Below are 286,000 nucleotides of genomic sequence, written 5' to 3' on the forward strand. Positions count from 1 at the left end.
ACCTCGAGCCCGTCGAGCGCTGCACCCCCTCCCTGTGTTTACGCTTGGCGCTCATTGTTTCTCTAGCGCCCATACAGAGAAAGAGAGAGAAAGCCGACTCACAGAGAAGCTTCCCACTCTCCCACCCCCCACCTCACCCCCAGGGGGGCAATGTGATGACGACACAGTTTCCACACGCATGCATTTTATCCCCGGGGAAGGGAGGGGGTGGGGACGGAGTCATCAATGGAGTTTTTCTGAGAGGGTCGCAGTGCTGAGGCAGCCAAAAAAAGCATCACACCCCCCCCCCCCACCACTGGCTCACGCCCTCACCCCCCACTCCCCACCCACCAACCAACAATGCCCCCGGCATCAGCCCGGCAGCGGGACAATCGGCTGCCACAAAAGCCGCCAGTTTCCAGAAGCCCGGCCCACAATAAAGGGGACGTCACGGGCGCGGGGGCGCGGGGGCTCGGGCCGGGTGGGGGGCGGGGCCCGGGGATATCAGAGCGGCGGGGACGCCAGCGGGTCGACCGGCCTGCCGCCACACACGCCGAAAAATGCCTCTGCCGAGACGTCGATCCTCCTTCCTGGGCCAGTCGGCGGCCCCTCCCCTGCCGGAGCGGGCAGCGGGCGCCATCGCCGCCGCCGCCACCGCCGCCCCGCGCGGCGTGTTCGTGGGCACCGTGCCCGCTCCCCTGGGCGCCGGCGTGAGCGGCCTGGGCGCGCGGGTGTCGCGGCGGGCGCTGGGCATCAGCAGCGTCTTCATGCAGGGCATGCGCAGCTCGGCCGCGCCCGTCCCGCCGCAGCAGGGCGGGCGCGGGCAGCGCCACCCGGCCTTCGAGAGCCTGAACGGCTGCCTGCTGGAGTACAGGGACAAGGTGCGCGCCCTGGAGCAGCTCAACCAGCAGCTGGAGGAGCAGATACGCCGCTGCCTGGACCGCAAGGCCTCCAGCGCCGGGAACTGGGGCGCCCTGCGCCAGGACTGGGAGGACATCTACCGGCAGGTGGGGGATGCACAGGATTCTGGGACAGGGGAGCGCAAGAGAGCGGGAGATAACCTCCCTCCAGAAGGTTCTGTGAAACAGAACTGAACAGTATAGAGTTATTAACAGCATGCATTACATTACATTACATTACAGGCATTAGGCTCTTATCCAGAGCGACTTACACAACTTTTACAAAGCATTTTTACATTGTATCCATTTATACAGCTGGATATATGCTGAAGTAATGCAGGTTAAGTACCTTGCTCAAGGGTACAACGGCAGTGTCCTTACCCGGGAATCGAACCTGCGACCTTTCGGTTACAAGTCTAGTTCCTTACCCACTGTGCTACACTCCGTCCTGCTGGTGAGGAAAAGTGGCATGCGTTGCAGTAGTAGCATTAGTTGTGGGGTATGTTAAGCCCTCACACATATGACACTGTTTGTGTCTGTGTGATGTTGAATAGCTGAAATATGTATAGTCGAATTGAAAGTGAATCTTCTGAACGGATGGTATTTTCTGAAAGTGCTTACAATTTTTGGACAGGGTTGTTGTTGATGTTGACATCAATGAACAGAAGCAGATAACAGGAAGGGGTTGATGGGTGGAGAATTACTGCAGTAGTGCCAATGTCTGGGCTTTGTTATTACCCCTTATCTTATCTCAGGCAAGATGGAGGAGACCGGGAGGAGGCGTACTGGCTCATGGGGCATGAGAGGGCAGTTGTAGCCTGTGGTAAAGACTGTACTGCACGTGGAGAAACCAGGCCTATGCTTATGTTCGGCTTCAGCGAGTCGTGGTGTTTGTGGGAAGTGCTGATGGTAACGGGTGCATATCCATAAACAAGTGTTTAGGGCATGAAGTAAGCCGGTGAGGAAAAGTGGTACCAGCATCCTGTGTTAAATGTTTCCGAACAAGTTTAATGGTGCAAACAACATTTTGAAATGTAAACAATACCTTTAAAGACCAAAGAAACAGTTGTAGGAAGCAATTTTGTTTGGGCCATTAAATTTGTTCAAGAGCATTTCATATCTTGTGTCCACACCAAATACAAACTCTCATTCCTCTTCAGGCTGACCAAGGTGGCCCTCTGGTGGTTAATTTTGTTTGACAACAAATTAAAACCCGTGCAATCAGCCCAGCTTCTTTGATAAGAGAGAAGATGTAAATCTTAGTCCTGCTTTTTAAAATTTAGTCACACTAACATATATTTACCCTCCAGATTGCAAATAAAGTTGCATATTCTGAAATTACTCCAAGAAAAGTGCAAGGATGCATGCTTCATGCTTGGGTCCAACCTAACGTTGTGATGTCACCCATTGTGATGTCACCCAGGTGAGCGAGGCCATCCTGGACAATGCCCGGCTCATGCTCCAGACAGAGAACGTCCAGGCCAGTGCCGAGGACTTCAAGGACAGGTGAGCCGCCGTACCTGGGTCAGCTGTACCTCACATATCTCAGTGCTGGGTCAGGAGCTGCAGACCACTTAGGTTCGCCCCAGTGTTTGGTTCAAATCACCTGGATTTACATTTGCACATTTTTTTCAGCCAGGTGGTAGAACAATTTAGGCAAATCATCTGGGTGAATTCATGGGTGGAAGAAACACATTTGCAGGACTTTTGCTTTCTGGCCTCTGGACTTTCCACCTCGGGACAGTAGTGAGATGCCTTTAGTGATCGGGAGTGATAGGTTTTTGAACATGCACAGACAAATGTTTCAGTTTAGTTCCTATCCCTCTCTCCCTCTATCTCTCTCTCTCTGTCCCTATTGTTCCATGTAGAAAGTTTTTTTGTGTCTATGGATTCATCACATTTTTTTGTGTCCATAGATATGAGAATGAGCAGCCCTTCCGTAAGGCTGTGGAGGAGGAGATCAACTCTCTGTACAAGGTGATCGATGATGCCAATCTGACCAAGACTGAACTGGAGAGTCAGATTGATAGCATGAAGGCGGAGCTGGGGGACCTGGATAGGGCCTATGAAGAGGTGAGGGGTCAGGGGTCATAGGTCAAGTATACCACCATGTCAAATGTTAGGCAGAAAGTGAAACTTCACTTATACCCCATATGAAAAGCAATGCTGTGGTAAACTGGCAACATTTGTATCTTGGTTACCATTCCATTCTCGAGGTTCAGGAACACTAGGGTTAAAATCATTTAAAGCAGTACGTCTTAAGCTATTGGTCGGGACCCAAAATGAATATGAGGTGGGTCTGTACTCCACTGAGCTATGCTACTATGTGCATTGGAAGGGTCTCTGAAAGGTGCTAAATTTACATTAAAAGTATTTCTAATTTGGGTCCCGATATTTAAAAGGTTAAAAACCCATAATTTAGAGACCTTAACTGTACTGTATGTCACTCTCCGCAGGAAGTGAGAGCTCTGTACAAGCAGCTGGCTGGCCCACAGGAAAATGAGCCGGGCGCCCCCATCGAGACCAGCCTGGACCAGATCCTGGGCTACATCCGCTCCCACTGGGAGAGAGCCATCGAGAGGAACCGGGCTGAGACCGACGCCTACCTTGAGCTCAAGGTAACCCAGAATCCAGTCTGCTTCTGAACCGCCTGCCACAGGCTAAACATGAGCTCAAGTGATCCATCACCGACCCGGCATAAAGCATCCTCACAAACACGTAGGGCTGAAATGCATACAATGTCCAGATTCTACCATTTCAGCATCACTGGATAGTGTAGGAAGGGTAGAGCAGGTTTTCTGGAATACTTTTTTCCAGGTGTTCTAGAACTTCATTGCATTTCGATCACCAGTAGCGATTGTTACATCAGCATTAGAATGTTCCGTTAAGAAGAGCACTCTAATCACACATTTGTGATCTCACAAAGGGTCAATGCTGCACAGTTCTTTTGAATGAGATGAATGACTCTCTCTCTCTCTCTCTCTCTCTCTCTCTCTCTCTTTCTCCCTTCCCCGTATGTGCGCGTGCAGCAGACAGACAGTCCGACCACCAAGCTGACTCGTGAGGAGGAGGAGATAGAGGGCCTGAAGAGCGAGTGCAACGACTCCGGCTGCAAGATCCAGAGCCTGCAGGCCGAGACCGAGTCCCTCAGAGCTCTGGTACTCCCACCCCCCACCCGCTGGAGCTGGGGGGACCACCTGACTGGGCTTCAGTGATTGGCCCTGCTTCAGGGACATGGAGTTACCCTGCCGCTCTTATACTGGAGCCCAGTCACTGGTCCCCTCACCTGCCCACACACCTGCACCTGCACTTGTCCCCATCATTCTTACATATTTGTCTGTATGTCTTGGAAACCTAGTAGACATTTGTGTGTGTGTGCACGCAACATTGCATGTGTGTGGGCGCATGTACGCACACATGTGTGTGTCTGGTGTAGCGTGCATGCATGTGTGTGTGTATGTGTGTGTGTGTGTATGCTTGTGTGTGCATGTGTGTGTGTGTGTGTGTGTGTGTATGACTGTGTAGGTGTACACAGCCCCTGACTGCTGTACTTGTCTCTGTGCTAACGTGTGTGTGTGTGTGTGTGTGTGTGTGTATGAGTGTGTAGGTGTACACAGCCCCTGACTGCTGTACTTGTCTCTGTGCTAACGTGTGTGTGTGTGTGTGTGTGTGTGTGTGTGTGTGTGTGTGCATGAGTGTGTATGTGTAGATAGCCCCTGACTGCTGTACTCTGTCCCTGTGCTAACGTGTGTGTGTGTGTGTGTGTGTGTGTGTGTGCATGAGTGTGTATGTGTAGAACAGCCCCTGACTGCTGTACTCTGTCCCCGTGCTAACGCGTGTCCCTGCAGAAGCGTGGCCTGGAGAACTCCCTGAGCGACGCCCGGCACTGGCACGCCATCGAGCTGCAGAACCTGGGCTCCGTCATCGGCAAGCTGGAGGCGGAGCTCGGCGACATCCGCGGCGACGTCGAGCAGCAGCGCCGCGACTACGAGACGCTGCTCGGCAACAAGGTGCGGCTGGAGCTGGAGATCGGGACCTACCACGGCATTCTGGACGGGGAGGAGAGCAGACAGCAGCCCTCGATGTGAGCCACGCCCCTGCGGCACTCGCCATGTAAACCAGGGGGCTACCTGGCCCTGTTCCTGCAGATCTACCATCCCGTGGTGTTTTTACTCCAACCCTGGTTTGGCACACCCGATTCTAATAATTAGCACCGCCGTGAGATCTCTAGCTGTTGATAAATGAGGTGTGCTTTGTTAGGGTCGGAGTAAAAACCTACAGGATGGTAGATCTCCAGGAACAGGACTGGAAGCCACTGGTATCAACTGATTTAGATCACTGCATCTTTCATATAAAATGGGCTGAGTTGGAGTTTTGGATCTGGGATCCTGGCCTAGATCAGTTGTTTGGTGCCAGAAAATGACCTGGATCCCCACTCTCTGCCGTTGTATATAAGCTTCTGAACCTGTCGCACCTTTCAATCTGGGTCTTCACTAACTTTAATAGAGGGTGATATTCTGCCCTCTAGTGTTACACGTGGGTACATTTCCACAGGAAAATAACAGTGGTGCTATGAGAGTAAAGCTTTATGAACCCCAAAATTAGTGGAGCTATGGTGATTGGTGGAGCTAATGTCCCTTACTGATGTTTTACTAAAATAATCAACCAAAATGTTGTGCTAACTGACATCACATGGTACTATGGGTAGTACTCAGTTAACTGTTTCCCAATGTTCCAATGTTGTGTCTTGCTGTACCTCCAGTGTCTCACTATACGAAACTCTGTTGTGTCTTTCTCTATGAGCGTGTGTACTGTTTCATTTGTGCCGTCACCTCTGTGTTTGACTGAGCATGACTGTTTTTTTTTTTGTTTTTTTTATCCCGATATCCATAATGTGTGACTGTGTCCTACCAAGCCTGTGCATTTTTCGTGTGATGGTGATTATTTCACGGCTGTACACCCTGTTTGTACTGTATCCATGTGCAGGTGGTCAGGAGGTCCAGAGGAGGGTGAGGTTCTGTCAGAACCCGCACCCTCAGACCCAAATAGTGCTCCACAGCCTGAAGGTAGAGCCTGTCTAAGTTATCCGACCATCCCTCTTTAATGACTTTAAATTGATTTATCATGTAACTGTAAACAGCACCATGGAAAGATTGACTTCAACAAAACTCATTACAAAAAAAAACAACCTTTCTATAAGAAAGGATACCTATTCTCTTCTGTTATTCTGACTGACAATCTGTGGCCATACACGCAAACTGAATTTGAATTATGAAGAGGAAAAGAGGTTGGATATTTGTTTATGTTCAAAAATACACTGCTTTTGTCTGAATGGTTGTTCCCGTTTTTTCTTCGCCTTCAGAAGGATCCAATCCACCGAGTAACCTACAGGAGAACTAGCGAAAAAAACCACCACGGCCTCGGCCTGACCTCTCGCTGCACTTTGACCTGCGGAATACGACCGACTCTCTCTCTCTCTCGCTCTGGAAAAGATCTTCAGTTGGCAAGGCTGTGCTCCTGTTTAGACTTTGAGAAGATTTAATTTGGCCTGTCCCCCCCCCCCCGGAGGCGCTTGCACTGTAGTTCTTCGGGTCTCTGTGAGAGGCCATGTTTTTGCTGGGTTTACTGTGTTCTTTTGTATGAGCTTAATAAAACCATAAAAACGATACAAAAAAATACCCTCTTTCACTTACTTGGTCCTTGCAGCTGAGGGTAGCACTTGACTTGTGCTGCATTACCATGATAATAGATTGTCTATTTTCCTATCAGAAGCTTTTCTGATAGGAGTTCTGATGACCGTGAGAGGCTTTGCTCTGTTCATATAAACTGTCTGATTTGATGGCAATGGAGCATTGATTTGTACACATCACTGAGTGTTTTATAATAATAATTCACTAAATCATTAAAAGTTTCACTGAAATTAGTCCACCTTAACCATTGTATCACTAAAAGCTACACAAATATGTTGGAATCATTGCAATGTTAATAAAAATGTTACTTACAAGATATTAAGAGTTACAATGTAATATAGTGTCAGAGGAAAAAGTCCCAGATCCGATGTTAACTTTAAAAAAACCCAAATAATTTGAGAAATATGCATATAAATATGATATGATTTATAGTAAGATAATAATTAGTAAGTAGTGAGTTAAAAAAGAAAAACACAAATGACAAATTAACAAGAGTAAAAAGTGTGTGTGGTAACAAATAATTTTATCTAGGTTGTGATGATTTCTGACAACTCTTCTTCAGAAGTGCTGCACGATCAGCTAATCCCTTAAAACTAAACTAGAAGAGTGAGTAATCTCTGATCCCTACACACGGAGGATATCATCCCTTACCGTTCATCAACAAGTGAAGTGGAAAAAAAAAAAAAATCTACAGCATTTTCACCTCTCAGTTCTTAAACAGGTCTCTGGCCTCGTTTCGCCCCAGATACTCTGCTCCAAGGACGTGCACAGACATTTTGAGGGGCAGGGGCTCGAGCCAAGAAAAAGACATCCCCCCCCCACCCCCACACCCCTACTCCCCTACATCAGCACACTACATCATGCCCCCCTGTTGCCCTATCATCTGACATTTTAGTTTTATAACGACTATGGCGATGTAATTAGGTTTTATAACAGTAATCATAATTATAACAATAACAGCAGCAACAACACAATTTATTTATTTGGTCCAGGAGGGCATTTCAGCCAAGAAGCACGAAGAGGCAGCGGCTCGAGCCACTGTAGCCACCCCCTCTGCACGTCCCTGCCCTGCCCTGCCCTGCCCTGCCCTGCCCTGCCCCGTGTCAGTCTGCGCTAACGTGTGCAAAAATGCTTAACAGAAGGCCTGGGGCACGAACAGTACAGCCAGCCCTTAGCTTTCCTTCATTTTCATCTGTCCCTGTTCCTGCGGTACTTAAGAAGAACCGCTCTGCTTCCATTTTCATACCTACTGGACTGCTCTTTTTAAGCAGGGCCGGGAGAAGTATTTGAGGTGCTATTTTACACGCATCTCAGTCTTTCGTCATCGGTAAATGTAATTTTGAGCGACCCAATTTTTCCAGTAAGAACATTTTGCTCTGACCGATGCCTCTGTTAAATGATAACTCTCTGATCTGCCTCTCTCTCCTCTCTTTCCCCTTATACATTCTGACAGCTTTTTAGTCAAAGAACCGTCTGAAAGCACATGTCTGTGTCTGAGATTATAATAGCTGTTCTATTGTAATATTGCTCTGTTCTAAAGGCAAGCTGCAATATGTGCAACAAAAATTTTATTTGCGGGCATGCGATGTACAAGTAGGGTATCGTTTTACTCTGTCATCATTCTTGATATTTTTTGTGCATCCACATTTCCTTTCCTCCACACTTGGTTGTAACAAGGTCATTTTACATTGTTTTGATTTTATGAACACCACAAAATTTTGTCCTTAATTGTATAATTAGTCACGTGCCTCTGCTGATTGCCAAACAACTGAAAAACTCTGCAGTGTGTGTCTGCAGGGACACTGGGAGGATAACTGTTGAAATTCAGGTTAAACCCTGAATTTAACCTGATTTACTCTGGGTTCTATGCATGGGCCAAATATAACCAAATAAATTACTTCAGAGACGACTCACCCATATAAAAAGGAGGAAAATGAGTGGAATAAAAATATGGGCTTCTGATAAAGTAATCTGAGCACATACAATATTGTATGTATTTTTTGCAGGGTTATAAAGAGTTAAGACATTCTGTGATAGGCTACACCTACTGTACATATTTGTGTGAAACCAGAGGCAAACTATTCATGCAAGCAAATGTGTTTAAGTCAATGGAGCTGCTCATTTGTAGCATTTAAATTATACAGTGGGTTAAATGTGACGGAAAGCCTTTAAAAAAAAAGGTTGATTAGCTTTACTTTTGAGATTCAAGTGCTGTTGACCTGCAGCATGTCACTGTGAATCCCTCCCTACACTTCAGCAGCGCGCGGCTAGTGGAAACCCTTTCAGGCCTCGACCACTCCCCGGAAGTCTCACTCATCCTGTTTGTCATTTCACTATTGGCTACTGAGCCTGTCAATGAACTAAGAGCAGCTCGCGTACAGCCGAAGGGGTAGGTTTCACATCCGGTTGCCTTATGTTCGGCATGACAGAGAGGCGCAGCAACTTCGCAAATGTGTGCAGCCGGCTGTTAGTCTTTCATTAAATGACACGTGAAAGGAGCATTTTGAAAGATTCACGTTGAACTCCTGGCGTTGTTTTGCAGAGAGCCGATATTGAACTATATAACTTATCTGGCTAGTAAATCAGACACCGAAGGTGAACTATATGTAATATATATATATCTATATTTTTATAAGAAAATGGCGGATATTACTAGTGCTTGTCCTGAGAAGAGCTTGGACGACTTCTTTGCCAAGCGAGATAAAAAGAAGAAAAAGGAAAAAGGAAAGGGGAAGGAGCAAGCACCGACACCGGGACCTGTAACTTCGAAAAAGAACAAAAAGGAAAAGGAGAAGCCAACCAAAAACGAGAATCAAGACACGCAGGTAGAGAAGGTATGCGAATAGATCAGCTAGTCAGCTATCCAGCCAGTTTGACGTCAGTGCAGCGGTTAGCTAGATAGCTAACTACTACGCCCAAGGTAAAACCAATCACAGGTCAAGTAATCAGCCTGGTAATCATTGCATTCTTTAGTGTTGTGTGATGTGTGACAAAGTAAAACCGTTTAATTCGACACATAGTGGAGTGTCGGATTTCCAGCTGAGCGGCTTGCGGGCGCGAGACTGATCTCCCGCTTTAGCTCGTCAGTCAGCTGATTTGCTACCGCATGCAGTCACGGTGTTGCCGGTCTGTAAAAACTATGAGTTACGTTATAAATTAATTCCTCGTTTGTAATATACAGTTGTTTATTTAGCATAGTATGAGAGTGTATAAAATATAGTGTTAAAGCTTGAATCGTGGCCAGTCGGCCTAATATGGTTGACTGATGCCCTGCCTATCTCGTTGCAGAGCTCGCTAGCTGTAGCGAAGTTTTTTAGTGAAGCTATCATAGCTAATGCCAGCTATTACGCGAATGCAGTAAATATGTTGGCTATCATGTTTCCCTAGCCAGTCGAAACGTTCATGAATATTGTTTAATCGGATAGAGGGTACGGTTTGAATAAAGTACATTTTCTTGCAGTTATTTGAAATGGCTAAGTCAACGTGTGGTTAAAAGTAACCATTTATTAATAGCACGACCAACCACGTTTTTCTAATCGTAATCCGGGTGTCGAGGGGTTGACTTAGCCTACATGTATGTAATAATTAGGTTGTGCAGTCGGATTTGGCGATTGATTGTCTGAAATGTCAGAGATGACAAATGGTATGTATACCGCTACATAACGCAAGGCTTTATGGAATGTCTCGGTAACGGACTGTAGACTGAATCACAGCACACACGTATTTTCAATACGTACTAGAATGCGAATTTCTCTTATCTGCGAACAAGGTTATCGGATGCTACTTTCAAAGAATCTTGAGGCGTTTCATCTAAAAAGTGACCAAAGCTCTATCCAACATCTATCCATCTCGGATTCCCAGTGGGCTGTCTGTGAATGGAGACTACTTGGGATAGATAGGCCGTCTGAGATGGTCAGGCACATAGCAGTTAGATGGCACTGTAAATGCTATTAGAATCTGTTGGATGCATCGAACCTATTGCTCTAACAGGGGTGCAGTACTGGGGTGTCCTTGAAAAATAAGTGCCACGTAATGAATTCTCAAAAAGAAAAGAAAAAAATGAATGGAAGTTCCATGTTGGTGTTCCGGAATGGCTCTGTCAGTAAAGGATTTTTCCTGCAGTGCAGTGCTGGACCCCAGTATTCTGGAACGGGCAAGGGGGTTTCAAGTCAGCCAGGTCTCCTCTGTTTTCCACAGTGTTCTGTCCTCCCTGCTCACAAGCTGGCAGTTGGAGCTGACGTGAGACGCAAGGAGGTGTAGGAGGTGCACGGATAGCTTTCTGTGCTCCTCCTATGGGTCTTGGGGGGGGGGGGGTTGGGGTGTAAACCTTCACCACGACGATAGGATGCGATTTTGAGTCTTGAGGCGACAGTTTGATATTTGGCAGTATCACAGATTTTTCTACGATACGACCAAAAATGATCCGATATAGTAAGAAATGATCAGTATATATGTGATCCAGCTAACACAAGCCTGTTAAAATGTGCACATGCAACCAATATGAGGTTGAGAGTGCAAAAACCTATTGACGTCACATTTAACAGATGGAAACACAGCACTAGCGTGAGTGATGAGGTCAAGTTGGAAATGTACACAGTGATGTTTGGCAGTGTTGCTAGAGAGCAAACCGGCATAAGATTTATGGACATTTAAATCAATACATTGCTATGATTCATAAAGATACAGGAAGGTCTTTTTCCTCCCGTTGCACTGATTGGATGACGTCGTCGCTCATTGAACTAATGCGTCGTTACAGATCGGTGTCGTTACACTGCCCCCTACCAGGGCCTAACTGGGTATTTAATGTTGGAGAGAAAAAAGAGAAGTTGTTTGAAACGGATGCTGTGTTGCGCTGTCCGTCTCTGAGCGCAGGGGCGTGATGACGCTTGTCTGGCCTGAGACGCGAGAGAGAAACGCCATCGAATGGACCTGCTGCAAAGCCGCTAATTTAAAATGGCGGCTTAAAAAGGCGGTTTGAATTACGTAGCGCACGCGCATCCATACAGCCCAGTGGTGCTCTCGTCATGTGCAGGCTGGATGATTCCTGTTGTCCGGTGTGTGCACTTTGGGGGGGGTGGGGGGGGCGCTGTGGCCCTCAGCTCAGGGTGTTCATTTCCCCCCACCCCCGACGGTCCGGAGCTGCTGTTGCCCGGGCCCTCAGGAGCAGAATGTGCCTGCCGCACTCTGAGCCCTACTTACCGGACGCCATGTCACTCAGCCCCTCGGGTGGGATGGGGCCGTCCTGTTCCTGCAGCTCTGCCCCGCCTTGGGCCGTCCCGCCAAAAGTCGTTTTTCCGACGCACTGCCGAGCGCCGAGACTGGTCCTTACGGCCCGCAGCAGCCGGTGGCCCTGAGGGGTGGGGGTGGGGGGGTTTGAGGGGGGGGGAGGGGGTCGTGCGAATGCAGTTCTCGCCGCAGCAGCACTCCGAGCAGCAGCGCGTCGCTAGCTCTATCAGCGCTGCCAAGGTCAGCCCCCCCCCCCCCCCCCACACATGAGGCTTTTCCACGCAGGGGCTCCCTGCTAGCTCCAGAAGGCTCTGTGTGTTGTGGACGCACACAAAGCCTCCCCCAGCGCTACTCGTACAGTGAGCCAGTGCTCATACAGCAGGAGGCCCGTACAGTGAGCTGTGCCTGGCATTGTGCACCTGCACCTGCAGCGGCAGGAGGCTACCGCTAGCCGCTAGCCCGGCGTGTAACAAACCCTGAAAATGGCTGAAGGTGCAGCCTGGAGTGGGTGGGTGTTCGTGTCCCTGGGCCCTGTGCACTGCTAGCAGCAGGAGGCTACCGCTAGCCGCTAACCCGGCATGTAACAAACCCCCAAAATGGCTGAAGGTGCAGCCTGGAGTGGGTGGGTGTTCATGTCCCTGGGCCCTGTGCACTGGCAGCAGCAGGAGGCTACCGCTAGCCGCTAGCCCGGCGTGTAACAAACCCCCAAAATGGCTGAAGGTGCGGCCTGGTGTGGGTGGTGTTTTGGGCCCTGCGCTCGGTTGTGAAGCTGTGGCCCCCGGCTGACGCTGTTTCCGGTGATGTGTGTTGCAGGAGGACGCGGAGTGGAAGGAGTTCGAGCAGAAGGAAGTGGACTACAGCGGGCTGCGGTTGCAAGCTATGCAGCTGAAGTAAGGCCAAAGGGGGATCCCCTGAGGATTAGTCATTGCTATGGCAATGGCTTCAGTTATAGTCATTCGATATTCTCATGTTGCTCATATTACAGTTATGGAAAGGCCCTATGAACCACGGTTCTACTTCTGTTTATATTGACCTTTGCATTTATGTTTGTGTATGAGCTATATGTATGTATATGTGCATATACCACATAAATATATGTGCATAGCTACATGGAAAATGGAAATAAAGTTTAATAAAATAATTATCTGGAAACTTTAGTGGGAGATGCTGTGCATCTACATAAAATGCATGCTGCTAAATCTGTGCCCCATATTCTGGAGTTTCACACAGATCTATGCAATGTGAACCTTTTTGCATTGCCTGGCTTGCTCAGTAGACAGTCAGCATGACTCTCGGCATACAGGACAGAGGAGTACGCTTGTGTTCTCACACGGGTCTGATAAATAGCACTGGTGACGGTGACTTTTCTTTGCCAGCGATGAGAAGGAGGAAGAGGAGTATGAGAAGGAAGAGGTGGGTGAGGACGGAGAGATCATCCTGGTCAGCGGGGACAAAATGTCCGGCCCGTGGAACAAGCCCGGATACGCCCCCGTGGCGGCCCCGCCCGTGGGTGAGTGGGCTGGGGGGGTCCGCGTCGGGTGGGGGTGGGGGTGGATGGGGGGGGGGGCGGGGGGGTAGCCGGGGGAGGTGAAAAGCCTGGTTATGCGCTCAGGTCTGGAGAGTGATGTGGCGTTCCTCTCTCTCTCTCTTTCTCTCTCTCCCCCTTTCAGTGGAGGTGGAGGCCCCCGAGCCCAAGCCTGCGGGGGTGTACCGGCCCCCCGGGGCCCGACTGGGGCCCGCAAAGAAGGGCCCGACCCAGGGGCCCCCGGAGATCACCAGCGACGCCCAGTTCCCCTCGCTTTCGTCCACGGCCAAACACGTGGAGACCCGCAGGTGGGTCATCTTTCGGGCGGAGGGGGGGGTTGGAGAGTCATCGAGCGGCGGAGTATCTGTCTGACACGACGGGTTTGCTTTTAGGCCAGGTGTGAAATTTGGCTGAGGTTTCATACCGGTAAACATTTCCTGCCACTGAGGCACGTAGTTTCTCTGTTCCCATCATGCATCGCTGTGGTACTCCGAGTGGTGTGTGTACGATGACCCCCCCCCCCCCCCCTGCAACCCAGTAAGGGAAGAGCTGCAGGAAATAGTGCTTTTATCCACTGACCATTTGTGAGCAATTCCACCGCCAGATGGAGTCATTTTAATTGGCCGGTCTCAAATCGAGGGGTAAGCGTGAACCAAAGTTAGGCCCGTAGTTGAGACTCAATCTCAATTGAGTCCCAAGTCAGAAACAAGTCATTCATTGGTTATTCAAGCCAAATTCAAGACCAAGACCACAGGGTAGTCAAGTCTGAGACCGCAAATATTGAAGTCTATTCAAGACCGAGGCCGTAACAATGAATTTTTACACAGCTGCTATCATTTTTATTGCAATATTGTAAGTGCACACCATGTTTGAATTTGCTTTGACTGGCAAAATCCCAGAAAAAAACTCTTTCTAAACTAGTTTTTGGCTCTTGACAGTAGGAGACTTCAGTGCTCAGTGTCAGTGACAGATTCCTGTGCAGAGTCAAGCTTATTCAGTGTGACACCATACTGAGACTGCCAAAATCTACTCTCCTGACTGCAGCAGTGGGCTGCAGTACTGCAGCTTTGGCAAAAAAAAGGCACTTCAGCCGCAGAATGAGATTATATCATGAGTTTATACTTCACCTTGGTGTACATTTGAGCTCACGGTATTGTCTTTTTAATAAGTATATTTTATCCTTTATTCATTCTGGATGCCGTGTCATTGAAAACTTCAAAGTCCAGCTCAGTGTGGAATTTGTCCTGGCTTGAGAGTAGCAACTTCACCAGCCACAGCAATTGGTTTGGAAAAGTCCATTTTAACCTCTGCACAGGGCTCTACAGTGCTCCCATTTTGAGAAGTCATATATGCGTTAACCGTGCAAGTGTGCACATGAATGTGTGCTCGCGTGTGTGTGCGCGTGCGTGTGGTGTTTGCGTGTATGTGGTGCGTGTGTGTAGCTGTGGTCCAGGGCTGATGGTGGCCTCCTCTGTGTGTGTGCGCGTGCTTGCGTGTGTGTGCGTGCTTGTGTGCACTTGCGTACATGCTGTGTGGTGCGTGTGAGGTGCGTGTATGTGCATGTGTGTGTAGCTGTGGTCCAGGGCTGATGGTGGCCTCCTCTGTGTGTGTGCGCGTGCTTGCGTGTGTGTGCGTGCTTGTGTGCACTTGCGTACATGCTGTGTGGTGCGTGTGAGGTGCGTGTATGTGCATGTGTGTGTAGCTGTGGTCCAGGGCTGATGGTGGGCTCCTCTGTGTGTGTGTGCGTGTGTGTGCATGTGTGTGTGTGTGTGTGTGTGGTGCGTGGTGCGTGTTAGGTGTGTGTATGTGCATGTGTGTGTAGCTGTGGTCCAGGGCTGATGGCGGGCTCCTGTGTGTGTGTGTGTGTGTGTGTGTGTGGTGCGTGTGAGGTGCGTGTGTGTGCATGTGTGTGTAGCTGTGGTCCAGGGCTGATGGCGGGCTCCTCTGTGTGTACGTGTCTCTCCCGCAGGGACAGGGAGATGGAGAAGACCTTTGAGGTGGTGAAGCACAGGAGCCGAGCCCGGGAGGAAGGAGGCGGAGCCTCTGCACAGCAGCTGCAGCTGGACAACCAGTATTCCATCCTCGGGGACAAGTAACCGCCCCCCCCCCCCCCCGTGCCAAGCCCCACCCACCCAGCATGGCCCCGCCCTCTGCCTGTGAGCAGGTGGGAGGGAGCAGAACTACGGCCATTCAACACACACAACAGCATACACACAAATACATGCGCTCTCCCTCTCACATATGCTCTCCATCTCTCCCTCTCTCTCCATCTCTCTCTCGCATACACATACACACACCTACACATTCTCTGTCTCTCTAACACACACACACACTCTCTGTCTCTCTAACACTCACGCACACCCACACACACACACACACACATTATCTCTCTCACACACACACTCTCAGTCTCTCTAACACTCACACACACCCACACACACATTATCTCTCTCTCACACACACAAAAATACCCTCTGTCTCTGCTCCTCTCTCTGTTCTCTCACACACACTCATCCTCTCTCTCTGTGGCACACACACACGCGCACTGGGCTGGCACAGGCCTCTCCTTCACTCATTGGGCCCTTTGTTCATCACAGCCCTCTTTAACGGCCATGGCCACAGGGAGAAGGGGGGTCAAGACAAAAACAAAAAAACAACAAAAACAGTGTAAAACCCTGACCTGCGTTTGAACATTTAACGATACTTCAGCCATCTTGTTTTCATCGCGTCTTCGTGGCAGAGGCGGCACACCTCGGCCCCTGCTTCCCTGGGTCTGTCGCCCCTGGAGACCCCCCGCAATCTGAACCAGGCGGCTCTGGGCGGCGGCGGGGGGGGGGGAGGGGGGGGTCGGTTGACGTTTTACCGCCATCACAGGATATACACAGGCGTGACCGATCAGCCGAATTTCACACGGGCCGGGGCACGGTGATGACACGCCTAGAGATCTGGCGTGCGGGACGGAGCGGGACGGAGCGGAGACTACCTCAGGTTCCCCTCGGCGGATACGGGGCTGAAGAGAGAGACCTCAGCGCTGTCTGCAGATTTTTAAACATTCCCCCCCCCCGCCCCGCCCGCCGCCCCGCCCCGCCCCGCCGGGGGCTGCGGACCTGCCACGTCGAATCTCTTTCACGGGAATCTCTTTCAAACCTGCTGGCTGTCCGACAGAGAAAACGCTGAAAAAAACGAAAAACAAAAAAAACTTTAAAGTGGCCTTATTGGGGGGGGGAAGAGAAACTGGGACCCTGTGACTTGTCCTCTGAGAAGAACTGAGCTCTCTGTTTCACAGGCTGTAATTTGCTCCTGACACTTACCTCTCCTGAATCACAGCCCCCCCTCCCCTTCCTCATCCTCATTTCAGAATGTAGTGCAGAGCTATAGTTTTGGGTATCCCGCAGAATATACCACTGAACTGTTACTGTGTTCTCCACTAACCCCCCCCCCCCGTCCACCCACCCACACAACCCTCTCTCCCCTCCCCCCCCAATACTTTTATTTTGTGTTATAACATTGGCAAGCCATTTTGTGGTAAATATTAAAGGTGTCATTTCTAATTGGATGGAGTTAAGTTTTTTTTTTTTTTGTTCTTCTGTCTTCCAATGTTTTCCTTCTACTGGGTTGCCCGTTTTGTACCTTTCTGTCGGCTTGGAGCTGCTCGCTGAGACGCACCTGCCCCCTTTTGGTCTGTTGTTGAACTGCACTGGGGATGGGTTCACGTTGAGATGATTGTAAATATAACTCCAGTCCAATCCTGAGCCCGTGGAGCTCCAGCCCAGCAGTTTCAAGGCTCTTTTGATTCCATGTTTAAAGATGGGAATGTATAAAAGAGCCCCCGCGTTTGTATCTGGGCTACCTGGTCATGGGGTTCTCCTGAGAGGATTCAGGTGGTGGGTACCCGTCATTGGGCTGAGTGGCCATTTCCATGTGGAGCGCAGTGGCCCTTCAGAGCTTAACACTTATTTAAATGGGCAGTGTGTTGGGTGTTGGATCGTGTGGTTAGAAACTTTCCCGTGAGCCGGTGTGAGAGAGTCCATCCACAGCTGGGTTAAAGATGCACGGCATCGCGTGGCCGTCTCCTGTCAGCACCGTATTCCTTTCAGTCCCCACCTTTGCCGTTAGAATTGAGCTTTTTTTTTTAATTGAAGAGTGAACCATTTAAGCGAGGTTCATTTTAGTCGGCCTTTTCTGTGTTTGTCTCTGTGTATAATTGTCGCCTCTGGGAAATGTAATGCCTCGATGGCAACAGAGGAGAGGACAATTAAATCAACTTGCGGTGCAACAGACCAGATGGGATCCATTCTGTGTTTATATGTATCCTTTTATTTTATCTGTAGTCCAAAAGACAATACTCGAGTTAAAACTGACTCAAGGACCTCAAGATGACCAGACTGTCTCTTCAGAGTCTCCTCATCTCCCCCTAAACACAAAGTTGGTCACTTTCCTGGCATGAAAGTTTACATTTTTAAGATACAGCAAATATCATTCATAGTTTTAAAAGGAAAAAGAAAAAAAACAAAGCCAAAATGGGTAAGATAAGAAAGCAGTCTTGTCAACAAACATCAGTTTATTTGTGCGTCCATCGGAGTGAAAGAATTCAGCTTTTTCACGTCCTGATACAAAGGCCACCAGAAGGCGCGTGTTGGCCTCCAGCTGTGGGTGCGTCGTTCATTTTTGTTTTTTTACGTTTAGCTTGCCGGCTGGACCAGACGCCCTGCTGGTTCCCACGCGGGTTCCAGGGGTGCTGGTTTCGGTCTGTGGGGGCGCTGAGCCCGTCACATGGGTCTGTTTCAAGGTTTTGGGGGGCGGACCTGCACCTGGCGCGGGGGGGGGTGGGGAGGAGGGAGGAGGGGAGGGACTCCAGTGCTAAGCGCTGTGGGTGGCGTGACCCCCGGTGCTAAAATAACAAACTGTTGGAGTCACTCCAGGGCAGCCCAGGTACAGTCATTCTCTCCAGGTAATCCCTGTTGTGACTCCTCCGTCGCCGCGGAGATGTAATTTTCCCCCACCGCCCGAGCTTTCGCCCGGCAGTTCACAGCCAGATTACCCAACCCTGCGGGACACGCGTCTAGTCTGGGCAATTACACTGCAGTAGGCGCGCTTTCGTTTTTTTGTGTACGGCTGAGGGAGCGACTGCTTTATCGGACGTGGCGTGCGCCCTTTCAATCTAACCACAACGCGTTTTTTGCGCTCGGGGTTTTCGTGTAACCGAATCAACAAACAATGTTTGTTTATTTTTTTTTAAAGTTCTGGCGGAATACACTTTTCTCGAGGTGCGATAAACGGTTCAGTGAAAGGGGGCTCAGGGCAGCTGCTTAGCTGTGACTCAGAAACAGACAGAGCCCTGTGGTTATGACTGTATGGGGGTCATAGGCTGCTCACCCATGCTGCGCTGTGGTTTTGGACGCAGGACGTGATGGGTCTAGTTCTAGAGCGAGATGCTGCTGTTTTGCATCGAGGCAAAGAAGGTACGTAACCGAATGACTCAGCTCTACCTCTACGAACGGGGAAACAAAATGTTTGCAAGCGGTAAAACGTGTAGGCCACACGCGTAAGTTGTTTAGCCTGTCAGTCAATAGCATCTGCGGACCACGCCGGTGCAGTTCAGGCAGTCGTAACGCAAAGTGCCTTATAACATCCCCAATCCCCCCCCCCCCCGTCAGCATTTTATGCTGACAGTAATGGCACAGTGCAGGATGTCACCAAAATGGCCTCCAAAAGTCTCTCTGTGTTGGAATGCTGCTACAAGCAGTACTGGAAAGTTTTAAGAGAGATTGATGTTCTGTCTGTACGTTTCCTGCATTTTGAGGCGTCGCGTTGTGATAAAGGCAAAAACTACATCGCCAACCAACCTGCGTGATGTGCGGTCAGTAGGTCAGTGTTTCTCATCTACATTTGGTGGAGAATAACAAAAAGACGTTTCTGTAGTGTCCTCAGACCTAGGACCAGAGCTGCTATCAGGTAAAAAAAAAAATTAATAAAAACCGTTAAAGATTCATCACCATGAAGTCTGGGAGATGTTTTCATGTATAGATGATGAGGTCTGTACTCTGTAGTGTGGGGAGTTGATAGGGATTGAATCCCTTTCCCCCCCGAGTCAGAGATGGTGTGATAGAGATCTTGGCTGCAGGTACATGCAGGGGCACTGCTGTCTCGCCCAAAAAAGAAAGATGCAGGAGATGCATACAAGCGATGGTTTTCCTCCTCCTCTGGTCTTGCTGATACACCTCAGAGCATCAGAATCTGAGCAAAGACAAAAGCTCATTTTAAAATACAAGGCAACCCGCATATAAATCAAATACATTAACATTTCTGTACAGTCTAACCAGAGAGCATCACCTGCTTTCTAACACCACATCTTGATTTTGCCAACCGTGGAACTTGTGTAACATAGGGGTAAACAAACCTGACCACTTTAATGTGTAGTTGAGGTGAAGAACACAGGCTTCACTGTTTTTCGCCAGCTTTGACATCAGAAACACTAGGCCAGTGGTGTCAAACTCGTGCCATGGAGGGCCGTGTGTATGCAGGTTTTCATTCCAGCCTCAGATCTTGATTATATAATTAGTTAAATTATTTGCTGAATTAGGGATGCAGGTTTGTGCACAATGGTGACCATCTATGGTGACCGCATTGTCTAAATAAAAATGTTCTTATATTCTGTGCTTCAATGCAGTTAAACGATAGGCTGAATGAGTAATGGGACTCATTAAGGCAGCATAATGGTTGGAATGAAACCTGCTTACACAGCCTCATGGCAACGAGTTTGACACCACTGCACTAGATCGTTGGTTCTCAACCCTGTTCCTGTAGGTTTTCACTCCGACTCTAACAAAATCCCCCCTCAGTGTAAGAGCTGTCTTTGAGCTGCTAATTAGTAAAGTCAGGTGTGCCAAAATAGGGGTGAAATGAAAACTTACAGGATGGTAGATCACCAGGAACACGGTTGGGAACCACTGAACTAGATTGTATGGAGGTTAAAGGGATAGTTCTCTTTCTGAGGTTTAAAAAAAAAAAAAAAATCTATATATATTTATATATTTTTAAAACTGTTTCATTGTATAGTTCTAATTTGAAGAGGCAGTTTTTATGCGTACAGTGATGGCTAGTTTGGATATGAAAGTTTCTGACGACCTGCTGGCTCTGCAGTGGCTTTTATAGGGTCATTAGGGGGTTTGTGGTGCACAGCAGGAAACGTGCTGATCGAGCTGCTTTGGAGTGAGGTGTGTTTTCCTGCTTTGGACCGCAAACCCACTAATGCCCCCCTATAAAAGGCATGCTAAAGCCAGCAGGTCCTCAGAAACTTCTCTTGGTCTTATTTAGCACTGCTGAGCAATAACGTTTCACTTACCTGCTGTCATTTCCTTAAAAAGAAAAAAGAAAAAAAAAACAAGAAACGCTTGCAGCTCAGCAATAATGGGCTTGCACATTATCACCCCTGATCCCCCCCCCCCTCCCTCCAAAAAACTCTGTAAACTGAAGCCAAAGGGTTTTGGCCCACCCCCCTGCCCCCACCCAACCATGTCCTGCAAATCACTGACATGCATGAAGAATTCTTTACTCTCAATAAAATTCAGTTGTCCTGGGGCCTGTACCACAAAGCAGGATTCCTCAGTTAGATAACTGTACTAAGAGTAAAACTCTTTCTACTTCAGTCCATGTTCCAGATTTGGGAGGGTTCTGGGTTTTACTCTGTGCAGTTATCCAGCTAACTCCGTAAGCCTGCTTTGTGAAATAAAGTTGAATATAACTTTGTGTTTCCGAAAGCCTTATTTTTCCCGAAACAGTAACTCACTTTATTGGGTTTTCTGTGGCGCCCCTGGGTCCCCGATCACGGAGAAGCAGCCGGGACAGGGGCGGGGAATCTTTTTGGAGGGGGTGGAGGCTGCCCTCCCCATGCGAGTCTGCGTGGGCGTGGCTTGGGTCCTCCCGACCTATGGGAGAGGACCTAGACGTGAGTGCCCAGCGGCTGAGCGCTCTGTTCCGCTCTGTTTTACCTGCGCTGGAGCTCACCTGCTGCTGGTCCCCCTGAGCGGCCAGCACTTCCGTGTGCCCGTCTGGGCTGCTCTGAGGAGTCCCCTCGCACGCCCTCTCCTGGGGTGGAAATGATTTTGGGAAAAGATTTTTATTTTTTTTTACATTTGGTGGAGATTTTATTCACCATACTGCTGACAGGACTTCCTCATTCCTTGAAAACTACGTATGTATATAAAAAAAATTATTCTGGAATATTCTTCCCAAATATTACATTTGTCAGGTAGGCAGTCTTAATTTTGCTGAGTCATTGACGGCCTCCCTCACCCCCTCAACACCAAATACGCCATTCTGTCCTCTGGTTGCCATTAACAGATACCTACATTAAAACTAAACAAACAGTCCCCCTTTATTCCAAGAATACAACTTCTTAATGGCAAGTGAATGAAACTAATTTAATAGAAAGATGTACAAGAATGAATCTGTTACTGACTGCAGTTTGATGGTGTTTTTATGTTGATTGTAGGTGCTGGAATGTGTTCTGTTTGTAACTACAGAAATCCCAGCATGCAAGACGCTTTTCACTTGTAAGGACAAGTTCCCTTCTGTTCTGTTGTGACATTTTCTAATTCAGTCACATCATATGAACACCATGTACCCTGTAACATTATAGCCCCATTATCACACCAAAGAAAGGGGGGGGGGGTAGGAGGTTGGATTCTAAATTGACCGTACAACCATAGAATTGCCACATTAAGAGTTATCGTGAATTTTCTGTGTGAAACTATTTCTGAATACCTTGAGGAGGCTACGTATTCTAAATCTGAAAAGTGACAAATCATATTTGGATTTCTAATCCACAAAACAGCACTTTAATATTCAAGATTTCAATTATATTTTTTAAACAGGTCAACGCTTTTCTTGTGTCTAAAGTCTCATTTTATGATTTACTTTAGTTATAACTTTTTAAAAAATTGACTTTGTGTTTTTTGCAGTTTGACTACAACAAATGGTTAACCCTCCTGTTATGTTGCGGGTCAAATTGACCCTTTTTAAAGTTTGAAAATCTAGGAAAAATACTTAAAATTATTTTTTCAGTAGAAACTTTCTACGGCCTTAATTAGTGTAATCAACATTCTAAATGAAAATGGTTCATTTCATGTATTTGCAAACCCCCCCTGTATGTTTATATCACTGGGAACATTTTTGCTGTACCTAAAAAATGAACAGAACAGGAGGGTTAAGAACAACATGTTTATAACAGCCAATCAGAAGCTAAAAAAACTTAAACCCTGTTTATGTGGGCACTACAGTGCAAACCCAGGAAAGGTCCTCCAGATATTCTGGCACATTTGGACCTCATCTTCCTTAATAAGAGACAGTTTTTATCCTTGTTATTAGATTTTATCTCCCTGTGCAAAAGTCCAAATAATATTTTAATATAATAAGTCCAACACAACGCCAAAGTTGTGTTTAAAATTTAAAAGGAGATAGCACAGGATAAGAAATGTACATTCAGTCTGTATGCATAACAATATTATAGACCAATATTCACAGGAAACAGACCAGACGATACAATTATTTTACCAGGCTGCTATTAGGTTTGTTTTGGTGCCAAAGGAAAAAACTGTAATAACTATTCTATGCAATGGAGTGTAAGCCTATGAGCGCCATTTAATTTGTAACTTGGCTAACGGTGGTCTAGACTACTTGATTTTACTCTTAATAAAAATGGCATTTTCCCAGCAAGTCAATATATATTTTTTAGATATAAGCACTGTATTGTAGACTTAACACGACCGTTGTAAATGGGTGGCTGCAATTATTTAACACGTTTAGGATGGCGAGCATATTTCTGCGTGTGAAAAAAAATAACGGTAACAGGGCCTTACCTTCAGCGTTGGGACTTGGGTCGGTTTCCCGCCGGAATTCACCGGGGCGGCCGACGACGCGGTCACGGCAACGGCGAGCCAGCAGAACAGCAGCGACGCGCACTTCGCCATCTCTCTCTCTCTCTCTCTCTCTCTCTCTCTTACCTGTCCGCTGGGGAAAGCGAGGACGCCGCCCGCGATGTCTGCGCTTTATATCTCAACACCTGTGGCAGCTGGGTGGGCGGGGTCAGGGCCAGTGCTTTGGCCCCGCCCACAGTCCCCCCCCCCACCCCCTATAAATATTTTTAGGTTACGTCTCTCAGCCGCCACAGAAGTTAAACGCCGTCTTATAATGAAGTCAACAAGTGCCCTGGAGCCAAGTGGAGAAAACGGGTGACTAAATCGCCAGTAAAGTACATTATAAAAACACTGTGTCACGGCCTTGTTTATAGCATACTCCATCACATTACGTGAGATCTCTTGTGACTCAGATTGTGCTAACTTTCTATTTAATCTGTAATACGCCGTGATACAGTATTAGTATGACAGGTGAAAGCCCATTTAGTCAGTTTGAAGGCTAAAGTTTGTCCGTTTTTTTACTGCATGGGCGATATTTATATTCAAAGTGCCTAAATCATCAACGGATGTCAGGTAATGTAAGGATGCATTTATATGGCGTTATCCAAAGCGCTTACAATTGATGCCTCATTTGCCAGAGCAGTTAGGTTAGGTGTCTTGCTCACGGACACTTGACGCCAGGCCGGGTTTGAACCAGCAACCTCGTGCCAGACAACCCTTACCTGAGCATGTCCCAGATGGAGTGGACTGTAAAAGTGCAGGCGAGTCCATACAGCCCTAAATGTGAGGTGGAAAAAAAAAAGATGTAGAGATATGAAGCCGTTTCATTTGTACAGTACATAAGTCTTTTATCAGCCATTCCTACTCAACAAGACAAAGATCCCAGCTGGATTTTCAGTGGAAAGAAATTGGAAATGAAAGTCCTTTTCCTTTTAATGTTGAACAATCACCCGTCACCAAGGTAACACCAAGGTTTTGTAGGTAACAAAACACCGGAGGACCGGAAACAGAGATCAACATTTTCAATAAACATTCAGGTTTAGATTTCAATAATTATAACAGTTATTACAATTTACAAGTTTTCCAAGAGTTAAAAGTTATTAACAGGTACGTGCAAATGCACCAAGAGAAAACAAAACATAACGAAAAATAAATATTAACAAGTCTGAGGTACAGTACCAAAAAATCAGTTGTAAAAAATACTGCAATCATAATCGGAAGATACAAAAAATGTACGTTACAATAATATCAGCAGAAAAATGCAGCAATGACAATTATTAACATCAATTTTATGAATTCACAGTAGTTAATCCCACATTAATTTGCATCAGACTGCAGCAACAGATTTGATCGCACTTTTTCCTTCACTTTGACAAAGTTTTCTTCACGCTAAAAATATTCAATTAGGCTGCTGGCGAAACGCTGTTGCTCTGTTGCTTAAAAGTAAGGTTATCGGAGAGAGCAGTCTGGTTACACCGACCCTGGGCCTCAGTCTGACGAGTGTCAGTACAAAACAAAACGCCTCGGACCGCTCAGGGGGACATCGGAGCCGTTGAACAGACACACAAATGGGCCCAGTTTCAGATGGAATGTTGATGTTTTAAGTCCGTCCCCTCCATGGTGACCAGATAGCAAAAGGTCATCTGCAACATCGCCATCATTAACGTTGTAAGAATGTTGAAAGAACATTAAACAGCCGCTCTGGCCGCAAGCTGTTCTTTGTTTTTTTGTTTTGTTTTGTTTTGTTTTTGGTATCAAAAATGTGTCACGAAAAATGACACACCAGCGTGTCACAAGATTACACACCGGCCCGGAGGTGTGACCGCAAAGGAGAAAGCAGCCGTCACCGGGGCAACCTGAGCCGCCCTCTCTGTCATCGTAACTGTCACCTGATGTCACTCCCGAGTCACGGCGTGTTTTTTTTTTTTTTTTTACAGTGACCCGTGCCGCAGGAAAAAAAAAAAAACACGTCCAGGTTTAGCGCGTCGGGTTTTGGCCTGCGCCCGTCCCGGGCCTGGAGCGTGGGTGTCCGGAACGGGACAGAGGAGCAGCAGGGGGGTACATTCTGACACCAGGGCGGGGACCGGCGGCCCGGCCGATTGCACGCGTCCCAGTCCGTCACAAACCCCCCCAAATAAAACTTTCGTCTGAACCCGCGACGGGGTTTCTACTGACAGTGTTACATCCAGACCTGTTCCCCCCCCCGCCCCCAAAAAAAACAAAAAACTATTCATTAGCTTCTATGCCCTGGTTCAAAGTAGAATTTCCCATTTGAGTTTAAACTGAAAATGGGATAATAATAATAATAATAATAATAATAATAATAAAGGAAGATTCTGTGAATTATCCCACTCAACACAACATTGTTCAGTATAATATTGAACAATAACATGTTCAATATTTTCTCCCAATAATGAACTTGTGTGTCAATCACCAGTCATGCTGTACCATATTAAGCAATTTACCCCCCCTCCAACAATATTCCAGTTAAAAATAATTTGCACCTCCCCCTCCCTAGAGCAGTCACGGCGTGTGTGTGTGTGTGTGCGAGTGTGCATATGTGTGCGTCTCCGTGCGTGTGTGTGTGTGTGTGTGTGTGTGTACAGCTCTTCAGAGGTGATTTCCCAGCAGTCAGATCTTGCTCTGGGTGGCACAGGCAGAACCCTTCTTCTTGTGCTGTATGTCCTCTGCACACACACCACCACTGCACACACACCCCTCCCCACTACTGCACATGTACCTCCACTGCTGTACTGCAGTATCTGCAGGTACACTGTTCTCAAGGCTGTAATGGAAAGAAACGGTGTGGGGGGGGGGGGGGGTGTGTGGAAATGCGTGTACCCCGTGTGTTGCAGGCGCAGGTAGATCTCTTTTGGAGAGGGGGCCCCCTGGGACGGTCCTGCCCGGGACGGTCCTGTCATTCCCCCCCATCGGCAGTGGATGACCAGCCTCTGAAACATGATCCGCTGGAGAGAGAGAGAGCATCACAGCCCCTGTCCACTGCCTCCACCGTGAGGGGGACAGCTGTGTGTGTGTGTGTGTGTGTGTGTGTGTGTGCATGTCCACTTAACTACGAACGAGTGTGCCATTCTATTTCACAAGGCTTGAAACAAAAGCCCTAAAAAAAACGAAAAACAGAACCGTTCAGTCGCTACTACCGCTTCTGGAAGAAGGGACAGATGTCCAATGGTTACATCCCGCCATATCCCTCTTGTCACAGCCCTCATCATCATCATCATCATCATCATCATCATCACCACCATCGCTTTTTTTGGAAGTCAGATCAGCCTTTCGCAAAAAAAACGTTAAAATGAAAAAAAAAACAATAGTTCATCCCCCGTCGAAAAAAGGGGCGGAGCCCGAGGCTAGGCCGGCTGCAGCGGTATGCAGCCCACGCCGACCCCGCCCTCGTGGCACACCATGGGCGCCATGAACGTCCAGCGGTTGTTCTCGGGGTCGTACGCCTCCACCGAGCCGAGGTTGGACTGCCCGTCGTAGCCGCCCACCGCGTACAGCCGGCCGCAGTTCGCCACCAGCGACACCCGGCTGCGCCGCGTGCCCATGGCCACCAGGTGGCTCCACTGGTCCGCCGCCGAGCTGTACACCTCCGCGCCGCTGAGGAACCCCGAGCCGTCGTAGCCCCCGGCGACGTACAGCTGGCTGCCCAGGGCCGCCGCGCCGTGCCGACACCGCTTGTTCATCATTCCCACCACGGGGTGCCACGAGGCTGTGTGCTGATTGTAGTACTCCACCTGCAGGCCAGGAGGGGAATTACAGTAAGAGACTCACATCAAGCTTGAGTCAATATTTATTATCATCTTGCAATTCAAGGTGCCTGGTCATCGGTCCAAGACTCGCAGGTGCAGTGTTTTGTCCTTTTTTTAACAGTCATGTTAAAAGTTTAAAATTTTTGGGATTGAAGGAGGACCACATCTTACTGCTCACCAGCAGCCTCTACTGGTCAATCGGGTGGCTACAGTCTGCTTGCTCATGTGAACAATCCTTCTTTGACTCATGTCTGCACAGGCTAAATTAATGGACTGTACCTTAAATTAAATTATAGTCTCAGACTTCTCCCGTATTTATAGTAGTGGTTGCAGCTACGGATGTACTTGTGAATATGGGCATTCCAAATCAGTAAAGAGATAATTTCATAATTTCATAACCATTTAATTCAGACCACTGGTTTGTGTTCATTCAGCATGTCTTGTGCCAGTGACGTCACACTGCTGGGATGCTCTTGGGCGGTTGACCAGGTCAGATCGGGACGCTCACCGTGTTGAAGATCTGTAGACCGTCATGGCCGCCGGAAACGAAGATCCTGCCGTCGAACAGAGTCACGCCGGCTGCACTGCGGCTCGCGCTCATCTCTGTCACTAACGTCCACCTGCACCGGGAAACACACACGCACGCGTACACACACACACACACACGCGTGCACACACACGCGTGCACACACACACACACAGACGCACACACACACACAGACGCACACACGCGCACACACACACACACACACACACACACACACACACGGACGCGTACACACACACATGCACACGTATGCACGCACACACCCCCCAGTAAGTCTTCTTCAGGGCCATGGGCTTAACCAGAACACAGCAGAATGCGCCTCCTTTATTTATGTTACTCAGCTGTATGAAATTCGTTTCATGTTCCATGCAGACGGCCTTTTGAGATTCGCTCAAGAACAAGTCATAACAATGTTAGCAATCAGAAACTCTTAACTAAGTCCCAGTTTTCTCAGTCTGCATTTCAAGAGCCTATGAAGATGGTGACAAATGAGACATGATAACGACATATTAGAAACACATGAACACACTCAGACAAATTTCAGGTTGTATATATACAACATTCATTTAAACATAAAATAATGACATTAGTTTCAAAAGCTTGGTTTGTAGTACTGTTTTTAGACCAAATCACCATCATAGCAGTAGAAGTTAATTTGTCTGGGAGCTACTTAGTTCTGTTTCCTATATTCCCCATTATGAACATAGCAGATAATGCAAATGTGTAATTCCTGCTGCATACACTAGATGGCAATCATTTCTTAGATGTGACAAATGGGCTGGATGGTTTTGCCACAGACGCCTTCAGCAGAGGGAAACCACAGATATAACATTCGCATGAAAATAAAGCCTCTCAGCCCTTTTTTGTAAAATACTCGACCACATCACAGCTGTGAATGTGTAGAGTCAGATGCAGTGCACCCCACAGCCCTTGTTTACACAAACACGCCCAGACGGCCAGGAAGTGAGGGGCTCTCGAAGGGGACAGAGCCACTGAAGACGGGAGACGTACACACCTGTCTGCTTCTGGAGAGTAGCACTCCACTGAATTGAGAGAGGATTTGCCATCGTAGCCTCCGCACACGTAGATGTGTCCGTCCACCACCACGGTGCCCATCGCACTGAAGAGAAACAGATAAATGGAGAGCGAGAGAGAGACACGATGTGAGCACAGTGTTTGGGATCAGAGTGACTGTGACTCACAAGACGCTAAGGAAACCTCCAACATTCTACAGATGAAACATGTGTTGTGCCTGCTTGAGCTAAACAACTTTCAGTTATTTTCAAATTTGCCAATTTATGCTCATTTGTTATGATGTGATCACGGCAATCATTTTGGCCTAGAAAAAGAAGAACATGCACAGTATTTAGAAAGTTCCCCTAAAGTCATGTCAAGTTTGGGCACTCGTGGGTAAAATTACAATTATTTCGGAAGCACAAGTAATGAAAATCGCTCGTGAGAAAATGCACGGAACAAACATGCTTCACCTGCGCTGGCTGTTCATGCTGGCCACCCGCGTCCACGTGTCCGTCTCCGGGTTGTACACTTCCACCGTGCTGAGCCGCGATTGGCCGTCGTATCCGCCGATGGCGTAGAGCAGCCCGTTGACCACGGCCACGCCCACGCGGCTCCGAGCGGTGCTCATTGGCTGACAGCGCTCCCAGCAGTTCCCGATCGGGTCAAAGACCTCCACTACATTCAACGAGTCACCTGGACACAGCAGTGTTCAAAATTAAAAAGGTTGCAAAGCACTTTCGCATCGTCCCCCACACATCAATCCCAGTTCTGCTTAACTGTTATTTAGTCAGTGCATTACAGGCATTTAGCAGACACTCTTAACCAGAGCGACTTTTTACAAAGCATTTATACTGCATCCATTCATACAGCTGGATATACAATGAAGCAATGCTGGTTAAGTACCTTGCTCAATGGTACAACGGCAGTGTCCAACCTGGGAAGTGAACCTGTGACCTTTAGACCAAGCCAAGCTCCTTACCCATTATACAGTACTGCCACCAAGTCCCATGACTCTATGAAACACTGACTACAAAACTTGACTCTTTTTCACTGCATCTCAGCCCCAGTTGAAATGTCAAGTGCGTTCAGAGTACTGAATGGGGGGGGTAGTAGGAGGGGGGGGGTCATGTGGCACCTGCACTGTTCAGCCCCCCCACAGCGTATATGAGACCCGCTATGGAGGTGCAGCACCGCTGCCGGGTTTTGAAGGCGGGGAGGTGGGGGCGGCGTTCTGGCATCAGGTGGTAATCTTTGGCTTCGTCCACCAGGTCCCTGCCAGGGGGGACAAACACACGGTAATGTACACAGACACAGGGATGCACACGCTCACATGCAAGCACACAATCACACACACGGACGCTGAACTAAATGACTGCAGCGTATACTGTAGCCTCTTAATATAAACTCCACACGTCACCCTCCAACCCTCCTTACTTTTACTGTAAATAGGTTTCTCTGTGCTGCAAAACATTCTCAAACACAGGCACATCCCCCCCAAAGGGTGGGACTGGGAGAACTGTTTAGGCCCAAACACCCTTGAAATAAATCCAAAACTGACCCAATTTTTTTTTAAATTGCTCGAGGGTGTGACGTGACTTTATGAAAACAAAAAACAGTCAACAATGCAGGCATTCAGGAAAAAACCCCCCATCCCTCTGCTTCTCTGCAACTCACGCCCCTCTCCTGCCCCCCCCCCCCCCCCCACTCACCTGCACTTGTGGCAATTTAATCACCTTCTGCTCCTATAGGCTCACACCCCCCCCCCCCCACTCACCTGCACTTGTGGCAGCAGCGGACCAGCTCGTCCTGCTGCACGCGGTCAGCCAGGAACTGGGGGCGGCAGAGGGGCAGGCGCGTTTTGGACAGCAGCTCGGGGAGCCGGGGTTCCCGTTCCTCCTGCTCGTGCCGCACCCACGCCAGCACCGCCTCAAACACCTGGGGGGGGGGTGGCGGGACAGGGGTAACTGCTCAGCTGGGGTCACAGAGTCCATGCCAGGGCCACCCAACCCTGTTCCTAGACGTCTACCAGCCTTTGTAGGTTTTTTTTATTTCAACTCTAATTTGGCACACCTGATTCTAGTAATTAGCAGCTCAGTGAGATCTCTAGCTGTTGAATGAGGTCTGCTTTGTTAGGGTTGGAGTGAAAACCTGAAAACCTGCAGGACGGTAGATCTGCAGGAACAGGGTTGGAATTCCCTGCTGTAATATTTGCAGGATTTTTGCAGAGTGGTTTGTCCTGTTCTAGAACATGGTTGGCTTTCACGGACTGGTATCAAATCCAGATGTTCTCACCTTACTTCTTCCCTTTTTGTCCCATTTCAGTAGTATCAGTGTGACATTTGACGCACGCAGAAGTAAACACCAGGAACCTAATATGACCTGTCCCTGCTGACGTACGCTAATCCTTCCAAAGCCTCCGGACTTTCCCACATCATATTACCTTCATAACTTGGTTATGAAGGTAATACCACAGTCATTATTGAATTAATAATGTAAAACCATCTCCCACTATGTGAACCATGTCATATACTTTCATACAAGCGCCCGTTTTATCACAGAGCGATGAATATTTACACACAATATCCTTGTAAAGCAGGGGTGTCCAGTCTTATCCGAAAAGGGCCAGTGTGGGTGCAGGTTTTTGCTTTAACCCAGCGCTAAGTCACCTGATTCTACTAATCAAGGTCTTGATTGAAGACCATCGTCTGTTAATTAGTTGAATCAGGTGTTGTAGGGTCTGGGCTGAATCAAAAAACCTGCACCCACACCGGCCCTTTCTGCATAAGATCGGACATCCCTTGTTTTAAAGTAAAAGCTGTCGGACGCTAGCCTGAGGAGCATTTCCCTGCCCCCGTTGCTAAGCGTCGAGTCCCCGCCCCCGTTGCTAAGCGCCGAGTCCCCGCCCCCGTTGCTAAGCACTGAGTCCCTGCCCCATTGCTAAGCGCCGAGTCCCCGCCCCCGTTGCCAAGTGCCGAGTCCCCGCCCCCGTTGCTAAGCGCCGAGTCCTCGCCCCCGTTGCTAAGCGCCAAGTCCCCATCCCCGTTCCCGTTGCTAAGCGCCGAGTCCCCGCCCCCGTTGCGAACCGCCGAGTCCCCGCCCCCGTTGCTAAGCGCCGAGTCCCCGCCCCCGTTGCTAAGCGCCGAGTCCCCGCCCCCGTTGCTAAGCAATGCGGCGGTTCCACCGACCTGCTCCTCGGCTTTGACGTTGAGCTCGTCGCAGCCGACCAGCTCCAGAACCTCCTCCGACCGCAGGCTCAGGAACTCCTCCGACATGGACACCTCCACGAAGTGCTGGTGCACGAAGCTGTTGGCCGCGTCGTACAGCGTGGTGCACATCATGGTCTCCGCGAACTGCCGCACGCCCAGGCAGTTCTTGGGGTGGAGCCTGGGGAACGGGGCGAGGGGGGGGGGGGGGGAGCAACGTCAGGGCGGGGAACAGGAGAAAGGAAACGGAGCCGTGAGGTCAAATCTCAAATAAATTCTGTCACAGACAAATATGCCCATTGGAGAAGTTCTCACAATGAGGGTAGTGGATTCATGAAGGTATTTGTGATAAGACTGCAATGAAGGGCCTGGCTGGAGCATTATTGGGGTGTGCAGAGAATGGGGGGAGGGGGGTGTGTGTGCGTGTGCAGAGGACGGGGTGGGGGGGGTGTGGGGGGGCTTCACCTTTCTCGGAGGAAGGAGCAGCAGGCGTCCTTGACATTCTGTAGCTGCAGGAAGCTGGCGCCGATGAGGAGCGCCTGCACGTTCTGCTGGTCGATGGCCACGTGGCCGTTATACGCGAAGTTTATCAGGGCTTCCAGGGCACTTTGAGGAGGAGGCGCAAAGAGATGCACGAGGGGGCCGGGGGAGGGGAGGGAGGGTTTGGAGAAAAAGGGAAAGAACAATGAAATCCAGAAATAACAACAGAACACTGAAGACCGTACTGTTCCATCACCTACACGCTCGTACCCACTCGTCTCCCTCCTTTCTGACCGTCTCTCGTTCCAGGGAGAAACAGAACACCTCTGCTCTCAGTGTGGGAGGGGACTGCTGGTGGACCGGAGCAAGCTTCAGGCTTTCCTGCAGTGGCACTGCAGAGCAACCAGAGGCCAGGGCAGGGGAGAGGGGAGACTCAGCAGTCTGTGTGTGTGTTGGGGGGGGGGGGGGGGGGGGTTCACATTCCAATGTCAGTGGGGAGAAGGAATTCCACTAACTCAGAGAGGGGACACATTGGCTAAGGGTCAAGGATGTGACTTTTAGGCTAACTGTGCAGTTATTTTTCAGGAAAAAAAAAACCAATGTGACCATTTCGAGAAGGAACAGGTGCGGCTTAGCAAAGCAGACAATCACGGACTTGGCGAAGAAAACCAACATTGGATCCAGGTTTATATACAATGCCTTAGCAAATATCCAGCAACTCCCAAGAATAAACTGAGCCATGGAATGTCCAAACAAACTTCTGCTCCTGAGCTAGATAAGACAGCTCAGGAACAAACGTTTCCCCAGAGAACATTCGAGGAACCTCAAGCTTCACAGCAACAAGTATTTCCATCGCTCACATTGTAAGCTACAATCTGAAGCAACAAGGTCTTGAAGTCACCGCACCTGGGGTCCATGCCCTGCATGACGATCTCGTCCTGCTTGCACTCCATCATGTCGTTGGTGAACATGGCGTGGAAGTACGGGATGGAGGCGGCCAGGACTATCCGGTGGGCGCTGAACTTGTGGTCCCCCACCTGCGGGCGCACATGAAAGGACAGTCACCCAGAGGGCCAGGGTCCGACTGCCTTTCTAGTGAAAGCAAGAGTGAGTTGAGGTGGAAAAAGCAGACAAACCTTTGAAATAAAATAAAAATCATTAATTCTGCCATTTTTTCACCTCTTGTCCCCATGGAGGCTCAGAAGTTTGGGACACCCTAGGGTGGAGGGGTCCTGCTAAAGCACCCGTCCTGGAGTGGAACACCGAACAGTCCAGAATCAGACCCTGTCGGTGCAAGTCCCAACTGTGCACAACCCTAATTACCATACGCAGCTCGCTCATCAGCCTAAAGAAAGAATAGAAACCCTTTTACCCAACTGACTTTTTATTTCCATCCATAATTCTGGGGGGGGGGTGGGGGGAGAACAACCTTTATAAGCTACTCTGGCCTTGATCACGGGAGTGATAGAGGCAAGACCTGAATACAGGTCCAGCTTCATACCAAATTACACTAATCTACCTCAGGAACCAGACTTTCGACTCACTGGACTGGAATGTAACTCTAATGAAGACACTGTTGTCAGTGGCATGGCAGCCAGAAGAAGGAGCTTCTACAGTAAGGAGTTTAATCTCTACACAGGTGAATGGTTACAGTGAACAAGACCAGGTCAAAACCTAGTATATGGCTGGACCCGAACCGGCCGACCAATGGTGTAACTTCATAACTCGGCCGACCAATGGTGTAACTTCATCACTCACTCACTCACTCAGTCAGTCACAGACATTTGCGTTTATGAGGCTGGCGCCGCCGTTACGGTCCAGCCAAGAAATGAGGAATAAAAACGAACATAAATAAATATCCCCTGAATGGATATTGAACAGCGGCCAGCTGATAACACCGAGGAGGAAGCTCCGACAGTACAAAAGGACACTTGTATGACTAAGCGGCATTCAAAGAGCCTCTACGCAGCTGCGCTCGACAGATTTTAAATGTCAGAAGGGGGGAAGTCGGTCGGTGGGTGCCTGGGCTGCGACAGCATTGCGGACTTTTATTTTTTTTTTGTTACGTGAATGTGCATTAAAGGCTTTAGGGGGGCTTATCTGCGGTAAACCCACAAGGACGTCAACAGCAGGGGAGGAGGGGAACACAACCACAGCAAAAACACTGGCCACGGGTGCGCTGCCCGACATCCAGTTCTTAAATCGAACCGAAAGGCCTTTCCGCGATTACCGCAGCGGCAATCGAGTTCTCTCACAAACCCTCAATGCTCTCGCGAGTAACACAGGGGTGTCGAGTCTTACCCATAAAGGGCTGGTGTGGTGGGTGCTGGTTTTAGTTTTAGCCCAACACTACCGCACCTAATTCGACTAATCAACTGATCACGGTCTTCAGTCGGTCAGACAATAAGTAGAACCAGGTGTCTTATTTCTGGATTAAAACAAAAAACCTGCACCCACACTGGCCCTTCGCAGATACGACTGGACACCCCTAATGCAACACAACCTTGTTAAGTAGGCTATCTACAACTGTGACGTGCTGATAAAACCAGGTTCCCTGCACAGCACAAATGTTTTTTTGTTTTTTGTTTTCCCTTCTGCAGTGTGAATGCAGTTTACCCATAACGACAGGATCCGAGCAGGGTCACATGTAAAAGAACACGACCTGCTACTAACATTTCCCAACCCCCCCCACCCACCCCCCTTCTTGTAAAACAAGGTAAAGACGTCAAGCGGAGGGGAATCTTGTTCCCATTATGTAACGCTATTAAATCAGAAAGGGCCATTGAAACTGTGCACTCCTCCTGCTGAACCCTGCGTTTACTAAGCCAAGGATACGCAGCCCCGTCGCCTCCTCCGCTGGAGATTTATAGACTTTTATAGAGCTTTTTTCCTCCAGTTGCGAAGTGATTTAAACCTGGAAAACCAAGAACTGACTTTCTACCCAAATAAGGACTTGAGTGAAGAGCGGAGGTAGGAACGAAAAACCTTGAGGGAGTTTTTCTGGCTCCTGGTTTTTTTTTTTTTGACAGAAATATAATGATGGAAAACGCATATGATCACAAGCACAGAAGCCATGCATGGACACTGCAGTGCGATCCTGACCTCGGCCAATGGGATGCGAGGAAGAGGAAATATGAATATATTATCCATGGATGTGCTGCACCTTTTCCAGCTGAACAGAGACACAGTGCTCAGCAACATTCCATCCGTATCCCTACCCTATGACTTATGAGACAGCAGCCATTCTGTCATTTCATCTTTATATTTGATTTTTACTTTCTTTCTTTTTTTTAAACATAGGTATCCTCTTATTAATTCTCAAAGGGGCAATGTTCAGATCAGAACACTGTCTAAATTCAGACTAAGATATTATGAATCTAGCAGGTCCTTAAAGTGCATTCCCGTAGATGTTCCTCATTAAAAATCAATCTCCTATACATATGCCTAATGTCCTACATCCCATAATGTCAATGCAATAACTTGTGCTCAGTGAAGCACTGCTATTCTAGCAGCAGAAGTATCCCTCCATAGTCTCGTCTCTACTAAAAGGCCTCTCAGCTCTGATCCTTGAGAACTGTTATGGAAAAAGACAATAACTGGTCTCCACGTCATCCTTTCTTCCTTTCAGTTGATGACTGAAATGGTCTAGAGTTAAGCAGTGATGTCAGTATCCTAGAAGCTAGGATGAAGTGCCATAACAAAGAGGTAAACCCAGAAAACTGGATTTTCACACAATGGCAGCCATTGTGGACAAAACAGCATCAGACCTCTTTCACATTTTGAGAGTTGCTTTTCATGGCTATCGCCATGACAGGAAGATCCCACATACGAATGGCTCTTACGGATTTGACGCAGTTTATCCCAGTTAATTTATTTCACTTTTCAAATGATTCAAATCATTTTAATCCCCACATCATCCAGACATCTTGTGACATAAAAAGCTCACTGATCTGCCATTACAGGATGACTTCTCATTTTGTTTACTTTCCTCTTGTCTTCACGGAGGCCTCCGTGATTCAAAACAGGCCTATGCCACTGAAACCTTCAATCTTTGTGCAAGGTTAGCGGCTATATTCGGGTTGACAAAAACTGGTTTTGACATTTTCCACGTTGATGGTCAGTGGGAAGCCTCTAGGCTTTTTTTCTCAGTCCTTGTCCTCCCCATCCCCCAGAGTCAATACAAATCAATCAAGGCATTATGTACAGTAGAACAAAGCCTGTGGCACCCGGCGTCAGCAGTCCTGTGCCTGACGTGGTTTTCTCCGGCGTGACGGTCAGTGGGTCAGTGGAGAATGCGGATCACGTGGGTAGGGGGGGGGGGGGGGGGGGGGGGATTTCGCTGAGGGGCAAAAAGGACTGCTGACACAACACCTGCGCCGCCGTTAGCCTAGCGAGCCGCGCGCTGCGGACGCATAGGGAGCGACGTTAGCTGCCTGTGCTGTGCTCCACCGCGCGATTAATCTGGACGCATGAATCTCTCTCCCTGAGGCCTGGAGATTAGACCCAAGGGCACTCAACCTGCTGCAGCCGCCAGCCAATCCAAGAGCGCGATTCCAGGGGCCCTGGTGACGGCCGGTGAATACAGTTACGTGCGTAACGGGGAAAGCTTCATTGATCACATCTGACGCAAGTGGCTGATCGTTCATCACCTGAATTATTGTCTTCAATGACAGAGACAATGAACAGCTTTTGTCTCGCTCGTGTTGAAACAACGGCTTTATGACAGCATCGAGGTTCCCCGCCAAGCCCTGTAGAAGCTTATATAAAACAACATTAACTGATAAAAGAAACAGAATGAACATGCTTATATGCTAATATATAAATAATAACGGTAGACCCCATAACTGGTTTACACAGATGAGCCAGTATTTTTCCAGTGGATTATAGTTTGTAAAAACACAACAACACTTACATAAGTATGGGCAAAAATGTTAGAAAGCAGTTTCATTAATAACAAGTTCATTCAAAAAAAAGCTAAGCAGTCATGACTGTGCAGACTATTCTTCAAGCAAACATGTATTGTGACCATGAATTATACCATATAGGACAGGAGTGGAACTTGCCTGTGGCCAGTGAAAGGCCCACAAAGGCTCTGTCCACAGGTATTATCTACTCATATTTAAAGGAATGAGTTCATTTCACTTGTTTTCTCTTCTGGTGCCAGGGCTAAGAGTCAATGAGTAATAGCCACAGGAAAATTATGAATTGGCAAACATGGCAAACCAGGCCATGAGAGCATCTCACAAATCTAATCTCAGAGCACATGTAAAATTATGAGCAAGGGTGGACAATGGTATTGATGACTCAACGGGGTGGGTACAGGTACTCCAAGCAAGAAAGGCAAGAACAAACTGGTTTTCTGAGGATTCAATTTGCGGCAGTGGGTGATCTAAGACTTTCAGCAGCCCACTGCTCAGCCACAGCGGGCTCGAGACAGCTGTTGTTTAAAGAAAGCTCATTCAAATTTGCAGGGCAAGTCATTATTTGCAGTTTATTTGCATAGTGCATAAGAAGTGCACGTGCGGTGGAGCCTTCCGTTTATGACCTCTTCTAGCTAGCAAAGTGGCAATTGGGTAACCTACTGCTGTTTTCTAATTTAATAAACCTAATAATACAAAAGATGATAGTCAACGAAGCATTACGACAGTTTTTAAGACACTAATGGGAGCAGTGTGTGGGTTTTTATCAATGGCACCCACGTTTCCGAAAACGAGTATCAAGTTATCAGACGCCTAACTCAATAACCTAGTTAGATAACGTAAAAATCTGCGTTTAGAACAGGTGAACCACACAGTACTGCTGTTGAATTGCAGCTCCCCTCCTACTGAGCTAGCTACAGCACAGTTTGAGTGCTTCTAGATTACACACCTACCCATCAGAAAACACGCTGCCTGTAGAATTGCTCTCAACTAAACTCCAGCTCTGCAAGACACACCAATTTCTGGCTATTTTGGAATTAGAAAGGTTGCTATAGCCAATCGATCATAGTTGTTGGTCGCTGCTTAGCTAGGTTACACTAACATAAACTAGTTAGCTAATGCTAGGGAGATTTCCCGGACACAAAGACCTACCAGCTGTCTAAGCCATTCACAGCCATACCAACCGCGTCACAAGTAATAACATAGAAAAGGAGAGCTGACTAATAAAGCTGCTTTGTGGATGCCTCCAGCTCTAACTTTCCATTAAAATGAAGCCAAGTGGTCTTATATTAGCTTGCTAGTTAGCTGGCGTGCTAGCTACACTGTTCTCTTCCGGAGTCCAAGCTCTAAATACGACGATTAACTAGAGTAGTAAAGTTAGAATACAAATAGAGAGAGAGAGGAGCCTTGTTATGATGTTTACGCGCAGTATTTGTGGATGGTATCTATGTAGTTAGTTGCCACGCTAATTATTTGAGCTGTACACTCACTCCGCCAAGTGCAACACGTTCAGGCAGACATTCACAGTTCTGTTTTCTCAGAAAATTAGCAAGCAAGCTACCAAGATACGTCTCGGGTGATTTTTCTTACCTTCAAGGTGACATCACAGAGTTTCCCTTGTCTTCTGATCTCCTCCATGACCGCATAGCCCCGGTTTGGAAGGTCGTGGACTGAAAAATGCATCAAATCCTCCAGTTCTTCGAATATCATATCACCCATCTTCATTGAGAAAATAAAGATCCAAATTTCCAAAACGCGTAAGTGCAGAGACTTGAACCGTACCAGACACCGTAGCGTGAATGTGACTTGCTTCTGGAGAACCCGGCGTGTGTTCATCAAACAAGTAGACTAACTTGATCGGTAGGTAGCTGGCTGTCCTCTGCGAGACGTTGCGAGAGCGGACGGAACAGCGTACGTTATGGTAGACCTAACAATATTCTAAAAAATAAGCCGTTCTATCTCTGACAACATTCTGTCCCAGGTGTGGCATGGCTGGCTAGCGCACTACAATAAAAACTAGGATTGCCAGGGGATTAGGTTTTACATTATGTGCCAGGATTATTTCGTCAAGAAGAGATTATTTTGATAGAGATAATACAGTACAATATTAGATCACGTTGCAAGTGGCACCAGAGCAGATTAAATATCACCAATAACATTATCAATGTCGTGGTTTTATGCATCGTTTATACTTGTGATTATTGTTGTGACGAGCGGTCTTTTAGATTGAATAGAAAACTACTTCAACTGAAATAATAGTCGCAACAAAAAAAAAAAAACCTATGCAAATCAGTTTGGCGCAAATGTCGGCAAAGTGGAGAGAAAAGCAAGCAAGGTGCTGTGATTTACATATTGGCGTGTATGCGTGCCTGCGAAAACTAGTGTACGTTCTCAGAAATGTCACATGGCCTAATGGAACGCACATGCACGACAATTTGATTTACTGTTTTATACTCCTCTTCTACTTAAGACCGAAGGCTCTTTATTCTTTAACTTTGGAGCACCGAATTTATTTTAACTTCTTTAAAAGCCCAGTCTACTCACTGTTACTGGAAGGCTGCCAGATTACTCTAGGGAAAAGAAGTATTTAGATTTGAGTAGGTTTCTTCTCATTTCATATAATGCCTCCGGATTGGAAAAGCGAATCAACTCTGCCAACCAGAACCCCTATTTTTAAAGAGCTGCAATGGCACCTATATTAATGGTTGCACCAAATTGCACCAATACTGAAGTCACCACAGACAGCGAGCCAGAGCTTTTGAAATGTGAGGAGAGATTGGCCAATTAAATTGTAAATGGACAGCATTTATATAGCGGTTTTATCCAAAGCGCTTTACAATTGATGCCACAATCACACACACACTCACACGCCAACGGTGAAAGGCTGCCATGCAAGGTACTAATCAGCTCGTTGGGAGCAATTAGGGGTTAGGTGTCTTGCTCGGGGACACTTCGACATGCCCAGGGCGGGGGAGCGAACCGGCAACCCTCCGGCTGCCAGACAACCGCTCTTACCTCCTGAGCTATGTCGCCCCCAATTAGTCAATAAACATTAAAAAGCGAAACCCACAGACCGTTCGAATGGATTGAGCTTAAACAAATAAATGACATTTCAGAGACTTGTTTAATCACCCTTTAGTACCCTAGCAGCCCAACAAGTGCATGTACATTGGCAACATGAACAGAACTGGCCCGTGATGTCCTCTGAAAGCACAATTTGCAGGTAATACAAGACGTTTTTGTATTATTGATCTCAGACTGATCAGCGTTGACTGGCCCCTTGGTCACAGTTGTTCTGTCAAGGAGCTGGACTAGACACGCCGCCATTCAACACACACTGCCAGTGATACGTGAATGTGAGGACTCTGCAGGCCAGGCAACACACAAGACTCCTGTGTACTGGGCTTGTAACCTAAAGGTTGCAGGTTCGATTCCCGGGTAGGACACTGCCGTTGTGCCCTTGAGCAAGGTACTTAACCTGCATTGCTTTGGTATACATCCAGCTGTATAAATGGATGCGGTGTAAATGCTGTGTGAAAAATGTTGTGTAAGTCGCTCTGGAGAAGAGCGTCTGCTAAACGCCTGTAACGTAATGTAATAAAAAGCAATGGATCCCAGCTTCACGGGTCACTCCAGGAATCAAACCGAAGCGGCACACTAGTGACGTGGTCTCAATCAAATCAAACAAATCTGAATTCTAACAAGTCCCGCTTCAGGAAACCCCAATTTCGGTTTGTGAACCCTTGCCAGGGGCCGAGCAGAACGGCTCGGAGCGCCCGCCGCCTGCAGTCTGTCCTGGTGCGGCTCCATCTTCAGCCCTGGAGGTCCCTGCAAACGGACAGCGAGTCATAGCGACATGATCAGCCTTATACCGAAGCTCCCGAACACCTGGGGGACACGGTTCTCCACAGCCTCTGCAGTCATAGAGCCACGTCATGGACAGGCATGGCCTGAAGGGGGAGCTCTCACCTCCATTAACACAATGATGTTACAGCAGGACTGCCCAATCCTGTTTCTGAACATATGTCCTGTATGTTTTCATTTCAACCCTAATTTGGAGTGATTCTACCAATTAACAGCTCTATGAGAGATGCTGAATGAGGTGTGCTTTGTAAGGGTTTGAATGAAAACCTGTAGGATGGTGGATCTGACGGAGTGTACACAGTGGTAAGGAACTGGGCTTGTACGAAAGGTTGCAGTTTGATTCCGGGTAAGGACACTGCGTGTACCCTTGAGCAGGTACTTACTGCATGCTTCGTATATATCCAGCTGTATAAATGGATACAATGTAAAATGCCATGTAAAAAAGTTGTGTAAGTCGCTCTGGATAAGAGCGTCTGCTAAATGCCTCTAATGTAATGTAATGTAATGTAATGGATCTCCAGGAACAGAGTCGGGCAGCACTGATGAACAGGAATGCCTGTAGTACAAGTGTCTGAATCTGTTTCTTGGGGGGGGGGGGGGGCGCAGTGTTTGCTGGTTTTTGGTGTTTTTCTGCAACAATGATTAATTTAAGTTGCTGATTGGCCGAAGAATCCATACGCCTTCCTCCCAAAGCCTTCATTGGCTGCTCATGAAAGGAAACCACGAATACTGGCAGACACTGCGGCCCTCCAGGACTTGAGCTCAGTACCCCTGGCCAGTACTGTAGGGCAGGCTGGTGTCCGCTCTGCAACCCTGGTCCTGGAGAGCTGTAAGCCCCTGCTGGTGTTTGGCAGCACATCAATGCACTTACTCTCACCTTACTTGCTTTGCTGGGTCTGAATAGTTTTTTTTCCCGCAATGACCATTTATCCAATGATGTGGCGAAGACTTAACTAATCCGAATCCGGGATCTCAATTTAAATTGGAATCAGTGAGCTTAAGTGTTCAAATAAACAGGTTCCATCTTGAATCGGCTCATTCCTGATGATGTGTACATTTTTCTGACATCTCTTTGCCAATCTGTCAGCTTACCAAAACAGTTTTTCATCCAAATGGAAGACTGTACCGTAGAATATAAGCAGCAAACAAAAGGCAGGTACGTGGACATCAGCTTGTTAAATGAAAAGTAAACTTTTATTATTTCCTGAACCACAAAATAGACTTCTTTGGTTGTACAAATTCACTAGTTACAGTCTTGGATGAGCTTTAACCCCTGACCTTCACCTGCCCCCCCCCCCCCCACCCTCTTGGAAAACAAAAGCCCCCAAGTAAATTCAGAGAAAGCATAAGAAAAATTCATTTAAATTATAAAACAACATTTGTGTGTGAAAGTGTAGTGTGTATGGAGTATATCCCATTTGCTTGGAAAATCCCAAAAAGATCAGATAAAAAATAAAAATAAATCACAAATGACCGATTTTTCAGTTAGCCAGTACAAAACAAAGCTATAATTAGTAAAAACTAAATTCAGCAACACATCGTTGCTTCGATTAAGTAATGCGCCATTGATTTTTTTTTTCTTGAACAGCAGACTGAAGGAAGTGAACTGAGAATAATACAAAGAAATTAATTTGGGAGGACCGTAAAATCTTGAAAGTCTGAAAAAGTAACAAAAAATAAGTTCACACAGTTATGTACATATGGGTAGCGCCCCGTTTAGACTTTCACCTGGTCAATTTGCCAGTCGGGATGCTGGTTCAGCCTCAAGCACGAGTAGGCTCAGTTTGGAATTTTTACCTTTTTCCTGCTGTATCTGTACATTACTGACACCGCAACACAGTCACATCAGTGGCTTCGGATTAAATAAAGGAGATGGAGACGCAAACATCGGCTACCTTCACCAGCTCTGTAAGGTATGATATGAATAGCAAAGAAGATCCATCTAGTCCTTCCCCTCTCTGTAAATTCAAGAAAACATTCTTTTTTTAAAAAAAAGGCTGCATTTCCAAAAAAGGGGGCTGACGTTTTCTGTCCCAGTCGATGCACGGTTCTCAGTCTACTTCCACTTCTACGCACGTATTCCCGTTGGTGTTTGTATGCTCGTCCTTTAGACCGTCCGGCATAGTCTCAAATGCTCTATTTGGAATGTTTTAAAAGACCCACATACATTTTCCACCGATCTACAGCCCTGGAACTTAAAGGTCACCTGAAAGCCACTCTTTACGAAGTTCAGGTGAAATTAGCCTCATGCGAGAAGCTGGGGTTTCTTCCAGAGGGCCTACATACAGCCTCATATTTCCATCCAAGACTGTCGAAAAAAAAATCTAAATTTCTAAACTATTTATTTTTTAAAATTTATTTAGCCCAAATGGATATGTTATATCCAATTTAACACTATAAATACTAACATTCAGCACTGTACATACCTACAAAACAAGGATCCTGACTTCTCAGAACATGTTTGGTAAAAAATAAAAACCCCAGAGCACCTAACCACTAAAGTAGGAGACTTACTAAATGTAAGAACAGATGGAAACTCAGAAAAATGGACCTTTAAGTGTTCTAGGAGGTGACAGAAGTGGTATGCAATTGCACATGCATGGCAAAAAGATAAAAAAAACAATAAAAAATGTTTTATTGTGTCTATTTGCAGGTGCATATCTATTATTAGGTACGCTTTTCGTTAGGGCACACAATTGCCGCTGCACATTTTTATCTTTTTGCCGTGCGTGCGTGCTTGCACACCACTTATGTCAACCCCTGGAAGCCTGTTCCTGACCTGTCACGCGCACCACACCAGAACGTTCTACATTCTAAACCGAACAATTTCCTCTTTTGACTGATGGCAATCACATCTGAGGAGCAATCCCATGATTCCCGGCTTCAACACAATGAAGTCAATCAGCCTCACTGCCATTTACAATCACAATGCATTGCGAAGAACTGTGGAATTTCACCACCCAGTTTTTTTTTTTAGATCTTTGCATCATCAAGAATACATTCATCTGTAATGTAACAAGCACCGCGTGTTAGAATTATATCATTTGTGCACTAAATGATTTATATAAATCTAAAGCTTTGCACCAAGGCCTCTGTACATCTCCGTCAACACTCTGAAAACAGTCTCTTTGCCGTGAATAGCAGCCAAGCCAGGTGGATCTCGGCCCCACCGAACTGATATGTACTGGAACGCTCAACCAAACACGTCTGGATCTGAAGCACTTCAAATGCTGTTTTTTTTTCCGTTTTCCATTCTGAGAAATCACGCGGGAAGAAGAATCGAGTCGAATAATTTAGTATAAAAGGAACTTTTAAAAGTATTTAAAATGGAAAGCGGGGCGGGGTCAGCAGCTGAGCAGAGAGGCGTAGTGTCCGAATTGCGCTGCTTTCCCAGCGGGGGTGAAGGTAGCGGAGGGACCCCCCCCGTACGAGTGAGCCGGGTGTCAGGAGCGCCCCCCCCAGCATATTTACACCCTCTGCACCACCCTGCTATCTTACAACCACCTCAACACTAAACCTCCAAAGTTAATCATCCTAACGTATTTACAGTTAATCAATCAACTACTGTTTTTCTTTTTCTTACACTAGATATTAAAACAATGCAAAAAAAAACAAAAAAAAAAAAAAATACAAGAACCAAGAAACCTCAAAATCGTGGAGGAATCAGAAATTAAAAACAATTTGTCTCACCAGTTAATAAAATAATTCAGCTTCTAAAACGCAAACTGAAAGAAAGAAATCATTTGAATCTAAAAGCACAGGATGGGGCTGGAGGCGTTTTACGGGACGACAGCACAGCCCCACCTGACCACACCCTCCTCATCACAGCCAGTCAGCAGCTTGCAGAGGTGTTTCGAATGCCCCGGTGGACCACACGCCCAGGCCAGTGGCCACGCCCCTTACAGAGGTGGCAGCTCTGGCAGGCGAGGCAGCAGCTGTGTGTGCTCGCATCACAGGGGAAATGGCTGCCGTGTGTATCTACATGCAATCTGTCTGCGAAAACGCTTTTGTGCAGGCGCGTGTGCGTGTGTCTGTGTGCATACGTGGGTGTGTGTGAGGGAGTGTGTGTGTGTGTGTGTGTGTGTGTGTGTGTATATAATGTGGGGCAGTTATGTAGGAACACCAGTGTGTGTGTGTGTGCGTGTGTGTGTGTGTATAATGTGGGGCAGTTATGTAGGAACAGCAGTCTCCAGGCTGGGGCGGCCGTGTCTCAGCTTGCGCTTGCTGCTGTACAGAGACATCTCCTCCAGCGCAGAGGAGGAGGGCAGGGCCACTGGCACCGGAGCGTCCGCATCTGAGAGAGAGAGAGAGGGAGAGGAGAGAGAGAGAGAGAGGGAGGGGGGGGGGAGGGGAGGGAGAGAGGGGGGGGAGGAGAGAGGAGAGAGGGGGGGGGGGAGGGGGGAGGGGAGGAGAGGGAGGGAGAGAGGGGAGGGGAGAGAGAGAGAGGGGAGAGGGGGGAGAGAGAGGGGGGAGGAGAGAGAGAGAGAGGGGGCAGAGAGAGAGAGAGAGAGAGAGAGACAGAGAAAGATATAATTCACTGCTGAGAAAGTAACAGGGCAGATCGACTGGATCTTACATGTTTTTACAGAAGCCTCTCCCTTTTACCCCAGGGAAATTCATTCCGGGCTGAGCGGCGGCATGTGAGGGTTACAGTGAAGGAGAGCGAGCGAAGCTGTTCTGCACCCGGCCTAATGCCTGCTCGCCCGCCCCAGCGCTGCGGTCCCCTCCCCTCTCTGAACTGCACCGGGGGGTCCGGGGGGGGGACGACGAGCTGCAGCGCTGCGGGGCGGAGACCCGGCAGGGCGTACGCCCGCTAACGTCGCGGTCAGGCAGGAAGGAGGACCACGAGCCACCTGGGAACTTCCTGTTCTCCCAGGCGGCTGATGGAACGTGGAGCGGCGGCTCGTTAAAAAAAAAAAAAAAGAGGCGCTTTCGGATTAGTGCTGCGAAGCCCCGCCCGCTTAGAAAGCCCACCAATAACCGAGAGCCACGCTTCCACCCTCCAATCACAACCGGATAAAAACCCAGCACCTGTTCTGCACTTCGATTACCAGCAGGAAAAGATACACAACACACACAGCTTTCTGTGATTACAAATAACAGCAACCAACCGCAGCAAGCTTTCTATGCTGCGATTAGGAACTGATCAATATACTCACCTTTCTGCCCTGCCATTATAAATTGGACAATAACGATGCCTGTGTTTCTGCTCCATGTATTGCAACTGGCCAATAAGGAGCACACAATATGCAGTTCTGTCTCAGCCACACCCACACACCTTTCAGCTCACACAGGAAGCTGATCCAGGGCTTCCTTTAAACCAGGGATCATCAACTCTGGCCCTCGAATCCAAATCCAGCCCTGGTTTTCTTTTTGTCCCGGGTAATTAGTGCTACTGATTGGCCAGACTGTCTTCTTCACACCTGATTCCCAGGCAAAGGGAGGGTGGAAAACCAGCAGTTCTTGGCCCTCGAGGACCGTGAGTTGCTGATCCCTGCTTTAAAACCATCCCAAGACGAGCGTAAAGCCAGACGGCCATCTTGAGGGCTCCTCGAGGTCTGGCCTCACTGTGAAGCCCTGGGGTGAAGCTTTGCAGTGATGAACCACTCGGGCTCAAGCATTATTCCTGAGCCCAAATGGTTCATCCAATTATATCCAATGTAAGAAGTGTGATATACTGGGTTGAGCGTACACGTGCATATTGTGTGTGTGTGTGTGTGTGTGTGTTAGATGTTTATGGATCCTACCCCGGCCCCTCCCCCCCCACACCAAGCTGGCCGCTATGCTCTGGCACCCACAGAAAAGCCAGGGGGAAACAGGGCAGAGAGAAACCTAGAGACCCCGTTTATCACACACAGTGGAGCTCTGGTCCTACCAATGTCCGAAAAGCTGCTTATTCCTGGAGGAGACCTGAATCAGAGGGACATTCAAAAGTGGGATCAGGTCAGCGTGGCTACGCACACACACACGATGAAGAGGGCACCATCGTCATCGCCTGACACGAAGCAGAGCAGTATGGGTACCTGGAGGCATGGCGCCCTCTCCACGAACGTACATCTCAGTAACTTGCCTCATTTCAACCTGGTGCCACACTTCTACAGAAACGCTCAACTTTGATCCTGAATCAGTCCAAATACAATGACCACCTGACCTCAACTGTCATGGTAAGTGCCTCTTCCTTAACTGAGAATAGTAACCTGCAAAAATGAGGTAATAGGATCATAGCTCACATTCACTATATAAGCTGATGTAATGGCACGGATAGGTGAATCACTGCATCCTGACCGAAACTCCGCCCTACAGATCGCGCGAGATCGGGCGTAGTCAGGGCGGCCTGCGGACGCCACGGCAACTCACCGGCGTTGCTGGGGCTGTCGTCAGGCAGGTGAGCGTTCTCGGCAGGGTCGGGCGACTGGAAGAGAACGAAAGGGGAGAGCGTGAGGAACGGAGGAGGAGGAGAGGAGGAGAGGGGCCAAACCCTCGTTCCAGGTCAACCTCCACCAGCTGGACAGAGGACCAGGGAGGGCAGGTGAAGTGGTGGGTGCAGACTCGCGTGAGGTCAAGCCTTTGGGTATCATAATTTATTTTCTCCACATTAATATAAATCAAGTTAAAAACAAGATTCTTCTGAAATGTTTCGAAAAAATTCTGCAAAAAATTGTTCTCATAAAACTAAGTGGTCCATGTCTACTCAATTGGCTGTATAATCAAATTTGCTCACCAATCTATCTGTCTGTGTGAACAGAGGCATCTGAACTTCAACCTCTGAGCCCCTCTTCTCTAAATTGTGCTGGGTTTGAGTGATCTGTCTCAAGACATACTAGTTAGAAAGTCATGGAGAAACAGGCAGCAGACACCGATCCTCAGGAGTCTGTCAGCACCACTTGGACCCTGCCAGCCCAGTCTCTCTGGGGTGAGACCCGGGTCCCCAGGTCGGGTCGGGTCGGACCCACGGCGCGACGGTAACCCAACGGCAATCACTTCAACTCAAGCAACCCAGGGGAGCAAGAAGCACACTCCAGTACACACAGCCAGGGACACACACCAGAGGATCAGCATGGTCCAACGCACCACACACCATAAGACACAGTCCACCGCAAGAGCTTCGAACACCTGGCCCCCTGCGACCTGCCCCTGCCCCTGCCCCTGCCCCTGCCCCGGGGCATGCAGACCAGGGCAATGGATGAGATGCCCCCCGGCGGCACAGACGTGGCTCACAGATCCCACCCGGGCTCCACTGGTGGTGGGGAAAAGCGAGGTTTCGCCAGTTGACCTGTCACCGGGCGACTGAATGATTTCAACGGTGAAGAACTTTGTCTGGTTCAAACCAGTCAGTCACAGGCTTGTCGCTGGGACTTTGCCACCTAATCCACTCCCACTCAAATGCGTAGCCTATGGGATTTTGACGGGGCCAACGCGTATGTGCAGAAGGGAGGTTTCCATCGGTTTCCTGGAAACAAAATGGCTGCTTTTTCCTGAACCCCTTCATTGCAACGCAAAGCCCAGCATCCGTTGATCCAAGTGGCTGTACCCCCAAGCCAGCATCTGTCCTGTTGTTCCAGGGTTGTCCCATGCAGGATTAAAACCCCTTCAGCCCTGAAGAACCTCAGTTCCCAGAAGACATGTCTATACATGTGAGGCTTCCTTCTGACCTTAAAACCACAGAGCCTCCATTGTGCCCAGGACTGGAATTTACAGGCACCAGAAAGGGTGGAGGGTACAGCCAATGTGCCAAGTTCACACGTCAAAACACAAACCAATACTCTGCACACAGCACACACTGCGCCCACAACGCTTTGAAGGTCCACCAAACGGCAAAAAAAAATCCACTTTCACACGTCTCAAACGTGCCCTTGTCATGTTCTCCTCCAACCAAGAGTAAGACAGATACACTGCCACGGGATATCTAATTAAACTCCTAAGTACGCTTGGACACACGCTTCCACATCTCAGGTCGGTTCTGGAACGTGCATTTCACCCTGATGCATATTTGCTGAAAATGAACATCGTGAGTAATAAATAGGCGTTTTGTACAGCGGGTCCGAATACGAGGGGCACGAGGTGGAAAGCCATTGGGTGGCCTTTCGGCACTTAACAGCATACTTTGCACAACAGCAGCGGGTACACACCAACACAACATCAACAAACACAGGAACCGGCTCTCCAGTGCAACCCAGCGGGCGGACAGACAGACAGACAGCAGTACGGACAGGCCCACGGATGAGCTGCCAGCAGTACGGACAGGCCCACGGATGAGCTGCCAGCAGTACGGACAGGCCCACGGATGAGCTGCCAGCAGTACGGACAGGCCCACGGAAGAGCTGCCAGCGATCGGAAACTTTCCCCAGCTCTCTCAGCCTCTCGGTGCTTTTTTAAACGCAGCCCACCCCCACGGAGGCGTTACCCCGGCCTACGGACGCCTCCTGGGCATCTCCTGATCGGCTCACTTTTATACCGCCATGTTGCTTTCGCTCGTACCGAGTTCCTTTTTTTTATACCCCGTGTTGCTTTTGGTCCTGGTCGACGACTCTCGAGAGCACATTTCATAATCTCAACCACCGCGGGCTATTTCAGCAAACGTCGTGGTGGACGTGCGCTGTCAAGCCCACCATTTGCTCTTACATAATCAGAATGCCACTTCAGGACTAAACCTATTAGTCCTGAAGTGGCTAAAATGGCTCCTCAGTGGCATTTCGAACCATGGCCACTTTGGAGCCCGTGTTTATATGACAGTTGCTTGGAGTGGAGGCCATTTCGGACCTCTTTCACTTAAATGGCTTAAAAGCTGCTTGGACTCACGGTGCAAAAGCAACACAGGGTATGAAGACCTGGGAACTGACGCGAGTGATATTTTATTATTATATTATTTTTAAGTTTCCAGCCACTGCATAAGACCTTCAGGGAAGTTCTTCAGGGAAAAGGCTGCAGTGGGTAAAGTGGGTAAAGTGACAATGGATCATTTATGCTACATGTTAAGAAAGTGTAGTATTTGTAGTATATTGGTGAATGTAGCAACATGGAAGGTTTTAGGGCTTAAGACTTATTTTCATAGTAATCAATAGTGGGAAATGTTCATTAATAACTGGTATCTGCTGCAGAGAATCAAAGATGTACAAGTCTGGAAGTGATTTAGGAGGGCAGCAGCTGCTATTCACATAATATGGCCTCCTTTCAAATGGTCTGTCAGTGAACCTAAGCGGGATGAGTTTAATTACAAATCCAGACTTCCTGTTACAGTGGTATTCCAGGATGGACATAACTGACGAATAAGGAAAGCTCTGCGCTATGTAGTCTTTGCAACTGAGAGCAAAGATGGAGGCCTCTTAAGACTAAAAGGTCCTTCCAATCAACGGTCTGGTTTCTAGCATGGCTTCACTAAGAGGCTTGAGGTATACAGATTCCTATCGTCCATCGGCCAGGTGGAAGAAGGAAAAAGGGAGGGAGGGGGAGCAGAGAGGCTTGGAGGGAGGATGCTGAGGCCTGGGAGCTGAGCATGCAGGTGATACCTGGATGTCGTATACAGGTTTGGAAGAGGGAATTGCTGCAAACTGGCGGTAGTCAAACTTCTTTTCTGACAGGGACTAGAAGGGACAGCAAATAGGAGTGAGAAATGAGGAGGAGCTATGACCCGTACAAGGAGGAGGAGCCATGACATTCAGGGATGCAGAACCATGACCCAAACAGGGAGGTGGAGCATGACCCAAATAGGGAGGTGGAGCCATAACATCCAGGGAGGCGGAGCCATGACCCATACAGGGAGGTGGAGCAATGATATTCAGGGAGGTGGAGTCATGACCCATACAGGGAGGTGGAGCCATGACATTCAGGGAGGCAGAGCCATGACCCATACAGGGAGGTGGAGCCATGATATTCAGGGAGGCGGAGCCATGACATTCAAGGAGGCGGAGCCATGACCCATACAGGGGGGTGGAGCCATTACATTTAGGGAGGTGGGCCCAACAGCAGGAAGTGGGATGTGTACTGGACTGGCTGAGGCTGACTAATGCAGTTATGAATGGATGTTAGGATGTGGGTTTGACCTTCAGTACAGGAGTGAAATTTTCAGTTGATGTCGAGGTGTGCCTTAAAAAGTTCTGAGCTAGCAAATCCCTCGGCAGGTAGTGCTGAACCTTTAAAAATGTCAAGTTGCCTTAATCATCAATGACAACATTCAGTGGACGCACAAACTCAAATAATACAAGTTTTTTTTTTACCACTATGTGGCCTATTGTGCAGCCTAGAACACAACGTACAATTTATCACGCGGATGGATATCATTTGTTCTCTGGTTTCAGTTTTCCCCCATACACGTGACTTATGTGACATTTTCATCTGTGCGAGGCACTGAGTTTGTACAGTCAAGGGAGGAGGCTTTCACTGTTTTTTTGGGGTTTTTTTTTTCTCTCGCATTGCTTTGTTTCAATTAAGCACGTCCAGTTAAAAAACCAGCCTGTCTGGACTCCAATTGGGGCTTTATAGAGGCTGAAATTGTGCACAGTGCTTCCAGCTTTAAAGGACATATTCAAAGCAGAACTTAACTCACACAATCTAGTGGTGAGACCTACAGCTCCGAGGAGGAGACAGACGGCGTTCGGAATGCAGTGGATGTCTAAAGTGCGAGCTACCTGATGGATTAACCCTGGACGCAAGACGGGTAATCAGGAAGATGAAATTCAAATCTGTCATCTTAAAAAAACATCTGAAATATATCAGTTGCAATAAATTCACAGTGCATACTGTTATACGGAGAATCGCTTATAAATGTGGAAATGGTCTTTTTGGCCAGTGTGTGACCGCTCATCTGTTTGGTAAAGAAGGGCACAAACCGAAATGAGGATATAAATACAAAGTTGAGGGGAAGAGCTGCAGGTACTTCTGAGGGTAATAAACGGTGGAATGTTGACTCCACTCCACTCCAAATATACGAGGGGCCCCCGCCCCGGAATGCTGACATGGGGGGGCTGGGACGGAGCGCGGGGGGGGGGAGGGGTTCATCATGTGATCACAGTGTGGGGGGACAAAACAAAAGAGCACAATAGTGTAGAGTGAAAGAAATGTTGGGCTGCTGTACTACTGTCCATAGGACTGATCTGAATATACTAAAAAGTAAAGCTTCCCTATTTCAGCATACTACTCACAAGCACTATCTTAAAAGAGAATAAAACAATGAAATGTCTAAATTTTAATTAGAACATTTTAAAATTGCACTTGCCATTTTAAATTGATCTGTTTATTGGTTGTAGTGTTGTGTACAAGTGTATGCACTCCATTAGGGAACTATTTAGGCTCTGGTTCTATAGATAAACCAATGAACTTTAGGTTTCATGGAACTGCAGCAAAAATTGGTTCTGAGATGCCTGTGGAGGAGAGGAAGACTACAGAATGAAGGAGGGAAGAGAGAGAGAGATAAAGAATCCAGGATGAACAGAGACACAGAGAGTGGGGTTCCTGTAAAGAAATCAACGTATGGGAATACGAGATAAACACTCAATGCTAGTCGAGGTTACAATAAGCAGCTCATACACACGGAATATGGCAATATTATGTGACAGCAAACCTAGGCTGATAAGAGGACTGAAAACATGTCACAAGCCATCCTTCAAATGCACATCTTCCGCAACGCACACGTATTAATCTCTGAGACACCCCAACCGAGGGTGAGGGGGAAAAAAACTAAAAAGGAACTAATAACCGGTCCTTACCAATCTGCCCGGTGATGTCACAGTCTTGGGGCTGGCGTCTGTCAGGGGAGAAAAAAAGACACAAAATGATCAGTGTGAAATCGGGGAAATGACCCGTTGTTTTTCTATTTTGAGTGCCTTGCAGATGCTAAAAGGGTATAATCTGTGCACAGTTTGGCATCCTTCGTCTGTGACTCTTAATAGGGTTAGAGTTCTTGGTCAAAGTGTCTACGAACTAAAGAAATATATAAAATGATGAAAGTTTACATTGAAATGTTTTTCAATTTTAATTAAACAGAACCGTGTGAGCGGCAGTGTAGTATAATGGCTAAGGAGTTGGTCTTGTAACCTAATGGCCACAGGTTCGATTCCCCAGTAGGACACTGCCGTTATACTCTTGAGCAAGGTACTTAACCTGCATTGCTCCAGTATATATCCTGCTGTATAACTGGATACAATGTAAGTCGCTCTGGATAAGAGTGTCTGCTAAATGCCTGTACTGTAATGTAAAAATGCTGTAGACCTGTGATTGCTGAGAAGGGACTGGAGGGACAGTGACTTGGTGTGTGTAATAGTAGCATTACGAAGGGAATGTGAGACTTTATTTGTGTAATAGTAGCATTAAAGAGGGACTGTGACATGTTTTGTGTAACAGCTGCATTGGGGAGGGACTGTGACTTGGTGTGTGTAATAGAAGCATTAAAGAGGGACTGTGCCATGTTTTGTGTAACAGCTGCATTGGGGAGGGACTGTGACTTGGTGTGTGTAATAGAAGCATTAAAGAGGGACTGTGCCATGTTTTGTGTAACAGCTGCATTGGGGAGGGACTGTGACTTGGTGTGTGTAATAGAAGCATTAAAGAGGGACTGTGCCATGTTTTGTGTAACAGCTGCATTGGGGAGGGACTGTGACTTGGTGTGTGTAATAGAAGCATTAAAGAGGGACTGTGCCTTGGTGTAATAGCACAGGGGAGGCTGCTGTCGCCTGACCTTCCAGGGGCGTGGGAGAGGGCGTGGCCGCCGGAGATGGGGACTCGGACAGCTGGTCCAGGGTGCTGCGCTTCCTGGAGTCGCGCGACTTGGCGATCACCATCTGGGCTTTGAGCGCATCCTGTTCCAGTGACTTCATACTGAAAGGAGAGAGAGAGAGAGAGAGAGAGAGAATGTCAGAGAGACTGGGAGAGAGGGATGCAGAGGAGAGGGGGGGGAGAGAAAAGGAGGGCGGGGGAGTAAAACAGGGATGAAGAGGAAGAGGGGGGGGGGGGAGAGGGAGGAAAGAAAGAGAGCAAGAGGAGAGAGCCAGCGAGTGTGTAGCAGCAAAACGGTCACAGCGATGAGTGTGAGAGACGAAACGGTCACAGCGATGACAGGATGAGTGTGAGAGAGAGAAACGGTCACAGCGATGAGTGTGAGAGAGAGAAGCGGTCACAGCGATGAGTGTGAGACAGAGAAACGGTCACAGCGATGAGTGTGAGACAGAGAAACGGTCACAGCGATGAGTGTGAGACAGAGAAACGGTCACAGCGATGAGTGTGAGAGAGAGAAACGGTCACAGCGATGAGTGTGAGAGAGAGAAGCGGTCACAGCGATGAGTGTGAGAGAGAGAAGCGGTCACAGCGATGAGTGTGAGAGAGAAGCGGTCACAGCGATGAGTGTGAGACAGAGAAACGGTCACAGCGATGAGTGTGAGAAGAGAAACGGTCACAGCGATGAGTGTGAGACAGAGAAACGGTCACAGCGATGAGTGTGAGAGAGAGAAACGGTCACAGCGATGAGTGTGGACAGAGAACGCACAGCGATGAGTGTGAGAGAGAAACGGTCACAGCGATGAGTGTGAGACAGAGAAGCGGTCACAGCGATGAGTGTGAGACAGAGAAACGGCCACAGCGATGAGTGTGAGACAGAGAAACGGTCACAGCGATGAGTGTGAGACAGAGAAACGGTCACAGCGATGAGTGTGAGACAGAGAAACGGTCACAGCGATGAGTGTGAGACAGAGAAACGGTCACAGCGATGAGTGTGAGACAGAGAAACGGTCACAGCGATGAGTGTGAGACAGAGAAACGGCCACAGCGATGAGTGTGAGACAGAGAAGCGGTCACAGCGATGAGTGTGAGAAGAGAAGCAAGCAGGTCAACAAGCGATGAGTGTGAGACAGAGAAACGGTCACAGCGATGAGTGTGAGACAGAGAAACGGTCACAGCGATGAGTGTGAGAGAGAGAAACGGTCACAGCGATGAGTGTGAGAGAGAGAAACGGTCACAGCGATGAGTGTGAGACAGAGAAACGGTCACAGCGATGAGTGTGAGACAGAGAAACGGTCACAGCGATGAGTGTGAGACAGAGAAACGGTCACAGCGATGAGTGTGAAAGAGAAACGGTCACAGCGATGAGTGTGAGACAGAGAACGGCCACAGCGATAGTGGAGAGTGAGAAGGCACAGCGATGGGAAAAGAAACGGCCACAGCGATGAGTGTGAGACAGAGAAACGGTCACAGCGATGAGTGTGATACAGAGAAACGGCCACAGCGATGAGTGTGAGAGAGAGAAGCGGTCACAGCGATGAGTGTGAGACAGAGAAACGGCCACAGCGATGAGTGTGAGACAGAGAAGCGGTCACAGCGATGAGTGTGAGAGAGAGAAACGGTCACAGCGATGAGTGTGAGACAGAGAAACGGTCACAGCGATGAGTGTGAGACACTAACCGGTCACAGCGATGAGTGTGAGAGAGAGAAACGGCCACAGCGATGAGTGTGAGGCAGAGAAACGGTCACAGCGATGAGTGTGAGACAGAGAAACGGTCACAGCGATGAGTGTGAGACAGAGAAGCGGCCACAGCGATGAGTGTGAGAGAGAGAAGCGGCCACAGCGATGAGTGTGAGAGAGAGAAACGGTCACAGCGATGAGTGTGAGACAGAGAAACGGCCACAGCGATGAGTGTGAGAGAGAGAAGCGGTCACAGCGATGAGTGTGAGACAGAGAAGCGGTCACAGCGATGAGTGTGAGAGAGAGAAGCGGTCACAGCGATGAGTGTGAGACAGAGAAGCGGTCACAGCGATGAGTGTGAGACAGCCAAGCGGCTAAACTGGAGCACGAAAACATGCAGAACTGCTGGATGAGCCAGACGAACAGGCGAGCGCAGCTCCAGATGATGATGCCCCGCCCACCCAACCCCTCCCCCCCCACCCCGCACACGATGCAAAGCAGCAGGCATCGACTGGGCGCAGACCTGGTGGGCGGGGCGTTGGAGGCGGAGCTCTGAGCCGCTCTCACACGGGCCTGGTACAGCCTTTTGGCCAGGTTCTGCTCATACTGTCTAACATCCTCTTCCAGCCCATAGGGTCTGGCACGGGACGGGCCGAACGGGGGGCCAAGTGAGGAGGAAGAAGAGGAGGAGGAGGAGGAGGAAGGGGAGTGGAGAGGGGCCAAGCAGGAAGTCAGGTCACAGGGAAGAAGAGAACAAACACATACACAGACAGACAGACAGACAGACAGACATACACAGAAAGAGGAAGGAAAAGACAGAGACTGGTGATGCACAAACACACAAGAGGGCTAAGGAAACAAACGAGAACTCATGAGAAAGAGAACAGCAGGGAGGAAAAGAACACAAGCAGGGGTTCACCAGGTCTGCACCTCCTTCACCTCGCTGGCGGACATTTTAGAATTAACAGCGGTAAAGAGACACCGGATTTTTGCCGAATAAAGGCCACATTTAGACTGCGGCCAGCTGAACATTTCGATAATTAACAAGCTCCCGTTTTCAGTCAAAATTAATGTATTGCTCATCAGTTATAATCTTTAAATTAGAAATACATATTTATACATTGGAAACCATTCACAGCAGCTGACACAACTAAGAGTTAAATATCATTATTACACGTTAAAACCCCCGGGGGACCAGCAGGCCAGCTGGCAAATCATGTGAAGCAAACTAAGTGAAGCTGGATCTCTCTCATTTCTCACAGTCTATAGTGCATGTGAAAGCACTACTTGGCCCATACAGTGTAGCGTAGGTGTGTGTGTGAAATCCAAGAGGAGTCCTGTAATCCAAATACGATCCCCCCCCGGCACACACTACTCCTGATAAATGCATTCATATCACCCTACAAAAATACAACAACAAATGTGTCTCGAATCCATAGCTTAGAAGACATACTGTAAGATTCAGCAATAAGAAAAAGTCATTCTAATTTCTTATGGAAGGGACACCTAATAAAATCTAACTTACTGTAACATTTACTTATGCAAAACCAGAAACTCCATTATGATATACTCATTTACTTTTAAAACTGAGGCTTGACCTTATTTGACACTTGTTTCGGTAACCATGGAGACAGCCAGGGATAGTCTAGAAATATCCTCAGGCCTGATGTTGTCTTTCATTTGTTGCCATATTTGCGTGTAGGAATGCTTATTACAATCTGATTCAAAATTACTTCACTGAAACAAACACAAAGCAAACTGAACATAAATCCAAGCTAAAAATGGATTCAATTTAATATTCAATTTCTGTCTTTGTATCCCAGAGCAACAAGACTGAATACATAATTACATCTACACAGCTAAAAAAAGAAACAGATCCCCCCCCCCCTCCTCCTTAGAGCCAATTTTCTTCTATGGGCGGCAATTTCCCAGCAATCTTTGAGAGCTCAGTTCTGAACCCCTACCGACACAACACCTACACCAAAAGGAGAGAAAAATAAGTAGAAGTACATCTGACAACATTAAACCACAGGGAGGAAAGAGAGGAGGAGGGGGGGGCGGGGTGGACGGAAGAGAGTGGACGGAACAGAAGGTTCCGGAATGAAAGCCCATGGCGACTGCGTTCCGGCCTTTAGCCGTAGGGCCCGAGTTCATTCCGCTCCTTTCACCAGTTTCCCAGAAGCACCGTCAGTGTGTGAGAGAGGGAACAGTGCTCTGTGAGTCTATGAGATAGCAGGTGAGGATGGAGTGGAAAATTCAAGAGTGCATGTCCACGCAAGTATGTGGTGTGTGGTGTGTGGATGTGTGTGCATGTGCGTGTGCGTGTGGGTGTATGCATGTGCGTGTGTGGTGTGCATGTGTATGTGTATGTATGTGTTATTTATTAGTGCGAGTATGCGTAAGTGTGTGTGGTGTGTGTGGGAGTGCGTGCGTGTGCGTGTGCGTGTGTCCGTGTGTGTTGTGTGTGTGTGTGTGTGTGTGTGCGCGTGTGCGTGCGTGTGTGTGTGCGTGTGCGTGCGTGTGGGAGTGCGTGTTGTGTGTGTGTGCGTGTGTGTGTGTGTGGGAGTGCGTGTTGTGTGTGTGTGTGTGTGTGTGTGTGTGCGTGCGTGTGCGTGTTGCGTGCGCGTGTCGTGTGTGTAATTCGCACCGCGCTGCCCTCCACATGGCCCTCTTCTCGGCCTCCAGGGCGCGCCTCTCTGCGGGGGACAGCTCCCTGTCGGGGGCGACGCTCAGCCCCAGCTCGGGGCTCTGCATGCGCAGCCGCTCCTGCTGCCGCCGCTCTGCCTTCGCCGTCCGGATCGGGGCGCCCGAGTCCCCGGGGTACACAGGGCTCAGCCTGCCGACACACACACGGGTAAATACACACACACACACACACACACACACACACACGATTCACTACCATCTCAGACTATTCACAAATAGGGCCTGGGTATAATGACAATGACCGTTCCAATGAAAAAAAGTCAATGTTGGGGACGGTTTTACCCGGACATGGAGTTTGGCCTCTGCTCCGGTCTGTAGCCGTCCTCCAGAGAGTTCCGCTGAGACTCCGCCTTCCCGTCCGCGAACACAGACCTGGGGAACCAGAGCGCCAACGTCAGCGTGTGTGTGTGTGTTCACGTGTGTGTGTGTGAGTCAAACACTAGCTGGTCTGCCCAAATAAGCCTTTACCAGACAGTCATAACTACTATACTAGACCACGGCTGCGCCAGTTTTAACAATTCCACTAAAAAATGTCCCTGCTGTACTATTAATTAGCTTTCAGCTGAGCTGAACAAAATATATTAACAACAACAATGCATGTAGAGCTAAATTATTCTTATTACTTATTTATCATTAAAAATAGGTTCTTCAACCCTTTGAAGAGGAGGTTTTTTGTTTCAAAATTCTAAAACAGTGCTCTAGAACTCCATTGCTTTCCTTAGCCAGTAGTGATTGTTACATCATCAGCATTAGAATGTTCAGTTAAGAACGTTCTAGTCACATGTTTGTGACCTCAATGTGGAACACAGCACAGGAAGTTGGGAGGCTGGTACAGAGACTGATGGGAAGCCATACCCTGAGCCGAGGGGTGTGGTCGGGCAGCCAGGGGGCGTGGCAGATTGGGGACTGGCCACGCTCTCCACCTTGTACTCCACCCCGTCCAGCACCACCTTCCCCCGAGCCTTCATCTCGGCCATCTGCTTGGGCGAGATGAAGGTCTCCTCCTCGTCATCCTCGTCTTCGTCGTCCAGGAGGTAGTCCCGGGCGCACTGGTCAATCTTCCTCGCTGCGGGCGGGACGTCGCGAGGGGGTTTGAGGGGGGGGGGGGAGAGGGGGGAGAAGAGCGTACTGATGAGCCTTCCAGCTACGCAGGCTTTTCCACAGACAGCATCAGAGTCCGATCAGGTGAAATTAAATCAACCCTCAGCTTCTCAATTCTATTTTTCCATTAAGCTTTATTTACACAGGGTAGGCTGACTGAGCACACATGCTCTTTTACAGCCACGCCCAGTTAAGGCCCCTCCCAACTAGCCTAACCAGCACTCTCTCCTGGGATTGTGCGAGGAAAGTGGAGTACCCAGAGGAAACCCGCGGGGACACGGGGTCGGTGGGGTCTGCATTTCTGAGAGAACGAGAGCAGGAGAGAGAGGCAAGCAACCAACCGACCTTCCTCCTCCTTCATCTTCTTCAGATCGTCCTCTCCCACCAGGGACACGCGGGGCTTGGGTTTGCTGTCGGGCGTCTGGTGCTTGACGTCGATCTCGAAATACTTCTGCCGGTCCCTGAAGGAGCGTTGCTCGGGGCTGCTGAGCCCCCTGCTGGGCGGAGTCTGTGGGTGGGGGGGGGTCGGGAGGGAGGGGGTAGGGAGGGCATGATTACAAAAGCAAGGGCAAAACCCCAGATAAAGGAGAACCCAAATTTTATCAGAGATTCGGGAGGGTAAAAACCACAATATTAAATATTTTCTGCATTTTTTTTATTTTTTATGCATTATTAATTACTGAAGCGAATTCAAATTGCGCCTCGTTAATTTTATTTATTTAGCCCTTCGCTTATTCAGGCGAGTCCCATTGCGATAGAGGCCAATTTCAATAGAGCCTTGGCACGGTGGCAATGAAGAATTAAAAGGCGATCGTTACATAAGGTTCCCTGGGAAACACAAACTCAGAAACTTTAGATCAAATATTCATCTTTCAGTTTTTGAAGTTGTGATTCAACTGCTGTACAAAGTGCCAATTCTGGAATCTCCAACTGAGATGTGTTCGAAATGAAGAACTTGCCCAGATAACTCACTCGAAAATAAACCAAACATACAGAGAAAGTGAAATTCTCTGGTTCCTGACCGCAATAAAAATCAGCTAACTCAATACAATTACAACAACTGCACATAGTTAATAGTTCTGTGCAAATAAAAGAAATCTGGCAAACAATGCACGTTTCTCTTTTTCCTTTTGTGTTCTCCTTTAAAGCAATGTGTGCACACAGTGGTTTTGAGGGTTTCACCAACGTAAATAGTGCATGCTGGGAGATCTGAGGAAGACACCGTAAGTACCCAGAAATCCACTCGCTCGCGCAAAGGCCCAATGAGCAACTCCCCAGGTTTCCGGGACGACCTCAGATGTAAAGAGTTGCGAGTGTAAGAACGCAGCTACAACCCGCGACGGAGGAGAGAGAGAGAGAGAGAGAGAGTGACAGGAGCGGATTTGACGTGGGGAGCACCGAGGAGTTTGAGCAGGTGAGAGGGCCCCCGCTGTAGAGCAGTCCAAGCGTAGCCTCAGCACAGCATGAGCAGAGTCCAGCGGGGAGACTCAGATTTCAGGCTCGACGGCGCCATTTATATAGAACAGCAGTGCATTCATTTCATTATCAAAAAGCATCAATACTAATCATTTTATTGAGTGACAGCTACTCCGAATATAACCACTTTTTTTGTGCTGTGTGCATGGCATTCTATAAAAAAATGTAATTGTGAATTAAAAAGCAAGTTATAATTGTGTGTTAAAAGCACATGTATTGACAGGTCAAATGTTTGTTTGAGGACATTTAGATTGAATGGAATAACAGCACTACTGCACATGCCCGTCTGCTCCTCAACTGACACTCCAGGGAAGAGACGGTACCAGGAACTGTTTTCCCCACAATGCACTTGGAGTCCCCTAACGCTGACGTTAGCGATAAAGGCGTGAGGCGTAAAAAGACAAAGGCCCTGGTGTTCATCAGGGGGAGGGTCCTGCACCGCTACAGTTCGGTAAGGACCGAGGAAACAGAAGCACAGAATCGAAACCCCTGCGATACGGTCCCACACTTCTGCCACCAATGCCGTCACCGTCACCAAGGCCATCTCCAGCAGAGCCCACAGCCAGGCCGCACCCCTGCCCGGGCCCAGCGCCCGCACGGGACAGGTACCTGAGGCTCCAGGGAGGGCCGGGAGAGGCGAGGCACTGCCGCCATGTTCATGTACTCCTTGCGGTCGGACGTGAGGGGAGAGAGGGGGGAGAGGGGGGAGCGGGGGGAGGCGGGGGAGGAGGGGGAGATGGGAGGCCGGGGGGAGACGAGGGGTCGGGGGGAGACGGGGGGCTTGTCCTTCCCTCTGCTCCCACTGCCCCGCCCCTTCTCCTCAAACACCTCGTCCAGCTGCAAGAGCCACAGAGAGGTCTCTGCACCAGCTACGTACTGTCACACACACACACCTTTATACACAAGGACTGTCACACACACACACACACTGTTTACACACAAGGACTGTCACACACACACACCTTTATACACAAGGACTGTCACACACACACTGTTTACACACAAGGACTGTCACACACACACACTTTACACACAAGGACTGTCACACACACTGTTTACACAAGGACTCCCACACTGTTACACAAGACTTCACACACACACTGTTTACACACAAGGACTGTCACACACACACCTTTACACACAAGGACTGTCACACACACACCTTTACACACAAGGACTGTCACACACACACCTTTACACACAAGGACTGTCACACACACACTGTTTACACACAAGGACTGTCACACACACACTGTTTACACACAAGGACTGTCACACACACACACTGTTTACACACAAGGACTGTCACACACACACACACACTGTTTACACACAAGGACTGTCACACACACACCACCGTTTACACAAGGACTGTCACACACACACCTTTACACAAGGACTGTCACACACACACTGTTTACACACAAGGACTGTCACACACACACACTGTTTACACACAAGGACTGTCACACACACACTGTTTACACACAAGGACTGTCACACACACACTATTTACACACAAGGACTGTCACACACACACACACACACACTGTTTACACACAAGGACTGTCACACACACACCTTTACACACAAGGACTGTCACACACACACACACACACACACTGTTTACACACAAGGACTGTCACACACACACCTTTACACACAAGGACTATTACACTCGCCATTTACACACAGGTACTGTCCCCACATGACTTTTACACACAGGTACTGTCCCCACATGACTTTTACACACAGGTACTGTCCCCACATGCAATCTCAATTGCACACAAGGAGCATCCCCACTCCCAGTCACATGCTATAAGTCGCTCTCAACATGCAATTCATGTAGAAGCAGCAGAGCATGCATTCATTTCATGATCAAAATGTTGTCAACACTTAAAAGTTACACCGAGTGAAGGCTACACCAAAAATAACTTATTTGTGTTGTGCGTGGCATTCAAGAAAAATGTAATTATGAAGGAATTTAAATGCACATTAACAGGTTAAAACATAGTTTCAGGACATCTGTAATGAATGGTGGATTGGGGAAGGGCCAGTGTGTGTACATTGCAGCAGTACTTTGGTGCCTCTCTGCTCCTCATTTGAATTTCCAGGGAGGAGAGGGAGGACAATGTACCAGGAACTACTTTCCCCACAATGCACTTGGAATGGTCTCGAGTCCTCGCAATGATATTAGCGTTAATGGCGTAAGCAGGTTTGGGGGGCGTAAATGGCATCAGGTTGGTGCACTCAGAATTTTAAAAAGCCCTGGTGCTTATTAGGGAAGGTTCTGCCCCGGGTTAGAGTCCAGAAAAGATTGAGGTAACAGAAGAACAGAATCTATGATCCCACTTCTGCCACCAGTGCAGTCTACGGTCACTGATGCCATCTCCAACAGAGCCCAGCAGAGCCCAGCAGCCAGGCCACACCCTGCCCGGGCCCGGCGCCCGCACGGGACAGGTACCTGCAGCTCCAGGGAGGGCCGGGAGAGGCGAGGCACTGCCGCCATGTTCATGTACTCCTTGCGGTCGGAGGAGAAGGGAGAGAGGGGGGAGCGGGGGGAGGAGGGGGAGATGGGGGAGATGGGAGGCCGGGGGAGACGAGGGGTCGGGGGGGCGGGGGCTGGGGGGGCGGGGGAGAGGGGGAGATGGGAGGCCGGGGGAGACGAGGGGTCGGGGGGAGATGGGAGGTCGGGGGGAGGAGGGGGAGATGGGAGGTCGGGGGGAGATGGGAGGTAGGGGGGAGGGGGGGAGGAGGGGGAGATGGGAGGTCGGGGGGAGATGGGAGGTAGGGGGGAGGCGGGGGAGGAGGGGGAGAAGAGGGGCCGGGGGGAGATGGGGGGCTTGTCCTTCCCTCCGCTCCCACTGCCCCGCCCCTTCTCCTCAAACACCTCGTCCAGCTGCAAGAGCCACAGAGAGGTCTCTGCACCAGCTACGTACTGTCACACACACACACACACTGTTTATACACAAGGACTGTCACACACACACCTTTACACACAAGGACTGTCACACACACCGTTTACACACAAGGACTGTCACACACACAGTCATACACGGCATTTACACACAAACACTGTCCCCACACGCAGTCATGCACGGGACTTACACACAAGTAGCGTCCCCGCTTGCAGTCACACACACTATTTACACACAAGGACTGCCACCACTCGTAGTCACGCATCACAAAGCTGGCTGCACCTGCGGATGTGTCACCTCTGCCCTCTTTGGAGGCACTTCAACTCCACACCTCCAGTGTCTGCTCCTCTCCAACAAACAAACCTCTCCACAGTGCATACCGTTCTCTCGTCCATCTCATACCACAACCCAGCAGGTTTTCCCACATTTAAACATACCAGCCTTCAGAACGCAGCACTACTGTGGCATATGAACCAGTTTCCTACACAGCTGGAACAACAGGAGTAAATTCACCTGCAGAACAAGCCTTCTACTGTAGTTACACCATTTCCAGAAGAGAGAATTTAACTTGTCACATACAAAGAAAAATTCACAAGGCACGAGTTTCACTGCCGTGACTAGGAAGACTCACCTCTGGTGACATATGCCTGGGGTGAATGTTGTTCTTTTGGCCGGAGTTTTCCTGCAGACACACATAGAGCCAGGTGTTAGTCAGTAGAGGAAGCATGCAAGAGTTCAGCAAGATCTTCAGAAGACAGGACGAGAGTTTGTAGACTTACGGAGAGGACGACTAAAGACACTGACCTGAATATAACACAACACTACTTCTAAAACAAGGACAATATTCCAGCCTATTGAACTCTGAAGTTAAAGATTAGCGAGAAAAATCCCCATTTGGCTGTGGTCTCCATGCAATGAAGGCAACCTCACAACGCTTGGGGTAAGCGCCTCGACATGCAGAGTCAAATCGTGTGGTGGCTGTAGAACTCCACTGCAGGGAATTGTGGGATGGGAGAGCAGCCTATCGGGGGCCAGCAGGGGGCGGGACCCAGCCTACCTGACGGGGCTCCAGCACAGCCAATGAGTGGGGGACGGCGGCAAAGGCCTTGTACGCCTGCTTGCTATTGGTGGGAAACTCGTCGGGCGTGAGAGGGGAGGGGGTGAAAGGCTGCTGGGCAGAACGGAGAGAAAGAGAGGGGAGGAAAGAGGAACGGGAGGGGAGGAAAGAAGAGGGAAAGCAGGACAAGGAGAGGGTGCTCGAGTGAGACAGGGAAACACGAAACCAGAAAAGACAGAGACCTCACGACCAAAGGAAGAAAAAGAGAGCTGGAGACCAGACCGTGTAGAGGAGTTAAGCGGAGGGGATATCTGCACTACCGACCTCATGAATTACAAAGTAAACACTCATATTAATGGGACTCACCAACTGTCAAATATATAGGAAAGCTAGGGGATGGATTTCTGTCTGCAACCTCAGCGGTTAAAAGGGCGTGCTGAGAAAGCCACCACATTTCTCACAGGAAAAAGCCTCGGCTCAATTACCATAAATCTAGAGTGGCTTTAACCTGGGCTTTGAGGTCACATGCAGTGCAAGTGCACAAGTCTCTGGAGCTAACATAGGCTGCAGAATAAGTTATGACTTCGACTGTATTCACTGCAGCCAGATGAGCTCATTTCACCAGGCTCCAGTGTGAAGAGTTTATCAACAAACGGCAGAACGCTGGCTAGTCCCGTGGAAACCAGGGAGAAATCTGGAGCAAGTAAATACTCTCTAGATATATCCCTGCTACCCGCTGTCCCGCTGTAGGAAAACAGGTCTTTTTTTGGAGCGAGCGTGGAAGAGGCGGCAAGTTTGTTCATGCAGAGCCGAGCCCAGCTAAGGCAACTCAGGCTGGCTCCTGGACAGAGTAGAAGGATTCCACTCGCAACAAGCCGTCAGCGCTTTGGACACGCTAGTGTCAGACACATCACGCTAAAAACCCATTGAAAACAGGCCTCAAATGTGCACGCTAATAACATCATGTTACATTACATTACAGGCATTTAGCAGACGCTCTTATCCAGAGCGACTTACACAACTTTTTTACATAGCACTTTACATTGTATCCATTTATACAGCTGGATGTATACTGAAGCAATGCAGGTTAAGTACCTTGCTCAAGGGTACAGCGGCAGTGTCCTTACCCGGGAATCGAACCTGCGACCTTTCGGTTACAAGCGCAGTTCCTTACCCACTGTGCCACACTTCCCCACTGTGCCACACTTCATGAAACGCGGGAGAGTTTGTCTAGTGAATAGCCAAAATGGATATCGGGCAGTTCGTCGCCGCTTAAATATTTAGGTTCTTACAGAGGCCTGCGAGCTGGCGGGGGAGGGGCTGCGGTGGAAGGGGTTGGGGCTGCCCCGGCCCTCGGGACTGGGCGACGTGGAGCTCTGCCACACGCGGGAGAGGGGCTGGATCACACCCGGCCGAGTCTGTGAAGCACACACCAGCGTTAATAAAGATTTAAAAAAAAAAAAAAAAAAAAAACTTTATTTTCTATATTTTTCCCAAATTTCTCAGTACAAGCGCTCAGTACAATTCTGCAAGATTGTCAAGACATTATCCATTCATGAACTAATGCATCAGTCTTGGCCTGAGAAGAACTTAAATAGCTTTCAATGAAAGAAGCAACAATAACTGCAAGACATTACTCCTACAAGAGAGCCCAGGTGTATTCAGGAACTAGGATATAAATAACTAATAAAATGACTCTCTTCGCTCAGTTTGAGCACAATCACAGGAGACGGACTGGACTGCAATGCGGACACTCACCAGCGAGTTCTCCTTAGGAGACGCATTGGAGACCAGATTAATGTTCGCCTGAAAGACAACAAAAAAAACACAAATGGGCCCCTTGTGTAAGGAACAACTCGCACCCGGCCGCTGTTCTTTCCTCACGGCGTTCAGAAGAAGAGTGCTGAGGAGGAGGAGGAGGAGGAGAGAGGAGGATGGCATCGCCGCTGGGAAAGGATGTGGTGAAGACCGTAGCTCAGGGACCCGAAGCTTTCAGACGCAGAACTCCCCAGGCCCCGTTTATAGCATCCAGCGCGTAAAAAAGCAGTTTTTTTTCTTTTGTTTTTGTTTTTTTTGTGTTCCCCCCTCCCTCCCCCAGCGACCCACCCCTCCCCGCCGCCGCCGCCGCCGCCACGCACCAAGCTCCGCCCCGCGAGACGAGCAGGAAGTCAGGCGCTGAGGGGGCCTCAAGGGGGCCAACTTACGAAACGCGTCTCCCTCCCGGTACACACGGGAGACTGGAGGGGGCTGGGGCGAGGGGCCTTCTGCTAGCAAAAAAGAGGAGGGGGTGGAGGGGGGGGGGTGGAGGGTGTTGGTTGTGTGGTGAAGGGTGGACAACCGACAGCCCTCTCTGGGAAAACACATTTTCCATCCGATGGAAGTCTGGAGCCCGAGGCGGCCGTTGCAAAACGGCCATTTTGAAGGTCAGCAAAACCATTTCATGGCTGATTTTGAGGTTGATCAAAATCTTGCTGGTTTATCTTGCTGTTAAAACCATTTGTGGCCAAGTTTGAGCTTCCTGGTAGGAGGGGATAATCAGGTTTTTTGGCCAAAATGTATTGGTATTTCCAGGAGTTCGTGATTCCATTGACATTAACACGAACGCCAGAACCAGCAGATGCAAAATAACACCATAAATATCTAAGATCCACCATGAAGGTTCATAGGAATGACATCCTTTTCAACATAAGTGCCTTCTTTTTGACACCAGACCTCGAACACTGGCGTGCACGGTCAAAATGCTCCATCATGGTTTCACCTGAACATAACACCCTGGCTCCTATCGAAGTTCAGCATCGGTGCCTTGACTGGAACAGAGCGTCTTTGTTATCAAGGACACAAAACTCAACACAACTTTTAGAGGGAGCTGTAGACTCAGAGCAGTGCGAGAGGAGGTGTGCTCACCGGCTGTGCGATCGGTGAGAACGGGGCATCTCGGGGCGAGTAGGGGGCATCTCGGGGCGAGGACGGGGCATCTCGGCAGGGGCTGCCCACCCCCTGGTGCTCAGAGGAAGAAGTCTGCAGAAGACAAACGAGGAGGTACAGTCATCAGCCCGAACCCACGGAGAGGGATTTCGGAGGTAGCCTGCCCTGCTCTCCACTCCCCCAACCCAACCACGCTCCAGCTCGCATGAACTGCTGTTGCCTCCCTCACTAGACTGGGGGGGGGGGGGCAGTAGAGCTCACGTGATCGTTCTGGTGCCCTCACAACGGCCCTACAAGCCCTGCATCAACAGTCCATTAACCAAATTAATCTAGATCTCAGTGAAACTGGACATTACGTGCAAGAGAACACAAATAGAAGTGCCAGAAAGACCAGTACACATACAGGATTGTGCCACCAGAAGAAAGCCATCCAGATTAAATGTAACATAATGCACCGCTGAATTCTCATGGTGTTTTGGAAGAAACTCAATGAAATGACCACCTATGGGACAATGATGACAGCAGTAGCCCATCACTTAGAGCTGGAACTGTTAAGGGTAACAGAGTTTTTGCTCTTCGCCTGTTTGTTAAGGACTGAAATAACACAAGGAGTGTCTACACTGTATGGACAACCCAAGCGCCTCTCACCTCTAACTTATAAGGTAACATGCTCACAGTGTTGAGCTCACAGGCCCATTACTAAATCACTCTGACAGTGGTGTTTCATCCACGGTGCGTACCCACTGGCTTCAGCACGCATTGGCTTCTCAGCACAAAACACAATGCGGACCGTTCCATAATCACTCCTGCCAGACACCATCAAAGAGCCCCCATCATGCCAGAACAAGAACAGCCTACCCTTCATTGGGAATTATTCTGTAACCACGGTTACCGCTGAATCGCTGAATCAAAATTACAGGGAGAGCAAGACTGGCCATGCCGACGTACTGCTCGGTGCTCAGTTGGCTAGCTCTTCTGCTGCACTGCATTACTTGCTGGTTTTGCACAGTCAATTAACCCATTGAAAGAGTGGGTTCTTTGGAATGTTTTTTTTTTTTCTTCACCAAAATTCTAGTCAATGTTCTAGAACTCCATTGCTTTCAATTACCAGTAGTGATTGTGACATCAGCATTAGAATGTTCATTTAACAACTTTATAATCACGTACTTGTGATACTTGATGCCTTAAAGGCTTAAAGAAGAACATTCACGTATCCAGCACTGTATTCCTACAGCTAAATATTTGCTGATGAAATTAATTGAGCAATTACCCTGCTCAACGGTGATAGCTGTGCCACACCTGGGAATCAATCCTGAAACTTTTCGGGTGTAGGCCCAGCTCCTAAACTACCCAATATTGAGGAGGAACACTGTTGGCCGTCCCCTGGGATGGGCTGGTGTGGAGGCAGGGGGTGACTCACCCGATTGACCTTCTGCAGGCTGGTGGTGGGCAGAGCGGCCAGTGTCCTGTAGTCCAGTTTGAGGGGCTCCACACCAAAGTTCTGAGGGAAAGGAAGACAAGCAGGGGTCAGGGGGGTCAAGGGTCAGGGGTCAGACCTGTGGAGAAACAGAGGCCCCATTCTGCATCAGCAAGGAAGCGGCAGCCGGTCCTCCACAACACAGACGAGCAAAATAAAGCGCCTTTTCACACCCATTCCCGTCGACTGTGAAGTCATCAGTTTTGCGGTTCATAGTGAAAGGAAAGCTATGGTCAGCTGAATAGCAGCCCTCTTGCTGATTTCGTGTGAGTGCTGTAGTGGATTTAGTAATTTGTGCTCCCAGCAGTGTTCTTCCTCGCTGCCTCAGAGAGCCTGAGGCCAGTGGCTACTCTTCATCTCCCCCTGGTGGAGAATCTGGGGTAGCGCACAGCCTCGACCCTCGCCTCGACCTCCTCCTACAACAGGCGACCGGCCCGCTCACACTCCAGATGCGTGCGCTCATTCAGACGGGGGGAGGGGGGGGCGCAGCCAAAAAGAGTGGTATGGGGGGGAGGCAGCCACACATCCAGGGCAGGCACAGAGGGCGAGGGTCAAGGCAACGGGGGCAAGGCAAATTTTCAGACAGGAGCAGAAGGGGGGCAGAGGAGAGGACAGAAGGATGGGAAGGTTACGAGAAGCCAGGCAGGTGCCAGAGAGAAAGCCAAACGCGTCAAACGCGGCAGAATGAAGGGATGACAGCCAAGCACCACAAAGGAGGAGAAAAGACGAGAAGAAGTGAGGGGGTGGGGGGGGTGGGGGGGGGCAGAGTCCACACATGTTAGAGCAAGGCTCCTGCAGCTTTCCCCACAGAAAGAGCAGAGCCCATAAGCTGCAGTCTGCGTTGGCACTGAGAGACAATTTGCACTTCAAGGAGCGTCTTCGAGAACAGCCACACCCTTAATAATCCAGTAGGAAGACTCACCTCACACACCCTTCTGCAGAGTAGGTTTTTTTTTGGAATGTTTCAGAAATCAGTGCTCTAGAACTCCACTGCTTTCAGTTACCAGCAGTGCTTGTGACATCAGCATTAGAATGTTCAGTTAAGTAATCTTACACCGTAAAGGGTTAAAAAAAATAAGCACTCGTTGTTTGAAATGCTTCTTATTTTACACAATCGGATCTCCTAGGTACGCCTTCTCAACCACCGAATCCAAGTGCTACCAAAAAACATTTCCTGATTGAGGGAAGCATGTCATCCATAAATCTGATTGTGAGTTTAAATTGGGGGGGGGGGGATATGGGTGGCAATGCATTGAGATGCAGTGTCGTGTGAATTTGAAACCGAGCCCCCCGTTCGGGGGCACAGTGGGGATGGCGGGCGCGGTGGAGGACGAGTGCGTCTGTTCGAGAGTAGCACTCACCACTTTCTTCTCCTCTTCTCTCTCCCACTGGGTGGGCCCTCGCTGTCTCTCCACTTCCTGGAACAGAGGGAGAGGGAGAGAGAGGGGGGGGAGAGAAAGAGAGACAGAGAGGGAGGGAAAGGGAAGGAGAGGGGGAGAGAGAGAGAGAGAGAGAGGGGGGGAGAAAAAGGGGGAGAGAGAGAGAGGGAGAAAGAGGGAGGGAGAGAGAGATAGAGGCAGAGGGGAAGAAAGAGAAAGAAAGGGAGAGAGAGAGCAAGGGAGAGATGAAAGGAGAGTGTTATTAGGCTGCGCAGGGCCATGAAACAGCACAATCTTCCCCCCTCTCTTTCCCACAGAAAGTGTTTTATGCAAACACAGATAATTTATCAAGCTCAATAAGGCAAATCACAAATGGCAAAGCTGACATTATGGCGTACAGTAATGAGTCAGCTTTTCACAAGAGAACTGGACTTGACTGGAGCCTGATCAAACCGCACACTTCCTCTGAGTTTTAAAATGTAAAGCCTTAAAAGCGCGGTGGCCTAAGGTCGGTAAACGGGAGCAGGCGTCTGAGCTCACCGGCTGCTCCGCGTCGGCGTCCTCGGGGCTGAGGTCCCGGTCGATGGACGAGATGCTCTCCTGGCTGCTCTTGCGCACGATGCCCGTGGTGAACGGGTTGGCGATGATCCCGGGGGAGGTCTGGAGGAGAAGGGGGGGGGGGGGCGACAACGCGGAAGTTACGCACATGTATGCACATACACGCCACTGTGAAATCCGTGCCGCTATGAACATTAGCATGAGCGTTAGCATGAAGCTCAGCACCTGACCACTGATCTAGGATCTACCTCTCCATGTCCTAACGGGATCTACCTCTCCATGTCCTAACCAGATCTACCTCTCCATATCCTAACCGGATCTCCCTCTCCATATCCTAACCGGATCTACCTCTCCATATCCTAACCGGATCTACCTCTCCATATCCTAACCGGATCTACCTCTCCATGTCCTAACCGGATCTACCTCTCCATATCCTAACCGGATCTCCCTTCATATCTAACCGGATCTACCTCTCCATATCCTAACCGGATCCACCTCTCCATATCCTAACCGGATCCACCTCTCCATATCTAACCGGATCACCTCCATACCTAACCGGATCTACCTCTCCATATCTAACGGATCTACTCTCATATCCTACCGGATACTTCTCATATCCTAACGGATCACCTCCATATCCTAACCGGATCTACCTCTCCATATCCTAACCGGATCCACCTCTCCATATCCTAACCGGATCTGTCGAGAGCATGAATGGGTAGGCATTTAGATTTTTCTGATATTGATGCATATATACTTTGAAAATGATACCGGTGTCCCAAACAGTGCCTGAACCAATACCTTCTTTGAAATAAAGAGTAATTGTTTTAATATTTAATTTTAATATTTAATATTAAATTATACTTCAAGTTACACAGCTATGCATTTGGCATTTTGCCCAAGTCTAATGTTAGCTTGCTTGGTAACAGTACCTGCTGTCACTAACAGAGTGGACAGAGCGAGTGTAACGTTAGCTAGTGTTAGCGCGTGGCACAGATATCACCGTTGCGAATCGGTCCGGTAGGTGCCGGTGAAAAAGGAACCAGTGCCGTACAGGTACCGGGTTTTGGGAGCGAACCCTAGTTCTGAAGTAGAAGCCAAAGCTGCTCCCAAATTAGTGCACAGGCTCTGAGGTGCAGAGTGAACACGGAGCTCTTCCTCCTCCTCCTCCCCCTCCCCCTCCTCCGGGACTGACCTCCACTGGTGGGGCGGTGCTGGGGTCGAAGCCGTCGCACACCAGCACGTCCAGCGTGTCGCCCACGCTGCGCAGCACCCCCACGGCCTCCGAGTGCGTCATGCCCAGCAGGCTCTGGTTGTTCACCTCCAGGATGCGCATGCCCACCTGCAGCCGGCCATCCCGTGCCGCCGCCCCGCTGGAGCTCACCTGGGGGGTGGCATCGGCACGGGCATCAAGCATCAAGACAACGTTCAACAGAGTAACACACATCCTGAAGAGAAACCCAGATGCTGTTCTCTAACCCTGTGTTACGGACTTCAAATCCCATGAGCACTCGCATAAAACTACGCTGTTTGTGTCATCACAGCATACTTGCTGCAGCTCTACAGGTCAGTGTCTGTATTTTTTGGATTGTCTTTTAAAATGTGTACTGTATTTTCACTGTGTGGACAATAAAGTTATAATACAGTATTCACATTACACTGTGGTCTGATGGGAACTGTAGTCCTGTTATGAAGCTGGTGGGGCACACCTGACCTCCCACCAGCAGCTAAGCCAAAGTGTTCCGCAAAACAATAATCAACGCCAAGGTGGGCTCGTTACCTTCGAGACGAAGATGCCCTCGTCCGTGGCATCGAAGGGGTTGCCCGCGTGGCCCTTGGCACCTCCCCGGATGCTGATGCCCAGCTTTTCACCCGGCTGTTTGAGGATCTCGATTACCTGAGAAAATACAAAAAACAAAAAACGCACTCACTGACACCCTGTTCACGGCAGACCCCCCCAGCCAGGGCCCAACACTGCAGGAAACGCACAACGAACAGTCAAAACTACGACTCAGACAGAGACTACCTGTGAGCAGAAGCACCGGCAGCAGAACTAACGCCACTAAAGCTGCAGAACAGAGGTAGTGACTCACTGTCTCAGACAGTACCTGCCCAGCAGGTCTCCCCTGCGCTCACAGACGAGCTGAACCTTCCGTGAACTGCGCAGAAGACGGCAGTTTAGCGCAGTTCTGAGCGTCGTCGGCGGCGACGGAGCGATTTACCTGCGTCATGAGTTTGGCGAACGGCGCCAGGACAGCGAGCCCCGCGTTCTGATGACCGTGTAGCCTGCGCGTGTAGCCTGCGCGTGCAGCCGGAGCAGCAGGGAGAAGTCGAGAGCAGCCGCACTTCCCCGGGTTTTTATTGCATCTCAAGAGTCAGCGCTGGCGCCTTCCAAACGCTCGAGGGGGAGGAACGGCTTTTTGGGGAGAGGAGCAGGACGAGGCACGCCAGTGTGTGTGTGTGTGTGTGTGTGTGTGACTGGGGGGAGGGCGGGGCATGCCTGTGTGTGTGATGGGGAGGGAGGGGCATGCCTGTGTGTGTGAGTGGGGGGGGGCATGTCTGTGTGTGTGTGTGTGGGGGGAAGGGCTGTCTGTGTGTGATTGAAGGGAGGGCGGGGGGGCGGAGCCTCACCTGCATGCCGGGTGGGGCGGGGTCCCGGCGCACCAGCAGGTGGATCTCCTGCCGGTTGGACAGCAGGGCGTGGACGGCCTCCTGGTGCGTGGCGTGCCGCAGGTCGATGCCGCTCACCTCCAGGATGCGGTCTCCCACGCGCAGCCCGCTCCGGCACGCCAGGCCGTGTGGGATCACCTGTAACCATGGATACGGACGCGCAGTCACACGACAGCCCCTTTTTAGAGTCAGAAACACGCCTCCTCTCCCTCAGGAACACACCTCTTCTCCTTAAGGGGGGGGCGACATAGCTCAGGAGGTAAGACCGATTGTCTGGCAGTCGGAGGGCTGCCGGTTCAAACCCCACCCTGGGCGTGTCAAAGTGTCCTTGAGCAAGACACCTAACCCCTAACGGCTCTGGCGAATGAGAGGCATCAATTGTAAAGCGCTTTGGATAAAAGCGCTATATAAATGCAGTCCATTTACCTTAAGAAACATGCCTTCTCCGTAAACACGACTCCTCCATAACCGACTCTCTCCTATGAAACACTCTTCTCCAGACCGACCTTCACATGAAACACACTTCTCTTAAGAAACACGACTCCTCACTATGAACACACTTTTCCAAGAAACACGACTCCTCTCACTATGAAACACACCTCTTCTCCTTAAGAAACACGACTCCTCTCACTATGAAACACACCTCTTCTCCTTAAGAAACACGACTCCTCTCACTATGAAACACACCTCTCCTTAGAAACCACCCTCTCACTATGAAACACACTCTTCTTAAGAACACGACTCCCATAGAAACACACCTCTTCTCCTTAAGAAACATGACTCCTCTCTCTAAAAAATACACCTCCTCTAGCTAAGTCACAAAGGAATTCCTGACACTTCTCCTCGGTAACGGCTGGTTGGTGACACACAGACCAGCGCACTGCGATCCTGAGGCACCGGGAAGCGCGGCCGAAGCCCCGCCCCCTTCCTCCTCCGGGTCACACGTTACCTTGGAGATGAACACCCCTGGCTCGCTGACACCGAACGGGTGGCTGGCATGGTCGCTGCCTCCCACAATGCTCAGCCCCAGCGGACCGCCCGCCTTCACCAGAGTCACTTCCTGTCAGGACAGGAAGTTAAGACATCAGTCTCAGAAAGGCCTGTGCAGTAGTTAAGCAGTATCAGTAGACTAAGCCAGTTACCCCTGCTGCCTCGGCAGAAAAGTGACTATGAAGGGCAACAATGGTTCAGGTTTTCATCCCAAGACCCCGAGAGTCTACATAATGATGTGCAGTATTTCAGATATCAAACAAAATGTCCTTCAAATTATGTCATTTTAGGACCTGAAGGAACCATTAAACTTTACAGTTCTTCCTTGTGTACAGGCTCTTTATATGGTTTACACCAAGATAGCAACAAGCCTGTCCCTCGACATAGTACATAATGAACTACACACTGGCAACCATTCGGCAATGGTTAGAACCGGTCGATCTAAATGTGTCTGCAAATTTAAATAATTTGCAGTGTCAAACAAAGAAACCCAAAATCATAAGCTTGTAACATTACATACATCCTAACATCACAATAACAATGAGGTTAATGTCACGGGACAGCTCTGCCCCACTGTACCTCCCCTCTTTACAGACCCAAACACCCCAGAGCCCTCCAGCCCTCACCTCGATGGGGTACTCGTCCTCCAGGGTGCGGGCGAGGTGGTTGGCGCGGTCCGGGCCGTCGTCGGGGAGGTCTGGGTCGTCGGCGAGGTCGGCGGGCTCGGGGGGCGGGGGGGAGTGGGGGCGGGCGCGGCCGCTGGCCGGGGAGCCCCCGGGCGCGGGGGAGGAGGCGCCGGCGGCGGCGGCGGCTAGCTCGCGCTCCACCAGCAGGGTGATGGTGGGGGACGTGCCGGTAAGCAGCGCTACTGCCTGGTCATGCCTGGCCTCTGTCATGTCCACGCCATTGATCTGCATCGACAGCGGAGCGGAGCGGCGCGTCACAGAGGACCCCAGCGCGGGGGGCGGGGGGCGGGGCATGGGGGGGCGGGGCTCAGACCACAGGAAGTGCCCTCCGAAAAGGGGCCGTCTTATTAAAAACCTTCACTACCATTCTGCCCTCGGACTTCCTTCTCCAATATAAGCTAGTGTTTGATTTAATTATACACAAAACATCCACATTCTAGAGTTTTCCATGTGTTGGTTGGTGTGTAGTGTTGGCAGTGTAGCGTAATGGGTAAAGAGCAAGGAGTGCATAAAAAGCCGCTCAACTCAGGATTGGAGCCTCACACTGCAAGTCACTCCTTTATCATTTAAAACAAAGTCAGCTAAATACATTTAACCTATAAATACACACAAAGCCATCAGACAAGACTACATCCATAGCGTATTATCTATTTAAAGACAACAAACGTATACAAGAGTATTCGAGAGACACACTTGATACCCATATTAAAAAGTTACATTTTTACTACTTTAGTGTCCATCGAGTAGTTTAATTCTGTCCAATCAATGTCGTACGGCCTGCAATCAAATCCGAATATCTCCCGATCAAGGCTACTGTGTTCAACCACGGCCTTCAGGAACTGCACCAATCAGACTGGGCCTTGAGCTCACAAAATCTGCCGAGGAACGTCCCTCAGCCCGTCCTCTCACCCGCCTCATTTCATTAATGTCGACTTTGACGCTTCGTCCGTTCGGCATCGCACGTTTCTGACACGGCCTCCCGAAATAAAGCCTGACTGAGGTCAGACGGGTTTGGCCTGGTTGGCAGTGTAGCACCATTACTCTTCCAAATACTTCCAAATTCTTAAAAAAATGGCCAGGTGACGTGTTTGTGATCGAGGCAAGTTTGTGGTACATGGCAGGTCTTCCTACACTGACACTGGTGCTCAATTTGACAGCCAATGGAATCCGCAAGAATACATGCCACCATGGCAACTGTCGCCGTGGCGGTTAGTGGCAGTGGGGTTAGTGAGAGAGAGTGCGCCCAACAGAGAGGAGGACAGAAGGAGCCAAAGAGAGAGGCGGAGGGAGAGAAGTCACACGGGCGTGGCTGCAAGCGCCCCACAGGTCGGCCAATGGTGAGGCTGGGGTCAGGGGCGGCGGCCTGAGAACCAGCCAAAATCCACAGTGACAAGCGACAGCAACAGACCAGTCTGGCGCCTGGATTAACGGCCACCGTGGAACCACCTTGTGAAGCACTCCTTGAGAACATTTCTGCAGCGTTTATCACTACTGTGTGGAGCGGCTGATCTCCAAATCTGGCTTTTGTGTTTTAATTTATACCCTGTCAATCCCTTGAAGAGCAGGTTTTTTTGGATTTTTTTTTTTTCCAGAAATCTATGTAAGTGTTCTAGAACCCTGTTGCATCAGCATTGGAATGTTCAGTCCCCAACATTCTAATAATCACATATTTGTGTTTTTACACCTTCAAAAGTTAAAATATCTACGTATGTGCCTCTCTAAAACTGTGGGGTCTGCTTCTTCTTGGGGAAAAACCTCCGTACATTACCCTATGGGGGGCAAGGGACCGGTAAGGAGTGGGGCGGGATCACCGGGAAAGAGCCAATCACAGTTTTCTTGTGGCCAATCAGAGCAAATGATGGTAATAAGAGGCTTTGGCTGCTGTACGGTGTGAGTGACAGAGACAGGCAGAGATTGGGGGGGGGGGGGGAGAGGGGGCGACGGTCACAGTGACAAACAGAAGCCAGCACTGACCACGCAGTACCGGCTCTTACCGAACCGGCCAACATGCAGCTGCCGGCCCACGGTCATGCACGCGGTCGCCACGGCAGCGGGAGCAGAGACTCCGCCCACATCCCCCAACACCACGCCCGCCACGCACAGGCAAGGAGGCGGAGCGTGAATTACTCAAGGGCATGCAAGAGTGTGTGAAGAGTGAGGAGGGAGGGAGGGACGGAGGGAGGGAAAGGGGGGCAGAGAAAGAAGGAGGGAAGAGAGGGAGAGAGCAAAAGAGAGGGGAAAAAAGAAAAGGAGGCGAGGGAGAACAAAGATATACGAAGAGGAAGCACCCAGGCAACCACAGTGCTCTCGGCTGAGAGAGCAGGAGAGAGGGAGAGAGAGAAACGGTTAGCATTCAGAAACAGGCGAGTACTCAGCCTGGACAGACCCACACAAACACCAGAGGGCGCCACACCGCACACAGTATCACCTTCAGCTATAAAACACAGTTTTAGTCTGTAAATGAACAGTTTTAACGCCAATACTGTACATTAAGTTGCAGCTATGCCTGTGTAGTAAAATTGTAACTAATTTGGTAATAAATAGATTTGGTTATTACTGAGTAGCTCCAACATAGGTACCATGGAGCAACAGTAAATCGTATTCTTAATAATATGTGAATATATATATATTTTTGAATGTTTATTTGATAGGGACAGATAGATTATATCATCATATACATCTATCACAGCATTTAGCTAATTTCCAATGCTTGTCCCTATTTTTTAATATAGCATTTACACTCATATCTTCAGGATACACAACAAATAAAGCCTGCCTATCACAAAGTGTCTTCCTGAAGGTGAATGATTTCATTAACAGGAGAGATGCAACAGGGCTGACTGCAGCATAAATTACTTATGTTGGAGTTAATCAGTAATAACCTCTTGTCACCAGAGTAGATAGAATTTAACTACACAGGTATAGCTGCAACTTAATGTAGCGTTACTTTTTAAATTTACAAGCTACTGCGCATAAAACAGCCTGTTGTTATTCTCGACGCTGTACACTCAAAATCATTTTTAAGACAAGGCTGTAATCCAGCTTCCTGGTGCAGTGTGAATTTTGGACGAAATGTTCCCCATCCTGGGACGCCCTCACAGCAGAGAGGGTGGGGACCGGAGCGGTGGTGTGTGGCGCTCTCCGGGCCCACGGCCAAAGCTGCCCGGTGGCGCGGACGTTAAAGCACACAGCGATACGAGCACAGACACCGCCCCCCCACCCCCCCCGACCCCCCACCCCAACACAGCCCGGGTTCAGACGGCACAGACGTTAAAGCACACAGAGATACGAACACAGACCCTCCCAGCACCCCCCCACCCCCCATGCCCCCACACACACACACACGCACACACAGCCAGGCACCTCGCTTCTGACGCGCACGGCTACGGACCACCCCAGCACCCCGCCGCTGACGCCAACCTGCAGTCACAGCCGCGACCGGGAGCGTGTGTGGCACAGTAGCATGTGAGATACAGTGGCGTGTGGTACAGTAGCGTGTGAGATACAGTGGCGTGTGGTACAGTAGCGTGTGAGATACAGTGGCGTGTGGTACAGTAGCATGTGAGATACAGTGGCGTGTGGTACAGTAGCATGTGAGATACAGTGGCGTGTGGTACAGTAGCGTGTGAGATACAGTGGCGTGTGGTACAGTGGCGTGTGGGGTACAGGAACGTGCGTACTACTGTAATGTGGGTAATACAGTAACGTGTGTGGTACAAGGACATGCAGAGCGTGTGTGGTACAGTGGCGTGTGGTACAGTAGCGTGTGGGGTACAGGAACGTGCGTACTACTGTAATGTGGGTAATACAGTAATGTGTGTGGTACAAAGACATGCAGAGCGTGTGTGGTACAGTGGCGTGTGGGGTACAGGAACGTGCGTCCTACTGTAATGTGGGTAACACAGTAACGTGTGTGGTACAAGGACATGCAGGGTGGCCACGACCACCATGCTGAAAAGACGATGTCCCGACCGCAGAGTTTCCCTACGATTCTGATCACGAGGAGATATCTGAGGGACCGAACAGGTGAGCGCAGAGCAGTCTCTACCTGCGCTGCACAGAGACCCGACGCTAGCGCAGGAAGCACTCTTCACCGCACAGAGCACGACTGCGCTCGCTGACCTCCGCCATCTCATTCGCGCGAGAGGGGATTAACGCGCGTTGGATGTCACCGATACGAGCACGCGTCGACAAACATACGCTGAACCAGCGGTAGGACACCCCGGTCCTGGAGCGCCAGAGATGTTCCTGGTTTTTGTTCCAACCAAATTTATAACCACATCAGTGGATTAATTATTGATGGACGCAAGCTCGGGTAGGACAAAGGCCAGACGCGTAACGAGCTCCAGGACCAGGGTTGCCCATCCCTGCGCCAACTGCTCAAAGACATTATGCGTGAGAGAAAGACAGATAAAGGGAGAAAGAAGACAGAGAGAGACAGAGAGCAACAGAGACTGAGAGAGAGAGGGAGAAAGAGAGAGAGAAAGCACCAGAGAGAGAGAGAGAAAGAGAGAGCAACAGAGAGAGACAGAGAGGGCGGTGAGAGAAAAAGAGGCAGAGAGAGAGAGACCAGAAAGAGAGACAGAGAGAGACAGAGAGCAACAGAGACTGAGAGAGGGAGAAAGAGAGAGAGAAAGCATCAGAGCGAGAGAGAGAGAAAGAGAGAGCAACAGAGAGAGACAGAGAGGGCAGTGAGAGAAAAAGAGGCAGAGAGAGAGAGACCAGAAAGAGAGACAGAGAGAGACAGAGAGCAACAGAGACTGAGAGAGGGAGAAAGAGAGAGAGAAAGCATCAGAGCGAGAGAGAGAGAAAGAGAGAGCAACAGAGAGAGACAGAGAGGGCAGTGAGAGAAAAAGAGGCAGAGAGAGAAAGACCAGAAAGAGAGACAGAGAGAGACAGAGAGCAACAGAGACTGAGAGAGGGAGAAAGAGAGAGAGAAAGCATCAGAGCGAGAGAAGAGAGAAGAGAGAGCAACAGAGAGAGACAGAAGGGCAGTGAGAGAAAAAGAGGCAGAGAGAGAGAGACCAGAAAGAGAGACAGAGAGCAACAGAGACTGAGAGAGGGAGAAAGAGAGAGAGAGAGAGAGAGAGAGAGAGAGAAAGACAGATAAAGGGAGAAAGAGGAGAAGACAGAGAGAGGCAGAGAGCAACAGAGACTGAGAGAGGGAGAAAGAGAGAGAGAAAGCATCAGAGCGAGAGAGAGAGAAAGAGAGAGCAACAGAGAGAGACAGAGAGGGCGGTGAGAGAAATAGAGGCAGGCAGAGAGAGAGAGAGACCAGAAAGAGAGACTGAGGGAGAGGGGGGGGGTGAGAGAAACAGAGGGAGAAGGGGGCGTGTACTCACAGAGATGACCCTGTCCCCCACGTGCAGCGTGTTGTCACGGTGAGCAGCCCCTCCCTCGGCGATGCGGGAGATGTAAATGCCCTGTCGGCAGAAAGGAGGGGTTACCGTGACGATGGTGACCATCTTAATCGCTGGCCTGCAGCGGCTGCGGAAGGGGGAGGGGGGGTTTGGGAAAAGGATGCGGCCAATCCAACGTGACCCGACATGGGGGTTCCAAATGACAGAGAGCCAGGGAGACTGACCGTCTGCTCAAGAGCTGTCAATCATTTTCATTTTTCAGTTACTGCACACACCACCCTTTACAGCATTTATAGACACATGAGAAATCTCCATTTTCTCAGTTGCTTGCAACACTACGATCACAGCAAAAAGATGGTAACAGATAATGCCAAATATACAAAGATCCTGCCAAGTAAAGCAGTTCTTTCCCGAGGTGAACTGCCAATGAAATATGAGCGAGCCTGGAAGTGAGCATTTAGAAATGCTTCAAATGGCCATGGTATTTTACACAAGACAGGCACACCTAGTTACAAAGCTTATAAGCACACAAACACAAGCAGCATTCCACAACACACAGGCAAATACAGACATATCAAATTCAAACTGGTGTGTAGAACCTTCCAGCTCAGGAGTGAAACCGCAAACGCAGCAACTTTCCAAAAGGCTCACGTTACCTCCCGCTGAAGCAATACTCTCACACAACACCGTTAATACACGCTGGACACACACTGCTGCACTTCCAGCCCTGACACATCACGTTCAACACCACTGAAAGAAAACAAACCTGCGGCTTCCAGTCCAAAACAACACAGAGCTAGCGCAGGAGCGCTAGCGTTGAGGAACTAGCGCCGTAGAGCTAGCCTTCTACAGCCACGAGGGTCACGCCTCCCTGGAGAACGTTTGGCCAACGTGAGATCAGCCTGGACCAAATCCCCCCCCCCAGCACCTATCAGGTGTCACGGTATCACCTGTGCATGACTCCATCGCCATAGCAACCCATCCACATGAAATATTCATCAGCCCAGGGTGGCCTCAGCACTGTACGAACCCGGGTTCAGTATGTGAGTATATGAGTTGTGTGTGATGTGTGTCTGTGTGCATCTCTGTAACAGCAATGCTATAATAAAGTGTAATGTGTGCGTATCTTATGTGTGTCTGTAATAGCAATGCTATAATAAACGGTGATGTCCATCTATAACAGTAATGCTGTAAGTTGTAATGTGTGTCTGTAACAGCAATGCTATAATAAGCTCTGATGTGTGACTGTAACAGTAATGCTATAAGCTGTAGTGTCTGTAACAGTAATGCTACAATAAGCTGTAATGTGCGTCTGTAACAGTAATGCTATAATAAGCTGCAATGTGCGTCTGTAACAGTAATGCTATAATAAGCTGTAATGTGTGTAACAGTAATGCTATAATAAGCTGTAATGTCTGTAACAGTAATGCTATAATAAGCTGTAATGTGCGTCTGTAACAGTAATGCTATAATAAGCTGTAATGTGCGTCTGTAACAGTAATGCTATAATAAGCTGTAATGTGTGTAACAGTAATGCTATAATAAGCTGTAATGTGTGTAACAGTAATGCTATAATAAGCTGTAATGTGTGTAACAGTAATGCTATAATAAGCTGTAATGTGTGTAACAGTAATGCTATAATAAGCTGTAATGTGTGTAACAGTAATGCTATAAGAAGCTGTAATGTGTGTAACAGTAATGCTATAATAAGCTGTAATGTGTGTAACAGTAATGCTATAATAAGCTGTTATGTGTGTAACAGTAATGCTATAATAAGCTGTTATGTGTGTAACAGTAATGCTATAATAAGCTGTAATGTGTGTAACAGTAATGCTATAAGCTGTAATGTGCGTCTGTAACAATAATGCTACTATAAGCTGTAATGTGTGTCTGTAACAGTAATGCTATAATAAGCTGTAATGTGTGTAACAGTAATGCTATAAGCTGTAATGTGCGTCTGTAACAGTAATGCTATAATAAGCTGTAATGTGTGTAACAGTAATGCTATAATAAGCTGTTATGTGTGTAACAGTAATGCTATAATAAGCTGTTATGTGTGTAACAGTAATGCTATAATAAGCTGTAATGTGTGTAACAGTAATGCTATAAGCTGTAATGTGCGTCTGTAACAGTAATGCTATAATAAGCTGTAATGTGTGTAACAGTAATGCTATAAGCTGTAGTGTCTGTAACAGTAATGCTACAATAAGCTGTAATGTGCGTCTGTAACAGTAATGCTATAATAAGCTGTAATGTGCGTCTGTAACAGTAATGCTATAATAAGCTGTAATGTGTGTAACAGTAATGCTATAAGCTGCAATGTGCGTCTGTAACAGTAATGCTATAATAAGCTGTAATGTGCGTCTGTAACAGTAATGCTATAATAAGCTGTAATGTGTGTAACAGTAATGCTACAATAAGCTGTAATGTGTGTAACAGTAATGCTACAATAAGCTGTAATGTGCGTCTGTAACAGTAATGCTATAATAAGCTGTTATGTCTGTAACAGTAAACCCACGCGGCGTTTCTGGCTCTGTCACTCACGGTGTCGCCGGTGCGGTAGGGGGTGGAGCCCTTGCCCCCGGCGATGCTGAAGCCCAGGCCCTTGTCGTTGCGGGCCAGGCAGGCGGAGAGGCGGCGGTGCGCCCCGTCGGGGGAGGGGGGGTCGGTGCAGAAGGGCAGGCCGCTGCGGCGCTCGCGGGGGAAGTAGTCGTCCTCGGGCCGCAGCGGCGTGGTGGTGACGGCGTTCTCCGGCTCCACCATGCGCTCCCGCAGCACCGTCATGGAGACGGCTGCGCCCGAGGTGCGCAGCGCCTCCACCGCCTGCTGGTGCTCCGCCTCGTGCAGGTCCACCCCGTTGACCTGGGGGGGGGAAGGGGGGCACAGGGGGTAAGAGTACTGCGCATGGCAATGCAGGAACTCACACACAGCATCAGAGAAAGAAGAGAAACAAGTGCTAACATCATGCACGCACACACACACACACACAGACACACACACACACAGACATGTGTACGCACACACACACACACACACACAGACACATACACACACAGACATGGACACACACACACACACACACACACAGACATGGGCACACACACACACACACACACACACACACAGACATGTGCATGCACACACACACACACACTCACACACACAGACACAGACACAAACTCACACATGCGCACGGACACACACATATGCGCACAAACATAGACACACACACGGTGCGTACACTCCAGCATGCCACACACACCACCACACACAGCAGGGCGTATCCTCAGCATTCTCCCACTTTGACCCAGCCCTGGCAAGGAGCCCATCCTCAGACACACCGAGAGAAAATTCCTAACACGACAAGGAGACCACTACACACACACACACACACACACACACAAACACACACACACACACACACACACACACACACACACACGAGAAATGGACAAGCACTCAGTTTACCAGCACAAGGCCACAAAGCTACATACATTGAAAAAAATCTATAACACAGGACCACTACATTAGTGTGTATGGTTTACCCTTTCACAAGCCCCCCCCACCCTCACTTCCCCCCCCACCAATCACAGTGCCTCATCTGGACGTGGCTCTTACCTCATCATCCCCCTTGTAAGGGGTGGAGCCTTTGCCCCCCGCGATACTGATACCCAGGCCCCCCGTCTGCCGGAGGATAGTCAGCGTGTGCTGGAATCAGAGTCTGGGCGTTAGTGCACCGAAAAAAGACCCGGAAGCACTTCCTGTCCTCCATAACCCTTCCAGGAGTAGGTGCTTTAGAATGTTTTCCTCAAAATTCTAAGTCAGTATTCTAGAACTCCACTGCATTCAATTACCAGCAGTGATTGTGACATCAGCATTAGAATGTTCAGTTAAGAACATTCTAATCACATACTTGTGACCTCACAAAACAGCGGTGTAGTAAACACAGGCGATGGGGAGGGGGGGGCATTCCATGCTTTACCCCCACACTCTGGTCACTGCTGCACCAGAGCTGAACCCAATTTCTCCTCCCCACACTGATGTTCTAACACCAGAGGCCAAATCAGTCCTTGTGCTGCTGAAGAGCGTGTCACACATATTTCCCCAGCTTAACAGCTTCGCCATTTTCATTATTCGTTAAAATTATGGGGAGGATCACAAAATGTTCTCGCAATGTGGCCCTTATGCCAGGCGCATGCTGGGGGGCGGTGGTTTCTGGTGATTGGCTTACAGGATGCGAGCGAACACACCTCCCCGCAGGCACGAGTGTTAGTCGACAGGACGCACAGGGAAAAGGGGAGGGGCCCGGCATGCTCTCCGCGCTCGGTTCAATGCAGACGCAACGACAAACGGAACGGGGAAGAAGCTGTACCGACGAATCGAAAAAGCCGGATTGAACCGCACGTCAAGACAGCGGCTCACACCTCAACGGCGGCCATGTCGGGCGTTAGCGTAGGGTGGGAGGAGACTCTTAAAGAGACGGGAGGCGTCGACAAGGGCATGCTGGCGTCCGAAGGCGAGAGTAACATAAACATGCGTCCACACACACACACACACACACACACACACACACACACACACACACACAGACAGAGAGGAATTAAATGTATTTCAAGGGCTGTAGCACACACAAGAGAACGGCAGAGGGTGAACAGAACAATCACTACACCGCAGAGGTGGGAAGCCCAAGGGTCAGAAAGTAAAAGTCCCGCCATGTTTCTCTTCCACCCATGAGCTCAGCCCAGCTGATTTCACTGATTAGTTCCACCTCCTGGCTGAAGAGTCACGCTAATTAGCAAAACCTGGAGACTGGAACAAAAATACTGGGGGAGGACTTTAACTGCTGAACCTGGATTTCCCACTTCTGCCAGTGCCTTGTCTGATTGAGGAGTTATCATTGGGGGGGGGGGGCATGCAGAATGGGGTGGGGTAGGGGGGGGGGTTCAGAGAGAGAGAGAGAGAGAGCTGAAGAATGTGTTTGGGCTCAGTGTTGCACGCGTGAAGTCCTGAGAGAGCAAACCAGAGAAATCTATGCGAGGAGATGAGACAGGGAGAGAGACAGGGCCGTCTAAACCATTTAAGCCCTCATTAAGCCGTAGTCTTAGGCCGACGCCCAAGCATCACTAGGAAGTGACATCACAGCTTTCTCTTGCCACACAAAGTCTCGTCACCAGGCCGGACGGACTTGCGGCCTACCGCGCTTCCTTTTAAACTTCTCGTTTCTCGCCGCCCATGGGCTGGCGTGTAAATTTACGGTTTAAGTGTCACACGCTCAAGACCAGGATGTTCACTGAGCCTGAACTGTGTCCGTTTCAGACTGCGTTCTGTTACAGCACGCTGATCCGTGCGGACGTGGCCCCACTGGAAGCATCGGGGCCTTCCAGAAACTCTTTCTCCACAAGCTTTGGCCTAAAAACTGAGGCACCTGCTACCCGGTCCTGTCTTTCCGCATAGCGACGCTAATAACGCACCAGCCGAAATGCAGCTCACCACAACACACAGACTCCTACAGGCGGCTATGAAGCAGCGGTGGTGTGTGGTGCTTAAGAATGCTTTCAGATTATTGAACAGTTCAGAGACGGGCTCGGATCAATCTTACACACGACAGAACTGTCAACAGCAGAATTTCCCAGGGCCAAACTAAATGAGCAGAGATACGCACAGTCGCCACGCAGAGATAGATCTCAGTAACAATCCCTGGTGCTCACAGATCAATGTGTGGCATTTTTAAAAAGTTGTGCGGAAGTGGAATGCCACGTATTCTCCCCCTCGCGCACACACACACACGGCTCGTCGCCCGGGAGACCGCACACACACGTGTGTGTAACCCCCCCCTGCATTCCTCGCGAGTCGCCCGCGGGACACGCCCGACGCCTGCTGCAGGGCGAGGTTCGCTCTGCAAGTGTGCAGAGAGCATAAGGGTGCAAGTGTGCAGAGAGCATAAGGGTGCAAGTGTGCAGGAGCAGAAAGCCTCAGAAAGAGTGGAGAGGAGACGAGAGGTGAGGGAGGAGAGAGAGAGAAAGGAGGAGAAACGGAGGGAAGGAGAGAGAGAGGAGGCGAGAGAAAAGAGGAGAAACGGAGGGGAGGAGAGAGAGGGGAGGAAGGAGGAGCCAAAGCAAAGCAACACCTGGGGGGGGGAGGGGGCAGGAGACTCTCGCAGTGTTTTGGAGACAACATTCCTTCCTCCTAAAACTCAACTGCCAGTCCCAACGGGCTGCTCTGTGTGCACTACAAGTGCTCATATATTTAAAACTGAATTTCAAATGTTTTTTTCAAAAGTTTTTTTGAACAAGTTTTCAAAATCCAAATTTGTGCTTGCTAATATATCAGCAGGAAATAGCACCAATCTGAGAATGATGGAATAGTGCACAACCAAGATGGCAACTGTAAATCCCCAAATAATCATGTCTCCTGGAACTGCCCCTGTTCCCCCCAGCCCCCAGGACAGAGGACAGGTGCCACCCCATTGGCTGCCCCAAGACGATGTGCTCTGATTGGCTCTTCTGTCATTTTGCTCAGGTTAGTGGTGGATTTGATTTTGATTTTCGGTGGGTGGGTGTTCTGGTCGGTGAGTGCAGGAGGGTGAAGGAGTGCAACACGGAGGAGAAAGAACGGAGAGAGGGATGGGTGGAGAAAGAGAGAAGATACAGACCTCTTCCGCCTCAATACGAGCAGGCTCAATCAGCAGATTATTGACTTGATCAAATGACACCCCCTGTTAGGACAGGAACCAGCGAGAAGCATGCGGATTAGTGAGGCCCAAGTGACTGTCACACACCCACACTGCCCAACACCACACCCACACACTGCCCAACACCATCTCACACACAGAGCTCCAGAACACATCTCTCTAATACACACACACACACACACACACACACACCACCCACACCATTTCACACACAGAGCTCCAGAACACATCTCTCTAATACACACACACACACACTGCCCAACACCATCTCACACACAGAGCTCCAGAACACATCTCTCTCTAACACACACACACACACACACACTGCCCAACACCATCTCACACACAGAGCTCCAGAACACATCTCTCTCTAACACACACACACACACACACACACACACACACAGCCCAACACCATCGCACACACAGAGCTCCAGAACACATCTCTCTAATACACACACACACACTGCCCAACACCACACCATCACTGCCCAACACCATCTCACGCACACACACACACTGTACAGTGCTTAAGAACATATCTCCTCTTTCTTACACACACACACACACACACACGCGCGCTTGAACAGCAGTGGGCTCTGTGACGACCACACAGGCTGGGAGGTGCTGAAGCCTCCTGGCTTCATTCCCTGGCCGTTGTGGTCGTGACAGAGCAGGAGGCAGGAGCAGCAGCAAACTCACCCTAATAGAGCTCCCCTACTCCCCCCGCACACACACACACACACACACACACACACACACACACGCTCACACACACACAACACACACACACCACACACGCTCAAAAGGACCGAGACACAAGCCTCACACAGACAGCCCAGGTGTAGAGGAACTCATGAGGAAGAGGAGGAAGAGGAAGCAAAGGAGGAAGAGTGCTGGCTACACTGGCACAGTCCCCTCCAACCAGACGACTTAGCTCAGGTCGGTACACAGAGAACACTGTAAGTATCAGTACTCTGAGGGAGTGTTCCATACTCTGAGAATACTTTAAGTATCTATACTCTGAGGGACTGTTCGCACCTTGGGTTCTGGCTGTTCGGCAGGCAGTTCCACTGGATTTTGTAGTGATGTTTGCAGTAACAGTACTACTTCCACTTGTCTTGCACTCACTGCACTATCAGGAGGGCACGCACACACACACACACACACACACACGCACACCACTCTCCCAGTGACATAGCTATTACTACACACGCTCACACACATCCGCCCCCCCCCCCAAACAAACGATGCGCTTGGGTCTAACTCTGTTACAGCGTACTCAATCTGGGGAGGGGACCCGCTTAGCAACACAAGAACAGCGCTGGGCAGTGTGAATAAAATGACATCATTCGGAACAGTCTTTTTAAAAAATTAAAACCCGTTTAAAAAAAAGAGTACAGTCGTATGAAAGAGCTCTGTGCTTTTATCAGGACGGGACGTCGCGGGGGCGAGGGCAAGCCCGCCCTCCTGCGTGTGATGCTCTGTTTGAGGCTCTGTAAAGGTCAATGCAAAAGGCAGCCCAGATCAAAGGGCAGGCTGGGTAAGCCTGCACGAGTGGGACCTCGTCACGAGCTCCTCTAGGAGCTGCGCGAAAGGGCTGTGTAGAGGTCAACCCTGCGGGAGCACGGGGAGACCTGTCGAGGGACAGAACCCGACTTCCAAAAGGTCAATGCAACTATTGTGCAACTCAGCCCCGCCCACCAGACTGGGCCCGCCCACCAGCCTGGCTCCGCCCATCAGCCTGGGCCCGCCCACAAGCCAGGCCACACCCACCTGCCCTGCCCTACCCCGCCCACCAGCCTCGGTCCCACCCACCAGCCTGGGCCCAACCACCAGCCTGGCCCCGCCCACCAGCCCAGCCCCACCCACCAGCACCGCCCTCACCCATCAGCTTGGCCCTGCCCACCGGCCCCGCCCCCACCCTACCTTCAAAGGCTGCAGGGAGGCGTTGAGGCGGTCGGCCAGGGCGCTGTCCTCCAGATGGGTCTCCTCCCTCCTGGGGCGCTGTGGGCCTTCCTCCTCCTCCTCCTCCTCTTCCTCCTCCTCCTCCTCCTCCTGCTCCTCCTCCTCGGCGGGGGGGCGGGGCGGGGGCTGGGCCTCGGGGGTGAAGCCCTGCAGCAGGGCGGCCACCGCCTCGGGCTTGGGCAGCTTGCTGATCTTGAAGTGCTTCTTGTAGTGGGGCGTGTCCTTGCGGAACAGCCGCTGCTTCTCGGGCGGGCACGCCGGCGGCCGATCTTCGTCGCTGCCCTCGCCGTCCTCCTCCTCCCCCCCCCCGTTTTCCGCACGCCGGCGGATGATGGGCTCCTCTGCAAAGTGCACCGTGGGCTGCGGGGGGGGGGGGAGAGGGGGAGGGAGAGGGGAGAGGGAGACAAGGGAAACAGTTCAATCGGAGCGAGAGACAAAAAATGAGCATTTCTAAACCTTTTTGCTCTAGTATAACACCTTTATTCATCTTTAAAATATATTATAAGATTATTGTTATCAGTTTGTGTTGACATATGTCTAAAGAGAAGTATGTTTCTTAATTGTAAATGAATTTACAGATACAACAACACAAGATCACCCACCACTGGACAAGTTTTGTTTGTGTAAAGCAGGGAATGCTCACCTCTATGTATTCCACTTCCATCTCGTCTAGCTCCTCCCCATCCCCGGCGTGGTTCTGCCCATTGGCCGGCTCCGCCCATGTGGTTATGAGGTCCCGCCTCTCCTCGTGGGACCCAGCGGAGGCGGTGCTGTTCGAGGCGTGCGATTCGTTGCTCTGATTTGATAGACTGCTTAGGCGCTTGTCCTAGAAGCACACAGCAGTGATGTCACTCCGACAAGATTATAGTGGTGCATGAGTGAGAGAGAAAGAGACAGAGTGCGTGTTTGTGTGTGTGTGTGTGTGTGTCTGTGGCTGTGTGTGTGTGTGTGTGCATGTGTGTGTGTGGGTGTGTGTGTATCTGTGTGTGTGTGTGTGTGTTGTGTGTGTGTGTTGTGTGTCTGTGTTGTGTGTGTGTGTGTTGATGTGTGTGTGAGAGTGTGTGTGTTGTGTGTCTGTGTGTGTGTGTGTGTGTGTGTGTGTGGTGTGTGTGTGGTGTATGGTGTGTCCGTGTGTGTCTGTGTATATGTGTGTGTGTGTGCGTGTGTGTGTGTTAGTGTGTGTGTGTGTGTGTGTGTGTGTGTGTGTGTGGTAGTGTGTGTGTGTGTGTGTATAGTGTGTGTATGTGTGTGTGTGTGTGTGTGTGTGTGTGTGTGTGTGTGTGTGTGTGTGTGTGTGTGTGTGGTGTGTGTTGTGTGTGTGTGTGTGTGTGTGTGGTGGGGTGTGTGTGGTGGGGTGTTGTGTGTGTGTGTGTGTGTGTGTGTGTGTGTGTGTGTGTGTGTGTGTGTGTATGTGTGTGTGTGTGTGTGTGAGTGTTCGTACCTCATTGTCGAGGCGGTGCTCTTCATCAGCGCGGGGTGTGTACTCGTTCCTCTTCTCCTCCATCACCTTCTTCATCACTTTCAGTTCGCTGGGGTGGGGCGTCGCCCGGCGCAGCAAACCCTGCTACAGGAGCACAGAGTTATTCAGCACAGGCCCCAGACCCAACGGCCTTACGCTGAGCAACACAGGCCCGAGACCCAGCGCAGTTACACTGAGCAGCACAGGCCCCAGACCCAGCGCTGTTACACTGAGCAGCACAGGCCCCAGACCCAGCGCGGTTACACTGAGCAGCACAGGCTCGAGACCCAGCACTGTTACACTGAGCAGCACAGGCCCCAGACCCAGCGCTGTTACACCGAGCAGCAGAGGCCCCAGACCCAGCGCTGTTACACCGAGCAGCATAGACATGAGACACAGCACCATTACAATGTTACACTGACCATAACAGTGTCGTTAAAATGTTACACTGAATAGCACATCGCTGTTACACTGAGCAGCACAGCCCTGTTACACTGTTATACTGAGCAGCACAGCACAGACAGAAAACTTGGGACATCAATCACAGAGTACGTTGCCAACTATGCTGATGGAAACGGTTTGATGCTTTCGGCCTACATTTCCCAGCTCCCCATGGGTAAATAGCCAGGAAGTAGCAGGATGGTGCCTCTCTTATCCCTATGTCATTACCCCGGCCCCACCCCTTCAGGCAGCCCCACTCACCCTGCGCTCCTCGGCCGCCTCGTCGTCGTCCTCGTCGTCCTTGACGCCGTCCTGGAAGTGGATGACGGGCACGCGGTTCAGGTTGCCGTCCGTCGGCCCGTCGTCCAGACTGTTCTCCAGAAGGTTCTCTGTGATACACAGGGACACTGCTTAACACTGCAGGAGAGACAGCGCAGGTACTGCTTCTACAGAGGAGGGGGGGGAGGGAGGGAGAGAGAGGAGAGGAGGGAGAGAGAGAGAGAGAGAGAGGAGAGAGAGAGAAGAGAGAGGGAGAGAGGGTAGGAGAGAGAGAGAGAGAGGGAGAGACAGGAAGACAGAGAGAGAGGGAGAGAGCAAGAGCGAGGGAGAGAGCAAGAAAGGAGGGGAGAGAGGAAGAGAGACAGAGAGAGAGAAAGAGAGCTAGACAGGCAGGAAGGCAGAAGAGAGAGAGAGAGAGAAGAGCGAGGGAGAGAGAGCAGAGAAGAGGAGGGGGAGGGGTCTCAGAGGCTGAGGAGGGGCTGGGCAGCAGAGCAGGTAGGTAGGTTGGGAAAGAAAGGGGGAGAGAGAGAAAGAGAGGGAGAGGGGGAGAGAGAGAGAGAGAGCGTGGGGGTAGGAGGGTCTCTCACCGAGGCTGGAGGAGGGCTGCTGGGGCAGCAGGTAGCAGGTCAGCACCTTGTCGCCCGTCTGGGCGTCGTCCTCCGTCTGGAACTTGAGCATGGGCTGGGACTGGTTCTCCGCCAGCCACAGCGCCTTCAGGTTCAGGTTCGTCAGAGAGAACGGGAGGTTCTGGAGCCTGGGGCAAGAGAGAGGCGGGGCAAGAGAGAGGGGGGGCAAGAGAGAGGGGCAGAGAGGGAGAGAGGGGAGAGAGGGGCATGAGACCGGAGAAAGAGAAAGGGATGAGGGGGGCAAGAGAGGGGCGAGCCCAGCAAAAGACTGTCTATCAAAAACAAGATTTCACATTCTGCGTTTAAAAACCGGTCCCCTCTGCTGAACTACATTTCCCAGACTCCCAGCGGTCAGTTCACAGTGTCTTATCTGCAGGACCCTGCGGGGCACGCAGTCTGGCGCAGCCCGGCACCCCGCGGGCAGAGGGAGGTCGGCGCTCACTTGTTGCCCGCCACGTCCAGCACGTGCAGCCCGGTGGCGTCGCCCAGCTGGGCGGGCAGCCTGGCCAGCCGGTTGTCGCGCAGAGACAGCACGCTCATGCCCACGCAGCCGCCCAGCTCCGCCGGGACGCCGTACAGGCGGTTGCGGTCAGCGTTCAGGTTGCTCAGCCTCTTCAGCTTCCCCATGGAGCGAGGAAGACTCTGGAGCGCAGGAGAGAAGAGGGAGGAGGGGGAGGGAGGAGTCAGTGGGGAGGAGGGAGAGAGGGAGGAGACAGAGCGGGTGGAGTAAGAGAGGGAGGAGACAGAGCGGGTGGAGTAAGAGAGGGAGGAGTAAGAGGGGGAGGAGACAGAGGGGGAGGAGTGAGAGAGGGAGGAGTCAGTGGGGTAGGAGTGAGAGAGGGAGGGATCAGAGGGGGAGGAGTCAGAAGTGGGAGGGGTTAGAGGTGAGGAGTCAAAAGTGGGAGGAGTTAGAGAGGCAGGAGTGAGAGGGGGAGGGGTCAGAAGTGGGAGGGGTCATAGGGGAAGGAGTCAGCAGTGGGAGGGGTCCGAGGGGGAGGGGTCAGAAGTGGGAGGAGTTAGAGTGGCAGTGAGGGAAGAGTGAATGGGGGAGGAGCAGAAAGCACAGGAAGGAGGAGGAGGGGTCACAGCTGAGCGGTGCGAACACTGTGCCTCAGGCTGCACACTTTAACCCAGCGTGACGCTGTGATGAGGTTGGGAGGGAAATTCTCCTATAAAAACATCGACTGTCCCTCGCTTTGAGAAGCACTCTGAGCAGGACTGTGAGCAGGACTGTGAGCAGGACCCTAAGCTCAGTTTGTCCTTGAGCACACACAGCAGGCATTCCTTCTGCATTGAGCAATCAGGCGGAACGCCCAGCCGTGGAGCGCACACCACACCACATCATCCCTGTTATTATGGAGGGATAAAGACCTGCATACCTGTCTTCATTTTTTTTTTTTTTAATTGTATCTGAAAAAATATTTTACACTTGGCACCAGGAGCAACCCAATGCAGACGCCCTACAACACCACTGACCTACTAGGGCCTCGAACCACAAATCTAAAGGTTCTTATTATTAATAAGAGCTCAGAGGCACAGAAAAAGATGGGCAGGCTGTCTGAGAGGTGGAGGGGGGGGTGGTGGTGGGGTTCTACCTGCAGCAGGTTCTCCGTGAGTATCAGCTCCGTCAGGTTCTCGCACTCGCCCACGGAGTCCGTCAGGTGGGTGAGCCGGTTCTGGTCCACCTTCAGGATGGACAGCTGCTTCAGGGAACCTGCGGAGGCGACACACACACACACACACACACGCCGTCAGCGCCGATCCGACGGCCCCAAACCGGACCCGGCTCGGACCCGAGTCCTTGGCCTCAACCTTCATCTTTTTTTTTTTTTTTTGCGACTTCTGTACCCCGTCTGCAATAACTGCGTTTGTCCAGTAGGGGGTGTCAATGTTTTTCCATAAAAAAAAAACCACATTGACCGGCTCTCCGGTGGGGCTAGCGTCCTTTAGCACAGCTGCTAACACAGCTGTCCGGCGAGTGACAGGCAGCTAAATTAACTGCCCCGCCTCCGCGCCTGCGGAGCCTGACCCAGCCCTAAAGGTCAGGGGATTCCTTGGAGGTCCGGCGCGGAGGCAGTCACCTGTCTGCCGTCAGCCCGCCAGCGTGCGCGCTGTGAGTGTGAGGGAGGAATCCCACTGTCTTTCTGTCTCTCTCTCCCTTTCCTTTTGAGCCAGCAGGGCACTCTGGCAGAAACTGAGCCGATTCCCTATGTCTGTGTGCATATAGTGTGAGTGTGTGTACAGTGTGCATACAGTGCGTGTGTGTGGGTATAGTGTGTGTTCATGTGTGTAGCGTAAGTGTGAGTGCATGTGTATAGTGTGTGTATGCATAGTGTGAGTGTGTGTATAGTGTGTGTGTGCGTGTGTGTAGTGTATAGTGAGTGTGTGTGCGTGTGTGTGTATAGTGCGTGTGTGTGCGCATGTGTGTACAGTGTACAGTGTGTGAGTGTGTGTATAGTGTGTGTATACTGCACTCTCACCGATGCTGTCGGGGAGCAGCTCCAGCTGGTTGTGGGAGAGCAGCAGGTCAGTCAGGGCCAGCAGGCCGCTGATCTCAGCAGGCAGCTTCTCCAGACGATTCTTCGACACGTCCAAACACACCAGCTTGCGCAGGTTCCCCAGCTCCTGCACACACACGCACGCATGCGGACACACACACACACACGCAACAGCACACGCAACAGTCATTAAACAGCAATAAAAACCCCACCGTTTCACACATCCCCACCCCACATAAACACTCCCCCACTCCCCCATCCCCCCTCGGAGAGATCCCACACTGATCCAAACCCCTCGGCGCTGAACCTGGTGCTCAGCCGCCGTTAGCATGCGAGGGCCGTCCCATACTGACCGGGGGCAGGGAGGAGAGGTTGTTTCGGTCCAGCCACAGCTCCCTCAGGTTGGGGAGAGCCCCCATGGTGTCCGGCTGCAGGGGGAGAGAGGAGCGAGAGAGAACAACTCTCCATCAGTGCACTGCACCCTCTTCTGTTACACCCTCCAGGCCTGGGGTGTCAAACTCCAGGCCTGGAGGGTCTTCCAGCATAAGTGGCTCATTTAAGTCAATGATTGGCTAAGGAGTCCACACGCCTTGTTTTCAAAGCCTTAATTGGCTGCTAATTGAAAGGAAACCACAAACACCTGCAGACACTGCAGCCCTCCAGCGCTGGAGTTCGACAGCCGTTACACATAAATCATTTTGCTTTTTGGTGACAACGTCCAATAGAGCACCTTCAAACTGAAACTAAAACAGTCGAATTTAGAGAGAGAGAGAAAAGGAAGAGAGAGAAAGCAGGTGCAATCGAAGAGCGCTGTTGTTTTGTAACCTCATCTGACACAAGACGGGCTGACGCGCGGTAAATTCCGCTCGGTTCTGCTTGACGTCACAGGAAGTGCTCTTTCACACGCACACGCTCAGGCCTACAGGACAGCGGGCGGGCAGTGGCTTTAACCCTTTCAGGTGTGAGGTCACAAACACGCGATGACAATGTTCTACTGTTACATTCTACTGCTGATGTAACGATCGCTACCGGCAACTGAAAGCAGTGGAGTTCTAGAACTCCGGAAAAAAAAAAAACATTCCAAAAAACCTGCTCTTCAAAGCAGAGAGCATACCCTATATCTGCTGTATCTGCTATATCCGTCTCAATTCAAGCAAAAATCAACAGCTTTGATGACTAAATGCAGGAAACCAAAAAAAAAAGGCCCTAACTGCCCCCCCTCCCCACCCCCACAAGGTGGTCATGGGAATATAAGGGCCCGGGCTTTGACCTGAGGCAGCCAACCGAGCACAACTACGCACAGGGTTTGCTTTCAAATACCTATCGACCGCTTCCAGAAGAACGGAACGAGCGTGAATGTTGGACGGCAGATGGGAGGTGAGCGGAGGAGATACGCGCGTTAGCCGATAGCGGCGAGATGCGTTTGCGATACCGCCTGGCCCGCAGCCCTGAGAGCCCCCAGAGGCCTCGGCGGCCTGCTCCACTAATCGCGGTAATGAAATCTTTATTGAACGCGGCCGCATGAAAGCACTCCAGCAGCCCCGGACACATAAAACCCCCCGCGGGGAAGGGGGTTTATACCGACTGTACCGCTCCACGCACGCATCCTGCAGACTGCGCTAAAAAAAAAAGGGGAGGGGCTCCAGAATCACTCCGCCGGGGGGGGGGTGTGTTTAATCAGGCACCCCTGTGTGGGACCCGCCCCACTCTGTCCCAAACTGGCCCCGCCCCGCTCTGTCCCAAACACGCCCCGCCCATCTCTGTCCCAAACTGGCCCCCGCCCCACTCTGTCCCAAACACACCCCGCCCGTCTCTGTCCCAAACTTGCCCCGCCCCGCTCTGTCCCAAACATGCCACGCCTGTCTCTGTCCCAAACTGGCCCCCGCCCCGCTCTGTCCCAAACACGCCACGCCCGTCTCTGTCCCAAACTGGCCCCCGCCCCGCTCTGTCCCAAACACGCCACGCCCGTCTCTGTCCCAAACTGGCCCCCGCCCCGCTCTGTCCCAAACACGCCACGCCCGTCTCTGTCCCAAACTGGCCCCCGCCCCGCTCTGTCCCAAACTTGCCCCGCCCCGCTCTGTCCCAAACTTGCCCCGCCCCGCTCTGTCCCAAACTTGCCCCGCCCCGCTCTGTCTCAAACTTGCCCTGCCCCACTCTGTCCCAAACACGCCCCACCCCGCTCTGTCCCAAACTGGCCCCCGCCCCGCTCTGTCCCAAACACGGCCCGCCCGTCTCTGTCCCAAACACGCCCCGCCCCGCTGTGTCCCAGACACGCCCCACTCTGTCCTAAACTTGCCCCGCCCCGCTCTGTCCCAAACACGCCCCACTCTGTCCTAAACTTGCCCCGCCCCGCTCTGTCCCAAACACGCCCCACTCTGTCCTAAACTTGCCCCGCCCCGCTGTGTCCCAGACACGCCCCACTCTGTCCTAAACTTGCCCAGCCCCGCTCTGTCCCAAACACACCCCACTCTGTCCTAAACAAACTTGCCCCGCCCCACTCTGTCCCTGACTCCCCTTCAGGTGGGGGCTCTGGCAAGAGAGCATGTGGCACGGCAGGATTCAAACCTGCAGCTTCCTGTGACAGCTCCGTTTGATCTCTGCTCCAACCCCCTTGAAGCCAAAACCCACAATTTTTGGTTTTACACCCCTGTGAGCAGGGGGGGGGGAGGGGGGTGCAGGGGGGTATACCCACTGAGGAGGACCTCAGGCAAAGCATGTTCAAATTCCTTCCTTCTTCAAACATGACGAGGATTTCACAGTTATAAGACCTTTGATTAGCGGTCAAAGCAAAGGATTCTGGGAGACAGCACCGCCCCCACCTGTTCCTGCTGTCATTAATACTCCATTCCATTGCTCAACACTAAATCCTGCACCGACTCTGAACACTGAGTCAACACCGGGTTCCACCCCTCCAGGAACCTCTCATTGGCTGCCTCAGTTCCGGGATCGTAAGCCTCGCTTCCCAGGTTTGCTGTTGGTTTGAATCCCTGCCAAGCGCCAGGTATGCATTAGAACCGGCAGGACGGGTTGGGGCGGGGCAGGGGCGTCGCTGATCCTTCTGTTACTGTTCCAGAGGCAGCGCTACACATCCAACACTACACATTCAGCGCTACACATCCAACACTACACATGCTAGCGCTACACATCTTAGGCCTACACATCCAATGCCGCACATTCACATCGTTTACAAACACGTAAAAAGACTGGGACAGATGACAGTAGCGCAGAGGGAACGTTCTGGGCTTCAGGAGACCGGCGCTAACGCTTAGCGGAGACCATCTTTGCCCCTTCAGGAGGACGAGGCTAACTCTGCGCTCGCAAACCAGCCCTCACAGACCGCACCGGCGGTAACAGAGCTGCGTGCGGTAACCGGGCGGGTCTCACTTCGTTACCGCTGCAGGCTCAGTCAGAGCGGGGAGAGGGGAGCGGGGCCGCACCGAGCCGTGTGGCGGGACTAGCGCTGTGAGAGAGCCGCTCTTACCAGAACCTCCAATTCATTATTGCCCAGGTCCAACTGCTCCAGCTTGACCAGGAACGACAGGGACCTGCGGCCAGATGGAGAGAGAGAGGGGGAGAGAGGGAGGGAGGGAGAGAGGGAAGGAGAGAGGGTGAGAGGGAGAGAGGGAGGGAGAGGGAGAGAGAGGGAGGAAGGGATGCAGAGAGAGAGAGAGAGAGAGGGAGGGAGAGGGAGGGAGAGAGAGGGAGGGAGGGAGGGAGGGAGAGAGAGGGAGAGGGAGGGAGGGATGGAGAGAGAGGGATAGGTAGGGAGAGGGAGGGAGGGAGGGCGAGAGATGGGGGAGGGATGGATGGATGGAGGGAGAGAGAGAGGGAGAGAGAGGGAGAGGGAGGGAGGGATGGAGAGAGAGGGATAGGTAGGGAGAGAGATGGGGGAGGGATGGATGGATGGAGAGAGAGAGAGAAGAGAGAGAGGGGGAAGAAGAGACAGAGAGTAGAGTTCATATAATTGCACACTGATGGCTGATGACAGCCACACAGACCCTGCACGTGACATTTCATACGCGCTCTCAGACCAGCCGAATAAGGCAGTGCAGGCCGTAACGAATGCAGAGACCGCGTTCCCGCCATCTGTCCCCCACGGGTGGGCGGGGTTTCTGGCGGTCGCGGCGCAGCTGCCAGGGGGGGGCTTAGCGGCCGCTACATAACCCAATTAGGCGCTAAATACTGACTTAAGACCCCGCCCCCCCCGGTGCCATCACACCGAAAAACACCACAGCAAGCTCTGACACTCGTACCTGACCCACACAGCACTACAGACTGCAGCTAACCGCACACCTGCTGTCGCTTTATGATGTCAAACTATGTTTATGACTTCACATCAGGAAATCCAGCACAGAATATAACAGAATATGGGAAGCAAGACAAACGTGACCAAAAACTTTTTTTTATTTTTCGATCGCTGTTCCCAGGGTTGAGTGGAGGGGGGTGTACGGGTTCGATCCCCCCTGTCAGGGGTGCACTTACGTGGGCAGCGATTTCAGCAGGTTGTCCCGAAGCTCCAGGGTCACCAGGTTGGCCAAGCTACGGGGAGGGGGGGGGGGGGGGGGTTGGACAGGACACATTTTACAACTCAATCAGCCACTGAAGAAAGTTTGCTGATTTTACCAAAACAGACGATGCAACAACATGGTGGCAGCCATTTCACAGGCTGAGACACAACTGCGCGCTCCAGCACCAGTATCTTCCATTAACCCTTTAAGGTGTGAGATCACATGTGCAGTTAGAAGGTTTACAACATTCCATTGCTGATGTAACAATCACTACTGGTAATTGAAAGCAATGGAGTTCTAGAACACTCAACAGACAAGATTTACAGGAAAACTGCAAATAGTATTCTGTGACTGAGGAGCTGTTAAGCATGTGCCTATGCTTGTGCCTGTTTGTTCGCATGGTGGTACTGTAGGTTGCACTTACTTGCCAATGTCGTTCGGCAATGACTGCAGAGATACCTCATTCAGAGACAAGTGGGCCAGAGCTCTGAGCTGTGTGAAACCATCAGGCAATCTGGAGAGACAGAGGGAGAAAGGGAGAGCAGGAGAAAGAGGGAGAGAGAGAGGGAGGGAGGGAGAGGGAGAAAGAGAAGACAGGGATGGGGAGGGAGAGGAGGGAGAGGAAGGCAGAAGGAGGGAGAGAGAGAGTTACAGTCAAACAGAAATCCTTCACGCACACATTCCCTGTGCAGTTCGTACAGATCCAATGCAAGAGCCTTACTTACACAAGAACCAGCAATTCTACCTGCCAGTTTAAAGATTTATACTCTTTTGGCAAGTGTCATGTGACAAAAACTAAAGTGCCAGACGACGGTTTCCATTTATACTTTGGCAAAGGCCTGTGGGAAGGGTTCTAGAGGAGCGCGACACTTAACAAAAACAAAAAAAAAACACTTCGTCATGCAACACTTTGTTCAGTTGAAAACAAATCACTTTTGTCATGTGACACGCGTCGAAAAGGGTGGAGCGACAAACTATAAATCAGGCTCAAGAAGGACACTTAACAGCGTTGCATCCCAACACGCTCCAGAGGTGGTGGTGTTGGTGGTGTGATGAGGCTCTTACACAACCTCACATAAGAGACAGAGAAACTCCCTCTCCTCCCTTTCTCGCCCGCGCCTCTCTCAAAAACCTGTAAACGAGCTCAGGATCTCAGCGCTCGGGCTGAATAGGACTTCGCTCAGCCCAGCCCCAGAAAAGCTAAGCTCTAAATTGCTCGGCGCCCTCGGGCATGCGTGCTGAAAGGGCCCTTTCGACACCGATGTCGCCCTGCGCGTGTGAAAAGCAGCACAGTAAACCTGGCACAATCACCATCCCACCCTAAACAGGTCATTATTACATTTCAAAGTCAATTTCCCCCCCCCCGTCCCCCGATTTTGAACAGGAGGGCCATGATAAAAGGGCTAGCGCAGCAGTTCCGGCATCGACACCACGGGCGCGTTCGTCCGCGAGGGGCTACGAATTCGACGCGGCGCCGCGGCGCCACAAATATTTACGGGAACTGCGAAGGCTCGGAATGCAAGCATTTCCTGTTTTTGAAATATACCCGAGTAAGCCAGCACGCAAGCTCTTACAGAAAGAGCCCGCGGGCGGTCAAAAGGCCGTAAATATTAGTAAATATTTGCCCAGATTAATGTGAATCGAATACACCGAGAAACACTTGGGAGGAGGGGAGGGGGGAGGGGGGGTGCGTTGTGCGTATTTGCCTCGGTAATATTATCAAATAAAAACCTTGTGATTCTTATGTGTTTATGCCAAACGTATTTGCCGGCCTGGGGGAAAGTACACTTGAGTGTGTGCACGGGGGATGAAGGTAGCTCAAGTAGCCGACGGCAGCTTAACCCTTTAAGGTGTGAGGGTCACAAACGCGTGATCAGAACGTTCGTGACCGGACATTCTAATGCTGATGTCACAGCCACTCCTGGTATTCGACAGCACCGGAGTTCCAGAACACTGACTGGGAAACGAAAAAATTCCAAAAAAAAAAAACAAAAAAAACCAGCTCTTCAAAGGGTTGACGGCAGAGACAAACAGCTGTAGAACGGCACTTAAGGGTCAACTCAGATCAGCTTTCCCCGTCCATGTCCTAGCCCTGTGCATCACAAGGTACAAGACTAAACTGACCCTGGAGCAGCACTCCCGCCCTGAGATGCTTTCACAAATACGAGTCCTCTGATCAAAGACGGCCTGGGAGGCCAACTCCCCTTGAGCAAACATCTCCGTCCGCTAAAGAGCAGAGACATCACTTGTTAAGCTCTTTGGTGAAAGGCTAGGGGGGTTAAGCACACAGAGGTGGCTGTAAAACACACCGAACTACTTTAAGGGAAACGTACAAAACAGATGGTGCACCCTGACCCCAGCTGACTGATGAACCTCTTAATTTAGAGACCACCAGCACCACAGTGCTCTCTTCCTCTGTCCTCCTCCCAGAAACGGCCAACAGGAGTCAGGTTTCCAAAAATCCGTCCGAAGGAATTCTCTCGCGGGCCTTCAGTACGTGGGCTCGGACCAGATCGGCTTGGGTTTTCTGCAAGCCAAGCGATTTCGCTTTTTTTTTTTTTGTTTTTTTGAAGTTGCCTGTATTCGTGCGGCGTTTGATCTGATCACAGAGAAAGGTGCAGATGCACCAGTGACTCACCACCAGCACCACCACCGCAAAACATGTTTATTTCCTTAGTGGGTTTACAGCCGCGGGCCATTCAACGCTCGTTAGCGTACGCTCGAGTAGCCTCCTATAGCTACATATGGCATTCCGGGGCCACAATAGCTCCCCTGCAGTGTTCTAAGACTAATCACCCACCCACCCTCCCAATGCTGACATAGTACAGGCCGCTCCTCATTCGCGTGACACCCGGATAAAGGTGGTCTGAACCACCGGCTGACCTGGAGAGGGGGTTTCCGCTGAAGTCCGCGATTTCCAGCGCCTTGCAGAACTTGATGCTCTCGGGGATCTCAGGAATGTCTGCACGAAGGACGGTGATGATGGGGGGGTGGGGGGGTGGGGGCGCAGTCAGCAGTTTCAGCCCAGACAGAGAGAGAGAGAGAGAGAGAAAGGGAATTAGTCATTTTAAAAACAGCATACATTTTCAGGTTTGGGTTTAATAGGTACCAGATGGCCAAATGGGATGGGGGGGGGGAGCAATTGGGACCAGCCCGGAGGCTCAGGTTCTTCCATAGAATGAGCCGGCACACAGAACTCCCAGCTCAAGAAGTCCAGCCACACCCAAATAACACACTTGTACCTCCACCCACCTGCACGTAAAACATCCTCATAACCCATTACATATGAAACTTGGTTCAGGGTACAACCATAAACCACGCAGTTTGTGTGACTTTTCCCTTAATTCAGGGACAGCCTGCCATCCAAGGTGATTTGAAATTTAACTGAAACCAGTAACCTAGACCCCATTCTCTAATGTTATAACGCAGGTATTGTGAACCCAACTCTAATGTTCTAACGCAGGTATTGTGAACCCAACTCTAATGTTCTAACATAGGCACTGTTGAACCCTGCTCTAATGTTCTAAAGCAGGTATTGTGGAACCCTGCCCCAATGTTCTGATGAATGGCAACTGAATTCCTGCAGTCTGCTGCATGGGGACGTTGACATGACAAGGCGAATCTTCACATGAGGCCAAGTCCCCAGTAATCACTAATTCCTCAGGTTTTCCTCAACCGAAAGGGTCTCCGCGTCTGGAACTACGAGAGCTGAGGTGACGTGAGGTTTCCCGAAAGCCAAGGCTGCAGACCCTGCTGTACGGGAGCCAGCTGCGGAGTCTGGACATCGTTCCCGGCCCCTCACTCGACAGAGCGCCTGTGGACAGGCTGGAACGCTCCACTGATTTACCGTGCAGATAAAAAAAGTGATGTTTTTTGGCAAAAGTAGCCCGGAATGATTCACAGGCTGCTGTGGTGGTAGTAAGCGTAGGTTTGGGATTCTGAGCTGGACTAGGAGAATGAGCAGCACAGCAGAGGTTTCAAGACTACATTACCCACCAACTCCTGGGCTTATTTACACCATGGGATATCACTGGCTAGACAACTTAATCTACTTCACAGGTTGAGTACAAAAGTGTGTGTGTGTGTGTGTGTGTGTGTACGTGCGTACGCGTGCATGTGCGTGTGTGTGAATATGTGTATGTAGCGTTTGCGTGTGTGTGTGAATCTCACCGTTCCGGGAGATGTCCAGCTCCACCAGCTGCATGAAGTTGGCCACCTCGGGAGGAAGCTTCTGGATCTCATTGTCGCTCAGGCCCAGCTTACGCAGGTTCAGCAGCCGGAAGAAAGGCTGGGAAGAGAGAGAGAGAGAGAGAGAGAAAGCCGTTAGCCTACTGAGCTTCGTCATACGACGGCTAAAACACAGATTAGGACCAAGTAAACTAACACTCGATCGGTTAACAAATAGTCAAAATCATAGAGAACAGTCAAACGGAATCCGTCTTCACACGATGTTTGGGAGTGGGATTAAGGTTGAGACCGAGGGTACGCAAATTCTGGATCTGCAGTCGGGAGCTGAAAATGCACAGAACCTCCTGGGGTGCTTCAGACAGGGCTGGTCAGAGGCCTTGGTCAGAAGCCCTGGTCAGAGGCCCTGGTTAGAGGCCCTGGTCAGAAGCCCTGGTCAGAAGCGCTCTGGTAGGGCCTGGTCAGAAGCCCTGGTCAAAAGCCCTGGTCAGAGAGGCCCTGGTCAGAGAGGCCCTGGTCAGAGGCCCTGGTCAGAAGCCCTGGTCAGAAGCCCTGGTCAGAAGCCCTGGTCAGAAGCCCTAGATTCCCACAGGAGGAGCTCAAACGGTGCATTCAATAGATTCTTTCACAATTAATTTCCGTCGAGAGCACTCAGACTTTTCCAATTCTGCTTTAATCCCACAACACACACGAAATCCCCTGAATACAGTGCACAAAGGACAGAACAGCCCTGCTAACGGACGTAAGAAGCTCTTCAAACCCCCCCCCCCCCCAAAAAAAACCCCAAAGACTGGGACTCCCAGTGCTGGACCAAACTCAAGAATCTCGAAGGACGTTGCTTAAATAAGCCAAATAAAATTCAAGTTGACATTTTGAGAGCCTTTGAGGGGAAAAATCCAGTCTGGGTTGTTCATCAGATGTCACTCTTATTGAGAAGCCCCTTAATTATTTGCTTTATTCCCCCTCGCTATAAAGGATTTTGGAAGTCCTGCTGGCACAGGCCTTGGGCCCCTGCTCTCAAACAGCGCTGTTCCCGGCAGTTCCAGCTTTTTAGAAAAACTGGCACAAAAACCCCCCAAAATGATGACAGGAAGTACATTATGTGCAGAACGAATAGAGTGTGCATTGCTGGAGAAAGACGGTAAGAGTCAAAGCTGTACTGGTGGAACAATGTATGGATCTGGAACAACGCATTGGGGCAAAGGGCAACGACCCCGATCCAATCGATACGACACGTAACAATTGATCTGCATCGTCATGAAACCATAGCAAAGCATTTATTTAAATGTCGATAATCGTACGGCGTTTCGCTCGCTAGCAATACCGCCAACATCACCGTTAACGTTTCCGACTCGACCTCATCATCACTCGCGCTAGTGCCGTTTTCGTGATATCGCCAAATATGGAACTGTCGCCTCAAGGTACAACATTTTATCCTATCGCGGGGAAGCCTGAGGTTTATATACCCCTAGCTGTAGCACAGTGAACTGCACCGAATGCCATCCATCTAAACTCAACAGCGACAGGGCACAGTTAGTCTAGGGCGAGTTATACTGGGCAAACGTTTGTAGATGGCGACAGGGCACCGTTAGTCTATGGCGGGTACAACTGGGTGAGCGTTTGCAGATGGCACCGGTATGACCAGGCTGGCAGACCACAGGGGGGGGGAGTCATGCCCGGGCAGCTGGGAGGGGGCTTCGCATTGGAGCAGGTGAAAGGTGTCGGGCGTCAGCGAGCCCCCCCTCCGTCCACACCCGCCCAGCTGGGACACCAGAGCCAAAAGCTGTCAGAGAGCCAGGAAGCCCTGGAGAAACGTCAAGCGGGCAGGGGGAGGGGAGGATTCTGGGAGATTTATGAGGACCGGTGCAGGGAAACCCCGGCGTTTCCAGGGAGCCGCCGCCAACATTAGAAACAGGGCCCCGGAACGCTTGCCCGGGAGAGGTCATGTGACGCTGTGGTCATGTGATGCTGTGCTGAGAGCTTGGTTAGATGGTGAATGGGCTACTGGGTGAACAGTGGCTATACCACTGGAGCTGCCTAATCCTGAGGAGAATAAGAAAGGCTAACAGCACAGAGTGTTCATCTCCTCTCTCTCTCACACTCTCTTTCTCTCTCTTACACACACACACAAACACACACACCAGAGGGCCCATCTCTCTCTCTCTCTCTCTCTCACACACACACACACACACACGCACACACACGCACACACACGCACATACACGCACATACACGCACACACACACACGCACACACGCACCAGAGGGCCCATCTCCCTCTCCCTCTCTCTCTCTCACACACACGCACACACACGCACACACACACCAGAGGGCCCATCTCCCTCTCCTCTCTCTCTCTCACACACACCCTCTCTCTCACACACACACACACACACACACACACACACAACCAAGCGCTCATCCCAATCCAATTCAATTCAGAAATGTGTTTAAGCCCTTCTTCCATCACAACCACTCAGTAAATCACACAAATTAGATGCGCGAGGATCAGTAATGACAGGAGACGGAGCGAGGCCCGAACCACAGAAGCCCCGGCTCAGCCTCCTTCCTCTCCGGCTGAGGCCGCTTAACCAAGCTTTATACCGTTCCTCTCTCCCCCTCATCCTTCCTTCTGAGCATGCTCCAGGGGGGGAGACAGGCCAGGGCAGGCGACTCGCTCAGGGGTAACATAATCACCCTCCACGGGGACAAAGATTAACCATCACAAAGGTTCCCATTTACTACTGCCGGATATACTTCAGTCCTTCAGTGAAAGTGATTCTGATCCCAAACCAACTTCCTCTAAAAACACAAACCCTACAGGGCTCTACTGTGCTCCCATTTTAGGAGCACTTCCTTCTGAAAATGTCACGTGTGCTAACTGGAGTAATAATTTAGGATCACATCTACTAATCGGAATGCATTAATGTGCTCCTGAACTTTTCAACTCAAGAGCATAAAACTCTTTGGGAAAAAATGCACGTGGGCACACAAGCACACCGGCACACTGGCACGCACACACCTCAGGTACAGGGTGAACTCCCCGATTAATATTCACCCAGGAGACCAGGGTGTTTAGTGCAGTGTTGGGGCAAGACACATGCACACACGCACACACACGTGCATGCAAGCACACACACCTACATGCACGCACAAAAAAAAAAAAAAAAAATCTCCTCTCCCTCCAGTGGAGCTGCTCAGTGGCCAACAATAGAGGATTGTGGCTGCACTGGGCAGCTCCCAGGCGTGAATCTGTATGAGTGTGAAGCAGGGCGTTGCAGTAAAAGAGCGTCCGCGCTCAGCATCAGCGCTGTGGAACAGCCAAGCAGTTCTAGCATCTTACCCACGGCGCTCACGTTACCGCAAGACCAATATAGCCTGGGCACAGTCGCATAAAGTGTATATAGTGTGTGTATATATATATATATATATATACACATTATTTGAATGCACTGCATAAACGGAAATCAATGTTAAAATAAGACATGATGTGAAACAGAGAGGCAGTCAGGGGGTCACTGCGCTCTTTTAGACACCGGGCCTGTTACGTCCCTCCGCCTCAGGTGGGGGCGCTGGCCGTTCGGACACGCGCGTTTGTCTTGTTACAGGTAATTGAGAGCACCTGTGGCGGTGACCTTTTAAGAAGCCTGGAGTCGGCTTCTCAAAAGATGGGGGCTTTTTCTCCTCACCTCTCGACCACGGCCGGGTCTTGATTTTATCTTTTAGCTTGTTTTGCAGCTATTTTGGTATCACTTAAGTGTAGTTAAATAAAGTTATTGGTTATTTTTGGGAAACCTTGGTTTTGGCTTCGTTATGTTTGCGGGGGCTTGAGAGCAACCCTAACAAGGCCCCACAATAAACGTGATCCTGCTTTTCCCCGTGCGCCATTTTAATCAATCCGCCCGAACGCCGCCCTCCCCCCCACGGGGGGACCAATGGGCACCATTCGGGGGGCTGGAGGGCGCACAGGAAACGGGAGAGCAGTGCGCCCGCGCCCGTGACCATGCCAACCGCTGCCCACGGCTCGGAAGGGGCACCCTCCCGCTTGGGGTGTAAACACGCTGCAGTTACCCTGGCCCAGCCCGACGGACACGGACAGACAGGAGACACAGGCAGGCAGGCAGCCGGATCTACGGCTACCTCAATCAACCAATCAAATTTTATTTGTATCGCGCATTTCACAGCAACTGTCACAATACGCTTCGCAGACAACTCTGGCCTAAAACCCCCACGGGAGCGAAGCCTACGGCAACAGTGGCGAGGAGAAACTACCTCTGATTAGACGGCTCCTCATCCGCAGATAGAGGTCTACCCTTCATGAGGCACTTCAGTGACAGGACAAAAAAAAAAAAAAAAAAAAATATTCGCATGTGTCATGTGATCTGCCAGTCATGGCCCGCCGCCCACACTAGATTGGTCAGTTTCTGGGGCGGGGGCGGGAACAGGCAGCGCGTGCAGCGGCACGTTGGGGCAGCGCACCTTCGCTGTTCCCACAGCCATGCACCGGAGACAGGCTCCAGGCCCACGCAGCCTGTTTCAGGAGGGCGTGGCTTATCAGTGCAAGAGAGTATATATAAAAGGGCAGAGGGTGTGGCTTATATATAACAGTGGAGGGCATTGTTTATAAATGTAACAGTATATATAAAAGGGCAGAGGGCGTGGCTTATACATAAGAGTGAAGGGTGTGGCTTATAAGTGTAACAGTATATATAAAAGGGCAGAGGGCGTGGCTTATAAGTGTAACAGTATATATAAAAGGGCAGAGGGCGTGGCTTATAAGTGTAACAGTATATATAAAAGGGCAGAGGGCGTGGCTTATACATAAGAGTGAAGGGTGTGGCTTATAAATGTAACAGTATATATAAAAGGCCAGAGGGCGTGGCTTATACATAAGAGTGAAGGGTGTGGCTTATAAGTGTAACAGTATATATAAAAGGGCAGAGGGCGTGGCTTATATATAAGAGTGGCTTATAAGTGGGGCGACATAGCTAAGGAGGTAAGAGCGGATGTCTGGCAGTCAGAGGGTTGCCGGTTCGATCCCCACTCTGGGCGTGTCGAAGTGTCCCTGAGCAAGACACCTAACCCCTAACTGCTCTGGTGAATGAGAGGCATCAATTGTAAAGCGCTTTGGATAAAAGCGCTATATAAATGCAGTCCATTTACCATTTACCAAGTGTAGTGTATATATAAGAGCAGAGGGCTTATCAGTGTAACAGTATCGTTTTGTTCACCTGAGCTGTGCTCATTTCCATCAGGACCAATGACTGCGCTGCAGAGCTTTGATTGACAGCAGGCCCGGAGCAGTGTGCACAGCTGTTAGAGACCGGATATGGCCGCGATACACGAGGCACAGGAGGAGCCATGTTTGTTTTTCGCGGGTTCTCTCTGAGAGCTCATATCTCCCTCGGGCAGAAGCGCAGGCCCGCTCATCCTCCAGCGCGTGCTGGCGGGGGGGGGGGGCTGACGCACGCCCCTTCCCTCACAGGGTCGCCATTTGCGTTTTGGGCCCCCCCCCCTCTCCCTCCCTCCCTCTCCCCCCAAGTTTGAAAAGGTTATTTCCGGGCCGTGGCAGAAAGGCCAGGCTCGGTCCTGCCAGAGCCCTCGAGAACGTTCTGGGAAAAAAACCCAAGTGAAACGAGGCCTTGCTGCCCCACCCACTCCCCACGCCCCCACCCTCACAATGTCCTCACGGAGCATTAACAGGGAGGTGTGACATCGCCTCCCCAACCCTCCACCCCCCCTGCTCATCGTGGGACTTGTTAGGGGAATAATTGGCATGGTGGCAGGGGGAAGGGGGGCTGGAAACCAGAAGGATTGGGGGGGGGGGGGGAGTGTTCCCTTGCGACAGCTGGGGACGTAATGAGGGTGTTAATGAGAAAAACAGGCACCCCCCCCCACCTCCCCCAGCTCTGGTTTTAAGTGTCCAAGTCAGCTAATCCTCCTGTCAAGTCACTCTCTGCAACAAAGAGTTTTCATAGTCCATAATCGTGCCATCTTGCATTCATTTCTCCAAGCTCACTGTTAAGGGGAACTCATTTCACACTCTTTGTGTTGCAGATATTATAACACGAGGACCTCGAACACACAAGCAATTAAAAGATCTGCAGTTGTTTAAAAGGTAAACATCTTTTTTTTTTGTGGAGACTCCTATGATCACCAATCCAAGCAGTTACAGGCACAAAATGGCTATTTAGTTATTTATCAACTATCAACCAATGTTCTGAGCAGAATTAAGCCTGCCATTAAAATATCAGCCCATTAATTATTTAAAAAAATTGACTGGTGATAACACCGTAGATTTCTAAAATCTTGAGCAATTCAAAATGAATGGAGATCGTCTTAAGAGAAACTAACTGCCCATTGGGGTTGACGTACACTGATCAAACTGACAGAAAATTCTTTCTACAAAAAGAGAAAAGGAAAATATTCCACAATAATAATGTCCCCTTCGGCTACTTCATTCTCGTGAAAAAAAAGTAATCGACACATCATTGTAGAAAGCTTCTAAATACGTCTTCCCACTGTTCTCAAAAGTGAATACTAAATGAATGAAGATCACCAGATTAATTATCTTTTTCCTCAAAAAAGTTGCCCGTTTTTTTTTTTGTTTTTTTTTTTTGTGAAAGGCCATCGGGTCTTATTAGGGTGAAATGTGCGCCTCTTATTTCATTGTGCACCGGTAACATGCCGGTCGTTCTGTCCTTCATTTAATCAAACTGGGAGCATTAAAAAAAGAAGATCTAAAATGTCGCCGGTGGCACAGGGTCACCTGGCCAGGCTGCATAGGCCATCTGTCAGCACTGGGAGGGATTAGGAGGTTTCTCTCAGTTTTTAAGGCTCCCGATTGGCTCAACCAGAAGAGGCTCACGGAGAGAGAGAAAGCGGCTAAGGGGTCTGCTCATTAGTGTTAGTCTTCCAGGGCCAAAAGAATATTCCGTTACTGAATCACTTAACTGGAACACTGAACTCTCTGTCTTTCTCCCAGAGACCACCTTAGCCCGCCACACCCCAGTGCCCCTCCACCCCCCCACCCCCCCCCCCCACCACCTCTCCTCTGTGTCTTCCATCAGTTCTCTCACTCATTCATTCATCTGGTAATTGAAAGCATTGGAGTTCTAGAACACTGACTTGACATAAATAAAAAAAGCATTCCAAAAAAACCTGTTCGTCAATAGGGTTCATTGAGAAAGCAAGTTTTCAGGCTGTGAAAGAGAGCAGTGGGAGAAAGTGACAGAAGACACGGAGGAGAGGTGGTGGGGGTGGAGGGGCACTGGGGTGTGGCGGGCCAAGGTGGTCTCCGGGAGAAAGACAGAGAGCTCAGTGTTCCAGTCAAGTGATTCAGTTTACCTCCCGGCCGCCCTGCAATAAAGCCATTACCCAGAATGCACCCTGCTTCGGCGCACACAGCACAACCGCTGGGAGGGGGAAACGCCGCAGCGGCGTCGCGGCACAAAACCGGACGTAGCGACCGCGCTCCTCGTTCAACCGCTACGGCGTCTGTGTGCGTGCGCCGCGTGTTTACAGACAGCGTCCGTGTACTGATCGCGTGTACCGACAGCGTCTGTGCGTGGGCAGCACTTGGGAGCACGGAGAAACGCTGCACACTTGTGCGTTCACGGTCGAGCTGCGAGACCAAAAAAAAGCATGAACTGGACGGCAGCGACTTCAGTGCGTACGGCACCCTGCAGCTCCGCAGCCAGCTCAGTGCCACCAGCCTCACTCAGGACACAGCGCACACTGCTGTAATCCAACCACCGACCGCCATCAGCAACATGCAGTATTAATCAGAGAGCTCCGTCTATCCACATCTCCTGAGCTGCCGGGCTGTGGAACACTGTCACACACGCGCTAGGCGAGAGAGAGAGAGAGAGAGAGAGAGACAGAGGGAGGGAGAGAGAGAGAACGAGAGAGCGAGAGAGACAGACAGAGGGAGGGAGAGAGAGAAAGAACGAGAGAGAGACAGAGAAAGAGCAAGGCAGAATGAGAGAGAGAGAGAGAGAAAGGATAGTGTGCACTATGCATTTACATCTGAACAGCGGATTTGCATAGTGACTACCTGTCCTGTACTGCCCACCTTTGGCATCCTAACCCTCCACTTCCTGCTCCGCCAGCACAACAATGGAGCCGACGGCAGCTCACTGCAGGACAAAGGGAGAGGGGGATGGGACCGGCTCCTCTCCTCTTTTTCCTCCCCCCATCGCTCTCTCTCTCCGTCCCACCCGTGGAATCCGAGCCATGTCAACTCACGAGCACGCACACCTCTTCTACCCACCCCCCTCCCCCCCCCCCCCCCCAACCGCAGCCCCAAACCGCGGAGAGAGAGAGAGGGGTCCCACAGGAGAGGCTGAAGGGATGGGGGGGGGGGGGGGGGTCCTGGGGGAAATGCACTTTCGGTGATGGCCCGTCTGTTTTTGGGGCACAGAAAGGGGGCCGTTTCATTCTTTTTTTAATTTGCGGTACATTCTCCGGCACGGAACCCTGACTGGGCTGCAGAGGCAGCGGGGCAGTGATGTCACCCGAAACACATCGTCTCCTTTTCTCAAGACATAAGCCTCTCTACCCGCTGTTGAGCAAGTCGCTCTGGACGAGAGCGTTTGCTAAATACCTGTAATGTCTACTTCAGATATGATGCAATACTCATGATGTGTGGTGACAACGTTAACTGAAATACAGGATTGTCGATATATGGCACGGCCCCCCGCTGTATAGTTTTTCTAGAACATGAGAACTCAGATCAGGCCCTCGAATCCAAATCCGGTTGAATCCAAATTCCTTTCCTCCCAGGTAATTAACTGAACAATGACTGCTACTGATTAGCCAGGGTGCCTTCGCACCCGACTCCCGGGTCAAGGGAGGGTAGAAAACCAGCTGTTCTCGACCTTCGAGTGTCGTGATTTGAGTAAGAGGGCTCTAGGAAATGGTTAGTTTCGCATTAGGCCCCAGAATGCAAATTAAGGACCACGGTCCTTCTACAACAAGCATAAAAACATCTGCGAAAGCACCCAGAAAAAAAAAACAGTGCAAATTTATCTCGGAAGAATCTTAATTTGTAGAGCCAACAAACACCGATCCAGCACCAGTCAAATCAACCCGACTACTGCAACACAGAAGCTTTCAAAAAAAATGCTGCTGTTGACCCAGGGTCAGTAAGCCACCCATCCATCAACTCCGACAGTCTTACCGGCTCTGCAAACCCCAAATCCCTCAGCGAGAGCATCTTCCATAATTCACCATCAGGTGAGGATGTTTTCCACACCAGGCCTGTCCAGCCCTGCTCCTGGAGACCTACCATCCTTTAGGTATTCATTTCAACCCTAATTTGCTTCTACTAATTAAAAGCTCAACAAGACCTCTACTTGGTGAATGGGGTGCGCTTCGTTAGGGTCGGACTCAAAACCTACAGGACGGTAGAGCTTCATGAACAAGGTCGGCCAGCCCCGTTCTTACTTTGTCTCCAAAGCACTGAAAGGTCTAATGGATTCAGGTACACGATGAGAAACATCATAGATTAGCTCATGAGGCAGACATCTCCTTCACTAGCTATATCTGAAAATGTCTTTCCAACAGTGGAATTGCAAACTTCAATCACACGGCAATTCCTTACATTTCCATCACCCCCCCCCCTCTCTCTCTCTCTCTCGCTCTCTCTCCGCCTCTTTTGACAGATATAACGGGAACGCGGAAACGGCGGCGGCAGCGGGGGGAAGCGTTCGAAGCCTCCGGCGAGGCCTCATCGCCGTGCCGACGGTCTCCGCTCCTCTGCTCCGTGCTCCACAGCCACTCCTCCTCCCCCAGGGCTCAGGTCCCTGGAGCCCATTCATCAGGCTCTTCTGTCAGGCCTGCTGACAGGACGGCAGGTACCGAGCACCTGATACCGGGGGGGTGGAACGCCCAGAGAACATGCCGGCCGAGCAGTCGCTCACGAGGAAGGAAGGCCTGCAGGCCAAGAGGCTCCACGAGCGACAGCCAATAAATCACAAGCGACGGTAAAGGGAACCAGATTTACATTACATTACAGGCATTTAGCAGACGTTCTTATCCAGAGCGACGTACAACAAGTGCATCAGTTCAAGGTGCAGAGGTGCAAAAGAAACACACTAGAGTGAAGTAAAGATCGTAGTGCCAGAAGTGACCACATAGATCAGGACTCCAACCCTGTAGGGTAACCTGTTCAGCAAACAAACAATCCTACCAAGTACAAACTAGCACTGGAATCACATTTGCCTAATCAGACAAAAACAATCCTGCCAAATAAAAACTAACGTAATCATATTAGCCTAACTAGGTACATTGAGCACGTTAGCGCCTTGAACGTGCGACGTGGTTCATGGGGCGCTGGTCCCAACTCCCAACGGGAGTGGTGGTCCGGGTTAGGTTTCGGCTTTTCAGGAGCTCTTGCGGAGGGGCGTTCCTCAAGCTGTACACAGAGAGAGCAGTGGCCCCCATGTGCCGATCCACAAGGCCCAAAAACCTGAGCCAAGATGGGGCTAAACACCTTCTCATGGTCCCACCCGGCCACGAGGAGGAGGGGGGGAGGGGGGGGTATTAGCAACTTAGCGGCTCAATTGCGTCCAGCCTTTTTCCACGTTCTCAGACGACAGGCCGCTCTGATGAAGGTGTGGAGACGCCATTCAGAGCGGACATTTCCGCCGCTGCCAGGCAGAGCCGTGACTGACCGGGGCGGTGCCGAGCCGACACAGCTGGAACACAGAACCGGCACAATGGGCCGCGGGCCGCACTAATCCAGCCCAGAAAAGGATCTGCCGATGGAGGCAGAACCAGCCAACACAGAGGGTCTGGAATGATCTCGGCACAGCAGAGACAGAGGGGGTCAGAACCTCACTGCTCCATGGGGGGTGCTGGTCCCGACTCCAGAGGGGATCGGGTGGTCTGGGACGGGTCTGAGCTTTTCAGGAGCTCTTCTGTGGGGTGTTCCTCAGCAGGGGTCCCATGTGCCAATCCACATGTCCCAAAAACCTGAGCCAAGATGGGACTAAACCTTCTCATGTTCCCACCCAGCCATGAGGAGGAGGAGGGGGGATGGTGTGGTATTACCACGTCACCAGGGCCTTAAGTTGGGCAACAGCAAATAACTGCAGGATGTTGAAAGGAAAAACAAGAGGAGGCTAAACGGAAAGGGCTCGAGGTGCCTCATCGTCGGCCTGCTAAGCAAATGGCCACGTCGAACACGAACGCGCCGACGGCTCCACGGGCCTGAAAACGACGACGACGACGTCTGCTCATTTCTCACGGCGAGAGCAAGAAGGGTGCCGGAGAAAAAATGTATTAAAAATGAGGACGTGATTATAAAAAGGGCTGTCTGTGAAAGGAGAAAAAGATCCTAGCGAAAGAAACTGTTTGAGAAAATTTTTTTTTTTTAAATCCTTGTAAGTCTCTTAAGATTAGAACTGCTCAGATAGTCCAATTAGCACTAGGCAATCATACTATACCAGACCTTCCTCTTTTAGGTACACTGTAGATATGCTTATTTTTATTGTGTAAGTCGGTCTGTCAAGACCCAGAAATGTCCTTCTGTAGATAACAAAGTGGTGACAGTGCACTTCGTCAATTTACAGAACTTGACAGACAGGAATTCAGAAATCTACAAAATGTTTTGTTTTAATGAGAACGATCTTCCATTTGAGATTCTGCCATTGTGGTGAAGAACTGAAGGTGTGTAAGTTTGGACAGAGGAAACATTCACTACCCCCCTGGTCTCACGTTTCATCACCACAGCTGTTCGAACGGACCAATCGGTGTGCGGCTCCAGGTAGCAGCGGCGCAATCGCTTAGCAACAGCAAATTAAGGACAGCGGAGTCTCACAACACATCCCAGGCCGACTGAGCTATTGTTACCGCAGAGGGTGTGTGCTCATTCTGTCCTTTACACAGTGCATTGTTCGGTGCACAGTGGGCTTAAAGTGGTTCAGTGCCCCCGCTGTTCACCGGGTGCTCATTAACTTAACGCAGGCCGTTGCGAACGTCTATGAGGTCACCATCGAGTCCACAGGTTCACAGACTGTGAAATGCTCCTCGCTAAGCTGCTGAAAAACACGTTTTTTTTTCTTTTCTTTTCTGAATGAGACGAAAACAACTTTGAAGAGAACAGGACAGGCCACATTCGTTCACAGGCCCCAGTGTGTTCTGAACTATTTAGATTATGAACGGGGGCCGGCCACTGAACCGAAGCAAGCTTGCGAAGACCTCTCTCCTTAAGCATGTGCCAAACGGAGGACTCCGCATGTGCACACAGACACGCATGACACATGACACACGCATGAGAAAAATGCTGAGTATGTTCACGTATTTGCTTCCGTGTAGGTGTGTGATGCTTGAAACTTGTGCATAAGAGCCTCAAACACAGTTTCAATATTTGTACAAATGAGAGACAGATTGCACCTTCAAGTATTTCTGCGTACGACATACAGTTTTTCAGTATTTGCGTAGTGTGCGCGCGCATGACAGACTACATTTGTGTGCTCTGTGTTTGTGTGTACTTGATTGATTCTCGTGTGTACCAGAGAGACTCAACCAGCTTGAATATTTGTGTGTGTCCATAAGACAGTATTTATATGTGTATATATTACGTGTGCGTGCGTGACAGAGTGAGTTCGTGCGCTCTGTTTTGGTACCGTAGGCTGTGATGTCACACGCAATAACCCTTCCTGCAGAGCGCCCGTCTCCCCTCCCCCACCCTGATGAGTACGCAGCAAACGACATCACTTCCTGTTCCCCACCGGCGCTGCTTCGCCTTTCTCACGACACCAGGCCTCCTCTGTTCCGCTGGCCAGCGAGCAGGTGTGCACGTTTACACGGGCACGCTCGCACGGCAAACAGCAGCAGCAAACTGTCACTCCTGGAAATCAGCCTGTGTTGAATAAACAGCTATTCCTTGCCATTAAAAAGATCAAAGATCTACAGCAAAAGTAATTCCCATAAGAACATAATTTAACATCAAGTCTTTTTGACATCGATGCCATCACATTTTACTCCATTACCAGATGAGCATTCTAACAATTTCAGTTATTTAACCATCACAAACACAGGGTCTGAAACCAGCACCCGACCTCCTTCCAAATGCGGCTAGATTATGTCAGTGTCTGGAAAACGGGACAAATCCACCAGACACATTGCCCAGCTCTGGATTAACACTGCGATTCATCACATCCAGCTCTGGATTAACAGAGCGATCCATCAAACCCACCGCTGGATTAACACTGCGATCCATCACACCCATTTTGGGATTAAGAGAGCAATCAATCACACCCAGCCCTGGATTAAGAGAGCGTCACCACTTAGCAATCACACACCCAGCCCTGGATTAGAGAACACAGCAATACAATCCACACACCAGCTCTGGATTAACAGAGCAATCAATCACAGCCAGCCCTGGATTGAGAGCAATCCATCACACCCAGCCCTGGGTTAAGAGAGCAATCAATCACAGCCAGCTCTGGATTAACAGAGCGATCCATCACACCCAGCCCTGGATTAAGAGAGCAATCCATCACACCCAGCCCTGGATTAAGAGAGCAATCCATCACACCCAGCCCTGGATTAAGAGAGCAATCCATCACACCCAGCCCTGGATTAAGAGAGCAATCCATCACACCCAGCCCTGGATTAACAGAGCGATCCATCACACCCAGCCCTGGATTAACACTGCGATCCATTACACCCAACTCTGGATTAATGGCGTGATCTATGACACCCAGCAATTGGTGCTGCATTGATTTATCCACACTGGCATCCATTTATCTGGCCCCTTTGCTGGGAAGCCATCTCTCTATCGCTCTCTCATTCTCTCTCCTCCTCCCTTTCTCCCATGTGCATTACGATGAGTCAGGACCTCTTTAATGTCCTGTGCTCGGTAACCGTTGCCGTGGAGAGCAGGAGGGCACACGACGTGGCCTAATTCTTCAGTGCTCTAAAACTAGCGGAAGCCCAGCTGTTGTCATTAAGGGGAACATGGCCGTCCCACGATTTAAGTTTCGGGATGAAGGCCCCTGTGAAAAAAGCTACACGTCTGGCCTTCATGGAAGCCTACACCATTCACAAATTGTGAAGGACATCAGCGTGCAGGATAGCAACATTGGTTAGGGTGTTCCAACTCTGTGGTGTGTACTTCAGACTAACATAGCACCACTTTCAAGCACAGAAACACCACTTTTTCCAATTCGGGGAACCAGATTGAGCTGGGCCACAGCTTGGCCACTTCTATCCGATCCAGTCTTTCTGTGATACATGACCCAGCAAAGGTTTGATTAGGTAAGCAGTCCTAAACACATAATCCAAAGTCCTAAAGCTTTTTGCTTAGCAAATGACACATTCACCAGCTTTTAAACAGGCTAATTTGGTCCAGGAACTGAGGGGTTGTTTTTGAGTGGAAAAGGTATCTCAATTTTACCAACAATACCAACAACCGAAACACGGTTGACAAAATCCATATGAGAAAAGGTAGGCTACAGCTGGCAATGATTACGTCAGCCTCTGTGAAATTATTTCATGCAAACAAACAATGTAAAGTGCAAAGCATGAGGTAGGCTACATTATTAAAATTATTGTGGACAACTAGCCTGTGTTCCAGGTTTCGGCTAAACAAATTAGAAAGCAAATTCTGCTTGACGGGGTTATTTTATACATTAGCCTCTACATGGGCCTCTGAGACAAGGTTCAAGGCTGAACGTCAGGTGTTTCGTACAGCATTAAGAGATTCTTCAGAGGGGAAAGTTAAAAAGTGCCTAATGCAACCCAGAGTGCCAGGGCTGTTTCTCTCTGCAGCAGAGCTACTTACTGAAGCCTGCAGCCCAAGGTGGGAATCCAGAGTTAATTAATGTGCTCAGTGGATTGTGGAGACTAGGAGCTACCGCCCCCTCCCCCAGCCCCAATCACATGACGCCAAACAGGGAAGCCCGAGTCTCTCTTTCTATGGACAATCCTGCACCACCAGCCCGCAACACACACTCCTGCACCACCAGCCCACAATGGACTCCTGCACCACCAGCCCGCAACTGACACACCTGCACCGCCAGCCCACAATGGACGCTCCTGCACCACCAGCCCGCAACTCACACTCCTGCACCGCCAGCCCACAACAGACGCTCCTGCACCACCAGCCCACTCCTGCGCCACCAGCCCGCAACGGACACTCCTGCACCACCCACCCACTCCAGCACCACCAGCCCACACCTGCACCACCAGCCAGCAGCGAACACCCCCGCACCACCAGCCTGCAACTCGACAGTGGCTCAGAGTGCAGGAGCTGTGAATTAAATCCCCCCCCCCCCCTGCACTGGTGCTGCTCCTAACTTCCCAATATGGGTGGAGAATGTGAGCAGGATTTTCCATGTGCATAACCAATCTGCTTGGCTTCTCGCATTATCAGAAAACACATTAATGCCAAAAGACCCCTGGAAATCTCCTTTCCTGAACAATGCATCCCCATAATGCACGTCTCCCTCCGCCACCTTCGCCACAGCGTACTGCTCAGTCCCTGCACGGGGATTTGCACAGTTGAAGTACGCAGCTATTTAGAGATAACAAACAAGTGAGAAACAGGCTTCCAGTACATACAAACCCACATGCACACGCACACGTTTACATGCTCACACCAACACCCTCCCACACACACCCACCCACACACAGACACAAAGGGGAGGCAAGCTATAGTCCTGGGATATTATATAATACATAAATATTATATATAAAAAATTAAATGAAATAAAAACTCAACAAAAAGACAGCCCGCCAGGTGTTGCGACTCAGGTGTAGGCTACCTTTTATGGACCCTGATGATATATTCACCATGGCTAAGTATAGATGTCTATTTCAGGTTGCACCCCCTGAACATCAGCCAGCATCAGGAGCTCCACATGTCTCATATCCGCACCGGCAAGAGTGCTAAAAAAAACACGATCCCTATCCGATCAAAATAATTTACAGACCCCCCCCCCCACGCCCCCTGCCCCCCCTCCGAGCCCATGCGGACCTTGCACGCGGCAGGATGCTGAGCACTGCGACTGCGATTTCCATTTATGCGCATTCCGCAACCTCCTGATCGTATCTCCTCCTTTCCTGGCACTGCATTCACCCCCGAGGCAGAGCAACACAATATTTCTCCTGTTAGTCAGTTCTGCATTTACAGTGAGGCGTACAGTCACGTTGGCCACCATGAACGGGCCTCGTAAAATAACTTGCCAAAAACTTGTAAATGAAAGAAGCTGCACACGCCAAGACACATAGAAGCTGCACAAAGAAAGCGGCACCATACAGGCCTAGTCCTACTTCACACCGAATGAAGTCCTGTACACTGAAACCTTACGAAGCCCTGGCTGGGTCCTGTCGCACGCCATGTTTTACATAATGTGGGCAGGAGACAAGACTGCCTGGGCTCAGCGGGGAAACAAAACCCAACAGCATATTTTACATCTCAGACCTCGCACGAGCAGGGACTTCTGTCTGCACCAGACGCGTGAAACGTGACGCGCGTCGTGGTTACACCTGAGACAGGTTTCGGGAAACGGGTTCCCGAAAGCACGTGGCTCCAGTCCTCTCGCGGTAACGCGCGTGTTCCCGCGTCAGAGGTGATTTTCATTTTCGTGCTATATGGTCAACCAGGTCTGGTTTCATTTCCATTGTGTCATCCTGACCCTACCTTCTACTTCAGTACTCATGAACCAATCCATACACCTGCCAGGGGAGGTGGTCTTTGAGCCAAAAGATTTTTTACAGGCGTTGGTTTGGGACTTTGGTTTGGTTTGGAAGCCAAGGTAGGCCTAAGTACTACAGTCACTAACATCCAGGAAACTAAATCCGGTACAGGTCTGCCAGGGCGCACCTGTCCCATTGGAATTATTTGTGTCCAGGGTCTTGCCAAACACATTCAGCCTGAGGAAATTGAGCTGTCTTACTCTTGCGTGAAGGGGACTTTCTCCAATGTAGCAGAAAAATGGTCCAAGAGACTATGAAGGTCACAGACTGATTGCTGAAGGGGATGTTTTTTTTTTCAGATCAGAAAAGGGAAGTGCTCCTGAGGACTCCAGAGGGGCGGAGCTAATACCATGTGTGTTCCACAGCTCTAGAGTGATGAAATTACAGGAGGGGTTGTTTGGAGGTGGAGAATGTAGATTAGCTGGGCTTCTGACAAGTCAAAAAAAGGGGTTCTCTTCTACAAGCCTTCTCTGTCAGACAAGATGGCCCCAGACACATGGCAAGGAATGGTTTGCATGTGAAAACAGATTCAAATCTGGGGCTACCACCAAGACTTCAACACACAAGGGGCGACATAGCTCAGGAGGTAAGACCGATTGTCTGGCAGTCGGAGGGTTGCCGGTTCAAACCCCGCCCTGGGTGTGTCAAAGTGTCCTTGAGCAAGACACCTAACCCCGAACTGCTCTGGCGAATGAGAGGCATCAATTGTAAAGCGCTTTGGATAAAAGCGCTATATAAATGCAGTCCATTTTACCATTTTACACAAAAAACCTTATTTTCGCAGTAGACTTACACTCGTGGGAGTTCCCGGCATCTCTCTACATAAACCCCTGTGCGAGAAGGGCTTTCCCCATCTAGTCCTTAATCAAGGAGGCTACTTGCACAGAAGGCAAATGTAGCCATTGTGGCCAACTGCCGTTTCCTGTGCGTCTCAATAAATCGCCCCCGGTTACCGTAAACGACGCCCATTCCTCAGAGGAACTGGCTTTTGTACGAACCTTGGCACTCCGTGGGCAGGACGGGGGCAGAAGAGAAAGGGGACGAAGAACAAAGCGACAGAGGGCTTTGGGTGGCTTGGAAAGAGCTGAGGGCGGTCAATGATTCATCTGTGAAGAGCTTTGTCTGGCCCAGGGACCCGATGCACAGGCACACGAATATTTCAGGCAGAGTCCGTCCCTGTGCAGGAGCAAACAGGGCCTAGATACGGGCAGCCGGTCTGCTTCTACTGTGTGAACACTGGTGCTGGACCACAAGATCTTCATCGTAAAAAAAAAATACCACGGCAACAAAACCAGTTCTCCCACGGAAACAAAGTTACCGGTCTCTGTGGGACGCGATTAAATGAATTGCAGACACATTAGGAACATGAAGTCAGTGTGGGATGTGTGTGGGTTCCACACACGCGGGCAGTGCGTACGCTGGCAGAACACAGGGCCCTCCTCCTCCACCTACGGGGCCTGCTTGCTTTGCCTTGTTTTTTCCTGGATTACATCAGTCATAATTGCAGGACTATGGGGCAACCCATGATGACCTTGCATAGAGAGCCTGAATGTCCCAATACCGCTGGCACTTTTTTTTTTTTTTTTGGTCGATTTCTGCCCTTTAGGTTTTTTTTGGCAACTGCTCCGTTAGGACAACAGGATGCTCGGGCCAAAAATTGAACAAAAGGCCCCATTTTGTGCCCATTAAGTGGAATAAGTGGAAGCACGTGCGGCATCTGGCTCTCGAGTCACGGCTCGGTGAAAAGGAATGGCGGCTTCGCGGGTTTGCCGCGGCGGCTACGCTACGTACGGCTACGCCGAGCCGGGCCACGAGTCGGCACGTTTATCTTTCTGAGGGAACGAGCCCCCCCCCCCCCCCCCCCGCAGGGTTCGTAATCACCCCCAACTGATCATTTGGTTTAATTGGGTGTGTTTAGACCTTCCTCCCCAGACCCCGATGTGATAAGGAAACCAATACCGCACCTCCAGAAAAATCACGGCCCACCGTCGCAGCGGGACAGTTACCACTGGAGAGCGGCTCGGTGTAGGAGCTTGTGAGGCTTTTGTTTGTTGTGCTTGGATACATAGCAAATTAGCTTATTTAGCATCGCTGGCTAGTACGACGTGTCCGACTTTTGTCAAGAAACAGGCTGATGTCTGGACGCTGGTGGCCTGAGAGGTTATCGGAGGGGGCCGTTGGTCTGTGAGGGTCCGGGCAGCGTTCAGTCGGAGCGGTCAGGAACTTGGCGCAGCCGCGCACGAGCAGGGCGCGCCCGAGTTCTGATTCTCACGGTGTCATCGTACCTCTCTCTGGACCCCTGCCCCCGACAGGCAGCCTGCGGCTCCTCCGGGGGGCGGCCGCCGCCCTCTCGAAAATTGGCCGGGCGCCTCGCGTTCCACGCCGTTTATAACATTCCTCTCACCCGTCGCAGCCAATGGGACGGCCGGCCCCTCTCCCTGTCGAGGGCGAGCGCGGCCGGACCGTCTCCACGGACACCAGACGGACGCGAGGGCCCGGCGGCTCCTCCCGGATCGGATGTCACGGGGCGTTTCAGCCGAAAGTTCAGGAGAGCAGCTGAACGGGCTGGGGGGGGGGGGGGGGATGGTGGGGGGGGAGGGTGCGCCAGCGGCTGAACTTTTAGCCTCAGTGTCACAACACTGCCAGGCAAACACATGACACCAACAGAACAACTGCACTGTGCTCACTGGAACAGTGTGGAACAGCACCCTTCAAAAAAGACCAGTTTACGGTAGCGCCATTAAAACTATTTACTCCTTACTTTAACCCCGAGTGCACTCTCTCTACACGTCAGAGACGAAGATGCAATGCACTGTACCAGCATTACAGCACAGCAGGGGTACAGGTTATAATACTACAGTATAGCAGGGGTACAGTTATAATACTACAGTATAGCAGGGGTACAGGTTATAATAATTACAGTCACAGTAGCAGGGTACAGGTTATAATACTACAGTATAGCAAGGGTACAGGTTATAATACTACAGTATAGCAGGGGTACAGGTTATAATACTACATAGCAGGGGTACAGGTTATAATACTACAGTATAGCAGGGGTACAGGTTATAATACTACAGTATAGCAGGGGTACAGGTTATAATACTACAGTATAGCAGGGGTACAGGTTATAATACTACAGCACAGCAGGGGTACAGGTTATAATACTACAGCACAGCAGGGGTACAGGTTATAATACTACAGTATAGCAGGGGTACAGGTTATAATACTACAGTATAGCAGGGGTACAGGTTATAATACTACAGTATAGCAGGGGTACAGGTTATAATACTACAGTATAGCAGGGGTACAGGTTATAATACGTATAGCAGGTTATCTAGCAGGGGTACAGGTTATAATACTACAGTATAGCAGGGGTACAGGTTATAATACTACAGTATAGCAGGGGTACAGGTTATAATACTACAGTATAGCAGGGGTACAGGTTATAGGCTAATACTATAGTATAGCAGGGGTACAGGTTATAATACTACAGTATAGCAGGGGTACACGTAAGAGCGCTAGAGTCTAGCAGAGAGAGACTGAAAAGTGTTCTCTTCCGAGCACAGTCAGTCAACCCAGGGAAGCCCGCCTACAAATTTATCACTTGGGCTGTGATTGGTCGGCCCTCTCTGCACTTGGGAGTAAACAGGACTGTGCCAAGACCGAATCAGGATGTGGAAAGCACACCCAGGATCCATTCATATAGCGAACCCCTGTTCACACTGGTCCCGTGGCACAAAATGTCTGACCCTGCAACTACACGCATGTCGTATGGGAGATGACATCAGACACACTTCCATGTTAATCCAAGGCCTCACTGGCTGATGACCTCATTGGAAGTTGAAAGGGGGGACTGTCACCGCGGAGTTAATCTACGCAGAGAACAGACTCTGCCACTGAGTTGGAAGTGTCACAGTCACCCCTCAGTCACCCCGTCGTCCTCAGGGTCTCGGGGTGCAGTCACGGGGGCGGGTGGGGGGGGGGGTCGAGCTGCTGCTCGGCAGAGCTCCCGAAAGAGCAACACGCAGGCGGGGGTTTTGGGGGGAGGCGTGGAAAAAGGGAGAACCAAAACAAGGCATTGTTCCGGAGCTTAACGCAGGCAGTATGAGTCAGCCGGGATTAAGCGGGGGGGATTTCTGCTCCTCGGAATGCTGAAGATGGCGCTAATCGGGATTACGCCATAAGCCAATCGGGTTCCCATAAGGAAGGCCGAACGATTAGCTGGATGACCCCAGCCGCCCCCCCCCCCCCCCCGGCCCCCGCCGTGCGCTTCGGAGGGGGGCGGAGCCTGGCCCGCAGCATCTGCTGCCCCGCCGAGCCCGGGGGGGAGCCGCAGGACCGGCGACGGCGAAGCTTCTGGAATCAGCTGACCGCGCGCCTGTGCGTGTGCCAGCTTGCGTGCGCGCGAATTCTACACCGTACACCGGGGGGGAGCAGGCTTTGCACCCTGGTGGCTAAAATGCCAAAATGTATTACTCATTTCTGTTCTTTTTCCATTATCCCCCTGCAAGTTTAGAGGACAAGAAGTGGCCTTTCAGCCCATCGGGAATCTTGGTCACTTCTAGTCAAGCGAGTCCAAGGAATGAAGGTCTTATTGTGTGAGGACTTCCAAGCCAAGAGCGTTGAGCTCCTGATCAGAGGGGACTGGGATGACGGCACTCCTCTGTCCAGCAAACCAAACAAAAAAAAAAGACGAATCCCCAGACAACAAGTTGACCAGTCACCCGGCAACACAAACAACAGTACAGACAAACCACGACGAAGCCAGCGTGCGCAGAACATGCATGCCCCTCTCCTCTCACCCTGCAGAACATTCACACCACCTGTCATCTGGCCTAGCAGGACATACATGCCACCTCTCTAGGCCCAGGCCCAGCTGTCAGTTAAGGCTAGAGCAAACAACAATGTAAGGTGGACAATAATAACAAATTGTTTTCCTTACTTTTTGCTTCACAAATTGAAACCGTAAAAGCAGACGGGTGATCTGCTGATTGAAGGTGTTCGTGAGTTGTCATTTCAGGTGTTGTTTATTGTCACTGATGCATTTTGAACAGGATGCGTGGAGCTCCTTCAGTAGCCTGATGTGACCTGTAGTGACCTCGCAACAGTCATCCCCTACTGCGGCTCACAGTTAATTACACTCCGCCCCCCCCCCCGCCTGCCCTCCAAGACTCCTCCCCTCTCCTGTCCTCCAATCAGATCCCCACCCCCCCTCCCCCCTCCTCCCCTCCTCCTATCAGACCCCCCCCTCCTGTCAGAACCTCAGTTTTCAGCCGGGGACTGTGCAGTGAGCTTCAGCACATCACTGAGCCAGCAAACACGAACAAACGTCAGGAAAACCAGCCATTCCCCCTCACCACACGGAATCAATAACCCAGTGACAAAGAGCCCAGCGAGACGTCACAGAAAGGCTATTGCTCAGACTGCTCGATAATACGTCTTCATACATGACCACGTCTGTCAGGCAGCTGTGTGCGCGTGTGTGAGTGCGTGTGTGTGTGTGTTTGTGTTTTTTTTTGGGGGGGGGGGGGGGGGGGGGCAGTAATATTAAAAAAGGACCGACTGTACTCTGAAAGATTGATGGGCATCTAAGTATGTGCACATCTGTACAGGTGCGTGATCCTCTGTCCAGCTCCCAGCACACAATGGACTAAACAAGCCCAAATATTGAATCAGGTGCATCCATTCAAAGTGCCTGACTGATGTGCTAACGAACTGAGTAACGAGCACAACCACATGCTGTCATCACCAGGAGATCAACTGCATCCTCAGACGGCCTCGCCACGGAGGCCTGTCATTGGCTACGCGGCATGGGTCCGGGCGTGGTCACAATACAGTGCAGCAGGGACCAATGAAAAGCAGGGATGCTGGTGGACGGGCTGTTTGAACGGAGGCTGTGAACGAACGGCTCAGCGCGGCTGATTACTGCGGACTTTGGCCCCATCTCCGCCCGAAAGCGAGCGGTGATGCGCTCATGGTGGAGGTCCCGCCAAGAGTGAGCGCTCACAGGGGCGAACGGAACACTGCAGCGTCCTCACATCCTCCTCACATCCTCCTCACATCCTCCTCACATCCCCCTCACATCCTCCTCTCGTCCTCCTCACGTCCTTCTCTCGTCCTTCTCAGATCCTCCTCATATCCTCCGCACGTCCTCCTCACATCCTCCTCACATCCTCCTCACATCCTCCTCTCGTCCTCCTCACATCCTCCTCACATCCCCCTCACATCCTCCTCTCGTTCTCCTCACATCCTCCTCTCGTCCTCCTCTCGTCCTCCTCTCGTCCTCCGCACATTTCTCCACCTCGCAGCAGCAGGGATTGATTGATACAATTTAAAGCCTGAGAATCCATTACGTCCACAGACAGGTGGACAGGCAGACAGACAGAGACAGGCGGGAGGACAGACAGACAACAGCGGCGGCAGACGACAAAGACAAGACGGAGGACAGGTGTACATACAGATAGGTGCACAGGCAGACATGTGGACAAACAGACAGGTGGTCAGCCAGACAGAGAGACAGGCAGACAGGCAGACAGACAGGTGGGTTCCCCTCTGCTCTGCACAGGACCACCGACCCCTCCGGTGAGGCTCACTCAAAGCCCTGGGCTTTAGACACTGAAGGGCGAGCCCACAGACACACACACTACAGCCACAGCAGCACATACACTGAACCAGCTCAACATACCCACCTGGCCTGACACAATCACATGACTCAGCATCTCTCTCAAACCCACGACACACCTCAGGTTCATGTCCTTGTTCAGATCGGGCCTCCTAAGTGCAGGCCCTAAGCAGGAAGTGTGAAACAGGAAGTGTGTGACCTGAGCACTGAAAGCAGGAAGGAGGAAGGTATCGGGCTTTGCTGGGTGACTCGGTGAAGCACACAACACCCTCAGCCTTCTCCGGGTCAGTAGTAAGATGGAGAGAAGCCCTGATCTCCTCAGCCATGTATCGAAGCCAAGGGCTAGATGGACTCGGCAAGCTTTCCGGAGACTTCCACCAGTCTGGGGGATCAGTGTGTGATGTGTGCCTCAGAGAGAGGCTGTGTGTGTGCGCATGTGTGTGTGTGTGTGTCTCAGAGAGAGGCTGTGTGTGTGTGGGTGTGTGTGTGTCTCTCAGAGAGAGGCTGTCGTGTTGTGTTGTGTGTGCGGCTCGAAGAGGCTGCGTGTGTGTATGTGTGTGTCACAGAGAGGCTGTGTGTGCATCTCTGAGAGAGAGGCTGTGTGTGTGTGTTATTGTGCCTCAGAGCAAGAGGCTGTGTGTGTGTGTGTGTGTGTGTGTGTGATTGTGTCTCAGAGCGAGAGGCTGTGTGTGTGTGTGTGTGTGTGTGTGATTGTGTCTCAGAGCGAGAGGCTCTGTGTGTGTGTGTGTGTGATTGTGTCTCAGAGTGAGAGGCGTGTGTGTGTGTGTGATTGTGTCTCAGAGCGAGAGGCTGTGTGTGTGTGTGTGTGGTGTGTGTGTTTGTGTCTCAGAGCGAGAGGCTGTGTGTGTGTGATTTCATGTGCACAATGCACTTGTGCAAGGCTTAGAGTCACTCCCTCTCTCAATTTTTACATCGGGGGGGAGGGGAGGAGGGGGAGTGCTTTTTTTTTTTTTTTGCCTGGGGACATACCAGAAAAGCCTTGGCACTAATCTGCCTCAGCAAGGGGGAGGGGCGGAGGGGCGGGGGGGGCGGGCCAGCTGGTGGTCCGCAGAAACAAAGGATCCTGGGACGTGGCTCTTATTACTCAAGTCCTCCACCTCCAGTAATCACACACCTAATCAGGGGAGGGCATTACCTTTACCGGACCGCACGCGTTTGAAATGGTGCGGCTTGTACCTCGCAAGTGTGCAGGTACTCGTGCTTCTTGTGGTAGACGAGGTTCCCATAAGCATCACACACACTCACACCTAAATGGCAAGAGGAACTACACTTTCAGCAGTTCCTCTTCGTGGTTTTCTCCTTCTCTCGCTTGCTCACACACACACACAGACATAGAGACACACACAGGCATCGACACCGAACAGACACACAAATGCAGTGTATGAATTTGCTATGACACTGTTTAAATGAAAATGAAGCCTGGGTTTTGAAGCCCCGTGGTGGTGGGGTTATTGATCCTGACGGCGGGCTGGTTATTGATTCTGCGCAGGGCTGCACAGGGGCATAATTGCCTCAGCTTCGCAGGGTCAATACGCACTCCTTCCTGGAGAGAGAGAGAGACAGGGCCTGCATCGCTGGAGCCTGGGGGACAAAGGGACCTGGACCTAAACGCTCTCCTCCTCCACCCTCCTCCACCCCCCTCCGCCCCCCACCCCGCCCCTCTCCGTCCCACTGGCTTCCTGCTGCAGGGAGGGGGAGGGGGGGCGGGGAGTAGAGAGTTGCAGCGGTTCGAGCGCGCAGCAGGTGCAGTTAATCAGGAGCGCAGACCCCGGTCTGCTGGGCCTAGCCATAGGGCCCAAGAGGGAAGGGTTTGATGGAGGGATTCATTTGGGGGAGGGATGCGTTTGATGGAGGGATGAGTTTGATGGAAGGATGAGTTTGATGGAGGGATGCGTTTGATGGAGGGATGAGTTTGATGGAGGGATGAGTTTGGGGGAGGGATGAGTTTGATGGAGGGATGCGTTTGATGGAGGGATGAGTTTGGGGGAGGGATGCGTTTGATGGAGGGATGAGTCTTTCCCAGGAGAGAAAACGGAGACGAGACGGAATCTTGTACCGAACACAAGTTTAAACCGTTTGCCTTCCAGAGCAGAGGGAGAAACCCCTGGGAACAGCAGCGCTATTTGCTCACGCTTGCTGGCAGAGGCGGAGTCGCCCGTTCAGGCAAACAGGAGAGAGACTCGTGCTGAGGCGATCTAGGACAGCGTCACCGTTCGCGAGTTCACGACTGCAGACGCGTCCCAAGTTTTGCCGGTCTGCCCGCCTCCTGTGGGTTTTTGCCCCGCCTCCTGTGGGTTCTTGCCACGCTGCACATGGTTTTACCCGTCACTCACTGTGCGGTCCTGCCGCGCAATATCACCGTCCAGCAGATCCATGGCAAAGGTGCAGGCCAATGGCTCGTTTTGGCATGCTCACTACTACAGGTGACCCTTAGGAAAGCCTTAACACTGGGGACGTAAGCAGCCCTTTACCCCACCCATACCTCCAACCCCCACTGCCCCGCCCAGGCCCAGGCCCAGGCCCCGCCCTGCCCCCGCCCCCGCCCAAACCATAACCGGTGAGAGAGCAAAGGTCCTGTTCACACACAGGGAAAGCAAACACACACACCCCCGCACACCCCACCCCCGCACACGTCGCGCTGGTAAGTGCTTCTCACAGCCGGCTGAGAAACTGAACAGTAAATATCCCGTGTTGGATCTGTGTGACTGGGTCCATTTCCCCAGGCCTCATCTCCTCAGCACAGGTGTGTGTTTGGTACAGGTGTGTGTGTTCAGCACGGCCTGTCACACTCGCCCGCTCCTCTCCTCACACCCCCCGACCCCACCCCACTCTTCACCCCGAAAGGCTGCCCCTTTCTCCACCCCGCGCCCCCCTTCCTTTCACCGCCCGGCCCCTCCGTACGGGGGTCTGGCGTTGCCGCGGGCTCCAGCCGAATCAGACGCCCTGAACCCGTCTCAGCGAGGCCCAGCAGCCCTGCGTGAGCACTGCGCAGCCCTGCGTGAGCACTGCGCAGCCCTGCGTGAGCACTGCGCAGCCGGCCGTGCTGTCTGCACCTGCCTGCGAAAGGCTCCGCTACCAAGAGCAGTGTGTGTGTGTGTGTGGCTGTGAGAGAGAGGATGTGTAAATGCGCGTGCGGGTGTGTGAACGTGCGTGCGTACATGTGCATGCGTCCGTGTGAGAGAGGGCATGCATATGTATATATATATGTGTGTGTTTATATATATGCGTGTGTATGTATATGTATATGCGTAGACGCACGTGTGTGAGTGTGTGTGTGTGTGCGCATATGTGTGTGAGTGTGCACGCATGTGAATTTATGCGTGTGTGTATATATATATGCATGCGTGTGTGTGCTCGGTATGCAGATAAGCTCTACAGCAGATGGACTATCTCTGCTGCACAGCTGCTCATCTGAATACAGCAGCCCACAGGCACTGGGGGGCCCCGGGGGGGGGGGGGGTCATCGAAAGGAACCGCAACAGGAAACGGCTCACCTGATCCAGCAGTCCCACTGACCAGCGAAGGGGCGCGTGTCGAATAAGACACGCCAAAGAAAAACACACCCAGCCAGACCACAATCAGGACCTGTCCTCCAAAGCACTGTGAATACTGACAGGCTCAAAAAACACACACACACACAACACACACACCTCCGGTAATTACAGCGTCCAGTTCCTTCTTCAGCAGCGACGATGAAGGCAAAGTTAAATATTTGCGTACGCTCACCACAACTGCCGTTTTGGTGCTACAACATAAATGCAGCCCTAAAGCTTGGACGGCTAGCGGTAGTCTCGCTAGTCAGCCTTAACCACTTAAGTCCAGCTAGTAAAACAGAAAACCAAAAATAAGCAATGGAAACAGAAGAGTCGCACAAAATTCTTGACTATACACGCATCGTATTCCCGTAACGAAATCGTACCTGCTCAAGGAAAGCACAAACTGATGAACACAGCAGTCCTAATTAGCACCTTGGCTTCGCGGGACGACTGTTTTGCAACAGTTTTCCAAACTGTTTTTGCAAAATGCTCACTGGCCTGATTATGTGACTTACAGGGATTTCACAGGGTCTAGTCACTCACAGCAGCCCCATTATACGCAATGCCCCATTCTCCATATCAGCAGCAGACTGAAATCAGCCAGAGAGATCAGTGTGCCTGGGGGGGGGGGGGGGGGGGGGTCGGCCTGTAGAGTGAATGTAACTGACTATCTTAAAATTGCAAATTTAAAAAGAATCTGGGATTGGGTGTTTTGTGAGTAAAATCAACACCGCCTGCAGGGTGAGGAACAGGATGTGACTGATTCTGTGGAACAGCAGGTTTTACAAGCAAATATACATGTGCCGAGCTGCGAGATTTGAGGAGTTTCACCGTGCTCCCGAGTTTTTAGGCAGCAATAAAGCCACAACTGAATGATGACGATTCTGCAGTCGGAGTGTACGTGTGTAGGCGAAAGGTTAGGGAGTGGGATTTATTTTTATTTGAAATGTAACAGAAGAAACAAGTGGAGAAATGTATAAATTCGTGGTTAAGGTAGACCTACAAAATGACCTGCAGCAGCAGAGATTTCAGAGTGGCCAGTACAGTGTTAGAGCAACACGGAGAAACAGTGCACGTGTTGGACCAGAGCGTGCCACGCCCACCCCCGCCCCTCCCCCCGCAACCCCCCCCTCTCCGACAGCTGCTCGGCTCCCTCCCCCGGACAGGCGTGCCGATCGGCTGGGTTAAAACTCCATAAATAACTCCCCGTCCCCCCCGTCCCTATCCCCGTCTCGGAAACTGCAGCTAGGACGTCCCACGCCCAGAAGATCCCAGGAGCAGCCCTGGGGCTTCGGGGTGAGAGGGAGTTTACCAAATATCTCCCCTTTCGCTGTCCCGTCCACCCCTGAGGCCCAGCACACACACGACACAACGACAGCTTTCCATTCAAGCCCCGGCGACAGGTAATTACACCTGCCTACCTGCCCACCTGCCCCTGCCCCAGCCCTCAAACAAGCTGCTGTTTTCAGAGCCTCAGGTCTGACGCCGCAGTCACACAGGAAAGCGGGAGACTGCAGGGCTCGTACGGCCGTGGTTCAGCTCTGCATGGGTTCGAAAGGACTGAGATGCAAAGAGGCAGGAGCTCAAACCAACTGTCACCAATACGACAGAGAATCAGTGCATTGAGTCAGCCATCTTGGATAGATATAGCCAACTGACAGCCAACTGGCCAATCAGGGCTGGTTCCCTAGAAGTGAATGGCCAACATTATCTTGAACAAACAAGGCCATTCATACCTACTCACCGAGCATGGTCCCGCCCTTAGAGGTCGTCTAAGGTCATCACGAGTAGCTGTTACATCCACTTGAAGGTGATTAATAACGAGCAAAAGTAGGAAACAGCTCTTACTGTGTACAGTCTACAACAAGTGTTAGGAGGCCAACTCATGCAAAATAAAACCAGAATATGCCTCTTGCTAATTCAATTTCCTTTTTTTAAATCTATACTTCAGTTGCACATCTGACAGACCTACTTCCCAACACCGGCGTGCCTGTTACTTGCACAAGAAGGCTGCTTATCCGTGTGAGCGAGAGAGGAAACCAGACACAGTCAGACTCCATTAAGCCCGAGATAGATAGTGAGACAGGGTTCGTTAAGGACGCGTTCTGATTAAACGCTGCCAGCGTGAATGAGGAAGGGGGGGGGGGGGGGGTGGAGACAGAGCGGCGGGTGGGAGGAGATGCATATTTAAACGGGGACCAGCGGCCAGAGCACGGCCAGGGGCCCCGGGGCCGATTATTAGACCCCAGCGTGGCGCCCGGCTCGCCATCTGTGCCCGAATGGACCAGGCGGGCAACCTTCGCCGTCTGTGCCGCCATATGCTCGCTGGCGGTCAGCTGACCGCTACTGTAACAGCCCTGCTGGTCAACGTACCGCCTCTCGACCAGCACTCGGGTCAGCTCCATCAGAACATCAGAACGGGAAAATGCTACTGAACTGTTCCACCTATTTTTTTAAAAGTGTTCCGAATGATCACAGTCTTCCTATTGTACACCCCCAATTAATTCACACCCTGCAGCATCTCTGAACTCTGTCCCAACACTTCCTCCTTCCTCAGAGGTAAACTGTCTGGGTTATTACATTACATTACAGTACAGGCATTTAGCAGACGCTCTTATCCAGAGCGACTTACACAACTTTTACACAGCATTTTTACATTGTATCCATTTATATCCATTTATACAGCTGGATATATACTGAAGCAATTCCGGTTAAGTACCTTGCTCAAGGGTACAACGGCAGTGTCCTTACCCGGGAATCGAACCTGCGACCTTTCGGTTACAAGCCCAGTTCCTTACCCACTGTGCTACACTGCCGCCCTTTATGTTATGTATGTCCAAGGGTTCATTTTCGCCTCATCAGTTCACCATATCACTACTTTGAACTCCTTTAGACTGAACATACAACTCTGTGAGTTCATGTGCTTGTCACTGTACTTCAAAATCTACTTTTATGCCAGAAATACCGGTATTGACGGAGTGGAGACAACCACACCGGTGTTGGCTCATGAACCGTACGCCACACCAGGTAAACATCGCGTTAAATCCTTGCCCCTCCCCGTGCCATTTGAACACCCCCCCCCCCCCTCCCTGCAAGCTGAAGCCACACCCTCATTCCGAAACGCTGAAATGGCACGATATCTCTGGCAGGGCAAATCCCAACTGGAGGCCAGTGCGCTGCTAATATTTCCTCACCAGTATAATCAGCCATGCAAGCTATTTTAAAATCGCCACGATTCCAGATTCCTGCCACGACCGGCATGAATGCAGGGCGTGGGGCTCCTATAAAGCTGCAGCTATACAGGTTAGACCGGTAGCCAGGAAAAATGCATCAATGACATCACAATCAAAGATCATCAGGATCAAGGTAAGGTGTTTTCAAGATATTCAGCGCCATTCAAACCAACGAGTGGTAAAAGGGTTTCGCAAGAGTGCCAGACTTCAAAAAATCAACTTGTTTGTTTGCAACGGGTATGAGAATTCAATCTTTAAAACAAGGATTTGTGCGTCTGTGTCCAGGATGAAACTTTCCCCGACTCACATTAACAATTCACACATGAGCGATTCACACATGAGCAGCAAAGGGGTGTATGGGGACTGTGATTGGAGCTTGGGGGCACCTTCCTACAAGCTGCTTGTGCAGGTTTTCCAGGACAGGGAATACCAGCACCAGCAGAAGCCGATGGTGGTCAGTGGTGTTCCTTTCATTCCCCACCCTGTCAAGAGCAAATATTCATTTAAACCAGATCCTACAAGCCTAGAACCAGACCTCCCATCGACGGAGCATTACATTACATTACAGGCACGTAACCAGGCTCTTATCCAGAGCGACTTACACAACGTTTACATGAATGTAAATGGTAAATGGTAAAAGGACTGCATTTATATAGCGCTTTTATCCAAAGCGCTTTACAATTGATGCCTCTCATTCGCCAGAGCAGTTAGGGGATAGGGGTTAGGTGTCTTGCTCAAGGACACTTCGACATGCCCAGGGCGGGGTTTGAACCGGCAACCCTCCTACTGCCAGACAATCGGTCTTACCTCCTGAGCTATGTCGCCCCGTATGTATCCGTTTATACAGCTGGATACGCACTGAAGCAATTCAGGTTCAGCACCTTGCTCAAGGGTACAACGGCAGTGTCCTGCCCAGGAATCGAATCCGTGACCTCTCGGTTACAGTTCCTTACCCACTGTGCACTGCACCGCCTCCAGCAAGCCGGAGTGGCAGTCAGAGCTTCTCCCCAGAAGAAGCGCAACAGCCTGCCAAAAGAATACCTGCTTTCCTGGTAAACTGCTCTCCGGCTGTTTACTGAAGGGGAGAATCGCTCTGTACGAACGTGTCGATGAGCAATCCGTGCGTGGTGACGGTTTCATTGCTTTATGAATTCAGCAGGAAGGGAAATTAAACAAGTTTGAACAAGCAGAGAGAGAGAGAGAGAGAGGGGGGGAGATGACAAAGAGGCTTTCCTGTCAGATCAAATATGACACCTGAACCTGATGCGTCCTTACCGGTAAAGCAGCGCCATAAACAGCTAATAAAAATCAGAACACAGGACAAGACCGATCAGGGATACATCACGGTGTCACTTAAGAAGTGAAAATGTTGTGAGCTGAATGTAGCTCATCCAGTAAAGTACGGATCATAAAATCTGGCCCTCGAATCCAAACCCGGCCGTGGTTTTCTGTTCCTCACCGGTAATTAACTGAACAATTAGTGCCACCGATTGGGCAGGGTGTCTTCACACCCGACTCCCAGGTAAACGGTAATGACTGCATTATATTTACCAAGCGCTTACAAATGATGCCTCATTCCAGAGCATTGGGGTTAGGTGTCTTGCTCAGGACACTTTGACATGCCCAGGTGGGATCGACGAACCTCCGACTGCCAGAAACACTTTTACTCTGAGCTAGTCGGGCAGGGCAGAAAACCAAGTTCCTGGCCACGGACTGTGGTTTGATGACCCCTGTTGTAAAGGCACTGTTCCAGAGTGTGGACGGGCCTTAGGGTCTGGTATCGTATCTGGATTTTTGCCCATACCGATCGTGGCCATCGGCTGTACAGAGTGATGTAAATTTTCCATAGCACAATTTGGGAAGGAAGGGACTCAGTATGCCGAGATAATCATGTCATCGCTCACCGGCGCCCCCACTGGCCAGTCAGGCACCTAGCATCTGCTTGCTCGAGCTGCATGTGAAGCATGTTCCTCTGACACATGCCTGTGCAGACTGTGCGGAAATGAGCACAGGTTCGACACGCGGTTAGGAGGAGAGCACAGGCTTGTCGGCACGCCCCTGTATCGATACCAGAGGCTACGGCAATGAGCACAGCCGGTGAAAACAACCGGGGCGGGGCGGGGCATTCCAAATTCAGAGAAACAGGGAGGGGCAAGGGTGGAACTACCCGTAACCCAGTAACCTCTGAGCCCGCTTGAGCACGGTTTTGCATCAAACGCTGATTGGCTGCCACCCGGAATTTGAATTTTCGGGACCGAAGTGACACCCACATCCACACGTGCAGCTCCCCACCCCTGACACCGTGAGTGGCTGCAAAGGTTATCCCTTTGAAAATCTGCACACCGATTTTCGGGGGGAGGGGGGGGGTACTGACAGCAATAAACAAGCTTCCCTGTGTACCATATTCCCTCAGTAAACAGGACAGGGTAACAGGGGTGACTCTCTCTTAAGGCATTTTAAACAGAACCCCTGACGGATCTGGGCCCTTTTCTCCCCTACTGCCACATCCGTTGTCTTGCTTGCCAAAGCCAAGCTGCCGTACACTACGGCTCACAGCCCCCTTACTGGAAAGTGCCTCGTAACTCTCGGGCCAAACTAAATGCTCTGCGCTGCCCTGGTCGCTGATCTCCCTCAGACAATTCACAGAGGCAAAGCAGGGAACGACCTGAGCGTCATGGCAACCCTATGTGGTAAGGTTTTTTTCTACATTCGGGGGGGGGGGGGGATGTTGCCACAAGAGTGACTGTTTTGAGTGCAGGTTGGAATAACTGTCACAGACGAGAGTTTCACACAGGGTGCCAAGGTGCCTGAATATACGGTCCTGTCCCGAGTTCAGAATGGAAACACCAAAACAATGTAGACACGTAACCAAACACTTTGCCCCACTTCAAAAGCCCATGGTCTCATTTGCTTGGTCTGGTCAACATCTCTTGCTAACATTAATGTCCAACATCTAACTGAGAGGCTATTTTTAAGTACTCCTTCAGGACGAACAAGGATGCCAAGCATCAGGCAAACATTTATTACCAAGACCTGGCGACCAGGGGTGCATGGTAGAGCATCCATCAACACTTGGCCAGCTACTTCAAAGCGCATCCTTTTATAAATAAGAGACACGACAGATGAACCAAAAATGTGACAAACACAAGCCTCATAACAGCAACCTTCAAAACTCCTTTGATTAAAATGCTATTTTTATTTTTTTATTTCGTTCTTGGGGGTGGGACTGGAGGGTTTAGGCGCAAAGAGCACGTCGACCAGATCAAAAGTAAGCTGTATTTCCATAATCATTACACAAGCTGTTATGCCTTCACTCACGTTGCCACACCCGGATACATTTATACTTATTTCGATTCGAGGACAACAGATGCTTTCTGGGAATAGGCTCGTGCAGCATGTCAGCCAACGCGAGAGAAGTTGCTGCTTACCTTGGGCAGGTCACGAAGTTGGTTGGCATCAAGGAGCAGCTCCTCCAGGCTCCGACTATAGCGGTATATCTCATTGGGTACCGCTTGGAGAGAGCAATGTCGCTTGTCCACCGACTCGACGTGGCGGTTACAGCGCCACAGCGGGATACACTTCAGCATCTCAGGGGGAAAAGATACACGAGTTGCTCAGATATTCGGCATCGAGCGGCGAAAGGGGGAGGGGAGGAGGTGATGAGCCAACGGAGCCCAGGAAAGCGGGGAAATCCAGGAAAATCCAACAATTGCGGAGAACCTAAAATCCACACTACAGTGCAATTAAATGAGAAACACCGGCCAATAATTCCGTTGGCATTGTAGGATCCGATTCCTGTTTCAATATTTTCATTTATATCCAGAAAGCGGGATTAATCCATCAACCCAAAGGGCGCGTGTTTAGGTAAACAAAAAAATATCAAAGTAACGAAAAATGTCCGATACTACCTAAAATGCACATTCGAATGCTAGTCCCGTAAAAATACTGATAAAAATTGTAAATTTATTTTAATCGTCAACTTAACTACCCAGTCACAATTCATTCTAACGCTGTTACATCACAAACCATCTTGTGTTTAGCCTACGATAGCTAGCCTTTTCACGTTTTCAACGTCCACATAATTAGCTTTGCTTATTAACTAGCCAACTACGCGTTATCCACGAAGCCCCTTCCGCGCGTCTCTCTACGTTTGCGGGTAGTTTCAGTTAGCTGGCCAGGTAACCTAGCTCTTCTGACAAGGATACGACAGACAATGTCGCATTCATTATAAATCCGATTCAAATCCCAGGCGCTGCTCTATAGCAAGCTAGCTACCACGTCCCATCGCATCAGTAACCGAAAGCAACGCCTCCCACGGATTGTAACTGGATGGATCGGACTTGAAGTGTTTTTAAGGCGGTTAGCTAATCTTCAGTCTTCAGTCATGTTACTACATAGTCTATGAATTAAAATCAAAAGCAATGCGGAAACCCAATTTTCCCGTCAACGAAAGCAACGCGAATGATAGCTTCCTAACAACCTAGGAAGAAAACAGCAACAGGGTTTGATTCTTCTTCTCCACTTGCTTGCGCCAGGCCGAGGAGGGGGGGGGGGGCTAAGCAGAAAGGTATAGCCGGCTCTGTGGATCTCGGTGCCGATCCAATCGGAAGGAAGTCCGGGTCAACAATTCGACGTGACACTCTCAGGTGGTGGCCCGTTTCTCGAATACACCGGCTACCAGTCGCCAGCTACTACCGCGGTTCTGATAAGAATGATGCACTCCACAGCTGATCCACTGGGGAGTTCCCCTCGCTAAGCTTCCCTCGTTAAGCAGCCGGTCGAGTGGATCATTGCATTGAAACAGGCACTCATCCCGAGCGCTGTCTGCCTCGCGATTGGCTCATTCCCCCTCCCCTTCCCCTTCGTTCTAGTCAACGCGGTGCGCACAGCACAGCGACCACAAGGAGTCGGGAGGTCTAACTGAATGGAAGCGTAGCATACAGCCCGATAGCGCTATCTATCGGCTAAACGGTGTTCCTTTCAGACGTCCCCGACACAAGTTTTTTTAAATCTTATTTTTATATTCAAAAACAGTATATACATTAAATACACACGTGGTCAAATTCCAGAGTAATGCTAACCCATTAGATTGTTAGTTCAAGTCAACATCTGTCACCAACCCCAAGACTGCAACAAAGCTGTGAAGGCATATGACAGTCGCTAGCTAGATATCATTTTCATTCCCGCAGAAAAAATACATTTCTAAAGGGTAAAGCAAAAGTATAAACAGTGCGAGAACATGCTTATTGGAGGGAAATTTAGATCCACCTATTTATTATGCAATTGGCTGCAATATACAGATACCTTTGGCTGGACCAACACAAGTTCAGGCTGGCCTGAACAGCAGATGATTGGCTACCGACTGGCCAGTAGAATGAAACACAATTGGCCACAGCATCACCTATGGAGGGAGGGCTCCAGACATCAGGACAAGCCATTTTCGACTCCATGGAAATGCATAACAGCATAACGTGTTTTAACACAGAAACCGAACCAAACATTGCCGAAGACTGGAGGCAAGAGACCCTGGGAACCTTTGGGGGGGCGGGGGGGTTGTGCCTTTCCCAAATGGCCCACATCGTTTTCATGTACTACGAAGGATTATTTTAGATACTTACCAAGTTCCCGATTACCTGCCAGCATTATAATGGTGGGTATAGAGGCATTCTAGGGTTCCTGATCTAAAGAAAGAATACATTTCACAGCTTGCAGTGACACTGCGAGGTATATCACCAATTTAATCTTCAAAAAAATAACATCTAATCTTATTTTTGGACGTAACAATTGACAGAACATGCAGCCTTACACAACTGTGCTGGAAGCAGTAGTATTGGCGCAATGTAAAAACCCGTATTTTGTAATGGGGAATAGGTACAATAAGTGTGTACCACCTCTGGATAAATGTCCCCTGTACAAGCTGCTATGATTTGAAGCACTTTGCCTGCTTTCAGAACACGAACCCCAAAAAATTTTCAGACCGTGAACCCCCCAAAAAAACCAAAATATGACACTGTAAAGCTGACCAGTCATCAGAAACTTCTTTTAGTTTCGAAAACATAAGACTCAAGTCAGAACACAGCCCGCGAAAATATTAACTGCGTGGAGGTAGCAAACTGCCGCAAATTATGGAACACAAGCAGAAGACAAAACATCTCCATCATGCAGGAAATTAAAACCTTCATAATTACAAAAAAAAAAAATCTAAACGTTAAAGACAAACCAAAGTTTCAGTATTCGAAGAATTTATTGTTCTGGGCAACATAACCAATAGCTCTATAACAAGATGCAAGAGTCCTTAAAGAGCTGACCTCGGTAGTCAAGGAGAAAAATATTGAGGGGTTACCAAATTTCAAATGAGGGGAAAAAAAAAAAAAACGAAAAAAAAAAACAAACCAAAAATACAAAAACGCATATATCCAGTCCTTCACAGTAGGCGACAGAATTTAAAAAAAAACAAAAAAAAACTCCATGAGCGGCTACTTGTTTTTCCTTGCGTCCCCCAACGGGATCATTAATAATATTAATATCAACATCAATAAAAAAATAATTACAAGTTAAAAAGAGGCGCCGGCGTCGCTGGTGGCAGCGGCGGCGGCGGCGGCTGTGAGAGAGAGAGGTGGTTGGCGAACAGGGGGCCGGCGGGCAGTCTATGCGGAGAGGTCGCTGTTGTCGAAGCGCTCCTGGTCGTACACCTCGGCCACCACCTTGCGGCCGCCGAACCAGCGGTTGTTGAGCGCCTGGATGGCCTTGTTCATCTCGGAGGCCATGGAGAACTCCACGAAGATCTTGACGATCACCTCGGCGTCGTCCTCCTCGCCCTGCTTCTCCTGGTAGATGATCACGCGGTTGACGGCGCCGAACTTGCCGCACTCCTCCGTCACCTCGCCCTCCAGGTCGTCGTCGATGTCCTCCGGGCCCACCATGTTCCGCAGCACCATGACCGTGGACTGGGGGGGGGAAGAGACCATTAACGCTTTAAAGGTGTGAGGTCACAAATACGTGATTACAATGTTCTTAACTGAACATTCTAATGCTGATGTGACAATCACTACTGGTGACTGAAAGCAATGGAGTTCTAGAACACTCGCTTATCATTTTGAAAAAAAACATTCTTTTTTAAAAAAAAACCCTGCTCCTTAAAAGACCTGTTTGGTAGGGCGGACCAGAATTACACAAGTTCGCCACAGCTTTTAGCATTGTAAACATTAGTTTCATGTTGCCTTGCATCTCTGCAGCATTACCCCGTTAATCGAACAAACAAGCTGCAAGCAAGGCTGAGTCCCTTAGCCAGACTTGCCGCCCAGGAAGCCCATATAAGGACATTGTCGAGCGAGTGTGCGTGCGTCTCCTCCCACCTCCTGTTTGCGCAGCAGTTTCTGCATGACCATGTGCCTGGCGCTGCTGCCGGAGATGCTCATGTGCTCCTGCTCGCTCAGCATCTCCTGGCCCGTCCCGTCCTGCAGCGCCTCCTCCTCCTCCTTCTTGGCCTCCTGCGCCGCCGCCGCCGCCGCCGCCAGGGAGGCGGACAGCGCGGGCGGGGAGGCCAGCACCGGGTTCACCAGACCCACCTGCGGCAGCACGGGGAGGTTGGGCCGCGCGGGGGTCACCCCTGGATGCATCGCGGGAAGGGGGGGGCCGGGGAAGGGGGGGGGAGGGGGCAGAAGAGGGAGGAGAGAGATTGGAGAGAGGCAAAAGGTTAAGCCAGCTTGGGGTCCACTTCAGTGCCCCAGACCGAATGATCCTGCCCCCCCCAACCCTTTGGTCAGAGAGGGGGTTTTACCACCAACCAAAGGCTGAACTGTGGGCTCTTTGCTTGAAGTCACATGAGAACGCATCCCTAACCCCCCACCCCCCCCACCCAAGACATAGCAAAGAGGCAAGAGCGGCCATGCAGGGTTATTTTTAATTTTACTGCACAGAGAGGCAGTTCTCATTTGGTCTGGGTTTTAAGTTCACTAGCTGCCTATAGAAGATGATGCCAAAAAATAAATACTTGTGAGATGAAACTGGCGTCATGACTACTGGCTCCTTCACACAGTTTGTTCTGTCTCATGCACGTGGGCACAACTGCTCTTAGTGAACACAGCCCACAGGAATCAGCCCCCATACTGACCGTTACAGGCATAAACTCCCAGAAGCACTCGGAGAAAAGGCAATGATCATCTGAGCTGACAGAGGTTTCACAAAGCCCCCAAATTTTGTGACATTGTAAAAAAAATAAAATAAAAGACAGAGGCCCTGTTTACACTGATGTGCGTTCCTTTCTCAAGAGTTACCTGCTGAGTTACCTGAGTTCTACTGAAGGCAGAAAATGGAAATGCTTTGATTACCACATGGTGGAAAAACTAAATGAGATATTACTGCACTCCTGCATTTAAAAAAAGAAAAAAAAAAAAGATGTTTTTGTTTTTTGTTTAAAAAAAAGAAAACACTGGTGTATCTTTAATGTGAGGGTGGCCCAGTGGAGCGTGAAAACGCATCACAGCGGCCACACCTCCCACCAAAGATGCCTCAAGCCTGCCTTGGAAGACCCTGCCATGTAGTGTTGATGCACATCAAAGTGAAATCCACAAACACACGGGAATCTGTAAACTCACTGGCCAATGGGAATGTGAGATTTGTTTATGGGGGGTACTAGCAGTTGGAGAGAGAGACAGTCCTCTTCACACTTGATGGTCAATGTGCAGCAAGGGGGGAGGTATTTAGTGGCCGCGGTTGGTGCAATTGTGGACGGTCAGAGAGGGGGGGGGGGGAGAGAGAGAGATAGAGAGAGGAAAAAAGAGAGAGAGAGAGAGAGAGAGAAAGAGACAAGGAGAGAAGAGAAAATAGAAGAGAATCTATTAGTTGAGATGTCCCGTTACAGGTGAACCATCTTTTATTGTACTTGTGTGTAGGAGCTTAACGGCAACCTGGGGAGAGAGAGAGACACGCGATCGACTCAAGGAGGACGAGACATTCTGCGAGAGGAGAGACGGGAGCCCAGCTGCGTCCGCGTCCGCCGCGCTGGTGGGATGAGAGAGACATTTACAAGAAAAAAAACAAAAAAATAAAGAAAGAAAAAAAAAAAATTAAAAAGTCAACACAGACCGTCTGGTTCGGACATAGCCGTGCGTGGAACGACCGTGCAAGCTTCCTCACATCCACCCCCTGCTGCACTAAAAAGACTGAGAAACATCGAGGGCTCCAACGTATTTTCGCCCCCCAAAGAAACGCTCCTCAATCTCCCCCTGAAGGATCTCGCAAGCTTTTGGCACAGTGCGTCTAGCAAAGAATCTGCGGTTCGACCTTGAGAGCGGTGGCAAGGTCAACCGTGCCGACGGTCGACAAGGTCGAAGAAGCGAGCTAGCTAGGGAATGGCAACCCAGCTAAAACAAAAGTGTCCTCACAATGTCACTGGAATGTTCTGTCAATGTTGTAACACTGCCACTGCATGGTAGCGACACTGCGAGGACATTTTGCGTTGGCTGGCAACGGCCTGCTACAGAACTCCCTTCAGCACACAAAAACGGCTATAGGGGAGAATGGCTCTGGATTTCCCCACCAGGGAGGGTTAAGCAATGAGCACCTCTCTCGCCTTTGCATCTCATCTCCACTGGAGAAATTACACTAATGGGCTTATAATAGGACTGGGATGCACACCACCATGACTCTGCGCTTAATTATTTTCACATCAAACTAACAATGCCAATCTGAGTCCTGGGATTCGAGCTGTACATCTTTCTGTTCAACTGTAAGCTTCCGGAAACAGACTGGGCTGAGATGTGCTACTTTCTTTTTTTAACCTCCTGCCATTTTGGTTCTGTACTCAAGAGCTACCCTCAAAGCCCTCCTCAATGCCACCACTGCTCATAGAATTACACTGCAATTGTGGACTGCCTTCAAATTAGTGTCCAAAAAGTGTTTCATTGGAAGGCAACACTGGGGAAATTGGAACTTGTCGATCAGAAAAAAAATGAAGTTAAATCAGGGCTGCCTTGTCATTCTCCAGTGTTCTTCCAAATGGGCGTGTCACACAACACACACCTGCACGGGTCAAAGTTCCACAGGTGATGAACACAGTAAAAAAAAACCTAGCACTTACCTTGATGGAGTATTGTTCTCACGAGCACATTTTTTGGAACCGCATGCAGCGAACACATGCCACACGAGACGCACAGAGCACGCTCCGAACCACGGCGTGGAGGCGGGGCTATCTCAGGAGGACGAAGGATGTTGGGGCGGGAGTATAAAAAAAATGGGGGGGGGGGGGGTTCATGGTCGCCACCTAAAATGAGTGACGGGTCCCTGCCCTGGCAAGGGGGGGGGGGGGGATGTGCCTGAAGGAGCTCAGCGCATTGGCCAAATACTCCACTGTGTAGTTAAGTGTGCCATGGGGAGATGGCTCTGAGTGGTCAGTGCTGCGTTTTGATAGCCGGCTTTGGAGGCAAACATCAAGTTGCCTCAATCAGGAGGAAAATTAGAACGATCATGTCGCACAGCGGAGTGTTTTCACAGCCTGCAAACACTCAACCAGCCATCAACATATATCTGAAGCTCCAAAAAATTATTATTGTATTTTTTTTTTTTTTGCGTAACCAAATTCTGATTGCACGTACGGACCCTGGTTATCCTTCGCCTACAGAGGGCGCTGTTCTGACCCGCAGCAGGGCTCGTCTTGGTACAGAACAGCTGGCCGGACGGGACACACCGGGTCAGCAGGACTTAAGAGAATTCCTCTGGTGCGCAGGCCTGAACAGGGGCTGGGACTGCTGGTAGGAGGGGCGCATTTTCTACCGTTTCACCAAAAATGAACCTCTAATACCCCACCCCCCACCCCCCAACTTGTGCTCTAAGGTCATGGCGGATGGGGAGGGAGGGGGGAGCCGACGTTCCCCTCTGCGACGTCACTCGGCACGGGGCGACTGAGGGCTTGTTCTCCGTGAGGAGGGGGCCTGCGTCGAGGTGGTGGTGGTGGGGGGTCATCCTTTCGGCTGGGCGGTAGCGCGATCTGTGCTCCTCTTCCTCGCATCCCCCCCTCCTCCTCCTCCACTCTCTCTCTCTCTATCCCTCCCTCCTTCCCCCTCCTTCTCTCTATTTATCTCTCTCTCTCTCTTTCTACGCTGTCCGCGTACCTGTGATGACCCCTGGGGCCTGGGCTGCCATGACGGCCTGCGGGAGCCCCCCCAGCTGCTGGGAGAGGGACAGGGCGGCGGGCGAGGCCAGCGCCCCCAGCACGGACGCTCCTGCTACAGCTTCCTGGAAGAACAAAGCGGGAGATAAGGGAACACCGCCTGGACAGTGCCGGTGAACCAGGACATGGAACACAGAAACACAAAACACGGGGGGACGAGGACGGGACGAGGACGGGACAAGACAGACGCAACACACAGTCTCTACGGGGGGGGGGCCGGAGCCCCTCGACCCTGCTCCTGGAGACCCACCGCGCCCCTGTGGGTTCACACTCCAAACCCTAACAAAGCGTACCTCATTCAACAGCTAGAGCACGCATTGAGCTGCTAATCAGTAGAACCAGGTGTGCCAAATTAGGGTAGGGAGTGTAAGCCTACAGGACCGCAGATCTCCAGGAACACGGTCGGGAAGCCCCGGTCCAAAATGGCTGATCTAAAGACTCGGCTGTGCTCTAGACAGTGCTCTCTTGACGTGTGGTGTACTTAAGCACGACCACCGAGCTGAACGTGAATGTAACTGCCACAGCACAACGCCACACTTCACCATGGGACTACCATTTAAATGTGAACGCCACCAGACGAGACCAAAAAACATCAAGACGAATGATCTAGGACGATGAAATGGAAAAACGACGACATTAAGCGACACTGCGAATAAAACAACAACACCGTTCAGTTTAACCTGAGCTGACTGAGAACTACCTTAATCTGCTATAAACTGACAATCTAAGTCACAAGGCCAGCAGGGAGAAATTAAAGGACAAAAACTAAACTCAAACATTCGTATTTGCTCATTTTCTTTCAAACATTGGGCTCATTAATAATGCTCACATGCTTGCATGAATGCCTCACCACTTCCACCAGTTGCCAATTCGCTCCACTCTGCAGTTTATCAGTGCAACTGTGCAACCCAATGAGTTAAAGGTGTGCACATCACACAGTAATAACACAGGGCTACAAGTGCCTGAGCAAGGAGGAGTTCCTCTAGCACCATGAGGCAGGGACAGTCATGCCAACACCCTCCCTCCCTGGGCAACACTACGCCAACTGATTCTGCTGGACTAGCAGCCCCAGTCGGCGCCAACACGCTCAGGATTCCATACCCAGTGCCACTACGTTTAACCCTACGCTTCAAGACCAGCCACACTGCGGTTTCTGTCCAAGTCTATTAAAGTCACTCCCTCTTTCTGTAACGAGGCACCCAATCTCTCGCGGAGGACAAGTATCAACAGTTACCCGACTCTTCCCTTGTGTCCCTCTGTTTGCCAAGACTCTACGAGCCTAATTAACAGGGCCCAGGCGTCAAGAGCCGCTAGCTACAACAAGGTGTATCAAGCTTCCTGACAGAATCCTCCCGAGAGTCATTATTCCGTACGTTAAACTACAGGCGCTAAACAGCATCGTGAGCACTGATAAGGCTCCGTGTGCAATAAGTCGCAGTCCACCATTTTGGCTCTTTTTTTAGGGAGGTGCTTAAAGAAAGAGTTTCTTTATAGAGAGAGTTTCTTCATTGCCTGAGAGGATTCTGGGTATTTTTTTTTTTTAATTCTACACTATTTAGAAGCTCGTTTTTTTCTCTCTTTTGTTTAAAAAAATAAATAAAAAATGAATCCGACAACAGCTGCACCGAATTCCCAGCTACATTTCGGTCTTTAAGACGTGCTGCTTTTAAGAACACAGGAGCGCTGAAGGAATATCCCAGAACAGCCTCTCAGCCACAGTAAGGAAGGGCAGAGAGTGGCTGCAACCCACGTTAGGGCTAATAAATGAGAATGTTCTGACTGAAAAAAAAAACACAAAGATACGTGCTCTGACAATACTTTAACGGGTCTTGAACTAGCCGAATGCTTTATTAGTCTCATTTTCAGCTCGCAAAAACGTTTTGAATGCGAATGTTTCGATACACATTCAAATCCAATTCTAAACATGGTGGAAACAATAGCGCCACCGCGAAACCGAAGCTCAAAACGTTGCGGTCACACCGAAGGTCGAGCCCTAAACCGGTCCCAAAAACAAACCCGAGCTAAACCTTCCAGGCCGTGGGTGCACTAGCTGCGGGAACTGACAAGTAAATAATGTTAACCAATGTTAACTAACTGCTAACTAACAAGTGGAAACCTTGCACTGCAACAGTATACTCCAACTACCACTACAATGAGAGCAAAAGGTAGTCTGCGCTATATCATACAGGACTGTTCTGCATCTCTAAGGGGTGGGAGCCCTTTGGATTTAGATCGCTAAACTCCTGTATGGCTGTTCTGCGCTGTCCTAGCAGGCCTGCTGGGCCCCACCCCGTGTGCTGGGGGGGGGGGGCTGGCGGGGGTCTTTAGATATTTACCTGGGCTGTGATTTTGGCGGTGGCAGCGGCTGCCGCCACGGCGGCGGCGGGGGGGAGCCCGCCGGGCGTGGTCGGGGTCAGCAGGGGCATGGGCGGGGTCACGGCCTTCCCCACCCGCAGGTACTGGCCGCCCAAATCGAAGAGGTTCATGGAGGAGACCGCGTCTAGGGACGACTGGGCCTTGTCGTATTCTGTCGGGGGGGGGGGGGAGGAGCCAGGTCAGAACTGAGAGACGGGGAACCAGCGAGCCCCGCATACGGGGGGTCGAGAGGAAGACTGGGTGGCGGGGCAGTGTAGTGCAGGGGTCCTCAATCTTATCCAGAAAGGGCCGGTGTGGGTGCAGGCTTTCATTCCAACCAAGCAGTTTACACACCCGATTCCACTAATCAAGGTCCTTAGCAGAGACGCTAGTGTTTGATTAGCAGAATCAGGTGTGTAACTGCTTGGTTGGAATGAAAGCCTGCACCCACACCGGCCCTTTCTGGATAAAACTGAGGACCCCTGGTGTAGTGTAATGGGTAAGGAACTGGGCTCGTAACCCAAAGGTCGCAGGTTCTATTCTTGGGTAGGACGCTGCCATTGTACCCTTGAGCAAGGTACTTAAACTGCATCGCTTCAGTACGTAACCCAGCTGTATAAATGGATGCGATGTAAATTGCCATGTAAAAAGGACGTCTGTTCAATGCCTGTAATGTAATGTAATACCAGAGTATTGGTACTGACTGAACAGGAGGCTGGTAAGACTGAGGAGGGGTGAACTGCAGGGACCTGATCCTAGTCCACCATGAGGAATGAACGTGATGAGGATGAAGCCGCTGATTGAGTGAAGTCGCGTAAGTCTCTCTGGATAAGAGCGTCTGGCTAAATGCCTGTAGTGTAGTATAGTGTAAAGTAGTGTAGAGTAATGTAGTGTAGTGTAATGTAGCTAATGAAATGTAATGTAGTGTAGTGTAGCTAATGAAATGTAATGTAGTGTAGTGTAAAGTAGAGTAGTGTAGTGTAATGTAGCTAATGAAATGTAATGTAGTGTAGTGTAGCTAATGAAATGTAATGCAATGTAGTGTAGTGTAATGTAGCTAGTGTAATGTAGCTAATGTAATGTAGTGTAGTGTAGTGTAATGTAATGTAGTGTAATGTAGCTAATGAAATGTAATGTAGTGTAATGTAGTGTAGTGTAATGTAATGTAGTGTAATGTAGCTAATGAAATGTAATGTAGTGTAATGTAGTGTAGTGTAATGTAGCTAATGAAATGTAATGTAGTGTAATGTAGTGTAGTGTAGTGTAATGTAGCTAGTGTAATGTAGCTAATGAAATGTAATGTAGTGTAGCTAATGAAATGTAATGTAGTGTAATGTAGCTAGTGTAGTGTAATGTAATGTAGTGTAGTGTAATGTAGCTAATGAAATGTAGTGTAGTGCAGTGTAGTGTAGCTAGTGTAGTGTAATGTAGTGTAGTGGTGTAGTGTAGTGTTATGTAATGTAATGTAATGTAGTGTAGTGTAGTGTAATGTAGTGTAGTGTAATGTAGCTAATGTAATGTAGTGTAGTGTAATGTAATGTAGTGTAGTGTAATGTAATGTAGCTAATGTAATGTAGTGTAGTGTAATGTAGTGTAGTGTAATGTAGCTAATGAAATGTAGTGTAGTGTAATGTAGTGTAGTGTAATGTAGCTAATGAAATGTAATGTAGTGTAGTGTAGCGTAAGGAACGGCGGGCGCGGGGACGCTCACCGATGAAGCCGTAGCTCTTGTGCTTGCCCGTGGTGGGGTCCCGGGCCAGCGTGCAGGACTTGATCCGGCCGAAGGCCTCGAAGACGCTCTTGATGTCCTCGTCCGACAGGTCGGGGTGGACGGACGCCACGTAGATGCGGTTGAAGGCGCGGGCCTCCTCCGCCAGCTGGTCGATGATGGGCTGCGCCTGGCCGATGTTGCTCGGCCGCCCCACCTGAAGCACGGGATCATGGGAGCACGGGTCAGTCAGAGGGGGGAGGGGCCTCGTCCTGACAGCTATAACGGCTGGCAGAGACGGAGAGACACACCCAGAACCCAGAGTTTGGGTGTCCATGCCTGAGGACCTGTGTTGCCTATTTAAGTTAATATTCTCTTCTGCTGACAGTTCTGTCAGGTACATCTAAAGGAAAACTATTTTCACAATATAACCACAACACAAGTGACGTCAGCAACATAACTGTGATGTCAAAAAATAAAGGCAAAAGTCTTCAATTATAGAAGGTATGTATACTGACAGGAAAAAAAAAAAAGTTCCACCATCGGGCATTCACAAGCACTAAACAAGCTTGGATTGTCCCACTGACAACATTTGAGCATTTTCGAATGGTTTTAATGGGGGAATCGTGAATAATGTAAAATGCATCTGTTTGCACATGCTGTAGTTTAGCCCTGGTTCCTGTCACTGGCAACAGACACAGTCACAAGCCGGTGAGAAGGTGGCAGTTCACAAATGCTGCCGAGGTCTAGCACCTCCTGTCCTGACCCTCTGGGGAGGGGTGGGGGGCCTCACCTTGATGTTCCTCCCTCCCAGCATGACGGAGTTCATCTGCTCCAGGGCCAGCTGGGCCGCCTCGGGCACCTCGTACTCCACAAAGGCAAAGCCCTGCGGAGACAAAAAAAAACGGCAGTTGGGCAGTTAGGGGCGGGGCCACAGCGCTTCAAAGCGCCGCCCGTCCGTGAGGCTCGGCACTTCAATCCCCCCGCGCAGGCGTTTCATCAGAGACCTTTAAGCAGAGGTCACCTGTGAAGCCGGCGGACAGAACCTCCCCAATTACCCAAAGATACAAACAGAAGCCACCTTTATACAGGAGCACAGGCCAATGAGAGTACAGACCACATCGGCAGGTCCTCCAGATTTAGATTTAAACACTGGGCTGAATGTGTCGTCCTGGCTTATGGCTGTTAAGACTAATGCAGCAGACCATCTCAGAGACGTGTGGAGGGAAAACTGTAAAATATGCCAACAAGAGGTGGAAAATCCAGGTTCAGAAAGTAGAAGTCCTCCCCAGAATTTTGTTCCCATCACCTGGATCTGCTAATTAGCACAATTCTTCAGCCAGGAAGTAGAACTGATTAGTGAAATCAGCTGGCTGAGTTCATGGCTGGAAGAAAAACACAGCAGGACTTTCTGACCCCTGGACTTCCCACCTCTGACGCAGACACACAGACGGAAACCTCTAAAGCTCCCAATGTGATCTTTTTCAAAGCCAGTGGTGCTTATTTGGTCTGCATTATTAATCTTGTCCGCTCAGTTGTGAGGTGTTGTTAGAGGCAGAAAAAAAAGAGCGCAAATTTAAGAGAATTTACAGAGGCATAAAAAAAAAAAAAGAGTGCAAATGTAAGAGAAACGACAGCGCAAGGCTCCGGGGCCCAGACCTTGTGCTTCATGGTGACGGAGTCCCAGGACATGTCGATGCTCTTGATGGGTCCGAAGGGGGCGAAGGCCTGGCGGATGGTGTCCTCGCCCAGCTCGTAGTAAATGGAGCCCACGTACACCCGGCACATTATCGCCAAGGCGCGCTGCCGCTGGGCCGCCACCTGCCAGGCCGCCAAAAAACAAAAAAAACAAAAACAGGGTCACGCCCACAGAGCCTCCGGAGCCAGAGGCGCAGCATCCGTACGGACTGTGAGGTCACAGCAGCTATGAGGTCACAGTAGGCAAACAAGAGTTCCGGTAACAGTTCTAACTGCTTAAAATGTCAAGGATGGAAGTGCACACGCTAAAGTTTCAGATTACACTCTCTAATTTATAGCGGTGGGCTCTGGAACAGACACAGTTAATGACTTTTGAAGAAATATATATTTTTTAAAAACAAAACAACAAAAAAAAAACATGTCTGTGGCCCTAAATGATCACATAGAGCATTCAAGCCTGGCAGTCGGCTCTGAAAAGAACAGCACGAGGGCAAGAAAAGGGTGGTACTGACCGACTGCAGAGGCGAGAGGGCGTCTCCGAAGCCCATCGTCAAGGAAGCCATCTGAAAGCCAAGGACAGAATTAGGAGCAGGAACTGAGAAGCACGCTGCAGTCATTCTCTGTCGTGTTCTCCTTTTACACGGTCATCTCTTGCATGGATATCAGCTTTTTTTTTTTTTAAAGATATGATCCAGAAAGCCAATGTCAAAGTAAAGAATTTCATGAAAGGATTTTCCTTTCCTTGACATTGCCAAATTAACGCACTGCAATGAGAACATTTTTACCCAAGTAAACCTCACAGAGCCTACGGGACAGGCCAAAACGAGAGAGCAGGCAACCCACATAATTAATGCATTAATTAACTTTCGCAAGAGTCTCGCCCCCTTAGTTACTGTCGTCAACCCAAAAACACAAGACGACAAAAGGACAAACAACCCAGCCACCAACAGTCCCATGCTGCGGATGTAAACAGGGTAGTTAGCCATCCCTGAGCTAAAACGAGGGTTCGGGGACAACCTCTGCAGTATAGAATGGGGGGTTACATGTAGGATCTTAAATTATGTCAAACACACAAGAATGGAAGAAGAATTGAGGCCTAGGTTGCCAGGAGATTAGCTGCCCGAGGCAGGACCACGTGGAATACAGAGCATCGGAAATTAAAACAGGGGAAGGAAGGAAGGGTCTTGTCTTACCAAGTCCATTTCTAATCATTCTAAATAATTGCTTGGAATATTATATTCGCTTTCTGGGGAGGGGGCCATTAAATATTAAACAGCTGAGGCAATAGAGGTTCCTCATCTCAAATTCATGGCCTAACTGAAAATAAATAAGGAAAAGGAAAATGGCTGCCTGAACAGCTGTGCGGTATGGCACGGAACAGGCCTCCAAGCTCGAAGGCCAGGGGCCTGCATGAGGAAGCAGGGTTACTGGGTTAATGGGATAACTGCACCGAGTAAAGCCCAGAACCCTCCCAAAACCGGAACACAGACTGAAGTAAATTTTAAAAAAAAGAGCTGTTGCAGGGTTTTAATCAGCACTTAGCCAGCAGACTCAGTGATCCTGCTTCATGACACAGGCCCCACATACTGCAACAGAAAAATCCACACTCAACGTCAAAAAAGAACACGCACACAACAGGGTGTAACACGATAACGCTGTTTATATTACGCGGTTTGTATCTGGAAAAACTCAAGCGCGTAAATATGAAGCGCGCACAAAATCAACTGAAGTTTTGGTTTAAGTGGATTTCCAGGTAAACGGCACACGGCGACTCACCTGCAGGCTGGTGAGCTGCTGCTGCTGGTGGGCGAGGGTCTGTTTCACCAGCACGCTCTTGATGCTCTGCTCCATGGCGTACTTCTTCGCCTGCGCGAGCGAGCGAGGAACGCGTCACGTTAGAATCCACAGACAGGAAGCGCCGGCGTGGCATGGCGTGCCAGGCGCCCTACTGCCCAAACACCTTACAAACACGCCCCCTGAACCTTCATTTAACGGCAAATACAGCTCAGCGGAAAAAATACGCAAGTAATCAATCAATCAATCATTTTTAATGACCACACGACAGAGGTTGGTGGAAATTGCTTCCGGTACAGCATGGTGGGTAAGCTCAATTCAACAGTGTCAGTGACATCAAGCACGGGCAGATATCAACATCCCATCAGACCCAACGACTAGCACACAGACAATATTCACAGATTGCCACAAGACAAAAATTCAAAGACAAATATTTCCAAGAACATTATTTACAATTTAAACCATTCGCCCGACGTCTAAATTTCAGGTGTGCTTGAACGGCACGTTCCGCACGCAAGACTAGTTAAAGGAAGCGGAATGCCAGTTAAGGAAGCCTCACCTCTGCAGTCCCGTTTCAGGTGTGCCAGCGATTGAGGATAGAACCAGCAGACGGACGACACGCTGGCACCGAAGACATAGCACTGGCAGTGCTGTTCCTCCGTACATACACACACGCGTACTGACCAACGGCGTGCGTGCCAAGAAATGGAGGGGAGCTTCAAATTCGGAAAAACATTTATCCCCACAGAACCCCTTCGGTCGCCCAATCTTAAACCCGGGGATGAACTTCCGCATCCATCAATTTGGCGACACGAAAAAAAACTTGCTAGGAAACCACCTCAAAATGTTTATCCACGTTACCACTTCTGTTGCCCTTAGATTGAGACGGGCAACATTTCTGCAGTCAGCCTGCTACGCAGAAATCATGACCTCTGTCACAGCGCAAGTGCGACAACTACTGTTTTATGCGGTCTGTGACTGCGCGTGTCTGTGGTTTTAGCGTGTCAGTGGTTTTAGCATGTCTGTGGTTTTAGCGTGTCTGTCGTACTCTGTGCTTAGCGCTGAACCTTTTAAGCTCCACCCCCAACAACGCAAAATGTTCTAACGTCGTCTCTGGAAGGTTCTGTCGGCGTCACGACGCCGCCGCCAACATGGCCGCCGGGACAGCCCCGTCGGCACGGAGCCCTTACCTTCTGCAGCGCCTCCTGCTGTTCGGGCGTGAGAGGCGGCAGGCCGAGTTTCGAGGCCGTGCTCTGTCCATTCTCCATCATCAGAGCCTGGCCTCCCTGCGGACGCAGACAGGCTCGGTCAGGGACCCCCGCACCCCTCCAACACCTCAGACGCCCCCAAACACACACACACACACACACGCACGCACACACGCACCGGAGGGGGAGCTGAACGCTCCCCCGGCTCGCCCCCTCACATCAACACGACCACAGATCAACACTTGGGCTCAGTCCACTTATTCCCTCCCTCCTGGTTTCAGAGCAAACTCAAAACCGGGTTCTCATTGGCTGTAAGGGTGGGGGATCTGAATCGGGGCTGTCAATGGCTTGGGTACCGTTCTCGACTTTGGCAACAGAAGTAAAGACTGTCCCACTTTAAAGCATCTTTAAAATATTGGCTGGAAAATAACAACTGACTGTCTTGCTCCAGACTAAGCATTTACTTCACTGAAAGTCTGTTATCCGTTTTTCCTCCAAAGCAAGGGGTCCCCAGTCTTATCTGAAAAGGGTGGGTGCGGGTGCAGGTTTTTGTTTTACCCCTGGCACCACAACACATCACTCAACTGATTACCGTGGTCTTCAATCAAGACCGTGATAAGTAGAATCAGGAGACTCAGTAACAGGCTCATGCAAAAACCGGCACCCACACCGGCCCTTTCTGGATAAGATTGGTAACCCCCCTGCTCTAAAGAGATAACAGACATAATGTACTGCATGTTTAAATCTAACATGTGACCATGGGGGGGTGCCTTAAAACTGTATAATTTCAGGCATTTCTAAAAGACTGCAATAGTTATGCAGTAAAATAAACAGAAACCAAATGCAGGGTTCGCCACTTTGAGCTTGCTCTGAAAAGACGCGTCACTTTTAAAACGCCCTGTGCATAACTGAACACTCAAAAACTGCTGCCATTTGGTGAATGGGGGGCACAGAATGATTACAATGCAACTTTGGCATCCAAACATTTTTCATAAGTTTATGCAATTCTGCTCATTCAAAAAACAAAACAAAAAAAACAATGATGTTGCCAATTGAAATGCAAATTACACGCTACGGCCTTGGGGAAGAAGATTGGAATGCAATTCACATCACTGCAGTGCAAAATTTACTAAAAGTAATCCATGCATGTTAATTCATGGGTTATATGACTGATATTCATTTACAAACTGCCATTGTCATAATCACATGGAGCTTACATTCACCCTCAAGACTGGACTACTTATGCAGCGCGTGGTGAAGCCACCTTATTGACTATGACACAGAAGAAAACATTTTAGTACCTTTTGCTCTTATGAACTCCAGTGGTGCCCTGCCCCCCCCTTAAGGAGGTTTCAACCGAATTAGTTCTGCCATTGGCTTTGGAAATATAGTACAGTCAAGAGATACGCTCTAGAGCACAAACGACACACAGAGAGAAACAACAAAAAAAAAAAAGAAAAAAAGGAAAAGAAAAAACACAAACCTACTTAGATCAAGTTATTGGGAGAGGCAACACACTGTGAACACTGTACATCCAAAGTTAATTTTTTTTAAAAAGGGTGGTCAAACTTTTTTTTTTTTTTTCCCCCAGCTGGGGAAAACACAAGACAGTTTAGATAAAATGCCTTGAAAGAGGAACGTGTTATGGCTGCCAAGGAGGAGGCATGGAAAACCAGGACCTTTTAAAACAATCCTAATTCACACCTGCACCCAGAAGATACCGTGCTGTCCCATGATTAAGTGAATCTATTATGCCTAACTAACTGCCTTTTTCAGGCTACGTTTAATGCAGCTACACCTTTTTGGTGCTGTAAAAGCAAAAGGAACCCTAACCATGTAAGAGCGCTTAGGTAGTGCAAAAACACTTATGTGAAACTGGAAGAACTCCCCAGGTGTTTTCAAGCGTTTAACACAAGTTCTAACATCGTACAGGTTAAGGCTATGTGGTCTCGGAATACATCTAGTGCTACAAACAATGGTCGTTAAAAGCAGGTGTGTTCACCGGACCATGGGGCAGATCAGCTTAAATATTCAAGGTAACGTACAAAATACCTTGAGTGTTTAGCACCTGTAACGTATCCTGTAACACTTGTATTCAGTTGGCCAATGTTACATCTTTCTGTCAGTGTGCGAGCCATTTACTAAACATAAAGTGGCTTGGCACCACACACCATACGGCCATATTAGTAGTGCCAAGAGATCTGGTCGGGTTGAACAGGCCAACTCACGAGATCAAAAAGTAGTACTCTCTACTACATATTCAAAATGAGGCTCAAACAATTAAGCTGATGCAGAGCCTTCACGCACAACCAGGCGGCACAAGTGCATGCTGGGAAGATAAGCCCCTTACCTAGCACCTGCTCTTCGCTGGGGTCTCCTGATGCGCGTTACCCGTGGGGAGATAATAAATTGGGAGAGCTTTTACAGTTCAAAACAGAGTCTATAGGAAAAGAGAAATCCTTCAGATGAGTTAAAAAAAATACAATCCACCAATGGCCGTATGCCGTTTTTCTCAAATTTCCATACGCAGCTTATTTAATCAAAACATTTACGTAGGCATTTTTAAACATAGAAGTGAAAAATTAATATTAACAACAAAACTAGAACCAAAAATTTTAAGGTCTGGATTTCATTGATAAACGTGAGACTATTGTTTTGAACTGCATCACTTTCGACAAAAAAGCTCCTTAATTCGCCAGAGAGGTGCATGATCTTAAATAGTTGAGTATAACACATTTTGGTTCATTCAAGTAGACCAACGACCGTTTTCTAAAGGAAGCCACTAGCAAAGTAATCTGGCAATGCTACGTGCCCAAAATAACGAGACGTAGTTTTTTCGGACCTACCCATGCGGGTACAAACAATTTCTCTAACTTACAAACTGGAAGAAATAAAATAAAATAATTATCGGCAACAGTGTTAGCACAATTCATCTTAGCCAGCGTTAATCGCCCACTTTTCACAATCGCATTTCTAGTTTGAGCTGACGTTACAATGACCCAACTATAACGATATTATACCAATTTACGTTTGTTAAACTGAAAACTGAAAATTGGTATCTTCTATTACTAACGTTAACGTTAGTCCTTTAAGATGCACACCATGCAATTTAACTGGGAAGCTAGCGTCAACCAAAAACATGAGTGGCCTAGTATGGAACCATCGATACATCGCCGCTAGTAATACTAACATGATATTTGGGAGTTATGTATATGAAAAATGCAACAAAATTGGAGCTAGTGCGAAGTGTAGCTAGCTATCAAACTAGTTTCAGACATAGCTAGCCAACAAGGACTACGCGCGGGGAACCAGCTTGCTCCCTAGAACAAAGTAGTCCGTCAACATTTGCTAACACAGGGAATTTTTGGTCCAATATATACACGTTCTGTATCTCTATATTGCAAGCGTTCTAAAAAGTCTGTTGGCGAATGCAGCTAGATATATGCTCATATGTCTATTCTGTTATTACACTCAAAACCGCTTTATGCGATATACATTTAAGTTTTCACTTTAGCTCCTTGGCTAACATTAGCTTGCCATCGAAGCTAGCTACCTAACCGGGTTAGCGCAACGCAGAGGTGGTAAGTTTTTCCCATTTCCAAGTATAACGCTTCCAACTGCGCAACACGTCTATTTCTGGCCTGATATTGTTTCTTTGCGTTTTAAAAACACGAATAGACAACGAGCATAAAACAGAACAATAAAACAAGCCTGCAAAAGTATTTTATTTACCGCAGTCACTGCCACCGCCATGAAGCACACCGTCTCATGCACAAGGCCACACCGATGAAGACTACGAAGAATCGCGAGATTTCCGTATTCGAAACGGAGCGGTTGCATTGCTACAAAGATATCGCGAGCCTTCCATGTGGCTTACGCTCTTCTTCGTGCTCGCGAGAATTGCTATCAATCGAAAAATCCATGGGCTTCTGCCGGGCTTCTGCGAGCTAACGTAGTATCGGCTGTATCAGCATTTCCCTACTCCCTTAGATTGATTTTAAATGGTCAAAATGTCATAAATCGTTTTTGTGGTGTTTCTGTCAGAATATTTCCTGGAGATCAGCTTCACTAAAAAAATTAATTTAAGTCAAAGAATAGTAAAAATGTGTGAGAAATACAGCTGTACTGCATGTTACAATTAAGCATCCTATCATGCTATGTGGCATACATAAAAATTCAGAGCAGGCCCAGTTGACCTCAATTTTGGATCACAATGGCAAGAGGAAAAGATCTAAGTGACATTGAAATGAGGGTTCATTATTGGGGCACAGATGGCAGCAGCTTCAGTCACAAAGACTGCTCAACTGCTATTGTTTCAATAGGAACAGTGACTAAAGTGACATCTGCATTTAGATCTATGGGAAAGACCTCAGTAAATAGGGTCGGAAATCATAGTCAAAAGTGCACATTCGATGACCATGATGCTCGTGATGCTCATGCATTAGTGTGATATGGAAGGAAAAACAGAAGTGCAACTCTTCCTCAGGTGACTGAGAATGTCAATGCAGGACATGATCAGACTGTGTCAGCAAGAACAGTCTGTCAACAACTAAATAGAGAGGGATATTATAGTAGGGTTGCAGTGCATAGAGCCCTCATTACAAAGACAAATGTACATTTGAGAGTTCAGTGGCGCAAAAACCATAGGCACTGGTCTACGGAGATGTGGGGGGAAAAAAAGTGACATGGTCAGATGGGTTATCCTTCACCATATTCTTGACAAATGGGCGAGTGCATGATTTTTCCTTTTATATGTCACCCATTTCTATATATGTGTGTACATACTTATATATGTATATATATATATATATATATTATAGGATTAATTAATAGACTGACTAATGTTAAGAGCACTTAACTGGCAGTGCTGCTTTCTGCAGTATCTCATGTAAGGTGGAAGTCCACTACACTCACCAGCTTCCTACGGTACAAGAACAGCTATCACAAGGTGGCACAGTAGAGGACGTCTGCTTACGTCAAATGACAATAAAACTGTCATCACTTTTATTGGTAAATGTTATGACTGGTAATCATAATGTCATAACATTTACAGATAAAAAGCGTTGACTATTTTATGTCAATTGACGTAAAGTGACGTCACCTTTTATGTCGCCATGTGTGTGTGTTATGTCAGCCTTATGTCAACGGGTTCGAGTAAACCGTCACAAACACATCACTGTCTTTTTCTCAGTGGACCAGTCATTCGGTTTCTTGTTTCTTTTTTTGGTCACCTGTGTAATTTCAATTAACCTTGTTCAGGAGTTCAAACAGACTCAAAAAAAAGGCACCACACAATTGCTAGAAGTCCGTTTCCTCATTACTACTTTATTTTAATCATTGTCATTATTATTATTATTATTACTATTATAGTACAATATTTTACATGAGGACAAAACTGACAAGGCAAGCCAAGGTCATGACACATTCAGTCAAACATACTCCAGCAGGCATTTTGGGACGGCTGTGGGGTTAAGTCTGCTCTTTTTTTCAAGTACAGGACATTCCTTCCTCTCGTCAAGCGCCCGCTGTGAGAGCTGTTCTTTCAGCTGCTGAGGCAGGGCTGCCCAACCCTGTTCCTGGAGATCTACCGTCCTGCAGGTTTTCATTTCAAAACGCTAACAAAAGCAGACCTCATTCAACGGCTAGAGCAGTGCTGCCCAACCCTGTTCCTGGAGATCGACCGTCCTGCAGGTTTTCACGCCCCACCCTAAAATAAAGCTCTTGGTGGTGTAGTGGTACTGTAAGAACAGAGGCTGATATAAATAAGCCACGAGGAGAGGACGCATGACTGGGTGGTGTACTGAAGTCTGAGGCAGAGAGGACTGTCCAGGCTCTGCGAAATCCCTCCATTAGTGTGAGAAGAGGCACAACATGCAGTCATGCCCGTAGTAAAGAACAGTAAGGAAACACTTGCTTAATAGTACTCGTACAGTGACACTGGCATAACATCGTGCAGGAGCATTGATGGGAACCAGAAAAGCCTCTTTGAAAGCTTGCAGAAATAAAAATGTATATTTTTTAATAAGCATTAGCAGAAAATGCTTAAGAGCATTATATACAGAATAAGAGTAAATCGAAGAGTAAATCGTTCACAGGATGGCCCCAGAATGAACAGTGATTTACACACTGAGAACAGACGGTGGAGGAGGTTTAAGTCGGTCTACTGGAGAATTTGGCCACACAGCCTGGTTATCTCCTCCAAATTTACCTTCTAAATTTCTTCTGTCCCGCTGAGGAAAAACAGGACCACGGTCTATGGTTAACCACAGTTAAGATGGATCCCGTACAGGTCTAAGAATGGGACATTTAATGTGTCTGACTGTCCACTGGCCATTCATTAAGAGCAGTGGATGGTTACTCATTTGTCCTTCAGCCAAATGACCAAATCACAGTCTGTCATTCTTAGCACATCTTCTGTAATCCTGTAGTGAGTGTTTGTGTGTGCATGCCTATGCGTGTGTGAGTGTGTGTCCCTGTGTGTATGCACGCACACACAAGTGAGTGTGGGTATGAGTGTGTGTGTGTGTGTGCACGCTTGCATGTGTGAGCGTTTGTGTGAGAGCGTGTGTGAGAGTGTGAGTGTTTTTGTGTGCATGCTTGCACGAATGTGCGATTGTGTGTGATTGTGTGTGTGTGCGCGCGTGCACGTGTATGTGTATGTGTGTGAATGTGAGTGTGTGTGTGTGCATGTTTGCGTACGGGGGGGTGGGTGCTTAATGTTACTACTGCTGTAGTAGCTTCTTTCCGGGACTAACAGCTCTGGCGCTGCACGCACACACCTGCCGAAGGCCGCGATGGAAGATCAGCAGCCCCACAGACGGGAGAAAGCTCACAAGGTCACACGTTTAATACATTCGGTCCTCACAGAGGCGGGGCGCCCCATGGTCAGTCGGAGCCACCAGAACGACCGGCCGCGAAATCGACAGCCCGCCCGCCGATCATGGGGCTCATTCCATTGCAACGAATGGACGCTATTTCACGGAGGAGGCTCGCGGTCCATTTCAAACTCTGTCAAAGTGTCGGAAGTGTTCCGCAAATTCAGTTAAGACTTTAAAGGAAAAACAAAAACAAAAACAAAACGAGTATCAGACGGAACAGATATTGTTGTGGATCACTAAGGGACAAACAAAGGCACTTGCGTGTCATTTGCTTGCCTGACTGACTGACTGACTGACTGACTGACTGACTGATTGATTGATTGATAGATTGACTGACTGACTGACTACACATGCAAAACCTTAACCAAAAAAAGACAGCATACCTATATTTCAGAATTTGCTTGACGGGGAAGCTAATAACATTATAAGGTTATATATATATCCATTTATATATTTTTTTTATTTCACACTGGCTGGCCAGCTGATACGTACACAGAATATACTGCCGAGACAAATTTGAAGCTGTACATTTATGAATTTAATTCTGATTTCTGAAAATTCTGGAAATTCAGACTTCTTGAAAGTAAGCTCCTTTTAGCAGTGACAAGTGGCTAAACCTTACGAAATAAATCTTTTCTTTTTTTTGGACAAATTTTAGACATTAAGTTAATTAGCAAACCAGTATCAAAATCAGAAGTTGAACTAAAAGCACGGATATCGGGAAGGTACAGTCTTTCTCTAATGACTGGACTTTCTGAGGCCCTCCAGTTTCCTGTCAAAGGTTTCCTCCTCAATGAGCCTTTCAGACGAGCTGCGACTCTGTCTGTCCTTATATAATATGACAATGAGGAAGAAGCACGTTCACAAATGCAGAAAAGAAGTGCGTCTAGACAAAATCAAGAGAGAAAGTCCTGATGACTGCAGCACTGTGGGAAGGCTGAGCTCTGTCAGTCCTCCCACAGGAAGCTTGCTGTTGTGATGTAAGGTCCCAATGCCTGGGTCCCGTGGTCATCTTCCGTGCCCCGTTCTGACCAGCTGAAAGCTGAGCACCTTTTTTTTCTTTTTTGCCCCTCCTCCATGAACTCCCCAAAAAATCTGTCCTTCAGACCCCACCCAGGAGTCCTGACACTTAAGTCCTGGTTATGTGGGCTCTGGGACAACCTTACGTTCATGCCCCCCCCCCCTGTTCTGATGCCGCCCCCCCCCCCCCCCCCAGTGGTGGGGGGCAGTTGTACAGGGGGCAGGGCACAGCACGTCTTCAACACAGCCCAGGGGAGCCAGACGCCCCAGCCTGGTGTTTACACAGCGCCTCCTCCAGGAAGCCGGCCAGCTTCTCGCAGTCCTCCTAAAAAAACAGAGAGGGCTGTGAGCGCTCTGGACAAGAACAAGGAACACGGCCCACCACCGGTAGGCCCAAACACGCCTACATACAACTACACTACCCATACATACAACTACACTATACCCCTACATACAACTACACTACCCATACATACAACTACACTACCCATACATACAACTACACTATACCCCTACATACAACTACACGATACCCCTACATACAACTACACTACCCATACATACAACTACACTACCCATACATACAACTACACTATACCCCTACATACAACTACACTACCCCTACATACAACTACACTACCCCTACATACAACTACACTATACCCCTACATACAACTACACTATACCCCTACATACAACTACACTATACCCCTACATACAACTACACTACCCCTACATACAACTACACTATACCCCTACATACAACTACACTATACCCCTACATACAACTACACTACCCCTACATACAACTACACTACCCATACATACAACTACACTATACCCCTACATACAACTACACTACCCATACATACAACTACACTATACCCCTACATACAACTACACTACCCTTACATACAACTGCACTATACCCCTACATACAACTACACGACACCCCTACATACAACTACACTACACCCCTACATACAACTACACTATACCCCTACATACAACTACACTACACCCCTACATACAACTACACTACACCCCTACATACAACTACACTACACCCCTACATACAACTACACTACACCCCTACATACAACTACACTACACCCCTACATACAACTACACTACCCCTACATACAACTACACTATACCCCTACATACAACTACACTACCCCTACATACAACTACACTACACCCCTACATACAACTACACTACACCCCTACATACAACTACACTACACCCTTACATACAACACGCAACAGCGGCTCTGGGGCATGCTTGACTGAGGAGCCATAGCAGATAACTAACATTCATTTAGCATTTTTTTTTCCCAGAAGCTCAAAGAATTTACAGTGTATTCAGGGCATAAATACAGATTAGTTTCACATCTTTCAAACCACAATATAAAATTTAGTTTGTTGAAATGCTCATTTAATAAATGTTTTCTTGGGAACCTTCTGGTATACTGAAGGGGGCACTGAGTAAAGAGTTCTCCTTCATCACACTGCAAGGAAAGGGAGGAAGCCTGGACCCCAAATTCCTCAGGAATCACCACGCAGTCACACCTACCTCACAGATAAAGGCGTAGTGCACCAGCTCATTGGCCAGGTCCTTCGGACTGTCAGCTGAAACACACACACACACACACACACACACACACACGCACACGCAAACGCGCACACGCAAACACAAACGCACACGCGCACACACACGCACACATCAATAACCTTCCTAACAAACAAAAAATTATTTCCAACTATTATTTTTCTCCCCCATTTTAAACTTGCCACTGCTACCGAATGCCTAGCGTGTGCAGATGGGTTGAGATATCACACATGACGTGCTGGATGTTTTGCTATGGCAGAAACGGTCGGTCACACAGTCAGTTTGTACTGAAAGAGCTCTATGACGTACAGAGAGCTTGCTCCGCTCAGGATACGAGAGGCAGACTGACTGAGGATCATTTGAAAAGTGTAATTCTATGCCGCCTTTCTAATCTTCCTCTTTCTGAATGAATCAAAACAAAACTGAGCGGTGAAGATGCAGAGCTGGTAAATGTTTGAAGACTCAACTTTAACCAGCTGAAAAACACCATCTGACCAAAAGGTGGCACTGTCCCTGAGCCTTTTCCTTCGGGAAGAACCGGAGGGGTCAAGGGGTCAAACCAGGTCCGCTTCAGTAAAAGGTCTGCTGCGTCTCGCATGAACTCGCCGTCGTGCGTCCCTTTCACGTGTCACAGTGTAGCGTGCGCTTCCGTAACACGACACCGCGATAAGTCAACAAAAACGCATCGACCGCAAAAAACGCCGGTAGCGAATCGGCAACCGACGCTCCTCCGTGTCGTAGGGCCGAAAGCACCGGTGTGTGACAGCCGTCCCCGAAAGCCGTTACGGGTGATTAAACGCTGTGGCGTTTGTGTGTAAGAGGCTGCCGGGACAGCCCCGGGGCCCGATAGCACCGCGGCGCTGTAGCGGCTAAGGCTGACATTGACGGCGGCGTTGGATCGAGGGCCGCGAGGGCGGGGGTGCGGGTGGGGGGGGGGGGGGGACTCACAGGGCAGGACGTCGCAGCTGAGCTGCCGGTGGAGTTTGTCATCCATCTTCAGGAAGAGAGAGAGCTGCACGGAGACAAGAGGGGGGGTGGGGGGTGGGGGGGGATGGGGAGGCGTTCAAAATGGATCAGGCAGCCACCATAGATTCCACTCCACTGCATTCCAATCACACTTTTATTACCAGCACACCTACAACCCCAGCAGCCCAAAGCACTCCCAGTGTGCCGTACCCCTGAGACAGCACAGACCAAAGTCAATACGGGGACACATTCGCCAGCTCACTTTCAACATGCAGTTTTTTTTGTATCACTAATCAGATCCATGCAATTGTTTTCGACTGCAGTATTTTATACGCATTTAGACTTGTTTCATTCTTATTCAACAGTAAAATAGTGAATGTATTTCTGAACTGAGTATGACATAAGTATTGCATGAACTGTTTCATTGCTATGACCATAAATATAAGGTGATAAATTTGATGAACCTCTTAAAATAAAGGTGTACAGAAAGAATACCCGGAACCCCCCATCCACAACTTGGTTGGACAGCTGGGATTGGGCAAAGCAGAGAGTAGATATTGACTTACATGCGTTTTGGTCCCTTCCTCATTAGACTCCAGATTACAGTGCATCTGTACAACCTAAGAACAGAACCCCGGTCAAAGCTAAAAACAGGACATTGGCTGAATCAAGGTTATTTATATATTATGTAAATATATACATTTATTTACAGGCATTTGAGCATTTTTTTTCTAAACAAGAGTGAGCGCAAACTAGCATCTACTGTCTTCTGTTGGGCAGGTCAGGAACACCATGCTTATAAAATCCAATCGGAAAATGAAAAAGGACAACAGAAAATCTAAATGTCATCCTGTCCAAAGAAGTTTATAGAGCAAAAACATGGCCCCTATCAACAAAGCCAGCATGAGTGATTGTTCTTCTAGGGCCCACAATTAACACAGTATATACATTTCACACAGTCTGCCAAACTCTGGGCTTTGGGCTAGCCTGAGATGAGCCCAATGGGTAGGCTAGCCTATTTTTAAATAACTGGAACCTCAATCAATTTAGTAGGTACAATTTACCAACGGACATGTTTTGGCTGATGCCATTCTCCACGGACGTTTCGGCTAACGCTGTTCTCAACATTATGACATTAGCCGAAACATGACCGTCAATAAATATACCTACTAAACTGACTGAGGTTCAAGTCATTTAAGAGAGTGGTCCTCCATCTTCTTTTTCCTGCTTAGTTATTGTTTTGGAGAACCCACGCACCAGGATGGCTAAACTAAGTGCAAGCTAAAAGCTTCTACGCTGGACCGTTTCACAGCAGAGCTCCTGCCCTTCTCCCTGCCCCGCGGCGGCCATTTTAGGTCCCCGCCACTGGGCCCTCTTACGCACCTTCCTGGTCTCCATCTCCTGGGGCTCAGGGGTGGGGGTCTGCACCGTCTCCATCTGCTCCTGGGACAGCGAGAGGGCGCGCGGGATGGGGTGGGGTCGCTGGGAGGCGAAGTTCATCAGGGGGTAGATCCCGTTTCTGAGGGAGGCCAGAGAGGGAGACAACACGGGAAATCACACGGCCACACGGTTACCGTGACAACAGCCGCACTTCCTGTCCGTCTGTGAAGAGAAGGTTCAACTGGGCCCAAGATCAACCACTGTCCTCTCTGACGGAGGGTCCCAAAAATTACCATTCATCTCTCATCTATCGTTTTGGTATTTCCATCTTACATTTAACGGCTGCATTTTAATCAGTGCTTTTGAAGTGAAAGTATTTGTTCAAGTGCACAGTTTCTGTACCCCCCACCCCCCCCCCCCACATGAGACTTGACCTCATAACATTGTGGTTAAAGGTGCAGAAAACCAGCCGCTGCTATACTGGGCAATGACTGTTGCAATATAAGGATTATTTTAACATTACAGGCTCTGACTCGACCCAGTCCTGCATCTAAGGGGTCCACAGCAGGGGGGCGCACTTACTTGACGTCCTCCAGGAACTTGTCCAGTTCTAGAGGGGAGACGTGGGAATATCTGCAACGGGGACGAAGAGGAGGGTGAGTGACATCACCGAGAATCAGAAACAGCTTCTTCCGTGGTCTGCACAGCGAGGACGGAGAACTCCTGCACTCACTTGAGCTGGACGCCCGGCCGGTCCTCGTGCTCGATTTCGGCCATGATGCCGCTGGGGTCGAAGGACTTGGTCTTCTCCTCCAAGCAGTTCTCCGGGAGAAGGTCTGAAAAGGGGAGGGAGCGGTGCGGTGTTGGTAAGGTGCTGGTACAGCGTGGACTGCTGACACAGCTGGGCGACAGTGTAGTATAATGGTTAAGGAGTTGGTCTTATAACCTAAATGTCGCCGGTTCGATTCCCCCACTGCCGTTGTACCCTTGAGCACGGTACTTAACCTGCATTGCTTCAGTATCCAGCTGTATAAATGGATACAACGTAAACGTTATGTAAAAATAGATAAGTAAGTGAATAAAAAGTCGCTCTGGGTAACAGCGTCCGCTAACAATCTCCCGACACTCACACTGGTTGTTGATGAAGCAGTGGGCGGCCAGAAGCTTCAGGGAGTGGACCTCGAACAGGACCCGGTGGAAGAGCAGGTCGTGTGCCGTGGGCCTCAGCTTCGCCTCAGGACGCAGGCAGGACTGGGTGAACTCCTACAGGGGGAGGAGGAAGAGGGAGAGAGGGAGAGATGGAGAGAAAAAGAGAAATAGAGAGGGGGGGGAGAGAGAGAGAGCATTAATGTTAGCCATTTCTTCACCCCCATTTATAGAGTTTAAGTACTTGGGTCTGATCTTACTGCGTGTCCCCTTTGCTTTACCAGTACTGTGTAATTCCATAGCAATAAAACACCAAGAAAGCAAAAGTGAGTGTGTGGTACTACTTGGAAAAAAAGGAAAAAGTGAATTTTCAGATAACTTAGCATTTGCAGATTACTTTGTAAAAACTTCGATAAAAAAGTGACTCCGTCACATTGTTCCGGCAAAGCCACAAGAATGTAATGCTGTATCTAGGTCTGAACCTCATAGTTTGGTGCTGTGGTCATGACCATTTCCTGTGCAGAAAGGAAACACGATGAGTCACTCACTCTCATGAGGGGGTCTTCTAGTGACTGTCCTGCAAGCGTAATGGCCTCCTTGGACACTACAGTGTCTCCATTGGCCTGGATTTCCAAGACAGCCATCTACGGGACAGAAAAACATCAACGACATCACAGCCAATTAATTTCAACTGAGGGAGAAAAGCAATTCAGTTGAATTTCCTCATTATTCCCGTGACAGTCAAATCAAATTACCACAGCAAGCTGTATTCAAAAACAGGAATGTGGTGGTTTTTCACAGCCTGTGTGAGTCAACCTGCCTGTGTTTGCACGTGTATAAGGGGACCATCACATGCACCGTTGCTCTTTGGGAGTCTTTCTGTAGCCTTGGTTTAACAATGAGCTTCTGTCTACCTGTGCTTTACATGGTGCTCGCCTTTCATTTACCTGTGTTTAATGTGTGCTCTCATTCCATCTACCTGTGTTTAATGTGAGCTCTCATTCCATCTACCTGTGTTTAATATGTACTCTCATTCCACCTACCTGTGTTTAATATGTACTCTCATTCCATCTACCTGTGTTTAATGTGTGCTCTCATTCCACCTACCTGTGTTTAATGTGAGCTCTCATTCCATTTACCTGTGTTTAATGTGTTCTCTCATTCCATCTACCTGTGTTTAATGTGTGCTCTCATTCCATCTACCTGTGTTTAATATGTGCTCTCATTCCATCTACCTGTGTTTAATGTACTCTCATTCCATCTACCTGTGTTTAATGTGTGCTCTCATTCCATTTACCTGTGTTTAATGTGTTCTCATTCCATCTACCTGTGTTTAATGTGTTCTCATTCCATCTACCTGTGTTTAATGTGAGCTCTCATTCCATCTACCTGTGTTTAATGTGAGCTCTCATTATATATACCTGTGATTAATGTGTTCTCATTCCATCTACCTGTGTTTAATGTGAGCTCTCATTCCATCTACCTGTGTTTAATGTGTGCTCTCATTCCATCTACCTGTGTTTAATATGTACTCTCATTCCATCTACCTGTGTTTAATATGTACTCTCATTCCATCTACCTGTGTTTAATGTGTTCTCATTCCATCTACCTGTGTTTAATGTGTTCTCATTCCATCTACCTGTGTTTAATGTGTGCTCTCATTCCATCTACCTGTGTTTAATATGTACTCTCATTCCATCTACCTGTGTTTAATATGTTCTCATTCCATCTACCTGTGTTTAATATGTTCTCATTCCATCTACCTGTGTTTAATATGTACTCTCATTCCATCTACCTGTGTTTAATGTGTACTCTCATTCTATCTACCTGTGTTTAATGTGTTCTCATTCCATCTACCTGTGTTTAATGTGAGCTCTCATTCCATCTACCTGTGTTTAATATGTACTCTCATTCCATCTACCTGTGTTTAATGTGTGCTCTCATTCTATCTACCTGTGTTTAATGTGAACTCTCATTCCATCTACCTGTGTTTAATGTGAGCTCTCATTCTATCTACCTGTGTTTAATGTGTTCTCATTCCATCTACCTGTGTTTAATGTGAGCTCTCATTCTATCTACCTGTGTTTAATGTGAGCTCTCATTCTATCTACCTGCGTTTAACATGTGCGATTTCTCTCTGCCTGTGTGTGTTTCTGTTTTTGCGGTGAGGTTGGACAGGAGATGTTACCTCCAGGACACAGATCCCGAAGGAAAAGATGTCGATGCTGTAGTCATCTTCAGCCACTGGAGAGAAGGAAGCAGGAATAAACAGTGTTACAAGTGAGGTGCAAAAAATTTAAAAAAACAAAACATGCGGCGCCTTTAATAAATGAATGCTGAACCCAAATATAATTTCTGCCTTTCGTATGATGCCATTACCATGGCCCCTCCTCCTCAGTGAGACGCACGGACCAATAGGCAAACGGAGAAGCAAGTCCCACAACAGGGCAGCGTTAGGGCCTGGCACTGGCATAGCTACCACAATAACACGGGAGAAGCACAGCAGCCACAGCCAAAACACACCACAGAGGAAGAAGACAGTTTGGCATTGAAACCCAAGGCCAATACATGCGGCGGGCACAGACAGACAGACGGACGGACAGAGGGTCACTCAAGGTCGCCAGATCAAGAGGAACAGATAGACAGACAGACGGACAGACAGACAGGTACTCACGGCCGTATTCCGGAGCGAAGAAGTGCAGGTTCCTCTGCTCGTCTCGATGGTGCCGCACTTTGCCGTGGACGGCCTCGGGGAACACTGAACGGGAAGAAGCAGAGACTGCTGGGAAAAAAAAAAGCGGCCTTCTCTTTCCGCAGCAACGCGAAACACAACCGAACGTAACGAGGCACACCCGCAGAGCCAATTTTAAAAAGAACGCGCTCCACTGCATAACTTGTACTACACATAACTGAAGTCACTGTAATTAAAAAAAAGAATTCAGACTACATTTGTAAAAAAAAAAAAAAAAATTTGCATTGGGGAAAATGAGACATTTGACCAACCAAAGTCCGTAGAAATCTATAGTTGAAAATCAAAATGAAAATTGAAAAGTGTTAACAACGGGGACCAAATCGTGCACAGGCACAAACCACACACGGCTCTTTTGAATCTCGCTGAATCGGCCGCGTCCGGCAACAAAAAAAACCTGCGATTCGATTTCGGTCACGTCCCTGAAGGAGCCGTTCCCCATTCCGTGACCTCCGGGACCCTGACAAGCTTCACGGAGGAGAACGTGCCGGAACACGTGATGCGGGCGGGAATGTTTCTTACCGTTCACAAACAGCCTGTGCCACACTGCGGGAAGAATCAGAGACACAACGGTTACTCTCCAATATAAAGCATTTCCTGTTACCACAAGAGACTTATTTACAACCGTGTACTGCAGACATAAACTCAAAAAACTATTCATCTAACCACTACCCCAGTTCTCAAATTATTCCTCTCACAGGGAGTTGGCTGCAGGTTAGACTAGCTAGAGCGTTTAGTTAAGGCGCCGTTCTATAGAAATTCAGCCAGGGTCCTTAGTCAGACGATGGGAGTTTGAGAATATCGATCGGCGCACCTGAGCCGATCTTGATGAGCCCGTTGTGCTGGATGAAGATGTTGTCGCAGGTGAGGTTGCCGTGGATGATGGGCGGGTCACAGGAGTGGAGGTAACTGAGGGACGACAGTCAAAAAGCTGAGGTCAGCACACCTGCGTCCCCGGTCCACACACAGGACTCCTCGCGCCCCATACAAAAATTTACACTTTCATATTTTTTAATATCGGACACTGACATTGAAGTTAAGCAATAATTACGTTCTATACGTCGTCATGCTTCAACTGTCCTTGCACAAACAAAACTGCACCAATTTTGTCCTGAAAACAATGTGTAGATTAATGGACCGACAATGTTGAAACAATGGGACAGATTTACAACTGATATTAGCATTCAAAAATTGGCAAAGAAAAAGGGAATAAAAGCGTGTTAAAGAAACACCAGTAGTACAGGAGATTAAGCACCCACAGGGAAAAATGCATCCTTTATAACTTTATAAAAAAACAACAACAAAAGGAAGTATAATTATGATGACAAACTGTGCTCATTATTTCCCAATAGCAAACCTGAGATTTCCAACGAAAGGAACATTCTGTTCTTTTACACGGTGATCCAGCTTATTTTGTCATGGAGACGAAAGACAGGAGTCAAATGTGAGGTATAATTAGCTCATACCAGTCCACCAGGAATAGAACAAAACGCGTTCTCTCGGGTCTTTTGAGAGAGAGCACACAGGGTTAAGCAGGGGATGCTGAATTAAAACAGGAGCGTGGAAAAGACGGGCCATTTCGCGGCATAACCCGCGGCAGGCAGTGTCGCATCCCGTCCGTCATGTTGAGTGACAGGGCTCTCCACGGTTACCGAATCCCTCTGACAGCAAACGCAGCTCACAGCAAAGATCTCTCTCTCTCGCTCTCTCTCGCTCTTTCATTACCTTTCTGTCTGTCACTCTCACTGCATGTGCACAGTGCACGCACACCCACACGCACGCACGCGCACACACACACATACCCACACACACGGGTGTGCACTCACACACGCACGCACACACACACACACACACGCAAGCATGCACATGAACGCACACACACACACAAACACTTGCACACACACGCACGCATGCACGCACACTCACACACACACACACACACATTTAAGTTCACCGGCTTGATTAATTACCCGATTTAGCGATTTTCCCCACGGGTGTCTGAAGTGTAATTTTTAAAACTGTGGTCTCTGTCTCTGCTCTCCAGAGCCTCTGTTCTGCAGCCGTAGAGGTGTCTTGTTTTACACCAGCGACCGAAACGAGCTCGAAACGAACTGCCAGGGGATTTTTTTTTTTTAATTTCACTCCAATTTTCTCAGGCAATGCACTACCGGTGAAAACATCAACAAACAGCGCCTAGCAGGACAATGTGTGTGAACTCCACCGAGCTTTCAGGAGTGGAATCACCACTGTGGTGACTTACCACAGCTACGGCTAACACATACAGTTTAATTCAGTGTCGGTAGTGAATTCACATCATCGGCCATTTTCCGGAGTGTAACCGTGGATTTGAAAGGCCAGGAGGGGGGGGGGGGGTGTGGCAGGTCTCTTACCTGAGGGCGGAGAGGATCTGCGTGCACCACCTTTTCCACGCCTGGAACAGTATACAGAGACACGGTGAGCCAGCAGCAGCATTCATGTAATTAATTACATTAATTGCAGGCATTTTCTTATCCAGAGCGACTTACATTTACATTGTATCCTTTTATACAGCTGGATATATAATACCAAGCATTGCAGGTTCAGCACCTTGCTCAAGGGTACAACGGCAGTGTCCTAGCTGGGAATCGAACCAATTACCTTCAAGTTACAAGACCAACTCCATACCCATTATACTACACTGCCGCCTCACATGCTACAGCCATGGTTAAAAAACCTTGGCTTGCCATCTACAGATATTAAACATGCATTCTTACAGCTGTTGCAGTCACTGCATCACTCAGCTAATGAATTGGATTGTTAAGAGAAAAGATATGTGCCTGACTGGCTTACAAATACGATTGCATTCCATTAGATGGAAAAAAAACGGCTGCAAATATTTCTAGCAGCTGTTTAACAGAATATTATTTACACAGTCGGCCAGTTTGTCAAGGACGCCCATCGTGTACGAATTACCCCAAGCAAATAATAGGGTTTGCTACTGTCAAACAAACATAGTATTTCCAAGTCAAGGAATTTGTGTATAATAACTTTCCAGCAAGCCACATCAGCACAGAGAAAAACCTGGCAAGTAGGTCAGTATCACAGATCAGCCGACGCATATATTCAGAAGACTATTACTTCACTGCTTGTGCAATACTTACAGCAGGTGTATGGATACGATCACAGTAAAATAAAAACATTCAATGCAAATTTGAAACAAGAAAGTTCCAATATTGCTAGTTAAATTCTAAACCAATATAAGTTACACGTATGATACCAGTATCAGGTAAAACACAAGCACACGTAGCACACGCTCTTTTTATCATTTGGTAATGATAAAAAATTACCTTTACATTCATAGTCTTATGGTTTTTCTTGGTTTTCTTCAGGAACTGCTTGAGGCTGCCCGATGACATGTACTCAGTGATGAAGATCACCTGTGGCAAACGGGAAGACAAATTCAGAGGACTGGAGAAAAGAGCGTGAAGAAGAGGAAGAAGAGGAAGACATGGAGGGGGGGGTCGGTAGCTCTGGAGGGCGAGGTGTGGTTGGCGACTGTGGCGCCCAGGGTACGGAAGGGTACGGTCGGTTAGGGATCGGCGTTTCATCGACCGCATGCGAACACATCGCATATGAAAGGTCTTCCTCTGACTCCACTCTGTGCGAGCCGAGCTGTGGTGCGAGGTGTGAAAAGAACCAGAACAGCGACCCCATGTGTTTCAGAGGGGAACTGCGGGTGTTTAGGCTCTCCTTAACCGGCAGCACGAGCACAGCTCCGCTTGCAGACGATTGGCCGTTTCCTAATTGGGGCGGGACTAGAGATGCTCAGCCCCACCCTTGGGCACCGAATTTATTATTTAAAAAAAGAAAAGCGTGTGGGTGTGGATACAGCAACCCTGTGAATAAAGTCAATGTTGACGTGGACACGTGTGTCGTGTTGAAAATGGGCGTTGCGGGCACGTGTGTTTGCGTGCGTGCGCACGTCTGCCCGTACATCAGGAACAACCACAAGCACAAGAACACGCGAGTGTTATGGTAACAGAAAGTGTGTGTGTGTGGGGGGGCGAGGGGGGGAGGGGGTGGCGCCTGATTGGCTGGTCCCGCCTGTCACTCACTCGCGCCCGGCTCTCCCTCATGTCCAGCCAGTACTTGTGGAACTTGACGATGTTGGGGTGCTCCACCTGCATCAGGTTCTCGAACATCTCCTTGATCTTGTCCTGAGACACAGAGACAGGCCGCCGACAAAAGTCTTTTTATAAGAGGGGACAGCAGTGTCGTGATGATGATTAGGCAGCGAAGCTTGTAACTTAGAGGTTGCCAGTTCATGCCAGTTCATGGTACACAGCTGTTGTACTGTTGGGCAAGGTACTTTTTTTATTTTTCATTTAAACTAAGCTTTGTTTAACCGGGAAGTCTCTTCAAATATTATATCTCTTTTACAAGAGACATCCAACCAAGGCAGCAGCAACAATAAGTAAACATTAAAATGAATAATGCACAGATTAATAAAATAAAAGACCACAGAGCACTAATAAAACGCTAAAAAGGAGTAACATTAAAAAAAACTAGGACATAAAACACAATCACATCGCAGTACATTACGCACGGAAAATCAGGATCGTCTATTAAAAGCAATTTCAATATTCCTTCACTCCGTCGGATGATGCGTTTAAAATCCTGAACTGAGGGCAGTGTCTCCAGCTTAATGCACTAAACCCAGTAAATTGAAAGGATATCGTGCACAATTACGAGCTGCACTGCTCTTGGTAGGGATGTCGGAAAATAAATAATAAATAAATAATAAATTACACCTGCAGGCTGTTAATGGAAGATACCTTCATGGGGACTCTCCTGGAAATGACAAATGCTACCTGCACCTGTACCTGCCACCTGTACTCTAAAGATGAAACAGACCCACAGAAACTGTACACCAGTCAACCTCACGGGACTTATTGCATGGAGAAGCACAGCAGTGATGATTGTTTTTTTTCCGTTTTTTTTTAAATCACAGGCAGTTGAAAAAAAGAACACTCCGTACTTCCAGGGCCTTGAAGATCTTCTTGTCAGAAAACTGAACTTCGTTCCACACCACCTCCACCCCCTCCTCCGTGTCCATGGCCAGAGAGGCAGTTTCAATGCCTGGGACATTACCCTGGCTCAGCTGCAGGGGGCGACAGAGAAACACAGAGAGACACAGAGAGAGAGAGCGAGAGAGAACACAGAGGAGAGGGAGAGAGAGAGTATACATTAGAGTTTACATTCGAATTTACATTCCTATCAACTACTGTCACTGTGAAACACAGGTTAAATGTAGAGGAGAAATGCTGATGTCAGATATAATTAATTTAGTGAAATAGCCTAAACCTGTTCGGTTTAACATATCCATTTAACCATAGCATAGTATGACAGATGCACATGCTCACATGAAACACACACACACACACACAAACTCTCTCTCTTACACACATACACACACTCACAAAAAACATGCTCTCTCAAACACGTGCACACACACACACACAAACACAAACGCACGCTCACACATGCACACACTCACATGAAAACATTCTCCCTCACACACAAACACACACACACACACACACACACATACACACACACACACCCCCCCCCCAGATGAGGTCACAGAGACAGAAACAGTGACACACACACACACACAGGTAGGTGTGGGGCTTCAGGTCAGGGGGTGGGGGGTGGGGGGAGACCAGAGCAGACTCTGACAGTACAGGGGCTGTGGCGGTCAGCTTCGGCTCCTCTCCGCCCTGAGCTGTCATCTCCGTGTCACCCACCAAGACGTCAGAACAGCTCACACTCACACTCGCACTCCCACGCGAAGGAACCAAGTCACCCCCATAAACACTAAAAGTTACTCCAGCCGCACTGTGGATTGCCTCCACCCTGCCCACATCTGCCGCCACCTGCTGTTCCCCATCACCGCCACCCGGCCCCACCCATCATCTGAGCCACATCACATATCATATCTTGTGCATAAACTGGCTGACATGCTGGTCACCAGTCGGCACCCTGAGCCGACCAGAGGAGGATGGGTTTCCCCCTTGAGCCTGGTTCCTTCCAAGGTTTCTCCCCATCTGCCACAGGGAGTTTTTCCTTGCCACTGTTGCCTTAGGCTTGCTCCTGTGGGGGTTTAGGCTAGGGTTGTCTGTAAAGCGTATTGTGACAACTGTTGTAAAATACACTATACAAATAAAATTTGATTGATTGATGCTACGTTTCGTGGTCCAAGTTAAACTCTCTAAGCACTCTCTAGGGTTTTCAACACACTTGTTCCTGGTCATGGTTATACACTTTGTTGTACGTCGCTCTGGATAAGAGCGTCTGCCAAATGCCTGTAATGTAATGTGATGCACGTTTCTTGGAATAAGCAGAAAAGAACACGTGAACACACCGACGATCGTTGCGAAATACGTTTGTGCTCGTAACCGGCTGTGTTTTTTTTCACGCACTTTTTGGGAAGAGAACAAAATAACATGTTTTCCCCAGGTCTCGCCTTGATGTGACAGCTCAACCTGTGATCATATTCAATGTCAGGCACACACTTTTTTTTTTGTCCAGTCATCCCCCCAAGGTCATTTTTAGACCCAGTGCCAGACCAAACTCAACTCAACACTGTTTTCATCAGCAGTTAATAAAACAAAGGTCCCTCTTGCTTAAGGTGGCAGGCCGCTTTTTGGCAGGGCGACAGCGCAGGCCTTGCGCAAGCCGCTCGAGCGGCTAGCGCCGGCGGCGCTAAGAACGACGCCAGAAATACGCCGCGGTCGCGGTCGAGGGCGAACGCACGCCCACGCGTTTTTCTGTTTTTGTTTTTTTTAAACAGAGCTCATCTCCTCCCACCACGGGCCGAGTGTAAACAGAAAGCTGCCCCCTGCCGCGTCCAATTACCTGAAGCCACCCCCCCCCTCTCCCCAGAACCACCCCCCCCCCACCGGCAGAATCTCCGCGCTCCCAGCTGACTGGAAAAGTTCCCCCGACCGACTTCCTGGCTGACTTCAGCTGTGACCGCCTCTCTTTTCTTTCCTTTTTTTTTTTTTTGGCGTAGGTTGAGAAGCTCCACTGTTTACGTTTTTCTTTTAATGCCCCCCAAGAGGCCTTATGTAACCCCTCAAACCCCCGCCCCGCCCCCCCCCCCCTCCTCTTCCTCCCGTTTGTTTTAGTTTGAAGGGCAATGCGTGGAAAGGGGGGCTGAGAGGGAGAGTTCTGACCAGGAAACGGGGGGGGTGGGATGGGGGGGGGGACATTCACAGAGGTAGAACGAGCACCGTGACGCATCTGTCCTGCGGATTCGCGCGTCGTCCTTCCCCGCTCGATGACAGGATTTCGGGCGGATTTACCAGAGAGAGGGCGGGCGGGCACCGCTGCCCTTCGCCCGCGCGGAGGGAGACGCTAGCGGGCTCGGTGCCAACGCCGGCGTGTGGGCGGCAGATTTATCGGCGGTGCCCCCCAGAGGGGCCGTGAAGGCGGGCAGTGCCACGCTCTCGCAGCCTCTCGTCGGTGTGTGCGTGTGTGTGCGTGTGTGCGTGTGTGTGCGTGTGTGCGTGTGTGTGTGTGTGCGTGCGTGCATGCATGTGTGCGTGTGTGTGTGTGTGTGTGTGTGAGTGTGTGTGTGCGTGCGTGCATGCATGTGTGCGTGTGTGCGTGGCATCAGCACAAAAAAGTACACGCCGTCCCACTGTGGCGGTAACAGTACAGGCACTGTTCAGCGGGCACGAAGCGGAACGGGGGGGGGGGGGGAAGCTGTTTTTTTTTGTGTCAGCTGTTCATTGGCAGTCGTGTTAAAAGAGGGCCTCGTTGCGGGGAACTGCTCGCCCTCCGTTTCCGGAGAATTCTACGCCACCGTGACACACCCTGAGTCAGAGGTAGTCTAAATGAGACGACTGGCTTCCGAATGCTGCAGGATGTATTAATCCCCCACCCCCCCACCCCCCCGTCATTTCACACAGAGGACAGGGCGTGTAAATAAACTCCCATAAAGAGTTTACTGCAGCCAGGCTTCCAGCCGGCTTGACTTGGAGCCAGACTGCGGGACTGTCGCGCTCTGAGTGAACGGGATGGAGGGGGGGGGGAGGGGGAGGTGCTGCGCTCACACCAGAGGGGGCCAGCGCCGTTTTCCCAGACACCCCTTCGGGGTAACCTCGAATCTGGCTACAAATTGTGCGCGTGTTAAAATTTTTCAGCGGGGGTCCGGTTACGAGCTCGTAAACACGCGCGGACGCACTTCCTGATCCTGTTTGCTATTAACGAGCCTTCGAGGACGCGGGGCGACGCCGCACCGCAGGCTCCACCGATCGACGGGACGTTTACGGCTCGCTCATAAACTCCCCCCAAACCCCCCGCCCCCCCACCCCCCCGGCCCCCCAGATCCCTAAACGTAAGGGCCCTGAGGCACGTTAACCGTAACCGTGAAGGAGGAGTCGTCTCCGCGCTCTCGCCGGTCGATGACGCGGCTCGACGGCTAAACGGCGGCTCATTGGTCCATTCTGCTGAACTGCGCAAGAGCGGCTTCATCTTGGTGAAATGCATGATGGGGGCTGTGGATGAAGTGACGTGGAGTCAAAGTGAAGCTGAATGCGGCCAATGTGTGGAGTGGCCGTGCAGAATGCCGTTAGACCTACTACTACTGCTTCAGGCTCCGCCTCCTGTGGGGGAACGAGCTGTCAATCAAAGCTGAACCCATCCCTGCCTTCCATGATTCGCTTAAAAAGCAAATTATCAAAAAAATTAATTTTTTTGAAAACATAGTTAGTTTGGCTTCTAAATAGGGCATGCAATTTCATCACGCCGCACGTATATGGATACCTGGTATCTAAACAAGAGAAGGAGTTTGCTTTCGTTAAATTCTTAAAATAAATAGTGCTCAGGACACAAGATGTACAATAACTCTATCGCCTTTAAGAGGCTCTATCGTACATGGTTAGTATGGCCAGCTAAACGCTTCATGTTCTCTCTGGGATTTTTGTTTATCCTCACTGCCCCTACTCTAGGCGCCCCTGAAAACATTTCACCCATCATTTCACCTCTGTTCCCAAAGGCATCGGGTGAAATGGCTACGCACGTGAACACACGCTGTGTTCCTACCGCAAAACCCCATCCGTCCACACCTGCAAGAATGTTCTCCTTTACTGACCACACCAGGCTGTATTATTCATTATACTCTGCCGCTACAAAATTTCCTCTTTTCACGAACGAGAAGGAGATTACGCAATCGCGATCTGATTATTTGCTCTTCCGGTCGGCTGCGTGCGCACACACACACACACACACACACACACACACACACACACGTCCTGTTTGCTCTCCTCAGAGAGCGGCGGACGTTCCCCTCGTCGTACGAGGAGCGGCCCTTGGGCGGCTGCCCAAACGAACGTAACCCAGGGGCAAAGTGCTCGGAACAGGTCAGCCGATGCGAGTACAGAGCATGCTCAGTGCGCCACCTGAACACACACACAGCTTGGGGTTTGTTTTCGAGCACTTGTATGGATTTTTTCCCGAGAGCTTCAAATGCGATATTTGTAGAAAATACTCAAGGTTTACTCACACTTTACCAGGCATAGAACAGCCCCAGGTACTTCACACTGCAGAACAATGAATGCTGGCTTTTCTGTTAACCTGGATATAATGAAACAATGTAGCCCCAAGAAACCGGACAAGGTGAGCTGGCTGCAAACTCTAACAGTGCTACCAATAAATTGATTAATGTAGCAGTTAAGCACTTAGCGACACTAACACAAGCACTTTGGCCTTTTGACGCAGTCCTACTGGAGAACAGCACCATTTCAGTACCTCACCTGTCCTTAACGCACAGAGTAACAGGAAGGGGAATAAGACTCCTGCTGCCTGGCACTGTGAGCCAGTCCAGGTTTTGCGGGGAGCAGGAGAGTTCGCTGAGAGGAAACTTCCTGTTGGTGGTTCCCCAACGTGCTGAATAGGCTAGGCTAAACCACTGGAGCCCTGGAGGGCCACAGCATCCGGAAGCTACTCGTGGCTTCCTTTCAATCACCAGCCAATTTAGGCCTTGCAGAAAAAAAAGAAGGTGTGTGATTAATTCAGGCCAATTAATGACATAAATTAGTCATCAAAGTGCAAAAAACGCAGTGAAAACCAGGGGAAACCGCTCCCCCCGGGACTGGAGTCCAACACCGCTGGCATAAACTGTGATGCATTGTGGGTATTGTGAACCATCTCAGCAGAAGGAACGGCACATGCTGAATACGAAGAACGGCACCGCCGACCGCACGCGACCGTTTCCTGTTTCCTGTTCCAAACGGTCTTGGAGCCAAACCGAAACGTTCTCGAGAGCTCCCTTGAACGGCCCGCATGGAGGATTGATGCGCCCCTCCCACGCTTCCTAAAGCAGAGTCCCACCCCCGTGGAGGGCTGGCTCTGCCCAACCCCCCCCCTTTCCCCCACCACAGCGTTGGGGGAGCGCCGAAAGTCCAAGGCAAGGCTTCAGGGGTCCGGCGAGAGGAAACAAACAGGGCCTTCCAGAGAAGGGTGCGGGTTTCACTCAGAGCGTTCGGAACAGGCGGCTGCGCTCACACGCTCTGCGCTCAGTGGAGCCACCGCAGACTCAAAACAGGCACAAACACGCAAAGCGCTTTCTGGCGCGGCTGCTTATTGGGAAACATCGCCAGGGCAACAGAGCGAACGAGGCCCCTGTCACATTTTTTAAAACAACCACACCCGCAATTTTAATAGAAACCAGGAAGCCCCCCCCTGCCGTGGCACCCCCCCTCCCTCCCACACACACACACACACATTACATAACAGTCAAACTGGGCTGGACCCACACAGAGCTATTTTCGGGTGGGGCTTACACGCTCTCGGCTGGGTCGTGGACTTGAGCAATCGACACGCAAAGCGCCAGAGCTCCAGACCGGCCTGGAGCCGACAGCGAGTGACAGCTTCACTCAGCATGAGCTTCACGGAGCCTCGCTCTCTCCTCCCTGGCTCCCTTTGGACGCCCAAGCAGCAGCACACGACACCTGATTGTTATGTCATAACGAGCGATCAAGAAGAATACAGTCACGGGACAATTCAAGTCTGAGCCGCTATCGGCGGCCATTTTCTGAACTTCGCCTCACGCTCCCAGATACGAACTGCATTAACTACCCAGAGTCCAGACCCCAGCACACCGATGTGTGTGAATTTACCGATGAGCAAAATAACGCGGAGCACTTCCACAGGCATCTGTCTCTCCACAGATCGTGCTCTGAATTCAAAATGGAGGCACCTCCAGGTGAAGTGTCACAGCACACGCCCCGACCGCTACCGCTCCTCGCCCCCAAACTCGGTAAAAACAACACGCGCCCCCAGTCTAGATGGCACCGTTCACCCCCCTCCCCCCCCCCAGAGAGAGAACACTCTGCCCCAGCACTGCGGGCGTTGGCACGACGATGATGCCAGCTGGTTTTAATCTGCCAGATGTGCCCGCGGTGACAAAGGCATTCCAACAAGGAACACCACAATCACCACCTCTCCTCTGCCCCCCCCCCCCCCTCCGCCCACCCCCTCCTATCCCCTGCTCCGGGGAGTTTGGGAGGCTTTGGCGTGGGCTGCTGGCCTGCTGTTTTTAGCTCGCCAAAAGTTCCCAAACCGATTAGCCGTTGCGCAAGACCATCTTCCACGGCACGTGGGGCCTTTCGACCAATCCAAACGGACTAGCCCGGCGCCTTCGCCGTCCCCCGCCCCCACGCGGCAGTGGATTTTGCTGCCTTCCTTCCCCTCTCCTGGGAGCTGCCCTCACGTGCTGGCAACAACATTTGGCTCCTTCATTTGTTAAAAAAAAAAAAAAAAAAAGGGAAAAAAGAAAAAAAGGAAAAAAAAGGAAAAAAAGAAAAAAGAGTTCCCCAGAGCTCTGCAGGGCACTGCTGTCAGAACCAGCCAGCAGAAATGAGCAAATTGGTTCAAGGCACCACAGGACTGATTGGAGTGAAGGAGAGGATTGTGGGAGTTCAGGCTGAGGTCTGCACTGGGGGGGGGGGATTCGAGGCGGGGGGCTGGGTGACTGACGGCCAGGAGGCCCCTTGTTGATCCTGATATAATGTTAACATGCCTCCGCGGTAGTGGGGTGTGGAAAGGGGTCGGGGGAGAACTTTTATTCACTCAATTAAGCACCGATTTAGCCCAAAAAAGGAAAGAAAAGTGTGACTGCTCAGCAGTGACAGCGCTAATGCTGGGATTAGAGGGATTAGAGCAGGCCATCCCATAATACGTGTACTGCAGTATCTGAACGGCTGCAGCAGCCTCAGCAGTAAAAAAAGAAAAAAAAATGAGTAATAACAAATGATTTAAATGCTGACAGTTTGAACACATTTACAGCTTATGATTCAGGTCTACAGCCAGGAACCAATCATCAGGCACGAGTGAGAATAAGTATTCTGGGAAGTGCGACATGTTTTGTAGCGTTAAATGAAGCCGCGTTCCTCCTGACCTGGCGACACGCAACATTCGGAGAGGGGCGAGCAGGGCTGCAGCGTTCCCCAATACTTACTACCCCGAGGAGCCCTGAGGGGTACGGTCACCGGGTTCACGAAACCGACGGGAGCACAGGGGCGGAGCGAAGGGAGAACGTCAGGGTTCCCCACTCATTTTAGGAAATCATTTTCCAGGTCTTTTCAAGGACAATTTCCACGACTTAGACTCACAGATATGAAACATGAACAATGGTAGCCAAAAGCCGGTGGTGGACCGAGGAGGGGGGGGGGGGCGAGGGCTCATTCCCAGACGGGATTACCTTTCCAGACTGGACCGGTTCCCAAACCCCGTCGCTAATGCTCTGAGCTCCGCCGCGCGGAGTTACAGACGCACGGCCCGCCAAAGCCGCCCAAACAAACGCCGTCACACCGGCGCTGGAGTCCGCCTGGCACATGGCTGGCATACCGCAAGAGCGCGTGCAGCACCATATGGCAGAGAGGGAGGGAGGGAGAGAGAGAGAGAGAGAGAGAGAGAGAGGCAGGGAGAGAGAGAGAGAGAGAGAGGGAGGGGAGAGAGACAGGGTGAGAGGGAGAGAGGGAGGGATGGAGAGAGAGAGAGGGAGAGAGAGTGGGAGGGAGAGAGAGGGAGGGATTGGGAGAGAGAGGGAGAGAGAGAGAGAGACAGAGAGTGGGAGGGAGAGAGAGGGAGGGATTGGGAGAGAAAGAGAGAGAGAGAGGGAGAGGGAGGGATGGGGAGAGAGAGGGAGAGGGAGGGACGGAGAAAGAGAGAGAGAGTGAGAGAGAGCGCGAAGGTGGGAGGGAGGGAGAGAGAGAGAGAGAGAGAGAGAGAGAGAGAGAGAGCGAGCGCGAAGGTGGGAGGGAGAGACAGAGAGAGAGAGAGAGAGCGAGCGCAAAGGGAGATGCACGTGGCAGTGATGTCATGCCAGCTGATCAGCAGGGCTCCGTGCCGCAGCGTTGGCGATCGCAGCGGCTCGGTCTCCGCGGGACGCCGTCGCGGCGCAAAGCGGGCGGGGCCACAAGCTTCCCGGGGACAAAAGGCATCGTTGTCCCCGCCCCCGTCCCCCCCCCCCGCGGAGCGCTGCCTGGCTCCTCATCCGTTTCACACTCATTAGATCAGGGAAACGGAATCAGAGAGCTCCGGAGGAAAAGGGTGTGGAAGGGAAGGGTCAGACTGGTCGAACGGTGAATGGGGGCGGGAGATGAAGAGAGAGAGGGAAGAAGAGAGGAGGAGGAGAGAGAGAGAGAGAGAGTGAGAGAGAGAGAGAGAGAGAGAGAGAGAGAGAGAGAGAGAGAGAGAGAGAGAGAGAGAGAGAGAGAGAGAGAGAGAGAGAGAGAGAGAGAGAGAGAGAGAGAGCGCTGCCATGCCAACCACGTCTCTGAGTCTTTGAAGTTGAAAGCGGCTGCTGGACATGATCTTATTGGGTCTGACTGGCAGCAGCGGGGGGGGGGGGGGGGCAGCCCCAGCATGCAAGGCCATTACCACAATATAAACGAGACCCACTGGGGGGGGGACAATGGACCAACAAACCCAAAGACCTCTCTAAACACAGCTGCTTTCAAAAAAATAGAAAAAATAAAAAATAAGCAATGATTTTCATCTGTGTTTGGAGCGCGTTCCCAAATAGCAATGCAAATGAACCTTCAAAGAGTTCAAGAGTGTACAGACAGTACCCTGATCCTTGTATGGATGTTAAAACGTGTACAGACAAGACAACCGACTCCTCTTCCATAAGATTATAACCATCTATTAAAAGAACTGTTTAAGTGCTACTGGCGCTATCGATCTCATCTGAGGCAAAGATAATTTCAGTTTGTCAGTCACCACTCCTTCGAACAGCTCCAAGCACCTGACGGGAGCAACAGTTTCATAGAATTCGCAATAAAGACAGCGTACATACTTGTAAAGGAATTTGCACAAAACGCTCCTGAAATCACCGACGCAAATGAATTCACCCTAGAGCTTCTCTCTGGCCCATTGCCCTGAGAAACCCTGTGCATTAGGAGCGAGGCACAAGGAGTACTCAAAACTCAAAGGCCCAAAGGCTGTCCTTGCACGCACCAGCCTCCTGCCGCCCCTTCTCAGACAGTTTTACGGGACGCAGTAAAAAACGCAGCCGAAGACTACGACAGTAAATCCGACATCACTTCCACCAAGCTTCTCGTGTTCCAGCAAATCAACTTCCTCCTCCTGGAAAAAAGGATTTTCTAAATTACAGAGAGTTAAAAAAAAAAAAACTCTCTGCGGCAAACATAACAAACACTGCCTCTATTTATATAGATTGCTATCACTGTTATTGTTATGTCACGATCCTCGCATCTTCGATTCTGTGGCTGTGCGTAACGAACGAGGGTCTGTCTCGGCTCCACTGTAACACTGTTGGTGTCAAATCTCCACACCGGTACCTTGCTGTTAAAACGTGCAGGCGGTGTTTTTTTTTGTCAGAGAAGGAACTCAAACCACCAGATATTATGCTTCAGTTGGGTTAATCAGCAGAAAACTGAATGCAGTTTCATTTCTTAATTATGCCAAACATAAATCCATGAAGACCAATTCCAAATGCAGCACACTTTATGAACATTATGACTGTGGTGTGGGGATGGCTGGTTTAAGCAGCCACACCTGCCCTGGATCAAGCTAATTAGACCTGGCCAATTGGATAATTGGTTAAGAATTGGATAATTGGCCAGGCTAATTGGGCCCAGGAACAGGAGTGGCTGCACCTGTGCGTAGTGAGATAATCACTGCGCACAGGTTAAATCTGCCATCCCCACCCACACAGGAGAGCTCTCTGCCATGACAGGGTTTTACATCTGCTCATTTAGCTGTACCATCTTGCCAAACCCTTGTGAATAAATGTGGACTATTTGAACATCTTCTCCCCGTGTCTCTGTGCTGGAGGGCCCCAAGGAAAGCCACTTTGGTGGCCTGTGGCAGGCGTGTTTGCCACAATGACTTTTATGAACGTTTATGTATCACCTGATTTTTAAGTTCTTTATTTTCATTTTTGTGTTCAGCACATTGTGTTGCAAATGTGTATGAAATGTGCTCTCTAAATAAAGGCTGAGTGATTGATTGATATTTTCAGGTGCAGGTGAGATACAGAAATGCCAATTTCCAGAGAGGTAACATTGACAAGCCCCGCTACGGGTGGCTTACCGATCACTCCCAGAATGGAACACACTGGAGTCGACTAAAGCCCCCATCATCTAATGAAACTCACTCCAATGCCATGGGAATTTTGGCCTATTCTCTGGGAACAGTTTAGAATTTTGGGCTATTCTCTGGGAATAGTTTGGAATTTTGGCCTATTCTCTGGGAGTAGTTTGGAATTTTGGCCTATTCGCTGGGAACAGTTTGGAATTTTGGCCTATTCGCTGGGAGTAGTTTGGAATTCTGGCCTATTCCCTAAATTATCTGAGCATACTGGGAAGTAGCTACGCTCTTACCAGTCCCTTTATCCCCGCCCAGATGTGGACGGACCTCAGTGCCCTGGTCTTCCGCTTGAGGACTGAGACTCCTTTCAAACCTCAGAAAAGGAGGACAGCCACAGCCACTGTGGATGACACAGCTAAGGGTGTCCTCACTGCATTAAGATCTGGATATTTACCTTCTGGAGAGCTCTACAACCAGGACATATACGACCAGCCCAGCTATGTCCACCCCATTATCATCAGTCCTTTCTCATATTACATTTATTATAGTAGTAAAATTATTATTTGTATTATTTTATTTTGAAAGGTCAGCTGCCACCGCAGTCCTTCATTTAGCCTGTTTGCAGTGAATCGCGTTTAGGCAGTTTTTCGCTGTAACTTGTTTGTGTTTCGGTCACCGTTTGAATGCTTCTGCAGTTGTTTACCCCGCTCTGTGGCAGAGTAAACAGCGCATTGATAACGCCGTACACGCCGTTCTGCTCAAAGCCGTGCTCTCTGCCTGACTGCCCTTCCGACTCCGGGCCTCTAACAGCAGGAAACATGAGTTTGGCCCCAAGCCTCCGTGGAACACAGAACCTTTAGCAGCAGCAGCGATGTTCAAAAGGCAGAGGGAGTGTGTGTGTGTGTGTGTATGTGTGTGTGTGTGGTGCATGTGTAGTGTGTGTGTGTGTGTGTGTGTGTGTGTGTGTGTGTGTAAGTGCATGTGTGTGTGTGTCTGTGTGTGTGTGTGTGTAGTGTGTGGTGCATGTGTGGTGTGTGTGTTTGTGTGTGTGTGTGGTGCGTGTGGTGCATGCTTGTGTGTGTGTGTGTGTGTCTGTGTGTGTGCGTGTGTGTGTGTGCGTGTGTGTGTGTGTGTGTGGGTGTGTGTGTGTGGTGCATGTGTAGTGTGTGGTGCGCGTGTGGTGTGTGTGTGTGTGGGGTGGGTGTGTGTGTGTGTGTGTGTCTGTGTGTGGTGCGTGTGTGGTGTGTGTGTTTGTGTGTGTGTGTGGTGCGTGTGGTGCGTGCTTGTGTGTGTGTGTGTGTGTAAGTGCATGTGTGTGTGTGTCTGTGTGTGTGCGTGTGTGTGTGTGTGTGGTGCATGCCTGTGTGAGTGTGTGTCTGTGTGTGTATGTAAGCGTGTGCATGCATGTGTGAGTGTGTGTGTGGTGCGTGTGCATGGTGTATGTGGTGTGTGTGGGTGTGTGTGTGGTGCATGTGTGGTGTGTGCGTGTTTGTGTGTGTGTAGTGCACGCTTGTGTGTGTGTGTGTGTGAGTGTGTGTGGTGCATGATTGCGTGTGTGTGTGTATATAAGCGTGTGTGTGTGTGTATAAGCGTGTGTGTGGTGCGTATGTGGTGTGTGTGGGTGTGTGTGGGTGCCTGTGGAATGCTTTGCAACTTGAACTGGCTGTGCTAAATGCAGCATAGCACCCTTCAGTGCACTCTACCAAACAGATGATGTCACAGACCACAAACATCCTTAACTCAACAGCAAGACAGAAACCAGCCTTTTTACACATCGCAAATTCAGAAGTGCCGCCAAGTATATTTGTCTAGTAAACAAAAAGTTGAAACTGGTCTCAAACGTTTCCATCACCTTGTGACCACTGTCAAATAAAAAGAAAAAAAAACTAAAAAACGATGCTCCTCTCTCCCTGCTGGTGACAGGCGGGTGACCTGGGCTCCTGGACCATCTCCCTGTTCTAAGTGAAGATTACTGCAACCCATTCCAAAAAGTAAGAAAAAGGCTTTCACTGTACGAGCCCGCTGAGATAAGTACTGCGTTCTTCAAAAAGATCACCAATCTCATTAAGGCCGCACTGGGCAAAAACAAAATGAAAGGGCAGCCAAAATGGTCTGTAGCCAGACAGTGACTCAGACGTCATGGATCAGGAGCTGGTGTTTTGATTGGATAACGAAAGGTGAGATAATGAAGGGGCAGGTGAGAGGCAGGGTGGCAGTATAGTGTAATGGGTATGAGGAACTGAGGTCTTGTAGCCTAAAGGTCATAGGTTAGATTCCTGGGTAGGACACTGCCGTTGTTCCCTTGAGCAAGGTACTTAATCTGAATTGCTTCAGTATGTATCCAGCTGTATAAAGGGATGAAATGTAAACGCTATGTTGTGTAACAGCATCTGCTAAAGGACTGTAATGTAACGAGATTATGAAGAAGCAGGTCATTTTTGTCTTCTCTTTGTGTGTGAAACAGGGTATAATACAATCCGGCTGGTGGCAAAACAAGACTAAAATTTAAATGTATTATTTTTCAGGATGTCACAACTAAGTACCATTCAAACTTCAATTACTAAATATGGGACTGTGTCGTAGTGTATTCTGCGGCATAAAGCGATTGTTGACACTATGATCCGCCGCTGGTCTTACCAGTAAAGGGTTAAGTGCCTCCTACCAGACGCAGCTCGAGCAGCTGCAGTTTATACTGCGAAAAAGACCCCCTTAATCCTAGGCCTGAGCAAATAATGTGTGTTTTCAATTCTAACGGGGCAAAACAACGACCCCTCCTTGCGGAAGAATTCCTGGGTAAGTAACGGTTGCTGCAGCGAGACTGGATATTACAGGAGAACCAGGAAACGCAAGGCCCCGCGGGCAAGTCACGGACCGCATCTGCAACCGAACTAATTCGCCCAGCGTTCAGTTCTGCCTCTTCTCGTTAAACGAGCCATGTCATAATATCATAGCGCCGCGTGAACAATATATTCGTCCTCGTTTCCGTCCCTTTACGTTTTTTTTGGCCGGCGAGAAAAAAGAACAAGCGTCGAGACGAATAAGTTACAACGTGCGAAATCGAAAACAGATTGGATTATGTAATCCTGTGAGCGGAGCGCGCTCCGGGATTCGGCTGCCGGCCCAGTCTGTCTACACGGCCGGTTACGCAACACCGTTCCACGACCCCTAACTACAGGAAGTGGGCCCATTACAGGAACTCCGTGAACCTGGCAGTCTTTCAGAAAACCCCAAAAAGTCGTCCAGCTATCCGCTGCACTGAAGCTGGGCCCCCACAATGCACGCACTCTCAGCACTAGCCTTCCTCAGAGGAAAGGTAACGCCTGCCAGAATAAGCTGTCGAAAAAAAAACAGTGGAATGCCAATACATGTTCGACATGTCAGCAACAAGGAATTCTTTCCACTTTCAAGACTGATTATATTCATTTTTGTTATGCGCGGGAGACGAAAACGCATGCAACATTCATATGTGAAAGGTGGAAAAAATCACCTATATTTCAAATACTACTTTAAAAAAAAAAAAAAATATATGTATGTTTAATGATTTGTAATGGTTAGCCAGCCTTGCCAGGAAAACTTCAACCAGTAGAAGAAAAAAAAACACTTGCTCCAGTAAGAACTAAAAACTGAGCGCATTAATCAATCAATGGTAGATTGTGCACTGAACACACAGCTACGATTGCTTTCACCTTGTTTGGTGACAGACATTCTGGGGGACCAATGTGAACACTGACACTCACACTGAATTCACATTAAAGAGAAAAAAGGTTTTCACCATTTTCTTCAGATAAAAAAAATACAGTTTTTGATGGGGGATGTTCAGTTTAAGTTTTATGAGGGGAAAAAAAAATCTGTACATCAACATGTTTATGGAGTGTTCTGTGAGAACTCCTGTTTAGCATCATACCTGGCCACACACTGAAAGCTTCTTGTCATTCACTCGTGAATTAACAGTGATGTCATTCAGTGCCGTGCAACCAACCCCCTTTAAACAGAGTCGTAAAGGAGACCGGGAACAGGCAGTAACCCATATTTCTCGTGCATGAGCCGCACGTCAGCACACTCCTAAAAGAAGACTATCTAAGGGCAGAGCTAGACTTTTTTTCCCCCCCCGGGCGAACTCCGTATCGGAGCTAGCCCCCGGGCCCCGTGAAGACAGCCAGAACAATGGCAGCCGCTCAGCCAGTTTCAGCCGTTTTTCGACTGCATTCCTCCCAAGACGCGGCTGCAGTTTCGGTAGGCAGGATTTCCCATCAGCCCTCACCGCCGGCTCCTAGAGCCATAATGGAGTCCCGTAGAGCCATAATGGAGTCCCGTTTCATTCCATAAGTCAATTTTCAGAGCCCTTCCTCGACATATGATTTATTTATTTTTCTGGCGAGCTGAGCGGAGAAACAAACCCCCTGATACCGCACCACAAATCCGTCTGGTCTTCGGTCGGCGACAATCAGACCAGGAACGGGGTAAATAAACTGCGAGCCGGTAGATGCATCGGCCAATGGCGAAGCTTTTGGGAAGAGTCAGCTGACAGGAAGCTACAGTATGTATCCAATGAGGTTATTGATAGGGCCCTCCAATGGCCTGGGCGGGCAGTAAAACCACGCCCCCTCAAGCACGTCCCAGCTAACAAACAATGTTCTCACAATTTCTGCCATGTAGCATCCATGTTATAACATTGACAAAACATTCCACTAACACTGTGAGAACATTTTGTGTTAGCTGGGATAGCCAGTTGCAGGTTCAAGCATGATCAAAGTCGTTTGTTGACTATGAACCAAAATTTGAGAGAGCAACACACACATTCAACTTTTTCTAACCAGAGGCAGGGTGAATCTCAGCATGATGAATTGAAAAACAGGGAGGAACAATATTCTTCTAAAAACTGCAGAAATATAACTATAAACGTAGTTACAAAAAAGTAATTACCTTTAATGAGCAGCTACCCTGCAGACTACCCATAATTCTCCATTCTAGCTCCAGTAAGATATCTGCCTGCAAGCCTCTTTCAGTTCAAATGAATGTGAAATATTGCAGCCGGGATATTGCAGTCAGGATAATGCCAAGGATAACCAAGCAAGCTTTGGAAGGCTTGGAAGGTCATTTCAGGGCAGGGCTTTGTTCTCGCAGAGGTTGGCCAGCAGTACCCGCTGACATAAAGGAGAACTTCCTGACTGGCTCCAGGAGCCCCAAAGCGCCCACATGACTGACAGCATTACAGTTTATCTTAACACCTCCCCCTCAACAGTTCATTCAGTTTTCTACTTGCATTTGGTCTATAACTAAACAGCGACTCTTAATACTGGATGGAGAGTTAACTCTTTGACGAGTACGTTTTTTCTAATGTTTTATTCTGAGTGTTCCAGAACCTCATCACTTTCAATTACCAGTAGTGATTATTACATCACCAGCATTAGAATCTTCAGTTAAGAACATTCTAATCACACATTTGTGACCTCACAGCTTAAAGGGTTAAACAGGAAGCTGGGAGGGTAGCAGTCATGAACACCACACCCCCACAGTGTCAGTCCGGTCCTGTCGCCGGATTACGACAAACCTGTCTCCATGCCGACCCAAGCTCCAGATCAGAGACCGTTTTGTTTAGGATAAAAGGGGACTCATCATCCCAAGCAAATGCAAGAACTCGAAGTACAAGATCCCACTGTGCCCAGCGTCTGTCTACTCCGCTCACTGCAACAACGCAGCCACAAGCACAGGCGGAACACAATCACTGGCAGTGTCACGCAGGACAGAATCTTTACCAAGAAAAGGACCAAATGTGCCAAATGAGATTTACAAAATTTACAAATGTGACTAGACTGCATGCCAGAACAGAAAGGACAGGAAGTTCTGAGCTGACAAGGATGAATAAAAATATAAGGAAATTTTGTCATTAGAATATTAGAACTTAAAATTACTTCCGAGATTAAAACACACGAGGCAAAACATGTTCAGCAGTAATAAGTTCAAAACCGGGGTCTGTGAGAAAAGCAGTAGGCCTGTACGGCACTGTGTTGCAGGAGTTTCTTTCCAAAATAAAATAAATATATAATTGCAATTTTTTTATTTTATTGATCAAACTGAGCAATTCTCTAACACAGACATGGATTTGGTGATGAAGCCAGGCCTCTGCTGGGACTGGGGAGGGTTCTACTGTGTTCTACTTTACAGGAACGTCCCACGCAAGCAGGGGAAAGGAGGACGCATCAAAGGTCGGATAAACCGGTAAAAATGTAAATGAGCACGGCAGGCCCGTGCAATTTCAAAACGTGAATATGCAAAAAGCTAATCATTCAAAAAAGAATGTGTTCCTCCTTTTTTTCAGAGCCACATTTGGGTTAAAGATACAGCGACCGAGCTGCACTACTCAACTACACAACTACTCATCTCCCAACAGGGCAATTCAGATAACGCAATAAACCCCAACCAGAAGGAGTGGTTTGTGGTGTGCTATGTCTCGATAGCTCGATTTCCGAAAATAGGGAGTGGTTTTTTTTTTCTCTCGGCGGCCTCTGATAAGAGGTCGTCTGACGCAAGCTTGACCTTGAGTGCCTTTGAGGAGTAAAAGTTTGCATCATGGGGTTTTGACGCTTCATTAGATGTTTTCAGGCACTCACAAAACAAACGAGGCACGAATAGAATGGTTCCTGGCGGCTGCAAGCATGTGGAAGCAACTTAATAGCAGGATCGATATTTAGGATCCTCGCAGTTGTGATGATTGGCAGACCCTTACGAGCAGCAACAGCGGGTTGGCACAGCACAAATCTCCCCCAAGCCATGACTCAGGTGCAGGTGCATGCTGGGATATGAAACCACATTGGTTCTCGCTTGACCAATTTAGTGCCACGGTCATCCTCTGGGACTAAGAAAACAGGCTTTTATAACATATACCGCTATCAAAAAAAAACAAAGTTTCTTAAAAATTGAGGACCACGCATCTTGATCCATGATGCAGGTCCAGTGCTTCAAGAATTAGCCTATCCACTGCAGGTCTACCAATTTCAGGCCATCGGCAACAAAAAAACAGTAGCATTAAGATTAGCCTTCACTGGAACCAAGGGGCCTAGCTGAAACCATGAAAAACAGTCCCAGACCAAGGGGTGTCCAGATACTTTTGGTCATATAGCGTACCTCCATGCATGGAAATGATTGCACATAGGCTAAATAAAACAGTATCGTTTCAGAGACCGACGAGCAGTACACCAGTGAATTTTCCTGCTTCTGTTTACATAATCTAACACTGAGCAATCCATTCCAGTGTTTTCTTTTTCTTTTTTATATTTTTTTTAAACTTATTTTCTTACTCCCTCAGGGCAGTTTCCAGCCCCAAGGCCACCCAGGATATGAAAGGATATTACGACCGGGCCAGACAAATGCAAATGGAGGGTCATGTGGGGCGGTCGTTTAAGGAAACTGCTCCCGTGCTTCCTTGTCCTCGCGAATTTATTGCATCAAACAATTCAATCCACTCGGGAGAGAAGAGAATCGAGTTTTGGTATTGTTGTTGGTTGTCTGTGTTGTGTGCGCTGTTTAGTTTGGAGTGCCTCTTTTGTTGAATGTCAAACACTGAAACACCCCCTCAGAAACATGCCAAACGGGACGGGTCTGGGTGCTTCTTTCCTGGGGACAGTCGGATGAAAGGGCGCCGATTCCCTGTGGCTACGCAGGGACAACAAAGCGAGGCTCCAGCGTGGAATTCACATGCAACCCGAAGGCAGTTTGTTTTCTTTGGGGGGGGGGGTACTGCTGCGGGGTTTTGTATAGGATATAGGTATACAGCTAAGGAAATAAAGGGTGTCAATATGGAACCATCCTGAGTGAGTCAGTGCTGAATGTGTCAGGGCATACTGTGTCAGTGCTGACAGTGTCACTGTGTCAGTGCTGAATGTGTCAGTGCATACTGTGTCAGTGCTGACAGTGTCACTGTGTCAGTGCTGAATGTGTCAGTGAATACTGTGTCAGTGCTGACAGTGTCACTGCGTCAGTGCATACTGTGTCAGTGCTCCTCACTGTGTCAGTGCTGAGTGTGTCAGTGCTCCTCACTGTGTCAGTGCTGAGTGTATCAGTGCTCCTCACTGTGTCAGTGCTGAGTGTGTCAGTGCTCCTCACTGTATGAGTGCTCAGTGTGTCAGTGCTCCTCACTGTGTCAGTGCTGAGTGTGTCAGTGCTGAGTGTTAGTGCTCCTCACTGTGTCAGTGCTGAGTGTGTCATTGCTCCTTACTGTGTCAGTTCTGAGCGTGTCATTACTCACTGTGTCAGTGCTGAGTGCGTCATTACCCACTGTGTCAGTGCTGAGTGTGTCAGTGCTCCTCACTGTGTCAGTGCTGAGTGTGTCATTGCTCACTGTGTCAGTGCTGAGTGTGTCATTGCTCACTGTGTCAGTGCTGAGTGTGTCAGTGCTCCTCACTGTGTCAGTGCTGAGTGTGTCATTGCTCACTGTGTCAGTGCTGAGTGTGTCAGTGCTCCTCACTGTGTCAGTGCTGAGTGTGTCATTGCTCACTGTGTCAGTGCTGAGTGTGTCAGCTGAGCCAGTCACGCGGTCCTCACACACGAAGCACACAGCTCAGCACGGGACAGCAGCTCCAAAAACATCAGCGCCCAGCTGCTCTACTCCCTCATGCGCCTGACAGTTACACTCCCCGAAACTAATCGAGGACACTGCAGTGGGCCAACAGTTATGACCTGGCGTTACGAAATTGAGGAAACAAAAGGAGAATTAGGCATAAAAAAATGTATTCTGCACAAATGACTATTTACACCGCAATTACTCAAAAACTACCAATTCAACCCTAAAGAGTAGCATACTTTTACGCTGGTTATTCTATCAGTTTCGTACACTGTTAGATTAATGACCATTGCTTTATTCTGTTGCCTTCACACCACGTTCCATTCCCATTGAAAAAGCCTTCATTTGCTTCAGATTTATTAGCAACATGTCCCACCACTAATGCTAATAATCAAGTCAGCATAATTTGTTTTTACCGAACTGAAAGCAGTTGGCCTGAACAACACGCAAACAGCACTGACATGGACGTGCTGTACGTGTTGTTGTATAAGCCTGTTACTTGAACACAAAGCTCAGTTGTGGGGATGGGGATGGAAACTATATGACCTCAGGCTCCTGAACGGGTCAATTTATTGGCTCACGGAAAGGTTGCATTCCGCATCTCTTCAGCAGTGTAATAACAGGCTCGCTAATAATAGACCATTTACAGATGCACTTATTTGCCCAGTGTGTGGAAAAGGCTACCGTTTGATGTGCATGTTCCCCCTCTGTAAAATGGAAGAAACAAAATCAGAAAAAACTGTGTGTGTGCGGGTGCATGTTTGCGTGTGTGTGTGGGTGCATGTTTGCGTGTGTGTGCGGGTGCATGCTTGCGTGTGTGTGTGGGTGCATGTTTGCGCGTATGTGTGTGTGTGTGTGTGTGTGTGCACGTGTGTGCATGTGTGTGTTCCTCATTCTGCTATTAAACCCAGTCATGGCAAGTTAAGTGGTATTTACCAAAGTATTTTCCCTTCAGGTACAATCATTATTTACCCCAAGTTAAAATTGAAAACATATATTATTCGCTCAGGCCTAGGATTAAGGCTTCCTTAATGGTATAAAAACTGTACTGAAGCTCCTCAGGCTGTTTTTGGTAGCAGCTGCTTAACCCTTCACGAGTAGAAACAGCAGTGTATCATAAGGCGTACAATTCCTTTACACAACAGAACGCAGAGTCTGTGCACTTCCCTTAGCCTACAAATCAAGACATTGCAAGCAGGTAAATAGTTTTAAAAAGCTTGTACACACTTACATATGTTTTATTTTGAAAACAACATGTTTCAGTTCTCCACTTTTTTAAGGAAAAAGGGATTCCCTGGGATTACATTACATTACAGGCATTTGGCAGACGCTCTTATCCAGAGCGACATACAACAAAGTGTATAACCATAACCAGGAAAAGGTGTGTCGAAAACCCTAGAGGGAAGTACAGTTCCAAGTGCAGGGAAGGACCGCGTAGTTTAACTTGGACCCTGTAGGTTAATCTGATTAACACAACAAAAACAGCAACAAATCAGTCTATGCAAATAAAACAAGCAATATTTGAGTAGGCACAAGTGCAATAACTGAGTCAACAAAGATAAACAGCTTACCTAGCTACAACCCTAAGATTATACAGTCAATTAGAGACTAGTTTCTTAGAGATAGTTTCTTATTCCAGCAAAATACAAAACATTTATTTTGATTGATACCCAAATACAGAAGCCTTACATTTCCGTGTCATCTTATCCAGGCAGGCCAGTCTAGTTCTTCCATACCATTCTTGACAAAACCATTTCTATATTTACCTCCCTGTGCACCTGAAGGCACTGCCATGCTAAAACAGGAAAAGGTCTTCCTCAAACTGTTGGGGAAGCACAGAATCGTCTAGAACGTGATTGTATGGAGTAGCACTAAGATTAGCCTTCACTGGAACCAAGGGGCCTAGCTGAAACCATGAAAAACCCAGACCAAGGGGTGTCCAGATACTTTTGGTCATATAGCGTACCTCCATGCATGGAAACGATTGCACCCAAATAAAACAGGGAGACAAAAGGAGTGGAAAGAAGAAAGAGCTAAACCAAGAAAAAGAAGAAGCAAGATGCGTATAAAATAAGCCAAAAAAGAGGCAGACGATTACGCAGTAGGAAGAAGGCGACCAAGAAGACGCATAAAACAGCAAAAGGATATATTTTTATAAAAAATTAATTCTAATACAAGACAGGATGAAACATGAACGAGGTCTTGCGAAAAAGCTAGTCTTCAGCTTACAAAGGTGTTGGACAGTCTGATGTGTTTATTAAGTGGGGAATTGCGGGCGAAATGTGTTGTTATCATGTGCCATCGTGCCAGGAGTATCATGTACATCAAGGGCGGCAGTGTAGCACAGTGGGTAAAGAACTGGGCTTGTAACCGAAAGGTCATCGGTTCGATTCCTGGATAGGACACTGCCATTGTAGCAAGGTACTTAGCCTGCATTGTTTCAGTATATATCCAGCTGTAAAAGTGGATACAAAGTGGTGTGCAAGTCGCTCTGGATAACAGCGTCTGCTAAATGCCTGTAATGTAATGTAATGTGCATCAACTGCAGAGCAAGGAACGAACCCACAGCCAATCAGTCCTTAACCCAACCATCCGCAGCAGATTACACCAGCACCAACATCAAGAACCATAACTGCTGTGTTTGTCCCGGCTAAGCTACAAAACGAAGAACACGTCATATTAAAAAAGAACATATCACATTAACCCATTATTAGGTCTCTTGACAAAAATCAACGGACTGCTTCCCCAGCCATAAACTACATGACATTCCACAGTTCCGTTGCGATGAAGTCATTTTTTAGTTTCGCTTTATTTTATCGTCTCGATTGTTCGAATACCCGCCCGTGTGCTTCACGGTTCCTTTCCCTCGTGCTGTGTCTTGTACAAACACAGCACTGGTTAAAGATCAGCCCAGATCATACCGCCAGGCCATAATGAGTCACAAGTCAAGTGATCCTGAGCTCACCATCGGGGGGAAAAAAAGGCACAGTACGTTCCCCATTAAAAAGCCACAGAATTAAAAAAAAAAATTTTTTCAAGCTGCAGCCTCCAGTCCCTTCCGGTTGGTTCTCTCACCCCTTGCCAGGCTCTGACAGCCAGCCTTATCAAAAACCCTGTTCCATCAGCGCAAGCAGCAGGGGAAAAAGGGGGGATTCAATCCCAATAAGGCCAGAACACAGTGTTCCAGATGGGGTCAAAGCCCAGACAGGCTCCCCACAGCGAGTCCTTCCCCCCCCCACCGACACGTGTAAATAACAAGAACTCATATAACTGTCAGAGAGAGAGAGAAAGAGAGAGAGAGAGAGAGAGACGGATTCCCGCCTCTGATTAAAAATGGCCCCCCGGTGCCATTTAACCTTTCTGTTGCCAGCTCGTGATTGATGGAGCCTGGATGCGCTGAGCGGCTCGGCTACTCTACCCCTCTAATTGAAGGCTGAGCTCGGCGGTATTTGGATATGAAGGGACACAGGGTTCGCCGAGGGAATCCAGCAATCTGCAGGGGGACGGGAGGTCCCACGTCCCAGTGCCAAGCATGCCAGCGAGTGAGCGAGCGAGTGTGTGTGTGTGTGTGTGTGTGTGTGTGTGTGTGTGTGTGTGTGTGTGTGTGTGTGTGCGTGTAAGTGCGTGTGTGTGTGCGTGCGTGCGTGCGTGTGTGTGTGCGCGTGCATGTGTGTGTAAGTGCGTGCTTGTAACTGCCAAGGAGTTTTTCCTTGCCACTGTTGCCGTAGGCTTTGCTCCTGTGGGGGTTTAGGTCAGGGTTGTCTGTGAAGCGTATTGTGACAATTGTTTGTGAAATGCGCTATATAAATAAAATTAGACTTACATAGATGTGCATGTGTGTGTGTGCGTGCGTATGCAGGGCCCTTCTAAGTGAGGTGTCATTGACGTTCTCATGTCTTTCGATGAGCTGTGTGGTATGTCGACCCAAAGGGCTGATGTAAAAACTTGGATGCTCATATCAATTAAATTCTCATCCCTGATGAAATCTACTGAAATATACTGTACATATGTGGATGTAGTTCACAGCAATGCTTGTATAATACATCACAATATCTGAAAGCCAATTATTTATGCGTTCGCTTGTATATTCTGAAGTGTTGCACCATCATAATATATTATTTCAGTTTACTTCTGGTAGGCTATATTCTGTTTCTGCAAAGAAATAATTGAACCACACATCTGGCACACACAGTGCACAGAAAGATTCATAGGGTGATTTGGTCAAGGGATCAGCCATATGTATAAGTAGTCAAAACATTCATTATTCCTCTGGAGAATATTTTCAAAGGGTTCTCGATGGTTTTTTGGTTAGGGTATCAAAAGGCAGCGAAGGTTGAGATACACAAAACCAGATGGAACACAGCACAAAGCAGACTCCAAAGGAAGCTCAGGTTTGAGTATACTGTACATTGCCTAAGCGAGAGCCGTTATACCAGTTGGGGATTTCTGAGGAATTATTCGGCTAGTTGAATATTACTGATCAAGAAAGAGATTGAGACTAAAAAAAATGAAAGAATTCATTCCACTCCCAAAAACCCCTGAACCCAGCCCAAAGAACACAAGCTACTTTATACGAAGAAATCACAGGATGTGTTTACACCGGTAAGTAAAGAAAATATTCACGGAAAGCAGATAATAATCTAATCAAATCTATTTTGTTTGCATAGTGCTTTTTTTTTGTTGCAAAAAACAAAGATGCTTTCTGCTTTTAGCAGAAAAACGACAAGGAACAGAGCAAAAAGAGCAAAAATAAGGCCTGGACCCCAGAATAGCAAGGACAAAAGGTCAAACAACCCCTAGTGGGGAGAGAAAACCTGAAACGGTGGCGAGAAAAGACTTGAATCTTGGGAGGAACCCGGCTATAGAGGGGGAGCCCATCCTCCACTGGCCGGCCTGGTATAAAGTAGCGGTAGGATGGAATGCAAAAAAAGTTTATAAGGGATCCATCACAGCAAATAAAAATGGTTAAGCAGGTTAGAGTTGAGGTCGGAAAGCTGTGTGGAAACCATCATTAAAGAACCTTGCCCTGGAAGAAGTCACACAAGCACATCAATAACGATCACGGATAACACTGGCTCATTTTCTCTAATTGTTTTGTTTTCAAAGCCCTTGTTTTGCACGCAAGACGAATGTCTGGCAGGAATGTGAAAATGAATAAAGCTTTACGACGGACCTGCGTACCCATCTTTTACCCCGCGGCTGAGAGATTCTAGCAGGGACTGGGGAACTTCACATTTCAGTGGAAGGTTGAGTAGGGCAGCTGTGGACCAAACACAAAGCTTTGGAGGGGAGACAAGAAGTCACGTCCCCCCCAATATTTTCATATGAATTCATTTCTAGCAGACCTGGGTCAAATACTTTTTTTTTTTTTTTTTTTTTTGATTAAAATACTTTTCTGTGTTCTGTTGATCTTGCCTGGTGTAACTGAGCCTGCCGATATGACCAGTTCACACTTTCTGAGAGTATTTCATAGGTTCCAATACACCACACAACGATCAGTAAAGCGTAGAAAGGTATCTGAATCAAAAACAAATACCTATTTGACCCAGCTCTGATTTATAGGATAGTTGCTAACGCAGTTGAGTCCCTCCCCCAAAATTTCTCTCCCCCGAAGTTTGCCAAGTTCTAAAGGGCCACACCTGCAGTTCACATGAGGCACCCAAAAAAAAAAAAAATGACAGCCATGACAGTTATACTGTAACAGCATGTCGGAGTGAAGCAGAGGAGTCGCGTTTCTCCTTTAAGTGGACTAGCGTTTAAAAATAAACGCACTCAGTCAGCGGGCCTCGCAGCGTAGAGTTCAATCGCGAGATACGTACAACTTAATACGTCTTCTGCGCTTAATTTTCTCTTTATTATACACGACTTTGTAGTCCATTAGCCCCTCTGTGAGCAATTTAAACAAGCACTTCCCTGATCCACGGCAGTTGTGGCACTAGGACACGAAAAAACACAGTGACTCAAATGAGATCGGGAAAGAATGTCTAAACACCAAGTACTCCTCCAGCTAATAAACACAAATTCCCTGGTTTCATGCTACAACAGGGTTGCGCAGAAAGCTAAAAACCCATCAAACGGTTTAAATGGACATCCGTGTGCGAATGAGAACGGCTCATAGAATGGCTCTGAGAAAAAAAATTCAATCCAGAAGAAGGTTAGGTGTTGGATGGCTATGCCATGCAGTTGTAAAAGTTCACGCTTGGATACTTTTCCATGAGGATTCAACACAGATTTGTTTTTGTTTTTTTTTTACTAGTCACAGCTACAGGCCTGACCCATAGCCTGTTAACTGAGGAAGGGGCACCCTAGCAGCGGCTAAAGAATGAGTAAATGCATGCGGTCCACCATCACACCTCCATCCAGTGACGCTGCTGCAGCTAACTGCGCTGGAGGCCTGCGCAACGAATGCGGCAGCTGCAGCAGACGCAGCAGCTGCAGGAGGATCAGAGGTCGCACCAAAGCAGGGCCGCCCAAACCTTTTCCAGGAGATCAACCGCCCTGTAGGTTTTTAATTACTCCAACTCTTAGAAAGCACACCTCGTTCAACAGCTAGAGCAAGGGCTGCCAAACCTTCAAAGTTCCTGGAAGTCTATCCATCGTCCTGCATGTTTTTCACTCCAACGCTAACAGAGCACACCTCACTTATCAGCCAGAGATCTCGTCACACTGCTAATTATTAGAATCGGGTGCGCCAAGTATTGGAGAGAAAACCTGCAGGATGGTAGATCTCCAGGAACAGGGTTGGGCAGCCCTGCACTAAAGAGTTGCGCGACACAAAGTGCGATCGGCCAAACGTTCAACGTTCAACTCCACTGGAGGCACAGGGACCCGCTAACTCAATCTTTCAAAGTTATCCTCCAACAAACAAAAAAAGGTTGTGAGGTTACATCTAGGAGAAGAAGACAAGGGGGCAGAGGGGACTGAAGCAGGGTTTCGTATCAAGGTGCTGCTCAGACACAGAGCCCAACCGCCCTGAGGCCAATCCGCATATTTCCCATCGCGCGTCACCTCCAGCCCTTCCAGGAATGCCGGGGAGTGGATCAGCCGTGCAGATAAACACCTCGGGGGGTGTGTCCCCCCCCACACACACCGAGGCCGTCCGTCTAACCGGGGGCGGCCCACCAATCCCGCGAATTCCGCCACCCCGCGGCCCGGGGAGAGGCGAGCGAGAGAGGCGCTGATCGAAAAGCGGAACCGCGCGTCTGACACATAGAAACGGCTGACCCAGCGTCACCCCCCGCGACCCAGCGTCACCCCCGCGACCCAGCGTCACCCCCCGCGACCCAGCGTTACCCCCCGTGACCCAGCGTCACCCCTGCGACCGAGGAGCCACTCCGGCGGTTCCTGACTGGTGGGAAGAGCTTTCAAAGTCCCGGGATCCAGTTTCTATTAAGACCAGTCTGGCAGGTTAGCACAAGGAATTTTGGAAAAAAAAAATTCTGAGGGTTTGCCTGAAGGAGGACGCCCCCGAAAATCTTCCACACTCGTCTCACATCACGTCTCATTTTCATCTAGCCCCACACTAGTCCTGTCAGTACTCGAACGGGGGGGTTGGGGCAGTGGGGGCGGCATTCCTAATGGAGAACGCCCGTGGCTGCCGGAGGGGAGGCACTGAAGGGCTTCTGAGGCTGTGGAGACGGTTACCGGCGGCTGTTAGCTTTAAATGAACCTCGATTTATTGAAACTGTCAAACAGGGCAGGGTTAACATCCTCTGGGTTGTGTAGTCCTGGCGACAGGAACCAGCAGTAATTTTCCCAGCTCCACAGGATATTCGTAACATTAGTCAGGTGTGGAGAGGGAAAAAACTAAAGAAGGCTGTGTGTGTGTGTTCATGTGTGTGTGTGGGGTACTATACTACCTACATGGAAGAGTGTGTCAGGAGCAAACAGCCATTTTAATGCATCCCTCACAAAAATAGTCAGCATGGAACAAGCAAACATCTGTCATGTACAGGAACTTTCCTACTCAACACTTCCCCGGCGTAAAATTTTCACATTTTCAGTCGCTTACTTTTCCCCCACAAAACCTGAAGCTATTTCAAGCTCTTTGCAGAAAATTTGAGCTTTAATTACAGTTGTACGGTAAAGCACCGGCATATTCCCAAGATAATAGCTTGGGCACCTTCTAAAACGTGAAGGCGCTGCATTGTTCTCGGCGAGGAGGGATGGCGTTATCGACAATGAATTAATTTAGCACTTCAGAGTGCTGCTGAAGAAAAAGGATAATTATTAAATCATCCCCCCCCCCTCCTCCCCCAGAGCCCAAAAAGACTAATGTGATCCTCAAGTCATCTAGACACTTTTTAGCAGCACAATCTCTGACTGTGTGTTAACATCTTTGGAAAAGCATTCCTGAGATGAGTGGGGGAGGGGGCGGGGGAGGGATGGTGGGGGGACAGCCAGCTACCCGCTGGCCCATTTTCGGGGACCGTCACTCACACCTCTGTGCTGCTGGCAGGGGATGGACCTGGAGGAGAAGACCCCCTTCAGCCAGGTCTTTTCCCCCAAAAACACAATGGAGCCATTTAAGCCTGGTGCGTGGTCTCTGAAATGTGAGGGAGTTCAGGCTGAGTCAGAGCATGATTCACACTGGTTCTTAATGAGAGCCTTGTTGCATCGGGTTTGTGCTGATTCTGCCTAAAGCCAAACACTCTCTGTTAAATAAAACATCTGTGGCAGACTTTGTTCCTGGTGAGGCTTTTTTTTTTTTTCTTTTTTGAATAATCTGGAAAACGAACCCACGAATGAAAAGCCCTGAATAAAGAAGTGTGTCATCACTGCTCACTGCATTGCCAGTTCCTGGTGGTTTAAATGGAGTGCAGCATTAGGTTGTAGGCACACGCCAAACAGTAAAAATGCTAGCAGTGGGACTACTGGGAGGCTTGCAGAGTGGAACAAAGCCAGCCAACACAGTCCAGAACTCCTAAGGTCTTACAGAAGAGTGAAATACGATCCGATCAACGGCACTTACGGTAGGTCAATACAGATATCAGCCGTTTTCGATAAATGCTTCCCACACTGTCGGAGGGCGTGAGATGCAAAAAGCACATTATTTCCCCTCCCATTATCAAACCTAACATTGGCTAGCGTACACACCAGTAATTTTGATTCCATATTTGAATACCTGTCAGGCAACACCAAGGGTTTTGTTTCTTTTTTCATTGGAAATGCAGGCGAATCTGCCATTAAGAAGATTGTGGCAGTTAGGGAAACCCGGTTCAAAGTAGAGAGTTATGGTGCAGCTCCTGGTCCTGACCCGGTTCTAAGTAGAGAGTTATGGTGCAGCTCCTGGTCCTGACTCGGTTCTAAGTAGAGAGTTATGGTGCAGCTCCTGGTCCTGACCCGGTTCTCAGTAGAGAGTTATGGTGCAGCTCCTGGTCCTGACCCGGTTCTAAGTAGAGAGTTATGGTGCAGCTCCTGACCCGGTTCTAAGTAGAGAGTTATGGTGCAGCTCCTGGCCCTGACCCGGTTCTCAGTAGAGAGCTATGGTGCAGCTCCTGGTCCTGATCTACACTGTTCTTCACAGGGCTTTATTCCCACTTCCCTCCATCCAAAATGGCCGACGCAATTCTCGTACCGAATTCTGATGACAACACACCATTCTACAAGACTCCTTCTACCCCTAATTCAGGGCTACACCATCCTCATTATTTCTGAACAAAATTACACTGGTATGCTTATGCTTATGGAGTTCCTTCAGTTAAGTTCTTTGGGTCACTAAGACTATTAAGAAAACGGAAGAGCTTAGAACAGCTCAAAGTGGTTAAGCAAATAATGGCTGTGCACTCCAAGTAAGCACACAATAGCGGGACAACACCTTTATCACAGAGAAACAGAGAATTTATAACTATATTCACACTATTATGAATTAATCATTCACAAATTATCCATAAAATGTTCAACATGCGGTTCTGCACCAGTTGTTTCTCTAATCAATATTCATAAATTATTTTACAGCTTGGACACCACTATAAATCACACTCTAGTTGACCTGCTGACAAATTGCATCATATGGTTCCTTTTTATGAGATTACATAGTTCACTTTCTAGATAGGCTAACTGACATTTGCTTTAATGTTATTTACACATGTTGTAATCAACAAACACACAAATCCTCCTTGCAGTCCGCTGCACCTGCTGCCCTGATGATGACCAAGAGGCCAAAACACGTTACTCAATCTGAATCAGCTGTGAAAGATTAAGAAAACAACTGGATGCTCTCTTTCTTCAGCGCAGAGCAAGCCTTGCATTTCGGAAGCATCCATGTATCATAACTCCCAAACTAAAACCACTTAACTTTAGCACCCGTGCAAGAGCATCTTCAGTCTAAGAGTTGGCCGATTGCTACTGTGTACTGCACAACACTAACCCAGCCTAGGAGTTTCTATTATAAGACAGCAGAGGAAGTTTTTTTTATCGGAATGTTCTTGGCGTGGTTTGTGAGGCATCTGATGTTGGGCTAATTAACAGGCCTCATGCAGAGAGGGTAGCAGTGCATTCTGAGAAAGAGTGAGCCTCTCCTCTGCAACATCTGCAAATGCTTCGTGCCAGGAGAACAGCGTCTCCACGGCAACCAACCACCTGAGAGCAGGTACCCTACTAAATCTGAATGGCATTGGAGTGGTGCAAGGGCCCCACTTGTTTTTACCCTTTACCGTGTAACGATCATGAATATGCGATTAGAACGTTCTTGACTGAACATTCTATTCACGATGAAACGATCACTACTGGTAATTTAAAGCAATGGAGTTCTGGAACACTGCCTTAAGATTTTTTTGGGGGGGAAAAAAAAAAAAAGGATTCCAAAAAACCTACTCTGCAAAGGGTTAAAATCCGCCACTGCAATCAGGTATCTAGCCCGTCCTTTATCCAAAATATTTACTGACACAGACTTTTACAGTATCAGCACTGTTCTCGGCTAAAGCTAAGATGAATATCTTAAAGTCTACGACAGACATGAAATTTAAATTTCTGCCCCTGAAAAGGGAGCTGAGCTCTGTGTTGAGCCTCCGTGTGAAAAGGGCATGGTTCTCAGAAGCTAATATTCCAGACAGCTACAGGAGTGACTCAAATTTACTACTTCTGAAAAGGCTGAAAATGAATTTGTCACAAGCCCTTGAAGGTTTACAAGGACTTGCAAATGTCAAGGCAGGTACACTGACATGGAGAACCAAGGATAATATTTTAAAACAAACAAATCTTGATTTCCATTCTACAGGGACTATACAAGGTATTTTCACCCGAGCCTGTGGAGCATCTAAATATCTTTTTGCTCTTTCTTCCTCGCTGATGCGATACAGGACACCTCTAAGCAGACTAAAGATACTTTAGCTCAGGTTCCACAAGCTGAATGAATTCAGTCTTTCCACTGAACAGGTGCGTAATCCTCACACCTCAACGATCTGTGCCAACAAGCTAATTTTGGACCCTAATGTTAGTGACATGACGTGGCCTACATCATGTGGTCTGACACATGCACAGAGAGTCAGAGGCACCACGCCTTCACACCGAACAGTCACCGGTCTTTATCCCGACGCTGACCAAAACTGCGAAGGTGAGGCACCGAGGACCCAGCTGTTAAACAACAATCTTATCATCAGCAGCGCCACCCCCCCCCCACCTCCCCCCCAAAAAAAGAAAAGAAATAGCAAACATGGGTCAGACAATATTATGTGACCCAGTAAAAGGTTGAATCCGCTGTTTTTGTCATTTCTGTTCCTGTACTCCGAGGCCATCCCGAGACGGGCAAGGCTTCCCCCTCACCGCAACGACCCCTCCAACCCCTGAGGACCATCACCTGCTCTCAGCCGGACCACGCGAAAAGGTGAGGTGAGAGAAGGGAACCAGACGCCTGGGTCCTGGGTTGCCCATGGATCGGCTCCAGACTTCCCGCAGAGAGAGGGGAAGAGAGAGTGGGCGAGCGAGAGAGCGAGCGTCTCGCGTTCCTTTCCAACCGTTCAACCCCCCCCACGGAAGGGATTAAAGGGGCGGGCCTACATGACGCGACCAGCGCGCCGAAACAGACCATGAGGCTACGGTGACAAACCCTGGCCTTCCCCCCAAAATGCAAACGCAGGAAACGGTGGCGGCGCGGGGGCCTGTGATCGGCATTATGGCTTTGGGATATGACACAGCCGGGGTGGGGCAAAATTCAGTTAGGCAAATGCTGCACTCCGAAAACAACGAGGCCAACAAGGTCAAAAAAAAAATTTAAAAATGCCAGCTACCATTTTTACATGCTTGAATGTTCGAAGATGCGGTCTGCACGAGACGGCAGTCTAATTATAAACTTTATTTTTTAATTTAAGATTCTTTTAAATTAAAAGCTGGCCTTTCACAACTCACAGGGTGCACATAATCACAATATGCTGGAAAAATGCATATTTTTTAATGTAATATCTTTCACTCCTTACTGGTACAAACCTCAGTATAATGCCTATAAATTATTTATATACTGCCTGCTGGAATTTACTGCAGCCTTGGGCATCATATGCTTTAGGACATAAACCAAAACCCAAACTGATCCAGGGTCAGAACACTTATATTTTTTAATTTACATTTAAGGCAGCTTTAGCAGACGCTCGTATCCAGAGTGATTCACACACAGCTTACATTCTTTATATACAACCCATTGACACAGCCAGCTGTTTACTGGAGAAATTTAGGTTAGGAACCTCAAGGGCACAAACTGCACTGACACGCCTGGGAATAAAATCTGCGACCTTGGAGTTGGAAGCCCAGCTCCTTACCCATGATGCAAAGCGTCCACCTGCCCCGTGAGGCCACAGCTCCTTTCAACAACGAACCAATCAGCAAACGAGCAAAATAACCAATGGTTTCATTCCAGGGCCATGGACTACGGTATCAGAATTGGACTTTCTGTCACTCCAAAAAAAAAAAAAAAAACTAAAACTGAAGCCAAGATCATTTTCAAACAAACAAAACAAAAAAAACTAAAACAACAGCTGCAATTTTGACTTCCAGACCTCCTGTTACAGTACCTTCAACCTCCATTAAACTCCCCTATAAACCACATATAAAAATCTAGAATACAGGAACAGAAATAACAAAACAGCTGACTCAACCTTTTACTGGGTCACAAAATATAGCCTAGTCTGACCCATGTTTGCTATGTTTTTTTTGTTTCTTTTTTTTGGGGGGGGGGGCGGGTGCAGCGCTAGTCCTTGGCAAAGGAAGGGAGCTTATCTTGGCTTAAATGAGGCCGCGACTGCTGACTTATCAGTCCAAACAGACAAGGCCTTTGTGTGCCTTCCTCTTACACAAAAAACTCTGGGGGTCAGGATTAGGCACTTCAACAGCTGATCTTGGATCAGCCTTCTCAACCCCAAATTCTTCAGATGCTTCCTGGAGTCCGAGGGCAGTACTGGGTTTCACCGGATACTTGGAGGCATTCCCTGGGACCCACTTTGACTTGCCAGTGAAATGGCACAAAAATACCACAAAATTGGCCACTTGCTAGCCATTTCACGGAGTTGCATATTTTACTTGTAATATAATCTTTACACTGAGCCTTGCCCAAATGATGGAACAGGCACATGACATACCCCAATGGTCAAGCTTCACGTATCAAATTGTTGATTTTCCGTGCTTTATTAGAACATTATGTACGCAAACATACATCAAACGTAAAATGCAGGAAGTGACAACTAGACCTCAATTGCCTGAATTTGGATTCAAAAATGTCCGAATATGTGAAACTGTCTCTGTCCGCATGGTCGGTTTAAGAGCTCGATTTGAGCATGAGCAAAGTGAAACGTCTGGGCTTTGCAAGGGATTAAGCTTCGGGGGAAGCAGCCGGTCGGTAATGAGGGCCTCGAGTAAGCCCAATTCTTTTTCTTTTTTTTTGTTGTCTGGTTCAACAGCAGAGCCTACTCAGCAGCTCTTAGGCTACATCTCAGCTTGACAGAGTGGAAACTGACAGATGGCCAGGCTAATCGATACGCGCCCTAATTACCGGGAGGAATAATCAATCGAGCCCCCCGCAGCCTCACTCCCGTGATTTACCGGTGACGTTCGACTTTGAGTGGGCCCCACAATGCTGGTGCTGTGTGACCACCTTGTCCTTTTTCCTCCCCAGAAGGGTCGATGAAGTCAGGATTTCATATCATCACAGGGCGATGACAAGCCGTCAAGGTGTAGAATTCATGCAGATAAAACCTCCTTTCCCCCCAATTTGAAGTGCCAAATGGTATTCTGCAGTGCCCTTTGCCGGAAAATCTACGACATCGGCAAGCGTGTGTTCTCCTCCGAAGCACGTGATGTCAGCCGCACTGTGATGTCATTATCTTACCTACAAAGTCCAGCTGAAACAGACAGGAGTGGGAGGAAGACCACACGAGCGGCTCAACAGGCAAACTGCTGGTGCCCGCTTGTTAGAGAGTGTGTGACGCGCTGACACTGCGCCCAAATGAAACCTCCTCTCCGTACACAATGCCAGCCACGGTCGGCCAACGCCACTGGCATACTGGCACGGCCCAGATTTGCCACCAGACACACAAAAAAGAGCTCCCGCTCATCAGCCCAGTTCACCACACTCTTCCTCACTTTTTAATCTTCGCAGCAAAAACCCAACAAAACATGAAATGTGGCGAGCGGGGGAAATGATAAAAAGTTTTACGGCCTTCACGAAATCCCACTCAGAAGCCTGGATGAAGGCCAGACGCGAACGGCTTTTCCATAATTCCGCTCCGCGGCATTCTGAAATGACGAAGCAGACGCAGATGAATCGGGGCACGGAGGAAACCACGCGACAGTATTTCCCCAATCGTACGCGGCTGGGGATCTGGCGGCGTACGGACTGCGCCTCACGTCCCGTCCTCCTGCTTCCCAGAAACGCTTAAGCAACTCGATTTCGGCTGATGCAATCGACGAGGCCACGTACGACTGAAAAAAAAAACGCAGCGTTGCATGAACGGAACCCCCACTGTCGTTTGAAACAGTCGCCCGCACCACAAGAAGAACAGGAAGAGACGGAAGCAAAAGTTCCCTTTCGATGCAGCGGAACAGTCACAGTCCCGTGTGGGGGTGCGAGTGTGTGACTGGCCAGGAGGTCGGTCCTGTGGAGGGATTGATCTGCGCTCCAGACACCCCCGGCAGGATTTGGAAGACTTGTCGGCCCAGCAGGGGCCCATGAGGGCCGGAAGGGCCAAAAAACAGTCGCTGAGGGAGCGTCAAACTTTGGATTTTCTCAGGCTCCCAGGCTGAACACTTAGGGACCGGGGATAAAGTGCTTGTAAGGTTAGAGAGGGTTGTGAGAACATCAATACTCTCCAATAATAATCTACACATGGACGGGGGAGACGTCCATCTATATGCTCTTCTCTCCACTATCAGAGGTAACAAGAGCAGATTATGAGATGCACATTATGCTATTTTTTATTCCCGCTAAAGAAAAAAACTCTGTTAGGCCAAAAACTCCTTCCACAATATTCTGTCCATACCTATGAAAGTCATCGTCACAAAGTAATATTTCCCTACACAAGTCAAGGGACTTTTCATGTCTTTAAAGCATGATGTTTCAACAGGGGAATACTCTGCTGGAATACCCTAGGCAATCTTAAGTAGTATATACATGACCATGAACCCAGAGGAACCATCTAGAGTAAGTGTGGGCGTCTATGACCTCATGGCAAACCTGAGGACTTCCAAAGACCGTCAGAACGTTTAGCCAAATGGACCAAAAGAAAACTGATTTGATAAAAAGCCATATAGTGTACAATTACAGCCAAACATATGAACCATTGTCACACTGTAAACAATAATTTCACTAAACGCAGCACCATCTTCAATTTTAAGCCATATACTGTACAGTACAAACACTTATTATTGAAAATTATGGTATCATCATTTTCCACTAGTAAGTACGGAGCATTTAGAGAAATATTTAAAGTACCAGAGGGTGGAGCGCGGTTTTAGCTTTAAATGTGGCATACATGCTTATTTGGACATCGTGACTGTATTTTTTAAGACTGGAAAACAACCTTCCTTCAGTTAATGATGCACGGCAATCTTCAGTCAAGAGTTTTTCATCAGTATAAAGAGATTACTGTAACAGAATGAATTTACCAAAAAAAAAAAAAGAATCTCCTCACTCAGCTCCAAAAAACTACATCGTCATTCTGAACAAGACTCACATTTATAGGCTCAAAAGATGCTTCAGCACAATTTTTAAGAGGCCAGAGAGCTACAGCCTCTGTACAAAGGCTGTTTAAATACTATTTGTGCCTGATAAATATCATCATGAAGTGCATATTTCAAGAGGTGGAAAGTCCAGGGGTCAGAAAGTAAAAGTCTGCCCATCTGTTTTCTTCCACCCATGAACTGGCTTCAGTAATTAGCTCTACCTCCTGGCTAAAGAGCTGTGAAAAATCCATGCAACTGGAAAAAAATCCTGGGGAGGACTTTTACTTTTTCTGAACCTGGATTTTCCACGTCTGGTTTCTTTAATGTCCCTTCAGAGACCCCTAGGGATTTAACACATATGTCCGTATGTCCGCGTGCACTCTGAGCCGTGACAGGAAGTGAGGTCACAAGCGCTTCAGAAATGTAACTGACCCCCACGACCTCAGGGGGAGGAGGGCTCCGGGCATTCAGACAAGACAACGGCCGAAATAGAATCGTTTCTGACGGGGGCGGCCATGTCGTGACGCAGCTACGTGGTCGTTCGGTCACCCCAGATGGCCGGCAGTCCTCATGCCGAACAGGTCTTGGGCATCGTGTTTCCATAATCCAGCAGAGGGGCCGTCTAAATTATTTACAACCAGACATTTTAAATATGGCGAATCGGCCTCTCCAAAAAAAAATCTAGCACTAAGAGCAGCACTGCAAAATGCAGCTTAAATTGGTAATGAGCTGAGTCTGACTTACTGGTCAATGGTGTGGACAGCATGGCCCTTGAATTGATTTCAATGTTATTGCGCTGTTTTTTTATGTGGTTTTTTATGCTTTTGTTGTTTTGTTCTTGTCAATTTCCTCTCTGGGAATTCGGTAAATACATCATCAGTGAATAAAACCCCTAGCCTTTTCTCATTTTCTACCAAAACGGATATTGCATGATAAAGACACTTATTCTACATCATATAAATGAGAGGATTCTCAACGTGACTCATCTTTCTCAAACTCCACTGCTGTAGAGGCAGAATGCAGGTTTTTGGAATGTTTTTTTTTTTCTTTCAAAATTATAAGTCAGTGTTCTAGAACTCCATTGCTTTCCCAGTTACCAGTAGTGATTGTTACATCGACATTAGAATGTTGAGATAAGAACATTCTAATCGCACATTTGCGATCTCACACCTTAAAGAGCTTTGTGCCGCTACACCTAAGACAGGGGCTCATGCTGTCATAATACAGAGAGCAAAGTGCCAGAAACGATGATAAGCGCCTGACTGGCTTTAAAAAAAAAACAGCACAGGCAGGTCTGAGTGAGTTCTCTGGGTTGCCAGGGCCAGTCTGGAACGCGGCCATCCTCAATGTTCAGCCGGGGCTGTCAGAGGCTTTCTTTATTAACAGAGCAGCTGCGGCTCCAAGACCCGGCCCTGACGTCTGCATAATCGTCCAGCAGACGTCCAGCTACCGAACGGCTCTTCCAGCCAGCTCTGTAAAGAGCAACATACACCTGTGTGTGCGTGCGTGCCTGTGTGTGTGTATGTGTGTGTATGCACCTGTATGGTGGAGAAAGTACACTTGAGCCCATGCAATGTTCACCAAAATCAAACAGGAACCCGGGGGATTTCCACAGTGGTGTGGAGTGTGGTGGAACCGGAAACAATCGGCTTGTGTCAAAAGTGAAGGGGAAACAACTGAGGGAATGTTACAAAAAAAAACCACAAAAAAAACACAGCTCATATTTTCAAGCAAATGACCCTATTCTGTTAGTATCCTCTGACAGCTAGTTTGAAATGACTGAAAAAAACAAGCGATGCATAAACAGTGTCTCTGGCTGTAAACTGCTCATTACCCAAACAGGAAATATTCAGTGGATCAAATTAATATCAAAATTTGAGTCTTTTTTAAATTTTTTTTTAAATCCCTTGACATTGAAATCAGCAATGAATTCAATTCCATATTTATTTTTATTTAACTCCAACCACAATAAAAATATATTACTCGTGTCCTGGATATAGCCTAGTCCCAATTAAGCCTGTGAATCTACCCCAGACTGCCCATTACCCAACAATCCTTGAAACTTTTTCAGACAGAATTTCTCTGCCAACAGAATTTGTCAGCCACCTGACTTTTAAGCATTACCTAGCCTTACCTTGACCTTGCTTCAGCCCAATCACAGAGAGGGGAGCTGCCCCTTTGCAAAATGATGACCAATAAACAGCCACAGGGCGGTCTGTACTCCCCTCTCCAATAGGCTCACTCGGAAGTGACTGCAATGGAACGTGGGAGATGGAGTCTTTCCAGAAGTTAAGGAGGAAAACTCATCAGCATCTACACTCAACCTTGCATCAGCCATATCTGGCTCATAGCTGGGTATTGCCATGCAAATCTTCTCCAGTGATGCTATTTATCTTTACATACCCAGACACACAATCCCCTTCACATCTTTAGAAAGGGTCCATGACACAGGTTTAATCCTCTTATGCGCCGTAGCGTAGAGCGCCTATCATGAAATCTACGGCAAGCTGCTAGGACAAAAAGCGCAAAACATCGCTTCTGCCTTTTTTCTCTCCCTTGTATCTTGACGTGACTGAGAGACAACCAGGCTTCTGTGTGTATATGGGGAGTGTGTCTGGGGGAGGGGGGGGGGGGAGGGATTTTAGGAGGCACCCTTCACTCATCATCACTACGCAGCCTCAGTTCAGCAGCAGCAATTATGTCCTCAGAAGACGGGGCTCAGTGGGGACCCCTCTCATCACCTCTGGGGAAAGAATGTGCTCAAAATTTTTTTTCAAAAATACAAAAGAAAACAATGAAGAGGTGGCCACAGGAGCGCTGGAGAGATAAACCTCCCAGCGAACAGAAACACTCTGTTCTTTTTTTTTTAAGGGGGGGGGGGTGTTGAGGGGGGGGGGGCGTCATGCATAGCTGATCGCTTGCTATTCTGCACAGAACACGCCATGTTCGCCCCGCTGCTCCATCCCAAACGCCAAGCAGCATCGACAAAAGCGAGAGGCCCCTCCCACACAAAAAAAAAAGACACAGAGGCACAAACATCTGGAGGATCCGGTAAATCGGAGCACATGTGGATAATGAGTTAACTGCATCGGGGGCATGGAGTCCATTCTCAATCGAGTTACCGGTAATTGATCGCGGCTCTGAACCGTCGCCACTGAGGTCAGAACTCCACTCTCCCAAGGGCCCAAACGCGGATGCGATCCGTGATACACTTTAGAAAGACACAAACAGACCAAAAGCAGCTGCACCGAAAATAACAGCCCACCCCCCACCCCCCATGTTGTGATCTCTTAATTTCCTCTGTGAATTCCACTGGCCTGGCCCGCCTGCAGTTTATATGAAGAAGATTCAGTTCCTCCCAATTTTCTTTCATCAGGCCAAACTAGACCAAAATGAAGGGGGGGGGTGAAGTTATTTAAATGTGCATCCAATACCCTCCATTGCTGGATTTCACGTCACATAAACCCTACATTAATAACATAAAATACAGTTAACTAATGTAAACTAATCTAGCACTGACAGAACAGAAATGGCAGCCATGTTGGTTCCAACTCTCACCATTTTGACAAACCGACCAAACCACCAACAGTGCAAAGGGCCCGCGCGGGGCGAGGCCTGTACAGGAGGACAGTTATGAAACCTTGCGCCTCACAGATTCAGCTCTTTCTGCGGCGCCGGTCTTGCTAATGTTGTCAAAGTGATGGACCGGTAGTCTTTCGCCTTCGAGAAATGTGGTGAAACCGGTTCGTTTTCCGCGATCTGCCTTTCATTCACAATATCTAGTCTCAACATTGGGTTAACAGGTTTCAACATAATTCTACTGTACAAACACCAGCAGTGTGAGGAGATGCATGAGTGAGAGTACTGGGAGTGTAAGGAGATGCATGAATGAGAGTACTGGGAGTGTAAGGAGATGAATGAGTGAGAGTACTGGGAGTGTAAGGAGATGCATGAGTGAGAGTACTGGGAGTGTAAGGAGATGAATGAGTGAGAGTACTGGGAGTGTAAGGAGATGCATGAATGAGAGTACTGGGAGTGTAAGGAGATGCATGAATGAGAGTACTGGGAGTGTAAGGAGATGCATGAGTGAGAGTTCAGAGAGTGTAAGGAGATGAATGAGTGAAAGTTCAGAGAGTGTAAGGAGATGAATGAGTGAGAGTACTGAGAATGTAAGGAGATGAATGAGTGAGAGTACTGGGAGTGTAAGGAGATGAATGAGTGAGAGTACTGAGAATGTAAGGAGATGAATGAGTGAGAGTACCGGGAGTGTAAGGAGATGAATGAGTGAAAGTACCGGGAGTGTAAGGAGATGAATGAGTGAGAGTTCAGAGAGTGTAAGGAGATGAATGAGTCAGAGCACTGGCAGCATAAGGAGATGCATGAGTGAGAGTACTGAGAGTGTAAGGAGATGAATGAGTGAGAGTTCAGAGAGTGTAAGGAGATGAATGAGTGAGAGTTCAGAGAGTGTAAGGAGATGAATGAGTGAGAGTTCAGAGAGTGTAAGGACATGAATGAGTGAGAGCACTGGGAGTGTAAGGAGATGAATGAGTGAGAGTACTGAGAGTGTAAATGGACAGGCTTGACCTGGTTTTATTTTAGCAGTAAACAAAAAGTTAAATAGTGTAGTAGTTTAGCCAAATTCTCTCTGTTTCCATTAGCGATCCACTTTTAAAAATAAATCTGTAACGAAATCAGTATTATGTGTCTCTAATCCAGCGCATGTGTCTCTAATCCACGTAAACTATTCTCCACCTTCTCTTCCCTCCTCATTCCTCCTCCACCCCCACCTCCCTCTTCCCTCTCCGCAGATGACTTTCTGGCCGCCTTTGAAGGAAAGGTGGCTACAATCCGGAACTCCTTCACCCATCCAGTGAGCCCCCCAACCCCCCAGGACAACCCCACAGCCACACTGACCTCCTTTGAAATGCTGGAGGACTCCGATGTATTACAACTGATCACCTCTCATCGCGCAACCACCTGTCCACTTGACCCCATCCCATCTAAAGTTCTCCAATCTATCTCCAGCGAGCTCCTTCCCTATCTGTCTTCCATTGTTAATTCCTCTCTCTCCTCTGGTCATGTTCCCTCTGTTTTTAAGACGGCTCGTGTTACCCCACTACTCAAAAAACCCACCTTAGACCCCTCCGATGTAGCAAATTATCGACCCGTTTCCCTTCTACCCTTTCTGTCCAAAACCCTCGAACGAGCAGTTCTTAAACAATTAACCTCTTTTCTCCATCAGAACAACCTGCTAGACCCTCACCAGTCTGGCTTCCGATCTGGGCACTCAACAGAGACTGCACTCCTAGCTGTGACGGAGGCACTTGCCACTGCAAGAGCCTCACGCCTTTCCTCTGTCCTGATCCTTCTTGACCTGTCTGCAGCTTTTGACACGGTCAACCATAAAATACTCCTCTCCACCTTGGCTGGGATGGGAATTGCCGGGACTGCCCTGTCTTGGTTCGCTTCCTATCTTGCAGATAGGACCTACCAGGTCACCTGGAAGGGGTCTGCCTCTGCTTCTCATCCACTTGTTACGGGAGTGCCGCAGGGATCTGTACTGGGTCCTCTGCTGTTCTCCTTATACACCAGATCTCTTGGTTCAGTCATTAATTCACATGGTTTTTCCTATCATTGTTATGCAGATGACACACAACTCTTCTTTTCTTTCCCCCCCTCGGCCACTCTGGTCAATGATAAGATCTCTTCCTGCCTGGCTGACATCTCCACCTGGATGGCCAGCCACCATCTGAAGCTCAACCTCAACAAAACTGAGCTGCTCTTCTTCCCGCACAAGACCTCCTTGCTTCGTGAACTCTCAATCACGGTTGATGGCACCACAGTGACTGCCTCTCACTCTGCCAAGAGCTTGGGGGTGGTCCTGGATGACCAACTGGACCTCAAGGAGCACATCAAGGCAACATCAAGGTCCTGCAGATTCCTCCTATACAACATCAGGAGGATTCGACCATACCTGACGACGCACTCCACCCAGCTGCTCGTCCAGGCTACGGTGACCTCTCGCCTTGATTACTGCAACTCTCTCCTTGCAAACCTGCCAGCTTGTGCCATACAGCCACTACAGATGATTCAGAATGCCGCTGCCCGGCTCATCTACAACCTCCCCAAATTCTCCCACGTCACTCCTCTGCTGCGATCACTTCACTGGCTACCGGTCGCTGCCAGGATCCGATTCAAAGCCCTGACCCTTGCCTACACTGCCGCCAACAGAACAGCCCCATCTACTTGCAGGACATGACTCAATTCTATGTGCCTGCTCGACCACTCCGCTCTGCAGCAGCAGGGCGTCTTGTAACCCCTCCCACCCGCCCAAAGGGATCACAGAGCTTCTCCACCCTAGCTCCCCAGTGGTGGAACGAACTCCCCGTCCCTCTCCGAACCTCCCCTCACTATCCATCTTCCGCCGTGGCCTGAAGACTCATCTCTTCAGACTATACCTAGAATAACCACCACCATGCTGTGTATATATATATATTTAAAAAAAAAAAAAAAAAAAAAAAAAAAAAAACCCTTTTTCCTTGTCACTTGTTACATGTTGCCCCATCCCTGCACTTCTTGGTAAATTGTATTTGTCCTAATACTCTAGCTTAATCTTCTGCCTAGTTTGGCTTTGCAGATGTTAGACCAGGATAGTGTTCATTGTTCTCAGCTAGAAATAGCTGTACAAAATAAGTAATTGTACCTTACTGAACCTGTGATTCAGCAGTTGTCTACGATCATGAAAATGCACTTCTTGTACGTCGCTTTGGATAAAAGCGTCTGCCAAATGAATGTAATGTAATGTAATATTAATTAATCATTGCTAATGCCAGCTTTTTTTTAAACAATGCATTTAACAGAGCATAATTATGACTAATGAGAGCTGTTGCTCACTTGTCCTGTAATTCCCTAATTTCTCTATTATAATATTATCCTGATGATTTAAACGTTGTCTGCCTTTGGCAAATTTGACCTGTCCTCGTTCCATTTATTTTGCATCGGGCAAACTAGCTATTAAATGAATCATGGGCGACAACAACCGAAGATAGATACAGGTGACAGGAACCACAGAATTATGTGTTGGGCAGATGGGGAAAATGGTTCTTTGTTACATTACATTTCCGATTACCTTCATGCGCAACCATAACACTGCAAATGGAATTTCAAGTGCAAAAAATGTTCACAGCTACGCACCTCCAAGTGAGAATTTGAGTGCCATTGGGGTGTTATACACGGGTGTCCAGATTGTGTTCAAACCAAGAAATACGTGCATCTGCCCCCCTAACCACCCCCCCACACCCCCCCACACCCCCCCAACCCCCACCCCATTAGCAGCATGAACCCTGCCCATTGGACCACAAACCACACACAAGCACTCTCACCCACACTGCACCCGCTGAGCTGAACAGCAGCCGAGGACCCATTCGCGCTGAGCGTCAGTCACGTCACCCGTCGAGAAGCGTCCGACGCAGCGAAGCGGAGCGCGACAAAAGCCTTCGCGCCCGATGGCCCTTATTCGGCCGCGAGCGCCCAATCACAAATGAACGCCGCTTCGAAAAAACAGCCCCCCCTGAACGTCCGTGCACGCGGTTACAAACGCATACGCGCCCGCGCAAATATTAACTGCTGCTGACCAATGAAATCGCGCCCACGTACGACAACCCGACCACACACTGGAGAAGAAAACGGCGAGCGATGTACGGAGAGCAGGTCTTGATTCCCCTGACAGAGCATTAGGCACCCAACTGTTCTGCAACTTCGACGCCTCGGGCAACTTGTTGTGACACTGTGGACTGAATCAGACAGTGATGGGAAACAGGTGTTCCAGTGTGTGCGTGTTTGTGTGTACGTGTCTATGTGTGTGCGTGTGCGTACACGTATGCATGTCTATGTCTGTCCATTTACAGACAGGAACTTATAGAGGCATGGGCAGGTGAACTTGTAATCCTTTTTTTTTTTCCAATAAAGGTTCATTGTGAAATATCACTGTGGAACACGTTTGGTCCTGACCCAGGGAAAAAGTATGGAAACTTTGGACCAGCAGTTCCCAACCCTGTTCCTGGTGACCTGCTGTCCTACAGGTTTTCACTCCAGCCAACCCTAACAAAGCACACCTCATTCAACAGCCATAGATCTCATTGAGCTGATAATTGATAAAAGGTAGAATCAAGTCTGCCAAATTAGTGCTGAAATGAAAACCTACAAGATGGTGGATCTCCAGGCACAGGGTTAGGAACTACAGTGCTACTTCAGACAGAGGTGTCCCTTCTGGTTCCCATTGGAAACAGGACGGGCCACCAACACAGGGTGAGGCAGTTACCCTAAATAGAAGCCCCACATTTCCTCAGAGGACCATTTCCCCCTAACTAAATTTAGACGTTAACATTCTGGGCATATTCAGAGGATCCTTTCTCTTTTTTCTCTCAAACCAGCTTCCTGTTGCTAGTAACCTTCCTACTACATACAAACTGTGTTACATCTCTAGTCATTACATTACATTACATTACATTACATATGACTTTATTTTACATGTTTTATACAGATGCAGTCATAACACCTGCTTCAAAGAATAGTGAACACGTTGCACAACAGTAGCGGGGGAAATACCATACTTGGTCAAATCTGAACAGCGTTTGAAATGGAAAAGGTGCCGGTACTCAAATGAGCAAAACATAGAAGTCTCGTTACGGTCCGTTCTGGAACTTCCCATGTTTTAGCCAAGCTAACTTGTTGAAAAAAACTGGTTTCGTTGCAGAAAAACAGCGAGAAAGCAGGTACCATCAAGGTAATGAAGTCCGTTTTATTATGACTTGTCAATGGGTGGCCTCCCTTGGATATGGACTACAATGCAGTTACTGCCGAGGGAATGAGAGAAACAGAACTTCACGGGCACACAAACAGTGCACATGTTACAGTTTACGAGAAGTAGCGGAACGCGGGAAAAAAGTACCGGTGCTCGTAAGATCAAAAATGTACAAGTCGCGGTACAGCGTACCGGTCCGTTAAAGCCCACTTCAACTACCGATTCTAAATAAAATAACAACCATGAAGAACCGCTCTAACGTCCCATTGAGGACATCATTTCTGTTCAATACCGAAGAACCGTAACTGGACAGCGGTTTCCAGCATCACACACCAAATTGGGTCAACGTGAGATTTGCGGAGCACATTTATGTGAGTGCAGCTCCGGTCCCTGCTTGCTGATCACTAACCCTTTAATGTGCAAGATCACAAGTACGTGATTGTGAAGTTCACTTAACTGAGCATTCCAATGCTGATGTATCAATCGCAACTGGCAATTGAAAACAATGGAGTTCTAGAACACTGAATTAGAATTTTTTTTGGGGGAAAAAAAAAAACGTATTTAACTAATGTACTCAGGAGACACTGGGCTTCTGGGAGATGACTGTACTACCTGACCCATCTACACACTTTATTAATTTGTCACCAATGTACATAACACAACACAATTGCGGCCTGGGGTATCATGTCCAAGGGCTAAAAAGTTGTCTCCAACACAATTCGCACCAGCAACCCGTGGGGCGAGAATGCTTTCTACACATTCAGCGTTGGCAACACACCTTACTACAGACTTATGTTTTCGGTCCAACAAGCGCCCGTATTTTGGTATAATCACATGCCCACACACCCACGTAACCCCAGAAATCTGGAGACTGTCGTGTTCACAATCCAGAAGTCAATAGTCTCATGCATTCCTGTTTCACAGTGTGCCAACATGGATGGTTTGACCGCTGCTCAATCCCCACCACCACTGAAAAAAGACCAGAGGTTTTGAGCTTGAGATCAGCAGCGTAAATGTCCCGCGTAAAGAGGCAGGAAGGACACGTGCGCCAGGAAAGATAATATTTAGGTAAAGCACCGCGTCTTTTCTGTAATGGAGACAACTCCTTGGCAACAGTGACAGCCATCTCTAGGTTTTATTTGTGGGTGTAGGTGTGTATTTGTGTCTAATGTCTAATGGTTGGATGTTCATCAGGTCAAAACTCACTTTGGGGTGTTGTTAGTGTGAGGATACTTTTTTGTTTTGTTTTTTAAGCAATAAAGATGTTCAAACAAAAAGGCTAGCACTCCTGTTGCTCTCCTATTTCCAAAGCAGTGCAAAAAAAAAAAAAAAAAAAACGAATTTTATCCTAAATAAATCTTCTAAAAATGTCCATCAGGAAAGATAATCAATGTCCACACAGAGGGAAATACAAGATGTAAGACGTCCTAATTAAGTGAAGGGACTGAAGCGGCCCAAGGTCGCACCATTCTCTCGCATAGTTACTACTATCTGTCACCACCCTTACAGTGTAGCCGTTACCGTTACAACTGAATTTATTAGACGGCCACACAGGCCGCGGGATTTATTTGCTCTGTGGGCGCGTTAATCCCACAGCCCATATATCACGTGCACAATCACATTCGCGGATCATAAATCTAGCAGGTATGGTTTTTTTCTGGGAAAACTACACGTCAGTCAATCGCGAGGTTTGGCCCACCAGATGGACCTCGTATCCTATTCCTAAGCACTGTGCGTAGGCTATTTAAACTAAAATAGCAAAAGTCTACCATTCATTGCGTATCGCACGCAAAAAGTCAACCATTTAGAATGGGTAAAGTAGCAATTATATCATGTTCGTAAAGCCTGGAAATGGTTGTTTATTATAGGCTAGTGCTCACTACATTTCCCGCCCCCTCGCTATTCATTGATTTACTTCAAGAAAAACGTAGACTCGAAGCCGGTACTGATCTAAATGAAACCGACGTGACAATCGCTTTTTAAAATTCTTCAGTAAACGTGACTTCAAATCAATGGCGGTAACCAGGGTTAGTGTTTTTTCATTGCATGCGTAATTGTTGAGATGCTAAACGTCGGAAAACCAAAACTGAATTTTCTACGGTGAACCTACCTGCTCCTTTCGCTTCTGCCAGCGTCCGCACGGGCTCTCCTCCAGGATTTCGCTTTCATCCTCACTCTCCTCTTCCTTTCCCCCAGACCCCGAGTTCCTCTCCGGGACGGACATAGTCATTTTATCCGTCTGTTGCCGGCTTCTCTCCCCGGCGGATTATCTACAACTAGCTAGCGAACGTGATGCCGGTATCGCCGCGACGACCGAAGAACACGAGCAAGAAAAGAACCCCGTTCTTAAAATCCCAGTATTTACAAACAAGTTAATTGAATCGTGTGCTATTTACAAAACCTGTCTAAAAATGACTGCAGTCTACGTTATATAGAATATGATAAGAATCAGGCATTAAACACGCGCTTCAATGAAGGCAGCGGTGGTGTCTGAAAATATAGCCAGACTGAATTAATGAATAATCCAAAAATTTTATGGCGGCGAGAAGTCATCCACGGAAAATAGACTTATTTTGTTACGGTGCATACTCCAGCGCGTAAAGAATAAATCCCGATGTTGACCCTCGAAGTGTTGCTAAACGCAGAGCACCCGAGTGAAATGCAGCTTCTGCACCCCGGATGGTCTCCTTCCATCGACGCAGTGTTTACTTTTTACTTGCTCGGCCCCCCTTGCACGACCCACACGCACAATTCGCATGACGTTCTCAACGGCGGGTCTCAGAATTTCCCTCAGTTTTAAGGCTACCGTAAATATAGTAAAGCAAGCGCATAACTACAAGCGTTGCAAAGGCTGCGATGCAGCGTTACTAGTGCCTGTAGAGTAACGCATGTTTATGCGTTCTACGTTCGTATTTTGCTGAAGTTTAGCCATAATGTGTAACTGGCGAGAGATCGTCTCGTCTGTTCTCTGTGCTTAAATATGCCACCGAGTAGCCGCATAGCCAGATAATTGCGCTTGAATAGCTGAATTCCGGCTGCACATCTGTCATCAGTTTTATAAGACACGCCTCCAGAAGTCTCTCTCTCTCTCTCTCTCTCTATCTCTCTCTCTCTCTCTCTCTCTCTCTCTCTCTCTCTCTCTCTCTACTAGAAAACAGGAAAGAGGAAAATATTTGATCCAAGCTATTGGCGGTGATTTGTGTGTGGAGGATATTTGCGCAACCAGTCAGGAGATCAGCAAGTAATTAACAAGTTGCAGACACTTTCGGAATAGAGCTTAGAGTTCTGTACTGCGTGTTCGTTTCTGTGTGTATTTTAAGTGACAGTTTCGAGCACCAGATATTTGTCCCTGTGGCCCGTGCCAAACGGTAGCCTCGTTATCCAGTACAATCCTTCGGACTTTAGGTCGATCCGGTCGATTTCCAGCGTGATACTGGAATCCCTTGTTCTTTTAAAATCCGCCTGAAGAGGGCTCCCTGTTTTTACAGGGGTAGCTTGCCTGGTCTGCCAGTTACAGCATCATGAACCGAACCAGGTATCTTTTCAGATGAGCGTATAGGCCTACCGTCCAAAGGGACTCACCTGACTAGAGTAGCTGGAATAACTGTGGATAAAACTGATTTTAATGGTCATCATCCTCATCATAATTATGTCCTGATGCTGCATAAATCATCAAAGGCATGGCTATCGTCTTTAGCACCAAAATGTCATCCTCCTCATTAAGACAAGCAGGAGACAAAGTAGTTCTGACCTTTCAAGTTTATATAAACGCAAACCTTTAAATATGACTAAGTAAATATGAACAGCTAGTGCTCTGTGACATTAGCACAGTTTGATTTGTTATGCTTTCGGTGTGTGGTATCTCTTTTATGAAAATCTACACAGATAAGATATCATAACACTCACTCATAGCTGAAGTGGTGTGTAACAGTAGCCAAAGCTTTGTTTTGGTGGGAACTGTAGATTTCATAGACGGTTTTCCCTGCTGCGATGTATGGCCGCCGCAGAGACATCGAGCAACCGGTTTGGCCCGGCGCGAGTGGGAGCGGTAGAGGGGGCGTGTGGAATGTAATTTGAAATGCGCAACACTGCGTACACTTCTTCACCTCTTTTGGAGCTGTGCGTTGGACCCATAGACCGTAGGTTGGACCTCGGCCACGGGCCTTTAAGAACCATGGCCAGCCCGTGCTGTAGCATGTCGATATCGTTCCACGGCACACGAGCACCGCCCCCCCCCCCTTATGGCCTTATGGCGGTGTAGTGAAGAGGGACGCGGGATCGCGGGTTTAGGGTCACGTGATGACAAGGTACAGCCGCCCGCCGCGGCGCCGCGCGACTCCAGTGACAGGCCACGAGCTGGGAAGGTCGTGTCTGTCTACGCTATGACGGCGTGTGATGTGGAATTCGAGACACGGACGGTGTCGCGTGCAGCTCTGATGAACAGCAATAGCTACACTGACAGGCGATTAACACCGGAAGAGAAAGACAGAGGAGCTTCGGAGAAGACTAAATGTCACAGTGTACAGCCGAGGTGGACTGGATGGCCTGTTCTTATCACCGTCATTACTGTCCCGAACAACTGAAAATGTCACGGCCAGGGGTTAGCGTATGCTGATCACTGGTAGATATTGAAGGAATGCTATTTCTGAAATGCCTCAGTTTCTATGACAACCCATTTATGCACAAGCAGATGGGAAATGAACAGCATTATACATTTGAAATTATTTCTTGTATCTATGGAATAATTCCCCAGGGGTCAGAGGTTGAATCTTACAAGAATGAAATGAAAGCTTAAATATAATTTTTTGGGAGAAAAATGTACTTCAGGGGTTTTTAGAAATTCTTGGCACATCCAACCAAAACGTTTTTCTGAGTTTTATTAAATCAAAAGCCATTTAATGTGTCTTTGAATTCTCGTTAGTTTGCAAAGACTCTACTGATATTTATATCTATGCATATGTAGCTCTAGCGTTCCTCTTATTTTGATATGTAAAAGATTGCTGTTTGTTCGTGCACTACTTACAGTACACATCGTAATCGTGCAATACCTTGAGTAAAGTGCTGGCAGAATACATATGAATACATATCAGTTACTCACTCCTTCCACCTAGTGGACATTTCTCTCTGTGCAGTTGCGAGATAAGATGCCAAAGGACAAATGTCACTCCCAACACAGCTGACCGTGACCTTTTTGATAAAGTCACATTTACATTTCAGTTAATTTGTTACATTTCAAGGGAATGACATCAAACGGTCTCTTGGGACCAATCATTTGTGGTCTGACTTATAAAACGGACCTCTGCTGTTCAAGAGGAGACAGACTAAAATGAACGTTATGGGCTGGGCTCTGTCACAGTGCAGAACGTTATTCCAGTCTTGGCTGGTTTCTGCGAGGTGTGTCTCACAGCATTAGTGGGATACAATGTGAAGCATTTGCGGCCAAAAAGACACGTAATTCTTTGTTTCTTTTAACGGTGTTATATTTTTGGGAAACGTGAGAATTTATGCTTCAGATAAATCTTCATAAACACACACACACACACACACACACACACACACACACCCCTCCCAGCCAGAATGCATCCCTCCGGTAAGGACGGCACACAACGTTCTGACTCCAGAATGAAAACCTGCTGGCTGGTGCGTCTGTGTCCCAGCTGGTCCGTCCACTGTTGCGCGTTGCCCTGGGATACCCACGGGAAGGAACGGGGAAAAACAAGAGATCCTGGCTCAGGCATTCGTTTGGGAGTCACTGCTAGTAGCTGCTAGCTGTGGAATATTGTGACAGGAAGTGGACAGGAAGAAGAGGCGTGCGTCGCCAAAGCTGCCGCAGCGGAGGAATGTCCGTCCTGACAGGACAAGAGGCTCCATGTAGGAGACCAGCGAGGAACATGGAGCAGAGCTGTGAGCCTTGCCGACCGGCTACTGGGTGGGCAGGGGTTTCTGCTCACTCTTGACCTCCAACAGCCCCAGTTTATCTCAAGGGTAAAGGACACGGTGGTCAAAGTGTTTGGCCGTTGCTCTTGTGCATCGGGACTCACTCACACTGTGTGGCGAGTTTCAGCTGTCTCCAACCCTTTACAGTGCGGGGTTTTAAAAAAAAAAAGAAAATTCGGTGTTCTAGAACTCCGCTGCTTTCAGTTACCAGTAGTGATTGTTACATCAGCATTAGAATGTTCAGTTAAGGACATTCTAATCGCACATTTGTGACCTCACACTTTAAAGGGTTAAATCTTCAGCCTCGTGAGCCCAGTGGCATCAGGATGGAAATCCTCAGGTTAAACAAAGAAACGCATCACTGCTTTTTTTTTTTTTTTTGAGCAAGAACCCCAGCATTAAGAATGAAATGATTGTCATGGTAAATATGTTGTATTAATTTACAGTATGGAGTTTAATAAGTTACATTACAATCTTCTGTATTACAGAATTGGTATGCACATTACATTCGTATTCTGCATTGTTATACATTATATTCTGTCATTATTTGTTCTGTGGAAATCAGAGGGGATTTAGGGAAATATCAACATTCTGCCTATTTTAGCCATGCATGTGCTTGAAATAACATTTAATGTCACTTCAACATGTGGCCACAATGGATAGCAAACTTTACTAGCAGCAAACAGAATACGGAGAGGGACAGGAGAACGTGATAATACTGTAAATACTAATGCTTTCACGATAATTCATCCTGTGTCCGTTCCTCAATTCTTAGCATTGCTAATGATTCGTATATCAACTGACTATTCCTTCATGCTGTTCAAGTACAGCTAATTCATAACTGAGTCATGGTGATGGCCCTCGAGATGCTAGTGTCAACCCCTGAGAAAGGAGATTTTTTCAGACCACCCGGGTTAAATTATGCATTCTCGATCAAGACTTGCGCCCTCTGCTGGTTACAACAGAAATTGCCTAGAGTCATCAGTCATCTCATCATAGACCGATTTTTCATGGACTTCTGTTTTGGATTAACGCAGCCATTTGCATGTATTTATTTCAGTAAATCTCAATATGTCACAGCACTATGCTCGGTCTGTGAAGCACATGGAAACATGCAGCGGCTACATGCTTGTAGCTACTGTCCCAAGTCAACTGCAGAGGCTGTGGCAGGGGATGCTGAGAAATATTATGAGAGGGCGTTTAAAAACTAGGGGAAATTAGTAAGAGGAAGAGACAGAAACAGTGACATTGGCAGCAATTATGTTAATGCTGTACATTACTGTAATATTTCACAGCATATTTCTGTCAGTTTTTGACAGAAAAGTACTGGAAATCATCGAGGTAAAATATTATAAGGGTATCGAAAAGGGTGATGTTTTGTGTATTTTATTATTAATTAGCACACCCATAGTAGCAACTATAAGTGCAATACTCATAATTATTACGACTACCATCAAAGTGCAGTATAATAGTTACACAGTACAAATAATTGAGCAAAATAAAACACAAGTACAACCATTATAAGGTAAAGTCTGTGCCCCCGTCCGCACTTCTGCGGCTCGCTGTGATTTGCGGAGAAGAGAAAGGCTTCTAAAGCTAGCCAGTGCATTATCCTACAAGTCTTATGCTAACACCTATCTCCCCATGGGTTGTGGTTTAGTTTAGTTCAAGAAAAATTAGTGAGGTGAATTTAGTACTGGTGACAGAAAGCTGAAGGTGTGATGCTCCAAGTCTGGCTTCCTGTGGTCAAGTCATTCAGAGGGACGGGGAACAGTGGAAGGGCTGTATTCCCCTGAGATTATTTTTGTGCTTGTCACGGAATCACACCACGATGTCTGTTGTAACCTAATCCTTTTCCGAAAACCTCCCAGATTGAAATGTGCGCCAGAGTTAATATTTAGCCCCGCGTGGACGGGATCAGCGCTCGACAGAGCAGAAGCCTCAGTCCTGCTGTTCCACCAGCCCTGAGAGAGAGAGAGAGAGAGAGATATAGAGATGAGCCGCCAACTGCTGTTCCTGCTGCTGACCGTAGGAGCCCGCCTGTCCTTAAGCGAAGGACAAGCGGCCTACGATCAGCTCCCGGACCTCTACAAGAAAGGAGTGGACCTCGCCCTGGCGCAGCTGAAGTCACACACCAGCATTCGACACCATTTCCTGTTCTTCAAGAGCCTGGCCCAATCCACTACTGAGGTACTCCCTTTTTATTCCCGGTCTGTGTACTTTAACTTTTCGTGTGCGGACATGTCGGCCTCACTCACATAACCAGTAACTGGGGCTAACAATATAATATTTTCAGTTTTTATATTTTATATTATAATATTTGTTTTTATATTAGTTTGGTTCCATTCTCACTCTAAAATCTATCCTCTGTAGCTTCTAGTTTGCCAAACGCTATGTTCCAGTATGACAGTATGCTTGTTATAGGCACTCCCTAACCAGCCAGTATTATTGGTAAATGTCTTTTTTTCGCATTAATGTACAGGCTAATGGCTAATGAAAATACATTTTAAAATTTTTTACGTAAAATGAATGTTTTAGATGGTGGTGGGATGTAGATGGGACTTTATGTCCCCTGACTGAGACCTGAAGAAGTCCAAGGATCACTTTTGTTTATTTGTTAAACCAAGAAGTATTTGCTTTTCCATGATCTTTGAACATGACCAGCTCACACCATGTTCAAACTTTATAGATAAAAACAAGCAAGCTAACATCATCATTGTGTTGTTCCAGTCTAAATATTAATTGTGTTGTACAATGAAGTAATGATTCTTATGATTATACAGTAAGAACATTTATTATGTTGATTCTGACTCTGAATTTTTTAAATTGAGAAACTGAAAAAAAATCTGAATGTACAGTATATGAACACGACCAGTCCCACCATTATAAATGTACAGAACTGAAATATATCAGAATATAGTGCATATATAAGATAATACATGAATATACGGTTTCTTTCCTTTACTGCAGAATACATTGCTACAGTATATCATGCTGTATGACTGGAAAACTACGACTACTGTAATATTATTCTTGACCCCAAGCACGTACATCTCATTTCAACTTTGGGGGTGGGGGGCAACAAGCAGGTGATTTTCTTTTGGATTTTTTAAAGGGAGTTTTTGGGAGGACACTAACAGCACCACTCAATACAACCTGATTATTATTATTATTTATTTTATTTTTTATGGGGGGGGGGGGTGGTCATTGCCCCCTGCCTCCCCCCCCCAAAAAAGATCTAGGTCCATGCCATGAGAACTGATCGTGATCAGGCGTAACCCTATTGAGCGGATTCCATTTTGTTTTTCAGGAGGGGTTCAGTGTGAAATACATTCGCCACAACTTCTACGTTAAACCAACCAAGTGCTCCAAGGACACAGCGGACCCAGATCCGAAGCGCTGCCCTTTCAGAAATGACCGTGTGAGTACCAGCGGGAGATCACTGACCCGGTCAACAGACAACCGGTGGCAGTTGTGATTTAAATCTTGATGATGCCGCCCACTGTAAGTACAGCAGGTAGCCCAGGGGCACATTGTTCTGCAGGATCTGTGTATAATATCTGTCTTATATCCCTCTTTGTCTCTCTCACAGCCGCTGATAGACTGCGCAGTTTGCTACAAAACATTTTCGGGGACAGTTGAAAGTGAACCCAAGCCGTACGTGAACTGTATACACAAACCAGCCCTGACAGAGGTAAGAACTCTCCTTGCTGTTTCTAGCTTTGTCAGTCACAACCATGTTACAACTGTATGACATATTCAATAGTTTAGCAATGGTAGAAAAAAAATATTATTATTATTATTGTAGGCAGGTCCAACATTCCATAACATTCCATTTAACATATTTGAAAGGACATATTTGGTATTTGAAAGTAAGATAGGGTGAAAAACTGATAAAAAAAAACAAAGATTGCTCAACAGTATTTGAGAGCAATACTTAATTGGTACTGTAACAGTGAAATACAAAAATAGTGATATTCAAAATAAAAATATATCATCAAATTCTAGAATCAGTAAGTATACATTTACATTCTGTGATAATGATAGTAATTAACTTATGTCCTCCATTTCAGAATATGAAGGCCAAAAGAAAAGAGCACTGTGACAAAATGACTTACAGCAGTGGCACTATAAGTCTACTGGGAAGCACTGGAAAGAACTGAAGTACTACAAAATGACCCTTTGCCACTTCTTATTTCATGCTATGTTTCTTATAAATCGTGATGTCAATATTTAAAATAAAAGAATGTAAAAAGAATTATGCTGAAGATGTAAGGACCCGAACTCTGGGCTGTACATTGTCAGGGTTGGGATGCTTTTTCATTAAAGGTAGAAAATGATTTTAGAACTGGACACATTTCAGTTTGTTTCAATACAGTTATTGTTTTTTTAAAAAAAAATTATCTACACGGTCTGTCTTTTACTATGTTTATATTTTTACTGCGAAACACTCATCTTTGCAGTATTGCTTCTCCATGTCAATTCCACTAAAATACAGATGTATGGGCAAACAGAAGGCAATTGATTTCACTTTTGCCAAATACACACCTACACACTTATTTTCCAGAGAACATTACTCCCTCACAATACTGTCAAACATCACAGTGGTAGATGACAACAATATTTGATTGATTATATACATCCTTACAATGTGCTGCATATGAAACTGCATCTCTAATGGACATGAACAAAACACAAAAGCAAACATAAATGACAGCATATAACATATAAACTCAAAATAAATAAATGAACACGTATGTGTGTATATATATGTGTGTGTGTATTATGTATGTATGTATGTATGTATATGTAGAAACCCTTGTTGATATGCTTTTAAAGGAGTCAAGTCAATGACAACAATATGAGTGTGTTTTTACACCGTAATTGGTAAACTTCTGAAACTGCATTGAAAGCACCAGTTCTAAAATAATGTGGTTATGTACTGACTGCACATTGATATAACAGACTGTCAAAGCAACCTTTTTGAGAGAATTCACTGTTTCGGTGTTAAACTTGTTTGGCCACCTGCAGCATTTGATGGCGATTACAAAACAAGTAGAACTCCAAGCCTTTCCAAAAACCTTCCCAGACTGAAATGTAGGCCAGAGTTAATATTTATCCCCGTGTGGAGGGGATCAGCGCTCGACAGAGCAGAAGCCTCAGTCCTGCTGTTCCACCAGCCCTGAGAGAGAGAGAGAGAGAGAGAGAGAGAGAGAGAGAGATACGGAGATGAGCCGCCAACTGCTGTTCCTGCTGCTGACCGTAGGAGCCCGCCTGTCCTTAAGCGAAGGACAAGCGGCCTACGATCAGCTCCCGGACCTCTACAAGAAAGGAGTGGACCTCGCCCTGGCGCAGCTGAAGTCACACTCCAGCATTCCACATCACTTTCTCTTTTTCAAAAGCTTGACGACATCCGACGTTGAGGTACAGTTTTTTTTTTTATTGTTTTTTAAAAAAATTTTTTTAAATCATATTGCCTGTGGACCACTTTTCTGTCTGCTGATGAATGTAAATCTCGACTAATTATCAAGATTTGAGTGAAGACTGACTGATAATTGATTTTCTCTGTATTTAAACATTCATGCACAGTGTGCTTTGGACTTCAAAACTGGACCCTTTCTTGTTTTGTCAGACTTTTCCCTTTGACACACATACTGTAGTATGCAGTTGAGATGGTAACACTGTAACAATATGCTGTTAACCCTTTTAAAAGTACATTTTTTGGGAAAGTTTTTCCAAAATTGTTCAGCGTTTTAGAACTCCATTGCTTTCCATTACCAGTAGTGATTGTTACATCAGTGTTAGAATGTTCAGTTGAGAACATTCTAATCACATAGTCAGGGCGGGCAAGGGAATGGACCCAAGCGCAGAGTGCGGGGAAAAACACAAAACTCCAAACGTAGGAAGACCAAAAACTTTAATCACGAACTCCACGAAAAAGGGAACAAAAAGCCTTTCAAGGCAGCACTAACAAACCCAAAGAAAACTTCAAAAATGCAGGAAAACAGAAAATACAAATGTCCGAAAACACGTAAAGAACAGAATAGCGGCAGGAACAACTCAGGGCAGAAAAACGCTCGAAGGCACGATCAAACAAACCAACAAACTCCAAAAAGCAGGCAACAAGCAGGCAGGCAGGCAGGCAACAGGCAACGGGCAACAGGCAGGCAAGGATCCAGCACCTGAGTCAGGGAGAAGGGAGACTTAAATAGACACGACGCAGACGAGACACAGGAGGGCACAATGAACAATCAGGCCACAGAAAGGGAAGGGAACACGAGACAATCAGCAACCAATAATTAGATAATAGAAAACAATAATACAATTAAACAGGACACAAAACAGAAGTGCCGCCATCTGGCGGCCCAACCAGGGAAAAACAGGGGGGAAGACACAGAACCCTGACACATATTTGTGACCTCACACAAGCACAGACGTATTAATCGTGAGTGGTGTGCTGGTGACTCATACATGAGAAGCTGCCTATTTACAGATCTCAAGCAGATTCTCATCTAGTATAAAATATATATTAGTAGATTTTTTTTTTTTGAGCAATATTACATAGAGAAAAATCCAAAACTTAAAATCAAACAAGAACAGGCGATAAGAGGATGAAATTTAGGGCATGTGACTGAAAAAAGTAAACGTTCAAAGGTCACTTTTATTGCCATTTTTAAACTAAACATGTACTTTAACATTAATTTGTGCAAGATGCATTTGACCGCATGGTACACATGAAATAAATAGACATTTCTTTTTTAACACTCCAGCTATTAAACGGTTCATTAAATGAAGTTATTGATACAGTACCTATGTCATTCTTACATGGACTGATAAATGCATTTACAGCATTAATATAATCTCGGATTTATACTAAACATTTGCTATATACCCCATCCACTATAGACTTTTTTTTTTTTTTTAAACCTATGCAGCTATTAAGTTGTTTCCATTTTGTTTTTCAGTCTGGATTCAGTGTGAAATACATTTACCACAACTTCTACTTTAAACCAACCAAGTGCTCCAAGGACACAGTGGACCCAGATCCAAAGCGCTGCCCTTTCAGAAATGACCGTGTGAGTACCAGCGGGAGATCACTGACCCGGTCAACAGACGACCGGCGGCAGTTGTGATTTAAATCTTGATGATGCCGCCCACTGTAAGTACAGCAGATAGCCCAGGGGCACATTGTTCTGCAGGATCTGTGTGTAATATCTGTCTTATATCCCTCTTTGTCTCTCTCACAGCCGCTGATAGACTGCGCAGTTTGCTACAAAACATTTTCGGGGACAGTTGAAAGTGAACCCAAGCCGTACGTGAGCTGTATACACAAACCAGCCCTGACAGAGGTAAACCTAATGTTGGACTTAGTCAGTGAGGGTAAAGTCAATGCTCTCTACACGGAGTTCCAATCATATCCTAAAAAGGGGGAGGTGTGGGTGCAGGTTTGTGCCCTAGCCCAGCACTAGCTAAGATGTCTGATTCAACTGATTAACTAATCACTAATAACTAATAAACTAAGCAGTCAACTTAATTCAGCAATAGTGCCTGCCCTCCGGAATTCAGTCAATGTTGAAGTGAGGAAAGAAAGGGAAAATCCAACAACAAAACTTAACAAACAAAAAATAAAATAAACACACATTTAGTATTTGTGGCAGGTGCCACATGTCTCACCGCGACATCACGTTTATATTGTCTCCGAGAAGAAAGCATAATGCAGGAATAACAAAGATACTGGAATGCGAATATTTGCACTGTAATGTAATTTACTCAAACGTCTTCCATTTCAGGACATGAAGGCCAAAAGAGTGGAGCACTGCAACAACATGGCCTACAGCAGTGGAGCTGTGACTCTTCTCGGCAGTACTGGAAAGAACTGAAATACTGTTCATTCGTTCAGTTATTTGGCTTAATGCACCACAGTTTTTCCCTGAAGACTACATAAAAATAAATCAATGTTGAAGTAGTACTGTAAAGATCTATACATTTTTTATGAAGCTAACAACCATCGAAAACTAAAATTCAGAAATGTTAAAGAATTGTAAGCACCAGATATAGCAAGAAAATGATATAACGGACAAACATAAAGCACACGTGTGGTAAAATGTACTAAAGTATTAATGCTTGTCACGATTGGATTGAAATAAAGAAAAGTAAAACAAAAGGTTCAGACTGTGATTGCAGTTGTTCAACTGAGTTTCAATAAAAAATTTTTTTTTAAATACAACAATTTCACTGACCCAGCCAAAAACCTTGTGTGATGTGATTCTACTCCAACCAAAGATGGACAAACTCAGCTTTATCCTGTGCAAGAGACATGCCATTGCTATGAGAACAGGCTCTGAGCAGCACAAGCCAACACGGTGACCGGGTGCCATTTCCCTCACACTCAATGATATTCAGAAGCATCGTAGTCCGTTTCTTTTTTAGAACCACAGACCTCATTAACTAATCGTGCTACCCGATTAGTCGGCTAATCGGCTTTGTGGTAAGACGTTGTTATTGTTTTAAAAGTTAAAAAAAAAATCACCAAGAAAAAAAACAAAAAAAAAAACAATGTGTATGCAATACCCAGAACCTCTGGGGAAGCATGAAAACAGAGAGAGAGAGAGATAGAGAGAGAGAGAGAGGAGGTACTTGAAACCTTGCAAAGCCTGGCATGGCCGTCCTGTACACTTTTCTCAACAGAATAGCACGTTCTGCCAGGAAAAGGTGTACCGGAGATACACCCCTCACAGCACAGGGGATTGTGAAAGACAACTGCCAAGCGATTGATGCCAATCGATGGATTAATGTTTACCCTTTTTGGAAGGATACTGGAGGGCCACTTAGCAGCGTGACCAGTCCAACGCTGAGAGAAAGATGTGCTGCTCACCACTGATCCTGCTGCTCATCACAGGAGCGCTGCTGATCCCCACTGAGGGACAGCACAAGCTTTGCTCACCTTGGCTTGATTATCACAAGCTCTCGGATACAGACAAGGCCGTTGTCGACATGGCAATTAAACAAGGCAACGAAATATCCCAATGGCACATGAATTTGTGTAGCCTGAAGAAAACACAGGTATGGACAGAATGTATTTATGTATTTTTGGTATTAATCTCCTTGCTTTGCTAATACCAAGAGTAGGCTTGGCATAAGAATTTTATTTTGGGCGTTTTTAAAAATGTTAATTGTTTCCTTTTTATGTCCTGAGGTCTGTAAAACTTCATATTAATATGACAAGGCTAATCAGATCCTGATTGACAATAATTTAGGCCAACAGATCTAAGCTCACTTGTGTTTTGAAAAGAAGAGGGTTCAGCTGACTGCAAAGCCAAGTAGAGCCTTCTGACATGATCTCATCAATGTCTAAAATGTATTTAAATTGCATAATATCAAACTGGAAACTTACAGAAGATTTGAGAAGAGAAGAAATGGTTAGGTTCCTCGAGAGTGGGCTGTAAAAATGATTTTTCTTCAAACTTTGAAATCAAACCAGGGATGCTGCAACAGCTGAAACAATCATACAGAATTTGAAAATTGATAAATTCTTATAAAGCGATTTCCAGATGCAAATGTAATCATTTGCAAAACATATAGCTGCTTTGTCATGAATTTGAAGAAGTACAATTCTAACATTGTCTTTGACTTTCATGGATTCAGACAAAAAGCAATAGAGTAAACAGTCTGCAGACCATTTGCAAATCAGTAACCTTGTTGGCGCAATAGTGAACCCGTTTCTTGTTTACAGATTCTTGTTAACTGCAGATGCAATTTTGAGTTAACCTTTTAGAAACTGTGTTATGTTTTATTTTATTTTATTTATGGCCTAGGGATGGACAATCTTGTCCGTTGAGCTTCTGTTACAAGCCACCGACTGCAAAAACACAGGAATGACGACACATCAAAATGACTGCAAATTTACGGAACCAACGGTAAGTTGTAAAGGACAGGAACAAAACCAGCAGTAGGTACACAGCAAGAATTAAAGTGTTAGAGGGTTAACAATGAAAGAGTGACAGAGTTCACTTCTGAGTATTGCTTTATATCGCAGGAGTCAAACTCCCATCTTGAAGGGGTATTCTCTCTGCAACAGTGGTTAATTTGAATCATCGATTTGCCAAATGATCGACACACCACGTTCTCAAGGCCTTACTGTATCTGGCAGCTGATTGAAAGGAAGCCACAAAAACCCACTGTCACCCCTGCATTATTTGACAATAGACCAGACAGATTTCAACAACATGTATACAACATGAGAGTCCACTTCAAGTGCTACAGGAATAACGGTATAACAGTGTTGCTCTACATATGGTAATGGATGGTAAATGGACTGATTTTTATCCAAAATGCTTTACAATTGATGCCTCTCATTCACCCATTCACACACACACTCACACCCCAATGGTGAAAGGCTGCCATGCAAGGTACCAATCAGCTTGTTGGGAGCAATTAGGGGTTAGGTGTCTTGCTCGGGGACACTTCGACACGCCCAGGGCGGGGGATCGAACCGGCAACCCTCCGACTAGCAGAAAACCACTCTTACCTCCTGAGCTTACAGGTAGTCAGTGTGGTATTGGGAGCAAAAGACCATTTTAGTACACCTGGCAGTGCACATGTACACCTGTAACCCTTTGATGTGAACATGGAACCGAATATAGAAGTATTTACATAGCTGTGATGCTGTGGAATGTTTGCATGCCTAACGCACAGTAAGAACAGGCTGAAGCACAGTTAGCCTGAACAATTTTCCCAATCGTTTAAATTGGTTGCCTAACATTTCACCCGAACAGTCCAGGGAACCTGCAAAACATGTTCTACATAGATTTTGAATGCTGAGTATCTGGAACAGCAAATACACTACATGGTAAAGGTATGTGGACACCCGACATCCAACATCTCATCCAAAATTATGGGTACTAATATGGAGTTGGTCCACCCTTTGGTGCTAAAACAACCTCCATTCTTCTGGGAAGGCTTTGTACTAGATGTTGGAGCACTGCTGCAGGGATTTGCTTCCACTCATCCAGAAGAGCATTAGTGAGGTTGGGCACTGATTGGGTGATTAGGCCTGGCCCGCAGTTGGCCTTCTAACTGATCCAAAAGGTGTTGGATGGGGTTGAAGTCAGGGCTCTGTGCAGGCCAGTCAAGTTCTTACTTTTTTATTGTGCACATTCTTTCATTTACACTATGTCAGAGTTGAAAATATTACTCTGAAGTTATGTGCACAAAATATAAAGTGTTACTCTGTAGTTAAATGTGACTTTAACACTGAAACTGATGGAGCAATATTTTGTGACCTGGTGATTTTTCAGAGGGATGCATGGATTTCAGCATCAGTATTTTGTAAGCAAGTGCAGATTGCATAATACTACGGCACAGAATTTTTACTATTTGGTGACTCCAAAAATGACGAAAAATGGACAGGCACACAAAAGATTAGTAACCTTTGTGAAAGTCAGGACTTTCTACTGCACTACCCCTTTAATTATTTGATTGCTTTTCTTTTTTCCAAAGCGATTAATTAACTGTTTGGTTTGCACTGACGATCTGACTCACCTCGAAACATCCTTCATTCACTGTGATTGGCAAAGGAATGTACCCAAGGTAGGCTCCATTAGCTCTACTAGCATATCACTCAGTCTCTTCACTGTTGCAGACCATCGACAACAGAAACATCCGAATCTGTATTCCATGTGAATTCTTATTCATGTATAGAACAGGCCTTGCTGTTCTTTAACACGTCCTTTTTATTATTATTTCAAAAGCATGCAGAGCTTCGGAGAAATGGGTGTGAGAAGCATAGCCCCGGAGGAAGCAATTTGCTCGCACGAATGACAGATATGGATCCAGCTCCTGAGTGTCTAGGGTGCCTCTGAATGTTCCAGTGAGCTAGGGCTGTCTGGAACCGTTGCAGTAAGGCTCCCAACAGTTCCCATCACAGTGCAAATATGTCTCTGTGATGGCTTCATGCAGTCTGACATACTGTGCTGTGTTCCCTCTCTATGCATTGCCTGAATGTACTTAAGACTTGCTTGTGCGCAGTGATTAAATGCTGTTCCTCTCTTCCGAGAGGTTTGATTGGTGGAGCATGTGTGTTCTGTTTTGGAAAATTGATTTGACCTGTCAATTCCACTAAAATACAGATGTATGGGCAAACAGAAGGCAACTGATTTCACTTTTGCCCAATACACACCTACACACTTATTTTCCAGAGAACATTACTCCCTCACAATACTGTCAAACATCACAGTGGTAGATGACAACAATATTTGATTGATTATATACATCCTTACAATGTGCTGCATATGAAACAGCATCTCTAATGGACATGAACAAAATACAAAAGCAAACATAAATGACAGCATATAACATATAAACTCAAAATAAATAAATGAACACATATGTGTGTATATATATGTGTGTGTGTATTATGTATGTATGTATGTATATGTAGAAACCCTTGTTGATATGCTTTTAAAGGAGTCAAGTCAATGACAACAATATCAGTGTGTTTTTACACCGTAATTGGTAAACTTCTGAAACTGCATTGAAAGCACCAGTTCTAAAATAATGTGGTTATGTACTGACTGCACATTGATATAACAGACTGTCAAAGCAACCTTTTTGAGAGAATTCACTGTTTCGGTGTTAAACTTGTTTGGCCACCTGCAGCATTTGATGGCGATTACAAAACGAGTAGAACTCCAAGCCTTTCCAAAAACCTTCCCAGACTGAAATGTAGGCCAGAGTTAATATTTTCCTCACGTGGAGGGGATCAGCGCTCGACAGAGCAGAAGCCTCAGTCCTGCTGTTCCACCAGCCCTGAGAGAGAGAGAGAGAGAGATACAGAGATGAGCCGCCAACTGCTGTTCCTGCTGCTGACCGTAGGTGTCCGCGTGTCCTTAAGCGAAGGACAAGCGGCCTACGATCAGCTCCCGGACCTCTACAAGAAAGGAGTGGACCTCGCCCTGGTGCAGCTGAAGTCACACTCCAGCATTCCACATCACTTTCTCTTTTTCAAAAGCTTGACGACATCCGATGTTGAGGTACTGTGTTTTTTTTTTTTTAAATCATATTGCCTGTGGGCCACTTTTCTGTCTGCTGATAAATGTAAATCTCGCCTAATTATCAGGATTTGAGTGAAGACTGACTAATAATTGATTTTCCAAAACTGGACCCTTTCTTGTTTTGTCAGACTTTTCCCTTTGACACACATACTGTAGTATGCAGTTGAGATGGTAACACTGTAACAATATGCTGTTAACCCTTTTAAAAGTACATTTTTTGGGAAAGTTTTTCCAAAATTGTTCAGCGTTTTAGAACTCCATTGCTTTCCATTACCAGTCATGATTGTTACATCAGCGTTAGAATGTTCAGTTGAGAACATTCTAATCACATATTTGTGACCTCACACAAGCACAGACGTATTAATCGTGAGTGGTGTGCTGGTGACTCACATGAGAAGCTGCCTATTTACAGATCTCAAGCAGATTCTCATCTAGTATAAAATATATATTAGTAGATTTTTTTCTTTTGAGCAATATTACATAGAGAAAAATCCAAAACTTAAAATCATACAAGAACATCTAGACAGGTGACATGAGGATGAAATTTAGGGCATGTGACTGAAAAAGTAAACGTTCAAAGGTCACTTTTATTGGCATTTTTAAACTAAACATGTACTTTAACATTAATTTGTGCAAGATGCATTTGACCGCATGGTACACATGAAATAAATAGACATTTCTTTTTTAACACTCCAGCTATTAAATGGTTCATTAAATGAAGTTATTGATACAGTACCTATGTCATTCTTACATGGACTGATAAATGCATTTTATAGCATTAATATAATCTCGGATTTATACTAAACATTTGCTATATACCCCATCCACTATAGACTTCTTTTTTTTTTGCAGCTATTAAGTTGTTTCCATTTTGTTTTTCAGTCTGGATTCAGTGTGAAATACATTTACCACAACTTCTACTTTAAACCAACCAAGTGCTCCAAGGACACAGCGGACCCAGATCCAAAGCGCTGCCCTTTCAGAAATGACCGTGTGAGTACCAGCGGGAGATCACTGACCCGGTCAACAGACGACCGGCGGCAGTTGTGATTTAAATCTTGATGATGCCGCCCACTGTAAGTACAGCAGATAGCCCAGGGGCACATTGTTCTGCAGGATCTGTGTGTAATATCTGTCTTATATCCCTCTTTGTCTCTCTCACAGCCGCTGATAGACTGCGCAGTTTGCTACAAAACATTTTCGGGGACAGTTGAAAGTGAACCCAAGCCGTACGTGAACTGTGTCCACAAACCAGCCCTGACAGAGGTAAAGAGGCATAGGGGGTTGGCAGCCTTTAGTCAGCGGGGCATATCCCAGGTCATTGCTCTCGAGCACGGGTGTCCAATCATATCCTAAAAAGGGGGAGGTGTGGGTGCAGGTTTGTGCCCTAGCCCAGCACTAGCTAAGATGTCTGATTCAACTGATTAACTAATCACTAATAACTAATAAACTAAGCAGTCAACTTAATTCAGCGATAGTGCCCGCCCTCCAGAATTCAGTCGATGTTGAAGTGAGGAAAGAAAGGGAAAATCCAACAACAAAACTTAACGAACAATAAAAAAAAAATAAACACACATTTAGTATTTGTGGCAGGTGCCACGTCACACTGCGACATCACGTTTATATTGTCTCCAAGAAGAAAGCATAATGCAGGAATAACAAAGATAACGAAATGCGAATATTTGCACTGTAATGTAATTTACTCAAACGTCTTCCATTTCAGGACATGAAGGCCAAAAGAGTAGAGCACTGCAACAACATGGGCTACAGCAGTGGAACTGTGACTCTTCTCGGCAGTACTGGAAAGAACTGAAATACTGTTCATTCGTTCAGTTATTTGGCTTAATGCATCACACTTTTTCCCTCAAGATCATATAAAAATAAAGCAATGTTGAAGTAGTACTGTAAAGATCTATACATTTTTTATGAAGCTAACAACCATAGAAAACTAAAATTCAGAAATGTTAAAGAATTGTAAGCACCAGATATAGCAAGAAAATTATATAATGGACAAACATAAAGCACACGTGTGGTAAAATGTACTAAAGTATTAATGCTTGTCACGGTTGGATTGAAATAAAGAAAAGTAAAACAAAAAGTTCAGACTGTGATTGCAATTGAGTTTCAATTTAAAAAAAAAATTTTTTTTAATACAACAATTTCACTGACCCAGCCAAAAACCTTGTGTGATGTGATTCTATTCCAACCAAAGATGGACAAACTCAGCTTTATCCTGTGCAAGAGACATGCCATTGCTATGAGAACAGGCTCTGAGCAGCACAAGCCAACACGGTGACCGGGTGCCATTTCCCTCACACTCAATGATATTCAGAAGCATCGTAGTCCGTTTCTTTTTTAGAACCACAGACCTCATTAACTAATCGTGCTACCCGATTAGTCGGCTAATCGGCTTTGTGGTAAGACGTTGTTATTGTTTTAAAAGTAAAAAAAAAAATCACCAAGAAAAAAAAAAAAAAAACAATGTTTATGCAAGAGCCATAACCTCCATGAGGAAGCATGAAAACAGAGAGCGAGAGAGAGAGAAAGAGAGAGGAGGTACTCGAAACCTTGCAAAGCCTGGCATGGCCGTACTGTATGCTTTTCTCAACAGAATAGCACGTTCTGCCAGGAAAAGGTGTACCGGAGATACACCCCTCACAGCACAGGGGATTGTGAAAGACACCTCGATCGATGCCAAGCGATGGATTAATGTTTACCCTTTTTGGAAAGATACTGGAGGGCCACATAGCAGCGTCACCAGTCCAACGCTGAGAGAAAGATGTGCTGCTCACCACTGATCCTGCTGCTCATCACAGGAGCGCTGCTGATCCCCACTGAGGGACAGGGTGATCCATTGTCCATTGTCAACATAGCAATTGAACACGGCAACAAAATAGCCGAAAAGCACATGAATTTTTATCGCATCCTGAGCGAAACAAAGGTATGGACAGAATGTATTTATGTATTTTTGGTATTAATCTCCTTGTTAAAGTAACTGCCTTGCTAATACCAAGAGTAGGCTCGGCATGATAAGAATTTTATTTTGGGCATTTTTTAAAATGTAAAATCTTTTCCTTTTTATGTCCTGAGGTCTGTCAAACTTTATTCATATGACAAGGCTAATCAGATCCTGATTGACAATAATTTAGGCCAACAGATCTAAGCTCACTTGCGTTTTGAAAAGAAGAGGGTTCAGCTGACTGCAAAGCCAAGTAGAGCCTTCTGACATCGTCTCATCAATGTCTAAAATGTATTTAAATTGCATAATATCAAACTGGAAACTTACAGAAGATTTGAGAAGAGATGTAAAACGGTTAGGTTCCTCGAGAGTGGGCTGTAAAAATGATTTTTCTTCAAACTTTGAAATCAAACCAGGGATGCTGCAACAGCTGAAACAATCATACATAATTTGAAAATTGATAAATTCTTATAAAGCGATTTCCAGATGCAAATGTAATCATTTGCAAAACATATAGCTGCTTTGCCATGAATTTGAAGAAGTACAATTCTAACATTGTTTTTGACTTTCATGGATTCAGAGAAAAAGCAATAGAGTAAACAGTCTGCGGACCATTTGCAAATCAGTAACCTTGTTGGCGCAATAGTGAACCTGTTTCTTGTTTACAGATTCTTGTTATCTGCAGATGCAATTTTGAGTTATCCTTTTAGAAACTGTGTTATGTTTTATTTTATTTATGACCTAGGGATCGAAATTATTGTCCACTGAGCTTCTGTTACGAGCCACCGGCTGCAAAAACTCAGGAATGACCACACATCAAAATCACTGCAAATTTACGGAACCAAAGGTAAGTTGTAAAGGACAGGAACAAAACCAGCAGTAGGTACACAGCAAGAATTAAAGTGTTAGAGGGTTAACAATGGAAGAGCGACAGAGTTCACTTCTGAGTATTGCTTTATATCGCAGGAGTCAAACTCCTGTCTTGAAGAGGTGTTCTCTGCAACAGTGGTTAATTTGAATCATCGATTTGCCAAATGATCGACACACCACGTTCTCAATGCCTTACTGTATCTGGCAGCTGATTGAAGGGAAGCCACAAAAACCCACAGACACCCCTGCTTTATTTGACAATAGACCAGACAGATTTCAACAACATGTATACAACATGAGTGTCCACTTCAAGTGCTACAGGAATAACGGCATAACAGTGTTGCTCTACATATGGTAATGGATGGTAAATGGACTGCTTTTTATCCAAAGTGCTTTACAATTGATGCCTCTCATTCACTCATTCACACACACACTCACACCCCAATGGTGAAAGGCTGCCATGCAAGGTACCAATCAGCTTGTTGGGAGCAATTAGGGGTTAGGTGTCTTGCTCGGGGACACTTCGACACGCCCAGGGTGGGGGATCAAACCGGCAACCCTCCGACTAGCAGAAAACCACTCTTACCTCCTGAGCTATGTCGCCCCATAGTTACACATTACATATTTACACTTTACAGGTAGTCAGTGTGGTATTGGGAGCAAAAGACCATTTTAGTACACCTGGCAGTGCACATGTACACCTGTAACCCTTTGATGTGAACATGGAACCGAATATAGAAGGATTTACATAGCTGTGATGCTGTGGAATGTTTGCATGCCTAACGCACAGTAAAAACAGGCTGAAGAACAGTCAGCCTGAACAATTTTCCCAACCGTTTAAGTTGGTTGCCTACCATTTCACCCGAACAGTCCAGGGAACCTGCAAAACATGTTCTACACAGATTTTAAATGCTGAGTATCTGGAACAGCAAATACACTACATGGTAAAGGTATGTGGACACCCGACATCCAACATCTCATCCAAAATTACGGGCATTAATATGGAGTTGGTCCACCCTTTGGTGCAATAGCAACCTCCATTCTTCTGGGAAGGCTTTATACTAGATGTTGGAGCACTGCTGCAGGGATTTGCTTCCACTCATCCAGAAGAGCATTAGTGAGGTTGGGCACTGATTGGGTGATTAGGCCTGGCCTGCAGTTGGCCTTCCAACTGATCCAAAAGGTGTTGGATGGGGTTGAAGTCAGGGCTCTCTGCAGGCCAGTCAAGTTCTTACTTTTTTTATCGTGCACATTCTTTCATTTACACTATGTCAGAGTTGAAAATATTACTCTGAAGTTATGTGCACAAAATAAAGTGTTACTCTGTAGTTAAATGTGACTTTAACACTGAAACTGATGGAGCAATATTTTGTGACCTGGTGATTTTTCAGAGGGATGCATGGATTTCAGCATCAGTATTTTGTAAGCAAGTGCAGATTGCATAATACTACGGCACAGATTTTTTACTATTTGGTGACTCCAAAAATGACAAAAAATGGACAGGCACACAAAAGATTAGCAACCTTTGTGAAAGTCAGGACTTTCTACTGCACTACCCCTTTAATTATTTGATTGCTTTTCTTTTTTCCAAAGCGATTCATTAACTGTTTGGTTTGCATTGACGATCTGGCTAGCAGCGAACCATCCTTCATTCACTGTGATTGGCAAAGGAATGCAGCCAAGGTAGGCTCCATTAACTCTACTGGCATATTAGTCAGTCTCTTCACTGTTGCAGACCATCGACAACAGAAACATCCGAATCTGTATTCCATGTATAGAACAGACCTTGCTGTTCTTTAACATGTCGTTTTTATTATTTCAAAAGCATGCAGAGCTTCGGAAAAAAGAGTGCAAGGCGTATAACCAGGGAGAAGCCACTTCGCTCGCACAAACAGATCTGGATCCAGCTCCTGAGTGTCTAGGGTGCCTCTGAATGTCCCAGTGAGCTAGGGCTGTATGGAACCGTTGCAGTAATGGGCTCCCAACTGTTCATATCACAGTGCAAATATGTCTCTGTGATGGCTTCATGCAGTCTGATATACTGTGCTGTGTTCCATTTCTATGCATTGCCTGAATGTACTTAAGACTTGCTTGTGCGCAGTGATTAAATGCTGTTCCTCTCTTCCGAGAGGTTAGATTGGTGGAGCATGTATGTTCTGTTTTGGAAAATTGATTTGACCTGTGTCGGAACTTCAAATACGTACAGATTAGCATTCGGCCATCATGTTCGGTATCGTAGGGAAGAGAAAAGTTCCCCAAAAGGCAACGGTTTCAAACATGACCACCAACCCAGGTGAACGGCCTGCATTGTACACAGTGTGCTACATCTAAACTAACCGGTACTTTTCCCAGTTAGGTTTTGAGAGCACTGCTGTCCGGCCGCTAATACTACTTTTGAGCCTGGTTCCTTCCAAGGTTTCTCCCCATCTGCCACAGGGAGTTTTTCCTTGCCACTGTTGCCTTAGGCTTGCTCCTGTGGGGGTTTAGGCTAGGGCTGTCTGTAAAGCGTATTGTGACAACTGTTGTAAAATACGCTATATAAATAAAATTTGATTGATTGATTGACTTAAAAGAATACTTTAACGAATCGTCTTCTTATGAAAACAAACTTCAGTCACCACAGTTCCGATACAGGGAACTTGAACTGCATTATGAAATACCAAGTAGCTGAGCTATATAGAAAGAGCTGAAAATCGGTGGGGCGCAAAACTTTCCTTTAAACTAATCATTGATCTCAACCTGTTTTCATTAGTAATTTTCCTTTATAATCAAGCATGCCAACGATCGGATTAATCAAATGACAAGTAGCCTAACATACAGCGTCTTCATACCGTGTTAGAGGGATTAAATCATAAATTCAATTTATCCGTTAAAAATTCGTTTTAATCACTAAGTAGTCTACACTTAACAAACAAGATACACCAGTCTGTTATACCGTGTTAGCTTTCAGAATAACCCAGCATAAACAAAACCTGCACTTCAATTTTGTTTACAATCTACGCATTGCAGATATTTGCCACGAATACGAGTGTGGAGAAAGAAGTGCATGTATCCGCAAACAATGTTGACTAAAAATGTGCACAATTTCGTACTGCAAGTGAAAATAAATGTAGGCTATAAGGCCTAGGCTATTCGCTAAAAGTGCCTATTTGGGGAGAGCTGGCTACATATGATAGTATTGAGTACCCTAGTTTGGGGGTTAATTGTATTGCTACTCAATGAAAATCGGCGGAAGATTCCGCCATTGCTTAGTGATTAAAACGGATTTTTCTAAATCGCATTTATCATTTAATCTCCCTAACACAATGCGAAGAAGCTGTGTCCCTTTCCAATTGATTAGTCAGATGTTTGCATGCTTGTTAATCACTTAAAATTAATTAAAACAGTGTGAGATCAATGATTAGCTTAAAGGAAAGTTTTGCGCTTCACCAGTTTAAGAAAGATGGATAAAGGAGGAAGAAAGTGAGGACAAGAGAAGGATGACCGATTATTTTCGTGGGTAAAAAAAATTCTCAGCATTAATGACACTCAAACTTTAAATATATTATGTAAAAGCTTGCATCAATAGTATACATTCTTTTTAAAACATTGTTTTCCTTAATTACAAATATTTGCACAATACATTAAAGATACAACTGTTTTGAGCTGAAACATTAATTGTACCTTTTTTCACCCACCTCCCATCGGATCTCAGGGTCCACCCACCTCCCAAATCCCAGTTTAACCCCTGAGCGTGACGTGTCCATCCCGAACAGCTGATCACGTAACCTGGTTGAAAATTAACATGATCCTGGATATTATTCTCCAGTCAGTTTTTACAAAAACGAATCGTTTCCCGGCATCGCTTGCAATCCATGACCTACTAGAATCGCAGACCAACTTTACTACGCAAGCATGAACAAACAACTTGGAATTCAAACAGAAAACACGCACACCAGCACCATGCTCGATATCACCTGGCTGTTTGGAGAAGGATGTGGTGATGTGATGTGAACAGAGGAGGGCGCAAAGCCGACACATTTTCAGGGCGATCACATTGTAATCTATGGCTCCTATCGTATATGGATTTGCCGTCGCTACATCGTAAATTACAAAACATGGAACTCTTCGTCCAGCCTCTCCCATCTCCTCTGATGCACCCTGTTCTCGAGCACATGTAAAGCGACTTCTGTGACCATCGAGCTGACAACGCTCACTTGCTTTTATACATTTCTCCAAACCTTCTGCCCCTCTTGAAAATGTCCCTATCTCAAGTAGATACTTGATAGCAGTCTGACAGCAAAAATATAAACAGCGGACCAATTATTCGGTGGTATTATAGAACCCAGTCTAAAACCCAAAACACGATTGGGTCTTTAATGAAAGCGGCGTGCTGATTGGTTTGTGGTTTAGAAGGGGTGGAGATAGTAAGAGTCTGTTGGTTGCCGGGAAGATGGCTGACACCGGGACAGCGGCCGAGGATTGAGAGCGGGGGAGGGTACAAACCGATATAAATATAGGGGGTTGCGAGGGCATACTTTCAACTTTTGAAGGTTACAGATATTGCTTAAAACATTCGACTTATAGGACGTGATTGCCCGGTAAGACTGAATAAAAACAAATGCATTGACTTAGCCGGGCCCCACTGCTTGCTCTGAACTAGCGAGTTAGCTTGGAGGCTAGCTTGCCAGCGAGTTGTGAGAAGCAATCTGCTAGCTTAGGTATTTTACAACTAAGGCTTCATATATTGGAATATATATGTGAAGTGTATAAAGGGTATATGCGTCACGTGTGTCCATTGCCCCGTTATTGAGCACAAATCGGAAGTACAGTAGCCAGTATTTAGTCAGATTTGTGACTGAAGCGAGTGTGACTGTCAAAAAAGTGGTCGCTAGCTTGCTTCCCCTTCCCCGGCCCTACCCTACCCTATCAACTCCAGCTAGCTTTTTAGCTACCCGGGATGGCGTGGTCGTTATTAAATACACATTGAAAGTATCTTCTGGATTTGTCAGTATCGGAGATGGACTGAAAGAATCTCCGCCAGTATCATTGATTGTAGCTAAGAGACTTCCACCGCCGGACACAAGACTGCGCTCCAACAAAACATGTAAGTGAAACACTTGACCGACACTCATGTAGGCAGCTAATGTTAGCTCGACAGCTTTGCTTTGACGCGACGCTCCGTTGCAGTTTCAGTGACAGTAGCAAGCCAATTCACCCAGCAAGGTTACGAGTTTGTAGCTTCATAAGTAGCCAACGTAAACTATTTTACTATCGGTAAACAGATCTTGCCCATGTGCCTTGGCCTCCGTCACGATCTTGCATTGCTACCTATAGCTAAGCTAGCTAGCGTTTCAAGTGAGTTACTCCACGGCACGTTGTCTTTCTCTAACAAAAAAGTAGCGAACCATCGCGGCCTCTTATATGAGTAATCGCTCATCGCCAACAGATATAAACACGCGAAGTATCGTACATAGTAACGTTAGTTAATTACTTGTGCCACCAAAATGTCATTTAGAGGTTAGCTAGGGAAAGCAGTAGTTTTCTAAATATGGCTTTCTCTGTGCTAGAGTGCATCGTAGCTGGTTCTAATGAATTGAATAACCCATTGCTATAGTTGGTCATGTTAGTCCACATGTTGGATCTGGGGCGTTTGATACATGAGTTCGGAAGACGCATATATACACTGACTGAAGCCTTGTCACATCCGAAACGTTTGCATTGTATTAAGCGCTGCGATGTGGGTAGGTATCGGTGCAGTGGAAGTCCCGTGGCTTGAGTGTTTTCACCCCCCCCCCCCCCACATGGTTCATGCCAAAAACACTCTGCGATGAGCTATTAGGAGACACAATCGCGATCATGGCCCAGCAAAACATGGGCTAGATGTCTTGGCAGAGATCTTGTACCTGCTTAACGTCGTGCATAATGGCATGAGATGCCTATCGTGGCGACATTGATTTTTTTTGTTCATAGAATTTGAAACCTACTGTAGGTCGTCAGAGGACTTTTGACACCTGCTCTTATGGAGGGCATGCAGACTTCAACTGACCGTACCGTACTTTAGACAGATGTGAGAGTTTGCAGCGACCGAGCCGCTCATCTAGACAGACTTTCACCGAGTGAGGGCAGGAGGATTCTTGCTGAACCTTTGCTTCGGGATTGTGGGGGGGGGGGGGGATGAGACTCCAGTCATCATGCTGTGAATTTGTTTGGTTGCATGCGTTTGCTGTTTAAGTAGCAGAGTAAGCCAGTGTGCTGTGGAACCTTTGGCACAGTGATTCAAAAATAGGCATTGTTTAGGATTTCCTTTCTTGAGATCGCCCAGAAGAAATGATTCAGTTCCAAAGGACTCGAGTAGTTATGAGTAGAGAATAAATGTAATGCTGACAGCACTTCGTCCTGACCGTCAATAATGCATGTGTTGAATAAGCACACACAAATAACCATAATGACGTAGGCCATGGCACTGGCTGTATTTCACAGAACTGAATGAAACATGATGATGTTAGATTCATTTGCATTGTGCAGATTGGGATGTGATTAATTCTGTTTTACTAGTTCCTGTGATATGGAGTGGAGGGATTGATCCATCAGGGACACTTGTGTCAATCAGCTGTTGGTGTTGTCCGTTGTTGATAGTGTCTCAGAGTAATTGTCCGAGGACCATGATCTGATAATGTGGAGGTAGCTTGATCTGATGGACACATCAACTGGAAAGGACGTGATGACGTCAATTTGTGTCTTTTAGCCAGGTTCGTGCATTATGCACTATCAGTTTAAGCAATTAAGTCGTTATTCAGATTTGGCACGTGTGGAATCGGACTGCGCTAGTGGCGAGTCGACTGTGGCCGGTGACGCATTATCGGTTCCGCCGTTGCCCAGGTACGGGAGGGTTTCTGTCGGAGGAGATGAGAGCGGCTCGTGGCTCAGCAGCGGCCCCTGCTGGCCGATCGGAAACGCGCACGCTGCACGTGAAGTGTTTCCCTCCAACGTGTCTGCGCACGACCGTTTTGGGAACCGCGGTGTAGATACTATGCGGTAGCTGGCACCGTGCTCTGGAGAGAGAGAGAGAGAGCTCTGGCTTGTCTGCGCTCTTCCAAATCGTTAGCGGAGTTTGCGGCACTGAGCGCTGTTAAATAATGCAATTGGGCATTCCAAATCGGGGAAGGAAAATGGGGAAAAGCTTTAACCACCCCCCCTTCCCCCAATAAATACACACAATTCTACGCCGTTCTATTTACAGCATGGCAGCGATGGTGTTCTTAGTAGATGTGTGCAAACTGTCTCCAGGAAATCATTTGTCAACATGAGGTTAGGGGGGAACTATTCAGTAGTGACTGACTCCAGCTGAGCCTTCCAAGGGGACGAGCGCAACCAACTCGTGCCAGGAGAAGGCTCCCTGTGCTGTGACAGCACCGTCAGGACCCCTTTATCGCTCACTAACTCCAGATCAGTATCATGGACATGGTATATTAGAACTCTATAGACCTCATGTGAAAAGGGAGACTGTCAATTATTATCACACACCGATAGCATTAACTAATGCTATTTTCAGCTCTCGGAGAGCAATAAGGCTCATAGTTATGGCTTTAGACCGCTGGAACACCTTTAATGTCAGTGTCCTGAATAGGAATCCGGTCTAGAGCCTCCTGACTGATTTCCGTTTCCTGTCCACTATTAGACTTGTCCCTGCTGTTGTCTCTTGGTTTGGTCCCCCTCCAGGGTAACAAGTGTCTAGAAACAGTAACCGCACGTCCGCAGGGTCTTAAACCAAATTGTTTAGGATTATGCTGAGCGCTTCAGGTTTGACCTGTTTCTGAATGTGTTGTAAGGTCATTGCTTTGCTGGCTGAAAGGACTCTTCAGAATGATTCTTTTAGCGAGTACGAAGGCTCAGTCAATTGGAACATGATTTTGAAATGCCAGGCGCCTGATAAAGGTCAGGGCGTTTATTACGCGACATTTAGCCCAGTTAGTCCTGTCTAGAGTCCATCCATCGACTGATTTAGTTTCTGGATCCTTTTGGGGGTTTCCTGCTTGTGAGAATGGGTGTGACTCATGTAAGAATCGGTTGGAGATTGTCCTTCGTGATTATGTCCTGAAGACATCTTCATTAATGACCCTCTTCCTCTGGTGAAGAACTCCAACCCCACCCCCCACCCCCCCCGCCATGCCCATAGCTACAAACGACTGGGACAAACCATCATCCTGGGCAGAGCCGGTGCTGCTTCTCCAGTGGGTTTTTAACGTTCTGATTCTGAGTGAATTTGGGTTCTCCCCGCGTACCACGCCACCCTGGTGTCAGGTTGTCAGTTTGCCTGCTCGGCTCGATCGATGGTTTCTGAATGCACCCTCCGTTACTTCACACTGAGTGATATTTATTGTGGGATTGAGGCAGGAGGAGGGAAGTGTGGCGCACTTCATGTGCTGTGGGGAGACCTCGGGTTGACCCCCTTTATGCTGGTTTAATGTCCCCAGTCTCTCTCTCTCAGTCTGGTCCATTACTGGTCCTCTCTGATTGGCTAATTAAATGTGTACACACTCACTGGTCTGGCAGGGCTGTTGGCCAGGTATGGTACCCTTGCTAATGTAACTCGGGCGAACGCACTTATTTTTCCTGTCCATTGCGATTGGCTCGGGTGAAGAGCTCGCGCTCAGTGGATGTGACGTGCAGCGCTTGCATTACATTACATTACACGCTTGCATGATTTACGCGGCTGATTTTCTCCATTCCGAATCAACGGCACGGAGATCGGTGTTGTGAACGAAGGCCATGGTACTTGGCGTCTTGTCTGCTGTCGCTGTGTGCTCCGTGAGTGGAAACAGCGCCCCCTCTCTTCTCCGCCCGCAGGTGTAGTGCGCTGCATCTCGGTGTCGACTGGCTCCATGTACCATGCTGTGGCTGCCGGCCGGACTCCGCCCCCTAACGCGCGGCACCGCCAGCTTCTTCCTCGCGCTCCTCTGCCCGCGGGTCCCGCCCTCCGCTGAGGCGCCAGGCGGCATGTACGCCGCCCGCTTCTACGGCGGCGGCGGCGGGGGCGGGGGCAAGCCGGGCCGGCGGCCGGGCATGGTGGGGGCGGGGCTTCCCGTGCTGGAGAACCACCCGCACCACCACCACCACCCGCTGCCCCCTCACCCACACCCGCACGCCCCGCCCCCTCAGAACTACCCGGCGGTCTACCAGGGCCGGCCGGACGGCCACCGGCTGCACTTCCAGAGCCACCACCACCACCACCACCACCAACCCCACTTCCACCCGCACCCGCAGCCCCACCCGGCCCCGCCCCACTACCACGCCCACGCCGGCCTGCACCCGGGCCGGAAGAAGACCTGGAACTTCATCCACGAGAAGATGAGCTACGACACCTTCTTCACCATGAAGCGGCTGATCGAGCGGTCCCGCGGCGTGGACGAGGTGCTCCGCTGGGTCACCCAGAACCCCGGCAAGATCTCCTACAACCACTACCCCATCGCCCTGCAGAAGATCGGCCAGCTCCTGCAGGCGCAGCAGGCCTCCGGGGCGGGGCCGTCCGGCGGCGGCGGCGGCGGGGGCGGCGGCGGCGGGACCTCCCCCGAGGGGGCCCTGGCGTCCCCCGGCGCGGCGACGGGCCCCGGAGAGGGCCACTACCGCCAGATCTCGGAGCAGCAGGACTTCCAGACGCTGTGCGGCGCCATCGTCAACGACTGCGCCAAGTTCGACAACTTCAGCATCGTCAACTGCCTGTACGCCGTGGCCGCGCTCGGTGAGTGGTGGTCGGTTGCCGTCGGTTACGCGGCGCGCTTCGCCGGTTAGGCCCCGCCTGCCGTGAGTCAGCGGTTTCTGCTCGGCGCCAGAACTCGGCGTTTGGGCCTTTAACCCATTTAAGCCTGCGGGCAGGTGAAGCCTCCACCGCTCTTTTTCCCTCCGTGAATATTTTTCGGATGACTGTAGTTGTTTAAAGCTCCTCCTAAGGTGGTCTACTTGCGAGCCAGTTGTTTTTTCAAAAAGCATCTGTAGTCATCCAAAAAATATTCACGGATGGAAAAAGAGTGGTGGAGACTTCGGCAACTTTAGTTACCCGCGGGCTTAAATGGGTTAGATTGACGGGTTCCGGCTATGGTTGGCGAAAATGCTCGTGTCATTCGGGGTAACCTTGCCCATCCCCCCCCTTCCCCCCCCCAGGCCTTCCCAGCGACTCCCAGGTGGTGCAGGTCCTGGAGGCGGAGTCGCGCAGCCGCCTGTCCCAGTTCAACCAGAAGGACATCTCCATGGTGTTCAGCAGCAGCATGAAGCTGCACCCGTCCAGCCAGCACCCGCTGATCGAGTCCTGCCTGTCGGGCCTGGAGAAGAACGTGGAGCGGGAGCGCCACCCGCAGACGCTCTTCCTGCTGCTGTCCTACTACCGGCTGCGCTGGCGCGCGCTGCAGGCCGAGGGGCCGTCGCCCGAGCAGCTGCTGACCAACCGCAAGATCCTGCGCCTGGTCAAGCACACGCTGGGCAGCGTCAGCGGCGTGCGCGACCACGAGATGGCGCTGCTGGACGAGATGCTGTCCGCCTGCGCCTGCGAGGCCAGCAACAAGTCCCTGGAGCTCATCTTCAGCTCCCACCTCTTCTACCAGAACCGGCAGGAGAGGTTCATCGCCAGCCTGGCCGGTAAGCCCCAAGGGCGCGCCGGATGGGGTTGGACAAGTGCGGGTTTCCAGAACGTAGAAGTCTACCCCCCCTGGTGTTTTGTTCCGGTTACCTGGATTTGCTTAATAGGCGCAGTTCTTTTAGCCAGGAGGTAGAAGCAATTGGTGAAATCAGCTGTGTGTATGTATGTATGTGTGTGTGTGTGTGTGTGTGTGTGTGTGTGTGTGTGTGTGTGCATGCATTTGTGTGTGCATGTGTGAGCTTGTGTGTGTGCGTGTGAGCGTGTGTGATTTTGTTGTGTGTGTGGTGTGCTGTGAGCGTGTGTGTGTGTGAGCTGTGAGTGTGCGTGCATGTGTGAGTGTGTGTGAGCGTGTGTGAGCGTGTGTGAGCGTGTGTGAGCGTGTGTGTGTGCGTGCATGTGTATGTGTGTTCTCAAATGGCTCAGGGGTACTGTAATGTACTGCAGTAGTGTGGGGAGTTGGGGAGCGGGTGGGCGGGGCTTGCTCATCACAGAGGTGTGACCTTCCTCTCCTGGCCCCGCCCACAGAGGAGCTGCCGAAGAAGGTGGACAGCATCACGCCGTACACGATGGCCCTCATCGCCAAGTACATCGCCCGCCACCGGCTCCGCGAGACGCGCCTCCTCGACACCATCGCCGAGTTTCTCGTCAAGAAGGGCGAGTACCTGGACAGCAAGGTACGGGCGACCGAAAATAACTCCGAGAGTAGCTCCGTACGGGGCGTCCCAGGGTAACTCTGTACGGGCGTCCGGAGACCGGCAGTCTGTCATCATGCAGTGAAAGAGCCCTCAGTTTTATGCGAATGGTAAAGAAAGCACGGTGAAGAACACACGGAATTTTCCGCAGGGTCGCCGTACTGGAGTTGGGAGGAGAAAGGAGAACGTTGTGAAATGTAAAGGTGCTGTTGCTCCCCCCCCCCCCCCCCCGCCCCCTCAGGTGATCCAGAAGCTGGTGTTCCCCTTCAGCCGGATGAACTACCTGCCGTCCAACGAGGCGCAGTTCTTCTCCAAGCTGGAGGCGGTGCTGGAGGTGAAGGCGCTCAGCTCCCCGCTGGCCACGGTCAACATCCTGATGTCGCTGTTCCAGCTGGGCCACTTCCCCGGCCTGGTGCTGCACCGCGTCTTCTCCAGCTCCTTCATCAGCAACGTCACCAGTGAGTGCTACACACTCACACGCACACGCGCGCACGCACATATACACACATACACAAACCTGCACACCCGCATACACACCGTCCACCCTGCTGGTTAGAATACTGCTGTATGATTCCCGCAGCCCTTTGTTTTTAGTCCAAAGTTGGTTTGTTTAGTCAACATCGGGGGGCAAGTTTTAAGAAGCGCTGCACTGTCTGAACAAGCTTCTGCTTACCGTCATATGACCGTGAGCAGACCGTGAGCAAAGCCTCGGTGAAAGTTCCAGGTTTTGTGGTGTAGCCAGAACGGCTGCCGTGTAGATCGACTGGCAGTGTGCCGGTGCCTCAGTCCGGTACGGCGTAGCGGTCGTGCCTGATTTAGCCGGCGTGTGAAGCGTGCGTTCGGCGGTGATGAAGAGGCCCTCTCCCCGCTCTTCCTCTTCCTCCTCCTCACAGACAGCCCGTACGCCCTGATCGTGCGCCGCTACCTGTCGCTGCTGGACGCGGCCGTGGAGCTGGAGTACCAGGACTACGCGGGGCCCCGGCTGCAGGACGCGCACAAGGTGCTCATGTTCGAGCACGCGCTGACGGCCGACGAGGTCAACCGCAAGTACAGGTCCGTGCGCGCGTCAGCAGCCCGCGTTAGCCTGAGCCTTAGCGTGTGTGTGTGTGTGTGTAGCGGAGTGTAGCACAGTGGGTAAGGAACTGGGCTTGTAACCGAAAGGTCACAGGTTCGATTCCCGGGTAAGGACACTGCTGTTGTACCCTTGAGCAAGGTACTTAACCTGCATTGCTTCAGTATATATCCAGCTGTATAAATGGATACAATGTAAAATGCTATGTAAAAAGTTGTGTAAGTCGCTCTGGATAAGAGCGTCTGCTAAATGCCTGTAATGTAATGTAATGTGTGTGTGTGTGCCTGTGTGCGTGTGCATGTCTGTGTTTGTGTGCACACGCATGTGTGCGTGTGTGTGTGCATGCGTGACTGTGACTGTTTGTGCTGCAGCTATAAGGGTCTGGTGGCAGAAGCTCTGCGGCAGCTGGTTGGGGAGCACGGCTACAAGCAGGATGAGGTTCTGGCGCCGGGCTACTACACAGGTCAGCCATCTTCTTCTTCCACAGCTCAAACGGCAGTATTATTTTAACTAACTATTCATAATCATCTATACCTTTCAATATTCTTGTTTTATTTTTTATTCTTTCCTGTCAGACTTCCTGCTGTGGATTGACAGCTCGGGGAGTGTGCTGCCAATCAAGGCAGGGGGCGGGGCTAGCTTGGGCGTGGTCTCGCCGCCCTGCGTCGGGGGCCTGAGCGCCGGCGTGGCGTCCAAGTCCCCCGACGGGCAGGCGTCCGTCTCCGCCCTGGCCTCCGACTTCCAGAAGTTCTCCCCCTTCGCCCAGCTGGAGGAGGGGGCCGAGGGGCGGGCTGGGGAGGAGCTGGGGGCCCCCGAATCGCCCTTCCTGCCCCACCACATCCGGCCCCAGGTCCCGGCGGCCCCCGCGCCCCCGAGGGGGGGCCCCAACGGGGGCGGGCCGCTGGACTACAGCCCCTACTACCCCGCGTCGGAGTACTACGCCAGCCTGGCCAAGGAGCAGTCGCTGGAGAGCCAGGACAGCTCCACCCTCAGCAGCCCGTCCGACTGCCTGGCCCAGGGCGGGGCCCCGGGGGCTGGGGGCGGGGCCGGCCCGGACTCCCTCTTCCAGTTCTCCATCGGGAAGATCCTGGAGGACGAGGGCGGGGCCTCGGTGCCGGCCCCGGGGCCCGACTGCGACCTGCCCGCCTTCTACGAGGCGGTCCCGTACCCGGAGGGGGGGGAGGGGGGCGTGGGGCCCCCGTCCCCTCTGCAGCTGCACCCGCCGGGCTGTCCCGAGACAGAGAGGGGCGCCGCTGAGCACCACCAGGTCAAGAGGTGAGGGGGAGACGAGGCCCAAGGGCTGGGGGGGGGGGGGCGCTCTGTTCAGTGTTCAGGACAGATTTTTAAAAAATACTCGCTAGCACAGGCGTAATGCGGACTGACTGTGTGCCCCTGTGAGTGTTCGTAAACGCAGCCCGCAGAATCTTTGTGCTCAAACAACTGAATGACACTCTTTAAATGCTCGGTGAAGTTACTACATGCACCGTTCAAAACAAACACTTCACCAACCGCAGTATCCCGCTCTGTACGTTTCCCGACAGACTGTCTGTGGTAGCCAAAAATTGGGCAACTGCGCCTACCCAGTGTTGTTATACACACCCCAGGCATGCTGGGATTGTTGAATTGACTCGGGAGTCACACCTGTGTGGAAGCAGCTGCTTTCAGTTTACTTCGATATCCATAATTTACTAAAGTGTTTCCTTTTTTTGCGATGGCCTGTTTGTGTATGTGTGTGTGTGTGTGTGTGTACGTCAGTGTGCGTGTCTTCTTGTGCACGTGTGTGAGTGTGTGCATGCATGTATATGTGTGTGTGTGTGTGTGTGTGCATACATGTATAATAAGCAAGTGTGTGTGTTTATGCATGTGTGTGTATGTATTACGTATATGTGTGTGTGTGTGTGTGTACGTGTGTCTGTCAGTGTACGTGTGTTCTTGTGCTGTGTGTGTGTGCATGCATGTATATGTGTGTGTGCGTGTGTGTGAGTGTGTGTGCATGTTATGTGTGCGGTGTGTGTGGTATTGTGTGTGTGTGATGTGTATATGTGTGTGTGTGTGCATGCATGTATATGTGTGTGTGTGTGTGTGTAATACACACGTATGCTCATCACACACCCGTCCTTGCTTTTCTGCAGAGTGATCATGTCGGTCAATGATAAGTGGCACTACTGCCACAACTCAGACGTGCTGGTGGGCTCACGGGCCATGAGGGACCGTCACCTGCAGCTGCTGGGCTACGTCATCCTCCAGGTGGGTCCCGGGCCGCGGGTCGGGGGCGCTGGAAATTAGGGGCGCCCCGTGTGGGGTCACTAACCGCACCCCCATGTTTGTGTGGCCACGTTGGGACGATTCTTGGCTTCACCGTTTTAACTTTATAACACAAATGCAAACCGCGACACATTCATGTATGAAGTAGACGAGCGCAGATGTCAGCCAATGAGGGGGAAGATACAATTTGTATAACAAAGTATTTCAGATGGCTTCCTGTATTATTAAAGGAGGGAGGATGAGGAGTCTAGAGCAGGGCTGCCTGACCCTGTTCCTGGAGACCTACTCAAGTCAGTAGGCTTTAGTAGAATCTGGTGTACCAATTTAGGGCTGAAATGAAAATCTACAGGGTGGTAGATCTCCAGGAACAGGGTTGGGCTGCCCTGGTTCGAGAGAGCTCTGCTTGTGACTTTGGCTGGTGGAGATAAATTTAAATTAGAAATAATAAGCTCCTCCCCCCCTTTCAGCTGCCATACCTGGAGCTGGAGAAGCTGAACGGGATCGAGGAGGTGAAGCAGTACCTCCACAAAAAGCTGCTGGAGGTGCCCTTATGACGGCGGCGGGGCGGGGCGCGTGTGCCGGGGGAGGGGGAGGGTGAGGGTGGAGGGGGGTGGACGGGCGGGACAGTCCTGCCTTTACCTGGCACACCTACAGTAATAATCACCACAGGGGCTGACCTGCAGCGAGGGGGAGGGGGGTGGGAGGGAGGCGGGGTCTACGGGGTAATCGTCTCATCATTGGCTCTTTTTTTTGGGTGTGGGTGTGGTTTTGGGGAGGGGGAGAGAGGTCGATTTGGGCGGGCCGTCACCCAATCTCGTTTTCCGTTGTTGGTCGAACGTCTCTTCTTTTATAGTCTGTGCTTAACCGCAGCTGTAAAGCATGTTGGGGACAATTTTTGGGATGGTCCTGATATTCTTTTTGCTCTTTTGGGGTGGGACGGGGTCAGGGGGTGGAGTGCTGACATTGGGGGCACCACAACCTGGCTGCAGGCCAGGATGCAGTAAAGGGGGGGGGGATGGGGGATGGGGGGTGGGGTGTCCTGGCATGGACGTTTAACCAGATGTAACTTTATGGGTCATGTGGAATAATGGGCTCTAAAATCGTATAACATGTTTTATAATACTGGTGTAACTGCACGGGATGTAGCAGAGCAAGATTAAGTGTGGAGGTGAATTGGAAGAGGGGGAGGGAGGGAAAAAAAAAGTATGATATATATATTTTTTTCAGTACGCTGTCACAGCTCACGTCTTCTTGATTGATGCTAAGCAACGCACGCAGTGGATTGTGGGAATGCCATGCAGGTTGGGCCACTGGCCTGGGCAGTCAGCAGTTTTGGGGGGCTCACACTACACGACGACTCTACTCAAGTCTCCCAGATCCTGAATGAACCACCGTTCGTTACGTAACTGACTGCCAGGGTGGCACCACGCTGATGTTTTCTTCCCAGTCAGAACAGCTGCACAAAGTTTCCATTGAGGTTCATGCTTATACTGATAATCTGGGGGATTTGCACTGTAAATGATGACGGTGTTTTTGCTCATTAATAGAGTCTGGGCTTAGTCTGAAAACCAGCAGGCTCCTGTTCTAGGTACGCAACCGTTATCACCCAGAAACCCCAAACTTATTCTGAAAATTAAATTGTGGCCACGGGGCAATAGAATCTCATGTTCTGTGCTACCTTCAGGAAAGGATAAATTGATTGTCCTCATATGGAGTTGTCTCAATTACTGATCTGGATTCTGGATTAGACCTCGTTGTCCAACACAGGTGTCAGAAGCAAAACTTGACACAAGTTGTAGAGGTGTGTTTAACTTGTACATACCTCAGCTTCCAGCCACCTTCAATCCAATGTCAAAAGCATCAGTAAACTTCTTAAGAAATGGAGCATAATCTTTCTGAGGAATCTTTTTTTTTTAAAAAACAGATTGAACATGGACTACTTGAATGAGGGGTCAGGGCAGCAGTGGTGCTTTGTGGGATTTGTAGTCCTTTGACCTCAGCAGAATCCCCACCCAGTTCTTACCACCCAGGCTGTGCGTTTGCTTTGCACTGTAGATGGGAGTCCCCTCTTTAGTCGTTCGAGGCAGAAATAATTTATTGCTACTTTTGGTCTTCTGGAATGTGTGTAGCGGGTGTGTGTGTGCAGGGGGAGAGGGATGGAAATGGGGCTAGAAGTTTTTGTTTATATATACATACAAAAAAAAAGTCTATATAAAAGATATTATTAAAAAATTTTAAAAAAGCAAGTGTCCTGTGGTTTTAATGTGTGGTATCCGGTGAGAAGGTGAGCATGAATAGGTCCATCAAAACCATGCAAAATAATTGACGTTCACATGAGCACTGTCTCCATGACTTCCTAGGCAGTCTGAAAAGTGAAAACTATTTTAATTTTAAAAAATTTTTTGAAAATGTGACTAGATGTGAAAAGGCAATGATGCATTGTTAAAGAACGTCAAGCCGTAATACTTCGTCCAAGAGTTAGACACACCCCTTCAAGTGATGCAATGCAAACTGGTCCAATCATAGCACAGGTCCAGGTTTGGAGAATGCAGAGGAACTGATGAGTTTTCCAAAGGATGCTGAGGTTGGATAGAATGTGCTCTTATGACACTGTCTGAAATATGAAGGGGTTCATTCAAAGACAGATGGACAGACAGACAGGCAAACATGGGCGTAGGTGTCCAGCTAGTAGGGAAACCAGCCCGGATAGGGATTTCAGCAGTGATGGGAGAGGTTTCCGGAAATTAAAAATGGAACAAAAAAGTGCCATCAATGACAGATTCGAACCAAACTATCCATTTTCTCTGGAGCGCAAACCTTGGGGTTTGTTGGAACAAGTTCACACACTAATATCGTCTATTACGGGATTTCATGGACCTTCGCTTGACCATCACTGATGAGCAGCTGAGCCTGGAACAGCAGTGATGAAGAGGAGGCAGATGAAGAGCAGCAGGGCCTGGAACAGTATTGATGAAGAGGAGGCAGATGAAGAGCAGCAGGCCCTGGGACAGTAGTGATGAAGAGGAGGCAGATGAAGAGCAGCAGGGCCTGGAACAGTAGTGATGAAGAGGAGGCAGATGAAGAGCAGCAGGGCCTGGAACAGTATTGATGAAGAGGAGGCAGATGAAGAGCAGCAGGGCCTGGGACAGTAGTGATGAAGAGGAGGTGATGAAGAGGAGGCAGATGAAGAGCAGCAGGCCCTGGGACAGTAGTGATGAAGAGGAGGCAGATGAAGAGCAGCAGGGCCTGGAACAGTAGTGATGAAGAGGAGGCAGATGAAGAGCAGCAGGGCCTGGAACAGTAGTGATGAAGAGGAGGTGGTGAAGAGTAGGCAGAAGATAATTGATCGACGATGGGCAGAAGGACTGAGCTGGAAAGACTGGCAAAGAACTCGTGTGAAAAAGGAACCTGCATAACCATGCCCTACGCTTTTAACCCTTTACAGCGCAAGATCCCAAATAAGCCATTCGAATGCTCTTAACTGAACATTCTTATGCTGATGTAACAATCACTACTGGCAACTGAAAGCAAAGGAGTTGTAAAAAAACACTAAAATGAAAAAAAAATAATAATACCATTCCAAAAAACCTGCTCTTCAAAGGGTTAACCTAAGCTCCATTTATCAACTGTTAAAAGCTAGGATCTTCCAGTCGTATCTTTAGCAGTTAACATTATGTTCAAGTAACACACACACACACACACACACACACACAGTTGCCTAAATGCCACCAGTGAGCATAAACATCCAGAAACATGTCCTGCGCTCATTTTTGTTCAAACCCTGCAGTTTCCTGAGTCAGGCTCTGGTATTGTTGACCAACTATTAAGCAAGTTGGGTTCCAACGTGTAGAAATGTTTTTAGCTTACGCGTCGAAGGCACAAATCTCCCACCCGCAGATTCCCGCTCGTTTGTGCAGTCGTAAATTCACTGATCTTTAGCAGCGCTCGAGGTACATGTGCATCATGATCATACACCCGCTTAATACAAGAAAAAAAAAGTGCATTTATTAGCAATTTTCCCCCCAGAAAGGTGTCCGTGGAGTACGAAAAGGAGTCCCTCCTCCTCCTCCTCCTGGCACGTGGAAAACGGACACACGAGGGCTCTGGGGAGTCCGCGTCGCTCCCCGCCAAAACACCGCAGCACTAACGAAACACGTCCAAACGCTTCGGGTGCTTCAGCGTTCCCATTTCATGTAAAAAACAAAACAAAATGGCCGTCTTTCGTAACACCTCCGGAAAGGCAATAAAAAAAAAACGACACACATGTAACACGCCTCCTTTAGAAGAGAAATCGTCCAATAGCGTAAGAGCCTTTGAGGAAGAGGAGGAGGGGGGGGGGGGGGGTGCCAGCCCTGGCCCGCTGTTTCAGTCAGTCTAGGTGGGGGGGGTCGGTTTGGGGAGGACCCCCTCCCCTGTCACCTCCCCCATGCCGCACAGCTCCTCCTCCTGTGGGCGGGGCTAATCAGAGTCCGAGTCACTGCTGTCTGTGGATGAGCTGCTGGATCCGTCCGATTGGTCTTCGTCATCTTCCTCGTCGTCGTCGTCCTCGTCGTCCTCATCGTCATCATCATCGTTCTTGGTAAAGGAAATAGCTTTTGTTAGTTGGTGATGACTAGAGGTCAAGGTAATGAGTCTTCTACGAGACATGGACTACAGCACCAACTGAAACTCTCCCTCCCTCCCTAGGCGACTCAATAGCCAATGCCGTGCTACCATTGTGAGCCTGCCAGCCAATCAGAACCACCAGTCAAGATTCCATGGCTGTTCTTCAGCAGAACAAGCCAGCCCGTAATGAAATCCTAATTAACTCGACCTGCATATCTTAAGGAACATATTTATATTAAAATAAAAATTATTGTCCTACTGTCAATTTGCAGTCTCTCGGTGACACCCAGAGCGTTTCTTACCTCGTCATCATCGTCGCTGTCAGTGCTTCCTGAAGAGTCTTCATCGTCGTCATCCTCGGAATCGGACGAATCGGTCTTTTCATCTTCCTCTGAATCCGAGGTGTCCTGCTGCAGAGAACAGGGTCACTCCTCTCCCCCCTCTATTCCACACACACTCACACACACACACACACTCACACTCACACACACACACCACCTCACACAACACACCTACACCACACACACCCCTGACACACACACTGACACACACACACACACTGACACACACACACACACACACAGCCACACACACCACATCTCAAGCTGAGCCTCTGACCTGGCGGCCTTGTGGCAACACGTCGCTCTTCAGCGCTGCTATTGCTACCAAACGTTGTGTCCCCCTCCCTCCATTCGCACCCCCCCCCCCCCCCTCGGTGTGGTGAGCGAGTGCTCGGGGCGAACGGGCGTTACCTTGGCCCTGTACGCCATCGCTCGCCTGCCCCCCCCGGCCCCCAGTCCTGTGGCTCTGGCACCTACCGCCTTCCCCTTCACCACTCGAACCTTCGCCGCTGGACCCCGCGCCTTGGCCGTGCTGCGCCGCTTCTACAGACACACAGAAACCCGGGGGGGGGGAGAGCAGCGGATAGACACCGTTGAAGCTCAAGCGTTGATTAGTCGCTTTTTTTTTATTTTTTAAAAACAGCCTCTTTGCTTTGCAATGTTAGTAACGGTAATCTAAGAACACATTCAATGCTAACTCAAACTCAAAACACGAGAGGACATTTTGGCTCAAACAGAACTGGCTGGCTCACGGGCTCACTAAGTAGCCCCGCCCACCCCAGCCCGCCTCCCTCACAGTGGAGCTGAAACACTGACGCTTGATTGGCATGCAGAGGGGAAAGCACAAACCAGCCTCTTAACACCATCAGAAATGAAGAATGGGGTGGTCTCCAGAGATGATCCCCCGGCCACTTTCAGCCACCCCCTCCCCCACTGTGGACGTACTCATTTATGAAGGGCATGCTGGGATTGTGCAATTGGGGGGGGGGGGGTCATGACTCGGACACACTGATGGACGCGTGGGGCGAACGGGGAGGGCGTTTTCCTTGGGCTGAGTCCCAAACTCACCGTGGTGGAAAATTCCTTGTAAACGGCTCGCTCCTGAGGAGAGAGGGACTGCGAGAGAGAGAGAGAGAGAGAGAGAGAGAGAGAGAGAGAGCACAAGGAGAAAGAGGGAAAAAAAAAAAGGAAAACAAAAAATGAGTACCACCAAGAGGCCTAACTAGCCCAAAACCTAAGCCCCGGTTGCCCTTGGCCTCCCACCTTGACCCAGGCCTCCAGGTCGGCCTTGTACTCCATCTGATGCTGCTCCACCAGCTTCTTGTACTTGTCCTTCTGGCTCTGGCTCAGCTTGTGCCAGCGCTTGCCGATCTCCACCATGCGCTCCTTCAGGCTGAAGTGGTTCAGCTCGCCGTTGGTCAGGAGCTCCTGGGAGAACATCTGGTAGCCGCTCCTGGGACACGTAAAAAGGGGAGGGGAAGGAGAGGTGAGAAACGGAAGTGAGATGGGAGAAACAGGAGAGAAGTTCGAGAAATGAGAAAGAAACGGAAAAGAAAAAGGCAAAGATAGAGGGACAGAAAGAAAAGGAGAGAAGACAAGGAAAGCAAGTATGGGCAAAACGAAGGAGAGAGAGGAATTAAGAGAGGGAAGGAAAAGACAAGGACAGAGAGGGAGGGAGAGAAAGAGAGAGAGAAGGGGGGGGGGGTTGCTGGTTGTGGTCACTCACACAGGGGGCTTCTTCGGTTCCCCGTCAAATTTTGGTTTCCTCTGCCCCTGTCCTGTCTGAGGCGTCCTCATTTCCAGCAACTCCCTCTGCAACAGAGCAACACCGTCAACTACACCAGCACACTCATACCTGCACAACCACACTGTAGCACACTACACCAGCACACTCATACCTGCACAACCACACTGTAGCACACTACACCAGCACACTCATACCTGCACAGATACACTGTAGCACACTCAAATCTGCACAACCACACTGTAGCACACTCATACCTGCACAGATACACTGTAGCACACTCAAATCTGCATAGCCACACTGTAGCACACTCATACCTGTACAGTCACACTGTAGCACACTCATACCTGTACAGTCACACTGTAGCACACTACACCAGTACACTCAAATCTGCACAGCTACACTGTAGCACACTCATATCGGCACAGCCACACTGTAGCACACTACACCAGTACACTCAAATCTGCACAACCACACTGTAGCACACTACACCAGCACACTCAAATCTGCACAGCCACTCTATAGTACACTATACCAGCACACACACTGTCATTCATACTAAACATATTAGCATTACAGTATATCTGCACAAAAGAGCCACACTTTAGCACACTTCATCAATACACACAGTGTCAAACATATAAAAGTATTAACATACATACACTACATTGCATGCACATCAAATCCAGCGCCCAAAATAATATTTAAAAAAAAAAACATTTATACACATTTATATGCATAAGCTAATTATGTATCTATGTACATGTGTGATGTATAAAACACACAAACTAGCAAATTCATTAGAAACCCGGGACTATATGAACACAGAAGGACCGAGAAACAGAACAGCCCAGGAAAGGACAGAAGAAACAAAAAACAAGTCAAATGGAAAAAAAAGAAGAAACACAAAAGAGACGCGTGGCCCAGAGTGCCTACACTCCAACCGGCGAGAAAAAAAAAACAGAAGAGCGGGTTTGACCAACATTTTGACACTTTCTTCAGCACACTGGAGAAGACAGAGGTCAAAACGTCTGGTCACTGACCACAGGCCGGTACTGAACCTCGTATCGCTTCTGGTCTTCGGCCGCCTTCTTGATCCAGGGGATCTTCTCCTTCTTCTCCATCGACTTCCAGGCCGACTCCATGGCGTTCTGCGCCTTCTTGCGGTCGTTCTGCGGGCGGGAAGGTGCGAGGGGGCGGGGAGAAGGGTCAACGACAGGCTCTCATTGGATGCCAGGGTGCTAAGCTCGGTGAGTGACATACTTCCCGACCAATCCTCTCTCCCTCCTGCACACTGTACTTCCCTCAAAGAGAAAATGGCAACTCTCAAGGGTGGGATTCACTTCACCATGGCTAAGCGTACAAAATGCACAATAATAATAATAATAATAATAATAATATTGTATTAGCTATATTGAACCTTTTGTTTCCTGAGGACACCTTAAGATGGACATCTTACCTCAACCATCACAAATTGGGGAACCCATTTTGATGAATGGATTTGATGAATGGCAGCCATTTTGCACACATAAACATATATTAAATTCTGAATCTTGTGAAGCGCAATTACTTGTCTCCACACTCCAATGGTAAAGCTGTCCCATTAGATACATCAACAGAAAACAAGAAGAACATAAAACTGGCAGAAGCCAACATGTTTTGGGTGTTGAAGAACAGCTTGCTTCAGGGAAGCACTGGGATTTCTACAGCTCCTACAGGCACTGGTATTCCACCAATTTCCTTGACTTGGCATAATGATAACCTTTTTTCTAAATGCATCTACAGAAGGTTGCCATGGTTTTTTACAATCCTTGCTTACTCCTTGGTTACTGTACGCTGAGGAACATAGCCAAGTAAATGATGGAACTGGAAACATCAGTTAATCAGGAAAGTCAACAATCCTCAAATTTGATTAGGTAATAATCCTCCTCCCCAAAAAACATTTACCCTACATCCTACACCTTATCCTAAAGATATGAACCACATCTAAATCAAAGCTGCAATCAAACGGACACATCTGTAAATGCGCATTCTGTGCAGGCAGAAACACAGACGCCCCTTTCGAGGCGCCAGCAGGACCCCCCGGTGAGGACCCCTCACCCTGTACTTGGCCAGGTAGTCTCCGATGACGCTCTGCTGCCACATCTCCTCCGCCGTCTTGGGCGTCTCGGGGAGCCGCGTGCGCCTCTTGCCGTCGCGCTTGTCTTTGGCCAGGCCTTGGACCCACTGCTCCAGGTCAGTGCAGCGTTCCTGAAGAAGAGAACCAACGTGTAAAAAAAAAAAAAAAAAACCCACAGGGACTGGACGAGTCACCTCTGACATTTTCAAAAGCACCAACGGCCGTTGACCGGTTGCATTCTAAACTCCGCCCCTCGGCAGCTCCACTAGTATCCATAGTATCGATATCCACTGTGATATTGATACTATGAATTGTGTTTACGATACTTTGCTATGTATGTGCTGTGTCTGTGATACTGTGGAATGTATGCATTGTGTCTAAGATACTGTGCTATGTATGCATTATGTCTATGATACTGTGGAATGTATGCATTGTGTCTATGATACTGTGGAATGTATGCATTCTGTCTAAGATACTTTGCTATGTATGCATTGTGTCTAAGATACTGTGCTATGTATGCATTGTGTCTGTGATACTGTTCTATGTATGCATTGCGTCTGTGATACTGTGCTATGTATGCATTGTGTCTGTGATACTGTGGAATGTATGCATTATGTCTGTGATACTGTGCTATGTATGCATTGTGTCTGTGATACTGTGCTATGTATGCATTGTGTCTGTGATACTGTGCTATGTATGCATTGTGTCTGTGATACTGTGCTATGTATGCATTGTGTCTGTGATACTGTGCTATGTATGCATTGTGTCTGTGATACTGTGCTATGTATGCATTGTGTCTGTGATACTGTGCTATGTATGCATTGTGTCTGTGATACTGTGGAATGTATGCATTATGTCTTTGAAACTGTGCTATGTGTCCTTTGTGTCTATGGTAGTGTGCTACGATTGCATTGTCTATGTTCGGCAGTTCTGCAGTGAACAGACTGCTTTGTCCCACCTTGGCTGCAGGGGGCTTGGCTGTAAGCAGGGTGCCCGCGTTCCCCATCGCGAGCCGGCTGCCCCCCAGCTTCTCCTCGGTCATGACCCGGTCCCGCTCCTCCACCGGCAGGCTCTGAGGAGCGAGAGAGTTAGCGGTTAGCGACGTCGTGCTGCGGTGCCGCCGATCCGGTGTAAATGGCGTAAATAAAGCGGCAAAATGGCGTCAGTCGGGCCTACGCCGGCCTGAAGAGCCGCCAGAGGCGCACGCCAGGGCCTCACCTCGAGAAACCTCTGGAGGTCCACTTCGTACTGCTTCTTTTTCTGGAAGAGAGAGGAGTGTGCGCACACACACACATCAGCCACGAGAGAAAGAGAGTCACGTGTCAGTTAGGTCAGTGTCAGTGTTAGGTCAGTTCCTTCTTGGCGGTTTTTGTCTTTTCAAAAAAAACAAGCTGTGACACCGAGGCGTGACCCCCTGTGAGTTAGTGTGCCTGACCTGCTCGCAGCGCTTCTGGAACATGTCCTTCTCCTTCTGCGTCATCATCTTCCACTGCTTGCTGCAGAGCACCATGCGCTCCGTGCTGGGCACGTCCTTCATGTTCACCATCAACTCGGCGCAGTACAGCGAGTAGCCGTTCCTGAGGAGGAGGAGGAGGAGGACGGCCGTGTCAGAGCGCGTGAAGAGAGAGGCAGAGCCAGAGCGACACCCCCTCACCTCCCGCTCCCTCCAGCACTGCAGGCAGAGCTGGCTCTAGGATTTGTCTGTGGCTCCCTAAACAAGAAGTAACCGGGGGCAACCGACCACAGACGAGGACAATAGCATCGCAAAAAGCTATTCGCGCCCTCTGAATGCTACACTGCAAAAAAAAATTTGCATTGCCTGTCCGTGACGGTCGTGCTAAACGGCCGCATACACCGACTGTGCCAGCAGTGCCAGCAGTGCCAGCTCTCTCTACAGGAAATGGACACTCAGCCAATGCTGGCAAAGAGCAAACACCCTGATGCCTAGTTTCCAGTCTAATATACCTGCTCAGAACGCAATAAACGTTCCAATGATATCTCTCGTTGATGTCTGACCTGACGCCGCTCAGCAGGGCCGGCCCTAGGATTTTGGTGGCCCTAAACAAGTCTGTCGAGGATTTTGTGGAGCGGGGGGGCGGGGGGTAGGGAGGGGGGGGGGGTTAAATCACTTGGTAGAATCCTTCTTACATTACATTGCTATGAAATGTTCTGCTGCAGTTTCATTTTCAATTTATACCGCTAGTTCAGCGATAGGGGATGAATAACATAATTGCGAAAATAACGTTATTTATCTTAGATAAACACTGAATCGTGTGCCCCCCCCTCGTGGTCGTGTGGCCACCCCTAGCGGTTGTGGCCCCAAAACGGGCACGGACCGGCCCTGCCGTCGGGTCGAGTCACGGAGCGGGGGGCTTACGGGGGAGGCTTGGTGGGCCGTCCGTCGAACTTGTCCTTGAGCTGCCGCTCGGCCTTGGTCAGGACCGACTTCACGTGCTCGTCGGAGTTGGAGTCGGGGTGCGCCTCGTGGTACGCCCGCATGCTGCCCTGTGGTGACCCCACATTTTCACAGAGAGGTCAGCCGGCATTACGTTACATAACATTACTTTACAGCACAGGCATCAGCCATCATTCCATTACATTACTCTACATTACATTACATTACACTACATTACGTAACATTACAGGCATCAGCCATCATTACATTACGATACATTACACTACATTAAATTACATTATATTACAGGCATCTAGCAGAAGTGTGCATGAGTTTTGGACGACCAACATCTTTTATTTTCCCAAGAAATCCACCGACAACAACAAAACAAGCTTTCGTGCTCAACGCCAGCTCCATCAAGCCCAGTGAACTTTGAGCTGACCGCTGACCCCGACTGACTCCCCCCCCCTCCCCCCTCCCCCTTCCCCCCTCACCCCTTCCCCCCTCACCTCATAGTCCTTCTGCAGCTCCAGGGCCTTGCTGATCCACTTGAGGCGCTTCTTGTCGGAGAGCTGAGACCACTGCCTGCGCAGGGCCTCCTTCAGCTCCTTCTGACTCACCTGGAGACGGCGGGAAAGGCGGGAAAAACCGTTAATGGAGTGGCTCAGCGGCCACCGCCGGGAAACTCCGAAAAGCAGCGCACGGACACGCTTGAGCCTGTCACCTAAACGCGCCTGGAACCCGACTGACTTCTCTATCGCACCTGGGTCAAATACGTATTTGTTTTGGATTCAAATACTTTTCTGTGCTCAATTGATCTTGCCTGGTGTAACTGAGCCTGCCAATATGACCAGAAGATAGGGATTTTGCCGTTTTTGGGAGTATTTTCATTGGTCCAATACACCAGACAAGATCAGTAAAGCGTGTGAAAGTATCTGAATCCAAAACAGAGGCGTATTTGACCCAGTCAATCAGCCGAGTCTGCCCTCCATCACTCGAAAGGGCATCAACTTCCCCTAAATTCTGCTCAGCCTTGAAAACTTCTTGTTTTTACGTCTTTACGTCTTTATGCAGGCTTCTGAGTGAGAGTGCGCTCATCAGCTCGTTGTTGAACTGACAGAAGCGGTCACAGCGATGAGCCCGGAGTACGAACGCAGCCGGGAATTACAAATTGGGAAGAAAAAAATACACGCTTGAGCATTGTGCCCGAACAACGGCTTTTATGACTCAACTCAAAGCAAGACGATGTCATCAAACACACGGTGGAAACAAAAAGAGCCGATCGGATCGCACAGGCACTTAAACGCAGCGGGTTGGAAGTGATCCTAAACGCTTTTGGCGTCAGCGGTAGGGGTGTAATTTTACACCTGTAACGTGTCCTACAGCCCCCAGCTTCAAGCCTCGTTATGTACACCTTGTCTGCGGTCAGCGAAGCAAACGCAAACCCTCACTGGAGCCGCACACGCCAAGCGGCTTCAAGCCATTCTGGCACACAGAATGACACAAAGGCATCCTTTTCCCCAGGCCAGTGCTAGCAAAAAAAAAGCCTAGCGACGTAAATAAAGGCTTTTTCGCCAGCAAGGCCGATTTTCGAACGCCATGATAAAAAGGGAAGTGTTTAAAGGCTCGTAGTCTGAGGACTTGTTTAAAGGCTCGTAGTTTGAGGACTCACGTCCGGGTGCAGCTTCATGTAGGTCTTCTTCTCGTGGTTGTACCACAGCTGCTGGGGGGTTTTGGGCTTCTCCGGGAGGTCCGACTTCTTCCTCTCCTCGATCAGCTCGGGGTGGTCCTCTCTGTGGAGATGCACCAGAATATTTATCTACGTAAAATTATTTTTTTTATTAAGGGAATTCATACTCTCAGGGGAGAGTGCAATAACACTGAATCTGTTTAATAATAAATGGACGCAATGTAAAAAGTATTGTAAAAGCACGCAGGGAATTTTAATTATTAAATGCTGTGCAGTTAATATGTATTTGTCCTAAGCTTTGTTTTAAAGCTTGCAATTTAAGAGTTTCCAAACCTCTAATATATTTCAACATAACCGGGTTTGCTCCTCACAGTGTTGTTTGGGTGCGCCGGATAGACGACACCACTCAAGGAACCAGAAGCTGTGGTTGAGTGTGTGTGTAAGAGTTTCCGAAATAAAAGAAACCCAGGCTCTCAATATGAATAGTAGAACACTGAAATTTACCCTGACCTACACTGGGAGCCAGCTTGATGCAGCATGAGTTGGTGATGTGTGTCTGTAAGTTACAGCAGTGGTAGCCACTCCTGTTCCTGGAGATCTACCTTCCAGTAGGTTGTCATGTCAACCCTAATTTTGCACACCTGATTCTAGCAATTAGCAGCTCAGTGAGATCCCTAGCCGTTGAATGAGGTGTGTTTCATTGGGGTTGGAGTGAAAACCTACAGGACAGTAGATCTCCAGGAACAGGGCTGGTTGCCATTGAGTTATAGCATAAGCAGCTGGGCGTAGTTACAGTGCTTTAAGAGAGGAAGTTCCACTGTGGTTTGGACAGATCACGTTTCCCCACGTTTTTACTGCTATAGTTAGAAATGTCTCTGTGTAAACTGCATGCGTAACAGCCCTGAACGAGCTCGGTGACACAAGTGTCCCGGTTGCCAGGCGACGGAGCTCCTCACTTGAAGCGCGCCATGTTCTTCTCGAAGGACTCCTTCTCCCGCTGGAACTCCTGGATGTACTTGAGCTGCGAGGAGAGATCAGAGAAGTCCCATGATGTAATCTGCGGCAGCTGGCGCTCTCTGTGCTAAACAGGATGGAACATCGCCCCCTTGCTGCCGGTGCTAGGCGTTGCATGCTTCAGCACGTGCTTGGTTTCACACTCTCCAGGGTCGATAGCCAAGGTTGCAGTAATGAATGCCAATGATTAACATTACAGGGTTCTACGCTAACATTTTTTTCCAAGGAGCACATGTGCTCTGAAGTTGAGAACCTGAATCCAGGAATAGGCCTAAGACCCCTGGTGAACACCACTATGACATCACAATCATCCCGATGGGCCACAGAACTGGTCCAGCCACTGTCGGCACTCACCTTCTTCTTCTCCGGCAGTTCTTTGTACTTCTTGGAGAGGATCTTGGTGAGGTCCAGGTTGCTCATCTCCGGGTGGATCTTGGCGTACTTGGCCCGCTTCTCCATGAAGAAGCGGAAGTACGGGGTAAGGGGCTTCTTCGGAAAGTCTGGGTGCGTCTGGGTGGGAGGAAGCTTACGCTGTGACTCGGATCACATGACCCAACGAAAAGCCAGTGTGTTCTCTGGCATACTGTGACTCCAGCCCTCTATGCCAACAACCCAACATCTGTTTTTACACAGCGGACAGTACCGAATGAGTCTCATGAGCCTCACCTTGAGCTTTTTGCCCTTGTACGGGTTCTTCACGTACTCTGTGGCATCGATAATGAGCTCCGTCATTGTCCTGTACTTCCGCACCTGAGGACGAACAAGCAGCACAGGAATGTCAGGCGCCTCCCAGACGGGCAACACAATTTCCTAAAGGACTTACATCCTACAGTGCAGGAGCAAGGATGCGCTGTACAAACACTGCACTGTATTAACAGTCTCAGGTGTGGAAAATAGCATCCCCCCCCCCCCCCCAAAAGAACACTCTTTCGTGAGTGCATCTCAATCTTAGTCCAGGTAACAGCTAGTCCAATTTACAGCTGTGTATCAGTTAGCACAGTCATTCAGATTAAGTCCCACGTCGCAAAAAAATTCCAATTAAAGCCCCCGGTCGCATTGCAGGTGATAAATGAACTAATCCAGCCATTTGAAAGGGTGACTGTATGAAGTCCGACTGGTTCAGAACAACATCATGGTACAAGGCAAGTCCCCAGTGACTGGGGCTGGGAGACTGACACGAACACCATTCAATCTGTACCCCTGGACCACGCTGCTTCGCTAAACAGGAAGCTCGAGTCGTCACTGTTTCAGGGAAAACACTGAAATCCCTGCTGCCGCACGACATTCTTTCACCTCACTTTAAGATGACATTTCGTTTTAAGATGACATTTCGTTTCGTGATTCGTTTTCCAGGGGTCTGTCAATGTCTTGACCATCTTCGCCAACGCTTAATGCCAACGCTCAATCAATCAAATTTTATTTGTATAGTGCATTTCACGGCGATTGTCACAATACGCTTCCCGGACAACCCTGGCCAAGACCCCCCCTCCCCCTCTCACAGGAGCAGGAGCGAAGCCTAAAGCAACAGTGGCAAGAAAAAAAAAAAAACTCTGCTGACAAACAACCAATCAGGGCTCACCTCGGTAGACACCCTCTGCCACTTCTGCTTGCACATGTCCCCCGTGAAGCCCCCGAAGCCGACCTTTTCCCAGTCGAAGTGCGCCTCCGTGGTCTTGTACTTCATCCCGTCGGCGTCGGGCAGCAGGCTGCGGATCCTCTCCAACAGCGTCAGGCATTCCTCCTTGGACCACGCATCTGGAGAACACGCGTGCGCACGTGAACACGCGTGCACACACTTAACCAGCGCTGGCACGCAAACACGCGTGCGCACACTTTTAGCCAACGCCGGGGAAAAGTAGCAAACATCTCGATTCCTAATTTAGTCCAGATGCCCTGTAAAAGACTTTATAAAACATCTCGACTTGCTTTTCAACTGTTTGACTCTTGCAAAAGAGATCTCCTGTAAAAGGCTACTTTAAAACAGTTCACTTGCTTTCCTGTTTGCATTTGAAAAGTGAGAAACTCCAACAATGAACTCAAACAAGGCCACACAAATATCAAATTATGCTGCTCCTGTTTAGATATTACTTTCCATCTCAGCCAGGGATTTTACATTCGCTGGAAAACCCTGCCATTAGAAATTGGTTAAATTGACAAACTATTTGATTTGCAACTGTATTTAATTATAGTTAAGATTTTTATTCCTGATCTCCAACTGCTTATGTAACTATCAATTAGATCCCTGTGGATAGCGGTGTCAGTCAAATAAAGACACAATACTACTATGACTATTACCAACAATAATACGAATAATGCTTATAAAACAGAATCAGTCAAATGCAGTCCAAAACAGTGCACAAACAAATATGACAAGAAACTACGATGCATATGCTGAAGTAAGAGCTCAGTATACAGGTAAAAGTAAGCAGCTGGTGGGACGACGAGCGAAATAAAAATTCCCTTCGGGTTTCTATATTCTGTACCTGGCTGATTCTTGTTGCGCGAGGGCTGAGAGGCGCCGGAGACGCTGCTGTTGCCGTTCATGGCGGGGAGAGGCTGGGCAGCTCCCGGTGGACTTGCCGGGTCTCTGGTGATGTCTGAAACGATTTTTTAAACCGTGATAATCGTATACGTGTACTCCCACATACGCAGCACGCGGTGGTGTCTGCGTAACATTGTTTTACTTAAGTTGTTCAGAATGTAAGATCAGTAAGATAATCAAACAACGGTAATAATCGTCGAATCTACAGACTTATTGCTAGGGTAAATCTAGCAGCATAAGCACAGCTCCGCCTACAACATCCTCGTCTCCTGGGGTACAATCCTTCGCTTACGATGAGCACGTTTAAGCTGCTGGGCAAAGGACATGGGAAAGGTCGTCGGTTACCTAATTTTGTCTCCAACTACAGTTAACTGGATACCATATAGCTTCACGATTCAAGACCAGTTTTTAGAACGCAGTTTTGGAACGCAGTCAGCCAAGCGAGGCCGACCGAACCACGCTATGTCCGCGGTCTTGCCCCGCTGCGAGGATACAGTTTCATGACGGGGCTTACGTGCCGTTTTTCCATTTTTAAAAAGTAAAAAAAAAAAGAAAGAAAAAAAAAAACAGTAAAACGGATGGGATTACTGGAATCTGACGTTTCGTGTATATGGACAACGAAACAAGACAACTAAAGAAAAGAAACCGATTGGGGTCTCGCACAGCTGCAGTTGAAGCCTCGGTCTGGATGCACATTTTACAGCAAGAATGTTTCCGTTCCGGAGAGGGCTTTGATGCCCTGTGTGGCTGCGGGCTGACTTGGTACTCTGCGGTGTTAAAGGCGCTACATCCGATTCGATTTCTGCGATACCCTACTGGAAAACAGTTTAATTTCACCTTGCAATAAGCCATTAACAGTAGACCTATTGATTTAGAGTGCGATTTTGAATGTATCAACTGTAAAATGCAGTGATATTTTAGGGATAATGCTTTTGGATACGATCATGACATCGTCCAATACCAAAAAAAGTAGTCTACATCATAGCCTTTCGATATTATCACATATTCATATTCTATAACGAAGTGAGCACAATGTAATCGTTCGCACTGCAAAGGACATCCGATTAATGTTTTTTTTTTTTCTTTTTTAAACTATCGATTGACAGTGACGGGCACCCACAGGCCTACTGAAGTCCTGGTAGCACTAGAAGCAGCAGCAATAGCATAGCATTTGTGTCCGACTTGAACGCTTTCCCCCGCCAGCGTAGCAGTAAGAATTTCGCTGCCTGTGGACGGGCGTCGTCAGGACGTTCACCGCATCCGCGGGATTGCATGCCCAGTTTTGCCCACTGACCTACATAATGACCGAACCAGACTACGAGTATACTCGTCTTCACAGGAGTGACATGCAATATACAATCTTTACATTTTTACTAGCATTGGTGAACTACATTTTAATAATTATTTTACCAGGCAAAATATTAGAAAATATTTGGGGGAAAGAAATTTTTCCCATTGTGTTCTTCCATTCTCTCTACATACAAACTTAAAATACGAAATTATATCGTACATTTGAAGGAGATGCATAAGGTAAATTGGTATTATATATTTATTTGTGTCTGTGTGTGTGTGTGTGTGTGTGTGTGTTTGAGGGAGACATGGAAATGTAGCCTATTTATATTTAGCTGTTGGGAGCTGGAAGACATCGCTGTCTGTCCAAGAATGTTTTATGGAGCTGTGACTTTTAAAAGGGATTAAGTGACTAATAGTGGACTGACTTTCTCTCCATTCTCTGTCTTGGCCGTGAAGCTACAACCTATATCAGGACAGACATGAAACTGCGTTAAGCATTTAGTGTCACCGTAAGGATGTTGCAATTAAGCTTTTAAGTAATGCAATTGCTTAAAGTTTATAAACAAAAATTAAAGGTCATAGAAGATCGTGCCAATTTGCCCATGACACTTCTAGTGTATTACTTTAGCCTGTCAACCAACATTCCTTTCCATTTTAGAACAATAATATATGCACTGCACTCATTAAATCAAGTGCAACTACATTATTATCCTAGGGTAGCCTATGCTACAGTTTGGTTTAGGCTACACATAATCTTGCAGTCGAAGCCAAAAGGGGTTTATAAACCTTGCTATTCTTGTCATTATAACGCAGATATTATTAACTCAAGTTCATTTACGCAACAAGCAAAAGTGCATAACGGTTCGCTACCTGGCGTGTAGCATAAGCCCTCAAAATGAAAGTTTGTCAGCGTCGCGTTCGGGCACCCACGCGAACTGGACATGATCCTGGCAAATGCGGCTCGAGCCAGTGCGTGCACGACTCCGCTCCCAGCTTACTGCGTGCTCAACTCAGGCCGCCTCCCCCGAGCGGTGGCGCAGCTGCGCAGCCGAGCAAGGCGCCGCTTTTCTCGGTTACAGTGTCATCCCCCGCCCGCTCGCAAGGTCAACAAGGTAAAGAAAACTGTCTAAGCCTCTCCACATTTCCTCAGGGAAACACCTTGCGTACCTTAAAAATGGTACAAGTCGCTAACGGTGAAAACAGAAACGAGCCAAACCACGTAAAAAAACAACAAATTTCCCCTGTAGGCCTAATAGTAAGAAAGCGATAAATATAGGCCTATATATCTTAGCAGTCGTCACGACAACCAGAATAAATGTGGTGTGTATTTTAGCAAAAATGTTTCTGTTTCCAGGCTCTCTCTACAGTTTACGCACAAACACCGACCCTGCGTCCGCCTGCAGACCCCGTAATGGCGCCCTTATTCCGGCAGGAGTCAGCACACAGCTTCCGCTGGTATGGCAGAGCGAAAAAAGCATTATTTTCTCTTTCAAACATTTAAATGTACCGAAATATAGCACTTATTGCACTTTTTAAACTTAGCAACGGCTTGATGTCTCATTCGCATTTTTGTCAAAAATTCGCTGTAACTGCTAAAATTCGTTAAAATAGCAATTTGTGTAAAATGATGCAAATACATTAAAATTTTAAATACGGTATCGTCGCAGCATTTAAATTTGCAGTAATAAAAATATAAAACCACAGCCTTTTAAAATGGATTGGACAGTGAGCTTAGCTTAAAAGTAAAGACGAGAGCGGGCACTTCTGCCTTCCTTCGCCCCAAATCCCTCACTGCAGCGCCGCCATGAATGTTACAAAGACTCGGGGAGAGACGATTAGAAAATCGTCAAAAACGTCGTCAAAACAAAACGAATCACTCACCTTTCCCGTCAGTAACGAACACGCGATGTTATTAATCAAAGCTAAAGTCGCGTTAGTGGTTTTATGGATCTTTAAGTGTCTTTTTTTCGGCAGTAAACCCCGGGGAGTCAGGTCGAAACGGATCCGACAAAAGGAGCGTCTGGTTCGGTATGAAACTCCGCCCAGCGCCGCAGGGGGAGGAACTCCGAAGAAAAAGTGGCGAGCGAGAAGGAGACAAAGGCGGGGGCTTAAAGTAACTAACACGCGGCGTTTTTATTAAATCATTTTAATTATGGTACTTTAATTTCGTATTATCTTATTAAAATATTATTGAAATTGTTGGCACAATATTCAATCCCTTGTTTTAGAACACTGAGGTTTTATAAATAGGTTAAAATTTTTAAAGCGTGTTTTTTTAACATTGGTAATTAATTCATTTATATAAACCAAATCCATTTGTTTTGAACAGCTGCGTTGGTGTCCCACGTTGACGCTCTGCACAAGCACCTAAATAGCGCCCTTTTACTCCAAGCGGGATCCACCTTTTTCGGGCAGGCCAATCTGCGCAGCACGACGGTACGGGTGCTTAAACGCACCAGTCGGTGACCATGTAGTCTTGGTTATTCGCTCCACTAACAGTGCATGCATACCAGTTACGAGATAGAAACGGTCGGTAGCCTGTTTTACGAATATGCTTTGTGTGTCTGATAAAATTTAAAATACAGTTTAGCCTGAAATAGCCTACTGTCGGATAGATGCATAATACGCACGACAGCTGTCGGAATGCGCTAAGAACAACAGTGTCAGTGAAGTAAGTTACACCACAAAGTAGGGTTCCCACGCTACCCGCAGTTTCACATACAGTATGCGTTTCCGTTTACAATAATTTGTTTTTGGCGCTATTTGTACACGTATTGGGCTGCACGAGCTTGGTGACTCAACCCGCAGCCCCGGACGTGTCTCCGCAGCTGCGTTCTCTACACACGGCGATCACGTTGCCATAGATTTCTTTATGAGGCGCTGACCAATGGGACGGCGAAAGGAGGAGACAGAAGAATGAGGTGGAATTTGACGGATACCCACCCACTCTGCCGTTGGAGCCGTGCACTTGTATGCCGTTATGTCCGGAAGGTGGAAAATCCAGGTTCAGAAAGTAATAGTCCTTCCCAGTATTATGCTCCAGTCACCTTGATTTGCTAATTAGCATATTTTCTCAGTCAGGAGGTAGAACTAATTGGGGAAATCAGCTAGCTGAGTTGATGGGTGGAAGAAACACACGGCATGACTTTTACTTTCTGCCCCCTGGACTTCCCACATCTGGTTAGTGCGTCCAGCAGTTTGGTAAAACTGTAAACGTCAGAGGTGGAAAATCTAAATCAAGAAAGTAAATGTCCTCCGTAGTGTTTTGGTGCAATCACCTGAAGGCTTTTGTATAAATAAATAATGAGTAAATAAATACAATATTGGATTCTGTTCAGTTTACAATTCAACGGTTTCTCACACAGGTACAGACATCAGTGTGAACCTCAAGACAGTCCAGTTGCATGCAAAATGACATGCAGCCAGACCATAGTTACCTGTGGTCCCACACACACACTTGTCTTTAAAACTCTGGGTTGATTTGTCCTGATTCTAAAGAGGAAAAAACCCTGTAATTTGCTCTGAGAATAACCACCAAATGTTTGACATTTTGGAGAATAAGCAAGCACTTGACAACAAGCCTATTGATAGGATAGGCCAGATCAGGGTACTGTGGAATTGTTGTGCGCTGGGCGCTGTGCGCTTTTGAAAACAATATTAAGAATTAACATGTTAAACTAACAAAAAGAAAAAGCTCAGGGTTTTTTTTGTTGTTGTTCCATTTCTATTTGAAAATGCTGCCCTCTGGTGGAATTACAGGAAATTACATTGATTTACTTGTCACAATTGCTACTTACTCTCCTTCCATAGACTTGTGTGGACAAATATTCTCCCCAATATATTTGAATGCGCAAATGTCTAAATACCATCACATCCAATGCTAGATGGGACTTAAAACCTAATTTTCACACTGAATGCTCAGTACCAATCATCTGATACAGTGTTGCTTTCACGGAACATTATGAGGTAATGCAGGGTAATGTTGCTCTTGTAAATCATTGCTTGGCATCACGTGATGGCTGGTATAAGGCAAGTTAAGGTTCTTGTAGGTCTGCATGTGCATGTTAATGTAATTGCTTACTTAAGGGTACTTGTACATTATCTGTACACTGAAATTACTACCCTTGTTATTATTATTTTAGCAGTTTTTTCTGTGCTCAGTCATTGTGTTATTGGCTCCATGTTCTTGTTGTTCCCACACTTTTTATTTAATATCTTACCCGGGTGGCCTTGGAGGTCGTTCTGGATAAGAGTGCCAGCTGAATAAGGTCCACTACTGGAACAACTAGACGTCATGTCATTAGAGTATCGCTTTAGCGCTGAATAACAGCTAGCAAATTTACTAGCAAAAATTTACAAGCATCTTAAGAAAATAACTTATATTGGCAACAGACTTTTGTAGAAGCAGTGTTGTTTTTATTTTGTTCAGTGAATATTATTGAAACTGCGATCGCTGACACTGTCCTCCAGCACGTTTGGGTGCGTGTTGTGGAAAAGCATTTAAATGAAAACACCAGTCAGTCTGGCATAAATAGAAAAAGGTCACTTTATTTGTCATTGATATAGTCAACCTAGATTTGTACAGAAGACCGTCTAGCAATGAGCCATAAAAAATAAAAATCACATTTCTATAAACCGGTAATTAAGGTGTGAACCACATCAGCTGTCACGCGCTGACAGTCTTGACACGATGAAGACAATCTCTCCTATAGTGGGCGCTCTCACTTCCTTCTCCTGCTGTACGCTGACTCAGTTCACCTGTCTGAAAAATCACGGTCAAGTGTGCCTCTGTGCCAGAGCCACTATACATAGAAGCGTTTTCTTAGGTGTGTAAAAACTCTTAGTCTTACATTTGAATAGCCCTTTTGTCTGTCTAAGGAAACGTGTGGTGTTCAAGCAGGACGGCCCACTGACATGAAGCTTCAGACGAGGGCTGGAATTATTCCTGACGTTGTGTGAAGTGCACAGAACCGCTCGGGCCTCCCTGTCTGTGCGGTTCTCTGGTAGGTCCTGCCACTTGCAGCGAGGGGACAAGGGAAGCCGGACAGTTTTTGACAGGATAGTTTTCATCCTGCTAGGGCCCCTGATCACCGTCACTGGGATTCCACGTCTAAAAATGCCCTTTTAAGGGCAGCGAGATTTAACCCTATTCTAAGTCAGTGTTCTAGAACTCCATTTCTTTCTATTACCAGTAGTGATTGTGACATCAGCATTAGAATGTTCAGGTAAGAACACATATTCGTGACCTCACACCTTAGAGGGTTAAATATGGAACCAGGCAGACCTTGAGTCTGCCGGACCTCCTCGGTGTTTTGGCTTAACGCTGATGAGCTCAGCGACGTCATTGCCGAACACAGCAGGTGACAGAAAACTTCATCACCAGGCGTCAGCGGCGACATGCCTAAACGGGCAGATCTATTACGAGTGACAAGCCGAGCACCGGCAGCTCTCCAGGGGCTAGTGAAATCTGTCTACATCATCTCCATTTTCCTGTTTGTTTTTAAAATTTATTTCTGGATTGGCGGTTTTTTTTTTCTCCTCCAGTCGGTTTGTCCCATCGGTGCCAGTTCAAGCAGGGCGAGGACTACTGTGCACATCTACCAGAGAGCACTGGTGTTGAGTTTGGCTGATCTGCAGACTGCCAGCTGAGCTACAGCGGGTATCGTGCCACAGGCCTGTGTGTCACTGACCAGAGGGGGCTCACTATTGGGCACAGCTATGGCCAATCATGTGCCACCCCACGTTACTCCTGGCAACACTCAGAACTGGCTTAATCAGAACTTTAGGTTTTAGTTAATGACTGCAGCATTGCACAGAGAAACCCTTCTTTCTGCAATGCAGAAACATGCTTTTGAGTAGTGACGAGAAGCAGCAGGCAGCGTCCTGTACCCCACACACACACACACACACACACACTCAAGGACACGCACACACACACATACAGGGACACACACTCACACTCAAGGACACGCACACACGTACAGACACACACACGCACACACATGCAGACACACACATGCACGCATGCACACACACACACACACACTCATTCCCCACAAACGCACACTGCGCTCCTGAAGTCAGTCAGTTGAAACGAGTCAAAGCGCGCTAGAAAGCGGTGGAGAGGTCTAACCCTGGGGACTCTTAAATACACAGTGAGCTGTATGTAACAGACAGGCACGTGCAGATATGACCTGACGGTGCTGAGGACGCTCAAAGCTGTGGCGTTCTCCACCTCTGAAAAAGCACCCCCTCTTTTCCTGCAACATGCTTTGGTTTACCGGCAGTTTGCTCTCCCTGAAACATGAAAAAATGTGTGTGTTGTAAGTAACACAAATAATTCAGAATTTTGGTATTTGGTCATTTCGTTTCGGTCAGTGGTATGACAAATGAATGGTACTGACACTGTTGTTCGACATAGGGGCTCTGCTAGACTTAAAGCTCTACTGGGGCACAGACACCCCCAGCACTCACACCCCTGAAAATTGAGTTTCTGCAGCCGTCAATCCATCTGTTTTCTTTTCTCCTCTTAGTTGTCCACCTGCTTGTTTGACAGTGGTAGAGGTCACTATTTGCAGATAATCTACGCTATAAAATATGATCACCACCAAATTTGCCACGCTTAGTCCAGACATGTGTTTTTTGACACAATGCAAAAGCATATTTTTTCACCATCATTTTACTGGGGCACAGGAAAGTATTAGTGGGATACCAGTAAACGTGGTCTGGCAATGTCACATGGTTCAACAGTGTTTTTAAAGGTGCAGTGTGGCACATGGCATTACTGTGTTACTCTAGAAACCAACACCAAAAGGACCCGGAACAAGAATGTTGCAGAGGGCGGCTTTTACTAATGGGAGACAGTCACAGCATTGAAACAATCCAGTCCTATACCTTGGAAAAATATTCTGTCTTTAAAAAGGTATTCATACTTCTTTTTTTATATAATGCACATGTGTATAGAAAAATAACATCTTAAAAATAAGCCAAGAAACCTCCACCTAAAAGACACCAAAAAAAAGGAAGATTGTCCATTTGAACAGCTGGGATGGGATTCCAGTTATACGATATTAAGCTTATCGCTAACGTCAAGATCGATTCCTAGGAAAATATACTAACATACACATACATTTATATATATAATATATTCTTTTTAATATAATTTTCTTTCATTTCCATCAGGTTTACTCTCATTATGCCAACCTACTGAATAATGATTGCTTTTAAATACTAAAAACCGAACAACATTTGTTCAGAAAATTGATAAAACATGATAAAGAAAATGTGGAATATGTAAAGCAAAGTCATAATTTCTAAAGGAGACTGAGATGAATTGACTTTTTTCACCCTCTTGGTGGCACATAATGAAATCCCAAAAACATTAAAAGTCACTTCTGACCTGGTGCTGAATACATACAGTATCACCCTACACAGGCAAGTGGACAAGTCCACAAAACAGGATTTTGGGCAACTGTTAAAAATTTTTTTACGCAATCCTGCAAGATTTGAACCCGTGTCCCCTTATATCTCACACACATTCCACAAACCATACTGTTACCCAACACTTCATTCAGCAAAAAAAAAAAAAACTGTATATACCACACTGTGTATTTTTTTTTTTACCAAGAGGCACAATTCAGTCTTGTGTGTAGTGGTGAATGGAATCACCCATCCTATCATTCAGCTTTAAAACTGTTAAAACATTGTCGTGAATCGAAAATTAAAATCGACCCAGATCCTTTAAACACTGCTACTGATATTCCCTTCAAGCTTTTTCGATGCCTCCTGCATGCACTCCACCCACCCACGTTTTTATTGTTTTTTTTTTTGCACCTGCTTTCGTTCAAAAAGCACCGCACACTGGCGTGATTGGTCAGTAGTCTGATAGTAGTCTAGGTGAATGTATCAACTCCATCTCTCGATATCTCAGGTTTAAATTCATTAATGGCCAGTGCCATTGTGGAAAAGATAACATAACATAATGTTTAAGGACAGAGTACCACAGCAAGGTTTGAAATCCTGCATAGTATGCTATGAATTAAGGAGGCACCCAATCTCCAAAACTATAACAAAAATGAAACCGTTTTTTGGGTAAGAATAATGCATAAGAATTTAGAAAAGATAAACCTTTACACCCCAGTTTCAGAGTCATCCATGATTCCTTTAAAGGCTCCGACCAATCACGGCTAGCGTCAGATTCTGACCAATCGCAGCAGGGCAGATTCAGCTTTATGTTTTGGAAAAAAGTGGGTGCAAAAAAAAAGAAAAACAACACCACCCCACCCCCACCTTAGAAAGAGGCTGAAAAGATGTAGTGTCCTCATAAGGGAATATGTCCTCACAAAACAACCAAACAAACATACGGACCTACTGGTGTGTGTGTGTGTGTGTGTGTGTGTGTGTGTGTGGTGCACTTCCTCACGATACCACAAACTCCCCATTCCGAGCCTGCCCACACAACTCCACTTCGGGGTTGTGTGGCAAGAGAAAGAGGCTCGTCCAAACTAATGCACATTCAGAACGGTGTAACCCTCCCCCCAACCCCAAAATTTCAGCAGTGTTGCAAGAGTGTGAATTTGTGCGCTGGGATTTTAGTGTCTAGTTTTGTGTAAAAAAAAAAAAAAGCAGTATGTGTAAATTAAACTTTTAGACTGTTGTGCAAATAATACTAGTAGAGAGAGAATGGTCCTCTATGATGGCAAGGCACCTATTAAAATCAAACATTGCTGCAGAAATACTCTAGAAGAAAACACAGTGATATGTCACGTTCAGTCAGTTCACAATAAAAACATAGAGTACAAGTGCAAATTTGTGAACATGGAAAGCGGCTGCTTTGAATTTTTCAGATCTATCTTAACAGTTACTTCACAAGGAACCAGCAAAGGCTCCTTTTGGTTTGTAGGCCAAAAAGACTTACATTTATTTAAAAAATATATATGTTTTAAAAAAATCACTAGCCACAGGAGCAGCCTATTTTGACGAGGCATGGTACTGAACGAAGGGTTTTGGTAAGAAAGCGTTCGAGTGAATCACAGTGAGAGTCGATGCTATTCTGTAGCCCACCAAAATGCGGAGAACGACGTAACACAGTGTTAAATATCCACAGTCACAGTGACAACGGGCTAATCTTTGTACAACATTCTGTGTGTCTCCCTCTGCTGGCAAGGCCTGGTCATTGCAGACACCGACGCGCCATGCACTGGATTTCAAGTACCTACCGAGAGGAGAAGTCCCCTCTGCTCTTCACCTAGCGGACTGCAGGCTAGCATTAGTGACGCCGCTGAAGATCTGTCCTATTATCGCTGCCTGTGTTTCTCAGGTGGTTTTGACGCACCCCCCATTTTCATATGCGCCCCCCCTTCCCTACCTGCCCTAACCACCCCATACCACCCCCAAATACACATTCACAATGTCCTGTAGTGGCCTCTTTGGTACTGTAGTTTTTAGCCACGCTTAATGCCTGAAATATGTACACAGCCATTCAGACCTACCCACTCTCCATAAATGTAGCACTGAAAGGAGTACATTTCCAACTGAAATATCCATAATATACTCTTTGCTTGCACCTGCACATCAATTGGGAAAGGACGCAGTGTTTTCTTTTTTTTTTTTTTTCCCAAATGTAAAGGCACCGATACATTTGGTCTAGTGTGGATGTGCCATTGCAGCTGACATATGAGCGTATTATTTCTTTCTCTCTGTTCTGGTCTGTCTACGTCTGTAGTTTAGACAGCAGTGATGGAACTGGAGAAGCCAGCCTCTACTGGGGCAAACAGGCAGGTCGAGCGCTACGCGGTGTTATTTCTATGGGAAATATGCCGGTCCGGCATGAAAAGTCTTTTTCATTTTGCCCTCGCGTGAACAGCAGTGGCAGGAGGATGTGACATCACGAGATGAAGGAGCTGGGTCCCTCCCCCAACAGGGCTCCAGCGGCTGAGGGACTGTAGATCGTGCTCTTCCTGTCCACCCCGAAGGCAGCGTGGGTAGTGCGGTTTTGTGAGTGGTCCCTTGGCAGAGCCGGGGAGAGAGAGAGGACCGCAACCGCGGCTCATGAGAGCGGTCGTCATGGACGCGGTCGTCATGGACGCGGTCGTCATGGACGCGGTCTGGGAGCCTGTCACTCAGGTGAGCTCTGCTGCGTTTCAGGTTTGAGCGGCTTTGTGGCGCTGGCCGTGTTGGCTGGGAGGCGTGGGGGAGGCGGGGCTTATGCCACATGACCTGCTTGTAGCTCCGCCCCTAGCCCCCATGCACCTGCCGCCCCTTCGTTTCCCTTCTCTGCCCCGCTACGTCTACCCTCCACCTCCCTCCCCCAGTTCGTCTTCCTGAAAACTACACCTACACGAATCAATCAGGAAGACCGATTATAACAATGATTGCCATAGTCAAACAAAAGAAACGTGGTTACAAATATAAAATAAAACGGTCAGAAAATGAAAAGCTATTATGAATACACTGGGAGAAGGGGGAAGGGGCGTTCACTTGGAGAGGGCAGGGCCAGCTGGCTGAGTGACTGGCAGGTCGGTGTAGCCATTCAGAGGGGTGCGGGAGGAAGGGGCGTGTCTTAAACCGGCATGTGCATCTCAGTGTACTCGTCCTGCCCCTCCTTCTCATCGAACGTGGGCTCTGCATCATCGGCGTCCAGCTGTGACACAAACAAGGAGAGGAAAGAGAAAAAAGAGCAAACTGGTTATCTGCCGTATCGCTTTGCTGTATGTGCTGTTATATAAAGACCTTGTGAGGTGATGCTGACACGCAGAATGTTGTTAAGAGAGTTGGTCTGATCCCAGATCAGTACAGGGCCAGGTTTATCAGCCGATCACAGATCACTGCACAGGGCCAGGTTTATCTGCTGATCTCAGATCAGTACACATTGCCAGGTTTACTCGCCGATCTCAGATGACTGCACAGTGCCAGGTTTGTCTGCTGATCTCAGATCACTGCACAGTGCCAGGTTTATCTGCCGATCTCAGATCAGTACACATTGCCAGGTTTATTTGCCAATCTCAGATCAGTACACAGTGGCAGGTTTATTAGCTGATCTCAGAGCAGCGCAGTGCATCCGGCTGGGCCTCTGCTGGAGTGATATGCCCTCTGGCCAACCGCTAGCGCCCTCTGCTGGAGGACTCACACATTGCATCTCGCGGGGAGTGAAGATGCGTTGCATCAGGAACATCTTTATGGGGACGGTGAGGATGAGAACGAAGGGGAAGGCCAGGGAGGCCACGGTGGACATGACCGCCCACAGCACGGCCAGGCACACCATCTGGATCCCGGTGAACAGGTGCATGCGCAGCGTCCGCACCTGCGTGCACAGCGAGAGTCACCTGTCAGTCACTGTCGCTCACAAGCATCACGCGCTTTACAGCGCACCAGCACCCACATTTCCCTCTTAGAGCCCAGATAACCTGGTACCCTGAACACACCCTGACTGGGAGGTTATACACATGCGCGCACGCACACACACACACACACACACACTCACGCACATACACACACCTGCACTGTCATAACACACACACACACACACATGATTTATTATTTAGATCACTTGCAAGGCCTCAATAGTCAGCAGCTCCTCTCATATATAATATCCTTTATGCTTCTAATTTTCTAAGTGAACTAACAACCCCACAAACGTACATATTCAACCGGAGGAAGCACTGACAGTCTGGCTGTCCCGACAACCCTGCTATCATGGAATGTGCTCACAGCGTTGCTGGAATGTTTGGTCTATGTCCTAACATTGACAGTACATGGGCAGCAACTTTGTGAGAGAGTTTTGCATAAGCTGGGAACAATCTCAGCCAGACCGCACACAGGGGGTACATTTCCCAGCATGCCACAGCACGCGCCCCCCCCCCCCCCGCCCCCCGCCCGCCCCCGGGGCTGACCTTGCGCACGTAGGTGTGGTCGGGGTGGTACTTGGGGGGCATGAGCAGCAGCAGCATGCGCTCGGTCAGCTGGATGCCGTTGAGTGACATCACGCCCATGTAGAGGAAGATGCCGAACAGCACCGCGAGGGGGATCTGCCGCAGGAGGTCCCCGATCACGATGGACAGGCCTGGCGGGAGGAGGAGGGACGGAGGGACGGAGGGACGGAGGGAGGAACAGCGGTGGAAAGATGGAGAGGAGGTGAAAAGGGAAGACAGAGATGAGAGATAGAATGGGGGAGGAGTTTGAGGGGGAAGAAAAATAAGGTGCCTCAATCTAAACTAATCAATCAGTTATTGACACAAATAATTTGAAGTAAATGGTAAATGGACTGCATTTATATAGCGCTTTTATCCAAAGTGCTTTACAATTGATGCCTCTCATTCGCCAGAGCAGTTAGGGGTTAGGTGTCTTGCTCAAGGACACTTCGACATGCCCAGGGCGGGGTTTGAACCGACAACCCTCCGACTGCCAGACAATCAGTCTTACCTCCTGAGCTATGTCGCCCCTTGAAGTATGCTCCTGTTTTTAACTTCTGCTCTGCTCTTTAATTTCTCTTTAAAAAACATCTGATAT

At 48.4% G+C, this 286,000-nt stretch overlaps 9 protein-coding genes, 2 long non-coding RNA genes and 1 other non-coding gene across 27 annotated transcripts in view; 4 read left to right on the forward strand and 8 right to left on the reverse strand.

Annotated features, from left to right (window-relative positions):
• The first annotated feature begins 480 nt into the window (after window positions 1-480).
• On the forward strand, window positions 481-6,556 carry bfsp2 (beaded filament structural protein 2, phakinin). 2 transcript variants are annotated; one of them, XM_064346194.1, is made up of 8 exons: window positions 482-986; window positions 2,302-2,384; window positions 2,795-2,951; window positions 3,335-3,496; window positions 3,908-4,036; window positions 4,727-4,962; window positions 5,865-5,944; window positions 6,241-6,556. In XM_064346194.1, the coding sequence occupies exons 1-8, from the start codon at window positions 540-542 to the stop codon at window positions 6,276-6,278; spliced, it is 1,332 nt and encodes a 443-aa protein (XP_064202264.1). In that variant the 5' UTR covers window positions 482-539; the 3' UTR covers window positions 6,279-6,556. The 2 variants fall into 2 exon arrangements, with proteins under 2 accessions (XP_064202265.1, XP_064202264.1); XM_064346195.1 differs by lacking the exon at window positions 5,865-5,944 and having other exon boundaries at window positions 481-986.
• Window positions 6,557-8,958: 2,402 nt separating this feature from the next.
• On the forward strand, window positions 8,959-15,722 carry LOC135260728 (protein CDV3 homolog). Of its 4 annotated transcripts, none has more exons than XM_064346200.1 (5): window positions 8,959-9,393; window positions 12,608-12,681; window positions 13,171-13,304; window positions 13,465-13,627; window positions 15,289-15,722. In XM_064346200.1, the coding sequence occupies exons 1-5, from the start codon at window positions 9,208-9,210 to the stop codon at window positions 15,413-15,415; spliced, it is 684 nt and encodes a 227-aa protein (XP_064202270.1). In that variant the 5' UTR covers window positions 8,959-9,207; the 3' UTR covers window positions 15,416-15,722. The 4 variants fall into 4 exon arrangements, with proteins under 4 accessions (XP_064202270.1, XP_064202267.1, XP_064202269.1 ...); XM_064346197.1 differs by having other exon boundaries at window positions 8,960-9,402; XM_064346199.1 differs by having other exon boundaries at window positions 8,960-9,393; window positions 12,608-12,684.
• Window positions 15,723-24,151: 8,429 nt separating this feature from the next.
• Window positions 24,152-39,186, reverse strand: klhl18 (kelch-like family member 18). Of its 2 annotated transcripts, none has more exons than XM_064346218.1 (10): window positions 38,760-39,186; window positions 33,157-33,287; window positions 32,236-32,376; window positions 31,753-31,951; window positions 30,342-30,502; window positions 29,703-29,839; window positions 29,038-29,260; window positions 28,566-28,670; window positions 27,512-27,623; window positions 24,152-26,988 (listed from the first exon to the last, which is right to left on the reverse strand). In XM_064346218.1, the coding sequence occupies exons 1-10, from the start codon at window positions 39,003-39,005 to the stop codon at window positions 26,602-26,604; spliced, it is 1,842 nt and encodes a 613-aa protein (XP_064202288.1). In that variant the 5' UTR covers window positions 39,006-39,186; the 3' UTR covers window positions 24,152-26,601. The 2 variants fall into 2 exon arrangements, with proteins under 2 accessions (XP_064202288.1, XP_064202289.1); XM_064346219.1 differs by lacking the exon at window positions 38,760-39,186 and adding an exon at window positions 38,123-38,701.
• A 3,019-nt stretch (window positions 39,187-42,205) lies between these two features.
• LOC135260308 (protein scribble homolog) lies at window positions 42,206-138,344 on the reverse strand. The gene is made up of 44 exons (XM_064345552.1): window positions 136,927-138,344; window positions 103,363-103,480; window positions 102,076-102,154; window positions 99,617-99,706; window positions 99,167-99,223; window positions 98,166-98,229; window positions 95,038-95,112; window positions 94,667-94,811; window positions 93,782-93,900; window positions 92,629-92,828; window positions 92,148-92,314; window positions 91,543-91,670; window positions 90,823-90,945; window positions 90,025-90,207; window positions 89,343-89,741; window positions 87,375-87,437; window positions 84,341-84,430; window positions 83,267-83,584; window positions 80,705-80,785; window positions 75,303-75,587; window positions 74,636-74,746; window positions 73,648-73,824; window positions 72,797-72,913; window positions 72,212-72,400; window positions 70,999-71,118; window positions 70,441-70,497; window positions 69,023-69,103; window positions 67,582-67,695; window positions 66,882-66,941; window positions 66,436-66,483; window positions 65,970-66,095; window positions 64,678-64,788; window positions 64,252-64,302; window positions 63,167-63,601; window positions 61,312-61,578; window positions 59,572-59,734; window positions 58,981-59,191; window positions 58,408-58,497; window positions 58,067-58,255; window positions 53,704-53,843; window positions 52,736-52,773; window positions 50,540-50,614; window positions 47,391-47,445; window positions 42,206-45,327 (listed from the first exon to the last, which is right to left on the reverse strand). The coding sequence occupies exons 1-44, from the start codon at window positions 137,083-137,085 to the stop codon at window positions 45,203-45,205; spliced, it is 6,093 nt and encodes a 2,030-aa protein (XP_064201622.1). The 5' UTR covers window positions 137,086-138,344; the 3' UTR covers window positions 42,206-45,202.
• A 1,569-nt stretch (window positions 138,345-139,913) lies between these two features.
• On the reverse strand, window positions 139,914-157,305 carry LOC135260729 (poly(U)-binding-splicing factor PUF60-like). Of its 2 annotated transcripts, none has more exons than XM_064346202.1 (11): window positions 157,164-157,305; window positions 153,414-153,509; window positions 152,206-152,295; window positions 150,942-150,992; window positions 150,391-150,552; window positions 149,525-149,617; window positions 148,735-148,948; window positions 147,005-147,195; window positions 144,610-144,733; window positions 140,854-141,107; window positions 139,914-140,445 (listed from the first exon to the last, which is right to left on the reverse strand). In XM_064346202.1, exons 1-11 carry the CDS (start codon window positions 157,269-157,271, stop codon window positions 140,146-140,148), a joined length of 1,683 nt encoding a protein of 560 aa, XP_064202272.1. In that variant the 5' UTR covers window positions 157,272-157,305; the 3' UTR covers window positions 139,914-140,145. The 2 variants fall into 2 exon arrangements, with proteins under 2 accessions (XP_064202272.1, XP_064202271.1); XM_064346201.1 differs by having other exon boundaries at window positions 144,610-144,742.
• Window positions 152,800-152,935, reverse strand: LOC135262288 (small nucleolar RNA SNORA57). The gene has a single exon (XR_010332168.1). It is a non-coding gene; the product is annotated as a small nucleolar RNA SNORA57 (small nucleolar RNA).
• Window positions 157,306-158,736: 1,431 nt separating the features above from the next.
• nrbp2a (nuclear receptor binding protein 2a) lies at window positions 158,737-221,302 on the reverse strand. Of its 2 annotated transcripts, none has more exons than XM_064346204.1 (18): window positions 220,402-221,302; window positions 174,200-174,322; window positions 173,277-173,378; window positions 172,515-172,598; window positions 171,573-171,613; window positions 169,997-170,091; window positions 169,705-169,728; window positions 169,108-169,191; window positions 168,622-168,677; window positions 166,982-167,077; window positions 166,418-166,550; window positions 166,021-166,123; window positions 165,870-165,920; window positions 165,291-165,426; window positions 164,474-164,527; window positions 163,890-163,953; window positions 162,906-162,961; window positions 158,737-161,654 (listed from the first exon to the last, which is right to left on the reverse strand). In XM_064346204.1, the coding sequence occupies exons 1-18, from the start codon at window positions 220,519-220,521 to the stop codon at window positions 161,568-161,570; spliced, it is 1,509 nt and encodes a 502-aa protein (XP_064202274.1). In that variant the 5' UTR covers window positions 220,522-221,302; the 3' UTR covers window positions 158,737-161,567. The 2 variants fall into 2 exon arrangements, with proteins under 2 accessions (XP_064202274.1, XP_064202273.1); XM_064346203.1 differs by having other exon boundaries at window positions 172,509-172,598; window positions 220,402-221,301.
• Window positions 221,303-240,626: 19,324 nt separating this feature from the next.
• On the reverse strand, window positions 240,627-242,703 carry LOC135260736 (uncharacterized). Its single transcript, XR_010331738.1, has 2 exons — window positions 241,932-242,703; window positions 240,627-241,869 (listed from the first exon to the last, which is right to left on the reverse strand). It is a non-coding gene; the product is annotated as an uncharacterized LOC135260736 (long non-coding RNA).
• A 2,734-nt stretch (window positions 242,704-245,437) lies between these two features.
• Window positions 245,438-257,054, forward strand: fastk (Fas-activated serine/threonine kinase). The gene is made up of 10 exons (XM_064346211.1): window positions 245,438-246,195; window positions 249,939-250,830; window positions 251,250-251,720; window positions 252,247-252,395; window positions 252,655-252,871; window positions 253,307-253,466; window positions 253,857-253,948; window positions 254,061-254,760; window positions 255,618-255,732; window positions 256,218-257,054. The coding sequence occupies exons 2-10, from the start codon at window positions 249,981-249,983 to the stop codon at window positions 256,302-256,304; spliced, it is 2,841 nt and encodes a 946-aa protein (XP_064202281.1). The 5' UTR covers window positions 245,438-246,195; window positions 249,939-249,980; the 3' UTR covers window positions 256,305-257,054.
• A 615-nt stretch (window positions 257,055-257,669) lies between these two features.
• LOC135260733 (nucleolar transcription factor 1-A-like) lies at window positions 257,670-275,612 on the reverse strand. Of its 5 annotated transcripts, none has more exons than XM_064346215.1 (20): window positions 275,375-275,612; window positions 272,142-272,255; window positions 271,238-271,413; window positions 270,325-270,408; window positions 270,013-270,168; window positions 269,601-269,665; window positions 268,627-268,747; window positions 267,464-267,574; window positions 266,937-267,064; window positions 265,995-266,136; window positions 265,778-265,819; window positions 265,518-265,631; window positions 264,541-264,690; window positions 263,484-263,612; window positions 262,423-262,508; window positions 261,960-262,149; window positions 261,765-261,812; window positions 261,108-261,239; window positions 260,658-260,765; window positions 257,670-260,325 (listed from the first exon to the last, which is right to left on the reverse strand). In XM_064346215.1, the coding sequence occupies exons 2-20, from the start codon at window positions 272,200-272,202 to the stop codon at window positions 260,209-260,211; spliced, it is 2,160 nt and encodes a 719-aa protein (XP_064202285.1). In that variant the 5' UTR covers window positions 272,203-272,255; window positions 275,375-275,612; the 3' UTR covers window positions 257,670-260,208. The 5 variants fall into 5 exon arrangements, with proteins under 5 accessions (XP_064202285.1, XP_064202283.1, XP_064202284.1 ...); XM_064346213.1 differs by lacking the exon at window positions 275,375-275,612 and adding an exon at window positions 274,364-274,594 and having other exon boundaries at window positions 263,502-263,612; XM_064346214.1 differs by lacking the exon at window positions 275,375-275,612 and adding an exon at window positions 274,364-274,594 and having other exon boundaries at window positions 261,174-261,239.
• LOC135260737 (uncharacterized) lies at window positions 274,470-276,275 on the forward strand. The gene is made up of 2 exons (XR_010331739.1): window positions 274,470-274,605; window positions 274,848-276,275. It is a non-coding gene; the product is annotated as an uncharacterized LOC135260737 (long non-coding RNA).
• Window positions 276,276-278,021: 1,746 nt separating this feature from the next.
• LOC135260731 (anion exchange protein 2-like) overlaps window positions 278,022-286,000 on the reverse strand; it is a 93,912-nt gene continuing 85,933 nt past the window's right edge. For all 5 annotated transcript variants that reach the window (XM_064346208.1, XM_064346205.1, XM_064346210.1 and 2 more), the window contains 3 exons: window positions 285,385-285,554; window positions 284,622-284,795; window positions 278,022-284,135 (listed from right to left, as the gene is read on the reverse strand). In XM_064346208.1, the coding sequence (XP_064202278.1) occupies window positions 284,055-284,135; window positions 284,622-284,795; window positions 285,385-285,554 (425 nt within the window). In that variant the 3' untranslated portion in view covers window positions 278,022-284,054. The remainder of the gene's footprint in view (window positions 284,136-284,621; window positions 284,796-285,384; window positions 285,555-286,000) is intronic.

This window comes from Anguilla rostrata, chromosome 8, assembly GCF_018555375.3.
Source record: "Anguilla rostrata isolate EN2019 chromosome 8, ASM1855537v3, whole genome shotgun sequence".
NCBI lineage: Eukaryota > Metazoa > Chordata > Actinopteri > Anguilliformes > Anguillidae > Anguilla > Anguilla rostrata.

Bases quoted from the DNA above. Each gene is read 5' to 3' on its own strand.
- bfsp2 (XM_064346194.1), top strand. From the start codon at position 540: ATGCCTCTGCCGAGACGTCGATCCTCCTTCCTGGGCCAGTCGGCGGCC. The intron at 4,037-4,726 runs GTACTCCCACCC...GTGTCCCTGCAG, and splicing joins CCGAGTCCCTCAGAGCTCTG to AAGCGTGGCCTGGAGAACTC. The intron at 4,963-5,864 runs GTGAGCCACGCC...ATCCATGTGCAG, and splicing joins AGCAGACAGCAGCCCTCGAT to GTGGTCAGGAGGTCCAGAGG.
- LOC135260728 (XM_064346196.1), top strand. From the start codon at position 9,208: ATGGCGGATATTACTAGTGCTTGTCCTGAGAAGAGCTTGGACGACTTC. The intron at 13,305-13,464 runs GTGAGTGGGCTG...TCCCCCTTTCAG, and splicing joins CGTGGCGGCCCCGCCCGTGG to TGGAGGTGGAGGCCCCCGAG. The intron at 13,628-15,288 runs GTGGGTCATCTT...TCTCTCCCGCAG, and splicing joins AAACACGTGGAGACCCGCAG to GGACAGGGAGATGGAGAAGA.
- klhl18 (XM_064346218.1), bottom strand. From the start codon at position 39,005: ATGAACACACGCCGGGTTCTCCAGAAGCAAGTCACATTCACGCTACGG. The intron at 32,377-33,156 runs GTGCGGTGACTT...TCCTCCTCAAAG, and splicing joins ATGCAGGGCATGGACCCCAG to TGCCCTGGAAGCCCTGATAA. The intron at 26,989-27,511 runs GTGAGCGTCCCG...CCTGGCCTGCAG, and splicing joins GTCTACAGATCTTCAACACG to GTGGAGTACTACAATCAGCA.
- LOC135260308 (XM_064345552.1), bottom strand. From the start codon at position 137,085: ATGCTGAAGTGTATCCCGCTGTGGCGCTGTAACCGCCACGTCGAGTCG. The intron at 64,789-65,969 runs GTAAGAACCTAA...TCTGCCCAGCAG, and splicing joins CCGCCAGCTCGCAGGCCTCT to CCTTTCACCCCCTCCCCTCT. The intron at 45,328-47,390 runs GTGAGTTGCCGT...TCTCTCTCTCAG, and splicing joins CGACAGCCCCAGCAACGCCG to ATGCGGACGCTCCGGTGCCA.
- LOC135260729 (XM_064346201.1), bottom strand. From the start codon at position 157,271: ATGCAACCGCTCCGTTTCGAATACGGAAATCTCGCGATTCTTCGTAGT. The intron at 148,949-149,524 runs GTGAGGCCCCCC...CCCGTGCTTCAG, and splicing joins TGGGAGGGAGGAACATCAAG to GTGGGGCGGCCGAGCAACAT. The intron at 144,743-147,004 runs GTAAATATCTAA...TCTCCCGCTTTG, and splicing joins CCGCCAAAATCACAGCCCAG to TTCTTCCAGGAAGCTGTAGC.
- nrbp2a (XM_064346203.1), bottom strand. From the start codon at position 220,521: ATGACTATGTCCGTCCCGGAGAGGAACTCGGGGTCTGGGGGAAAGGAA. The intron at 170,092-171,572 runs GTAAGAGACCTG...GTCGTCCCTCAG, and splicing joins CAGATCCTCTCCGCCCTCAG to TTACCTCCACTCCTGTGACC. The intron at 167,078-168,621 runs GTAACATCTCCT...TCTGTCCCGTAG, and splicing joins TCGGGATCTGTGTCCTGGAG to ATGGCTGTCTTGGAAATCCA.
- fastk (XM_064346211.1), top strand. From the start codon at position 249,981: ATGCTGTGGCTGCCGGCCGGACTCCGCCCCCTAACGCGCGGCACCGCC. The intron at 253,949-254,060 runs GTCAGCCATCTT...CTTTCCTGTCAG, and splicing joins GGCGCCGGGCTACTACACAG to ACTTCCTGCTGTGGATTGAC. The intron at 254,761-255,617 runs GTGAGGGGGAGA...GCTTTTCTGCAG, and splicing joins GAGCACCACCAGGTCAAGAG to AGTGATCATGTCGGTCAATG.
- LOC135260733 (XM_064346212.1), bottom strand. From the start codon at position 274,436: ATGTCCAGTTCGCGTGGGTGCCCGAACGCGACGCTGACAAACTTTCAT. The intron at 266,137-266,936 runs GTAAGCCCCCCG...CCTCCTCCTCAG, and splicing joins CGGCCCACCAAGCCTCCCCC to GAACGGCTACTCGCTGTACT. The intron at 262,150-262,422 runs GTGAGTGACCAC...TACGTGTCCCAG, and splicing joins GAACCGAAGAAGCCCCCTGT to GAGCGGCTACCAGATGTTCT.